Below are 288,358 nucleotides of genomic sequence, written 5' to 3' on the forward strand. Positions count from 1 at the left end.
AGGACTAGATAAAGACCTCTTGGTCGAAGGCCCAGGAGACTTGCAGTTCTTGGTCACTTCAGTGCTGAAGGGTGGATGGCTCTGAGAGAGTCTAGCTTTCAGCTAGGGAAACAGACTTGCACCTATAGATGGCTAATTTGTTTTTTTGGTTTGGATTGGTTTTGTTTTTTTTTTTTTTATTTCAAAGATTGCAACCTTATCTGCAAGTTTGATCACACTGTTGGAAGAGGTCTGAGCCAATCCGGTCATAGACATCACTGTAGACAACTTAATTTTGCATTTAAAATTATAACATCTAGATTTTGGATGTCTACTTTACTTCTATGCACCATAACAGTCATTGGCTTCTGAATTAGTTAGCTGACACAAATTCAGTTTTCCCTTCACTCAGTCTTCCTTTCCAAGGAGTCCTTGTACCCCTCCTTGACTACTTGGGCAAGGCCACTAGGGATGCCATGCTGGTGGTGACCTCAACAGCGGGCTAATGTAAAATGTCTTGTGGACCTCTGAGTCCTTGGGAAAGTAGTCCTTCCACAAGTCTTTTATGCAAAAGCTAGCTATCACCATCATTATTCTTAATAAGCAAAAGTACCACTGGTTTTAGGCTGATTGCAGAGTTTTTAGGGCTGATTGCCCTACCTTTAGAAGTAGGGCAGTACTAGCAAGCTGCCCATCTTGATCATTGTCCAGGATTAGGCACCTAAAGTCCATTGAAATCCCAATTTTAAATCTTAATCTAGATCTAGGAAATTATTTACAGATAGTTACAAGGGTTAATATTTGTCTCAGAATCCAGACCTGCAGATCCTGCTTTCACTGGGCCACAGCCATACCATGTCTTTCAGTCAAGGTAGCTCTTAATGTTTTTATTTCCTCAGCTAGGATATTGCAGAAGTCACTTCACTAACTTTGGACCGTGCAGATTAATAGTTTTACCGAGGATCACACTTGAGTACTGTTAAAATGCCGTTGCTATGTTCTCTTAAAACAATAGGCATCTCAGTCTAATGCAAATATTAGTAAAATTATTCTGATCATTTACAAGTGCAGCTGCAGGCAAGCATATTCACACAGATGCCTGCTAAGATGAAATGCAAGCGACCCTGGATGCCAAAGGTCTGTGTGGCGATTGCTCATTTAAAAGGGTCGTTAATAGCACTTCTTGGGGGCAGGCAGACAGGCAGAGGAATAGCAGAAAAGACTGGAAGGGAAGGCGGGAAGCCACAGGCAGACTTGTCTTTCGGGGAAGAGTTTCAAAGCAGGGAAAGAAAAAGGTCGGAAATGAGAAAGAATGTAGACAGTAGAAGGGGTGACCAATTTGGCAGCCCCATCAAGAAGGAAGGGAAGGCGCCCATGAGAGGACGAGGTGTTGAACCATACTGGCTCCAGCAGAGCCAACCAGCAGATTTAGGAGGAAGGACAAAGGCTGGGAAAACCTATGGGTGTTGCTGGGAAAAGATGGCTTTATCAGTGTCTTTCTCTACCATTTTGACTACTGAGTCTGCCCCTCCTTTGGGGTATTCTTATTTCAAGGTTTGCCAGGAAATGGGCAATAGCGCTGCTTGATGGGGCTCCTACAGGACTACAGTCCTTAGCGTCCTCTGAGGCATGTGTCCTGTCAAAGTCAGCCTGGCCAACCACTATGGCCACACTCAGGTATTGGAAATATGCTCTCATTCCTACAGGAGCTGGATTGTTTTTTTTCAGCTCTCACCTGTCCAATGGTTTACAGATTCCCAAGGTCAGGAGCAATAAAATATTAACATCTAATCTGTCATACCACCAATGAAAACTATAATCTGGCCCATGACCTCACGTGAGTACCAGGTTGTTAACTAAAGAAAGGAATCAAATCTTCCTTTAATAAATACTCCAGACGGTGACAGGTAAAATTCAGGTCATACGTCTCCTTTGAAGTTTTAATGGCCACTCAAATTTTATGATAAAGCCACTCACCTTATGTTTGTAGTAATTTTGCAAAGCCCGAAGCGGCTCTAGTCATCTTTGGTGCACAGTTCCCAAGGACAAAGCTCTCATAAAACTGCAAGCTTCAAAGGGATTAGAACTCTTCTTTTCTCCCCTTCTCTCTCTTTTACTTTTTTTTTTTCCAAAAAGGAATATTTCTGAACATTTCCTCCCCTGTTTTCTACATAGCTCCTTGAGAAGCCTCCCAGTTGAGCCCCCCCAACTAGACTTCTTCCTCAAGCTCTGTCACTCACTAAAACGAAATGAAATTAAATGAAATAAAGTAAAATAAAAATAAAATAAAATAAAATGCCTTTTCCCTTTTCTTAATAGTAAGGCAATTTTCTGGGTCATTTCTGCTTTTTGTCTTTATTCTATTGTCAATGCAGAGTAATTTGAAGCAAATCAATAGAGCCTGTGTATTTGCATATTTCTCAGGCTCTAAGAAGGACCACATGCAGCAGAACTGCTCCCCTGAATGCCATTTTTTTGTTGTTTGTTTGTTTCCCTCCGTTTAAAGTCAGGGGAAGCCGAGCTGAATCTGTCAAAGCTTGAACTCCAAAGCTAACGTCCATCTTGGTAAATGAAACAGTGCCGGGGAACGTTCCCAGGCACTGGAAGGCAATTGTCTGTGCTGTTTAATTGTTAGCACAGTGCCTGGCACAGTGGAGCCGGGGCCAACTTTCCCAAACAATTCCCAAGCACAGGCCAACAGCTGGCATGGGCCGGGGCCGCGCTCAATGGGTGGTTTGTGTGCGGGACACGGAGGGGAGGGGAGGCCAGTAGTATGGATGCGGCCATTTCCATCTCTGTCGGCCTCAGCACCAGGCAACGGTCCCAACCATGCTTAATTTACCAGTACAGACACAGCCGTGGTTGCTCAAACATAACACTTGTACAGCTACACCACTGTGAGGAGAAAACTGCTTACCCAACTTCCCGGCACAAATATATGTACTTGCTTGTAGACTGATTTTATGCATTCCCTTGGCCGTAAGATTGATTTGTTTCCATTAATTGCTAAGGGTGGTTTTTTTCCAATGTTTATGCTTAAATGCCAAGTATGAGACACTTGAGGGAAAAAAACCCCATTCGTCCATTTTGCTAATTCCCCGGTGGCATTAAGAAGTAAAAGTCTGAAAGGAAGCAAATGGGAACTTTCTGCACTTACACCGAGTGCTGGAAAACGATTCAAATCAGGTGTCTGTCCAGGCATGGGCCAAACCACCCTGAACCACAGTTGTGCAAATAGCATACAGTTCAAGTGTATTCAGTTTTATCAGCAAATGTGCCAGCCCCAGTTGTTTCTCCGGGCATGGTAAGGTGCACCAACCCACCCACCTTATGGCACTGGTGGCTGGCAGTATTTGCATGAAATACTGGCTTGGAAACAAGTTGAAGAGTGGTCGGATGGTCATCCTCCTTTCAGCTACCAGACCTCAGCTAACACCCTGTTCCCCACTGCGGGGACAGAGTGCGTATCGCTGAGGAGAAATAGCAGGAGGTGCCTCTAAGGGACCATCACAAAACAGCAATGCCAGCCACAAGCAAATGAAGGAACATCTACCAGCCACTATATGCAAGCTAAATAACATAAATACACAAAATAATCTCGCAAAGATGATAAAAGAGGAACATGTGGGTCCCCTGAGCCTAATTTTTCTGCAGATGGTACATGTCAGAAATAGCTGGTATTCAGAACTGTCTTTTCAGGGCATGCTTCTTTAAGGTTACTGAAAAGTTCCTTTATTCAAGAAATTAGCTTAAATGTCCTAAGGCACAGTATGTACTCTGAAAATACTCACATTTCATTTGATTGCTGTTGTTAATGTTTCAGAAATGAAGTAAGTTTTCCCCTGGGGACATTTAGCCTGGCTTACCCATTTGTCTGAGCTTCTTCAAAGGAGGAATGATTCTTAGTTCTAGCCTGATAACAGCACAGGAGAAAAACCAAATGCAGTGTAAGGAAAACAGTGATTTATCAATTTTGGGGGGGGAGGGGAAGCCACAGGTAAATTTAGTAATAGCCTACAAATATTCATATAAGAAAACTGCTGCTATTTCATTATTTAGCTGAGAATGCTGAGAACAAAAAAAACAAACCAATTTCAATTGCAAGCATATGAACACATTAGTATTGCTTTTTCTTACCAACATTTTGTGAATTTGAGTGCTTATTTAAGGGATTCATCAGAGATAGGCTGACAGGAAAGGTTTGGACCAGGTAAAGTTCTTACTGATAACAGGCAACAGAGGAAATGGAGTTCATCTGGCAAGAATCCTTCCATCTTCTGCAGCAGAAATCTTATAGATTTTTGCTCTTGGGACATAACTGTATTCGAACAAAACTGGAAAATAATCCTCTTCTTAAGGATCAAATCTGGACCTGGGCCCCAGAAAGACTGCAGATTAAAAGACTGGAATACAGACATTTGTTGTGAAAACTCCCTGAGAGCAATACACTCAGACTTTAGGTCTTCTTTTGTGTCACACTTAAATACAGCAGTTTTTCAAATTAAATCCTATTTCACTATATCATTTCGATCACTGACAGAGGTTCCCGGTCCAGCCTGAAGTTTACAGGGTGCCCAGAGTCACCTACAAGGTGGTGGCAGTGCTCACCTGGTGCCAGTTCTGCACCATCTCTGCTGCCAAGGGAGAAGGCTGCTCCTGCAGACCCAGACCTCAAGTACGGCTCGGGTGCCAATGCAGCCTGCAGAAACAGATTTCTCAAGACTTCTCCAGTCATGTGAGTTACTGAAGCTGCACGTTACTGCTTCTCACTGAAGCAAAACATCAGGTCTGATCCACCTATAAGGGATTTAGCACCTAAGGTGGGGTGTAATATAAGCACATAATCCAGAAAACCTTCATACTGCTAATGTTTAACCCTACAGGTTGAACTCTGGATGCCAATAAATTTATGAGTTTAAAATTCATTATGGTCCTAGAGCTGTGTTTGTGCAGATATACAGCAGAACCTCAGGCTTCATACTGTTAGGGACTCAGGTCATACTCATCCCTGGTCAGGTTCCAGAAATGAGGTACTGCCCTGCCTAAACCCTCTGGGGGTCTTAATGTCAAAGGCACTCTTCTGGCTCACTTTCTGCATGTGTACAGCATGAAGGTTCTCACAAGCTGCCACTGTTTTTCTGTGCAAAGCCACTGGCTTAAAGGAATTTGGTGATGGTGCCCCTGTTTGACAGACTAACCTAGGAAGCAGGACAATCCTCTGGTGGCCAGGCGATGCGATACCTGCTCCTCCTGGCCCTGAGAAAGCCAAAAGCCAACGTCCCCATCTTCCCAGAAGACCCACCAGGCCATGGGCTACTTAGAGACATGGAGAGGACTCACTGTGTTTGCTTTCATCCTCCTCAAGGCCAGGCCAGTTGAGCAGCCAAGAGTGTTGGATTTGCGGGACTGGAAAAAGAGAGCCGTGAGTCCGCAACATCGCAGCGCGGGTACTGACCTGGCAGGCTGGGACTGCCGTCCCTCTGAGGGTGCCTAGGTCCTTTTTTTGGTCTAGTGATCCACCCCAATGGGTTGGAAATAATGACAAACCACAATAACAATAGCCAGCTAAACAAAACAAGTATAAACAGAAACAACTGAGGCTGGGAAGAGAAATAGCCTTTGGGGATATTATTTAGAAGAGACTTCAGACTTTGATTTCCCAGGCAGAGGACATGGCAAATCAGCCAATGTGACTCCTCGGTTCCTGAGAAAGAGGCAAACCACATTTTCCTAAAGCTTCCTGTAGCCAGAGCTGTTGAACTCATTCTACAACAGTAAAACAGAGTAAGGCAGGAAAATGGGGAGGTCAGCACAAAAAGCAAGGTTGGAAACCCCATGACTCCGTGCTGAACAGCTGAACGTTTATGAGTTGCTGCCTCAGAAGTGTGAGAATCCCCCTTGGCACCACGTGCCTTTGCTTGGTCCCATGGGAAGGAGAAGGCTCTAATCAGCTTCCCGAGCCCCATGCGGAAAAAAAGAGATCACACTGGGTGCAAAAGTTGTTACGCACGTAGTAATAGAATGTACTATATATTGACACAAGCACTGGGCATAAAGAAAAAAAAGGAAGTTTGCCCCGGCTATACAACACAACACAGGGAGACTGGCAGAAAGTAAACAACCCGCGCTGTCGTTCTTTACGCCACGAATTAAAGCCTGAGTTCGGTGAGATGCGTGCCCCAGCCTGGACCAGGCAGAAGCAGGGGCAGCTCTAGCCCCAGCCTGCCACCGGCAGTGGGCTGGGGGGGTGAGAAGGAGCAACAGCAGCACCTGGGGCTGTGCGAGCAATGGGAAACGTGAATTAAGCCCGAGACTGATGGGCAGCAGGAACAGGGCCGGGGAGAGACGAGGAAGGAAGAGTGCGGCTAAGGACGGAGGAAGTCTGCTTTGGCAAGGTACACCTGAGACCTCATTTCAGGATGCTGTCTGCTACCACCTGCACGGGCTGTCCTGCAGAAATAACTCAAGTGTTTAACCTGCATAGCTGAGGAGCTACTCACTTTTTCAGTATGAATTTGCTTTGTTTCTGCAATATAACTGCCTTTCCCTCTCCCCACAGCTTGCTCTCTCACTCTCTCAAATTTAGAAGACTTCAAAATAAAGAAATAATCTACTCCTTGGAAACAGAAATTCATTGTTGCGTTTCTTCCTCAGTACAGTACACATGGGGGGGAAAACTGTTAAATTTCCCCAGTTGTTTGGAAATTTGGTGTGGAAACACGGAGGCACCCATTTTCTCCTCCCCCCTCCACTCCTCAGCTAACCTGCGGAGCTCGCTGCCGTGACATGTCGTCAAAAGCAAGTATTTGCCAGGATTAAGAATTGAACTGAATATGCAAACGAACACGCGCGCGTGCGCACACACGTGCCAATATATATTTGCATACATATTTATATATAAACAGTAGCTATTTTTAAAAAGCACAATAACAACATCAAAGAAATCTCAGGAACCATGGCACTCTTTGTTTGCTGCAGAGGGGCCTTTGCTCACTGTAGACAGACCGGACTCTGCCTAGTCAGCCAGAGGTTTCTCCAGTGGCCTGTGTCAGCTCAAATCTCAAATCCCAAAGAAGCAGCATTGCTGAGCGTGCTAGAAACACAGCAGATGACAACAATAACCTCATGGTTAGTAGTGGAGGGGAAGAGGAATAAGGAAACACAAGCAAAGTATGTGAGTCGCTTTATTAAAAGCATACCCATCGGGCTGCTTCTGCTACTTAGAGTGGCCAATAAATTCCCTCTGTCCTAATACACTCGAAGTGCCAGGATGCATTATTCAGCACATGAGTAATTCACCGCATTCTTTTGGGTAATAGTCAGTTGCTGAGCCGGATTCTCTTTCATGAAGGTCAACAGCAACACCACTATTGTAGTTGTAGAGCATGGCAGAACCTCGTGGCACCGTACTGACCAGATTAAAACAAGGATCCGTGCAAGGATCCCGTGTAATGAAGGCCACAAGGTTCCCATGTGGGCAGAGAGGCACTTCTGTGGAGGATCAGGCCCTAAAGTCACATTGAAAACCACAGGAAGGAGTTCGGCACCCAGTCAAGAGGAGGACTAGTTGTTCACGTGGCCACCTGAAAAGCCAGTTGGCCAACTGGAGTTTCCCTCTTCGTGTGAAATGATAATTTGGGTGCTGAAGGATAATTGGAGAGTTGAATTTGATAGTGGCCTCAGTACCTTAGGGAACTCTGCGCCAACTGCTCTAAACGAACCGGGCAGGGGCTACAGTGACACTACTTTTTCTTGCAGGTTTTGAGATCAGCCATGCAGTGGAACTACTGCATTAATTCCACACGTTGTGGACATAGCGCTTGCCAGTGAAGAAAGCTCCTCTACCATCGGTTTTGTAATGTATTCTGGTGCACAGGTCTACTGTGCCTGTCTCTGTTTGCATTAGGTTAAACGCTGCTGAGGTAGATGGGCCTAATCACGGCCTTTCATTCAAGATTAATATGAAGCCATTAAGCTGGTTTATGCAATCAGGTAGCTGAGCAATAGAAACATCTAAAACAAGTATGAGGCAATGTTGGAGGCTGAAACCATGCAATCAGTGGGCTTTCGTTGTGAAAAGGCATGGGAAACGCAGAACCGAGCACTGCCTTCATCTACAGATGTGAGACAAAACACAGGATGAGAGAAGGTTCACTGCGAAAGACTGGAAGGAGCTACCAAACCCACCACTGGTCTAACCCCAAATCAGCGGGCTGAGCTAAACAGGGAGGCTTGCGGCTCCGAACACCCCGCGCCGCTGCTGTTACTCACTTCACCCTGCGCTCAGCAAAATAAGCTCTGGTAGCTCTTTCGCAGTGACAGCACATGAATAATTGCCCAATTCCTTGCCAGCTTCCCCTCCAAGCAGAAACGCTCCGAAGGAACTCGGGCGTTTTTTCTAATGGCTGGATCAGAACCGGGTAATGCCGCAGCAACGCGTCTGGGAGTTCTCTTCTCCCTATTCTCCAAAACACCACTGTGATGTTTGCGGTTGTGCAGTTAGGTGAGACACAGGCAGATTTTCTTGATAATTAACCAGGCCTCCATTGACTTTGTTAAGGCTATCCTAGGTATTTTTTAAAAAGAGGGATTAGCTGTCATGGGAGAGGCTAATTAAGAGAGAAAAAGAAATTGAAGAAAAATTGAAGTTAGGTTTTAAGGCAAGAACAGAGAAATTCAAGAAAGTATTTAGAAGCCGGAGTTTACAGGGTAACAACTAACTGAATTTTGAATAAATTGATAGTTGATTTAATTGGCTGATTATAATTTGGTAGTATATATTTAAACTGACTCTTTTATTGGTTTTAAGGTAAATTTCTTTTTAAAAAGCTCTGTGTGCCTCTTTTCTTTAAGCTTAGAGGAAAGAACAAGAAGACAGATGTAACCCCCAGATCTGAACATACACATCCACTCAAATTTTACAATTGACCCATACTTCCATCTCCCAAGGGAAAGATACTGAAAAGGAGACACTGCTGGGGGGGATGACACACAACTGCATAGCACTACTATGGGACCTTCCTGTCTTTCTAGGGCATGAAAGGACATTTGGGGGAGAAACTTCTATTGGGCAACACTGTAGATGAGCATGAATAGGTTTTACCCATTTTTAAAGTGGGAGAGAATTTGTATACTTCTTCTATGCACCCAACAGGTACCCTTAATTTACAGTCACGCTACTGTGGATGGACAATTGCAGCCATTTTCAGGCTACTGTACATTTCCTTTAACATTCTGATGGCAGAAAAGCAACATCTCTTACCCCTTCACATTTATTATTTTCATCAGGGTAGGATGCAGAAGTGCCAGGTAGTTTCCAAAGCAACAACCCCTGCTGTGAAGAACAGACATTCCTAGCTTAATATTGCTAAGATTTCCAGCTCCCAGTGCAAAAACACAGAACTTTCATTGTCAGGAGCTACAGAGAGTGCACGCATGCACACACACACACATTAGGCACTTTGTTTTATTTTGCAAAAAAAAAAAAAAGTCTTTATATATAAACCATTTCATTCTCTCTCAAAACATTCTACAACTATACAGCTGTTTGCTCCGTCATTTGCATAGGAAATACCACAATACAAAAATAAGGTAGAGGGGAGGCAAAAGAAGCAAAACAGCAACCAATTTATGCATGTGTTTCCACGTATAAACATTTGAAGCCTTACAAAATTATTTACATCGTTTGTCAACTATTTACATTAAGAGCAACATTTCTAACTATAACAAACAAAACTATAATTTATCAAGTATATGTAAAATTGTCTTAAAACAAAAAAGAGTCTATCATATACCACAAATAAATAAAGACAAACAACAGTTTTAACAAAGCTAGGTTTTCCTGCAAGACCCCTTTTTGGTATTTTGATTGTCTATTCTAGCCTTTGGTTGACAGCTTAACGTTACGGCTTGTGAAGTCCAGACACTTATTAGGTTGGTTTGGTTTTCTCCTGTTGTCTGGCCAAATCCTACACGGTCTAACCTCTTCTTTGGCCCTTCATCTACTATTTCAAGGCTGAGCACGGTGGATCAAAGTCATTGTTAGCATAAAAGGGCACCACTTCATTGACTTCAGTGGAGTTTCAGCTACTTTTGTCAGCAGTAAATTTTCCCCTGCATGTGTCAATCTGAACAGTGGATTAACTAAACTGCACTGTAATTTTAAATGAAATTACTGTATCCTTTACCTTCTAGTAAATGACATGCAATATCCACATGAAACTAGATCATACTGGTGCTGAACCAGCTTAACATGTCTGTGTATGAAAATTGCATCCTAAATCCTTCTTTTTAAAGTGATACTAAGTTTAGCTTATAGTAAGAGGTTTAACATTCTGTGTTCTTTGTAACTATCCCCGTTATTTAAGCTTCCCACATTGACTTTACAGTTCTTTCTAGTTGTTTTGCCCTTTTAAGCAATTTGAAAACAAAATCCTGCTTTGAATATTCAGTGCACACCGTTTTGAGTTAACAGGTACAAAATATCTGGATGCTTAGCTCATTTGTCTTAAGAAAAATGAAGCTAAGTTGGTACTGTTTTGAGAGGTATTTAAATAACTTTTTTGTAAATGTGCCGTGTTATCAAATGTAAAACAACTGCTTTTTTCAGATGATTCTTAGAAAACTTTTGTATTAAACCTAAAAAGCTGATTTGCATATTTACAAAATCTTTGTCATAGCAAACATGCAACATACAGAACAAAATGTTTTGTTCTATGGCTGTTTATGAATTTTTCTACGTAGTTTCATCTCCACAGAACGACTTAACATTTTAAAAACCCCCACAAGTACTAAGTATCTCCAGTAAAAACCTGACAGATTACAATTCATGGCTTTTCCACTGCGTTCATTCATCTGCAGCCTCTCATTAATTTGTTTACTAAAAATTGTCATAATAATGACAGTGCTTTGGTCAAAACACCACAAGAGAAAAAAAAAATTTATAAAGCTGCAATGTGTCAAGACATAATACTTGTAAAGAGATGAAACCTGCCGACTAAAGCCATATACATCATGAGAGCAAACAAACGCCAAACACTCTGGTATTGTGATACAGTGTCTTCCCTTTTTCTGCATAAATATACAAAATATACATTTCCAGTTTCTTTTGAGATTTCTTTTAAATGGCTAGCCCATACTCAAAAAATTAAACTCATTTCAGTTGTATGTCAAGAGTCAATAGGAAATTGCATAGATACAAAACAGCCTCAACGACAAGTCCAGCTTTTAGTTCTGATGCCTCTTCATGTGGAGAGCCAGGTGATCGGAGCGGGAGAAGCTGCGATTGCAGACAGCACACTGGAAGGGCTTTGCCCCCGTGTGCTTCCTGTAGTGGCGCGTTAATTCATCCGAGCGAGCAAATCTCCAGTCGCAGCCTTCCCAAGTGCATTTGTACGGTTTCTCACCTGAAAGAGAGCACAGAGAAATGAGACTGTCAGCTGTCACTCTTTGGGAGAAAACTGATGTGAGATCACATTGAATGACATTGCTCTTCAATTTAAAGAAGAAATAAATGACAAAACAGAAGCTGACGTTTCCCAATTACTCAACAGCTCTATTCAGTATGCCCCAAACTAAACAGCTCCTTTGTTTTTTCAGCAATTTTGCTCTTGAATCTGTGATTTAATACCTCGGTAAAACCTAAGAAACTTTCAAACATACAAATTGGAGACAGCAATGGTACAGAAATGCAGAGGTAAAAAACCTGCATGAGACTGAAATAGGCTCCCTTACACTCATCTCGGTATGAGGGAGTAGGAAAAAAAGAGCAGTCTGACATGACAATCCGACCTAGTTTGTAACTTACGCTTGCACCTTTTAAAAATGGGTAAATTGAGTTATAAAGAGCTTTTTTTAAGAGGTCTGAAATGGGAAGGAAGATTTCTAAAAAGATTCTTTTTAGTGTGCAAATCAGTTCAAGAGCTTCTGATGTGTGAAGAGAGAAGCACAGTGTGTTACAAACACAATGAGGATAGTATTTTCTAATATGTCAGAGGCAATAAAAACTCGCAGTATCCTGGTTTGGGCTAGCTATATATAGGAGAAAGCACTTAAAAGACCAAAGCACCCATTTTCAGAATTGAATGTATGCAGTCAGGTGCTTAGAAAGCTGTATTTTAGAGGTGGCAAGTGTTTGCTGTCTCCATCAGTCTATACTGTCACAGCGGGAGCATGGTGTCTCTGAAAACTTCATGTGTTGCAGAAGCTCTGAATACAACTTTGAAATATCCAGCTAGTCTTGAATACACTGGCCCAAGCACCCAAAATATTTGCATTCATCCATTTTAGAACTATAAATGGGGTATCTTAAGCATGTCTATAATTTATAGATTTGTTTGTTGAAATGGGAGAAACATGAAGCCACTGGCCACAAAGCCAAGATGGCTTCTGTGTGAAACCAGAACTTTAAGCATGTACATACACCTGCTCAGGAGCTGGTACAGACATGATGTCACCATACAAGCAAGCTTCGTATAAATAAAGAGGCTACGATTACCTATTTATAGGCTGTTGGTTGACAAAAACACCTTTCAGTTGGGAGAGTCGATTGCTATCTATATCCTTTATATTAACTTGACCCATTTAGCAAAACCAAAAAGAAACCAGAGTTTATCAAAGCACTCGGCAGTAGCTTCATCTGGACCAGAATCAGACCAAGGCCAAGATTTCCAAAAAGTCCTTCCGAACACATCTTAAAGATCTTCTCTCTCCATTGGTCTCAGACCTTTACCCTCACAGTCTCAACCCTACAGCACTGTGGAGTGGCTCCTACTTTTCCCTGTTTTACCATCACACAAGCACGCAGGAGGACAGAAGCTAGAATCCTGCTATCAGACTGTTCTGCACCAGTTATGCAGAGCACACCGTTTGAGAAGCTCAAAACCATTACTTCAGAGATGCTAATTTATCATTCAGACGAAATTATGAAACTGGTTTTGTCTGGGAGTTTCTACTGCTTCTTCTGATCAACTAACTAGTAACCTTCCATCCACTGCTAAGAGCAGAATCAGCCCTTTGCTCACAATGGGGACCTAACTTCATGTTGGCAGCAGTGTCACAACCAGAAGCAGACCTCTACAAGAAAAACTAACCACCCAATCAACCACCCACCTCTTTGCATAAACAACAACTGGGATTTATTGAAATCACAGTGGAAACGTATCATCCTTTAAGAAAAACAAACTTAGAGCCTGGCATCACCTCTCACAGAGTCCAAAATTATTTGGTGGATGGCAAAGCAGAACACAAATCATTACAACTTTCTATCATAGCTGAATTTACACTGTCTGATACTGATTGAAGACTGGAATGATCTAATATATATGACTCTTTTTTTTCTCCACACAACATATACTATAGGTTAAAACACAGATTTCATTCAAACCCAGTGCATAAAGCTTTTCTAACATCCATGAAGCCAGTTGAGATAACACATTTGGTCTTCACAGCAGAATGACAGGAAAGATCGCTATTCAGTGAGGATCTTTTGCACTATAAACATAATTTTCAATGTATTTAAACTGGGTTATTAATGCAGTCTGTAAAAGACTGTATTGCTGATCCACAAGCATATCACCAGGGAGATCTTCCATGAACACTTTGTGTTAAAACACACGTGCACATATGGAGGTTGCACAAAAGCATTACTCCTGCATTTGAAGCAACTTAACTTAAAGCCAGCATATTTATTTCTTTTTCTCCTTTCTTTCCCCTCTTCCCCCGTATTACCTTCAAACTCTTCTTTAAAAACTTTCACTTAAAACTGTCACGCTAAACTCGCAATCTTGTGATTTGCCCACCCTAACTGCCCAGAGAGAGAGCACGTATATGGTCAGCCCTCTGTATACTCAAACGCTTATCCATTTTGCAGAATTACATGGGGAATGAGAGAAATGGTGAAGAGGCTGGGCAAATAGCACTTATTGAACAAAAGCCTAAGAGTATCCAGACCGAACGAGACCAGAATGTGGACCAGGAGATTGAAATCACAGTTTCCAAACCTGCCATTGAGGAGGTATGAAGTATATGAAACTTCACTGTAAACTACACTGTACTGAAATAGCACTCTCAAAGCTGTCCTGCATAGGTGGTACCTGACTCTGTTTGAGTCCAAACAAAACTGCTGCCCCCCATTAAAACTTTTTTCTAACCTGCGAGCAGCATCAGCAGGTGATATGAAGGCTCCTGGCATACGAACTGCCAGCAGTTGGGGCAGCGGTGAACCTCGTGCCTTGCTGGGTGCTACAGCTTCCAAGTCAACACTGAATCCAATGGCCATCAAACTCCAGGGGACCCAGCTTCCCAGAGACACTACCTAGAAACTTACACCACTGTCACAGCCACTTCAATGCATGCCACAGCCACAAATCCCCCTCCAGCAACAGCTCAGGGTAAAAAAGCTAGGCAGCGCCATGCGGAACGGCCAACTTCTGCAGACCCGAGCTAAATGGAGCAGTGCTCAGGGGATGTGCAGAGGGGAACGAGCTGGTGCCTTACACAGATTGTTTTAACAGTGTTACTTTTATGTACTGGAAATTAAAGCCAGAATGCTGCTTTTAACCCCTGCTTTGGCCAACAGTGAGAACTGGAAAATGTATTTTTAGCGCCAATGTAGAGGCCCAGATTATTTTGAATAAATCCTAGGGGTAAAATACTGAATATCTATGTTTGTAATGCTAGTTTCCGTTGGAAAGTTCTATTTAAGAACTGAATCAATTTCAAATGTTTTCCTTTTGGGCAGGGAGGAAGGGGGGCAAGAAAAAGAAGGTGGAGATTATTTTTGCTCCTTTAAAGAAAGCAGAGGAACAACTAGCTGGTAGTATTTTCTCTCTCTCAACATATACACATGCTTTTTGTCATTTAGCAGAAATAAGAATTTGGTTTAAGTTCCTGCAGCAAGGGAAAAAGAGCCTCACGTTACTTATTTTCTGAGGTGATCCTACTCCTTTGCTATGCTGACTTTAAAGCACTGAGAAATCTGGGGTTGAAGATTTATTTTAAAAAAAGCAGGTATACACAACAAGGGACACTGAACCCTTTATCCACTGTTTTCATTGGCTACATAGTAATGTAAGATTTGTTTACTTTAATGATTGTGCAAAATACAGTAGCTGTAAAGTTTCAGAAATACTTGGTTTTCCTCCAGCAATTTAGGGCTTCTATAGGGTGTTAAACCAAGAATGCCACTGGTCATCAAATACGAAGGCAGTACAGCTTGGTTACTGGAACACGATCGTGGTATCAAACAGATATTTCACTGTAAAAGCAAGAAAACAGCTAACTCCTCCACTTCAGGGGAGCTTCCACGGGATTTGTTAGAATGTCAACACTGTTCAACTAAAACACCATGGAGGAAGCTGGTACCGATTTCCAGCCAAATAGCACACTCCAAACCTTTCTTCCCAAGCCAGAAATATTATACATAGCACTTCTGGGAAACAGAACTGCTTTCCTTTAAATTATACTTCAACAGGATAGGGATTTCATAAGTTTAATTGGATTTCTGCATAACCTCCTTCCAGTATCATTGATTTAAAATATTTTGCTAGGCTTATACATCACAAAATATATTTTTAAGTTCTTGAGCTTTTAATAGGTATCCATTCTCCAGTTTAAAAAAAAGTACATTTGTGGAGCATGAGAAACAGACTTGTACTTCAGCACAGAAATTTTAAGCCCTAATGTTTAGTTTGGAAGCTCTTTTACAGAAAGGACCTAGCAAGAGATAAGGGAGTTTAACCTGAAAGGAGACTATTTTGCTTGCAATGTATCTGTCTGTTAAAAAAAAATAATTTACAATGCTGTGAGATTGCAAGGATGTCAAAAAGCTGTCTGGCTATCCACATATAACATGCTAACCTAACCAGTCACTTCAACAGATAAAACTATCCCAAGGTAGATCCCAAGGTTTGGGATCCTTGTCGGTACCACAAGAGAACGGTCTGGACCTGTGAGGCACGCTGTGTTGGCTCTTCTCCCTTAATTTATCTTCTTAGGATTTAGTCGTGTCAAAATGCACCGATTGCTTTCCTAACATTAATTCTAGCCACTGGCAGTGACTGTCATGGCCACGCTCATTTGGGCAAGGTACAGTGCTACCAGTGGGGGGCTGACGGTCATTTTGAAGACACCTATCTTCAACACGCAGCCTCTGTTCAAGAAAATGTTTCTGTTTAAAATTCTGTTTGGAAAAAATGAGTCACTGAAAACCTCCATTAGTGATGAATTTCCCCATTAACAAGAAAATAAGCTTCCTTATTTCACTGAAGAGTTGTGTGACTATTTCTGCAATTCACTGCTAGGATGGCTTTCTTTAAATATACAGCTGCAAACAGCAAGGGCCGGATTTTCAAACCTAAAGTTAGGTAACTCTATTGGTATGCAGAAATCCAAATACAGGTATTACACCAGCCAATGCCTGCAACTTCTCTTATTTCCTATCAGAAATTTCTGTCAGAGCGGTGAGTTTGGAGCTTCCTTGAGGAAGAAAAAGCAGCACGCGTTTCAAAGACTCCAAAAAGACAACACCCAATTACAGCTCATAAGGGTATAAAAATATAAAGACAACATCGTCCCCCCATTCTTTCCATAATTTTAATATTACTTGTGTTTATTATGGAATTATTTCTAGTGGCAAGTGTTCAGCCTTAAAAAATATCCAAGTAGGTGTGATAAAAAGGTGGTAGGCAAAGCTGAAGTTTCTGCACCATAATTGCACCAGTTATGTACATAACCTAGATTATGTCCAGTTTTAAAACAGGTTATTATAAAGTTTTATATTGTCCCAAAGTTTTCTGGTGCATTTGCTTCCAAATTTTTCACATCTTAACATCAGTTCTCCGAGTTCCCTGACATGCTGTAGCCTCAAATTTTTAGAAAAAATAAGAACAAAAGAAATGTTTTTTCTCTGTTTTAGTTTGTCTGAAATAGCTTTCCTCTAGTTCATAGCATCATGGTTTTAAACTCTGGTCTCTTCCAGGCTGACTGGAACTGAAAGTGGTTGCTTGGGTGTATGTCTGCACTCATTCAAAAGTTTTTAGCTCCCAACGTTTACCTAAAATTAGACCTTCCTTCCGCCATTGACTAAGTGCTGTAGTTGTCGTTACAAGCAGCTTGTTGGTTGGGGTTTTGCCCTTTTTTGAAACAGTGGGGTTTTTTAGAGAAAGAGCAGAAAGCTGACATTTCAAAATAAAAAAATCCCTCAGGTGTGTAAAAGCTCCTTAGTGCACTGAAATTCTCAGTTGTCCATGACAGAGATGGATCAGAGGGCTGACAGTATGCAAGGTATGTCCAGCTTATTCTGTGACAAAATAATTTTAGTCCTTGAAACATCCAGCCCACCAATGATATGAATGTATAACTTACACTGCACATTTTTAAATGTGATAAAGCCTCTGCCTAGTATAGTAATGGCTAGAGGGTGACCATTTAAGTACTACTTCACAATGAAACGACATTTTAAGGAATCCTGTAACAGATAGCTGTTGCGCTTCGTAAGTCCGATCACTGATAAATTAAGGAGTATTTGATCTCTCTCTAACAAAAGCGTGAACAGGAAAAACAATAACTGACTGGTAAGCAAAGAGGACAGTCAAAAGAGTTGTGTATTGTTCACTTTCCGACTACAGAGGTGCAGAAGGCATTATCTTCTCAGAGCTCCCAGCAGTGCCTGAAGTACTCTTATTTTGCTAAGTGTTGTCTTACGCAGTTCAAGGATTACTGGGGAATCTTGACTGGCCTGTGCAATGGTTTATTTTCTTTCTGGTGTAACATTCTGTCTTAACAGAGGTGGTCTCTCTTAAAGGAGATATGCAAACAAAGAGGAAAGGAATTTTTTTTTTAAGTAGGTTTATAAGAAATCCATGCCATCTGGGGTGCACGGCTGTGTCTACACATCCTGTGCTGAAGAACACATTTCCTCAACTATGCCTGTGGTGCAAGAACAGCTCTCTAACTCTCACACCAATAACCCTGGCTCTTGTACAGTCAGATAAGAGGTGCTCTTAAAATGGAATTTATTAAACACGTACTGTAGACTTCCAGATTTCCATCTACCGTATGCACACACACACACACACACACAAAACCCTGAAAGCAATACATTAAAGCTATTTTAACTCAAAGCGAAGCACTGTACACTTGCCAAAATCAAAGGTTTTAATATGTCCTTAATCAGAGTTGTTAGAGATCACCGAATATAAATAATGCAGCCTGACAGGACAGGAATGCTGCTACCAAGATACTCAGACTAAACTAGGACATTACTTAAATGTTTCTAATCTTTCACCAATGGGAGGTGCAGGTCATCTAACAAACAACAAACAACACACTACCCTGGAACCAGGAGTCAATCGTCCCAGTCAAGCTCAGAAATTAATTACAATAAGGAATGTCTAATCAAATAATGGAAAGTTTTAATCACTGGCAATTGCTGTGAATCTTGGGACTATATTACCCTATGTAGGGCGGTCTCAAAATGAACTATATTTAAAGCCGGTCTCTTAGGTCAACAGTTTCCTTATCAGGAATCAAATATCCTGGAACTGAAGTTTAATCCTCTCAGGGAGCAATTGACAGAAACAACAGGTTTTTTTAAGCTTTCATGCTTAAAGGGACTTTCTAGGCTTTTAATCAAAAAGAAAATATTAGGCTTTTCTTTTCAGTATCTAAAAATCTAACAGGAGTACTTCTCACCTGACACCTTGGAATTTAATTCCCGCTTCATAAAAATTGTGTGCTGGATGCTGATGTGAATGACCAGCAATATTTAATTAAAATTTAGGTTTATGTCGCTAAGATTTCACCCCCTTTTGAGCAACACATTTAAACATGTCTCATTTAGGTTATGACTACAGATAATAACTGGATCAATTAATTCCAAGGTCTGCGATCATTCACAAAGTGTTTAAAAAAAAAAAGCATTCTTTTCCCTTAAACTGTGGTTTGCACAGGAAAATAATGTACTTCCATTTCTCACAGGCAACTAATGGATTTAGCAGAATTCATAAATAAAAGATACCAACATATTCTCCAGCAGCATCTAGCAACGCTGCACTTTAATGCACTTTGTCAACAGTTTTATTTAATTCTCCTCCATTTTTCCTTATTGTCTCTATCAATGATGGCCACTTACTGACACCTCCTTAAAGTATCATCTATGCAGCTGACTCATCTAACAGGTTAAAGAAGCAGAATCTGCACAGAATTATTACTTAATAGCTATTTTCATGGTGCAAAGATTTTTCCAGGATGAGGCTTGCTATGTACAAAGAAGGCTGCAACCACGAGCAAGGCAGAGTCTTTTGGAGCCTCCGTTCTCCACTTGTACACCATGAGTGAAATCCCTCACCTGAGTCTCAGGATGATTTGAGTCAACACATGTTTTCGCATGCTGCTTTTCTTCCAGCAGGAGTCCAACTACTACTTGTCCTCCCTTTTGAACAACGGGCATCCTGAATTCCCAGGCAATTCTATATGGTACCACCTTTTTTTAAAAGGCATCTGTCTACAGCTATGGTAAACTCGGAGTGCCAAGTCCTATGGACTGCTGAAGTCTATCTCACACAACTGGTTCTAATTCTGGTGTACCATCAGAGCCTAATTCTGGATCTATTGAGGCAGAGATCTAAAATAAAATAAAATGTTTAACACCTTGAGGAACCGCACAAGTCAGCAGCTGTCCCATGCCTACACAAACATTTGAAATAACTAGGGACGGTGGAAGTATTTTGAGTGCATCTCATTTAGAGAAATGCCATTTCTCTCCAGTTATCTCGGCTTCCACTTCCCATCACCAAATACAAACTAGATCTATAGATAGAGATGAAATAGTTCTGCAGTTAATGCTAGAAACTATTAATGGCAAGCCCACCATGTGACCAGTTGACAAGCCTGTACAAAGACTCTGTATACGGAAAACCAACATGCAGCTGGAAAATGTTCTCAATGTGCATGCCTTGATGTGTTCAAAACAATGACAGATTTTCCTCTTAAAACCATACACAATTCTGAAGTGTGCAGCTGTTTGCAGAAATAATAGAAAACCCTGGAGCCAGCGGCTTTTCTGCAGTGTTACAGGTAGGGTACAGGTAGGGTATTCCAGGTGCCTGCATATCAAAGGCTTAACTTCCACAGTCCAAATCTTTAAGGTATAAAGAGATCTAACAGGGTAAGTTACAGGACTGCTGCTTCTAAAGGATTACTTAATATATAGGTATATACTCAGATGACAGAAAAGGAACCAAATTACGTTTATTCACAACACACAAGTAACTGCTTTTCACTGACATTTGGCACAGTTTTCAAGTTGGACATACAGCTGTTATGCCAGAGCCTTAAGGTGGTTTTACTGCTGGACAGCCTGCAATAAATGCATAACCCCCTCCTCCATTATATACCGTAGTTGCACAATGCTGGTTAAGAGACAAAACTTGTTCCATGACTAACAGGCAAAATTATTTTAAAAGAAAATCCCTGCTTTAAAAGGTCAAAAAAATCCAATCCGTTTTGAGAGATGTTCCAACAGGTACTTTAGCATACTGAATCCCGTTTTACCTGTTTCAGGAACAACTAATACAGAGTTAAGATACCATCCTGAAGTGTTTTAAGGTATTAAAATGTACCAGACATCTGCTCCAGAACTGCATGGAGATGGGTACAATATGTTCTGTATCTTTGCAGCATTCCAATCTTTGTTCATGTTCAATTTTTGGGTTACCAGTTTACCAACAACTAGAATTTACTTCATAATTTACAAATGCTAAAGCATTACCTAGAGAAAGAAAAACATGTGCTTGCTTCAGCGACTGGTACAAATACATTAACTTTGCTCAGCTCTTTACGTAAATGCTGGATTCCTAATCAACAGCAAAAGTCGAGTGTAATTACATTAAATTGGAATAACTATACCAGCTTATACCACCTGATTTGGTGTAAGGTAAACACCTTGATAACACCTAAGAAGGAAAATGTAAGGGATTTTCCTCTTGCCCATTTCCTATAGTTTTATTTAAATGTAATTTATAAAGTGTGTTCATATCTGAATTGAAAAAAAGACTACGGCCTACATTCCACCTATCAAAAATAACATTTCCCTTAGGTTTGCTCTCAAAAAACATCTCTTAAACCCAGTGAAAGCCTTTCAGAAGAGAAAGGCTGCTAAATAAATACTGTGAAAAGGCTGAGATTTTCCAATACAAAAGGAAAACCATAAGGTCTGTCTTGACTTTTAATGGCAGACAAACTTTGCTGCAGGCTCTTTTATTTTAAGATGACAGATTGCTGAGAAGGGCGGGGACTGGTTGGGATGAGACAGAGACTGCAGCCAATTTTAAAAGGTATTGTTAAGAAACTAAGAATAAGGAGAAAACAACTTCAGTGGTCCATGATTACTAAAGAACGGGTTTAGCCAGATAAACAGGTCTGCTATCCCTGAAGGGATTTTAAAGAATATCACACACAACTTTATTAAAATGGATTACGTGACACTTGCTTTAGACTTTGAAGGTAAAAGCTTCACAAAAGTCCTTTTAAAAAAAAAAAAAACAAAAAAACCAAAGCTTACTAGTGCTGTATGAACTCATAGTTCTGGGGGATGGGATGCACAGAGGCACACACCCAATTTAGCCCTCGGCATCGAGCCCTTTTCTTTGGAGATCAATAGCGAGATTCCCCCCGCACTCCTGGGGAAGCTCTGCAACTTCACAGGTTTCCCTGAGTTTGCACCCGTTTACTTTAACATTCATTTAATCGATTTATGGTACTGGGTAGGTCAGAGATCTTGCTCGTAATACAAATTTTAACCATATGTTAAGACAGAGATCAGAATCGGTGCTGGAAATCTTCAAGTATTAAGTGAATATTCAAGAGAGTTAAACTAATGCAAACTCTGAAATAACGCAGGTAACAGAATATGGACTCACATTCTTGCATGTAATGCACGTTTTAGACAGTTTATCCCTCCATTCACCTCCCCAGAAGACCCTTTGTATTACAGACCTGCTTAAGTTCACTAGATTTTTATCTAAAACAACATTCTTGTTTCCATGAATACATCAGCTCCTCTGACCTTTGCACATTTATCCACATTTCTAAGGTCAAATATCTATAGGTAAAAAAGTGAAGGCAACAATAAACATTAGTGACCCTAAGCAATATGTATTAGCTATGTGGTACGTATTTCTATGCACCCAAGTATTAACTTTATAAACCCTGAAGTCATTGCTACTCAAGGTACAAAAAAGATATAAATTGATTTAAAAAAGAAAAAGTGTACGTTTCAAATGCTGACTATGTAATGTTCATTTTTAGGCTAAAGCTTTGCTTTTCTCTCTCTTCCCAGTTATTGTATAATAGCAAGTGAGATATTTAAAACTGGTATTTAGTTGCTGGCTAAAGTGCGTAAGTGGAAATCACACGCTCTTAAATTTACATATTGTTTATTAGAGCAACGGGATTATACTCTCTGACATTATTCAGGTTTATAGCCTCATGAAAATATTCCTTTCTTACAAAGCTGACTGCTAATGAGTGATTATATATATGTATCAAAAATATTTTAACAGTGTTCTTGTTTAGTCTATTACTAATGCAAAGCAATAATCTTTGTATGGTTGCTTTTAATTTTTTACTGTGACTGCAACACAGATAACTCTCTCAAAAACAAAATTTCCATAGTAACATTTAGCCTGGAGATACTCAATTTTGTTACGATAATCCAACGATCTATTCAAAATAGTTGCTGAAGAGAAGGCCTTGTTCCCATAGGGATAGTGAAACATTTTGTTAGATCATAGCTCATGCTAAGTTTTGTTTTGACTTTTGGTTTAAACTTAGGTGAAACCCCATTACTTGAACGGCACAGCCGAAGCGCTGACAGCCTGCTTCAATAAGCGAGTAGCTTGAACTGTGACTCGTGTTTTGCTATGAATCAAGGTCCATGCATAAAAGAGCTGGGGTTCATACTCACTTTTAAAAACAGGAATTGCAGCCCTCTCATTTGATTTCTTTACAAAATCAGCCATGTGCTTTTCACTGATTTAGCATGACCAGTTCTGTACTAAGATCCCTGCAAAGAACTGCCCTAAATAGTTTCAGGCGTGGTATTGGTGAGCTACTGTTTTTCTCCCCATCTCCCTCTCTCCTCCTTCCCCCTGCCTCAGCAGGTGAATGCTTAGGAAGAGCATCTAGGGTGGTTCTACCGCCCAACTGCTGTCCTCTGCACGCATGGCTCCCGTGCTCATACATAAGCAACACTGTCCCCAGCTCCACTCCACGCGGGCCCCTGTAGCTGCAGGCAGAATTTGACTGAGGTACAAAAGACAAGTGTGACACACTGACACTTTTCATTTCCTCCATTTTAATGTCTTTCACTGACAAAAAATTGAAATTATGTCTTTTTTTAAAAAATAAATACATAGAACCACTTGTCTTGAAAAAAAAAATAAAGCACACTTAATGCTAAGGACAAAGGAAATGGAGATATCTTGGGAGTTTTCATGATGTTTCTGAAAAATGCTAAGATTAAATAATTCTAACATGTCAAAGAGAAAGCCAAAACCAGAAAATTCTACCTATTTAGATAAATCTTGAAAACTGTAGCATGTTTACTACACTCAATTCATTATTCAAGGGGAAAAAAGGCCCCCCCCTTTTTTTTAACACTTTATGGCATTTAAGATTGAAAAGGAAAGTTTCAATCTGTTTTATTCTTAGCTATTTTGAGTTCTATATTATAAATGGTTTAACAAAACTGCATCAAGAATAAAACTGATTTTTCTTGTCACTGACCAAATCTTAAGTTTTTCTTAGCTGAACTGCCAGCCTGAACCCACAGAACTCTACAGAAAACAGGGAGAAGATGGCAGATCAAACGTGCTTGCGTTCTCAGAAAATGTGTAAGCCATGAATGAAGAAGAGACAGTGGGAGAGTGAGTACATACCCGTGTGAGTTCTCAGGTGCGCTTTTAAGTGAGAAGACTTTGTATAAACTTTCGTGCAGCCTAAAACAGAACAAAACAAAAAAGCAGAGAGGCATTTCAGTAGGGAGAACAGGAATGCTCCACGTTACATTTAAACTTCCTCACTCAGTGCTGGGGTACTATCTGGAAACATTTAAGTTTACTACCTTCTGGCACCATCATCACTTAGAAGTAAAATTTGATATAGAAAGCTCCTAGGGATATGCCGCTTTACATAGAAAAGAGAAAAATGCCTACGTTTCTGGTAGACTTACTACCTTGTAATGTAGTATAGACCAATAGCTGCTACAACCTATGTACAGTAACACCTGCTACCTCAGTTGACAACTGAGAGGGGGAGTATATTTTTTTTAAAAGTTTCTAGAGGATTTGATCAAGCCAGACTCGGTGTCATCGTCACCCAGGGCTCAGCATAACTCTTCCACTGAGCATTTACCATACGGCACACCGAACGGGTGATACACTGCTGAGAGTTATGTTGGTAAAGGGGGAGATCAACCACGAGCAACAATTAGTCTCCGTGCTCGGATGAGCGTAAGCCTCTTGTATCTGGGACCATGTACTACACAGAGGCACAGTTTATAGTCTGGTCCCTCTTCCCCTTCAGTGTAGGAGAAGGAGAGGCTGGAAGGGAACAACCTGTGGACAATTTTCAGAGGTGGCTGTAATGGATTTATGTGGGCAGCTGAATCCCCTGTTCATAACAGGGAAGATACAGCCATGGCCTCGGCTACCGGAAGCTGAAACGGTTCTTTCAGTGCCAGCAGATTCAAACTGAGCCTCTGCTCCATCACAGGTATTGGAAAAGCGAGAGCAGGAGCTGCACTGTCACACTGAATTACATCAGAGAAGGCCATCGGGGTTTTTTTCTATGGATTACAAATTTTGTAACATGGTAAAATGAGCTCAGGTGTTTAGGAGAATTACAAACGACATGAAGAAAAGGGTACATATTTTTTTAAAAAATGTGAAAGTGTGCCACACAAAATAAAAAAAACAAGAAGAGAAATTCTACTTTGACAAGAAATTACTTGCTTCTCCCTAGGTGCAGAGTACAGCTAAAGCAAACCACTTGTACCTCATCCATGATTATTCACACTTTTTTCTATTGCAAGAGCTGGGACTTTCTGGCCCAGATTGCTTACCAGGATAGTCACAGTAGTGAATACGTCTTTTCTCCAAATCTGGGTTACTTCTCCTGTTGTATCTGACTGGTTGGATGTTCTGGGGGGTTATGGGCAGAGTCGCTGGTAAATTCGGATTGTGAATTGCCAGCTTGGAAGCTATAGTTGCGGCATATGACGGAGGAGGGGTTAAATTCTGTAGCATCTCTGCTTGTCTGTCTGGACTTCCAGGCTCTGAGCTTGGGGGCGAAGGAGGGAAATAAGTGGCCTGCTGCTGCAGAAACTGGTTTGGCATGGTGTAGGTGCAGGGGGGGATGCCCTGGAACTGTTTCATTGCAGTCTGTGGAACAGCCGAGGAGAGCGTGTTAAGGCCCGCCATGGCTGACGGCATGGAGACATTGTTAAGGGAGTCCATCACGGCTGCCTGAGTAGTAGTGTTGGGCATATCTAAATCCGGTGAGCTCAAGAGCTGATATAACTGGCCTTGCTGGGGCGTGACGGAAAGATGAACATCTGGAGTAGGAAGCTCCTGCTTGATGAAAATGTTGTTCACATCAGGAGTTTGGTGAGAGCTGAAGATGCTGGTAAATTCGGGGAGGGCCTGAGTAGGGGCGGGGGCAGGGGCAGTAGTTTCGCTCTGGTGACTGAAGATGGTGACCGGCTCTGTCTTGATGTGGGTTACACAGGGTCTCTGAGATTTGTACAGGCCAGTTCTCAGGTGGCTAATGTCGGGGAGGAAGACGTTCATGTTGATGCTGTAAGGCAACCCTTCGCTGTCAGTGAAAAACTGGTCTACAACCGAGGCACTGTCTCTTCTGTATTTCTTATGTTCAGGGATGACGGGAACGGGTGGGAGCTGAGGTGCCAGGTATTTCTCCATTTCACATCTTGTCTACAAAAGCAAAACAGACCGTAATCCACATGATTTGTTACCAACTAAGAAAGATGATGGCATGCGAGTCGCGGGAGGCTTTGGAAATAAAAAGCAATACTGTTCAGCCAGCCGCAAGCTACCTACGGAGGAAGTTATAAACATTCACGCTAATGAAAACCTGTCTTTTATAATCGGCACGCTAATCAACATCATCAAGGACAAGGAGATAAAGTCATGGCACAAGTTGTTCACACAGAGCAAGCATTAAGATCGATCTGATGTTTCGGGTTATGACAAACTTTTCATCTTTTGTGCCTACAAGACAGTGTGAGGTACAGATGACAGGCGCAGTGCCTAATCTGCAGATCTCCTGCTCTGGAATTCACTGCTCTAGCAGGGTGACTGCCTATCTGTTTCACCCGCTTCTCTTTGAAATGCTAACTTTAAAAGCCACATCCTCAGCTGGCTATTTGAATGCTAATACTTCAAGTAATGTTTTTATATATATATTTTCTATACTTCCAGGATTTTTCATCCTTAAAAGAAAGGTATTTGATTCGAAATACGACACCAAAGTGTAAAGGTATAAATAATATCGAATAAAAAGAAGACGGGTTGACTGCATCAGACTATCCTTTGTGTAAAGTGTCTCTGGGACTACACTTAGAAGAAAAAAAAAAAAAGTCTATGCAGTGTATAATTGGCTAGTAGCGTGATAAACATGTCCCTGTCCATGCCTCGGTCCTAGGAGAGCTCTTTAATTACTAGGAAATCATTCTCTTAGTGTAGTGGTGTGAGGGAATCCGTGGGTGGCTGGAGCCCGATACATTACTGGTACAGTCATCGGCAAAACATTTATCACGCACTCTCCACTGGGCAAATGCTACATTCCCCCCTGCCCCGTCAAGAGAGCGCTCATACCAGACCCGTTTAGCACCCCGCAAGAGAAAGCAGCTGACGAGCTGCAACTCTGCCCGAAAGTGGATTTTAGGACCCTTCTTCAAAGACCCCCGGTAAACACCACAAACAAACAGAGCCGCCTTCCCGTCCCTTTGATCTGGATCTGCCCCGACATGCCAGGCTACTTTTTCCAGCTCTTGTTTACGAGCCGAGGGCAGCTCGCTTTGAAGGCGGGAGTTATTTATTCGCTGGGGAAGGCACCGCCGAAACGCAGCGCCCGCCAGACCGGACCGCTGCCCGGCACCGGGGGCTGCCCGGGACCCCCGTCCCCCCGACCCCGGGGGCTGGGGGAGGCCGGCGCCTCTGAGGGGCGCCCGCCGCGGCCCCCCGGCCGCTGGCAGCCGCCTCCGGAGCGAGCACCGTCCGCGGGCCGAAACCCGGCTGCGGTCGGCGCCTTCCCGCTTTTAGCTCCTCCAGCTGTTTGCCTGTGGATCCGCTCCCAAACAGCCTCCTGGGACGGGCAGAAAGTCCCGGGAAGTCCCCCCCCTCGCCCGGTGTGTCGTGTCTCCCCCCCCCCCCCCGAACATGACTCCCTGCGTGGGCGAGAAGGACAGGCGGCCGCTCTAATTCTGCCGCCGGGCAAGTGCAAAGGCAGCAGCTGTAGCTTTCAACACACCCGCGGGGGCAGCCCTGCTCCCCCCCCCCGTCCCCGTCCCCCCAGCCCCGGGACGGCCCGTCAGCCGCCGCCGGAGCCCGCGCCCCGCCTCAGCGCCGGCCGCCTCAGCCGCGCCCCGGGCCGCCTGACCGCGCTCCGCCGGCGGGAAGGCGGGAGCCGTTCCCGCTCCGCGGCCCCCCGCACAGCCGGGCTGGGCGGGGGGCGGCCCGCTCCCCCTCACGACATACGCACACAAGCCCCGCCGCCGCCGCCTCGGCCCCGCACCTCGGGGTCCGCTGCCCTCGCCCCGCAGCCCGGCCCCACCCAGTCCCGCCCGCCCGCTCCTCAGCGGCCGCTCCCCGGCCGGGCGGCCCCGCCGCGGGAGAGGGGCGATGGCCGGTGGGCCGTGAGGGAAAGGGGTGGGGGGGGGGTGGGGTGGCCGCCGCCTACCTGCACCATCTCCTCCGCCGGCAGGGTCGCGCCGCCGCCCCCGCCGCCGCCTCCCGGGTGCTGCTGCTGCTGCTGCTGCTGCTGGGGCGGCGGCGGCTGCTGCTGCTTCAGGTCCTCTCCGGGGAAGATCGCTGCCTCCCTGGCCCCCAGCACGGGCTTGAGCTGCGCGAACACCGGCTCCTCGGGCTGCTGCACGGGACCCAGGCGGGCGCTCATGGTCAGCACCCTGGTAGCCATGAGGCAGGCTGGCGGCGGCGGGTGCGGCGCGGACGGGCTGCCCGCCCCGGCGCAGGGCGACTGGCCCGGGGGCGGCTCCGGGCGGGCGGCGGCTACTCGGTGCGCTCACTCCCCAGGAGCCCCGGCCCGAGAGCGCATCCACTGCGGTGTCGTCAGTGCCTCCGCCTGTACCTGGCCACGGGTATCTACCCGGTGACACACGCCCGCCTCTATTTCACCCTACTCCACCCCCGGCCCCCCCTACACCCCACCAAGCCCCGGCGAAGGGGGCCGGCCCTGCGGGCTGCCCTGCCTACGGGGAGCGCGGGCGGCTCCTCCCCGCGGCGCGCCCAGCCCGGGGGAGCGCGGCGGCGGCGGCGGCGGAGCGGGGTGGCCGGATCGCGGCCCCGGCCCTGGGCGGGCGGTCGGCGAGGCGCGGCCGGCCGCCGGGCTGCCCCCCCCCCGGGGAGCGGGCTCCGGGGGGTGCCGGCGTGCCGCCTGTGTGCCGGACGGCGTGCGGTGCTGGCCGCGGCGTGGAAGAGGGTTTTCAACAAGTGCGGCCGGCTGCCGAGGCCCCTCGCGTGCTTCGGTATTATTTATAGTCTTTTAAAGAAGCGCCGCTAATGTAGGCCTTTTAAAACAGCCGTCTCTCCTACCTTTCATCTTCAAAAGGGTTTTAAAGCCAGTCATTCAAATTTATTATTTTTTGTCCCGAAGGCAGCTCACACCCGAAACCTGCTGCTAATAAATTTCAGCGCTGCAATATACATCTCCACCATACGCTCTGAAAACGCTGCTCCAGAAATAGCTCAGAGGAGGAGGAGGAAGAAGGGGAGAGGGAAAGAGCGCACGACAATTGTCTCTTTTTTTCCCCATCTCGGATGAGGCAAGTTTCTATTTACTTGTTTTGAGGTGTGGTTTCGACGCAAAGCGTATTTCCCCGTAGACACAGGATGCTGAGCCAAGCTCCCGCGTGTTTCACTGAAGCAGGAGAAAAAGGAGGGATGCTGTCCTTCTGTGCAACACCAAAGGGCTCACGTCGGACGGGAAAAGTACAGCACGCAGCGAAGCCTTGGAAAAACCCCAAACTTTCCACCTTTCTCCTGGCCCTGCCAGCTCTGCGCTCCCGGTTTGCGGGGAGAGAGTCTGTGAATCTGCGGAAATGCTGGCAACCTCCCCCTCCCCGCATTTATTCCCTATCGTTTACAGACAGGGCTCTTCTTTTAAACGTAAAAAAGCACTTTTCTGGTCAACCTGGCAAAGCTCCCCTTTGCCTTCCAGTCCGTAGCAAGTAGGATCTCTCAGAGCCTGCATACAGAAAGGTAATTACAGAACCAGGAAAGAAAGAGTTCAGCATAACATTTCTTTACACAAACTGTCTGTTTAGCAGCTTGATGCTTGTTATTACTAACGTAGATCCGGCTACTCCTGTCGGCGTAGCATTTAAAGTCATGCAGGCTAATTTCCGTCCAACACTTAGCACGTATTTGCATTTATACAATATGCGACTTCAGTGTCCTTTTCGGAAGACTCATCGCTGGCATTTCTTTCCCTGTTCTAGCCTAGAAACAGGTGTTTTAACCAACAGATTTTAAAATCATGTTTTGTTTTTGTGTGAATGTCCTCTACATAGCCCTAGTTTAGGGTTATGCTTCAAACTGTTTTTTGAATGCCTTTCATGTACCCTATTTCAACCCAGTTAGGCTCTGAACCTCTGAAATGACCCTCTGAAATGACAAGTTTAGTATAAACTGCTCTGTAACAGCTTTAAAAATGCAAAACTAGTAATACTGCACTATGCTGTTGGGAAATTAATTTGGCTGTAATTCTTCGAGGTCAGGCACAATATAGGGCTAGGCAGCATCTGATGTAGAGCATATACTAGTAACTTTCAGACATTTATGTAAATTGTATGGCTGTAGTAACTGAAATGTTTCTGAGACTTGCATACTTTACTTTAATTATACGTTTTACCTCCATCTGATTAAATGAATGATAAACAGATAATTTCAAAATTGTTTTTTTGTTTTGCTTTGTTTTATATATGTACATTTATAAAGGGCCTGCTCTGGCAAACACTTTCGTAGGTTAATTAGAACAGTATCGCTGAGTAAAGCTCTGTGTATACTTAAACATTTTCAGAAGCAGCTCTGAGTGTGTTTTAATTTTTTAAAAAGGATGTAATTAGGTCTGAACTGCAGGTAAATAAATCCAATCCCATCGCCATGTTTTTGTGCTAATGATAGGCCCGGTCCTACAGTCTTTTGTCGAGCAACAATCAATGGAAGACTACTAGAGACTATATAATTTGTAAAGAGTGTTTTTTTATTTTGGCATTTCTACTGTCACTAACAATTAAACAGGCAAGTCAGATCGACTCCTGCTCCTGCTCAGGTTCGCTGCTTATCTGACCTACATGACCTACACAGTGGCGCACTATTTAGCTTACAAATAGTCTAAATGCATATCTATATCCAGACAGAAAAATTATTTGATAGCCCATTTTAAGAATTTCCATTGTTACTAGATTTTATACTTCTTGGAACAAATCATTTTTATTTACAAATTTAAAGTCAGTAATAAGCTGCCAGCTAACATCATCTCCTAAATTAAATTGAAACGAGAGTTTGTTCAGAATTAATCATCAGAAAAAAAATACAAGTTTCCAGTTATAATCATTTTGGAACGTTTCTGTTTCTTCACTGATTTTGCAGATAGAGTTAGAAGTGAGTTTACACCTTAACAGACAAATTTGCAGCAGAAAACCAAGTACGCTCTTTTAAACCCAGCACAGTTCTGTTTGTGTAAGACATTCATTGGACGCGTTCAGGAGTTACGGTAAGTGATTGTTCCTCTGCAACACAGTTCCCTGAGCATCTTATAAAAATGACAACTCAAGCTCTTTAGTTACTGTCCCACAGAGCAAAGAAGGAGAAATGAAATGTTGAGCGGTAAGCACCTAGAGCTGGGTTTGTGAAAGACACCTTTCAGCGTCTTTGGTCACTGATAAGAGAAGCGCAACGCTCTTCTCTTATCAGTGCTCGAAGAGCATTACCAGGTTCAACGAAAAAGGGTTAAACTTTCTGAAACTATGTAAATGCTGCAGGTTCTGAGCGGGCAAGGATCCAGGCTTTCTGAATGAGTGTAGACTCAATTACTTTGAACTCTCTTGTTCTGTGCATTCCTCTTCGCTTAGTAGTGCTATACCCATTAGGGGAGACAGGAGAAAACAAGAACAAATGTCAAGTCCCAGGCGGTCGGGAGCTTGGTGGTGCTGGAGCACAGCACTGCCTTGTGGGAGAGGGGTTGGGAGCAAAGGAGTCCAGGATGGGTGGGAGGGGGGACGGGATGGAGACAGGCTCCCCGGTTTCCTAACTCAACGGCTCCGCCAGACGTACCTCTTAGGGAAGGTGCTTGTGTTCCACTGTCCTGATGGGGAGGAGAAGGGCCAGAGTTGATGGGGACCTGCACACACGTTGTTTGGAGGGGTAAGGAAGGAGTGGAAAGATGTGGACAAGCTGTTTCATCGTGATGAGGTGAGGGAAGCCTGAGGACCTCAGCTGAACTGAGCCAGACTTGAAGCCACAGGAGATGTCTGATGGTAATTTCAGGAGCTTTTAGCACATTCAGAGGCCTCTTCTGAGTCAGCAAATGTCCACCTGATTTTTTCATGTAAACTTACTAGAGAAGTGGAAATAAACTTTCTTCTTGCAAAATCAGTAGCCGTCTGTTCTTTTGGCCACCCATTAGACTCCATCTCCCCAAGGGAATAAATGGTTTCTTTTCTTACTTTTGACTTTCAAAAGAGAGCCAGTACGATCCTTTTACCTCAAGAAAGTAATTATTTTTCTCAGTCTAACTTTTCAGTGAAAACAGGATTGCACTAGGCATGAGGTACCATCTTAACTCATGACAGGCTTTGCAAATGCCACTCGTGCTATATAATACAGCACCACCACAAAGAGGAATGTAGCAGGGTGACTTTCTGTTAAAGTGAATGTGGAGAATCATGAAACAATAGTCTACTGCTGTGTACCTTTATCTGTTGCCATTTCAGGATTAGTTTACAGAGGTGTTCCCTTTGCTTATGCAAAGGCAAGCCCAGTTCCCATTTTTTATTTCACTTTACCAAAAATACTGTGATAGACCCTACAGAGAGAAGGATATTATTCCTGAAATAAATGGCACTCCCTAATTAGTTCAGCCTGGCATTTTGACTAAAAATACACTTCGTCTTGACTTCTTTTCTCTCTTAACATTTCAGTTATCCAGTCCCACCTTTCTGCGCTGGTGTGCAAAGTTTCAATCAGGAAAATACCTCTAGTTCCCCTTGGTCGAGGCTTTATTGTGAAGTATGTACAGAAAGCGAGTTTTTGTTTTGCTAACCTCCCTGTGTACCCTAGGACAGTTGTGTAAAACCTTCCCGTTCCTAGTGGAGTCCCTCGGGATTTCTGTGCCACGCTGCTGGGGGTGAAGAGCGTACCTTCCTGAACCAGCGTGGCATTTCTTGTTGCTGGAATTGAAGTGGCACATTATGTCAGGTAGAAGCCTCCTCAACAGAGTGACTCCAGCATCAGAGAACTCAATTTGACAGTTTTTTAGAATATAAAGATACAAACCCTGCAAAACAGTCAATTCCTCTATTCCACAGGACAAGGGAGAGTCACCATTGCAAAGCTTGGTACGGACTTTATAAAATGATTGGTGTACGCAAGCTTCTCTTTTGCACAGTTAAAAATGAGGCAAAACTTTTAAAGTTATGTTTGAAGTTTGCTAAGATTACTAAAAGCACCCAGATGCAGTTGTACTTGTGGTTTGTTTTTATCCTTTAGCTAAACATATTTTTCTTCCACTGTAAGATGAGTAAGTTAGAATAGCAGTGAAGGTTTGTGACAACTAAACGAAGGTATGTAAACTTACCCACAAATAACCTTTGAAAAAATTTTTGCAGCAACAGGTAAAGATCCTACCTTGTCTGCATTTTCTGTGTTTTGACCTGACTGAGTCAGTCTGCACTGTATAAAGCCTAATTACAGATTAATTATATAAATCTGTCTATGCAGAGATCTGTTCAAGTATTTTCCCTCAAGTTTAACTTGAGCATGTGTGTATACACTTGCATGCATCAGTCTGATTTGCTATTTATCAAGGCCAGTGCTGACTTGGCGGAACAGATGCTTCAAGATGGAAACTTCAACTGCTCATTACTTGAATTCTTGGATTAAGAATCATCAACCTGTCTGGAGGAAACAAGACATCTTACTCAGTAGCTGAACCCAATCTTTACTCGGATTTTAAGGAGTCTTAGTAACTTAAGGTAACAGCCTTGTATTTCTCGGCTTCAGGTACATTTCAAGTATTTTCAGCCCACCTGAGAAAAGCAAGTACAGAAAAGCCTTTTATTGTTTCCAGTCCCATTTTTTTGACCACTATAGTTTTAATGTATATCTGAACTGGAGGCTGTTTATTACAACAGGCCTTTTTGAGAACAACAGGTCACTGACCTGACTCAGCTTTAGGAGATGAGTGTTTCCTGTATTTTCATCTGTTGTCATCCAGCTGCTCAGCTCTGACTTGTTGCATGGTAGGGCCAGAAACTACAACAGCATGCACCTTAAGCACGTCATTTAATTATTTATGTACTATTAGCGCAGATGGAAATCTGCACACGGGGGGTAATTACACAAGATTAATTAAAATGCATGCTTAGAAAATAACACGATTTTTGGTAAGGTGGTTTGCCTGTCACTTGGAAGTTTGGTGGGAGCCACCACCACTCTTTTCTTCCGCCTCCCCCATGAAACGCGGAGGCTGCCTGCTTTGTAAAAGCAAATGCTGTTGGCAACATTTATTAGCAATGGGTGGTCCTACGCTGATGTTTAACTGCTAAATATATGAGACAAACCCACATTCTTTACTACTAAAGAAAGCATTTTTGGCTCCAGAGTGTTTATGCTGAAAATTTGTTAACAAACGCTAACCGTAAAACTGCCATACTTGCATGTTTTGACTGAAATCTCCTGATTAGAGAAATAACATAGAGTGGTTTGGGTTTTGTGAAATCCTGGTCTGCCCACTGGGAGATGGAGCCTTTACAGGCTCGGACGTGGCAGAGAGGATGGTCTGGCTGGACAAGCTAGGAGGGCATTAAAGCCATGACGTGCTACTTGTTCAACAATCCCTAGGAGCATAATGAGATAGGGCAGTGAATACCCATTTGGAACTAAATCCTGATGTTGAGAGCAAAAATAATTAAGGGATGCGGTCAGAAAAAATTTCTTCACCTCTTATGCTGCCTTCTTTCAGGCAGGGGAAGAAAGGATAAGCTCCTTAACTGCCTGTAATGTGCAGAAAGAAGATCCTGGGGACTTTAGAGCATGGTATCTGCAGGGTACAGCGTGCTGCTTACTGCGATACTGGGAGTGCTGCAGGGACCCTGACGGACCACTGGCTCTCCAGAGAAGCTAATGACCCTGTGTGGCTATGCTCCCTGTGGTACGTGAACTGCCTTATTCAGAGCAAGGGTAGGAACCTAAATTTCAGTGTGTCACGGAGCTCTACCCTTAGTGATGAAGCTGGAGAGCTCATGCTATTGGTGCTAATGTTTTCACAATTTCTAAAATTAAGCGGTAGTCTCTGTACTCAAACAATCTTGCATGCGGCACAGCAGAATTCTGCACAAGTTTATAATCATCAGATCTGACAACTGGTCAAAAAAAGGGAAACTTTTGGTGGACATCCCAAAATGATTATTTAATCACACTGTCTGTAATCAGCAGAAAGGACTTAAACAAAAACATATCGACTTGGTGAGTTAAAAGGGGTAATTTGACAAAGCTGAAATAAATAGTATGCTTCAGTAGCAACCAGTGAATAATTAGGCAGAGTCTGAGTCAGGTGAGTACAGTCCTCAAAGTCTACAATCCCAGAGAAGCTAGTTAAAACAAAACACCCCTTCCTCAAAAGAACAACCTCTTTCCTTCTGCCTCTTTAGAGGGCATTTTGCAACGCAGTTGTAATTATAGATACTCAACAGCTGGGAAAAGAACTAGTAACAGCAAATATAACTTTGTGGCAGTGATTATGGAAAAATAATATGGAGGAGGAAGGATGCCTAAGAAGTCAATGACCCGCATTGAAAACAGCATCTAAAAAAAGTCGATGAATTGTATTAAGAACTCTTAAAATTTTCTGGTTTTAGATAAAAGATGTAGAACTGTTGATAAGCAGGGAGAAAAACCATGCTAAATATTCCTGTGCTGTATTTGGGAAAAGAGTAGGAAATGTATTTGTATCATATAATGACAAAATATTTTCCATTTCAACAGTAATTCAAGAGCATATTAAAAGAGCTACTATTAATGGTCTTAGATGAGTATGTCTGGATAACTTCACGCCAAGAATTTTAAAAGAGCTGGTCAATGAGCTTTCAGGATTAATATTCAGTAATTGTTAGAATATTAGACATGTTCCAGAAGACTGTTAAGAAAGCTAGAGCTAGAACCAATACTTAAAAGAAAATGTAAATTAAATGATGCAGGTAATTATAAATTTGCATTGTGGCATTAATTTGAGCAGCTTAATGTGAATAGTCAATGTGGGGATTTATTAAAATAGAAAGATAATTTATGCCACTCAGTATATGCTTAGGAAAAACAAGACCTTGTTGAACTACCTTTGAATAAGGTTCATCACAAAAGATAGCAAGTTTATCACTTGATTCTGCTCAACATTTTTGACTAAAATTCCTAACTGACAAGTCTTGACTTTTTTCAAATGGAATAGTGCCTGGTTGGTGTGTAAGGTCTCATGGGGATTGGTTTTTATCAACAAGCTATTTACCTTTGTATTTGGTCTGGCTGAGATGGAGTTACTTCTCCCCACAGCAGCCCTCATAGTGCTGTGCTCTGTATTGGTAGCTAGAAAGGGGTTGATAAAGAAACATAACGATTGATCAATTTTATTGAGGAGATTAAGTGTGTGGGAGAAAGAAATAAGGTGGGAAATCTGTCTACTGAAACAACAAATCCCCAGATTCCTTGGTATATTGGATGCTTCTAAACTATACATCTTCCAGTATAGATATATATGAAGAGATGAAAAGGTTCTTGGCTTAATAATGGCGAGTTAGCTAAAGATGATTCCTCAGGTGGCCAAGAAGGCTGTAAATCTTAGATGCCTAAACAGGTGAACCTCATGTAGAGCTGGTGAGGGTGTTTTGCTGAAATGCTCCATCTTTTTGAGTATCCACTGTTCAAGGGGGGTGTATGTGAAATCCACCCTCTCTCACTTAGGTGTTGAGCCTGCACCCACTTGTAGTGTCTACTGAAATAATCGGTGTATTGCCAATGGAGAGGGCTAGGCCTCCAGATGAAGGCAGACCCTACTTCCTTCCGAAGACCTTAATTCTGTATTGACTCTGCATTAAACTGAGATGCTCATTTTAAGAATGCAGTTTGCAGTTTTTCCTACTTCTGCCCACCCTTTCTTTTTTTCATTAAAAATAAAAAAGCTTGTATAATGAATTTAAACTTATCAACAGGCTTGCTTTTCTTACCTCTCGAGGAGTCCTAGTAGTTCATGAGCACAAACTCACAGACTGACAGCTGTTTAGAAGGACCTTTTCAGTACACACTTAAAACTTATGTGCAGCATAGATGCCTAAATAGAGCAAAACCTGTGCGAATGGATTCTTTGAGTTGTCAGATAAAAAGCTACCAAGGTTAGAGGTTGAATGGCTGCAGTTAAATCTAGACAATTTCAGTCTTGATCAGTCTCTCAAAGTGAGGTTGCTCGAGTATCATTGTTTATGTTCCGATGGATCTTTTTTTGTTAGCATTTGAGAATCACTCTGAAGCAGCTTATAGAGCACTAATAGCATAGCTCAGGAATTCCTGATTTAAGTAAACTGGTAATGTGCTTTAGTTGCTTTATTTTTGCTGCTGCGCACCCCAATTCTGTGATCTGTTCAGAGGAGACACCCCAACACAAAGGAGCACAAAGAATTAGGTAGTATCTCCTGTCTGTCTAAACAGCATGCCCCTAGGGAGGAAAAAAACCAGCAGGGAGGAACCAGCCCTTCTGCCATCAGAAATGGCTGCAGCAGCAGCAGCAAAAGGAGGATTTTCAGTCAGTCAGAGGATACTAAAATTATGACAGTGTTCTCTCTTGCTTAATGATGAGGGTAATAACTCGGATGACCATTACATTTTTCAACATATCCTGGTAGCTTGACTGACATATTTTGAAAAAAAGAGGAAGTTTAGGAATGAGCAAGTAATTTCAAAAAATGTCAATAGCAAGTACTGATTTTCCATGCATCTGTCTCAAGACTAAGAGAGATTTGACCTCCACTGAAGACACATTAAGCATCTTTCAGCAAGTGAGCTGACTAACTGGATGTCACTTGTCAGGAGGGATAACAGCAAAGCAGAGATTGCAAAAACCTACCTCAGGCTGCAGCAGAAGCGCGAGTCAGGAGTTTGAAAGGTGCTTCCCATGAAAGCTTCTGAAGATGTACTTGATTTTTCATCCCAATCGCACCATAAAAGAGGAATGTCATTTTGTGATGGGAATGTTTAAAATCCTGATCTTAGTCAAAACTCCAGAAGTCAGAGAATGTATTTGGACTCACCAGTGAAGCTAAAAACTCATCAGAACGTCTGCTGCCTTTAGTGGCCATCACAAGTTGACCGTTAAGAAAGATGAATGAACCACATGATAGCAACCTCAGAGACTCCAGTTCTCCACTATGAGAAAGCTGATCAGCCTTGATAAAATGTGGCTGCACACAAGTCCTATCTCCTGCTCATTTGGGGGCTTACAGAGTTGGTGACAATATTCATCTTGCTGGATGGGGACATTTCTGTATTTCTAATTGTGTACTGTAATGAAAAGGCACAGCTGCATCCCCCTTCGTGGTTTCTGTTTGCCTCATGATGAACTCCTCCCACCAAGGAAACAACTGTCTCCACACAGTTTGTCTAGTTTCATTTACTTAGGTAAGGCCTAGTCAGAAAATGACCACTGGAACAATCTAGAAATACGATGACAGGGGAAAAATGACAGTGGCTATTGGTGGTGACTCAAATGTCTATTCACAACAAGGCTTTAGAACTCACATACATCTATCAAAATGCACGCACGCAGAAACGTCCCTCTTCTCAAATATGTAATGTAAGATGTCCATTTAAAAAAATAAAAGTCAAATCAAACGTTATAGAAGGTGAAATGTCTAATGACGTAAAACAGTATTACAGATCTCACCTTAGTTTAGCTAACTATATTATTCCCAGGAACTGCAGATGCATTCAATTTCAAAGTCCTTTAGAACATTTTTTCAGTTCCCAGACATACATTAAGTAGTAGATTATGTTAAATAATATACAACATAGTTAAACAGTTAATTAACACAATGTTGCTTTTTTCTCATTATTTTCTGCCTTTCTAAAAATATTTAGAGCCTGATCAACAGAAATAAATAATTCTTCAGTGAGAAAACCACAAAACACTCTGTTAACATACTGGCACTTGCAGCTTCAAGTGTTACGTTATTTTCTACAAAACATGTCGGAAAAACATGCAACACAATATTCAGTAAAATATTCAATCCAGCTTTATTCTACACTTATTAAGGTTACTATTTTCCAAAAAGAGAGATTTAAATTACAATAATCTGTTGCAACCGGGACAGCTAGTTTCCACTTGTAATACACTAATAATTTTTTTAAAGTTCATTTTTTCATGATTTCTTTTTGAAAATGCTTTTTTAAGTATTAAAAAAGAAAATAAGTAAAAAGAAATGTTTACTTTCAGAACAAGACACCAATAAAAAAACCTTTCTCCATTTTAATGATATTTTGTTAATATTTTTTTTTACTAGAGCAACTCTAGATAAAAATATTTATGTGTTAGAATGTTCACATTTGACCCATAAGTATTCTTGTGGCTGGGTGACTTAATGAAAGCTTCGTCTATGTCTATTGCGTTATGGCGTGGAAAACTGCAGTTCATTAATGTATAGCCCATTTCAAATGCGTCTGCCTGACCGGTTCATAACATGCTTAGTTAAGCTATGGAGCCCACTTAGGAATGAACTAGTAACTAATGTGGCAAGTTGGATGAGGCAAGACTTTAACAACATGTCTTAATCCCTGTGCTGCTTGAAAGATATAAATAAGATAAAGGAGAGGAAAAGTTGATTCATTCTTTTTACAAAACAAGGCTTCTTTCTCTCTAGAGTGCATATTGATAACTTCATAGAGTAACAAAATATAAAACTTTTTTCAGTGATTAGAAAATCTTGCTTCTGTGCAATTGAAGAGTAAGTCCTAATGATTTGTAAGTCTGGCACACAGTATTGGGTACAAATTGCCGTAAGATACTACATAACTGCATGACCTGTGGAAAAAAAAAGATAAAAATCTGTATTTTATTGCACCGGAGAAACAAACTAATATTAAAACATATATTTTGGCAGGACCAGGCTAAAAATCACATCTCGTTCTATATGGTTTAAAGTGTTTTACCATGCAGCACTACAGTTTTTCAAATTCTAACTTTTGTATTCAGATATTACTTCACTGAAAAAGGAAAGTAACAGTAGAAGGGACAAAGAGGATGTTAACTCTTCCTTTTGCTTCGTGTTAACCATTGTCAGATCATGTGAATAGAGCAGGTTGCAATTGCACAAACTGTCTTTCATCAATACTACATCTGCATCCATCCCTGTTATTTTAAATCGTACATTAAAATAATCATTTGAACATAGTGAATTTCACCTATGAGATAATTATTAATCACAGTAGGTTAGACCAGCTTGGTCCACTGTGTTCTATCAGCAGAAGCATTTTGCAATGAACCATTGCAGCACTTCCAATCCAGGTGACGTTATTTATAGTATGAGGCAGTGGCATTAAGCTTTCCTGGTATCTAATTTGAGAAGAACAAAAAAAGCTCTATGTTCTTTATCCCAGGAACACTGTGGTACTGTTAAACTAGTCTCATGTCAGTGTTTCTTTCGAAAATATCACACTGAGAGACAGTGTGATGCAATGCCTGCTTCCCTCTACTCTGAATGCAGGAGTGAAAACAGTGCTCACGGAAAGCTAAGTAATAGCCAAACAGCCAAAGAAGTTGCCTGTTCACGCTGAATTACGCAATTTAAGGAATTCCCCTCTACAAATACTTTGTTAAACATTAATGCATTATATTTTTAAATATACACCCTCCATCAAATGCTATGGTGCCATAATTTGCTTTACTGGATTAAACCTACTCTTACTGGCAACCTAAAACTGAAAAGTGCTAACTTTTGCGAAGTTGAGTGTTGAAGTACTCATGGTATCTGTACTCTCTAAGATTTGTCCAAGGCTCCTTATTATTTCATGAAGTTAGGTGCTTAAGGATGGGATAAATAAAAACTAGAAAACTGGTATTTTTTAAAGTAGACATCAAAAAACGAAGAAGGAAGAGGCATATATTAAATTTGGTTCCCTGTCAGCACTTAGGAGCTTTATGGAGTCTGTAGAAGGTGCTTCAAGCGAATGGACTGGAAGGTCTGAATTTTGTCTTGGCCGTTTCTTTCCAAAGCTGAAGCGCTGAAGGTCACTCCTTTCTTCAGAAATGCTCCCATCATTATCTTGCCAAAGTTAACTTCTGCGAACACTCAACAGGCACAATCAGATTCAGTCCTATCCACCACCTGAGGAAAACGGTAACATACTCAGTTTCCTATGGAAGCAGTATAAGGGCTATAGACCCCTGTGAAGCCAATAGCCTTGCCCATTCTGTTCAGACTGCGTTCCAGTTTCTGGTCCAATAAATACATGTTCAGGATCACACTTGTTCTTATTACCAAACCCAACAACTGGTATTTCATACAGAGTGAAGCACTGTTAGTACTGTCATCTCTCTATGTAGAAGTAGGACTTGGCGTTGTCATGACTAGGACGAGTCTAGGTGGTCACTGAGAATGCCGGTGTATCTGTATTTTTGGTACCTCCATGGCTGAGTGGCACCAAAGCAGAGTTTTAAGAACCTTACAGCTACATCTTTACATTTTCAAAAACTAGACAGAGGTGATAAGAATAAAGAACACAGAAAATCTCTTACATGGAAGAATACAAAAACCACAGCTGAGAGGGTGGATCAGGTATTCCTGTTTCCAGAAACATCCAGTGAATCTGAAAGCTTGCATATTAGATACTGTATATTTTTATGAAAATTAGGGCTGTCATTCAAATCAGTAAACGTGGTGCTGTCCACTGTTGGCCCATGGGGAGTTTGCACGTTTCTGTCATGAACCTGACAATTCTTGGGGACAGGACAGTAGATCAGACAAGCCCATGAAGTTGATGCAGAACAGTAACTTCTACATTTTTAAATAGAATTAATTTCAAGATACTTTATTGGCATTTCATTCATGACCAAAAGCACCTTAAACATGGATGTTCACAGAAAAAATATTTTGCTTTGTATTAAAAATAAATATAATTAAACCTAAATAATTTAACTTAAATACATATACGTTTTAAACATAAATGTATGTATAGTATTTCAGTTTACAACTACAAAAGAATAATAGTGAACTATCAGAGATTCTTGATGTTACTGCAGCTGGAAATGTAAGAACATTACATAGCTTGTTTCTTTGTAATTTCACAGAGTTTAATGGATCGAAAATACTCTCTACTTGTTTTTAAGTCATTCAGCTGTCTCAGAATTACTGTCAAGGTGTAAAACTATTTGACAAAGTGTTCAGCCTGTACAGATTTGAAATGGCACATCAGAATAAAACACTCCTGTATTTCATAGGATCGGGTATTTGGTTTTCATTGACAACAGATCTAATCAGCTCACTTAGGTTTCCCTAAGGGAGGTTCAGGCAGTCTCCATTGTGTAGGAGGGCACCCTAGCTGTGCATTGAGATTAGCCTGCAGAGATTTTACGGGGTTGAGAAAGAAAGGTAAGCTCCCTCCTGCTGTTGGTAAACACTGTTATTGTTCTCCATTCCTGGCTGAATGGAACAAATGCAATTCTGCAAAGTTAATTACTGCAATAATGGAAGAAATGACACAAAATGACAAGGAATGTGGTAATTCAGTAAGACTCAAGTCATTGACATATTAGTCTCTTTACTGCTCGTTGTTACTTTCAGGCACGTACTCCTTTACTCATAAATACTGAGTGGATTTTGTGGACTTAGTATTTAAGTAATAAGTTAGTAAAATAAAGATTAATGTGTAAGAAGTGGTGCCTACTGATCTCTTAGAAGTTGCCTGCTCAGTACCCCAGACCTGAACACAGAAGATCTCTGATGAAGTATCTGAAAAAAAGGACTTAGCCATCCTTGCAGGACTTGCAGCATGTTTCTTTTTCAACGTCCAAGAACAAAGACTCGCTAGAATTTTATTTATATACTAAAATAATTTAACCCCCAAGAAGGAAGATGTGACAAGTGAATAGACTGCATCAAAATATTGTATTTTTTTCCTTGCCTACACTTCCCACAGTATCACAGAGGAGATGAGTGATATTAATTTTTGTGTGAACATCTTACACATAGCTCCGGATGACAACTTGTGAATCTCTGTTTACACGGCTCCACTGGCACTGGGAGCTGTGTGCTTGGAAACCATAGGCCTGTGAAACGTAGTGACAAGTCTCCTCTATGTGTGGTACTACACCACCCATGGGGAGCACAAGCAAGCTTGGGCACAGAAACGACCCTCTCTCAAGGTCTTGGAGAGAACTCAGAGGGAATATTTCCACCTCTTTCTTTTAGAAAGGACCACTGCACTTAGGTAAATCCTGTTTAAAATCAAAATATATATTCTAGATGAGGACTCCCTCATAGAAGCCAAGCACTACATTGCCAGGCTTTACCTAATAATAATGCACAAAGAAACATATTCTTCTAACAAACTGAATAAGAAAGCAAAAGAGAAAGTCTTGCATGCTGCAGTATGTATCTCTAAAATCACGATAAAAAGGAGCACTGGGAATTGCTAACAATTTCAGCTGCAATACTGAATAATCTAAGTAATCCTTCTTCTATTTAACCAAAAGGAAAAATGAAAAGACTTTCATTGAAATGCAGTCATAAATTCCATCCATAAGACTTTTCCTGCAATTAAGTTACATTTACTGATCCACTACTCCTTAAAAGAAGCATTAACACAAAGACTTCAATTATTCATGGTCAAACAAAGTTGATTCTATTGCTTCAATCAAAGCAGCATTCTCTTTTACAGTGGTTATTTCTGTAGTATCTTCAAAAAGGGCACACAGTCTATGAAAACATGTAAGTTTCTGAGTAAAAGCTATTTCCATGATCAATCCAACCTTTTTGCATTTAATACTTCTGCCATTTCCTGCTTTCATGGGGATGAAATTTGCTGGGTTTTTTTGTCCCCTTCATCCTTTAAAGGGTAAGCTGATTAAAATTTACCATTGTTTTGAACCCAGTTCCAATGTCCTGAGAAAAAGGAGTCTCTCTCTCTCTCTCTCTCTCTCTCTCAAAACCCCAACCAAACAAACCTCCAACCCCTGGGGCTTTTACTGTTATGGAAAACTTATCACTGAGGAAAGAAACCCGGGAAACTCTGCAAAATAAACTCTGGAACAAAGTTGGTGGTTCTTGTGCTGTCAGCAGAGGGCTTAAAGAGCTGCAGAGGGTCTAACATCTGTGAAGAGATGTACCTACTTCTCCTACTGCTAAAAGCTTCTGCAATACCTGCCACTAACTCCTCCATCATTCCCAACTACTGTCCATTTCCACTAGCAATGCCGTCCCCCAAGAGTCAGCACCTTGTACTGCTGCTGATTGCTGCCCAGCTTCAGTCTGAAATACCCTAAGTGTAACTGCCTTAATTAAGCTACAGAAGTATGCATTTTAAAGGTCAAGACTTCCCGATCAATCCTAGGAATTTAAGAAGGAGATAATACTGCCCAAAGACGCTAAGCAAAACTTGATCTTCTAGAGATACTTGTTTCATTTTCAAAGGTCGAGAATGAATACAGATTCTCGATATTCTTTAGTATAAGAAAATACCAGGGATACATTTCTTTGACTCAGTAAAAAGTCTGGCGTGTGTTCTATTAAATGTAATGTTAACAGGGAGATAAATTCTTTCCTCAGTAGACCTCCCTAATGAGAGCAACCTTGAAAGGTGACAGGCTGTTACAGACTCAAACTGTTGTGTATAAATCTGTTTTGATGTAAATGTGCAACAGACTGACAACTGATTGAGACACATATACATAATAATATAAATACTTCTTCAAAAGCTCATGATTTGTTTCTAAAAAGTGATAGTCTCTGCATCATGTCTTCCAAAGACATGGAAGTTGAAGAATGCCTACCAGGAGCAAAAGAATTCTTCCACCTGACCATCTTGTAGATGTCAGAGGTTTAGTGTTCCTTTTTTTCTGGAACTAGATATCATACAACAGGATAATTGAAAGAGAAAATAACAGCTAAAGTGTAAAAGGTAGCAAATTGTATCCCAGAGATACTGACAAATACTCAAGACAATTAATATTTGAATTTACAGCTGTTCCTCTTTTACAAGGTTTCATCCCTGTTTAGTACAGGAAGTCTTGAAGGGGAGGAAGAATACAAATCCCAATGACATACTGTTTCTTTGTACAGAAAGTATTTAGAAACTACAATACCAGTGAAGTATGACCACAGGATCTAGCAGCAAGCCTTAAAAGTTTAGGTCCTTATTAAAAAAAGGCAATTTCATGTTTTCAATTTTTTTCTCAAACAAGAGATTTCCTTGATGAACGCGTTACGAGCTTCTTTGCTTCTAGCAAGAGATGGAAAGATGAGAAAGCACTGTTAGAAAAACATTCTAACCTGCTCTAAACCAACTGTCCTTCCTTCTTTCCTGTTCAACCCATATACTTACGAAACTTATCACTTAAGTAACACCAACTTAATGTACCAAGAAATGTAATAGTGGATAGAGATTTGTCTCTCTTTGCTCGCTTTGGTTTGAAAAAGAGGAACTGAGGATGATTATGTGGGTTGGGCACTTTCAGTCACAAGTTGCTTACATGCATGACTACCCTTAGAAATTTCTCTTACTTCGTTATTTTTGACTCACACATCATTGACACAAGACCTACTACAATGGGAGACTGCAAAGACCATGAAGAATAATTTTGGAATAATTCATTTGACAACTATGTTTGTGGGAAAGAACATCAGTAAAAATGCTGTACAGGTAATGCAACTGATCCTTTTCATTACTTAAAGAGCAAAAAGGTTCATTAATTTTTGCTGTAGGGTATTTCACATTTGAATAGTTATATTTAAGTGACATTCTAGCTTTCACATGAAAAACTTAGAAGGTCTCCTCCTAGATAATTAATTATAGCCTTCAAGTCTAGTGAGGAGACACAGGAAAAATACAAAGTCTTCAACTGGAAAAAAAAATTACATACTGAGGAGATTTACACAGGGACTATGTGGATTACAAGAACTTACCAACAGCATTATATGTTATCAGTATATGCTAACCAATTGCTTTTATTTTTGCAAATTTAAAGATGGACCTTGTCAGTAATTTTCTAAAAAAAAACCCCTTTCCCAGAACATGTCACTTTGTCAGCCATAGAACTGTTTAAATGTCAATAAAATTTTACCACAAATCAGCCTAATTTTCTGTCAGCCTTTCTACAAAATCAGGCTGCCTGGAGGACAGAGAAATTTACAACGCACAATTCATTCTGGAAGCATCAAAATAGTCTTATGTATTGTACTTCCATGGAAGAATTTTGTGTCTTTGGGATGGTAAGAAGTAAATTAATGTCACTATCTTACATTAGTATATTTAGAAATATCGCCATAGAGTAATTTAGGTTGGACAGGAATTCTGAAAATCAGTCATCTAGTCCATTTCAAAGTCAAGTCCAATTATACCAGGTTGCTCAGGACTTTGACCAGTTGAGTTCTGAATATCTCCAAGGATGAAGATTCCACCACCTCTCTGGGCAACTTGCTCCAGTATTTGACCTCCCTCACAGTAAAAATATTTTTCATAATAGCTAATTGAGTTTTCTAGTGCTCCATCTTGTGTCCATTGCCTCTTACTCTACTGCCGTGCACCTCTGAGAGGGGTCTGGCTCTGTTGACTCTGCACCATCCCATTAGGTAGTTGGAGACCCTCAACAAGTTCCTCGCCAAGTCCTCTATTCTTAAGGCTGGACAAGTCCAGTTCTTTCGGCCTCCCCTTCTACATCAGGAGCTCCAGCCCCTGATCATCTTGGTGAATCTCTGCTGGACTCCCTTCAATATATCGGCGTCTTTCTTGAACAAGCTCCAAACTGGATGCAACGCTCCAGATGCGGTCTCCCATGCGCCAAACAGAAGGGAAGGATCACTTCCCTCCATCTGCTGGCTATCCTGTAAATACCACCTGGGATGTGGCTGGCTGGCACGTTGCTGACTCCTGTTCAATTTGTTACCCACTAGGACCTTGAGGTTTATTTCTGCTAAGCTGCTTTCCAGCCAGTGCTGGCATATGGGGTTATTCCATCGTAGATGTGGGGACTGCACTTGTTTTTGTTGAACTTCGTAAAGTTCTTGGGGATCCAACTCCCAGCCTGCCCTCCAGTGTATAGACTATTCCCCCAAATTTGGTATTGCCTGTGAACTTGCCAAGGGATGCTACTATTGCCAGTTGCCAGTTGGACTTTGAACTGATCACATTTCCTTGAGCTTGGTGCGTCAGCCAATTTTCCACCCACCTTATAGTCTGTATCTCACCAATTTGTCTATAAGGATACTATAGAACAAATAGTGAATACTTAAGATTCCAACTAGTATCTTGCCTAAAATAACTCACAGTCCTTCTAGATAATACAATTTATTAATTATTGGGTGATAACAGACAAACAGGATAGTCTGCAAAGTTAAACTAAGGGCTGTGAATCATATAAAATACCTATTACAAACTACAAAATTAGTATTTGCATATGGGAGCTGTTTCACATGAAAGAGAAGTTAATTATTCTATTCACATAAAAATACAAGTTAGATAAAACCCTAGAGTTCAGAAAACCAAAGTTTATTCAGGAATGTCTGTACAGACAGCTTTGTGAGCCCAAAGGTTTGTGTATTTTTTTCCCCAGTGAACACCAGTTAGTCTAATAAAAGATATTACCTCTGTCTACACACTTGGCCTCCCTCACTCATAGAATGATAACATTATTCCTATGGTGTGCATTTGCTAGCATTTTTACCTCCCTCTCTCAGAACTGGAAAAAGAAAACAGAGAAACTGAAGCTTACCTGGAGCAGAGGAAGTACTGCTGTGCTTCAAACTGCTGTTTGGAAAATGAAGAGAAGTGTATCTAGGAATCATAAGCTTGATATAGCTCAGTATTATATAGTAAATAATTATTGTTCATGTACGGGTAGGAACAATGAATCAGTTGAAGAGATATTGTCAAGGAAAAAGGAGGCAAGAAAAAGGAGTTTCCTCTTAAATGAAATCTGAGCATTATTTTCAGTATGCAGTCACTTAAACAGTATCATCTGTATTTATATTTTATATAGAAATGTAGCATATGCAGTCAAAAGTGCTTTAAAATATTAGAGACCTTATCTATAGTCTAAGTAGATGGTGGAGTGGAATAAATAAGTAGACTATGTTCTTGGATGATGGAGCTTATTTTCATAGAATTAAATATGGCAAGTTAAACATTTCACCATTACATGCTACAGTACTTGCACATCGTGGTTCTATTTTTATTATTACATTGATGTAACTACACTAGAGCAAGTGTATCTAGCCCATTAAGTATCACTGCTGATAATTAATATATATTTTATTGCTTCTTTAGAATATTTTTAATGCCTGTTTGGTAGAACAAATGACATCAAATGACAAACTATACAAATAAAGGCCAACAAGAAATTAATTTTTTTTCCACCTGACATGAATTTCCTTCATAGAAAGTAGGATATAGTCTGATGCTAACTCATGTATATTTTTTAAATTTCTATGAGCCGGAATAGTTGCAAGGAATGTGGCATGAAACACAGGGTCCAAGAAAAACAATATTAAAAAGCTGAAACATGCATTAATTTGAACACTCTGAATAACACATCCTTTAACGGCCCAGATTATAAATGTGTACAATATGCTAGTGTTTATTTATTTTTTAAAATTCAAATATATGTTAGTAAAATAATTGCATGCATTATTTCCACACATTTTATTCACATGACAGATCTAAAAATAATTTTATGAACCATAAGATCATTTGACAGGTATAAAAGAACAGTTCAAACTAAAACATTTGTTTGCTTTTATGGTAAAAAGGGCATCATTATGGTGAAAATAACTTTCTTCAAAGAAAAGCTCCCCAAAGGATTACTTTAAATAATTTTGGAAAAATGCTATGGTGATGTTTTCTTCTGCAGCTTCTTGTACCATACAGGTGCCTCTTTATTTGTCTGTAAAATACAGAATGTTTTAATTGTGAGACAGTGAAAGTCAGAAGAAAAACATGCAATCTACACTAAAGACTCTTTCCTTCCTATGTAGTTCACAGTGATAATTGAGTTCTTTGCTTAAATGCAAATAAATTAAAAAGCAAGACTATGCATTTAAGGTTATTAGTACTACTACTATGTGTCTGTACTAAAACCTCCCTATTTCTAGGTTATGAAAAACAGATTATACAGTAATAAGTAAATGATTTGCTTTAAAATATCAATCACAATGAAAACGTGCATCAACTGTGCCATAAATAAGTTTCATTTGAAATAGCATCGTCTGACTTTGCCAGTTGAGAATGGGATGGAACTTAGAAAAGAGATATTAGGTGTGCCATACTTGACCAGCACTTTATGCAGAAATACACTTCTTAGAAAATTATAATTAAAAGAATCCAGCAGTTTTCTGACAGTGTAGAAAGTATTTTAATCGCAGAGAATTATCTGTGAGCAACTCTTCCTTGCCTTCAGAATCCTATGGGCTACTGCTACTCAGTCAGGATCGCTTAACATTCTTGTGGCAAATTTAGTGGTTGTTTGTATACAGAAATAAAAGTAAAGAAGTGGAGGTAGAACAAGGTAAGGATTATTCTGCTGTCAGGGTTGGGTATAATCTCTTGCGTTAGTGACTACTGTCTCTTTTGTCTGTTGTCCCTAAACTTGTCTCTTTCTAGGTCTGTTTGCTGTCTGCTCTCTATTTGTTCTTCCCTCCAAGACTTAATAACCATTAATTTTAAAAATTGACGTTATTCAGCTGGCCTTGTGGTGGGTGTTCTCATCACATTTTAATCTCCATCTTTCTCTTCTTTTGAAAATTTCAGTTACAGAAATGAATCTGCTCTATTTGTGCAAGCTTTTAAAATTCTAGAAATTGACCTAAATTGGCAGGATTTTTACAGGACTACCAATTTCTTTCCCCACCTAAGAAGAAAGTCTGCCATCTGCCCATTTTTTGTTTCCTACTCCGAAGTCTGAAAAAATAATTTTTCAAAGAGAAATTGGTCACAATTTCTAAACGTAGAAGCATTTTTTCTAGATTCCTACACCATTTCTATATCCCTAAGTAAGACAGGACTGATTAAACACTGAAACCCTGGATCATCTACACAACCCAATTGTTAGCTCACATTTTTGTTCTATTTTAGATCACTGAATAGCTCCGTCGAACACAAAGTTTGGGCAATATGATTTAGCACTACCGAAAGGACTGTAGATGAGACAACACTGGCTATGCCTGTGTTTAGTCTCATAACACTATTCAAGCAAATCTGAACCCTTAAAATCCCCAAATGCCCTCACATCATGTCCAAGAGATGCAACCATTTCCTACATTTTGTATTATAAAAACAGTATCTGATGTGCTGCAATACAAACCTCATATTGTTTAAGAGACTGAATTTTAAACTCTCCACCAGGAAAAAAAAGAAATGGAAAAAAAATTATATAGATATATATTTGGACCAAAATAGCACATATGCTATGCAGAATGGATACAACCAGTCTACCCTAGAGAAACGTAGCCTCGAGAAGTAAATAAGAGTCATGATTTGTTTTGTGATTCAGCATTGCAACTTGGCTTTTAGTTCAGACACTGTCATAGTCAGAATCTTCTAAACCATTTTCATGAAGCTTTCAAATACTAGAGGCACTAAATCTGAAGCAGACCAATTGAAGTATTTAAATTCAAGCATTTAGTTTCTAAAGGAATAAAATGGGGTTTTATAATATCAGGTATCCTTAGTAACAGAAGTGATAGTAATACCGGGCATGTATTTTTTTATATGTATTTATATATATATACACACACACATTAATATACATATATACATGAATGTAAGTATACATAAATATACCTACTTCCTCACTCCTGCTGCTCAATATACATATACACACACTCAACTCATATGTGATCAGGGTAGATACATAGTCTGTGGATCCCTTCAGCTTTTAAAATTTTGCTAACCACTCTTAATATTGTAATATTATAATGGCATTTAAAAAAAAAATCTAGTTTGCTGTGAACTTAAGGTGTAGCAACTATCAAATAGCTAAATAATGTCATAAACTGTAATTTATCTCCCCAACATTGTCCATTCCCATAAAGAGCTGCAAGTATTCAGCTGAATTAATTATAGATCTCTTTGAAGTATGAACCCACATTTTTCTTTTTAAAAATGTGAGGAGAATTACCAAAAAAGCTTATGGCACTTACTGTTAATCATAGTACTTACAAATAACGTTGGCTTAGGTGTAAACACATTTTCTTCTTCATGTTCTGGCAGCAGTTTTACTGAAGGGTTTGATTTGTTTTTTGCAGTTGCACTTTTTACATCAATATGAGACTGAGGTAAATTTTGTTCATAGCGTTTACCATGCAGACTAATTAGAATCTGTTTCATTGTGGCTAGTTCCTATAAAACCACAAAAGAACAATGCTAAGTTACTCAGTAAAATTACATTTGAATCTATTAAATATTTATTTGTTAAGAATAAATTTATATTCACCAAACTAAACATGTAAGTGGATCAGTAAATCTAACAAGCATGAATATATACTTGCCATAATTAATGAGATTACTAATTGGACAGTAGTAAAAGTAAGAAAATAAAAAAGGCACATAGGATTTATACAACTCAAATTTTGTATTACTTAAAGGCTGTAAAAGAGAACATTTACTGTGTAATAATGAACCCACTATCTCTTTTAACTTAAGCTTCCATTTAATTTAAAATAATTTTTTTGAATGCTAGGTCTTGCACAGAAGTCTTACAAATGCATTACTAGAAATATATACGTGTCTTTATATCCAGATCAGAAAATAAAAAAATCAATTGAAAACCTTAAGAGGACCTACAGCAAAAATGGGATCAGAGTGGAAAAGAAGTTTGGTGAAAAATGAAAGTTTCAACATGGGAAAATTAAAACAAGAGCATATAGAAATACAGACTTTTTTGATGTTCTAATAATTTGCTTTGTAAACAATTTGGATTAATTAAAAAACTAACCTTTTCTTACTACTTAGCTGAACAAAACAGATTATTCAAAATGTACAGTAGAGTGAGAAAGGAAAAAACATAATATTTAGTGACTTTAATTGGACATCATCTTTTCTCACCTTGCATCATCTAGTGCCTAACATTCTCTCCCCCCACGTAATGGGTGTAATTACTATAAAATAAATGACAGAATTTAAAGCATTATTTATTATTATTATTATTTATTGTACTATTATTATTTAGAACATTCATTATTGCAGAACTAGAATAGCAAGGTCAGTAGAAATGCCTTTCAAAGTAAATTTTAAGACAATTTTACATTTTTTAACTATTAATGTTTTTGCTTGCTTTTTACAAATGCTGTTGTCTTCCATAAGCAATACTGTTAATGTATTAGCACTCCATATAACTAACATTCTATCTTATCTCTCAACCAGAACTGGGTAACTCATATTTATAGCTGAATGACAAACATTTGTTATATCTTACCTATTTCTTAATACTTGCCAGCAAATTACATTGATGCACATTCTATTTTCATTGCATTATTAGCAATGAATTAAAAAAACCCTTCAGCCTTTTAAAACATTCCTGCCATATACCTTCTCTCTGTCCAGTGCTGCCTTTAATACAAGATACAAAGTCAAACGAATCATGTTGTTGCCTTTAAATTGTCCCACACTAACTCAGTTATGTGAATGGATGTTACACTCCACAGACCAGCTTTACCAAGTGTACAAATTGTTCTTGTATCTCAGTCATTTAATATTAACTATTTGCATAATTCAGCCATGTGTGGTGGCATGTTGAAACAGCATGACTGCAGAGCAGCTGTTTAAAAGGACTGCATAGTTGATGCCAACATGTTTTTCAAGTTGTAAACTCTGCAAAGATGTTGCCAAAGCAACACATAGACAGAATTTCTTGATGAAAATAACTCAAGCAAGTATACAGCAAATAAATACACCATCACAGGAGATTAAATTGTACATAAACAATGTTTTGACATTAACAAGTGCTGTTCCTATACTTAAACTGCGTTATTCCGTGGACCAAATAGTTGCACGTTTGAACAAGGCAAAACCCAAAAACTGTCATGCAGATTTATTTCAGAAACAGAGTTGAAACCTGTATGCGTAGGGTCAAATTCTCTTGTGTCAAGATACACTCAGCAGTCTGAGGTCTTCTCTACTTCACAGAATCTGTCCTGTACTTGACAGCCCTGTCTGTTTTCAGACTTGGAATAGGCTCTGGAGAGTCAGCTCTCACACAAGCTTCTCCTGTGACAGGAGAATTCTCTAATGTGAAGCTAGGGGAAGGAATGACAGGGAGTGGGGATGACAAATTAGCCCACAACGAATAAATTATTTTGGCATCACAGCCAAATTTATCATGAGAATTTAGCTAAAATTGCCTTAATATTTGTTCTAAAGTCTTTCCACGTTTAGTGAGAAAGACCTTAAACTTGGCAAAATAGCACAGGAAACACTGAATCCAACAGAATCATTGGTATGTGTACTGCTAAACAAGAAAAGAAAATTGGCCCAACACATTTGCAAGAAAGTTGCTGTTTCAAACCAAGGGAATACTGAAAACAAAGTTCTGTCTGGAACTGCAATAATTTTACTCATCTCTTCAGATTTCTCTGCTCCTGAACACAATCTTAATTCTTAGCTTCACTTTTAAGTTCTAAACAAAGAGTCATTAGCACTACCTGCTACTGTTAGCATGCTACCATGATGCAATAATATTTTCCAACCCTAAAAACTGGCAAGTTGGTCTAGAAAGCTAGCAAGGAAAAAGCAGCAGCTCTGGCGATGGTGCTTAGCAGAAATGCATGAACTTGTTCTAGTGTGAACAGGACCTTGAGAAAAAAGGGGAAAGTAGGTATAGGGTTCAAAATGGATGGGAAGAATCTTTTGTGTATGTATTGGCTGAGATGGTGTTAATTTTCCCCGTAGCAGCCCTCGTAGTGCTGTGCTCCCCATCAGTAGCTGGAAAGGTGTTGGTAACACACCAGTGTGTGGCTACTGCTGAGCAGTGCTCGCACAGCATCAAGGCTGTCTCTCCAACATTTCCCCGTCTCACCAGTAGGCTGGGGGTGGGCAAGATCTTGGTTGGGGACATAGCCAGGACAGCTGACCCAAACTGACCAAAGGGATATTCCATACCATATGACATCAGCTCAGCTATAAAACCTAAGTAAAGGGAGACGGAAGGGGGGCATTTTCGTCCTCCGGAGCAGCCACTACGCATACTGAAGCCCTGCTTCCCAGGAATTGGCCAGACATCGCCTGCTGATGGGAAGTAGAGAATAACATCTTTTGTTTTCCTTTGCTTTTGCCTGTGACCTTTGCTTTTGCTTTATTAAATTGTCCTTATCTTGACCCACGAGCCCTTCATCATATTTTTCCCTCCCCTGTCCAGTTGAGGAGGGGACCGATAGAGCGGCTTTGGTGGGCACCTGGCATCCAGCCAGGGTCAACCCACCACAGTGTAGAAGGACATGCATTAGTTTCAGGATAAGCTAAGTAGAGGAAGATTTGAAGAGAAATGGATGGTTAAATTTTTTTTACATTTCTACTGTGTCAAGTCCACCGTCCTATGTCCAGGCAGAGCTGTGCAAATTGTTTACTTACAGTATTCACTTCAGCTGCTCAGTGCACGTATGAACAGTGTTGCTAAAGCTCTGCATGTCCCAGTTTCTTTGTGGAGGTATTTGGTGCTTGCCATGCTGGCTCCTGGACTTACAAGCAAGCAGTGTGTCACTGTGTTGAGGCTTCCAGGTTTGAGGGCTTTAGAGAGCCAGACAGCAACCCTTCTTGGGAGGACTATGAGTACTAAACACCTCAGAGTGGATTCACCCAGCCTCCTCTCTGTGCTGGCTTTACAGCTTTGGTCTCACTGTCCCAAACTTTGCAAACACAAGCACCCGCTCCCCACTTACACAATATTCCGTGGGGATGTGGCAGCGCAGATACATGGAAAACAATGCAGTTGGCAAGAAAAGGTGGGTTAAGATGAAACAAGGAAAAAATTAAAGTATGCAGCTGGCACCAAAACACTGTTTATGTACAGTGAGTGTCACCCATACAAAAAAGTATCACGGCTATACTCTATTATTAAATATTTTGAAAGTCTGTCCACAGGAACCTGATGAATTTTTGTTAAGGATGCTAACCTGCTCTGCCTACCAGCACAAATGCAAAAAAAAAAAAGGTTATGAGCTGTGTGACGCGTTAAGTGGGATTTAACTCAAGCTTATAACACCTAAATTTATGTGTCTGAACTTAAGTATCTACACATGAGCTAGGAATCCAATCTTCCATTACAGTGTAGCTTGGAAAGTGATTCAACTCATTCAGAAGTGACCACCTATTGGTGTGTTGGCTGAACTGTGTTGTAACACCAGCCATATTGACTAGGCTGCTATTGACTATAAAGCAAAGATGCTTACCTCACCACAGACGCCCCCATTTCGATACCTAAATTTAGTTGTCATAAGCTGAATCCATTTCTCCCCTCACTCTCCTTATAATTTACTTTTCTCAGCCTTCTACTTCACCTAAAACAACTTTCATCCTGAACAGCCAATGTGCACTCATAATTCCCCTTGCACACATATCTGAAGTACTGAATTGCTGTGTTAAAAATAACTTAATTTTTGGAGTAGGCATTCACATCACAGATCATCTACTCATGCAAGTTTTCCTAAAAATACACAGGTTCATGCTTCAGAACAATCTAACATCCTGTATTCCACTTACTTATGCACATTAATTCACATTTAATGAAGATTACTTGAACTATGAAAGAATCACTGAAACTTTTGCATACATGACCAGAAAGCAGCTGGAATTTAAAATAAGTGATTAGAATGAATGAACTGAGAACAATGGGAGCTATGTAGCAGGAGGTAAGTTAACATAACATGTATTGCATTGTAAATAGTATCAGAAGAACTTGCTTATTTCCATTTATTTTTGGTACTGTGATGTCCAACAACCTTAATTCAAAATAGAAAAAGCAACTTTGTGTGCCAATACACAAACAAAGGAGGAGATATTTAGGTACAGACAAAGGATAGGCACCAATCTTTTCCATGATGTTCATTAAAATGTTTTCTGTTTGGGGATTTTTCCCTAATTCTACCTTGTTAACTTATTAGGCTGAATGTTATCAGTTCTGTTGTTGTGGAACTCTTACAGTCTGCAAAAACTGTGCATCATATTAAAATCATCAAGCTTTAAAACAATGTTAAAGGAACCAAACCAAAGAAGTGTCAATCATTTTTAAAAGGTAAAGTAAAAAAGGCAAAATAGTTGGATGCTGTCTGCTGATATTACTCCTATTTCAGAAAAATCTGAGATTCTTATGATGATGTTTCATCTTGAAGCAAGTAAAAATAAGTTATATTTTATTTAAAATTGTTTTTACCTGTTTATTATGGATAATTGAAATAGTAGCTAGAAAAATGGAGACAGAAGATCAGTTTGGAAATATGAAGGTTAAAATTTGATTCCTTCAACTAGCAATGCGACTAGAAGATAGAGACAAGCAAATGCAAAAATAAGGCATGCAGCAATATAAAATATAAATGTATTTTGAGTTATAGATACTATAAAGGGATCTCTATTAACACTGGTTATGTTGTCCTTAATACATACTCAAACTACATATACCAGAAAAACATCTTACATTTTCCTAATTCAGTACTACAAAAATTCAAAATTAGTACAATATTAAATATTATAACAGAATCATAACTTACATAATCAAAACAAAATGAAAAAGAATTGCCTGATATGGAAAATAATTGAAGCATAAAAAAGAATGCTGTTTTATCAAGTAAACAACGGGCAAATTATATGAAAAAATTGCCTACATTAAGCACAACAGATATTTATCAAGATAGTAATTCCATTTCTTTTCAGTAGATTGTCAACAAGTATAAAGATTTTTCTTCTTACTGCCTCTGTCATGTAACTATAATCAAAGCAAGAAAGAATCCTCTCTGTGTACTCAAAAGCTTGCAAAGCACTTAACATTATATATGTGTGTCTATAATTATAATAAATATGTAAATTTATATAAGCAGTTAAAATGATATTTTTATGTATCATGCTCTGGAAGCAAAAGCAAAACAACAGTCTCAAGAAAAAGGAACTGGCTTACAGAAATCAATTACATAAATGTCATTTCTTATGTTCTTATGGCAGGGATGTCTTGCACCTTCAAATAATCTCCATACAATGATCTTAAAAAGAAACTTTACATAGATCAAACTGAACAGTTGGAAATGCTCAGTAGGAAGAGACATTTACCTTTCTGGCCTGAAGATAATTCATTCTGATGGTAAATGTAATGTTTTTTCATATTGCTAAAATCATCACAGAAGCAGCCAATGGGTGCCAGGTCCATCTGGCTCCTTCCTCATGCAGTAAAGCCCATGGTTACTGCACTCAGATAAATATCCTCTAAAGCAGAAGTGACCCTAACAATACCACGTACAGTTAACTGAACCTTTAACCGTGGTTAAACCATGACACCATGACAAATTATATTCTACTTTTAGCTTTACATATAGAATTTATGATTGCAAACTTCACCTTGGATTGGAACTCTATTTTGAAGCAGAGAACTCGTATTGTGGAAGCTGAATAAGAAATTTCTGTCCTAGAAAATGTATCAGGTTCTGGCAGAACCACTGAATTTTGATGACTGACAAGTGTTCCCAGGGAAGAAAACAGCAAAAATTCCCAGTAAAAGAATGGAAACACAGAAAAGGCACTAAATACTATGATCTTTAAACAAGGAAACCAATTTCACTGACAAAACCAGAAAAATCAGCTGGAGGAGGGATAAAAACAGAGGTTTGCCGCTCTCAAAGATGCAGATCAAAACTTAAGGTCTCTCAGACTCTGTGAGTCAAGCACTAAGATGATGATTTTAGATGTGTGTCCCCATCCCCAATCTGTAAGTCTTCTGAACTGTTAGAGTAAAGCATGTACGTTCAGGACCTCCTTTGGAAAGCTTGTATTCCTTGCTTTAACTGCCATATGGTCTCCATGTGGTTAAATTATAACTTAAAATAAAAATATGTATCCAGTCTGGAGAAACTTGAGAGATTACAGCACTGTCTTTAGGTCCAAGAACAGTTGACTGTACAGCCCCCCTTGCATAGAGGGGACCGCACAAAAAATTCCTTCACAAGAGACTTGGTGCACTACACCTTGAGTCCAGAGACTGGACTCTTCTCAATGTGGGAGCCAAATAGTAGGGTTGAGTTTAGCAGTCTGGTGACTATTCTGGCTATATTAACTTATAAAATAACAACAACAATAAAAACAATACCTATAATAGAACATGCAAGCAAGGGAAGACAGCCGTGCTAGGATGAAAAACATGTTCGTGCTAAGTCAATGCAATCTGTCTTCACATGCACATAACCTCCCATTTAGGCAGCTATTGTAGTCTTCTAACAACAAGTCAGCACAGGGAAAAGCAGAGCTCACAAAATGAGGTTATGGGTATGTTAAAGAATACTTATATATGTTAAAGAATTTGAGAAATCTAAACCAGCATTTAAGAATGCTATATCCTTTTGGTAGTGTTTTGTAAAGAGCACATTTCAGAAATGATTTCTCAGTCTCTCAAGAATTAAAAGTACATGTTCACTATACGAATGTTCTTGTGTGGATTCAGAGAAAAAAAAATTATACTTCCTGTAACTCCTTCTTGAAAGTGATCTCAACTGGAAAAGGGTAGCGCAGGGCTGTTCAAAAGGAACTATCTTCACAGTTGTCTGTCTTGGGGTGTTCAGTAGGGTCAAGTTTGATGGGCATATAAGGTGATGGTACAGAAAACACTAAGGATATTGTCCTCTATGAAGTCTGTGCGTTTTCTTGCTTGGCTCCCTCTTAGACTCCTACTGTGATCTTCTGTGAAAGTAAAGGTGTGCTAAAAATAAAGTTGTATCATTTAACAGCTGATACTAAGATGGAGAGGCATCTTTGTGACAACTCTGGTTGCAGTTCAGTTTTGGAACTTGTGACTGGATACTTGATTGGACTTCCTCACACTAACCTTTAGATATCTTCAGTAATAATATTTAAACCTAGGCAAACTAGCTTGTCTGATTCCTCTATATAGCTGTTGGTGAGAAATTCATAGGTTACAATTAATTTTGCTGATTTTAGATGAGGATATGGTAAATCACACCATAATAGTGCCTGTTTTTCTTTTCTGACTACAAATCTGTAGATGATTTTCAAATGTAGACATCTACGCTACAGATTTTTAAACTTAGGCAAGATCCATCTCTGCTACTTTGCCAAATGACTTGACAAACAACTTATCAGATCATCTTTACACTGGTAGTACTCTTTAATATCATTGGAGTTTACCAGTTAAGATGGAGGTAAAGAAACGGAGCCTTCTGTACAGATTGTTGGCATAGAACATCAAATCACTGACATTTCTGGAGAAAACAGACTGAAACAGAACCTGGTTCCACCTTTCAATGTATGCAATGACTTGCATACAGCATGTTGAAGAGAAAGTTTGAGTATGGTACTCTAACTTTGGAGTGCACTTAGAGAAAGGAGACATACATGTGTCATTATCATGGAATGAGACTCTTGAGAAAAAGTAGTACCTAGAATGTCTCCTCCTTCGAAGTACTGACAATTCACACAAAGAATTATTTTAGAACTGTTCTTCACAGCTTTTATTTCTGCCAAACAGCTAGAGACACACTGCAGAAGGGCTATAGCCTATAACCTGGAATGAATTATTTGTCTCCCTTTTTTAGCTGAAAATGGAAAAAAGACCAACACTATTAGCACAGAATTAACAACACTGGACATGAATATTAATGATGACAAAGTGTGAAATAGTAGAAAGACACTACAGAAGCTTCATGTTGACGTGACAGCAAAATGAAGCAAATGGTAAGTCAGTCTATTCCACTATTTATGACTGCAGATGGATAGGAAGCAGTGGCACAAATGGTACAAATTCAGCTTCAACAGTGGAATGCTCTGGTCTTGTGCCTATCAGGAGTAGAACCTACATGAGTAACAGAGCTCAAAGAAGATTTTAACAACTACCTATGCAATTAAGAAAACATAAGAAATCATGGTTTAATCCCTCATGTAAGGCAGAGTGTATTTGACATAGTTGCATCCTCAACTGCAGCTGTACTGAAAATATGAGAAGTCAGCAAGAATTCTGGTGTCTGGTGTGAGATTTGCACATATGGTCATCTTAGGCACACGGATACACATTGTAAAGCTGGAAACTGGAAGACAGTATGAAATGTCCTGATCAAACAAATGAACCTGATAACTGGGTGGTGGAAACATGCCAGACCATATGCAGGATGATGATAGCTTCTCTGCATTACACTTAATTCAGGAGTTCTCTATATCCCAGTGCACATAAAAACTTAAAATGAACTCACAGATCTGTGACTATACGGATCTACAAACTACTTCCAGTTTTATAAGGTGAATGCATTAGAACTGTGGCAACAATAAAATGGCCCAGTCATTTCAGTGAACACATTCTGTCTTTTTAGATACATAAAAATCTCTGCCTATTTCAGCTGTACCTTAAATTTGTTCTTAACGGTTAAATCTTTCTAACTTCTTAAGAAAAATAGGAAATAATTTGTCTCATAATTCAGAACTTGCATGTCAAATTCTGTAAGTTTTTTTCCACTTTTTGTATTGAAGATCAGAAATATATTTGCAATTATAACTAGGACTAAATGCCCCAATATTTTTTTAATCTGAGCCATTGTGACATTCATTTACTCAAATTCAAGTTTAATAAAAAGTATGCTTTCTCGAGTAAGTTCTACTCACAGGAAACAGATGCTAAAAATTCTAATGTCAAAACAGCCTTATTCGCATGAATTATTATGTAGAAGTTCTTGTATCTTCTAAGAGGGGAACATTTTAGTTTGATTCTCCCTGTCTCTGGTATTTCTTAAAGAGTATTTAAATTCACTTTCCACTTGGTAATATTCAAATGCTACCATAAAGTGAACAAAAGTAAAATTTTTACACAGCTGGATAAGCAGCAGAATGTGGTGAAAATATTCAGAGCCAATATAGGAAAAATGAATATAACAGAACATTAGTTAAATGTTCAGAAAATCTCAACAATTTCTTGTTTAAAAGTTTATCACTTTAACTGATTCTAGCTCTCTCAAAACCATATAATTTAAAATACACATACCAATTCCATCCCATAATCCATAAATAAGTTCTATTTTGCCTATGAAACTTCCCATTTTTGAGCGCAAAAAGTGTATTTATATTTGACTTATATTAACTGACATTACTAAACCCTGTGTTGTTATCATGGTTTCCAAGATTCTTAAAAAAAAGTTAAAAAAAAAATGGTGAGTAGAAATCACCATTTAGTACACAATTGTTTAGTGTATACCACTGCGAATGGAAAGATAATTCTTTAAAGAATATATAGGAAAACTAGTAAGACATTCTGAATAATACAGCTCCAAGAAAAAGAATGAATGTACCCAGCTGTTAAACCCTTCCTCCTCCTAAATTCAGTACTATTTGGAATTCAAGTTTTAGAAAAGCTTGACAGCAACAAAATAGATAACAAAAATGAGAAATACTGCTTAGGAGCATATTTTTCCTTGTAAAAAATGAGCCAGAAACTTCTCTACACTCGTTTAGCAATGTAAATGTCACTTTGTTTCTCCAAGCTTTAAGCTGAGAATAGCTCCAGGGCTTACTTGTGATGCAGAAATGTCCCTGTAATCTACTTAGAAAACATGCAGAACATTAATAGAAACTAGAATCCTGGAACATAAACGTAGCATAAGAAAAATGATAATTACTCTGTGGCTTAACATTTAAAAAGAGAGCTAAGCATTGTACATCAGCATTTTTTTATATAAAACAAGTTGCAGCACATAGATGAGCAGGAAGTCATTCACTTTAGAAACAAATAATTTTGACATTATCATGTACAATCTTTTACACAGAAAAGAGGGGAAAGAGGCAGAGCTAGAGATTGTTTGAAGGCACCTGTTACCAATCACTTCTTTTCGGTCGTGTCTTCCCAACCCCTGCAGATACCCCTTCCTTCCCCTCTCCCCCAACAAAGCAGTTTTCTCCTTTTATCCACTAAGCTTCCATCCCTGATTAAACACGTACTGCCCTTCCCCTTATGACTCCAAAGCTTTTTATGAGCCTCTGAACTTCTCTCTACCTCTGTTTTTTGCAGATGGCAGCTGTTGCTACTCTCCAGGTTCCTAAATCCAACACATTGGCTTTCTGTCCTAGGTTACTTCTAGTCAATCTTCTTCAGCATAACTTAATTACAGCTAAGGATAGTATTAGCCGTACTTTACAGTATGACTAATAATGAAATGCTGAAAACTCATCTGGAATCCTCAAGGTCATTGCTGAGATGGAATGAAACTGTAGGTGTAGAGAATTTAGCAGTGAGGGGCATTCCCCAGGGGAATACAAAAGTAAGAAAGATAAACATGAGAATATAGGAGTAACTGGTCAAAGTAAGGTAAAGCACAGATACTTCAGGAGACCTTGCTTCTCCTCAAAAGAGGAAAAGAAGAATAAAAGCACCTTACTTTTCTTTCACTTTTGTAGGCCAGATAACAGGATAACTATTGATAAGTAACAGGGTTTTGTGCAGGATACTGACATGAGATGAATATGTGCAAGCACAGAGACTACTAGATTCTCAGACACTGGAAACATTAAAATTTTGAAACAATGTCATGGAATTGCAAATGCTTCTGATAATTCACGTGGCCATGTTTAAAGTCTAACATTCATCAAAATTTATATAAATCCTCGGGAACCTTAGCCTGATCTTTTATAGAAGCTCTCTGAAAAACTCTTAGAGCCATTAACAAACTATGCATATCCTAATAGGACTAATTAATAGCTGTTCCTTTTGCTTGATCACGTGGACTCTCTCCAATCTTACGCATGCTCAGAAAATGCATTTGGCAACCATTTATTAAAAAAAAAAAGTCAGATTTTCTACATTTTAAAGATAATAAAATAACTATTTTCTGTTCTTAACTTCACCTTTCTCTCTCATTTGTTCTGTCTTTTTCTCTATTTTTACTTATTACCTACACAATGCTGCCTCATGTTTATCTCCTTTTCTTGCACCACATTAGATCCTCTGTTTGTTTGGACAAAACAAGCTACACTTTGAATCTCATTCAAAGAGCTCCAGCCTGCTGTGATTTTTTTTCTCTTTTTTTTCCAGAAAATATAATGTAATAAAAACCAAACAACATCCATTCTATGGTTCAAATAAAAAAAATCATTAGTTTTCATTTTTAAGAGACCCGCAGGACTTTGGAAAGTGGCCTTTTTCAGGAGACATGGATTAAAAAATGAATGTAAATGTAAATTCTCCGAACAACACAAAGTGAAAATGTAATTTGTATGGGAAACTACTTCCAAATTACAATCAGTTCATATATAAGAAGATGACTTAGAGAAAAGAGTTAATTTGTGTCTAGTTAGGAAAAATAAACACTAAAGAGATTTTCTCTTCAGGCTTTTGAACTGAAACATGTAAGGAAAGAAGAACGGCTGTGATTAAGATACTGCATTAGGACACATGAACTCTTAACCTCTACCACAAACTCTGGGGAGTTTTGGGCAAACCACCATTTCTTTCGTTGTGGTTGTTGCTTCAGCCAAACAGGGCTAGTGATACCCTTCTGCTTTAAGTTGTGAGGATAATATTTGTGAGGTGTTCAGTTACTGTGGTGAAGGCTAGAGAAATATTCAATTACTAAGCAGGATTATTTTGACATATTGTTAAGAAACCATGAAAACCTGGAAAGGGGGAAGAGATACATGGTAGTAAAAGAAAAACATTAGGTTTACTCATAAATGGTGAGTTATACATCAGATTTGGAAAGCTTCTGACCTGCCAATTGAAAAATGAGTTCAACATAACAGTCACTTAGGCAATTCGCATTTTAATATTAACCTGGTAGACTATTCTCAGCAAGAACAGCTCAATAACAGTTTCTTATACTATATGTTTTAAAAAGAATAGGAGCTTGCAATGGCTAACCTAAATAAATTTTAACCCGGTCTAGTTGAACATTCGTACCAATTCAAGTACACATATTTAGACAGATTTAGCACTCAATTCGAGTGACACAACAATTTACTGACATAAGCTAACTGGATTTAAGTAAACAAATAGCAGTCAAAGCCCGTGTGTCTGTATCCATTTAACTGATTGATAACAAATAGGTTTATTTAAACTACTACGACACGTTTTCTACTTTGTCCCATAACAGTTAGCCATAGCCTGGTTTCTGGTTGCTAACTTCACTTGAAGAGCTTTGGCACAGTAACACATGAATGTGTCAATAAGGCAGGTGACTAGTTCAGCAAGTTTACATTCTATCACTTGTGTGCACAGCTGCTAATGTACCACAAGTGCACAGATGTGTAAAGGAGATAAAATATCAGGTTTTCATATCTTTTTAACATGTATATAATACTCATGTGCTGATAACTAATCATGTCTGCATAAACAATTGCATTATAGGAAATTAATGAGTATTATAAACAGCCTTCATTTGCACCATTTATGTCATAAATTTTTATTTCTTACTACAATAGTTTCACAATATTAGTTTTACTTTTATAGATTCAAAATTACTGTATTGCCAGACTGCATTGCACACAGGTGATTTCAAGCAGTTAAAAAAAAAAGATAGTGTAAATTAAGTTAACTCCCTTATATAAACTGAAACAGATCTTAGCACTTAGAGGAATACCTATTTAAAGCCTTCTATTGGTGTCTCTTACACCACTGTCTTATTTTTGTTTCTATTCATGCCTCCTAGGATATTTCTATTTAAAACATAAAAAGATCCCCTCCACTTGTTATACTTGCTCTGTTTTTTTTTCCTCCCCAAACAATGGATTATGAACTCCACATTAAAAATATAAACAAGTTTGTTAATTTTCAAGATTTTAAAAGTCAATTTCTACACTCTGCACTTTGAATCGGAAAAGCTAAAATAAATAGATTTAATTGTGCACATTATTGGTTTTCTTTACTATGATAAGTCTGCATCTTAAATATCTGAAGAAATAGTACAATGCCATACATCAAAGCATAGCAAATTTATAACCTCTTAAATGTAACCTCAGAAAATGATTACTAAAACTTCTTGCCAAACATCTGAGTGCTGACAGACTGCCCTTCCAAGTTTTCATCTGAAGTTTGCAAGCCAATGGATAAAGTCTAAAATTGCACTTCTGATGTTCCAAAATACTAACAACTGCATCAAGCATGAAAGGCAATGGAAGTGCCAAGATCACAGAGCTCACGGTAAGTATTTCTTTTAGTCAAAGGCTGACTGTTGGAAGAGAAGGAAAAAAAAAAACCCAGATAAAAGGAATCATGGATCAAGAGCTTCAGCTAAAAAGATTTAGTGGATTCATCCCACTTAACTTCAGCACTTAACAGAGAACTGCTCTTTGGTGCCTTTAAGTTATAGATTCCCGTTATCTGCACAAAAGGATAAAGTTTGGATGCAGATAAAGGATGGCACAGAAGCTTCATGTGCTATACTCTACAGTTTCGGACACAAAATGCCCTCTTTTTCACAGGTAAATAAGATTGACATATAAATATTTTTACTTGCTCTTTTCCTTGCTGGACCCTTTCCAAAGGTGATTCAAACTGCTAACCTAACAGACAGCAATTCACTTTTGTGGTTTTCTTTTTTTAGTCAGGTTAGGTTTCTGTTTAGTGATCTGCATGGTCCCAGTGCAGCATTATAGATGTCCCAGAGCTGGTGCAAGAGGAGGAGAGAGAAGGAGAACTAGGAGCAAAGAGGTAACCAGTGTTAATGGCTATTAGGTCAACTCAGGTGTAATGTATAATTTCATCCTGATTTATGCTTTGAAGGAATATCCTTACTTGTGCTCCCCTGACTATACAAAGACACTAGGGCAAGAAGGGTCCCAATCTGGGGGTAAGTGCTGAAGTTACGAGTGGGAAGAATCAAGACTACAAGTCTTTTTTTTGTGTGTGTGGTTTGGTTATCCACAGTTAAAGATAGAGGGTCAAAAGTGTAAAGTTCAGCTGATTAAAAACAGAACACAGACTACAAATAATAATGCAAAAAAAATCTGGATTTGAAATATCCTTTTTTAAAAAAAATGAACACTGTTTACTAGAAGGTTATTAATGAGAGACCCCATTGTTCCTCCAAACAATGTTTTAGGCTCTTCTGATGGATCTGGAAAACCAATTAAAACCCTATTGGTTATCTTGACAAAACATATAAAATTTCTTAGTCTTGAATCAGCTGAAAAATTTGGCTGTACTAACTGTACTTGCTATCATGTGCTGAGGGGTTTACAAATGGCATCACAATACTGCATACCCTGGTTCCTTCTGATAGCTCAAAGAGGGCAGCAGCACTGTGAAGGCTTTATTATGAACCTCTAAGAACATAAGCTCAGCATGATCCTGGATACTGATCATTCATGATAATGCCATTGAACTCCCTCTCAAATAGTGAAGTTTGCATTTATCCATACGAAGAAGATAAGAAATTTTATTGCAGCAGCCAATTCTCAATGATCTAAATGAGAAGCTAGATTAAAAAGTTTTCCACATTCATTTGCTAATTAATTCAGAAAAAAAAAAAGGAAATAGCAGGCCAAGAAACAATTAAGAATCTGGGCCAACAATATAGCCTAACAAAAAAGAGCTTAAATTTTTCTCCTTCATGGGTAGACCCAAACTTTTAAGAATGTGTATAGTCAAATGATCAATTTTCACTTTAATTTCCCACAGCAAAATATAATAATCATCACCAAATTAGCTGTCTACATAATTTGAAATAATGAACTATTTCATTACATGAATATCTAGTGCATTTTTTTCCTCTAATAAAAGAGCTCACGTAAGACCCCTATATAAATTCTTCCATGATTCAGACTTAAATATTTAACTTTTTTCTTCCAGAATTCAGATATGTGAAAAGGGCAGTAAGATCAAGCATGAATGTAAGTTCTTTCTTTTAAAAGTGTATAAAATGCTATAATTACCTCCAAAGCAAGCATTATGAATCCAGCTGATATCACAAGGAGATAAAAATAAAAAAACCCAATGCCTCAAATTTCTAACATTTCATTTAAAAGAGTTAATACAGTCTGAGACCACACAGGCTGGAATACCTTAAGTTAAAACTGTATACTTATTGGAACACGTCACTGTAAGACAGCAGTAACATTGTTTTGGCATTTTGCTTGTACTTTTAACATACCTAAACTCCATTTTATGTTAACTATGAATATCTTGGGTTTATCTATTCAAGAATTCGAATGTTCTTACTTGCAAACATGAGGGCAACAAGGTAATTCCTAACAAGACATGACAGTTTAGTATGTGCAATGGCTCAACAAGACTGATAGTAATCATACTACATGATAGCACGTACGGAACACATAAACCTGTAATTCATATTTTTTCAAATTGCATAAATCTGTGTTTACACATTGCATGTTACTTTTATTTAAAAACACATACCTTGTCTAAATGAAGTTAAGTCTTTACTAACCCAAGATTAAAAAATTTGGACTGTTTTTTTTCTATTAGCAGGGATAGTTACTGTGAAATTATGATGTTACTGCATATTTAACTTTTTTATTAAGATGGCAAAAAAATTTAGTTGAAGACTAACTCACTGTAAACTAAGTTGTCCTATCCTGTACAAAGGTTTCAATACATGAGATAATTGCCTTCTAGAGGAATCAATAAACTGTAAAACTACTGGAAGAGGTCTGCATTAAAAGTAAAAAAATAAAAGGCTGCATTAGGAATAAACACAAATGACAAAAGTTAAACATACACACACACACACACACACAAAAGCGACTTGTTATTTTCACACATTTTCCTAAAAAACCTTTAGCTTATTTTAGTGTTTCTTAGGTTTTTTTTGTGTGTTGTACTGGCATTTCATAATTTTCTTCCCCCAAAAATGCAACTTCTAATGTTTCTTTTTCAATATTTATATACTTTTCTGCATAGGCAACTTGAAAAAAGCATTATCACTGTTAGGTAAAACAATATGACTAATATGGCCTATTTTTAACAGATATAAAAAGAAATTTAACAAAACAGTAACAATTTTGGAAATATTTGCTCAATTTCTAACATCCAGGGTAAGAGGAACATTCAAGACGATGTCTGTTTCAGACTCGAGTATTTGCTTTCTTCTTTATAAAGCCTGCCTCACTCAGCCTTGCTTGCATTGTTTGCCACAGTTTGAAAATTTTAAGTGGTGAAATGACACAAAGCAGCAAACTGCTGCATATCAGGATTAGTTTATGAGGCTGCTCACAGGGGCTAGTGTTGTTTGGATGTAAACAATGTCACACAGCTTTGAGGCAGAAATTTTGTAGTTTTCTTATAAAACATTGTTAAATTTTACCTTCATTTATCACTTCCTACTGATTTTAATCAGCTGCAATGCACCTTGGTTGATATGACACTACTAAAACTAGGCACCCAAGGCATAACTACTTTGAGAGCATAACTACTTGGCAGCAGCACTACTTGGGAGAGGAGTAGGAACAGGAAATTTTGAAAGAAATTAATTTGAAATTAGCCTGCCAAGGGCAAATCATATTGGAAATTCAGAAAATTCACTACATGTTTATACAACTAAGTCACGTTCCCTCAGAGTATTTTTCATATCATTAACATAATGATATGATAATGCATTAATACAATGGTAAGGCTTATAAATTATCTAGAAATGCTTTAAATGTTTTCCATTACATTAATAGAGACCAGTGGGTCTCATATAAACAAAAAATCACCAAAACCCAAAAGAAAAAAGCAAACTCAAATACAACCCAAACTGAACATTTGCCTTCATCTCAGTCTTGAATTTGAAATTTAAGTATACGCTGTGGGTACAGACATCAGAAATAAGAGCTATCAAATGATTACTTCTAATGCACCTACAGATGATCCTGCCAGATCAATGACACCTGCAGTTTGGGGAAACATGTTCAATTACTCTCTTCTGTAATTAGACTATTTTAATTTCTATGCATGGAACTTCACAAGCACTACAATCAATTCAGAGAGTTAAATGCAAAAACTATCCTAGGAGGAAATTGCATCAGACAAACATGCAGTGCAATTTAGCATAGAAAGTAAACAGCTTAAGAACTTGTTTTCTTTTTACTTTTAAGGGGTTTCACATTTGAGATGCACACTCAGGGAACAGGATTAGTACAGTTTTCACTAAAGTTGAGGCTCACTTAGATGCAGCTGTCTGTGAAATTCTTTTGGTTTGGTTCTAACAAAAAATGGGTTTGTAACTGGTCAGCAGAGACAAACTGGTTTGGACCAATTCCTGACATGGGTTTTGGTTTACTGATCTAAGAAGGGAATTTGGGGGAATAGCAAGGAAAGGAGATGGAGGAGAACAGTTGTGGAGGTGGAGTGAGAGGACTTCAGGAGGTGCATGGATAGTCAGTTTTCTGTGGAAATAATGGTAATAGAATGAGTGATAATGCAATCTCAGACAGGATAATTTAGGGGAATTGTAGATTCCTTGAAAGGAATCTCCCCATCTTCTCCTCTCTTCCCAGTCAGAGAATTGAAAGGATATTTTCAGAGAACTATTGATATAATGACTTTGTGATGATCTTTCTGAACAGGTAACTGGCTATTTAGGTCCCATCACTGCATATATATAACTTGTGTTGGTTTTCCTCACATTCGTAATTTTTGATTCATTAATGATGTATTTTCTCTGCAAATCCTTGCCATATCATTCAGCAGCTCTGGGAGATCATTTAACAGCTGCTCAAGGTCAGCTTTTGGTTTTATACCTTCAGTATTCTATAGCTTCAGCAAACTTTCCATATTACTATTTACCCCTTTTCAGATCATTTGTGTAGGGGACTCCTTTGGAAAACTTCATTTATTTCTATCTTTTGTTTCAGACATTTAATCTGCAGAAAGATTTTCTCTCATACTCCATGACACGTTAGTCTCTTAAGATTGTTTAGAGAGAAATCTTGACAAAAGCCTTTTAGGAATCCCCATATAGAGCATTTATGTTTAAATGGCAAGATTTTTGCATACTTTCAGATCTGAGAGTGTATTCCAGCAGCACCCTGACTCCTTGCTTGGATGAAACTCGGGTAAGTACATAAAGAAGTACCCTGACTCTTGTCTGGAGGACACCTGTGTGACTACCGTCCTGTTTTGGAGTTGAAAAGAAACTCAGATGGAAATGAATTGTGCAATGCTTTGTCCAGGTTTTTAGTCTCAACGACTGGAGAGCAGGGGGAGATACTGTGGCACATGCAGGCCTTGCAGATTACATGTGTATCAATTTCATCACCTTTATCTAAATACTTGCTAAAAGCTTGCAAACACTAAACACTTTGCAAGGCATGTCTGTTGACATAAGAAAGAACAGTGAGACTAAGTCATGAGAGAGAATTTAGCAACTGAGAGCCTCCTGAGCACCTGACAGACATCATCACCTGTGTTTCTGAAAACGACACAGACAAAAACCCCAACAAATCAAACTAAAGTAAACCAATTTTTTCCCATGAGGTAAGGCTGAGGAGAGAAAAAATGCACTTATGGTAGGAATGCTAAAGCAGGAAGATTACCTCACGGTGATTTAGAAGTCTCTCCAAATCTGCTGCCATTTGATTCTTGACACGCAGCAAAGCTGTCTTTTCTTTATTTAAAAGACTGGTAGAAAGAGGATAGGAAATGCAGTAATAGCAACAGATAATCTCATTTAATCTTGTATTCTGGCTGAAACATGCATTTTCTAAAGCTAAATACTGGCAACAATGAAAATCTGCTCAAGTAATTGTATCAAAAGATCCTTCTCTGTGTTCAAGAATTGGAATTTGTATAAGTGGGCCTGAATGTACCGATACATACAAAATCTTATTTTAGTCAAACAGAAATGCTATTCAAAATCTTCATAAAATATGGGGAGGCTTTTTTTGATTCTCTGAAGGGTAATTTAAATTATCAGAATCTTCTGTTAATATCTCTTGATTTCTTCTAGGCAAAATGAGCTCATTTTATAAGCAAAGTAAGGCTCCTTATATCTCAAATTCCATATCAAAATTTGGATTTCTTTGTTGTATGCATCACCAGTAGCAGCACACACTGTTCTCTCAGTATCACCTCTTTTTATATTACTGTATTTGGAATTTTGAAAGTAACAAATACAAGGAAAAACAACATCCAGATCTCCCTTTTTACTGTGTAGTTTCTGCAGAAATTGTAAATGTATTTTTGCCATTTTTTATTTTATATTCCAGGATAATGCACAGGATCGAGTTTGTCCTGTGAACCAAGTACGAAAGCTGTTTTAGCATGAAGGCATTCTTGTATAGCACAATGTCAAGTTTAACTTTAATCGTTCTTTGTTTTTTTAGTTATAGAATATGAACATTTGAAATGTTTAGCATACGCATACTGATTCCAGGCAGTAATTCTAATACAATTAAAGGTATTTCATATTTAACCCCAGCATCAGTTTCCAACAATAAACTTCAGACTAATGAATGCATAATGCCAGTATATAAACTAGTTTGTTAAAACAGCTACAGAGATTTTCTTGGAAGACCAATGTTATATATGTCATTATCATGACTTAACTAAATAGGTTGTACAATATAAACTATAACATAAATCAACAACTATGCAAAATGCAATTCTGCATATAGAGTGTAAATATGTAATACTGAATACAGGTCAGGAGTTCAAAAGCAAATGTATTAAAATTTTATAAATGGAATGGAGTAATTACATATGTTGCAAACACAAATTATTTAATATTCCCAGTATTTAATCCAGAAATGATCAACCAAATAAATCAACCTTTTCTTTAATTGGCTGTGTATCATCCGCTTGTTTCAAATAAGCAACATCATCCTTTGCCCCAGAGATTTTCTGGCAGTTCCTTGCAAGCTCTGTACTGTAAATTATGACTGTCAGTTCCTTCTAGGCATTCATTAATTCTCAGAAAAATTGTATGCTTTGGCCAAATTGCTTAGTTTGTTTTAGTCTGAGTTATTTAAAAGGAAAGTAGTAACGTTTATGAAAAACTACAAAGATATTTTAATATTTTCAAGAATTTTGCTTTCTGTGACATTTTTAATCATGATGAAATTGCTGTACTATTTTTTTTTCCTGGGTTCATGTGTTGTAACTTACGTCATTTTTTTCTTGGATTTCTGTACTTTCTAACAGTATAAACCAATCCTTTTAGAGAATGACTCACAAACGTATTAGAGAGGCAATAATAAAAGTTCCTTTATGCCTTAAATAGTGTACTGAATAAGCATAAACATCAGTGTTCATGACTAAACCAGAAATTCATGTTCAAGGTTCAATTTCATCTACAGAACAGAACCTATTCTAGTTATACCTTCTGAAATAATATGACACGACTGATCCATGTGGAGCAGTTCTAATTTTCTTTGTTTATGGTCAAATACAGGAATTAGACTACCACATCATTCAGTAGCACTTGATGTGTTTTCTGTCATACATATGAATACAGAATTACCAAAGCACATGCAGACTTCAGATTTAGTAGTTTTGCAATAGTTATGCTTTTTCATCATTGCAAATACAAGGAAATAATTCATATATTTCTGAAAGAATTCTGAAAAAGAGGCATATATACATTTTACAAAGCGAGAAAGCAGTTACTAGACACAACGATAATTTCACACCTATAATGACCAAGTAAAGCAGAAATACCTTCACAAGTTCAATTTTGGGAAGATGACTGACCATTTCAGTCCCTGTTATGAAAACGTTCCGAACAGGCATGTTGGATATCAGCAGTCGAGGAGGTTCTAGCTTTAAACTACCCTACACTTCCATCAAACAGTAGTTTAACCTAATCCAGTTTTAATTAGCAGTGTAACAAAACAGAGAGCAGCTTTACAGTTTGTTTCAGCTGACCTAAGTGAAAACTGTTGCTGAAAGATCATCCTTCCCTAACCAGCTACTGGTAACCTGCTCTTTGTGTTGGTACTAGAAAATTTGTGACCACGTAAGTAGGTCACTTCACTGAACCGGATGGAAGCTGGAGTCTTTTTAAAGGCTATTTTTCATGTGGATCACCAAAACAACTTAATTTTCCATGTACAGTGGAAACCCACAGCTGAAGGTAAGGATGAGACTGCTTCACTTGGTGAGGGAGTGCCTTAACTGTCTTACTATGATTCTGAAACCACAATCTATGAGTCTAGACAAACCAGCTTCTCACACCTGAGCTCAAGGTTTATAACTTTCATCTGAAGAGACAGGATCTTCCTGACCATCTTTAACTAAGCATACTTTTAAGTTTTCATGATATAGAGATGTATTAAAGTACTACAGTAGTAAACATTAAAAGAAGTATTCCAGTGACTTGTCCTGGGGTGAAAACATGTGAACGCTTGGGAGAAATGGACTGTGTTGAAATGATCCAGTATCCCTGGAGTTACTTAACAGCACAAATGGCTGTTTTCACACTGCAGGGCAAGTGTAGATCATGCTGTGCTCCACAGTCCTGGTCACCGATTGCTCCATCCCGAGTGTGGAGAAGGTGCCCTTTGTGATACATCATATAACTGTGGCCCCAAAAGTCCAGGTTGGAGAATTAACCGAAAAGTAATGCAGCTCCTGCCTTTTTCTGTGTGCCTGGGTTTCCAGAAGAAACCAAAATGTCTGGGTGGAGATTCAGTTTCATTCCATCATGCTTTCAAAACCTAGCCAGGTATGAATCCAGGTGCCAGGAATGCAGGACTTACCATGGAATACACTTGTCATATATATACACATTGCTCACAGCAACCACTGGCTTGTTTTGTTTCACTTTACTCAGGATCTAAAGCAAAGGTAGCTTGGATATCACAAGAAGGACATTTTCAGGTGACTTGATTTTTCTGGAGAATGGAGACTAACATTTCCCAGTCTCAGACTTCTACAGCCTTTTGAATTTGGGCAATTAAGCCATCTTTTAAAACTCTGGTGTAAATATACTAGCTACTATCCTGTTCAGAAGCTTCTATTATTAGATGTTCTGGATAATATGCTTATGGTGGACACACTAAATAAACATGGTTTTATTTGTTACTAGTTTTTATTATTACTTCTATTCAGTTTGAAAAAACAGTAGGTTTCTTCTTCAGTGAACTGTGTACCCCAAATGCTGTAAGAAATAAGGATTCTGCCTTTCTGTTAATTTCACATTACAGCATGATGAAGTTGAAAACTGTTGTGTTCATATACCATCAAAATTACCATCAAAAAAATCAAACACAGAAATAGTATATGTGAAGGGTTTGTACATAAAACTGAATATATAATATAATTATATACTGCATCTATCCCTTCTCTGCAAATTACAGATGAATAGCTCAGAGCAGACAGCTAATTTTTAAAGTCTAAGTCAAATTTTCTTTTAAGTCATGTAGTTAGAGAAAGGTATAAAAAATTCTGCAAATAAAAATTCTTTAGAAGAGAGAATACATGAAGAAATTGTGATCTCTCATTGTGCAGCTAAATAACCACAGATCAGGTTTTTAAAGGCATTTAGGAGAGTGTCCAAACTGAAAAGAAATTACTTTTTCAAATTGTAAAAAAAAAAGAAAACCCAAACAACTTTTTAGAAGTTGTAATACAGGTCAGAAAACATTCATTTGTAGAAAAAAATGAAATATGTATTTCTACAAATCTTGTTTGGAGCATTTCTCGGGTAAACTGTAGTAGTTTTGGAATAGATGATGCATATTTCACAGAATGGTAACATTCTCATAAAAAGCTCATTGCCCATTCTGTGATGGGAAAAAACTCAGCTAACACTGCATGCTGAGCTTTATAATGTTTGGATGGCAATTAGAAAACCCAAAATGTTTAGGTAAGGAACATTTCAGTACATAACTTCTTAGTGAGCAAAATCCTTGTACTGCTTCTAGATTTGCCACACAGTTAGGCTTTTGAGGAGTGCTTTTGGGTAAGCGAACCACTTTTAAAACAAGTCACTGGTGCTGAGAAATTTGAGTAACTGCATTTAAAACAAATACCCTCTCTTTATGAATGAAGTCCTGTTTAATGCCTCCAGTTATTTATAAAACTAGATGTTTTTAGCAGAAAATTATGTACTAAAACTACAATTACTTCACTACACACATAAGAATAAAATTCAGAGATTTGTTTTCCCACAGCATGACATAGTTACAAGGCATTTCTTTTCAAAAGGAGTGCTAAATGTGATGTTTTAATTTCTGGTTAAAGAACTGTATGCTAGAGAGATTTCCATAGTAGGAAGGAGTCATCCTCATACATACCACTGCTCTTATTAACCATCGCTATTTACTTTTACTAACGAGAGTGCTATGTGGACTAACATAAATGAGAGGTTACTTAACAGAATATTTTGAGATATGTGGACCACCTATAAATTCACCCTGCAGATGCCCTGTCACTCAAGACCAGAGGTTTTGTATCCGAAGCGTATCTGCAGGTGCATCGCTCATTCCACAAGCACACGAAGTGTTCTGCTCCCAGGGCCATCTCAGTTCTCTCCACGGCCAAGTGCCGGCACAGCCCCTGGCCTGCCTGGGAGAATTCTAAGGGGATGGGAAGGAGAGTGGTAGTGAACATACGTGTGGGCCACATCTGACAGAGCTTTGATTACCCCTGAACAACCTCTCCTTTTATCTTTGAGTGGTAATACACTTGTGCCTTCACACTTGAATCTAAGCAGTAATGTCACACACCTGTAATAACCTGGAGATGGGTCCCCAAGTTGTTCATGCAAATAACTAACAGCAATGACAGCTGGTCAGCTAAGCATTTACCCCAACTACAAAAGCTCTCCCAGTTCTTAGTATGGCTAAAGATCCACAGAGCTGTGTGAAAGATGTCCAGAACAGACACACTTCTCAGCAAGCCACTGAAGTATCTCCAGCTCTGGTGGAATATACTTTAAGGCCTTGATTTAGTCTGGCACCTATTTTGACTTTTCCTCTCCTTTTAAGAAGAGGTTGGATGAGGCTTTGAGCAACCTAATCTAGTGGAAGATGTCCTTACCCATGGCAGGGGGGTTGGAACTAGTGGATCTTTAAAGGTCCCTTCCAACCCAAACCATTCTATGATTCAGTTTGACAGCTACTGACACAAGCAACCTTGAGTACTATTTGAATAGTGCTTTCAAGTGAGGAAGACATTTTGATATGGAGGGTCTGAAAGACACCCTTAGGTCTAGAGGTATGATGCTTAAAGATGAAGGCATGTAAGCTGCTCTGGTTAAAGTGAACTTTGAAGACCACATTGGAAGGAAACTTAGATGGATCTGCAGGACTTCTCAAGAGTACTGTATCAAAATGATCTACCTGAATCTGTCCCACTCCTCTTGTGGAAATAACTGCTGTCAGAAATGACACTTTCATAGAATGATGCAGTATGGAGAATCCTGAAAACATCTGCTGCCTGTCAAGGGACCACATTATGAGTCACTTTAGGCCATTTTGTGAAAAATCCATAAAAATATGTCACAAGAACACCCACAGCCCAAACTAAGGAGACTGCTGTCATAGATAGCCTTCCTCATAGTTGCCCTCCTCTTGTGCTGATTTCATCAAGACTGTCGATTTCATCAGAGAATCAAAACCACATCCAGTATCAACCAACAGCCTTCTCAATAGACAAGGAAATACAAAGCACTGCAGGTTGCTGCAAAACATTTGTAAGGTTGCAAGAAAGTACTGATTCATTATCCTGGGAAGTCTGCTGGAACCTAACCACACTAGGAGTACGTTCTAAAAAGATTATTGGCCGTCATCACTGTGCACAGAAGCCAATTATGGATTAAGTCTGAAAAAGTAAATTCACTTGCAAATTAGTCCGCACTGATCCGTCCACACTCAAGTTAAGTGAGAGGTGGTAGAGAACACTGGCACTGATACACAGATGTGACCGCTCTACTTAGGGAATCCATGATTTACATAATGCAGAACCAACTCTCTTGAGCAGAGGAGATAAAAATGCAACACGAAAAGAACACTCCTCCACCATAGATTCTGCACACTAAATACAAAGGAAAGAAAAGCACAATCAAGCACACGGCAGCTATGAGGATAAAACTAAGTACTCAGTCTTGATTGTCAGGGTGCAGGGATATCAACACTATGTTAATTTTTCTATGATCTGGTACTCAAATATGAAATTTTAAAAAAATTATATTAAAAAAACACTAGTATTTTTAAAGGTCTGCCTGAAAACAAGAATTTGAACATTATTTTTCTGTTAGCTGGTACTTGTGATATTGCTTTTTAGAAATAAAACTAATGCATGTACTGTATGTACAATTTTAAAAAAGAATAATGTACTTTGTGTAACTTTAGCATAAATTAAACCTCCAAGAGGCTACTGCAGAACTGCAGTATTAACTATAGGTAACATTTGAAAAAAAAAATTTCATTTTGAAATGGCTTTACAAATATTAACTTTTCCCCTTATCTCTGAGATACAGAGAAACCAGGCTTCATATACCATGAATTCACTATTACTTTTCTAAGAGCACCAACATTATCTGCAGAATTTAGGGCCCTCCTTGAGGAACATTAATTATCTGAACTGATCCTCTCAAAAATATTCCACAAACCAACCAACAAAATGCTGTTTAATAAACTAAGACGGATAGGAATAGTGGTCTAAATCTTTTGATCCAGCAGAGCTTCACTTGGCATATATTTGGTAGGGATTATCATTAATTTACTTAAATCCCATTCTGATTCAGTTCTGGAATAGCTGGGAGCTAGACTGGTCCCCAAAGTAATCTGAAATCACCTAAGGGATATTTTAATTTAAAACTGCCATCAGCAGATTCGAAAAGGCTACCCTCATAACAAAAGATGGCTGGAATGTAATGGTCCTCTAGTAAGAAATCCCTTCCTCTAACCTCCTCTCACTTATGGGAAAGCAAAGGACCAACACTATCAATTTGATACCAGATTATGATTTCTCCTGTGCTCCATGGAATATCAACTAACAATTTAGGAGTTTTTTTAAAATGTGGAGTTAGGAATAGCAAAATTAGAGACTTCTGATATGTACCAAAAGCCCTAAGACATTAGGCTGTTTCCAAGAATTTCACTGGCCTATGAAACTACAGCAAAGTTGAGGCAAACTTGTGATAAGGGAATAATAGTTATTTTTAGTTTACAAGGAATATAGGAAACTACAGGAAAAAACTTCTTACAAAAACATTTGATGTGCAAAGTAAATGTTACTTTTTTGCTATAAAACCATTAAGGATAAAAATTTTTTTTGTCAGACCACACTTTCACTACAGAAACATGGAGTAGTGGTGAGCACACCCCAGTTCACCACAGTAGAGTACTGCTGGTATATTTACCGTGAATGCTCGCACTGTGGTGCAGATCCATTTTCTTCCTTAACCTCAGGCACTTTAAGATGCCAAAATTTCCCTTTATAGTTAAAGGAAAGTAACAGGCATCTCTAGCAAATGACTCACTCCATCCAAAATCTGAATTGCTTTTTGAAGATGCCACTTCCGCCATGAACTACTAAGGAAAGCTGACCTGACTAAGTTCCTAAATTAGGTGCATTAAGTTGTAGGCTAAATTTAGGAAGAATATCTGGGCATACAGATTATTTGTAATGAGCCATAAACCCTCAAGAGAATCAATGTTAATAATGCATTTAAGTTGTTATATATTTTAAAGGCATGAAGCAAACACTTTCAGAAATTACCTCACCTATTTACTCCCTTTCTTCCTAGCTTTTGAGAAACTTTTGGACTAGCATGTGAATAGTGAAAGGTGTTTTCATGTTATTGTAATCTAAAAATTTAATTTGCTAGTGACCAATACTTTGATGATTTTTTTCATAATTGGAAAGTAAGATCCTGCATATAGCGAATGTTGTGATTTTTCATCTCCTGGAAAAATATAATTTACCTTTGAAGTTTTTCTTATAATATATCAAGTCTAGGAAAATATTAAAAACACTTGATTCCGGTATAAAAAAAATAGCTATTCTTATTGAATCAAAGTTAAGCCCAGTGGAAGACATCTTGTTAGGAAGTACGAATGAAAATTTCAGTTTATTTATAAAAGTATTGATTTATGTATAGATTTACTTGGATAGTAAGAAGTTTTAGGTATTCCTCAAGACATAACAAATACTATCACAAACCATCAAAACACTCTGAATAGATACATATGTAAGCCAGTATGTAGGATAAAGTATTTAGTTATGGTGAGTCCTACTTCTTCTATTTTCATTGCTTCAGCAGATTTGTTGTAAAAAACCTGTATTTTTCATGCAATTGCTTCATAATACAATCACATCAATGCTTCATAATTGTTACCGTACGTGTTTCCTAAACCAAGATACCACATAAACACCTAATAGTTAAAATGCTAATTCTTCTGTAGTGCAGTGGGACACAGCTATCGACTTCCTTGAAAATCAAGGGGCAGATTATTTTATAACAGCTTACTTGTGGACCAGATGTTAAACATAGTTTATAAAGCTGTATGATAGTGGGAAGTTGCTCAGTGGCCAGAGTTCTGACAGCTGGATATAACACCAAATCAGAGAGTCTCTGCTAGAGGAAGTCTGCTCGAGTTATACCCAAAATACTCTTTGCTGGTGGACTAGTCTATAATTTTTCTCTGACTTTATTTCTTTATTTTTACTTTTGTACCTCTGGGGTGCCATTCTCTCCTTTTACTCTTCTGAACTTTCCTCTACTTCATGAGAGCTCTTCTCAACTCCAAACTCACTTTAAACCTGACCGTCATTGCTGCTTTTCCAAACCTAAAGCCTCTCTTTTGACAGTATGAAAGAAATCACAGATGCTAGAGTTCCAGCATAAAGACTGGACTTAGTCAATGATGGAGTGTCAACATCTCCTACTTCATGGCCAATAACATAATTGTTTTCTAATGATAAACACATAAGTGATTTTACTTTCAGTTTAAAATAAAGAAACAGTCATTTTACTTACCTGACATCCTTTTCAAGTTGTGCGATATGTTCTTTCTGTAGACTTATTTGAGAATCTCTCTGTTGCACAGTTTCAATGAGATATTTGTATGGCTGTTGTACTTGATTCAACAAAGAATTTGCTCTGTCAAGCTGCCACAAAAAGAAGTATTACTACTATAAATCTTACAATTTATAAAGCATAATTACCTGATTATTACTAATTATTGTATTATTGATTATTACCAATTGCATAATAATATAAAACCCAAACCTGTTACTTAACAAAAAAAAATGAAACAAACTACCCTCAAATTACTATCTAGTACATTATCCTCTCACTTCTTTGTTCTAATTATACGGTATTTTCACTGCAATCATGCTACTGCTCTCTACAGTTTCCTAATCTGCATTTTCAAGAGTTTTAATGTAACAGCTTCTATTGATGAAAAAGATTAGTACAGACAAGGCCTCTGTTTGTTCACCTTACTGACCACAAGTGACTTTTTTAAAAACAGTATTCTACTACAGTGGAATTTTCAGCTCAGAAATTGAATCTAAATAAACCCACAGTAATTATGGAAGAAAAGTTCCCTTTCCTCTAATCAATTACTGTATATGAATAGTGAAATCCTACAGGATGTTTACAAGAGTAGTACAAAACGTCATACCCTAAATAGGAAATAAACCTTTCTAGCCCTATTCCCTGAAAAAAATAGGATCACTATGTTTAAAAAGCTTGTATGATATGGCTTGCATCTTCAGCACTATAACAAGATCATTCACCAAAATACGTACAGAATTAAGATCGCACATCAAGATTTAGCAGTTTCAGCAGCTGGTGTACATATAAGTCAAGAATACCAGCTAGATTCTTTAAAAAATTAATTAAAATATTTTAAAGTTTAGACACAAACAGGTCTAATGGAATGAATTCAATGGAAAATGGTTAAGCTTTCCAATTAGTTTATAAAATTTCTCAATAGATTAAACAACCTGCATTTGCCAAATCAGACTCAGGAGCCAGCTGTCCTGTTTTGTGTTGTTCCAAATGAGCAGGGGAAAAAAAACCCCTTCCTATAGAACTAGCTCACTTAAATAATATTTCGGACTTTCCTAAAATCAGACTTTTCTCCTATTCATAATTTTCAAAACATGAGACTGTGTTTCCTTCTTTCTCTGATTCCATTATATTTTTGTTGTAGTTTTACTTCTGCCCTCTACAGTCTGTCAAATGTGCTAAGAACTTATAAGGTAATGTTTTACATTTATTAGAAAACAATACAGAGAAAGCTTTGCTCGCCTTACTGAAAGGGTGACAATAACATTGCACTTCTTCAAATTAATGCAAATCTTTAAGTATTATTTAAACACTTTAGTTCCTTCAGGAAATACCTGTTTTAGTCCACAGTGAAATTCAAAGTTTATTGTAGTGAAGTAAAAAAAAGCCCAGACAATCATCTTCTTGAAGAAACTAATTATCTTCAATAAATTGATAAGCAATTAAAAAAGCTATTATTTTTCTAAAAGCACAAGCTATCAGAAAGGATCTCTTTCAGGTAGACAATAGAGCATCATGACAAACAGGCAATTCCAAGACATGGAGTACTAATCTCTAGGATGGTCTAAAAATTACAGTATAAAGCTTTGAGGCTGCCATTACAGGAGAAAATTACCAACTGATCTTGTTTGGAATCCTGTTCTTGATAGCCTAAGAACTTTCAAAGGATGCTGTCATCCACCACTGTGTGAAGTTCCTCATTGTTCTCACTGATCAGAATTAAAGTACTTCAGTGGGAAAGGACAAGTGAGGTATTGGTTTGATGCTGCTAAGTCGTCTGTTAACTTGCTAACTTTACCAGCTAAAAAGCATACTACTGCTACAAAAAAAGGCTATTCCTTCCCTCTCTATGGTGGTGCTTTGCTGCCTGTTTGATTCTATAAACTTAAAAGAGGTTGTCATTAAACTGTAATCAATTAAGCATTAAATGCATTTAATGGATCAATTTTACTAATATACACACATTAAAAATTAAGCATTATCATTGAGCAAAAGCATTATTTTTTGTAAGCAACTTTGATTTCCTTCTGCCTTAATGTACAAGATTTACTTAAGTATTGCTGTGTCATTCTTTTAAGCGACAGAACTAATACCTTGCAATTGGACTTTTATTATTTATCCCCAAATTGACTTCTCTACCAAGCTGAAGGATTTCATCATTGTTCAGCTTGATCTATACTCTGTCTTTGAGTGAGTTGTAAACCTGCTTTTGGTAAAAATGTTTCAACTGAGGCATATGAAAAGCACAAATACAATGTCATGATGAAGGCTCAAAAAAGTCATTCAGCAGCAAGCCAAATATATCAGCTTTGTAAATTTCTTTATTTAGGATATCACTTTTACTGTATACTGATGCAGTATTTGCTTTTTAAGTCGCCCAAAGATCACATTGGCCTTCCAGACACAAGAGACTGTCTATCCATCATTTCTGTCACTATTGTTCAAAACCTCTGCAAAGTGAATTCATTCCAAAATTTAGATTGGACACTAAATGTAGTAATTGCACTACTTTGCAGGAGCTGATATATAGCCTTCCACTCACTTAAAGTGAGAGTAACATGAAGTGAGTTGCATAGGCAATAAACTGATTATCGCTAGCTGAGGATCTTTCTTGGATCAGGTCATGAGAATTCCTTTATTCTGTTTGTCCTAGACATGGTCAACAAGCCTGTAGTACGAAGTAAGTCTCAATACCTACTTTAACACTGCAGGTCACTGCTATACAAAGCAACAGAAAGAGCACTTTAAAAGAAAATTATTTTCTAATGCTGTATCACGACCTGAAAATAGATAGGATCCTGCAGTTAAATAAAGCCTGACAAACTATAATGGGACTAACTGAAGACTGACAAGTTTTTTTCAGCAGCCGAGCTTTTCCATAGGGTTCAAACTTTCAAGGAGACACATTATATCAGAATTCCATCAAATGAATGAAATTATGGAGAAGTCAGTATTTTTTTGTTGGTAATGCTGGACTTTCCAGAAGATCAATATGATTCCTTTCCATAACGCTCAACAGCAATTGGTTGAGGACAGTCCAAAAAAAGAATCTTAGAAAGAGCATCCATTGTAGTTAATACAATCTTTTTCTTTTCCTCCCTCTTTGAAAGAGCTTAAAAAATAATTGTATCATAAATACTGCAGTGAAATACCAGTATTTAATCCAAGTTCAAAAGAAAAGTTAGTCCACTCACTTTGGCATCAACTTTTAATCCATGTTCTAGATTTCATCTAGATGACTGAACAAACTGTCAATCAAAAGAATAATAATGGGCTACCTGAGCATGCTGTAGTCTACAGGATCTCTGTTTTGCTCTTAAAAAAAAAAATTCAAGACTGACAACAGTTTGGAGTAACAATCTATCTTAGCTCAGGGGATGCAGTAAAGACAGCAAACAGAAGTTTAAGAACTTTAACTATATAAAGAAAGAAAATAGATAGCAATCAGTATAAAACATGAAATACAGAAAATTTACAATGGGAGCTACAACTTCAAGGTGAAAGTTGGTACTAGCAGGCATAGAACTCTTAGAATGAAAAAAATGGGAGCCAATAAATCCTAGAAACAGTAGAACCCATTATGGCAGAGATATGGTAAAAATGTATATAATGCTGAAAAAACCACAGAAGTTTTCAATAAATTTTTTTGCCCTCTGTTTGAAAAGAAGTCAGATGATCAGTTTGTATAACATTGGAATGATGAACTATTTTCCAGTCCATTAATAACAAGCGTAAACTCTTTTTGCATTTATTGAAGGATGGCAAGCAGAATGGCTTAAGTAATTGTTATCAAACAAAATGGCCTATAATCATATGCAAAATTTAAAAAAAAAATAAAAAAAAAAAAGGGGGGGGGGGGGAGAAAGAAATCTGATGAAGCATTCAGACCTGAATGCCAGACATGAGTTTAATAGAAAACAGGTCTTCAAAGATCTTATTTAACCTTATGAGTTTGATGTTAATAGGCTTAGTAGCTGTGCGTTAGCTATCTGCAAGACATTTAACTTTGCACTGGATGACATTCTGATTTAAAATATACAACTATATGATAAAAGATCGAGAAAGGGCTACATGACATCTCATGGGAGAACAAAAACGACGTGAAGGTCTTCTAGTGGAATTTTGCAGGAATTTGAACTAAGGTCACTGGTACTGAACCTTTCATCAGTGATCTAGAAGCAAATATAAAACCAGTGCGGGTAAGAAGAAATGTATTGAAGTGGAAACCAGACAGATTGAAGTGGGAAATAAAGCGTAGATTTTATTAACAATAGTGAAAGAATACTGATAGAGAAAAATACAAAGGATAACATTAGATTCACAAATCTCTTGATGTCTTCAATTCAAGAAGATTTGAAAGATATGTTTTAGTCAAATATAAATTACTACCTAAGAAGAATCCAAATAAATTGCATTATTGGTTAAAAGAAAAAATAATATAAAAACTTCACTGTTGATGTATCTTTCACTGAAATAATATATATAATCATAAATCTACACATACAAAATATATCAAATTCATGTAATTTTAAAATATGTAGGAAATGCATGTATTTGCACTGTGAAGTACTTGCGTGTAGTTATCCTAATTTAGAATTACCATGGCTTAAAAAAAATCAAACTGTTAACCACATTCCTGAAAGAGTCAGCCTAGAAATTCCATATGGTGGCAATATCTAATAGCAAATCTAGAAGTTCTTTGGTTCCTATGAGAAAAACTTAGAAGACAATCTTAAAATATTTCAAAAAATTAGTTCACCCTAATTCTGGGAGATTTCAAGCTGAGTTTTGTTTAGTGTTTTTTCTCCATGTCAATGTAATATGTGATTTCAGGTATTATATACAGAATATTGAAAGATCATGAAATTAAACTCATTGTAGCAAAGTAAAAAAAAAAGACTAATTTTAGCTTTTTAAAAAGCAGCTTACGTTAAACATTCCCTAGATATGTATATTCAAAAAACTCAAGAACTGAACAATGTAGAAAAGAATTTACAGAAGTATCTTCAAAAGTGATTTAAGAGAAGAGCTGTGTAAAAAGTAAGGAGGTATTCATTGAACAATTAACTATCAAACAGAACAAACTAGTTCGGCTAGCTGGTCTTCTGTTCAGAAATCAGAACGTTGTCTGTCTGGATTACATTCTTGTTTAGCCTGTAAAGTAATCCCACTTTCCATCTTTGTTTCAAAATACAATATAAACTTATTTGAAAACATCTAACATAGAGTTCTGGTTAATTATGAGGCAATTTTTTGACATCAAATAGATAATAAACACTGTTTAGAAAATATTTCATTTTATGAACAGCTGTTCTGCAATGTTTATAGTCTCTACAGATTTGATTTTTTTGTAGCAGTAATTTACCTCTTGTGAAATCTGTGTTACTTGTTCCTTCTGATGTTCCAGATCTTTTACAAGCAATGAGTTTTGCTTTTCTAGCTGCAGTAACCGCCTTGCCAAGTGAACACTGTGCCAATGAAAAGCAAGCTCAAGTTGAATTTTTTCCAAAATATGCATAAGAAATTCTCACATTTATACTTCAGAACTTGATTGCCTTAATTTTTCACCAATGCTTAAATACTAATATATATAAACTACATAGTGAAACATGCAGAATGGTCAAAGTTCGAAAAACAATGAAAATATTACATTTAACAGCACTGAAATAGCATTCCCACAGTTATGCCATTGTAATAATTCTTACAAAGTAATTACCTATATAATTTGTACAATACTACACAATTGCAGTAATCATGTCAAAATGTTTCAACTAATTATGAGTATTTACTTTTTAGCAACTTTAGGGAATGACTGTAATTGGCTTCTCCTTAAATAATTAAAAAAAAAAAGGACATTAATACATATTTTGTAGTGGAACACTGAAAAATGTAGTATTTTATCATTTTCAAAACAGAGGCAAAATTGTTTTGTATGACATTTAATATGCTAAATAATTAAATGTTATTGCCATTTTTTTAATATAAACTCTTACGCAGATCCACAAATTAACTTAAAAGTGAAGAGAAAGGGTTATTGAATTACTTACACGCCCTAGTTAAAAAAATTAGATCCTCAACCACTTGCATGTTTCATGTCAAAAGTCAAAAGAGTTTATCATTAATTCAATAGCATACTTCCATAGGCAGCAATGGGAAGATTCAGTATGCAATTGCAGAGCCTACTTCCAGACATCTAGTCTAGTTGTTCAAGCTGTTATTAATCATTTAGTCCTATTCCATACAGTTGCAGAGTCTGACTATATTCCACTAAAATGGACTCCTGGATTGTGAACTGAAATGTACTCCAAATTCCATTGACTGTATTGATTAGAACTAAATTAGTTATAATGGGAGGTTAGATGCCAAGTCTCCATGTTAAACCTAGGATTAGATGTCAAAATTTATGTATCCTGTAATGAATCCTGCCATCTTTGTAGGATTCAGCAACTTGGTGGCTTATTATCTAAAGTGTATATAGAGAATTTATCACTGTACCCCTCCATGTTTAGGTATTCTAGTCACCAATCAATTTCACATGACATGGGAAATTCAGAGCTCTAAAAATGAGGAAGACATACAGGGCTAATAGCACTTTTTAGTGTGCCTTAACCACTGGACTAATGGCTCTCCACAACAATCTATCCTTCCAGTAAAATGTGTGCCATTTTTCAGAAACTTGTATATTGAAGAAAGGGAGAAGTCACTCCAGTTCAGATCTTGGACTCTCAATACATACCATCCATAAACAGATGATATAAGACTGCTGGTCTCCAAATAATGGATAGCAAAGTGTTACCCAGTTCTTGACCATGATCCTGAATCTGTAAAAGTCTAAGTGGTCTAAAACAGACCGACAGGGAGATTATATTCACCCTTAAGCTGAGGCTCAGAATGTGTAAAGCTAGACAGTAGCGTATAAACTTTCTCTGAAAATTTGACCACTCATAACCTCCACCTTCTCCTCAGCAAAAGGGAATACACTTTTAGATTTGGCAGAAGTCTTAACATTCTTCACCTGTGTTATAAATCTACCCTTTCATACAGACAGTCTTTTATTTTTGCCTTTTATGAGAGGAATTAGTGAATGCTGTTGAGAATTTCAGGTAAGAGGTTGGTTCTCTCAGTTCCTCCTACAAGGAGCATTAGACTGTGTAAACAATATCTGAGAAAAAGAGAAATTCATTCTTCAAACTAGTTATTTGGACTTTTATTTAGGAGATATGAGACATGTTTTAAGATCCCTTCTAGTACAAAAGAGAAATTAAACACTTCTCTGACAAGTTAGGGAAGAGGCTTAAAAACATGAAAGAGCAAATTAAGCCATGCCAAAGTTAAGTACTACATACAATTTTTATGATTTTTGTCAGCAATATGTAACTCAGTGTACAACAGGTCTAATCTGATTGATAATCATATCGACAACACTTTACTTGAAAACAAATATAAAGGACAGAAGAAATAGTACGTGGCCCATAAATCTTTGTTGTAAACATGAACAGATCATCATTTGCCCTTAATTCTCATCAAGAATTTCTGAAGTTAAATATTGTTTGTCATGGAGAAGGTGGGGGTTAAGAGGACAAAACCAACTAAACAAACTAATACTTGTAGTAAAAACCAGCTATACATGATGTCCTGGTTTCGACTGGAATAGAGTCATTCAAATGTCACTATTATTTCTTAAAGACAATGCATAATTGTCTTGGTTTTGCCTGGAATAAAGTTAATTTTCTTCTTAGAGCTGGTATAGTGCTGTGTTTTGGATTTCAGACGAGAAGAATGTTGATAACACACTGGTGTTTTCAGTTGTTGCTAAGCAGTGTTTATACTAAGTCAAGGACTTTTCAGCTTCTCACGTCCTGCCAATGAGAAGGCTGGAGGGGCACAGGAAGTTGGGAGGGGACACAGCCAGGACAGCTGACCCCAACTGGCCAAAGGGGTATTCCATACCATGTGATGTCATGCCCAGTATATAAACCAGGGGGGCTGGGGGTGGGGGGGATTGCTGCTCAGGCATTGGCTGGGCATCGGTCAGCAGGTGGTAAGCAGTTGTATTCTTCTATCACTCAATTTGTATATGCTATTATTATTAGTAGTAGTAGTAGTAGTATTTTCCCTTCCTTTTTGGTCCTATTAAACTGTCTTTATCTCAATCTACAAGTTTTACTTTTTTCCCCCTGATTCACCCCCCCATCCCACTGTGGAGCAGGGAGTGAGTGAGCAGCTGCATGGTGCTTAGATGCCGGCTGGGGTTAAACCATGACAATAATATAAACTTATTTTTTAAAAATGACTATGATCAAGTATGTTATTCAGCTTACACATCATTTTTATCTATTGATCAAATGGTATCAGAGCAAACTGAAGAAATATAACTGGAATCAGATCCTGTATTTGTAATGATGAAATAGTGATGCTCTGAAACGTTGGCATTCTTAATTTGCTGACAGATGTGTTTTTGTTCCAATCACATACAATCATTTTTAGGGTATTAAAAACTTATTTCCTATTATATAAATGTAAAAAATTTAACTAGTCTGTTTTTACAGCTGTTTAGTTTTATACAATTAAAATTCATCTTTCTGAAAGACAATGAAAAAAGATCTTAAAATGACTGAGAAAAATACGTATACGCTCATTTATGTGCATCAACCACATTAACAGGTCCTAGTCTTCATTCTATTTCTGTACACTTAAGTCATTAAAAAACCTCTTTATACTAATCAAACTGGCTGGATTCTAAGACAAAACACAATGCGCACTTCTTCATTTACTTTATGTTGAACAAGTAAATTCAGGAGGCACTTTTTACCTTTGCTTCAGTCGTCTTTTGGCTGTTGTAGGAACATTAGCACCATACCCATAAGAGAAGAGAACCCTTTCAGCTTCAACTTCATTTTCCACTGCAAAAAATTGCAGAAAGGTACTGTTGAAGACAAAATTACAGTGCAAGAACTTACAAACTTTTAAGCAATTCTATTTATAATTACACACATGCACAAACATTTTTCTAGAAGCTAGACTTTCAGTTGGTGTAACCTCTGGACCTGAGTGGAACAATTTGGTTCACAATTAGCATTAAAACAGTGCCATACATTAATTTCTTACAACACTAGCAGGCTTTTCACTTTTTATTTTTCCAATCAACATAAGACTTATGCAATATGAAAGTAAAGGAAAAGAGTTCAGTGTCCTTGAATATTCATGTTATTGGTGTAGTCACAACATACACACTAATAGTATAAGTTTAATTTAGCAGTACAGGGTTGGGTTGTTTAGGTTTTTTTTCTAAAGAATTAATTTTCTGTGTGTACATGAGGAAGTAGAGGAAGATAAAATTAGGGAGTGCTTAAGCCGACTGGACATAAACAAGTCCATGGGACTAGAAGGGACACATCCGAGGTTGCCGAGGGAGCTGATGACACTGTGAGGATGCTTACTATCATTTTTGAAAGACTATGGTGATCAGAAATTTCTGATAACCTGCGGAAAAGAAATGCCATACTCATCTTCAGAGAAGGGCAAGAAGGAGATTCTTATGTCTATGCAAAATAAAAATATTAAAAATAATCTCTGCCTCCATAAATGATTGATTTCTGAAAACATATTTCTAAGGATTTAAAACACATTGGAATTGCTTTGAAAAGAAATCCCAATAACAGCAAGATTAAAACATGTACAGATTTTAATATTTCAGCTCGTGTAATTCAGGTTTCCTCTCTCCTGTAAGATAAAGTGGGCCAGGAAAAAAAAAAAAAAAAGAAAAAAAGAAGTGTGTGTGTGTGGGAGGTAAGCAGGGGCAGAGAGAGGGGAACAAAGAGAAAGGGGGAGTGGCAGGGGTGTGAGAGACAGAGGGAGGACAAGGGAACACCAGCCCAGGCACCGCAGATGAGCTTTGATGAATCAAGTAGTTGGGAAGAGGAGAAACAAATTTAGGAAATGACAGGACAGTCCTATTTGACTCATCTTTCCTAATGCTCAAGTGCCTTAAAATCAGAAATACCTTCTCCTCTCAACAACTTGCACAATGCGATGGGTTCTTTCCTCACTTGTCTAATACCCTTTTAATGCTATTTTAAACATGGATTCTTAATACACATTTGGAAAGAGAAAAGCCTCTAGTAGAGTACTTGTGATAAGTCACATATCTAGTTACATGAAAAACAATACAGAAATTTCAGTACGACAGAAAAAGTTTACTGATGTGGCAGTACAAAGGCAGCAGAACTTCAGATTTTCAAGGCTGTCTTAGTTATGACAGGGAATTCTCCAGTGCCTTAAATACATCTGGTTCAGGAAAACATAAAAAATAATTTAACCTGCCTTTGTCATAATCATTCTTTTTGGTTACAAATTCAGTGTTGTGTGTCTCAGAAAAACGTCAGTAAGATCCTGCCCTATAAATTCATATCTGTCAGTAGCGTCCATGTAAATGTCAGATAGTGAAGACATGCAGAAAAAAAATTTGGAAATGCTGTAGATACCAAGCCAAAGTAATGTTCTGTACCAGTGTGTGCTTCCCTTGTCTTCTTTTATGTCTTTCTAGGCTCTTCGCCTGACTTTGTGGTGTAAAATATACAAGTTAGGGGGACACTTATTAACAACAGTTTTTTATACTACTTTGCAAAAAAGTGCCACTGTGAGGATACAGATAGGCTCAACCTTCTTCTTAAAAGATACTAAGCAATGGGAGCAAGAAAAATCAAACAAGTCTACAAAAAAAATACCCTGAAGTGAAGATTTTACCCTGAAAAGGAAGAATAGACAAATGCCAAGAAAGTTTACTATTGTTATTCATGTGGAAACCTTGCAGAAGCTGTAAGGAGTGGCTACATAAATTCTTGATAGTTTCCTGAATAGGCTGTTTCATGTTATTTCAATATTAATAAAGTGAGGCATAATGATGAGGGAATAACAGTCACAATTCAGTGATCTCTTCCACATGCGCATTCTCCAAAGAAAAAAATAAAAAGCTTATATGATTATATGACAAAAGCCACCTCACATGTGCAAATACAGTTTATTAAAAAGTCCAGAGAACCCAACCCCCACCAGCACCCCCAAATATTGTAAAACAGCAGAGGCTTTGTAACTCAAGAAGAACAAAAAAATATTACATGGTATTGAAATATAAAGAAGTGACCACAGGACTGAAGAGTAAAATCTTATTCTCACTAAAGTCCCTGGAAGATTCTGATTGTCTTCCACACAGTGCTTCAGCCTAAATTATATTCTCTGAAAGATAGACTGGAGTATTTCCAGAACACATTAAATTTGAGAAATAATTGTATTTCCTTCTTTTAACTATTTTTCTATCTTCAGCTATTTATGACATGTAAATACCAGGACATAATTTGAGACACAGGAGGAAGTATGTCTGTGTTCTCCTTCAAAGTGTTTTTAAGAAAGAAATACTTTTATTTCTTCTGATTTTCCTCAGAAGTTCACTTTGGTGCTGGAACTCAGTCTTAATTAGTATTAATCGTAACTTTCAATATCAAATACACTATAATAATAGTAAGAAAAAAAATGTTAGTTATTAAATAGAATGTATATTGAAATAATATTGAACTACAACTCCCTTTTTTCTCCAACAAAATCAGAAAATAAAGTAATTATATTTTAAGAGAACAGTCCATTTGGAAACTTTCATTTCTTTAAGTCATATTCTGTAGCATAGAATATAAATAGTAATTAAAATACATAAGAAGAAGTTAAGAATGATTTAGTTCTGTAAAAAACTTTACTGCCATCCCAAGATGCATAAGAAAATGTAAATTAGTGTAAACAAAAACCAGCATTCTGAACCCTATCTTCTCCTCGGAAAAAATGAAGGTAAGGTCCAAAAATCCTGTATTAATACATAAATACTCCTTAGGCAAGTTTATATATATACACTTCAAAAAACATGTTACCAACTAAAACATAAACATGTATATAGCAAACATGCTTATGGTCAGACTGGAACCTTTGGGTAGTCATGCCATTCTAACAAGTACAAGCTGCAGTGTATAAAATAAAAAAGCATGTACAGCCTAATTACTGAAGAAACCCAGACATCACTGCATCCCAGTAATATATACTTTGCTCTACGCTATTGTTTATACATAAAGCTTATACAATGATCTTCTACCCGGAAAACATTATTTATAAATTGTAATTATTTTTTGGAGGAGCAAAGAAAGAGAAAAGGACAAGAAGATATATGAATTAGTTTGAAATGTTAAAATGTCCTACTCTGTTTACACACAGGGTAAATGACTTCAAGATTAGAGTCTTAGTTTCAAATTAGAAATTAATTCCTTTGTGGATTCATTTAGGCTGAGAATCAAATTAATAGAGATCTCACAGAAATTTTGCTGTGTTTGAGAACAGATATTGTTACTTTTGCCAAACAGAGACAAAAACTTCCAAGAGTAATCAGGCCTGAACTCAGTGCAGGGTTTAGTACTTGGAATAGACTGATCTGCCACAAGCAACTACTTCATGTCTAATTATTATTAATTCAACACAAGGAAGAGCTTTTTCCCCCCCAAATCATTCAAAAATTCACATTAGTCACTGTACTGTATTATGAAACCTCTAACTGTCTGTCAACAAAGAGGGTTTCCTGGTATCCAAAATATACTTTAATAGGAGAATCCTAAACCCCATATCTAATTATAATTGATGATAAGAATAAGGAAAAGAGAAATGAGGGGAAAAGAAACACTGAGATGATTTTTAATATACATATGTCTAAGTTCATGTTTTTTTGATACATATTTACAAACACATCTAGAAACCAGTCATTAATATTTTCTATAAAATTAATTATTGCATCTTAATTGTCAGGCATAAGGAGGGAGAACGACAGGCACTGTAATACTTTTGAAAAGTGACAAGAAACAAGACATCTTGTCATAATGCCAGAAACACCTACAGATACAATACAATTTGTGACAGAACTTACCTTCTGCTGTCTGTAATATTATCTCATCAAGCTCTTTTTCAAGTTTTTCGTAAGTATCTAGCCTTGCTTGAAACTCAGAATTCTGTGTTTGAAGTTCAATAATGCGTGTTTCACTAGAAGACTGAAGACTATAAAATTCCTTAGTAAGTACCTGTGAGAATGAATAAAGGAAGGATCAGGGATTCACCATTACAGCTATTTGTGAAAGAGGCAAAATACAATACATGTATCATACTTAGCAGTATGACACTAAATATTTGATGTAACTTTTGCACAGGAAAGATTAAAACACTTTAAAAATCAGTTATTTTTTCAACTATATCATCTTGCACAGATTACACTCTCAGGTCATATAACTTATGCCTATCACCTAAGGCTTTAGTAATTCTAGGAATCTCTCTGAAAAAGCTACAAGAATTTTAAAGGAGAATTAGGAAAAGCAAGGTAACAGCTTAAAAAAATTAATACACAGCAGTCAAAACAGTGTAAATGCATTTATTTTCATTGCTTTAACTGGATTCAGATTTCAATCATCAATTTAAAAGAATAAGGATCCTTTACAGAATGGTAAATGCACAAATATCAAAATTTAGTATTTAAGATATACCAGATTCTTATTATTTCCTTATTACTGAAAGGTAATATGCCATTAATGTTCAGGACTAAGTAAATACTTAATCCACTGACCTTTAAACAAAAAAAGCACATATTCAGAAGTAGAAGTTATGAGGGTCCATATAAGAACTAAAGCTTGATATAGCGCTTGCAAATAGAAAACAACATTGACAACATAAACATTATAAAACCAACTGGAATAAGAAAATTTTTGGTAAGTATAATAGTAACTAAAATAGGTAAAGCAATATCCAAGTAGTACTCTAGCTAAGTTTAATACTAACTTCCCAAATAAAAATCCCAAACATTCAAGTTGACAACTGAATATAGGTCTTGAGATACAGAAATGTATGCATAGTGTATACAGCAGTAATACCAGATTCACTGTCAAAAACACTAAAGAATGCACAATGCTTAGAGAAACAAGCCACTCAAAGATTGGTTTAGTGTCACAGAAAAATAAATGTAGAGTTTAAAATTTGGCAACATATAAACCATCTGTTTCCTAGTTTTAGCATGTATAAGAAGAGAAACTACTCTATGCTGAAATCCAAATAAAAACAAGAGTTCATTCACAAAGCAGCTGCAGCTGAGCCACAAAATACTAGTGACTACATTATTAAATAAGTTCAATGTCCTATAAGAAAGGTAAGAAAAAACCCTTAATACATTGATACTATATATAAGAAAGGAAATTAAAAAATCAAGAATTCAATCAAAAGGAGCAAAAGTAAAAGCATCAGACATCAAATATTTAAATTCTGCAAGAACAGTTCTTAAGAGCATTGGTTTCAAAGCATCTCTCTAGAGAGAAAAGGAAGTGCCAAAAGTGTTAGTAGAATTGAATGCCAAATATTCAAGATGTTATCACATCAAATAAACATCCACAAAGAAAATGGAAATATAACTCAAATTTAACTATCTTCTCAAAGTTTAGACATGTCTGTGCAACTAAAAATCTGTTTAGCAACCTCAAAGTCTAGCAAAACTGGTACTCCCAGTACTCGTGACCACAACCAACCTCATCAGCCAGGATCTGAATGTCCCAATACAGACAAAACAAGAAATTACATTTTATCTAAAACGCTCTAATTCTGCTTCCACACTGTAGTTCCTTTTCGTAAACACCCTAGGCAGGTTCAGCACTAGAAACGCAGGGACTTGAAGAACAGCATCCTTCTGCAAAAAAAGAAGGCTGCTATAGCTGGCACTTGGAAAAAAGGTTTTTATTCTGTCCTGTCCAGTTTGTATACTGACGTTTGTTTTACATACACTACGAATCTCATTTAAATCTCACAAATTGGACTCACTGATATGAATTCGGGACTAACTTTGCACAGATGAAGAAATTTTATTTTGAAGTTTAGTTTGCTTTGCTAAATACTGGACACCTTTCCAATATTAAAATAGGTGAACAGCATATGACACATTTTTGAAAGTACATGTTTGAAAGGTAATCAATTCTAAGCTTGTAGATATAAACAGGTCCAAGCTATTTAACTCTATGTAAATAGCTGCATTGGGTGCAGGTGCCCAGGTGCTGGCGGCTGGGGGGCTGCCCTGTGCCGGACACAGCCGGTTCCAGCCAGCTCCAACCCGCCCACCCCAGGGCACCGCTCAGCCCCACAGACAAGGTGGTAGCACCTCAAGGAAAATGTATTTAAGAAAGGATAAAAATGGCGCACGGCAGTGAGGAGTGAGGGAAAAAAGCGTGAGAAACAGCCTTGGTGTAGACATGCAGGTCAGTGCAGAAGGAGGGGAGGAGGTGCTCCAAGCGCCCAAGCAGAGATTCCCTTGCAGCCCATGGAGAAGACCATGGTGAAGCAGGTTGTCCTCCTGCAGACCATGAAAGACCACTCCAGAGCAGGTATCCACACTGCAGCCCATAGAGGCCCCTATGCTGGAGCAGGTGGACATGCCCTGAAGGAACTGCAACCCGTGGAGAGCCCAAGCAGGAACAGATTTTCTCCTGAAGGAAGCTGCAGCCCATGGAGGACCCACACTGGAGCAGGGGAAAAGTGTGAGGAGGAAGGAGCGGCAGAGAGGAGGTGTTACGGACTGACCCCAACCCCCATTCCCCATCCCTCCCTGTGCTGCTCTGGGAGGGAGATGTAGAGGAGTCAGAAATGAAGGAAGGAAGTTAAACCCAGAAGATAAGGGGCTGGGAAAAGATGTTTTAGTTTTTGTCTTTGTTTTTCACCATCCAAATCTATTTCAATCGGTAATAAGTGAAATTAATTCTCTCCAGGTCAAGGGTGTTTTGCCCTTGATGGTAATTGGTAAGTGATCTCCCTATCTTTATATCAACCCATAAATAAGCTTTTTCAGCTTATTTAGCCTCCTGTCCTCTTGAGGAGAGGGAATGAGAGAGTGGCTGGGTGGGTGTCTGGCAGCCGGCCAAGGTCAATCCACCACAACAGGACTAGCAATGTTAGGTCTACACCATGCTCTCCTTGACTTCTTTAGCTGTAAAAATTTGTCCCGGAATTGTGTATCAATAAAATGCATTTTTACTATGTAACAAATACTACTTTTTAATATTGATACTGAATTTATTATAACTGTTCTGGTATAACTGTTTTCTTTCTCTACAATAATCACATAGACTGACATAAGCAGCTTTGTGATGCAAGCATATATATATCTCACGTGAATGAGGTACTGTCTTCAACATCTCTCTATAAGAGACTGTTTTGCCTTCTTCCTCTCTCAAGTTTTTTTTCCATCGAACTGGTGAAACTTAATAAGCTTTGTCATTAGATTCTGCTTTGGCAAAATTTGGTGGAGATACTAATTCAGCCATGTATGTTCTTTGCTACTTTTTCCCCAAGCTTTTCCATTTTCCACTCTAATTGAAAACAACTCTGTAATACCCTGTTAAGTGTCTCTTCGTATAACATACCTCCAGCTTTCTCTGATATTTCTCACATTCCATTTGGCATTGTGAAAGATTTTTAGCTGTTTCGTGTTGCATGAGTTGAACATGTTCACTTTCAAAGGACTTTAACTTAGTTTGGTGAAGAAGTTCAGCTACTTTGCTTTCTGTGCCAAGCTGCATTTGTCTATACCTAAAAGAAAAAAAAAAGAAAAAAGTTTTGATGATTCAAAAATAAGCAAACTTAGAATACATGCTAGTTCTGTTCATTACAGGTATAAATTTCAGGAATTAATACAGTATTTCTAAGAGTTTACTAAGTATTAGTATGGTTATGTATGTAACTATTGCAACCTGTATTTGAAACACCATAAGGAAAATTCAATACTATAATGACAACAAAACACAGTACATAGAAAACTCAGTCCATGGCTTTTCTGAACATGTGGTTAATGCACAATCAAATGACAATGACCTTACAGTATACTCTACTTTTTAAAAATGTCAGATCAATGTGAATCTCTTTCTCGGTACACAAACGTATTCACTGAAGTCTTTTCATGGGAGAGATACTAAGGAGATATTGTCTCCTGTCTTCACCACCATGTTACAGGCGATAGGGAGAAGTGGTATTAGACATCAGTGGCGCATCCCTTGGGATAACCTTTTGAGATATCATGGATATGGGCTACACTGCTTTTTCCCATATCCAAAGATATGAAGAAACATCAGACCACAATGGTGTATTAATTTCCAGTCATTCAGAACCACAGGTCCTTCTCAAAAAGCAGAAATGAAGTATGCTTTTGAGAATATCACTATACAGTAATTATAGGTGACAGATAAATAATATTCCACTTAAAAGTGCACTTAATTATTCTACTCATTGTACTTGACAGGCAATCTCAAAAAAGAAGGGTAAAAAAAGTTTGCTGATAGAATACTGAATTACTGGACTGTAGAAAGTGAGTGTGATGTGAAGAACAGTAGAAAACCTTATGAAACTTAGCATTAAATAACATACGGAATTCAAAGGAGGTTGTAAAAGTGATCCTAACCATATACACAAAATGAACTCCTAGCTGACTGTTTTCATTCACGAGTGAGATCTTGGGGTTATACTAGATAAATCCATGAAAACTTTGGCTCACTTTTAAATGATGGTCAAAACCAACATTTTGGGAATTACTGTGAAAGCAATAGAGAAAATACAGAAATCACCACGTCACTTTACAATTCCATGCTGTTGCCTGCATACTGAATGCTGACTACCATTCTAGTACCTCACCTCACAAGGTATGTAACAGAACTGGTAAAGCATCAGAGAAAGGTAATAAGGATTACCTTTGACAACCAGCAACATCACGCACTTACACAGTTGCACTGTGTGGAAGAAATTACTTAAGCTAGGACTCTACAACTTGGAAAAGAGATGGTGTAAGGAAAAGAAAGAAATAAGAGAGGCCTGTAACATCATAAGTGGCATGGAGAATGAGAATAGGAATCAACTGTATTTTCCAACAGATGAATGAGAAGGAATCTATAAAGCTAGCAGATGCAGAATGAAAACAAATAGAAGTCATTCTTCACAAACAAAACCTGTGAAATTCCTTACCATAAGATGCTGTGGATGCTAAAAATTAACACTTACTCAAGAGGATACTGAACAAACTTGCAGCAGAGAAATCCTTTGAAAACTATTAAATGAAAGATGGTACTTCTCACACAGAAGTCACTTAACAAATTGTTAGAATGCCAGCTAAACCTTTACTCTAACCCAGCACGGCTGTAATGTTAGCTGTCGTTTGTCAAATAGCAGTTGCAACACAATTCCATCCTATTTAGCACCTGATCTTTAGGTGGGATTGAGAGGGTTTAACAAAAGGAAGGGGATTATTTCAAATATTTTCCCTGAGGATTTCAGATGTGGGAATGTTTCTACGGCACAAAGAGGAAGCAATTTTCACTGTAATTAAGTTGGAACAGAACAAACAGGTGTCATTATGAAGCCCTTTATAATCACTCTGTAGACATCCGTGTATGAGTAAACAGTCCAATGCATGAATGAGATTGTTCCTACAGAAGCTGCATGAGCAGAATCTGGAGGTTCGGCCTACCAAGCTCATGAAAAGGTCACTCTTTTGAAAACAATTTTCTTATGCTTGTTCTCAGAGCTACTGCACTCAAACTGCTAAATGCCAATTATCTAGCTGGTTATCGACTACTGCTGTCAATTTTGCTTGAGGATGCTTTTCAAGTGCTGATGCTTTAAGTATTTCATCACTTGTCCCTGACTGTATGCTCCCATTTTCATTTTACCACGCAAAATGTTTCAGTACTCTTACATTCTCCACACTTTGTACATGATCAGCTGCAGACATGACGCTAAATCTGTTCTGCTATATACATGGTTTACAATCCTGGGTAGACTGTTTTGTTCCAAAATGAGTAAGTCTTCACAAAGATACATGTCACCCAGCCAACTGATATGCAATGCAACACACAAATGAAATTTATCTTTAAGTCATATTTATTGACTTTCAACAACAAATTCATATCTTCTGCCTGTACACAAATTAAATAGCAATGCCTTCCTGTACACAGCTTCAGACCTTAAATTAGTCTGAGGTTCAATGATCTGTTCTGTACAGAGCTTATACACTGGAAACATGCATAAACATAGGCTATGCATACTTCTCTATACCTACTTTCTATACTTTACAGAGAAGCTTGTAGTTCCCTGATGATTTTGTAAGTCTACTCAATCAGCTGGGTGCTTCCAGAGCATGCTTATCAACCCAGTCATGAACAGTAACTTCAGAAAAAATTTTTGTACTTTGTTTCGGAAATCTGAAGTAGCTTACATGTGCATGATCTGCTTTGTACTGGTAAGGTTATGAAGGGTCAGTTTTCTTTTGACCTTACTACACTGTTGAGCTCACTAGTTAACTCCTCCACTGTAGCACCAGAGTTTCTTTGTCATATTTGCTTTTACTTGGCCAAATAGTACCTCTGGTTTCTTGGCTACTATTTCAGCACAAGTATGTGTGCATATGTGTATAGAGTCATGTAACACAATGTCAAAATACATTCCTTAATCTGCCTAGATGGTCTCTAAGGGAAAACAAAAGAAAACAAAACCAGCCTATGCTTTAACACTATTATGGAGAAAAATAGTGGAATGCAGGTGTGCAGGATTTTTCTCCATCAAGAAATTTTAGCAAACTTGATATAGTGAAAGAATAGAGGTTTTTGTCTCACAGAAGAATGAGGGTTGGGAATGAAAGGGAAATTACAGATTGAGCTAATGAAAAAAAATGAAAAATCCCCACATATAAGAATCATCTGGAATGAGGTCTCAACTTCAATATGTCTCTGTGCCATTAGGATGACCAGTCAATAATGCCTGAAGTTTGCTAAAGCAGAGTGACACAATGGTTATCAAAAAGGTTATTTCTAGAGTAAAGTAGAAGAGAGAATATTCAGAGAGGGACTTAAACTCTGGTTTGTAAGGATGGTTTTAAGATTTTTCAATCAGAGGAGTCTGTTTTTGCAAATGGTGGTTAATGATATAATAACTTTTCAAAATACACATACAATGAGAGTTAAGTGAAAGATTTCATTGTAAAATCATGTAGTCTGTACACTGAAGAAAGTATGGCAGCCAACTGTTTTTTGAATGGAGGAACAACAAAACACATCCAGCACAGCCTAATCTAATATTCAGAGATGTCTATCATATATGTGTGTAAAGTGAGATTCACTTAACATTTCCAACTTCTTACAAGCATTCCATAAGTACTGAGATAGCAACTCTAATGTGTTTTTACCTAACAGAAAGACTCTTTTTTACCATTGTCTATCCCATTAACAAAACCCGAGATGTACAGCAGTACTCCTCAAAAGTGTAACTGAACAATGAAGTACATTAGAAGACAATAAATTTGTAAAATTAAGCATTCAAGAAGCAGCAAATACTAGTATTAAGCTTGTTAATAGGAAAGAATGCCAAGCAAGTAAATACAAATAATACATCCTCCAAAGGAAGTCCTGCCAAAATCATACAAAATACCAACCCTTTCTAATTCTGCAAACTTGATTATACCAACCTAAAGCTCTTTAGGATATAATTTAGACATTATTTTCCAAGTTTAAAAATGGAAAAAAACCCTCTAAGTTGTGAAATCATCCTGATTCCACAGATGGGTTAGTTCCAGATCTAAGATCTTTAGAGTAATTACAATATAGTCTCCTATTTGTACAATGTCTGTGCTTTGGTTCAGTGCCAAATTTTCAGAGAAACCTAAATGCTACAGACATTTCCTCCTTAACCCGTCCTATCACAAACCTTCCACTTGCAGCCTCAACATGTCCTCCAATGTTCCTGCCCTCCTCCCTCTCTGTCCACATTTCTCCTGATTTCCAATTCTATTTTCATTCTTTCTACTTGGGGCATGCATCTGTTTTTCTTCTCACCCATGTTCCTAGCCTATTCAGCTTCCATTGCTATCTCATAGCCCTACTCTCCATCTGCTGGTTTTCTTTCTCTCTATTCCTACATCACCCTCACAGTTTGGCTTCCGTCATCAAATCCTACCCATACTTATTTCAATATGAGGTTCAAATCCCAGTTTAACTTCCTCACCTTTTGCAACTGAGTCTGGCTGTTAAGGCTTCCTCACTTCCAAAGAGCCCAAAGCTAAGTATAAAAGTAGAGAACAGAATTTTCCTTACTCTTCAATGTGCCACTTGGAGTCACCGAAGGAGTAACAGCAGTTTAGACAGGCCTAAATTAAATTCAGTCATGTTACAGACTGCACATACGCTGTCCATACATGTAGCAAACTGTGAGACTCCAGTTCAAACATGGGCATTCAAAGGATCTTGTTTTCACTGGTTCTCTTTTTGATCCTTGGTACTAAAAACTGGTTGGCTTGTTTCTAAGGAATCAAAAATTCCCCATGAATTGAGTACACACACTACCCACTAAGTAACTGAAAATGTAGGAACTCTGATCCTTAGTTTCAAATGCTTTCATTGCTCAGCTTCTGAAGCACTGAATATATGCCTGATGCATCGTGTATCTGGCTGGTTTCATAAACTGAAAGTCTATTCTAATATTTACTACAGAATGGGTAAGAAAACTGTCATTCTCCATTTAAACACATGTATTTTATGGAGATTGTTACACTAACTTTATAGGCATTTTCAGTCTTTTGTACCATTTATTGCTTCATTAACATCTATCAAATATGTTAAATTATTTCTAATCTGGACTAAAATAACAATGCACTTAGTAACAACAACTTAAATACCTCCAACAAAAGCAAAAAAGCTCTGAGTATAATGATTAAACAGAAGATGAAGCATGCCATCTACAAATTGTTTAAACAATGAAAAATGTGTATGCTGAAATAGTTTTCACTGAAAATTTGTTTTCCCCAAATAACATGCTGAGAATTTTTTCAGCACAGTATTCCTGTTTTAGATTATTATAAAAAAAAAATCCAGAAACATATAGCTTAAATGCTACAGGGTAAACATGATTTAACATGCAAGTTCTTGCCAGATGTTACATTTGCTTTGTATCAAGTAATTAAACATGCAGTACTTTTGCATGTGGTTTAGCAAAATCTGTTTGAGAGAGAAAGCTTAGAAGCTTTGTTTAAAGCTGCTCGCTTCAAAGCAGATTTTTGTGTTTTGCAGCATTCTAAGCATTTGTTATGTATTGGCCTCTGATCCTCATTCTGTTGAAACAACTTCCTTGGAGGCAACACTTCCACATACTATTTTGCAGTTTGTAGGAAGTGCTAGTTCCAAACAACCAGATTCAGCAAGATAAACAGCTGTTTTACACTACCTGTAGTTTCAGGACACCTAAACCCCAAATTACCTATGCATTAAGTGGAGTTCTTCAGTATGTAGAATGCATGTATTCTTTTTACCCTAACTAGACTAATGCCCAGCGTACACTAGATTGGACACTCTTTCCTGCAGTGCCTAATGAGAACATGCATACTTCACATATATTCTTGTACCTTACGCCAGAGGAAGAAACAGGTTAGCTGCTGCACAGATCTTCTCACTAACCTGTAACACAACTAGTAAAGAGCAAAGTTAAAGGTGGGGCTGTAGAATATACATATAAAAGGCACATCTTGATGAATTACTATAAAGGTAGCTGCTTATCTTTGTGTTTATTCCACTAGGACAGCTACAGTGACCTAATTACCACAATGAGTGTTCCATCCCTTTTAAGAATTGGAAGAATGAACATTACAAAAGATGAGTCTGCTTTAGATATATATGCTAAAACATGCTGACTGGCAGGGACTGAAATCCATCTTTGTTTCCTTGTCTCTGGACTATGCAATTGTGCTTCCTTTTGACTCTGACACTGTGAAACTTAAGATTTGCTCGCTCCTGCACCGAGATACAGCTTCAATAGTAATGACAGAGACTGCTTCAGCCTAGCCTGTGCTTGGGAGTTGTATTTCAGTCATGAGAACTTCATAATAAACCTTAACTAGGGATTTTTCTCCCAGTCCTGGAGCTCTGATGGACGTTGAATCCAGTCCTCCACTCCCTGAAAGTGCGTGCTTACTTTTGGGCTACTGTAAAAAAGATGAGCAACTCCTGTCATGCTTTTATTAAAAATGAAACAGGATGTGGTTGCTGCTCTGTGTTAATTCAATGCTGCTGATGCATGCTTAGCTTGCTCAGAGTCACTCGCCTAGACTGTTATTACTTGGTTTAAGTAATCAGCAGCTTGATTGAGTTAACTCTTTTGTTATTTGATTCAATGAAATAAACACAAAATCTATTCAAATAACAACTTTATCAGTATAGAGATATTAATAACAGCATTCTTAACAAAAAGAAAGGATCTGAAGAAACCAATAAGTATATAATAAGGAATGGGATATAATTTCACCATTTTGTCCTCAAAAAAGCTTTTTTAGATAGATAAATAGGAGAATAGAGTCAGCCTGGTAATTTTTAGGAGTCTAATGGTAGTTGCTTTTCTCTTTGCCTATATATCTTAGTCAAGATGCATATCCTTGTGTTCTCATTTATGTTTCTGGGGATGATGAATTCTAAACCTATGAAAAACTGTACAAACATGAAACAGAAATCATCAGTATACAGGGTTAGTCAGAGAATACCTACCTGATCAGTTATTTCAGGAGATGTAGGCACAGAGATATCTAGTTTCTGAATCCAAAATTGAAAATTATTACCTCATAAGATCCCTTGAATAAAACTTCAAAATAACAGAAAAGACAGATAAAAGATTCCTCTTTTTCAAACAGGAAGGCTATTAAATGAGTTTTCTGAAGCCTAGTGAGAAGATACCAAAGGAAATAGCTTCATAGAATTCTCCTAAGTACCGGACAACAATCTAAAGGGAAACATAGCCAAGCTAAAGGATGCAGACACCAGCAGCTCTACCTCAAGCCAAAAGCAGTCAGAAGCAGCTGAACAGTTCTGTTGTTTCTGGCACAGCCTCAATACACTACACGAAGCTATCTTTTGCATCTGTGTGTACTAGTACATAAAATGGCAAAAGTCTTCCACCTTGAAAGTATGAGAAATATGCTGAACTGAGGTGGAACGTACATCTGGACAAGCAGCAGAATAAGCACAATTAGACTTCTCATTGCCTAAATGACATCTTTGCTCAAACAGATAAATACTTTGATTTTTTAAAAAATTCACTTTGAAGTGACAGATTGAAAAGGGTCCCTGCTCCGCAATATGGCTTTGCCTATTGTATGTATTTTAACCCAAGAGCAAAAACCCTGAAGCATATTTTTTAAAACCTCATTATGTCTTTAGTCACATTTTCTGTGAACGTTATTCTCTATTTGATTTCCTATGACATCCCAAACCATTAACTTTATTAAACCAGTATTTTTATTTCATGGTTTACTTCAGTCCTGGCAAAAATTGCCATGTTCACAAAGCTGAATTTTGTACTAAATCAACAAAAAGGCAAGGAATTGTAGAGAGACATATTCCCCAATAATGTATAATGATTAGTATAGATAATAATTAATCTGAATTGTAACTGTGAGAGGCTTTGACATTAGAAATATATAACAGACCTCAATGAAGAAAATGCCAGCAACTTCCTTGCTATAAAACACTAAAAAAAGCATCAACTTTTAATATTACTCTATACTAAATTTCAAATTTGTAACATACACTTAGAATTGTCTAGCTTGATCTTTTTTCCTGCCGTTCATAACTATTTTTTTTAAGCTACCATACAATTTCAATAATGATTCAACAACTTACCTCCTATAATCAAGTATTACCTTTTCAAGGAATATTGTTACTTCATGAAAATATTCTTTAATAGAAGTAGTACTTGTGTTTCTGGAATACTATTGAAACAAATTGCTATTGTAGCAGATGAAACATACCTGAACAGATTTGGGCGATATCAGAAGCCACAGAAATTGTTCATTACATTTTTATTATTGCACTGCAAACACTGTTCTTCATTGCTCAAGTAAACTAAGAAATCGGAGTCAACAGTTACACAAAGGCTCTGAAATTGTTGCTTCAATTGTTTTTTCCTCTTGGATAAAACATACAAAAATGTATCTTCTAAAACTCTCCACTCCCGCTAGCCACAGAGGTTATTTTCTGTCAGATATTCAGCTAAATCAATACAAATATTTTCAGGTCTTTCTTGTGATTCTGGATAGAGTGATTATTACTTGCTGGGGTAATTCAGTATTCAGGGAGTTTCCAGAGTGCCAATATGTGCATGTAGTTTTACTTTACATGGCTCAAATGCATTTTGATGTAGCATTACTGACCCTCTCAGCTCACAACTGGACCTTCGCATATTTGCATACATTCCCTTCACCGAATGTTCTAGAGCAACAATTTTTCAAGATAGTAGCTGAAACAAATGTAAGACTGATAATTAAAGAAGCTTGACGTAACTATAAGTAAACTACCAAATTTACGTGCTATTCTTGAGGTAAACAATCAGTCAATATTACCAATATGCTATAGAACCTCTCCAGGGAATAGACTTTTTTCTTTTTCCTTAATTAATCAATCCACACTAGTGCTGTCACTATGAAAAAAGAATACTGCATCCACATATGCATATGCATGAGTAAGTATACACACACACACACACAAAAAAACCCAAACTGAAAAAAACCCCATAAACCCTTCCTTGTTAAAGCTAGTAGATGTTTTGACTAATTTATTTTTTAAAATATCTTAAGTCACAAACTTTAAACCTCTGCGGACACTGAAAAGAAGCTACTGAAAACTTCTGATATACACATATATTGGTCAAATCTAAACCATAAATGAACAAGAGGAAGGTGATTCAAGGAAGTAAACTCTCTGGATGTTCATGTTGACAAAGTTTGTTACCTTTTCTATTCATTTACATGATTTACATGGTGAACACATCAATCTGTAAATTGCCTATACTTTACTTTTTTTCTCCAACCCTTTCCCTTTGCTACTCTTTCTACAAACTAGGTTGCATAAGCAGTTTATTAAAATTAAAACCCAAATTAAAATAAAATTTAATTATTAAAACTGGATTGCAAGGATATTGTGAAAGAATATTATGGGTTGTGCAATGGGTATACACAGATACGTTGTAGTCATATACACAAACTACTACTAGGCAAAATGCAATTAACCATCTCATACAACTTTGATAAAACTTTTGCAGTAAACCCCGAGACTAAAAGATTAACAAAGATAACAGTGCAAATAATGAAATTCAAGTCACATTTTACACATTAGAAACATAAAAAATTCCACAGTTTAAGATGAAAATAAGCTTAAATATGAATCAGCAATCTTATCCTCTACCTTCCACAATAGCATTTATTATCTGTTGTTGTATATGCTGCTGTTCCTCTGATTTAATAGAAAATTAAGATACTTTTAGATGTAAATATATACCTAATACAAGTTAATTACTGTATGTTTTTTAATTCCATTAATGCAAAAGGGGAAAAAATTAATGCGAAATGATTGACAGAACAGCAGTTATATAAGTGACAACAACAATACTGAAACGTCTCTCTTCTTTTAACAAATAAAATCTAAAAAGCACTAAACCCACAGACAGCTCACACAAGAAAAATGTTTGGAATGCCATGTATGTCCTTAAAACAGTCAGAAATGAATATACAAATATTTAAGTTCTGAATTCCACAAATGTAACTTGTATGTAATTAGTAATATCAAAACTAAAATTCCATTCTATACAGTGATGAAAAAAAGGAGCTTTTTAGATGATCAGCAAGGAAAAAATAAGTAAAGGAAATGTCGTCACTGAAGCTTCCCAGAAAAGGACAGGGAGAAAAATGAGAAAGTAGGGAAAAGTCTTTTCAGATAAGAGCTAACTGGGAGACCATCAGACAAAGCTCCTCTGACATCTGAAAAAGAAAAGATATATGTAACTATTGCATCAGTAGAGAGACTGCCCCCCCGCCCCCTCCATTTTCCCCACTGAAAGTCTGGCAGAGTAGGTCAGAAGGTTAGAGTTCAAACTGCCATAATTTAACAAATGATTGGTCTGTCCTTTATATCACACGTAACAGGTTTGATTTCCTGATAAGCAGAGTTCAAACTACAGGCATACCTTGCTATCGTCAAGGATGTGCTCCTAAAAGTGCTACAGTTAGCAATGTTGGACAGCAAAGCAACTTTTCCCCTAAGAATTAATGTAATGAAGGGTCTTGGTGTTTGCAGTGACTTAAGAAATAATCAAAATCTAAATATGAGAGGCCAGCATATTGCTGCATAATTTTCCATTTATTGCCTAGTAAAATTACCCCTTAAAAATGAGATCTCAACAATGCAAATCCAAATCAATTATTGAATAATTCAGGTTGAAAGGGATTTCAGGGGGTATCTAGTCCAACATCCTGCTCAGAGCAAGGTCAGCTATGAAATCAGATCAGGCTGCTCAAAGCTTTAGCCACCTGGGTCTTGAAAACTCCCAAGGATGGAGACTGCCCACAGTAATGCTTGGCTGTAGCGAAAAAGTTTTTCCTTTTGCTGAGGCAGAATCTCCTGTTTCAACTGATGTTCCCTCGTCCTCCTACCATGCCCCGCTGTGACAGGCCTGGCTCCATCTTCCCGGTGACCTCCTGGTAGGCACTGAGGGCACTGCTGTTCGGTACTGCAGCAGCCAGACTGAACAAACCCCCTCCTCAGCCTCTCCTCACAGGGCAAGTGCTCCAGCCCTGACCATTCTGGTGGCTCTCCACTAGATTCACTCCAGTTTATCACTATATTACCTGTACTGGATGTGCCAAAACTGGACATCCCTTCATGTCTTGACTATTCTCCTGCTAATACAGCCCAGGATGCTGTCAGGGTACACTCCTGGCTAATACTGAGCTCGCCGTTTACAAAAACACATCTGTTCCCTTCAAAGACAAGAAGGATGATGTGTAGTCACACACAAGATAGCTTGCATTTCCTTATTAGCATTTGAATGCTACATAAAAGCAATTAAAGTATTAAAAATCATGTAACAAAGATTACTATAACTGTACTTCCAGCAGTTGTTTTAAACTAAGTTTGATACTGGAAAAATAAATGGATTTCCATCTGTCTTTCAGAACTTAAAGGAACTTCCCTTAAGTTGCCTGCAGGCCATTAGGCATGCTTCAGTGCAACTGGGCAGCTCAGGGAATTTTTGTTAGAAGAGCAAAGGATAGAAGACATGCTAACGGTAACAGCTAGCAGAGATAGGTCTTACATAATGAAAGGATACTAAAATGACTGACAGACAAGCAATGGGTAGCAGACCATTACTGGATCTGTCTTCTTTCAAGTCTAAGATATGTGAAATATCCCTTCCTATGTAATGATAATAACTGGAACCATTAAAGGGAAAACAAAGGAGACAGTGTGAAGACCTCTCTTCATTCATGTGACTTAAAAAACAAGCTCATCAACTGCATTTCAGCTTTAGAGACAACTATCAAATAATAAAATGTTGTATACTAGCTGGTTTGTTACAAGTCTTAAGACATAGATATCCGTGTGTGTCATTATCCAGAAATGAAACATGTATTACTTCTAAAAATTATTTCTCCTGAACTGCAGAAGTCCTTCAAATCAATCAGATAATCTTTTGAAGATATTGTAAGAACAATAAACACACTTAGACAACAGCATCAACAGCATAGGAGAACACGGAAGATACTTTCACAGCCCAAAATGAAATGAAGGAACTACACTCATGGTCTGCACACTCTTAAAAGCTTCAAACAGAGTAAAAAATGAATCCTGAACAGATACATCACCAAGCTGTTTATGATGCTAAAGAAACAAACTTATTTCTCTTCATTTCTAAGCAGGAAAAAGTCTAATGAATCAAAGTTTTCTATAAAGCACCCTATCCCAAAAAATTCTTCAGTTATCAAATTATCCTATATTACCTGCTGAGGCATGTGAAAGATGAAAATATTTAAAACGCAGTAACTATTTTGAAAAATAATCAGTTAACTCCAAGCTATCTCTGCTCTTGAGCGTATTTGCTCTCACAACATACTTTTCTATATTTTATCAGTTGCCCGACAAGTTTAACAAAATTTTTATAGACAGACAAAACTTTGCATTTATATAGCTCTTCTACTTTTTCTACTACTAAAGTTATTAATTTGAGAAGGGTAGTATTGTGGGAAGCAGTTAAAAAGAGAAAAGAAAATCCAGGTTTGGGAAAAAAAAAAAGGAAGTCAGAATTAATGCATTACAGGGATACTAACAGGCTTTGCAATAAAAGTTTCAAGCATGCCTTCTAAGAAGAGTCTTAGATTCGATATAACTATCACCTGGCTCCTGAGAGACCACAGCAAAAAGCACTGAAATTTATTTATTTTAGTGCATATAATTCTTAGACTAACTAAGTTTTCTGTTTCTCTGCTTCCTCTAATTATGTCCAGCTCTCTTCTCCCTTCCTACATATCTTTGTCTTAATTTTTGTATTTTCCTCCCATTTTCTCCATTCTCTCTCACTATTTAATCAGTTCTTTCTTCAGCTGAACTATCACAATCCCTCCAATATCCACATCTGAGAAACAGAATGTTCCTCCTTCTTCTTGTAGTGGACTTGAAAACAAATGTTTGTTCTTTCGGGTCTTTTCTCCTAATGGGACCTGTAGAAAAGACACTCCAAATATTCCCTGTCCCAACTGAGTACCTGGAGACTGTAACTTTTTAACTGTTAGATCACAGCATATCAAACTAGACATCTTTTTATTGTGGAATAGAAAGAGAAAGCTCCTACGACTCTGTGCATTCAGTGCTCATATCATTTCATCCCTGTCATCATCCATTCTTTCTGCTAGGAGCCCTAGAATATGGCTACGTCTATCATGCAACTAACAAAGCAACTGAAGATGCAATTCTTGCACTCACTGAACAGCAGCTGGGAAGTTCCCTCTAACATAGCCATATTGTTAACATTAACTCCTTTTATCAAAGTAAAGGAATCCATTCACTGAACAGTATGTTAAAACATGGCTCTAATCCTTTGTATTCTTATGGTTTACAAGACTTCCACTGAATGAGGACTTAAGATATAGACAGGAAAAGTTAATTTCTCCTTAAAATTTGAAGAATGAACTGTTGCACTTCAGCCTGACCATACAGGTTACCAGTTTTGTGTGAATACTTAGGTCATGAAGGAAAAACAGTCTAGTTAACTACTGTACTTCAGTTAACCTTATTTTGTGTGATGTGCAATTCTTCTGCCTTCTTTATTACAAGAAGGTTTAAGTAGATGGAGGTGTTTAATCCTTTTCCACAGTATTTTAAACTCTATTCCATGCTGAGCTCCATTCTCAGCAATCCATTCTGCCACTGTTAAAGTCTGAACCAGGTTGGAACAGGACTCTAAGCTTAATCTAAAACCACCTAAGCTAATAGTTCAACTCACCTCAATTCGAAATGGAGTCAGTCTTTCAGAAAACAAGAAAATCTGCTTACTGTCAGCTGTTCTTAAAGATGCAGTGTTTATAGGTACATGACACTGAAGCATGCTCGTCTTTGCAATGCTAATGGGGCACACAGTCTAATACTTTGACTGCTGTTACATAAATGGGGTGGAGTTTGGCCCGTATTCTCACTTCTTCCCAATCTCAGAATTCCTGGTAACCATAAATGCACATTCAAAGGCAAGCAATAAACAGGGTGTGCTACGACTGTACATATAGAAAACACACCTTAAAGAACAGTTATAGGTAGATTTGATTTCTGCATTTCTTATTGAAGATTCCCTACCCATACTGAAAGCAACATAAAGCCTAAGGGTTTCAGGAGTTAAAACACAGCAGTGCAAATCTCAGGGGTGAACTCATGTCGGGAACCATCACTGTGACACAGGCTCTACTAGATTACGATTACAAATATTAGAGCTTTTTCATCCTGTGAGAAAGCTCTAAGACATCGAGGTTCCCTAGGATCACTCTGCCACACACAACAAAGTATTTAAAAGTTTTGAGTCTGTTAACATCAAATGAAAGCATGTCAGCTATACTTCACTGCAGAAGAGTAAGAGGGAAAGGAATTCTTCTTGTTGTTGCCTGACAGAGTTAAAGGGCCAAACTTTTCAAACTACAGTATGTAATGAAGCACTAGACACATTACCTCAGAAAAGGTCAGCGACCTAGCCACAACATAAGTCAAGAATCTGATTGACTCAGCCACACACATGTTAACAAATACTTCCTCATATCAGGCTACGCAATGACTGTGATGAGTAGGAAAACTACTTCCGACAACCTAGCAGTACTCCTGATAGGGGAGGGATCTGAGGCTTACATGACAAATCTGACTCAATTTCCAAGAAAAATTTTCAAGAATACTAGCAGTCTCCTCAACTTCTATGTACAAAGTCTTACTATAAGAACTTTACTTGGTATATTTCCATTAGCAGAATCCCTACTCCTATAGGGTGTTGGGGATTTACTGTACAGATGATTCTGGTCAGCAAAAGCAACATAGGAAAAACACTCAGCAGCTTTCCCAGCTAGGAAATAAAAACAAACTTCTCAAATTCATTCCCAATTCATCCAAATTTGAAGAGAAAGATTTACACTTGCTCCCTGTTGGTGTCTGAGGTAAGATGACCAATCATGTGTTATCTCCAAGGTCTTTGAAAATAGCTCTTAAAACATCACTCCCCACTTTAATTGTCTTTTAACTGGAAACAAGCAATCCTATTTGCTAATGTGTTCAACACTCCTGTCAGTTGATGAACCAATTCCATTTGATCCATTATTCCTAAGTGAGGAGATCACATTTTGAGTTTTGTTAGTAAATGATCTGAAAATAGTGTCAACCCAGCATTATTCATATAATGATATTGAACTTACAGTCAGAGAACTTTGTGAATATTTTTTTCCTATTCTTAAGTTCCAGAGATAGGGGAGTGTAAATTGTCCTCCAGAGTGAAGCTTAAGCCTTACATCAGCAGATCACTGGAATAAAGTCCTTAGATGAAGTGAAAGGTCTCTGTCATGGGTGTGAAGATCTTAGAAAGTGAAGAGCAAACACACTTTCACTCAGAACAGGACATCTATCCAGGTTTCCTGTTTTTGTCAAGGGGTCTCTCTTTCAGAAGAGACTCTTCGTGGATTTTTTAGTAACAGCTTTTTTTGGTCAATGTTTTGGACCTTGCATGAAATGTCCATTTTCCCTCTTTAAAGCAGCGTAAGCAAAAAACATGAGTGTCAAATTTGAGAAAGTTACCTTCAATAAGAAAGCTACTTGTGGAGGTGACACCTCTGGAGAAGTGAAGAAAAAGCAGAAACCACAGTATAGTTCTGGACCTCATGCTCTGTATCCTCAGCTTCATGTTGAAAGGGACTAAGTATGAGAATGCGGGACTGTTGGTTATAGGTGACATGCATGAATACTGATAAACAAAGGAAACTGTCCTTAGACTTGAATGTATGAATGCACATATGTGGAGACAAATACCTATGGGAATCAGTATTTCATTAAAAAGTTGTTACTTCTGGATGAATGCTGCTAAGATTTGCAATTCTTTTGTCCACAGCAGGTTTTCAAAAGGAGGCCTGGGCTTTCAATAATGAAGAGCATTTTCCAAGACTCCAGTCAATACATAAGCTAAGCAGAACAGTAAATTAGTCTTCACTTAGCTTCGTGCTGAAACTAATAACAGTATATGAACAGACTAGTATAAAGCTAGATCAGATACATTCAAAACCACAATGAACTATGTATACATAGTCTTAGATATAGTCAAAAGTAACCACAAAGATCAGCTTGTTTGACCCACATAAAACACAGGACTTCCCTGAATTAATTCTTGTTTGAATTAAAATATGTCAGTAAGAGTAAAGAATATCTACTTTGAGAGAAACAGTATTTTAGATAAGTGTCAAATTCTAAACAGGGATTATTTTGAAGTGGCCTGTGGCTTCAACTGTTTGAACAATTTTCTTTGAACTTTCAAGGGAACTTCTCCCCTTCAGAGTAAGTATCAAGCTAATTCAACTCTGCCTGTAACACCAACACTGGGAAGATACAGAATATTTAGCATTTTATCCCATCTTAAAATTGCTTCCTCAAAATAGAAGAAATTATTCTTTACGAATCTCTGTTTCCTAGCCAGAGAATATAACACAATTCAACAGAACTTGCTTGTTTATATAAAATATAATCTCTTTTTAAAGCCAAATGAATTATTGGTTATTTGCCACTTACCACCACACACAACATTATAAATTAATCAAAGAATAAAACTTGTTACAACTGCAGAATCACACCTTTTTCATCCATTATAGATGGTTTGATTTTTTTTGTCAGTGACAAGAAATACCTTTCCCAAGCTTCCTTGCTGGACTGTAAGGAATTACTTGTAGGTTTGTAAAGTCAATGACTTACATCTTTAAGGGCCTTTAAAAAAAAAACAAAATTTTTTTCAGAACAACTATTTTTCTTATTTATGTAAAACCATACACGTTTTCAGTATTGTAGGAACAAAAATTGTCATTTTTTAAGTGCAATAGTGTGGCAGGATTTTTGGTATGTTAAGTGCTACACTGTTGAGTCTGTGCCATTACCTCTCTTGTGTTTCTACAAGTGTGTATTAATGCTAGGTATAGCTCTATTATACACGATGCTATATACTTCAGTACTTCTGTCTTATTAACACTTCTCCTTTACTTTTCAAATTTCTGTTTACTCTATTATGTTATATTCTTGCTAAAAGTGACAATCAATCTCTCGTGAATTATTCTCTGTAGCACATGGAATGAATTTAAAGACTCTAGCTGATCATGTCAACATTAAAATAGGACAAATATGTTGCTTTGGCACAGTAAAGTCAAATCCAGGCCACAAAAGTTTGGATTATGTACAGACAACTCCCCTCTTCACCATTTCCTGGTATGCTATCATTTACACATACTCTACAACATGAAAATACAAACAATAAAAAAAATTATTGCAAATATACTTACTTAAAATGAGGAATACAAGACATTAGGCACATTTGAAATTAATAAAAGCAGAGACCAGAACTATTTCTTTCATTCAGATGTTGCAGATTTACCAAATTGGAACATAATCCTTGACAGTTTGTACAACCAACATCTACACCTCAAGTACCTTTAACTCCAGTCTAGACTAAGGCATCTTAAATTAACTTTTTTCTACTTTGAACTAAGTTAACCACTGTTTGAGTGTTTTCCTAAAACACTACATTTCTCAGCTGTACCAGCATCTGTCATTCTTGGCTTGGAAGCAAGCTCTTGTATGAATGTGAGCAATCTTTTTTTGCTTCTTTAGAAATGCAGGGTATGTTCAACAACTGTACTATGGATCTATAGGAATCTAAAGCATGTGTTTAAAGTAATTCAGTGCATCTCTCAGATCATGATCAAATATGGCATGCAATATGATTAATAAAATAAAAGCATACTGCAGTATTTGGTACTCTTATTAAGACAGAAAATAGGACCATAAACTTTGCAGAGAAGAAAGTAATTAAAATATATACTAGAAGGAGAATTATAGCTTGCATATTCTTTTATTTTTATGGATTTAATAAAGAAAATTCTGTTGCTATTGCAAATATTTTTGTCAGATTTTATACTTTAAATTACAACGACAAAAGTAACAATACTGAGTGCTCTGGTGCTGTTCTCCTATGAACTCCAGTTTCTACAGCTCTAATGGCATGTACAGTTCCCATTCTACATTTCTCACTGACTTCAAATTAGTTTATGCAGCTTCAAAAAAAAAAAAAAAAAAGTAGAGGTTGGCACTGTTCAAAAGAATATCAAAGAGCAAAACAGAGCTCAAAAAAAAAAAAAGAAGAGAGCATTTGACATTGAAGTGACTTGAGAAGAAAAAAAGAAAACTTTCTACAGTACTATTTAAAAATGTTTCTTTCACTTTCTGTGATAGAGAAACCATGCTGCCATTTTTTGCCACTGAGTTTCAATAGTAAAATTGTATGTGTGTTTTTTGGATTGTATTAAAAAATATCTTTTTCTCAAGGACTTCTGAAAGCATTATTATTAGTTCTCTAAGTATTATCATTATTAGCATGCAATAAAGATGAAATTTCTGAAATTGTAATTTTAAAAAATGACAAAAATGGCAAAAGGAAGAGGTCTTGAGCACAATTCAGCTGGTAGGACTAGAACTCAGATTTTTGTAAAGATCTAGAAAACCATTTATATGCATCAGTGTCATATTGGCAAAACTATTCTTTTATTTGGCACAATCACATTTCAGTTACCTTTGAAATTTTTTTTTCTTATTTTAGTAGATTCTCCTTCATTATATTCTCTCCACAGATACACAAACTCAATTTTTAATTCAGAAAATATATCATGGTTCTAATTTTCAAATAAATTTAGTTTAGTATTTCAGAAGATTGTTTTTAAATGGTTCATTCGCTATTTTAGCATTAATGTGGCAGTAAGAGAAAATGACTACTTTCTAACCACATTTAAAGATCATTGAACTGATTTAAAATGTGCAGAAATGCAAGATCAACAAAGAATCTTTTTCAGTGATTGTACATATACATATATAAATTTATCTGACTGTCATTTCACAGGAATGTACTAGCGTACCAATAAATGCTTTAGGAGTTTGTAATATGACTCATACATTATAATTTGTACTGCTGGCATCTTGGCATCAATTTGAATATACAAAGATTTATTTTGTAGAGTGGTAAGCAGAGTAGGAATGCCAAGGCAAGTAAGTACAAAACCTCCTGGAATTGCAAACATTATGGAAAAATAATAAGTATTAATATCCCAAGACAGAATTTAAGAAGTGATGCTTTAACATATTTAATCATTTCACTGACAAGCTATAATACATAGGTAGAATATTAAAGTGTAGCAGGCAAGTGAAAGGCAAGCCTATTGTTTGACCTGTAACATAATCTATACTACTTTCTTCTTAAAACCCACAGTGTATTAAAAAGTCATTCTTACAGATCAAACAGTTTCTGTTTAATAGGACACAGAAGGATAGTCCATATGCCTAGTAATTAGCAAAACAAATATGATTAAAACCTACATATTTCTAAAAGATGAAAAAGTAACATTAGTCAACATTTTCATAATTAAATCTGGTAGCTGCTAAACAAAATGTACAGAAGAGTTGATACTTACGCAACTACAAAAATCACAGAGAAACTGGTGTAATTTGTTTTCTGATTTTTCATAACTAGCTAATACAGAAAAAAATGCCTTGGCAGGTTTGTATAAATTGTTAAATGATAAAAACAAGAAAACAACTTACTAATATTCGCACTTTTCACAAACGTTATTTTTTTCCCCACAATTCGGTAATGAAAGTTCACATTGTTTAGCATCATACACCAGAGCTAAAACTGTAAGTTTTGCAACCTACTTCATTTCTTCTTTTAGGAATTCAATTTTTGTATGCTATTGACACATCATTGAATAGCTGAAGATTTGAAGAGGAATACTAAAAATATAGATTAAAAACATGTTTCAGGAACTGTTGCTTAGGCAATCATATCACATCTCAGTCTAGAGAATGCTGTAGAAAAGGAAGACGGGATAGGAAAATATAAATAAAACCTACTCACAGTCAATCTACTCTTATCTCACTAACATGAGATTGGTTTGTATTTCACATAAACTGAGTTTTGCTAAATCCAATTCTGAAATGCTTCCTTTATGAAAGTGCTGTAGGGGTTAAGTTTGTGGAGATTCCTTGACATTCATATGACGTTATCTTTTATTGTATCATCATACTGCTACTACTTATAACTTCGACATTAAAGACTCCATTGTTTGCTCAGATGATATAGTTCATTACTACCTCAGCTGTGTACATTTAAGACCACTAAGGTGCAAAGAGGACAGAGCCAGGCTTTTTTCAGTGGTGCCCAGTGAAAGGACCACAGGCAACAGGCACAAACTGAAACATAGGAGGTTCCATTTGAACATCAGGAAACACCTTTTTTTTTTTTTTTTTTTTTTTTTACTGTGAGGGTGATGGAGCACTGGCACAGGTTGCCTAGAGAGGTTGTGGAGTCTCCCTCCTTGAAGATATTCAAGAGCCATCTGGACATGGTCCTGGGCAACCAGCTCCAGGTGGCCCTGCTTCAGCAGGGTAGTTGGAGCAGACGACCTCCAGAGGTCCCTTCCAACTGCAACCATTCTGTGATTTTTTAAATCTAAGTTTAGAAAGGCTTACGCATCTACCTGTAAATTAGGTTTCCAGCATGACTGGTAGAAATCTAGTCACTGCAGTCAAAGGGTTATAATGAGAACCCTTTACAGCCCTGAAGCAGCAATCTTTATTTGGTCAGCTGAATGGCTTTCCAAACCCCACCAACTGTGCTTACTAAGTTTCCACTTATAATAATGATAACTTGGACATTTGCAACTCCTTTGTAGTACACATGCTGAGTACACTTATATTTAGGTGAATTGTATCTCATGTTGAGTACTTGGAGCAAAAAGATTGCACATCTTCCAGAGTGATGTGCTGCTCTGATATGCCAGAGAGCATGGTTCTTACATTAATAGAATAATCACGAAAACAAGTAAGAATGCACATACAAATTCAGGACTTAAAGGGCTAGAAAACATAAGCTGGTGTCTCTCTTCATCCAGGCAGAAGACAGAACAGACTGAGGAAAAGGATGTAGATTCATTACATGATAGTAGGATAACTAAACTGCTAATATGATCCAGCTATGCAAAAGACATAATAGTTCCAGGAATCACTAAGGTACATCTAGTGGAAATGATGGTATCATACAAGATAGAGCAGGAAATGATCTGAAACATTTTTCAGAATTCCAGTTATCTGTGTTGAAGGAAGGTCAAGATTAAAAGAAATGGTACTCAGATGTTCAAGAGAACAAGGAATCTATCCCATGAGAAGTCAAATAAGCTACAACCTAGGAAAATAAAGTCTGACTAAGTTTTTAAGAGGGCAAAACAACAGATGTTTAAGGACTAATGCTAGAATCAACTCCTTGTTATAAACGAGGAGAAAATAATCTTAGAACAGAAATTAAAACTCCATCTGAACATGACAACTAGAAAAGCTGCCACTAGGAATAGTAAAGATCAGTGTTTATTTTAGGAAAAGATGGTTACATACAATGAAAAAAGAATCAATGATACAAAAGGCTTACTCTCAAAATTATGTTTATAAACCTTATAGGTAACTACTTTATTGCCAATATCCACATTTGTATGTTTGTTTTTTAATAATGGAAAAAAGAAATGCAAAAAGGCAATTAACATAGCTAAAAAGATCTAAAAGTTATATTTTAATTGTATTTTTATAATTTTTTTCAGGACTTGTATGATCAGCTTTCACAAAAAAAAAAAATCCACCAAATTGGGGTTTTTTTTCCTCTTTTGTGGTATTTTGCTTAACTCATGCATTATGTATATCAATACTTGTTGCCAACAATTCTGGGCAAACTGACATAACTTCCAGGTAACACCAAAACCTGTTTAAATAATTAGGGAGCCTGAGAGGGAAAGGACCAAGGTCTTGAACTTCCTGGGCGAGTGCTCAAAGCACGTTACAGAAGAGGCAAGCTTAGCCATTACCTCCTCTTCTAACAGTGTTCTGGAGTGAAGTCAATGCTTTTGAATGAGTTAGCCATGATCTAATAAAAACAGGCCCTTCAGGGACTTGAACAGAGTTCAAGCACCTCCCTACCCATATCAAAAAAAGCACTTCGCTTTCCAAACCAGGAGACTTCCGAGCATGCACAGGGACCTCTACCTAGATGTGCTCCAACTTGGAATGCAGACTGATTTTAAGTGCCTCTGAGGTTAGGTGGTGCTTGAGGAGGTATTGGTAAGATTTCAGTGGAATCTAGTCAAGGAAAATCTGCCCCGAGATATCACTATGACAACCTGCTGGAAAGCCATTAGCATGTGCAAAACCTGTACTTATCAACCATATATTACATTTTAAGTACAATGTAGTGGGTTGATCCTGGCTGGATGCCAGGTGCCCACCAAAGCCGGTCTATCACTCCCCTCCTCAGCTGGACAGGGGAGAGAAAATGTAACAAAAGCTCGTGGGTCGAGACAAGGACAGGGAGAGATCACTCACCAATTACCGTCACAGACAAAACAGACTTGACTTGGAGAAATTAGTTTAACTTATTACCAATCAAATCAGAGTAGAATAATAAGAAATAAAACCTAAATCTTAAAACACTTCCCCCACCCTCTCCTCCCTTCTTCTCAGGCTCAACTTTACTCCAGATTTCTCTACCTCCTCCCCGTGGCACAGGAGGACAGGGAATGGGGATTGCGGTCAGTTCTCCACATGTCGTCTCTGCCGCTCCTTCCTCCTCAGAGGGAGGACTCCCCACTTGTCCCGTGCTCCACTGTGGGGTCTCTCCCACAGGAGACAGTCCTCCATGAACTTCTCCAATGTAGGTCCTTCCCACGGACTGCAGTTCTTCACGAACTGCTCCAGCATGGGTCCCTTCTATGGTGTGCAGTCCTTCAGGCACAGACTGCTCCAGCGTGGGTCCCCCACGGGGTCACAGGTCCTGGCAACAAACCTACTCCAGCATGGGCTCCTCTCTCCATGGGGCCACAGGTCCTGCCAGGAGCCTGTTCCAGCACGGGCTTCCCACGGGGTCACAGCCTCCTTCGGGCACCCACCTGCTCTGGTGTGGGGTCCTTCACGGGCTGCAGGTGGAGATCTGCTCCCCCGTGGACCTCCCTGGGCTGCAGGGACACAGCCTGCCTCACCAGGGTCTTCATCACGGGCTGCAGGGGAATCTCTGCTCCGGCACCTGGAGCATCTCCACCCCCTCCTTCTGCACTGACCTGGGGGTCTTGCAGGGTAGTTTCACATGTTCTCACTCCTCTCCCCAGCTGCAGTTCCTGTTGGACAGCATCTTTTTCCCCTTTTAAAATCTGTTCTCCCAGAGGCACTACCACCGTCCCTTGATGGGCTCGGCCTTGGCCAGCAGTGGGTCCATCTTGGAGCTGGCTGGTATTGGCTCTGTCGCACATAGGGGAAGCTTCTAGCAGCTTCTCACAGAAGGCACCCCTCTAGCCCTCCTGCTACCAAAACCTTGCCACACATATTTTGTTTAATGGTGCCGTCACATTTAGACCCCAAGAGACTTACATGTATTTTATATTATGGAAACAGTATGGGACATTATCCGATTTTTGTCTGTCCTTTCTCCCGTTTTCTCTAAAAAGACAAATGCAAACTTCCTCTTTATTTGGGTATGGTAACTCTTCTAAGAGTTACTGTAAGATCACTAAGATTGAAAACTTTGAAGGAGCATGGTATCTTCCTATCTTCTGTAGTTTCATTAACCAGATCTTATCCTTTGTATAATCACAACTCTAGACCTACGTAATCTCAATGAACTTTTGTCAGTCAAAATCTTTCCAATCATGGAAGACAGCATAGTCCATTAAAAAAAAAAAAAAAAGAAAAAAGAAAAAAAAGGGGCGGGGGCAAATAAAAAGCAGTATATAAAGTATATCATACTTCATAATGAAAACATTCAATTTTATGACCAGCATTTGACAAATTCTTAAAGGCTTAAAGATTCTGTATTGAAAGAGGACTCAGTAAGAATGATGGTAAAGCCTAAAAGCTCCCAAAACCATGAAGTGAAAAAAGTCTATGCTGAACTCATTTAAACTCAGAAAAGACAGGTGGGACTCACCTCACCTAGCTTCAGACATTTACAACACAGGTATCTACATCTGAGCCTGTCATGTAGACTCCCTTATAAGTCAATGGAAAGAAACAAGAACCTTATAGACACGATTTCATCCTAGCACAGGCATTTAAAGTTAGACAAGACTGATGCCAGCCACAGTAAAAGCTGTACTGAAATCCATGTTGCATTTACTTACTTTTCTCAGAAACTAATGTTTGAACTCATCCAAAATCTAAGAGTTTATTACATTAAAAAAAAAAAAAGCAAGCTTCAAAAAGATCACAGGATTGTGAAACAGTGGTATGAATGAAACTGAGTTCTTTGAAAATGGATGTTCAAGGGTTCTCAGTGTTACTACTGGAAGGAGATGTTCACTTTGTACTGAACTAAATGCGTGTCAAATAAGTTACCACCAATAAGATTTACAGTTTCCACCTCTGCAAATAGCTATACAGATGTAACTAGATGGGCAGAGTGGAAGAAATGCACTCTGCCACCATCCCCAACACATTGCCTTCCACTCACCCAATCCCTTCATGCGACTGTTTCGTCTTTGCCTGGCTTAGACCACTCTTCTGAAGAGAAAGACTGGCAAAGTGCACTATATATTCCACACTCAGATGAATCCCACTCAGTATAGTTTTCATGACTGCTATCTCTTTTGTTTTCTCCTTTTTTAATTCACATTATGCCTTTCCCCACCCCTCATCTTTACTACCTTTCCCCTTTTGCCTATCATCAATCTTCTGCAAGTTTCACAATAACTTACACATAATGGAAGGAGAAGAATGTATTTGTCTGACTCTCAATCCCCTAAACTAACTTCTACCCCTCCTTTTTTCGATTTCTCCTTGATGAAAAGTTAATATATTTAAGACCAACTGGGGAGGGGGGAGAGAAGAAGGGTTTTGAAATACGTTTCCTTTACATGTTACACCACACAACTAAGGGAAAAGGGATTCCAGGAAATCTTTAAACGAAAGACATAGTAATCCAAGTTTTAAATGTTTTCCCCATCTTCTTGAGTCTAATAAAAAACTAAAGAAATTTTTAAGGGTGGTAATTACAGTAAGAACTTACTGATAACATGGTGTTGCATCACGGACAACATACAGATGGTTAAAGTTGGAACAGAGAATAATCACAGACTTGCGAAGTTATCCCTACCATGCATATTAAACTGACAAGACAAATGCTGCCAACAACTGGAAAAAATTTACGGTGGTATTCAAATCCAGACTACAGAAACGTGAGTGTGTCTAAGCATAGGTATCAACACGTGAGCAACATATCCAAGGTCCCATTATAATAAATGTTCCAGATACCAGGAAGCCAGGACAAGGGAGTTAAAATAAGAAATATTAAGTAATAGATAAATGAAAATAAACTTTCTCACAAATGGAACACTGGTGATTTTGAGTTGTGGCTTTTTGTTTGTTTTTCATGTTTGTTTGGTTTTTAATCTAAGTATGCCTGGTCTGCCTCCCCCATCTTCCTCCCACTCCACCCCCATTACTCATAAGTCCCTTTTAATTATACAAACTATTTAGTCTTGAGTTCTTTTCTAATATTTGAACTGTCAAACCAACATATCAGGAAACAGATTAAAGTGTAGAATAGCATATATAACCTTAAACAATATCATATTAAAACAGAGATGGCACTATGTTTATTTTGAAAAAGTTGTAAAATTGAAAAATTGTAAAATAAAATAGCAAGAAATTTTGCAAAATTCAGTTCATATACCTGAAGAAAGCTATCACTTGCCTGGCTAAAATACTCCATTCACAACATTTTGCCTGTAAACCCTAAGGCTTTTTCACAAAAGTTTTCTCCCTATTTTACAGGATGGTTAAACCAAAACATGTTGAAGGTAAGAAAAACAAAATAAAAATAAGACCTCTGCAAATGCTTTTAGGCTTATCACAAAGGACACTTCTGCATTCTGAAAGGTCTATTCACAGTCATCATGTTAGTAAAATATTATTTGGAAGCAGTTTCTAAAACTGGATGTAACATTCATTTACATGTATCTGCCAAGTTTTTAAATGTTTTAGAAGCTAAACTAAAACATGTTGAAAATGACTCATTGTGGTACCAGAATATGTACTGTAGGAAATAAGAACTCATTTACAAGTGGGAGAAATACACTCACACTTCATCTGTGGGAATTCACTAGACTTCCCTTCCAGTAAACATTATATTTTAAAATAATCATGGAAAATATGTTTCTTTTAACTGAGGTTTATGAAAAGATTTAGACAGCTGGCATAACAAAAGAGACTTACAAAGATAAATGTAAAGACTATCTTTAAAAATAATTCAGAAATAATTCTGCCAAAGGATATCAATTTAGCAATAAAAAAGGTTGCAATTATTTTTGCTTACTCTAATGGTTAAACTAAAACTGTTTAATACAGTTGCTCTGTATAAACAGATAACCATTTGAGACAAAGGACAAAAGGAAGATTTGATTATTTTACAAAGTAAGAAAATGCAGGGGGGGTGGGGAGAACCCTGGCAGGCAAACAAATTACCATGAAGTACCTCTTTTTTAACTTGTAGCATGTCAACTACTTTCTGTTCACCTGCACACTTTAATAATGCAAGTACCTTGCAGCAAATGCACTACTTTAAAAAGTTTTTTCTTTCTTTGAAAAGAGACATTCATCTGGCACTGAGAAAATAAACCTGAAATGTATCCCATTTATCTATGCATATAGAATACTTTGAAAAAAGCCCAGAATTTTGACATAACACAGAAATTAGACCCAGATTTCATAACTTGTGACTGGGAATAGAGTGTCATAAGGGACAAATCTAAAACCGAAAAACCCAGCCTCACTAGCTTCTAAGAAGTACACTGCCTGTAAAAACAAAAGTGTCCTAGATGAACATGCAACAGACAAAAAAGATCTAATATTTTCTCACATGGGTTTAGGTCTAAAATTCTTAGAATTAAGATATTAATGGAGACTTCACCTAATCCTGGGCATTTCGCAGGAGCATGGGATTTACATAAGTCAAACTGTGTTTGTCCTCTACTGTTTAGAGAAATAGTCTATCTTGAGTATACTCAGAGATTCAAGAGACAGTTAATTGCCTGAAGCGAGGGGAATATGAAGACAAGAGGACTAGAGTTTCTAAATACTTTCATCTACTTCTGGTACCATTTTGCACAAACAAAACTTCTCCTTCCCATAGGGTTTTGAGTGGAACAAATTCTTCCCCTCTCTACAACCCACAACCAATTCTAGTGACCCCAGCATATCCAAGGCAAAATAGGAATATGCAACTTTTTAAAGCGTCTCATAACTTACGATCTAGATTATATTTCTGGAAAGGAAAAGGTTAAGATCTCAGAGAAATCAGAGCAAACATTAAGCAAAGTTTCAGAAGGGATGAATCAGATGAATCAGTGCCCTTCTGTATCTGTTTACCCATGGCAACGAACACTTTCCATGAAACAATTAGAATATCCATGAAAACAATTCCAGATGACAAGTTCCACATCAAGGCTTAAACTAGATTATATACATACACATGCAGTAGTATTTATGTTAAAATATCAGCCAAGATATTCAGCATTTTGACAATATATCCAGTATTTAAATTTTAGAAGAGATCTACAAATAGACTTGTAAGTGCAAGCATGTACATTTACATTTTACATATATATTATAAAATCTAACATTTTATGAAAAGACTAAAAGACTGACAGTTATAAGCATTTTACATAACACCCAAGCTTCATCTCAAAGGAACATAAATTATATTTCTAGCACGCTTATTTCTAAAACAAAACTACCACTTGATTGGAAAAGTTTACTTCCCTTCAAGAGAAAGTTTCTCAAGTTATGCTGCCTATATGAATATTTATTCTGTGAGTGAGAAGCAGGCATGAGCTATGGCAATTCTTTTGCTTCTGGAGTACCTATAAGGGGCAGGTACACACACACACACACACTCCCTACCCTCTCCATGTTTCATGAAAGGAGTCTGTAGGGTAGTCTGTGCAATATTGTCTTCAGTCAACAACATTAGTTTCCTTTCAAGTACAAAAACCTGCTAATAAACAGGGCTTATAAGAAAGGGTTGAGTAGTATATGTTCATATGAGCAACATCTTTATGAATTCTACCTAGTAGAACTACAGAAGCCCTTTATTGCTTGTAGCAAAGCCCCCTGATTTACTCTTTCATATGCACCCTTCCATTCCATCTCTGTTGGGTTTATTCAGTTCCTAGGTTCTCTGTCCTTATTGTCTCTCACCACACCCCTCCTACCAGAGAACTACAAATCCGCTCACTAATCATCACCAGCTACCATCAGCAGCAGTCCAGCATATATACTTTCACGCAGTGCTCCCCTCAGAGGCCCATCCAGAACAAATGTTCCCGTCTCACTTGGGTCTTGCTAAACTTCTATCTGCAAGTAATTTTTTTTTTAAATATAAAACCAGTTCACACCTATATACTCACTGATACCATAAATAACTCAAAGTAGTAACACCTTTTGGTGTCCCCATGATTCAAATGTCATGTCACATCTAAGTGCCACTATGCCTACATGATGTTTGGTAAAAATGCGGCTAATACGTCACATTACAATCCTACAGCTATCCGGGATCAAGGTATTCTTTAGCAAGCTCTTGTTCAATGCATAGTTAACCGGAGTTCATTAATTGCATGTTCATTTTGCTGGCTTCACAGAATATTCTTACAAAGTTACCCAGATAGTCATATAAGTAGACACAATTGTGCCTTTAGATCATTTAGCTAGAAACACAAACAGCTGTAAAAATTATCTAAATAGCTTTGCACTGAGTAAACTAAGGGACATGGCCTTCCCACTATCCAATATATGATGCAATACCTCAGTGCTGAAGGCATGTAGTTTCAAAAAAAATAAAATATGTACTGGTCTCCCTGAATGTAAACAACTCTGAGCCAACCTTGACAAAGTCTGGGATACATTCTTGAGGAAATCTTATCTAGAAACATGACTACACAAAAGGGAGGTAGGGAAGTTAGCCCTCCAATCCTGGTCTTCCCAGCCTCTCCTAATAGACACACCAGTCACCAGAGAAGCCAATCTCATCAAGAGAGAAAACAGCAAACAGGCTGCCAAGGACTCGCATGGTTGTTCCATCAGTTGTGAACAGTGGTTTCATCAGCTGTGAGCACTACATGTAAATATCATACATCCCTCTCTTTCGGGAAGTCCTCAAAATGATTAAGATTAATTAGGCATATTCAATGCTGGATGGGCTAATGCCCAAGGCAAACAGCTCCCTGTGGCTTATGCCCTCAGTGTACCTTGGCCCACTGAGGTACACTGTTTTGGTAGCATGTTCATGAACACAGTATAATGGTCCTTCATTTACTCATAGTCTTTCATTTATTCATTTACAAATGGACTAGCTACCCTCAATTCCAGAACAACATACTACCATTTTCCTTATTCATGAGAATTAGTTAGATGAAACAGGTATTGCCACCATGCAAGTGAAGACCAGGATGAGAGCAGTGGAGTTAGGCTTCCAGTTATACCTAACATTTTCTCAGCACTTTGAATGTGATTCTGCAGAAGAGAAGCTCTGGCCAAAACTCAGCCCAAAGCACGCTCTCATAAATATCAGTCTTCATGACTAACATTGCAGAGTTTCCCATGAGTTTACTGTGAGGTCCGTAAGATTACAAAGCTGTAACTTCCTTCTGAAACCACATAAACACCTAATTGGACAGACTGTTCTTCAACAGTTAGTTACCCAGATATGAGTATAGCATCACATCATTTTCCAGAGGCTAATCAGAATGTAACCACAGACTCAGAATGTAATTCCAGAAGATAATTATTATTAAAAGAAAACTTTTATGGTTTTATTAGGCTGAAATTTAATATTACATAAATAGCCATCATTTGAATATAAAAATTTTTGTACGGCCATACAGAAAACACAATGTCCCAACTTTGAAGAATTTAGCTTTTGAATAGGCATTATAATACACAGTTTTGGTAGACATATGCAACTAACAATCACTGCATGTATTTATGGTCATGTTGTTATCTGTGACTTGTTTTTCTTCCGTATTCTAAACCCTATGTACTTCGAGTTTCCTACAAACAGGTTTTTTTCTCATCTGCCATTGAAGTGTTAATGTTTTGGGCTACCTAATGCTGCTACGGGCTTCACACACAAATTTAATCCCTCAAGCTCAGATGGTTACAAACATTCCAGAACTAAGTATTATTTGCATAGATAACCTGATATATGTAACAATCTTTAAAAAAAAAAAAATAAAACCACGTTAACTTCCTCTTCATATAAATGCTTTAATTTATATCTTCTCATTACATCCAGCCTACACTTTTCAAAGGGACACAAAGGACACACAGTAAACAGGTTAAGAAGTTTCCCAGTGCTTCATAGCTTCTGTTCTGTTCTACATCGAATAGCTATACATAGAATAGCTGTTGTGTATCAGACGAAAGGCCCATGTAGCCTGATAATCCTGTCTCCAACTGTAGCCAAAAGTATATGTTTTGAGAAAAGCAAGAAAACCTTCTGCATAAACTGTATTTCTCCCTAATCCTCTGCCACTAGTGTTCAACTACTTCTACCTCAAGGATTTCCTAAACTGGATGTGGTTTCTATTTTTTAAGTAATTCTCAAATTTATCTCTGAGCTTTTTCAGTCTCCTTTTGAACCCATGTAAAGTTTTAGCATCTGAAACTTCGTTCAGTAATGAGTTCCAAAGGACCCTCTTTGCTCATCATTAATGAGAAGCTGTGCACAGCAAATCACAAAAATGTTTGTATACATGAGGGTTACTAACAATCATAGTAAAATCATGGACTGCAGTGGAATAATTCAAGATATATATGCAGCAGCTGCCTTATATCATATAATAAAATACCTCTTTGAAGGAATTTATAACTGCTTTCAAAGTTGTTCTCAAAGGACACTGATACATTTCCAGGCTAGCAAAAAACCTAAGGACTTAAAAAGAGTAAATAGCTTCTTAGGTACTCAGCATAATAGCCATCACAGAATTTTAACATTTTGCCTTTAATAATCTTAATGTTTTAAGATTAAGGCATTCTGGCTAGCAGGAAATGAACAGGTAAAGCAAGAACGTCAAGGCTTAAGGAAAATCTTTATGATATGAGGATATGTTCATATCACAATCTTCCCAAAGCATCCTTCAGAGGCTAATAATATTTTCTGAGAATTACTTCTTAGGAGCTGGGGCAAGAGAAACTGAAATAAAAAGATTTCTAGAGCTATAAATATAATCATTGTACATTCCTTGCACAGTAAGAGAACAAACTTCAAAGCCTGCGTTCCAGATGTAATGAAGCTCAGAAGGGTCAGCCATCAGACTAACTTATCATTCCCGTGAGTCTCTACATGGATAATTCTACAACATCAAGACAGTTACAGTTACAAGGTGACTGGTTACAGGGCTTAAAACATTCATTCTGGAAGAACACTATCTTAGCTAAGAATGTAAAATTTTGAGAACCTTATTAGGGAAGAACCAAAGACAACTAGGCATGCCCTAGCAAGTGTGCAGTCTTCCTAACACTACTACTCACCTATTTGATCAAATCAGTTAATTAGGTTTTCTCCTTCTGTTTATTAAAACGCAGCTTGGCATCATCCATTAAGATGTAAACTCCAAATAAACCCTTCCTCAGAAGAAAAGGGAAAAAGAGTAGGAGCCTCCCTAATCATTTCAGTAGAAATACAGGATGCATAGAATTGTTTTTGTTACGGATTTCAGTGCTTCTTCAAGAATCATAGAATATTTTGGGTTGGAAGGGACCTTAAAGATCCAACTTCCCTGCCACGGGCGGGGACACCTTCCACTAGACCAGGCTGCTCAAAGCCCCATCCAACCTGGCCTTGAACACTGCCAGGGATGGGGCATCCACAACTTCTCTGGGCAACCTGTTCCAGTGCCTCACCACCCCCACAGTGGAGAACTACTTCCTTACATCTAATCTAAATCTGCCCTCTTTCAGTTTAAAACCGTTACCCCTCATGGTATCACTACACTCCCTGATAAAGAGTCCCTCTCCATCTTTCCTTAGGCCCTCTTTAAGTACTAAAAGGCCACTATAAGGTCTCCCTGGAGGCTTCTCTTCTCCAGGCTGAACAACCCCAACTCTCTCAGCCTGTCCTCATAGAGGAGGTGCTCCAGCCTCCTGATCACTTGTGTGTCGCTCCTCTGGACTCACTCCAACAGGTCCATGTCCTTCTTATGTTGGGGGCCCCCAGAACTGAATGCAGTGCTCAGGTGGGGTCTCATGAGAGTGGAGTAGAGGTGGAGAACCACCTCCCTCGAACCGCTGGCCACGCTGCTTTTGATAACAGCCCAGGATACAGCTGACTTTCTGGGCTGCAAGTATACATTGCCAGGTCATGTTGAGTTTCTTGTCAACAAACACTCCCCAAGTCCTCCTCCTCAGGGCTGGTCTCAATCCATTCTCCACCCAGCCTGTATTTGTGCTTGGGATCATCCTGACCCATGTGCAGGACCTTGCACTTGGCCTTGCTGAACTTCATGAAGTTCAGACGTGCTCACCTCACAAGCCTGTCAAGGTCCCTCTGGATGGCATCCCTTCCCTCCAGTGTGTCGACCACACCACACAGCTTGGCGTCGTCGGCAAACTTGCTGAGGGTGCACTCAACCCCACTGCCTGTGTGTCAGAAAGATTCTGAACTTCCAAGAGGGTGTCCTTCAGCAATTTCCAAGACATTCATGGAATTTTACCCTTTCAGCTGCACCTTGTACTTAACTTTGTAGTCAGGAGAACAAGATGAAGTAGTTTTTATGGGAAATGTGTAGTAGTTACTTTGACTAGGGGTGAAATCTAGAGAAGGTCTAATAGTGACAGTAAAGGGCTCGGCTTTATTTTGACAGAAATCCTAAGAGTTATCAAAATTACATGTACACATCATACTATAGAAGTCATAAATGAATACAGAAGCAGCAAATTATTTTTACCAGAAAAAGTATTTTAGAAAACACTAATGAAGTTAATTTAAACTGAAGATTTAAAGTGGTAGTAATTTTCAAGACCTACATAGCTCTTCAAGGGATTACAAAGTGCTTCATATACAAAAGTAGCAAGGAGTAAAGGGCTATAACAGTAGTTTTTAATATAGGGTTATGGCAACTTTGGCAAAGAAATATTTTGGCCAGAAGTTTTCAGCATTTTTTTTTTATTATTCATTATTTAAAACCTCAGTTTATACAAATATTCTTGAAGAGATAATAGGCCCTTATTTAAATATTAGCAGTAAGTCCAGCACACAAATACACTGACTTAATCATTTTAAGAGCAGAATTCTGTCACTGCAGTCAGCAACATCCGGATTATAAACACATGTTAATAGAAGGGACAAATAATTAATTTTAATGTTTCTATTAACAATGAATGTATAATGTAATAAATACTAATCTAATAATAAGATTCCTGCATACTCAGCAGAGATTCTAAATGCAAAGTAGAACATTTATTTATTCAGTAAATTTATCCAATTATCTTCTCATCTAACATAGTCCTCTAGGCTTGTCTGCAATTAATTAGAAGATATAGGGATCTTAATTTCATCTAATTTAAACACACATTTTATGAACAGGATTGATCACCTCTTTCCATCACCTACAAAGTTTAAAAGAGATGACTAAAATTAGATAGCATTTATCTCACCTCCAAATAAATTCTAAAAAGTACCATAATTACAAAGAACAAAGAAAACAGGGGTAAAAAAAAGACTCAAATTATAAAGATAAAGGGATAGACTAAAAGAAGTCTCCAAAATGTATACACAGCTTGCAGCTGACTGGAAAGAAAGGCATTAAATAGGTAAACACAAACACACAGAGAACTTTTTGCACACTTTTTTTTAACCTACAAAGCATAGACAACTGCTATCAAGAAATATCAGTGACTTATTCTATTTTGCTTTTTATTTGAGAAAGGCATTTCTAAATAGAAACACTAAAAATACTCCTAAAGGTATTTTTACCTGTAGCAGATTGTCCATTAAAAATCTCAGAGTTTTAAATAGCTGAGCTATATACATCAATCCAAAAAGGTTTAAATGATAATCCAAAATCCTTTGAAATGTTTATAGAACAAACCTAAGGCTCTAAACTAATATTTATAGCCATCATCCTGACTTTACTCAACCCAACTATAAAATAACATTGTTTAAAAATGCTCTTTCATCATCTGTGCATATTCAAATAAGAAAAAAAAAAGGTACATACTTAAAAATATCCTATTACCTCACAGACAGAGGCAGGAATTTAAACCTCCCATTAGCTTTTACAAAACTGTTTTTTTTTTTTTATAAATAGTGCCCAGTGCAAAGTTGGAGGAATAGTATTGCCATAACACAATTTTCTTGGATATTCTTTTTCTGTTTACTCCACACCTATTCTGTTTCTCTTCGTTTTTTCTACACTTCTCATTTTATCATTACAAAGACAGGAAAAGAAAAATCACCTTGAGTACATCATTTGAGCAGCAATCAACTGTAACAGAGTACAGGTTTTTCTGTCACTAAGAAAAACAAGATTTTGTAAAATCAAACTATCTATGGATTTTCCTTTGTGTTCCCAGTAATTCTGGAATTTTTAAACCAGTTTCCGTTGATAGAGCTGTGCTGTATGGTCCTGGAAAATTACATTATACTCCTTAAAGTTTAAAGGAAGTGAACAATCAAAGGCAAGAGATGGCTCTTGTAGGAATCCCCTGAGGTGAAGTGCTCTTGTATGAGTTCACCCCATATTAGACCTTAGAGTCCACTCTGAACAAAGGAACCATTTCAGTTTGATGTTGCACCTTTTACGAAACTAGAAAATTTAACCAGTTGGAAAAAAGCGATAGGAAACCAGGATGCATTTGTTCTACTTTTTGGTGCTGTTTTTTTTTTGTTGTTTTGTTGGGTTGGATTTTTTTGGCAAGGAGAAGTGGGTAACAGATTAACAGTCAATAGTTTGAAAATAAGACTCCAGGACTATTCAAGAGAAGAAGTTGGAACATAGTATCAACACTTTACTATGTAGTGGATGATAGAGCTCTTACAGAATTGCTCTCCTCATTCAACTCATAGACACTTTCAATTGAGGTAAAATAGCTTTAAAATTAGAAAAAAGTCTTAGTCACATTACCAGCAGCTTAAAACAAAGTGAAAATGTTTCCATCTGGTCATATTTTTTTTTTAGAACGTGTGTGACATTGACCATAGTTTAATGCAAAATATAAAATCAGTTAAGTTTTTTCATTGTCACAGGTAAACGAAACATGGATTCTCACACAGAATTTACAGCTATGTAATAGCAAAGAGCAACAAAACTCACATCCTGACATCACGGTGATCTACTTTGAGGATGAAACAGCAGATTCTTTCTCATAACTCTTTCCTGAATATTATCACTGCGGTATTTTCTTGACATCTGTAAACAGCTATTTACAAAAAGCTATCACAAACATCAGTAAGAAAAATGAAAATAACTGCACTTGACTAGAAAATTGGGTATTAGTTACACTTCTGATCACAAGATTTGCCAGGGGCTTTATTTAACCACCATTCAGGCCAGTCAACATTCCACATACTTCTGAAGCTTTCAAACATGTTTGTTTATACAGATTATGATACCAGTGGTAACTACAATGAGTCACCTTGTTTTCACTAAAGTAGAACTAGCTGTTATAATCACTTAAATATAGAATTGGACAACACAGGTATTCCTTTATCTTTTGGGTTTCTAGTGATATTAGAAAATTTCTTTGTTCCACAGAACTGCCACATGTCAGTGAACAGCAAATTCAGAATTTGGGGTCTTTTAAATTAAGGCATTTATTCATCATGCCAGTTTGTTACTTCGCAGTTCATGTAGGTAAATGATTTGAAATGTGGGAAAAAAAAAAAATCAGTCTTGACACCTGTACTGTGGTTACAAGTGAAGCAGTTTTAAAGAGACATCCCTACATTTTAATGAAGGGAAGTATGGATTTTCCATTTTCCCAAGCAGAAGTTTTTTCTCTGAAAAAGCATAATCTTCTGAGGAATAATCTACTACTATGAACTCCAAAAACTACTATTAATCAACTTATTAGCTTATTTAAATCAAGGAAAAGAGAGTTTTACTTAATTGGAGAGCTTATCACTAGAGAAACCTACTGGAGGACAGAAGCATGAGTGTGTTAAACAAGATGACAACAAATGGCATATTACTAACTTTCTTTTTTTCCCCATCCAAAGCTTACATTTTAAAAATCTTCCTATATTTCTGATTGCAGGGGAACTTCCCTCCTCAAAAAAAAGCAACAATACAAAAAAAAAAAATGACACATTATATGAGTGGGAATACAGCAGAACAGAAAAATATTTTCTCCATGGTTCTTAAGCTTAAAAATAAATGTGTTAAGAACTATAAAGTTGACATTTTCATTAAAAACAAGAAAGCGTATACTTAAAATTATCATATACCAGACCTATTTTCCAGAAGAGCTTCCAGTTAGATATGAACTCCCCACATATCATAGTAAGTCTTATCACAGTGAAAGGTAGGAGTCCCATTGGAAAGAAACACATGGTTGACTCACATTAGCATTATATTTTGACTCAGGAGATCAGTTTTGAAGCAAGTTTCCTGATTGCCCCCACTTAAACAGCTTTGATTTCCACATTTTGATTTGCATTGTGGAGTCACCATCTCAGAGTTCGCTAACTGAATTCTTTTGAAAATCCAAGAACATCTACAATGCACTCTAACCACTAAAAGGCATTCAGCACCCTTGGGCTCATTCAGCCTGAACTAGAATTAATCTGAAGTCAAACCCCTGAAACTCAGCATGGATATCAAGTCCTCTGACCCATCTCGTTTACTCTATAACTACCCCTATTGTTTCACACCACTAGTTAGCAATGACATTTTTTCAGTCCTCAGGCAACACTATTTCTTCAGTAATATCACCACCACAATTTAGGAGTTATACATAAAAATTAAAAGCTTTAATTAATTTGTGCCTATGCTTAAGTTAACATTTTAATAGATTACTACTTGTAATTAGAAACAATTCCAAGCAAAAAAAGTTCACATGCAGTACTGAGTAGATGACTAGGTAGCACAGTTGGTTAATGAACTGACTTTTCATTTTAGAAAAAAAGACTTGGATTAAACAATTAATCAAGTCCAAAATTAAGGACACATGACAAACTAACCCTGAACAGCTTTGATTACTGTCCATAGTTTTAAATGACCTAATAATTTACTATAGCTAATATTCTAAATTTACAAAAAGTGAAGACAAGGTGCTGTAGAACAGGATAGTAAGACTGCTTGTAACCAGGCAGAAAATCAACCAGTTTCCTTCTCCATATGAACAGAACTGTACGTTTGTACAGACACTATATTTTATACATAGAATATGAAAGACTGGGAAGAGATACAGTACAAAAAGAAGCATGTAGCAAGCATAACTGTTCATGACTACTGCTCTCTATCCACTCTTCACAAAAACTATTAATTGAAGTCATCATACAAGATAATTTTCTACTTTCAACTAAAGAAAAAAACCCCAACAGAACAGGTTCAGAGTTTGACCACTGCCACTGTACAGTATGAAATCCACATTCTTACCACAAGAAGCATAATTATGTTTGCTCTTCTTTACAGGATTGTAGAAGAATAATCAAACTTTCATATTGTTACTGCACTGGTAATGGAAAAAAAACCTACTACTAGAATTAAATCTGTAACTTTATTTAAATAAAATGTTTGTAATTCAATTTATTCTTTATAAGCAGAAAGCCAAAGCAGTCATTTCTCCTACCTAAAGCTCCTTAGATATCTAAAGGTATAATTTTTTATATGCATTTTAAAAGATACTTACTGTTCTAAGAGTTGATCATATTTTCTTAAAGCATCCTTTTCAGCAGTAACTGCTCTTTCTTTTTCAGCGACAGCATTATCTCTCGCTTCTCTCAAATTTCTGAAGGAAACAAAAGTTATTCTGTCAAGAATGTTAGGAAAAAGACTGTTTTGCTTGATGAATTACTACTGACTGATCTTAACTTCAATACTACCTTCTTCAATTCTCATAGAATGATAGAGGGGTCTGTCTGTCTGTCTATATGCCTATTCATTACAGAGGCTTTACTTCAGATTACTGTCATATATACCATCAAAGTTTCCAGTTCTGAAATTCTAAAAACAATGATCAAGCCACCTATTTATATGTAGAAATATATGAATAATTCTAGAATACTAGAACTATAAATTACTTATTTTTTGTAGGAATTAAATAAATTCTAATAATTTTGCTTGGTACTTCACTAATAACTAGGGAAATGCTGTCATCCTAGTTGAGATGATTCACAACTTTTATGATAGAGCAGGAACAGATTAGCTAGGCATAAAAATCCTCCTTCCACATACAACTAATTGGATAGTTACTCTGATATATAGGTTATTGCATATCATTGGTGTCTCCTTCTGGCTTCTATTGCTGGCATCATTTTTGATCTGCACAGAACCATAAAATAATACAAACATTTTATTGTAAACAATCTATACTTTTTCAATTTTTTAGCCAAGAATCAGTCAACACTTGCAAACTACCTCATTATTATTTCACTGACACAAATGAGAATAGTATGATATGAAGAATAATACATATAGTATTTGTGTTAAAAAATTATACAGGTATTAATAGTCTGTTAATCTGTAGTCTGCCTGTAGCATAACATTGCAATAAACTGTACCAAGTGGAAGTGCTGCTTAGATAGTGCTTATAAGCTGTATCTCCATTATTTAGTGCAACACAGTAACAGCCAATTTGCAAAGCAAACAGTGGTTGTTGAGGACCAGACACCTATGTTATGACTGTTTTCGAGGATTTTACTCTACTCCTGGTTTGCTCCTGCAACTTGAAGGCTCACTAGCATTTGGAATATATTAGAGACTCCTTTCAATTTCGTTTCATCTAAAAGGAATCCCGTTCATGTGCTACAAATGTGAACGCAATACCACAAATCCAAGCACAAACTGTTAGGCAAGCAAAAATGTGGCAAGCAGCAATGACTAGGGGGTTTCACTTCAAAACCACATTCTTCATCTGAACTAAACTGTTAATGTAGATGCAACCAAGCTCTTCCCACTGAAGTTGTTTCTTTCCCCCTCTCCCACAAGAACTTTCTGACTTAAAGCAAAGTGAAATTATGGTCTCAGGCAAATTTTGAAGAAAAGATAAAAGTCAAGATATAGAGGTAAATGGAAAATTATTAAGCCCATGTAAATGTTATCCTAGGTCATTTTAGCCACACTAATGGTGTATCATTTTTGGGTGAAAGACTATTTTCTAGGCTAAGAAAATGTTATCAATGGCACTTTTCTGAACTCAAAGTAGTTCATATGAATAGGAAATAGTTACTCATGAAGAATGAGCATCAGAATTATGTAACAGTTAACTGGCTATGAGAGAAAGATAACAAAATTTTCTTTAAAAATTGAGTTACTGGGCTACAGACTTTACCAATGAAATTCAGGGACCGATCTTGAGAGTAGACTCTTTGAAATTGACTCTTACCAAAATATAAGAACATGGTAATTAATTTTGTTAGCAGCATTAAGATCAAGCATACTATGTCTCAGAGTAGGAGTACAATGTTGTATTGTTAAGACTAAAGTAACGGAAGTGGGATAAAAATTAAATGGTAGGAAATACACAGCGACTCATTTAGAGAATAAACTATTTCGCTTAACTGAACAGCTAATCAACTGAAAATGCAATAGAAGGAAAAAGGACACAAGTGAGGTACTACTCAACCAACAAGATGACAATCACAGATAAAACGTACCTTCTGTTGAAATATTTTGAACAGAGCTAGGAAACACACTAGCGATGCTGCCAGTTTTCAGATGGTGTGATTGAGATTTTAAATGAGGTAGAGAACCTATCTGACAGCTGCATGTACAGGCCATATGGACCATCAGGTATCTAGCAAGCCTATCATACAAGTGAAAGTACCCTTCTAAAATAGGACAGAGATACTACCTACAGATTCATGAACAGGTGTGGGGAAAAAAGGTGGGATGAGGGCAGGGGAGGGGAAGAGGAAGCACAGAGGCACATATATTAGCTTTTGAAGTAAACCCCTTAGCAACTGCTATTTGTTGCACTTCAGTTCACAGCCCTAAACTATTCTAGAGTGCACAAACTGGATTCCAGTCAGATTGAATGAAGTCAGAAGATCTGCTCAGGGGGAGCATCTAACATGCTCAAAACTACTAAGTTGTGTTTGATCTATGGGAACATACTACAGCTAATCCAAAGTCCAATCTCATGCAGACATTCACATGCCCTGTGAATTCACTCATGCTTGCTAATACAAATATAGCCAATGCTTACTTCAACCAAACAAGTGAAACTGATCTCAAATAAATTAAGAATGAAAGCATCACTTTTTTATTGGTTGTCACTGCCTGTCCCATCCTCCTCCCACCCCCCATTTTAGCTTCTTGAACTGACTCAGCCAAGTGTAAAGTAAGTGCCAATAAATTCAAGGGAAGCATCAGGCTTTGCAAAGTGGTAAGGAGTAAGAGCAACTGAGTATTAGATTAGCTTAGCTGTAGTACCATTCTATGCTTTGAGCCTGAAGATGAAACCAGCACCTTAGCTTTATTTTCAGTCACAAGCAGCATTTCACCACATCACACAAATTCATTGCAAACTGCTTTGCTCACAATTTGGGGTTCCATTTGTCTCGCCAACGAGGGGCACCTCAGACTGGGAAGCACTGTCTTATGGTGGAATTTTTTAGTATTTTGCAGAAATAGCATACACTATAAATCCTTTTTTTTGCAAAATATGAAGTCAAATCTAAGGGATTTACATTTCAGAAGTAATTATTTCAAAACGAGGAACAAAACTTCTGTAAATCGGTTCCAGATACAAATGAAATATCTTTCAGTAGCTTCCTCAATGATATACAGCCCCTTGTCAAAGCTCCATGAACGGTGGAGGTTTAAATTCATACTTTGTAATTCAAAATAGATTAGCATACAGGAAGTGGTGTGGATGTATATGTCTGTGTGTATATATTTTACTCACACTTGCAAAACTACACAATGATGTAATTTTTTTTAATTAGAACCTTCCAGTTGACTGGAAGACAGACAGCAGGAGTCATGTTGTTTTTTCACTCTTCTGAGCAGTAACAAAACTACCTATTAGAGGAACAGATGCTGATGCCACAAATATCTTAACTACAGTCATTTCCTTCTCCACACAAGACACTTTCAGGACATCTACAATGAAGTTATAATGAATTATTAAGCACTCTTCCCATTTTAAAGGGATAAAAAGGGCAAAAAACAAGCTCAAAAGAAATCCAAAAGTCCACATACTTAGATCCCTAAAGGCTTATGTATGTGCCTAATTCTGCATCTAATCCCACGGAATTCAACAAGATGACACACATACAAAATTCGATATGCAGGTCTTTGCGGGACTAGGATCTTCTTCAAAAGAGGATTTTATAATAATTTACAGGAAATAAATGCTTTTTTGAATCATAATGCCATAAACAATCTCAAATAGATTTATTTTAGAAGGCCTAAGTCTTATTGGTTTCCCTCATTTTTTCTGCTTTACTTTCTGCATCAACACTTTTTCTTCTGGTTTCCTGGCAGTTTCAAGGTTGCCTGTATAGCATAACAGGTAAACCAACACATTTTGTATTAATTAACTAACACTGTACATCTGAACAAACTTCAAACCACTGATGTTTATCTAGAACATGAATTTTAATAATACTTTTCATTGACAATGTTGGATGTCCATTATTTAATAACAATTACACCACCATATATTTACTGTATAATTTCATTTTAGTTTTTACAGGATTTTCCTCACTTTTATAACTGAACTTAAATTCTCAGATTTTGATTACCTCTCAAAGAGCCAGTCAACTGGGATTATACCTAAGCACAAAACATTTTGTCAGTTTTGCCCTAATTAGGTTATTGCCTGCAACTTATCTACCTGTTTTCACGTTCATACATCTCTTTTGAAGTGCTTCTTAGTTGCTCAATTTCTTGATTTGTTTTCAACCTTATTTGCTCCAACTCTTCATGCAGTCTCTTTTCATATTCTGTTTTATAGTGGTCTCTGTAAGTAAACAAACACACAACATGGGAATTTAAAATTAATTGCACTGGCCAAAATATCAAAACTTCAGGTACAGCTGTACAGGTAGAGCAGAGCACTTCTTGACTTTACATTTTAATTCTTACTCATTTTCCTCCCTAATTACTTGAAATAAATATTAGCCTATGTTGTTATACAAACTGAGTGAAAATCAATCAGGAATAAATAATATTTAGTTGGGAATAAATAAAAGCTTTCTGCATACTTTTAAAAGCTTTTTACAGTAATTCAACATTGATTAATCATACAACATTATTGCTTAACATTCTTCCAGAAATTCTTTGTCAGCCTCTACATGAGTGTCTATTTACATTAATTAACCACTCAAAAAAAAAATCCTCACTTTCCAAAGTTTTCTAGCTTCTTCATCACTAGAGTTGATCAACTTGCTAACTTGCAATACTGCCACGCTACTCCAAGACTTTGTTGTGTACTATTTGCACCTCATATGGGGAAAAAACATCACAAGAAACATTGAAGATTACATGCTGTAGACATTTGTGAAGTCGAAAAAATCCAAGATTTGGGAATTTATTCTGTCAGTGTGACATAAATTAATACACACTTAAGTTTTTAAGAAGCAGATATCAGAAGATTCCAGGATGAAAGAGTTTCATTTCAGAGTAATATTGACATCTTTTTGTAACTTTGGAAGCCCATGACAGGTTGTAGGGAATCCCATAAAGAATTTCTCCTACAAAACTACAAAAAAAGACTTATGTTGTAAGTACTTAACAGCTAAGGAATGTCAAAATTTTATAGCACCTAGTTAATGTTCAAGAATAATCAATCAGCAATGAGGAACTGCTAGAAGGTACATGTTTATGAAGAAATGTGCATTTACAACTGTAAAAGGTTTTAGATTTCTTCCAACTTCCAATTATGTGATAGCTTCTAACTTTTAGAAATTAGCACTTCAGCTGGCCAAAACCACCTTCACATTAACTAAAAGGCCCAAAATATTTAAATGTCAGAATGCTTGCTGTCCAGGTTTTCCTGTTTTCTTTTTATTGAGACACTGAATTTTAGATGACCCTACACAGTAAAAGTAAATTTATCTCCTCTCCTTCCTCAACTGCACCACACTACAGCAAAATACTTTATGAAGATCTTTGATACAATGAAGAAGTTTATAATAAAAAAACAACAAGAACAAACAAAACACAGTACTGGAATGTAAGGTCCCCATTATAAACTTTTTGTGTTCTTTACACGTTATGTGGCTCCATACGTAGGAAAAAAAAAAAAAAGAATGCTGACAATCAGGACCTCAGGATACAATTCTGAAGTTCAGAATCAATAAGCATTACCCTTTTCTTGGTACTTGGATAATTTGCTATTACCATTACTACGTGCCAAAAAAACTGCTGTCACTGCAGAAATTACATGTTCTTTCCCATGGCAAAACTGCTAAAAGACAGGAAGGTTCACTGAAAAAATTAGAGCAATTTGGAAAAGTCTTGAACACCCACAGTGATGGCACCAGAAGACAGTTCAAAGTGACGCTTATCTTTATGATGACTAAAATAAACAAATGGTATAGTAAAAGGCATATTCTGAGTATACAGCTTGACTGCCCTGCCAATGCCTTTTAATAAACAGCAAATGAATTGCTGCTGAAGCAAAGAACCATCATTTGTGATTTTTATTCCTGACCTACTGTTATAGTCTTTTGCTTGAGCAGTAATTAAAAATGTTTTTGCCTTATCAAGTTGTTTTGCCTTCTTCTGGCTGCAGGCTTTAATGAACTTCTTTCCAGGCCTATTATTCATAAGGCTTTATACTGCAAATAAACTAAATGATCTAAGCATCTCAATGCAACTATGGATTGTGTTTTAAGATTAAAACATATAAAGGGAAATCTTTTGTGTTGGTCTGTGCTTACACATAGATTCCCAAGAACTGTAGCTATGAGCTGCTGCCATTCATCTTGCCACAATCTCAACCTATTTTGAAGTGTGCCTTTTTAATTGGCAAGTTAAGCCCTCAGTTTCCTAAAGTGTGTAATTTCCTAACTGCAGTACCCCAATGCCAGCAGTTCTGATGGCAAACAGAAAGTGAATTATTCTTTATTCCTGAAAATAGATACTTGGGTTTGTTTTCATCATCTTCATTCCTGAACTACAGCAACCAAAAGAGATCCAGATGTGAAGCAAGCATTAAAAAGCCTCAAATTCTTCAAAAGGTAGCAAATAGAAGATTATTACCCAAAGTGATGTCACCTCCAGGTAGCACTGAGGACTGTAGAGTGTCCATTGGTTGGTATAGTTTTCTCCTGCTCTACTTTTGTACCCCTCTAATTTACCTAACAAGAAAATTGGATTCTGTAGAGGTCTCTAAGAAACCTAATACCATACATATTTGACCTGAGAGATGGATGGTTTAAATTGCTGAATAGACAGGATTCCTGTACATGTATGTGAGAAAATATAAAGAAGGAACAGCTTCTGCAATATTGCAGATCACATGCAGGTTTTAAAGCACTTTACAAAAGGATAACATTACCTCCATTTTACAAAAGAAACCTTTCATGAACATTTTTACATTTTACATTACATTTTTACATTATGAAATGACTTATTCAAAGTTCATCAGCAGGTCAGCAGTGGAACCTTTAATAAAATCTAGACTGCCCAAGCTGCAGTGCAGTCCTACATATGCTGCTCAATACACTACACTGTCTTCTCTGCTATGCTGTATTATCGCTGCAAAAGACAATAATGGTCACTAGAGGAGAGCAGACATACCTGCATTATTCATTACAGTTAATATCTGTCCTATGAAAATTATCATCATGAAAAGAGTCACCAATACCAATGATGTCAAGAGAGAGATTTGGTAACAGTACAGAATCCCAATGACAGTATCAAGACCTCTAACAGCAAAGTAAGAGTCACAGAATTTCTCTTTAGTTGGTATCAAAATGCAGAAGACGGAGACCTCTGATATTCCAGCAGACAGTGAAGCAGGCTTGCACAGTATCCCAAACTGTGGTAGAGGCAAGCTACACGTCTCTTTCTGGGTTCCCCAAATGGAGACAGCTCTGTAAAAGTGCCTCTATATCATTGTTACAGGATAAGGATTTCACAGTGCTTTTCTAGAAATAGGAATATAGCTACAGGAGTCACTGTTTACAAGCACATTTGTAGAGAAAGACTGCTCAGACCTACGTCTTTAAAACCCAATGTAAAAACAAGTCTTAAAAATTTATTTAAAATGCAAAGTTCCAGGTGAACATAGTTCTGAGATATACACATGTAAAACAAATTAAAAAAAGTTTAAATGACTGCATTGAAAGGAAAAACAGCATTAAAAACACTGCTGATATGGGCTAGAACTCCATATTATTATTTCCATTTAGATAACAATTTGTCTTTTAGTTGTATTACAGGAGAGTCATATTAGCACACTTCATGGTAGTTATACAAGGACACAAAATTCATAGATGCTGTTTGCAGTTCCATCTTCTTGATTCAAACCAAAGGAAGCAGCTGAAGAGAAGCTGAACCTACTTCATGCTCTAAGCTTATTCATTCAATCCACAGCTTTTTTTTTTTTTTTTTTAAGGACAGTACTAACCAAAACAATAGTTTTATGTTCATTAGTGAAGTACATACAGGCAAATACTTGATGTTATTTTGCGAATATATACTGAAATGATATTTTTTGGCATCTAAATGTAGGGAAATAACATGAACCTTGAATTCTGAATTAGAAAAATCTAAATGTGGTTTGAAATTGGACAACGGTCTTAGTCATGTGATTTACTTTTAGATAGTCCTGCAAAGAGCAGAGAGGTAGACTCGATGCTCCTTATGGGTCCCTTCCAGCTTGAGATATTCTATGATTCTATGAAATTTTGTTGTAGAGCATTACATATGTAGCAAGATATGTATCTGAATAGCGTAGTGTTTCCTATTCAACATGTCATACATATATGTATACCAATTCAAGTAACATCAGGATTTGACACTATTTTCCACTCTGGCTAGCATACAGTGATCAATCTAATTCTCAAGGCTACATTTAGAGAATCTGTATTCAAACTTGAGATATGAAAGACTGATAGCTCTAATAGTTGATAAGAAACATGCAATGTCCTATTTTAAACATTAGTAAAAATTAAATATATTTATTTTATTCTGCAACAATCATTCAGATTGTCTTTCAAATGCTCCTGTTTTTAATAAAGGTCATTTGGGGTGGGTGGGTAGGGAGTAAGATATGTAACATATCTTTTGTAATTAATTATAGTTACCTCCATAAATTTCTATACACACCTAAGAGAACAGTTGCCATAAACTTTCAGTGCTGATGTTTTCACTACTATGGTCTTATATCAAAGGTTTAAAAAAAAAATAATAATTTGCTGATACACATTGAGACTCAACAAAAGTGTTCTGATTCTAGTTACACAAATATGGACTAGCTTTCTGAAAGTTAAAATTATTTTTAATTAAACAGGATTTGTGCAAGAAACAAAGGAATATAGTTCAATAACTTGTCTATTGATAGAAGTAAACACACAGTAACTTACCTGGATGCAACGTATTTTTCATACATTTCTTCCCTAGCTTTTTTGGCATCCTCTAGCTGAATCTGAAGTCTTTCAAGACGATCTTCTTCATGTGCACAGCGAACACTAAGCTCCATGTTCTGGCGATTAAGATAATCTTTATCTTTTTGCAACAAACTGAGAGATTGTTGTATAGTTGCCAGCTATAAAAGGCATTAAAAAGAAGAACACTTTAACATGAACTTCAAGGTATGTATTTAACCTATGTACACATATTTACGATTTCATTTTAACTCTCTTCTGTCAAGTTACCTGAACAAAAAAAACTCTACACTTATGTTTAATGTAAGTTGGTGAAGCTTTATGCTGAAAAAAGACTTCAATAAAATTATAATTTTATGAGTTTCAATGACTTATTTCTGGTAGTTAGCAACTGAAAAAGAGGTAAAGTGTCCCTTAACCTACCTCAGTATCTAAATAGTACTGAAGTATTGAATAGTGATAGTACTGAATAGTACTAAGTCAGAAATACTGATGTCAAGTCCTGGTGCCAATCTATCATCATACTGACTACAACATTCTCAGAAACAGAAGTGAAAAGTTTAAGGGCACCAGAGTTGTTATTGCTCCGTAAAGAAATGGTGAAACTGGTAGTTCTGGGGCTGAGGTATATCATGATTGTTGCGGACAAGGTAATGTTTCAGGCCAGCACCAAGGGCAAAGAGGGTTATGCATGCCTTGTTTTGACTTTCATGTAGCATGGTGTTGCTACAGAAGGCTGAACTGATGCCAAAACAGAAACATGAATATCTTGTGAGTCTCTGTAATGGCCTCCCCAATCACCAAATCTTTACTCCTCCAAGAAGAAAGTGGTGCGGGAGAGTGTAGTCTCCATCTACTTGAGGTGAACATTGTCAGAGAACAGCCACAGAGCATAATGGCACTGGTGCAGAGTGGCCCAACTCATTCATGATAATGAAACAGTTTTATCACCTTAAATAATTTTACTGTTTAAAGTTCCTGAGGATGTCACATGCCAAGTTCAAAGAATGATAAATTAATAGCTTATCAGAAATATGTCCCCCTAAGCTATAAAGACATCATGTACATGTTTTAGAATTCACCCTTCCTGGGTCGTAAAAGAACTAAAGGTTACTTAAGGAACATACCTGAATCAAAGAAAAAGAACAACTAGTTAAACAGCTGAAAATTCATACAGAAAAGAAAAAATGCTCTTAGAGGCATGCTTCTCTCCATCTGCCCACTTGCTGAGCGCCACAGAGGGTGAGGTATTAATGCCTGTCCTATACTTATTTAAGAAAAAACCACAACTGTGCTCTCTTTCTCCAAGTAACAGGTTATACCTATATCCACAGTGAACACAAACATCATGGACTACATGAAGAAAGAAATCTAGCATTTACTACCCGCCTCCAACTCCTCCTCCCCTGGAATAAATGGTGTGTGAACGCTTACAACTCTATGCTCTTCCAATCCAGAACTTGTGATACTGTATCAGGATACACAAAACCCACTATGGACCTTCCAGGAGATTCAAGCAATGACACAGTTTGAAGTGGTATTTTAGTTTATAGTGCTACTTTTATTGCCTCTCAGATTAATAAGTCTTAGGAGCAGCTGAGGGGCTGTTTAGTCTAGAGAAGAGGAGGCTGAGGGGAGACCTTATCGCTCTCTACAACTACCTGAAAGGAGGTTGTAGTGAGGTGGGTGCTGGTCTCTTCTGTCAGGTGGCTGGAGATAGGACGAGAGGAAATGGCCTCATGTTGCAACAAGGGAGATTTAGGTTAGATATTAGGAAAAATTTCTTTATTGAGAGGGGTTGTCAGCTATTGGAATGGGCTGCCCAGGGGAAGTGGTTGAGTCACCATCCCTGAGGTATTCAAAAAGCGAGTAGACGGGGTACTCCAGAACATGGTTTAGTGGGCACAGATGATGGTTGGACTCAATCTTGAAGGTCTCTTCCAACCTAAATGATTCTATAATTCTATGAATTTAGTATAGAGTTAACAACAACAAAAAAAGCCATTGCTGCTACTACACTGCAGTACTTGATGCATACATACAAACTTGATGTACGTGACAATACTTTTTTGGCCATTGTTATATGCTGAGAACAAACTGGCATTTTGATGTCCTCTTACAATGCTAGAACACTGATGAATAAACAGCCTAACAAAGCCTTCAGACTGATGTAAAAGAGAATATAAGAGTTACTTTCTAACAGAAACTCAGTTTCTTCCCTAGTGTTTCGGAGAATCTCTATGGCTCCTTATAAAATTAGGCAGAGGAATACTATCTTTAAAGTGGTAGTTATAGCCACTATTTTATCTGTAACACTTTTGTACAGAGACACTAAGGAACACAGTCTCCCCTGAATTCTCTCAGGCATAATTGGTCTCATTTACTCAGCTGCCAAAGTGTTAGCACACAAAGATCCTCCATTTGATTCTTGCCTGGACCTGTACAGAAGTCAAGAACAACCTTCTCATGCAGTGCCCCTTTCATATTGCATTAAAAAGTAAATTTGCAAATTAATTCAGAACAGCCAATCAATTATTTCTCTATTCCTTTTGGTGTTTCCTGTAAAGATCTCTATACAGGAACACACCTTAAAAAATAGTCTTATTTTTGCATCAAAGTTGCACTGAGCTACAAACCATCTGATAATAGTCAATGATGATATAAACTGAAAGTTTCTTTCTTGAGATTCAGCAAAAGCCTCTTCTCCCTCCCCAAAAGCTGTTGCAAAGTTACACCTACATCCAATGAAGGGAAAAATGTGATTCCGACAGTTTTGGGTGATTCTATCCTAACTAGCTTACTTAAGGTGAATAATTAATCCTGCAGGTTCAGTGAAGCGATTCTTGCTATGAACAATTTAGATGCAGAAATAGTGAAAATGGATACTGTGTAATGGAAGCTTGTACTGGTATAAACCATCAAAAGTCCTATAGACCAAGGCAGTGGACTTGGAAACATTTTCTACATATGTTTCTCCGAGTCCCTTGACCCAAAAGTTATCATACATGCCCAGTAAGGGAGCCATTACTGAACAGAATTCATGACTCTTGGATGAATAAATTACCAAACAGAGAAGCAGCAAGGGAAATTTCTCTTGACCTGACAGGCTTCTGGCTCTTAAAATGTCTTTAGAGCAGCAGAAACACATTGCCCTGTGCAATACTAGTGCTACCAGAACAGCAATGACCGAGATCCGAGTGAAGTGACTGAACTAACCGGATCAGAACTACTAGAACCTTAACAAAGATGAGAAGCCCTCTGTGCCTGAAGAGGCATTTATTAATTTCCCAGCAGAAAGACTTTCAAAGACTAATGGAGACATGTTAGAGAAAAGCAGTCCATCATCCTAGTAGATAGTCCTGCCCAGAAGAGAAACAGCACTGGAATTCCTCTTGTCAACATGCAGTATCATAGAAAGAGGAGGTCTGGAATAGCAGTCTCTCTATTCCTGACACAGAACTAACTTCTGTAAAGGCAAACTGAAGGAAACTTCAGGCAACTGTACCATTATTTTACTAGACAGTCACAAAGAAGAAAACCTTTGTATTCTATTGATGTATAGAAAAAACATCTACAACAAAACATAAACCATATAGTAGTTCTGCCCTACTGTCACTATTGATCAAAAAGAGCTAAAGCAAGTTGTAACTAGTTCTGCACCTTTTGAGAAAGAGAGCATACTCACAGCATTCAGCCCTCATGGGTAAATTTTGCCCTTGGGCCTCCGAGGTTCCTGAGCTCATTGGCAGAATTTGGAAGGCTGAAGCAAAGGAAAACTAAGATAGGGACCTAGGAAAATGGCATGTACATAATGCCCAGGGAAAAACGGAAAGCACTTGACCAATGTTGAGGGAGATAGCCAATGTTGCTGTGAGGTTGGCCAGCTGTTTGAAAGATCATAGCAAGTGAGCAAGGCTTCTGATGACCAGAATTCACCTTCAAGGAGGAAGGCCCAGGGAACTCTAGGTTGGTAAATCTAATCTCAGTCCCTGCAAAGGTTATGAGGCAAATCCTCCTGGAAGCCATATCCATGGATATGGAGGAAAAGGTGACTGGAAACAACTAGCATGGATTTACCAAGGCCAAACTGTGCCTAGCAAACCTGACAAGAAAGTTGGCTCTATGGATAAGAGGACAGCTGTCCATGTCATTTATTTGAATTTTTGCACGGCTTTCAGCCATCTCCCATAACACCTCTACAGGAAAACTGGCAAAATATGGATTGGATAGGCAAGCACCAGCTGAACAAACTAAACATGAGCCAGAAGTGTGCCCTGACAGCAAAGAAGGCCAAGTGCCTACTAGGCTGTATTAGCAACAATGCAGACAATAAGTTGAAGAAAATTATTATAATCCTGTGTTCAGTACTTGTGAGACTGTATTGTGTGCCATGTTCCATTCCGAGTTCCTCATAAAGACATACGTTAACATACTGGAGCAAGACCAAAAGAGCTCCACCAAGATGGTCATGGACTGCACTGCATGTACAAGGGGTTGAAAGAAATGGAGTTTTTTTCAGCCTTCAGAAGAGAAGTCTGGGTAGGGAAAAATCTTGTTATCTTCACCTATCCAATTGGAATGCATAGCAAAAGCCAGACTCTTGGAAGTGCATAATGACAGGACAAGAGGCAACAGAAAAAAGCTGCAACAATTCTGATTAGATTTTTACAAAAACTTTTTCACAAAGAGGGTGGACAAACACTGGAACAGATTGTCCAGAAAGGCTGTGGAAATCTCCATCCTTGGAGACACTCAAAACTTGACAAAGCCCTAAGCAACCTGACCTAAGCTGGCTCTGCACTGCATGGGAGGGTTGGACCAGCTGGTCTCCTGAGGACCATTCTAATCTAAATTATTCCATGATCCTACAGGTGATCCTGACAGACTTGATTAGACAAAGAATCAAATTACCAAGATGAAGAAACAGACAATTACTGAAATAAGAACTTTACATTTACCTCTTTTGATAAGTCATTTCTTTCTTTAGCTTGTGCTTTGTTTGACACCTCTAATATTTCATATTTTCTTCTGAGTTCTGACAATTCATGTTCAAATACATCACGTTCACTGTTAAAATAAAGTGAAACTATTAGATGCATAAAGTGTAATGAACAAGATTCCTGTGCATTTGTAATTTCTCATCCTTCTTCCAATCAGTCACTCATAGGGCAATTAGTGATAATCTTACCTTTTTTAGTTATTAACACCTACAACAGTATCTTATTATATGAAAGAATTTTCACTTCTAAGTATTTAAAAAATACTCTTAAATTATAATACAATAATCCTGAATTGCTATCCTAAGTTATTTCATTCTCCTCTGATTATTCTTCTTTAGTGTAACTTTGGGCTACCCATTTCTCCTCTTAGCAATGAGCTGCAAGGACCCTTGTCTATCCTTTTACTTTTATCAAGCTTTTGATGCTATTTCCCATGACATTCTTTTGAATCTTTTGCAGACATTGAAGTCTGATGAAAAAGCAAAGCCACTTCATTCCCATCTTCCTAATCAAACACAAAGCAATCTATACTTGTTCTCAGTTGCTACTCTCCCTTGTATACTGTCCCTTGATACCAGAGGGGGCTGTACTACTTTTCTCATGTGTAAAATATACATGACACAGCTGCAAAAATTACGTTGGTGTCCCGAATAATAGTGCTTTCCATACACACAAAGCAGCAGCTCTATGTCTCCACTCTATCTGACGCTGTCAGAACAGTGAAATGAATGAGCCAGTATGATCTTGCAGTTTGGAAAAAAAGCTAACCAGTTTTATATTAAGCATAGCATAGCTTTAAAACTGAGACAACTTGCAGTACACCAGAATTAGAAGATTTGACATAGCATTTCTAAAGGCAGAAATGAGCCTGGAAGTGATTAACTCCAGCAATGCTTCCAAATATCCTCATGCAGTCATGCCAACAGTGCTCTCCCTTCCCCTTCATCTGTGCCTACCTGGATGAATACAACCTACTCTCTCAAATATAGTTTTGGCACGTTCATTCATGCCTTTTTAAACTCAAGACTGTTTTAAATGTACACTGTTAAACACTGGGGCCATTCACATGAACATTATTACGATCCACTTATTAAGATGCAGTTGCACATGGGAAGCAAACCATAGCATCAATCCATCCTATTTGCAACAAGTTTCCAGGTAGATTCCAAGGTTGTTTTAGTACACATAACTGTGAACAGTTATCCAGAAGACAGACTCTCCTTCAAATGACTTGGTGGCAAAGTCATTTGTGTCAGTAACTGTGCCCAAGTTCATTCAGCATGAACAACTAAGGAGCTGACATGGTGTTTTCTATTCATAATCCCCATATTTCAATCCATTCCCCAACAGATGTGCCAAAAGGCCAGATTTCTTGTACTTGCAAGCACACTGAAAAAGCCATTTAGGAGCTGGCCTGTGAAGTATACATCTATGAGTGTATTTACAAGAAGTTCGTTTTCACTATTTTGCAATTGTTATTTACAAGATGGGCATTCAAAGCATAGGTTAGAACTGTAAAATCTGTATTTTAAAAATGAAGAGAGACACTGGAACTTCCTGCAGTTAAACCAATTCACTATGATAATCCTAAAATTCTTTGACAAAGAGTTCTTGTAACAGCCCTTTCAAATTTATGGTTACAAGGATATCTTAGGTTGTAAATATTAATTCCCAAGGTCCTACCCTCTTAATTCACTGTGTAGGCACCACACAGTAGAGCACAGGGCCTTTTGTTAGGTCATTGCTCTTAAACTAGGAATAAAAAAAAAAAATAAAATAAAATAAAAAAAGAGTAGCTGTTCTAAGATGCTTGGCATCAACAGCTCCCACTTTAGCAGCAATGAGACTAACAGGCTCTTCTGAAAACACAGTAAATCCCTAAATATAAACTTTTAGGAAGATAATTTAATGCAACAGATTTCAAAATGTTGTTCATCTTATGACTGCAATATACTATAGGAGATAATTGAACTATTAGTGGATTGAGGTAAGGATAAATATCTGTTGTGTGCATAAGCCAAAAATCAAATGAAAAACCCTAGTCAATCAAGGCTGAAACTTATCTATTAACATTTGTATGTTAGTAGAACACTTGAACTATAGACATACGTACCATTTTACTTTATCATAGTTCTCTTGTCTGTAATCACCTCGCTGAATCATCTGCTTGGTATCAGCCAGTTCCAGTGCTAAACGCTGGCATCTAACCTCAAGCTCTGACCGATTCCTCCTCTCCTCTTCATAGCTCTAGAAGGTAAGACATTTTGAAATGATCATAGCTACACTGATATTTACTTAAAGCAATCACCAACTAAGTTTTGGTGAGGTGCAGACCTCTCATGACCTCTCATGAATATTCAGTTGGTAGTATATTCATTTGTCTCAGCATTTAGAAAATTAGCACACATCACAAATTAACCAGCTATATTGATATTCAACTTATTTTTATCTTATTTTAAATAGTTGATTAATGTACCTATTTCTTCTAACACATTTGTCCATTAGCACAAATTCCAAGACCAGTAACCCTCATATGTACAGCTGGTGGTCTATAAACCTATAATAGGAACACAAAAGTCACACCACCTTTACAACATTTTCAAACAAGTTTCCTTGTGATGATGCTTGCTGGTCCATTTGAAAAAAAAAAGAAAGAGGATTGGTCATTTAGAAAGTTTGGCAACTTCTATCACTATATGAAAAATGCTAGCCAGGTACTCCCAAATTGTATCTGGTAACTTTGCTTAAGCATATTATCCAAAGCTTTGGTGGAATAAGTAAGAAAAAAAAAAGTGCTTATTTTATGGTCTATCAGTGTTAAACTTTCATTTTCCCTTCTTTTTCTTCTTTGTATACTTTGAGAGCCTACTATGGGAACTAGAAAAAAAGGGACTAAAGCAAGAGAACACACAGAAGGCATGTCTTTTAAAACACTGGTTATTCCTTTTGAAAATAAACAGGATTTCCTAATCATCATACTCTTCCCTCCCACCCCCCCACGGGAACAGCAGACTTTTGTACTTTCATCTCCAATCTAGACTCCATTTCTCAGATTTTTCTATAAAGTAGCTATTTATTTTCACAAACTTACCTTACTTGCTTGTCCTAAATGCTGTACTACTTAGTAATTTCTTCACAAAAACAACCAAAAAATAATGCTTATCCACCTATACTAGGGAAAACTGATGGACAGGAAAAAGAGTTGCTTGTTAAAAATTTAAGAATACCCCCTGGGCATCTAGATGTTTTTCCACATTCTGTTTCTGAGAATACAGCTGACTTCTGTTTTCTGCTATGGTTGATACATGGCAAGCTTGATAATGGATGCTTGATAAACAATAACTCCATCTGGTTACACCAAATGGACATCACAATATTATTCACTGAAGGTGAAAACACCAAATGAACACCTTGAGATGTGATTACTGAACTAACCATCCAGCCACTGCAAATTAAATTTATTTTGCAGTGAGGGGCATTGTATGAGTGCATAATTTTAAAAATAAACTGAAAACTATGCTTTATACAGTTATAAGAGAGGACAGTAACTTCGTCTAGCAAGTTTTTAACAGACAAGAAAAGTTTAGGACAACAGCATATATGGAGTGGATGACTCCTAAATACAGCTTCCTAGGAAGAATGAACACAAAGATAATACTCTAGGATAGGGATGGAAAGACACAAAGAACACTGACTAAATTCACAGGCACCATAAACTGAAAGACTGACAAAATGCCTTCTTGAAAAAACACACCTAAATACTTGTAAGACACTACAGAAAAGGTCCGTGAGCTACTAAACTTATTGTAACTATTCTGCTGATAAATAAGAATTTTTTGCTTTATATTTCACAGATCTAGTAATTTTCACTTGCACTAAAATGACATTAGATCACAATCACAAAATCACAACACTGAGAAAGTTTTCATGAGGATTTTGGATGTTATATCATTAAGAACATGTCATCTAAAGATATAATTGTTATTCCTCCTAACATACTGGTATATATGGCTTATTTTTATGTTTACCCTAATTAATGGAAATACATTAAGCAAATCAACACTACAGAACACTTTCTTCTTAAACCAATTAAAATGCCATCATTTATAAAGATGGAATTATAATGGTAAAGCCTCTTTCAGATGTTTTTAAAGGTGGTGTCTACAAGTTAGCTAGAGTTTCAAATACGTAACATACAGGTGCAAGTACCCTGTTATACAGTGCAAACATGACTCATCTTGCAATAGGAAATGGTGGTAAGGGCACTTTTAAGTGCAAAATGAAAGATTAAGTTCAGATACAATTCCTCTGTGGAGATCCTCTGCCATTCTGCTGCTAACACCATGCTGGAATTCATATGCCCTTCACAGAGTGGGCTATTGAAGCTCCTACATTATTACACATTCAGCAGCTAGAAGACAACTACCAAAAGTATAAAACTAAATTGGTTAACCTCTGGACAAATTTGTCATAAACAGCTCTAAAGTACCCATTTACAGAACAGTTAAGTATCTACAAAATTAGTTCCTTGTAATACCCAAGACCTAAACTAGGTTTTGAATTTTATTCAACAGATTAGTTGTTAATGTCATGTAACAATAACTCCAGTGAAGGGGAAGGAAATTAAATTCTGCTTTTGAAAAGTGATACTAAGACATACCTAAAGTATCAAACTGTTAAACAGATAATTAAGGAAGGGGGTTTTGTTTTGTTTGGTTTTTAAAGATTTACCTAATTCTTGAAGAAATACTAGTTCTACTGCATAGGTCACTATTTTCCAAATATCTAATCTTTTAGATGTTAAAGTTGTATTTTAATCACAGCAAAAAATGCAACAAGGCAAGTCAATAAACAGTCTATAGGCTAACACACAAAACCCCCTATATGGTATGCATATCTCCAGGTAGCAGATACACAAGCTTCTGGATTTATACAGCAATACATCTTAAAGACATATAATCAAGCTGTCTGTGCTTAGAAAGAAGCAGCCTTGCTTTGCATGTGATGAAGTTAATTTAGTTTGTAGCAATGTCCATATAACCTGAACTGATTTTAAGATCTCTGCAGTGGAACAGCTTTATCTTCCAATTTATCTTCAAGAGATAGCTCGGAAGTCTTGATGAACAGCTTTGTCATGCTGAAGCAAAAAAGGGGCTTTTAAAAGGAACAAGATATAGAGCACTACCAAGGACATGAATGAGGTCCTGGAAACAACACTAATAAGTAGAAATAACTTAAGTAAGCCCACAAACCTTAATAAAAATTAAAGGACAAACAGCACTTCCTCACATGGAATGTGACTGTGATGATCCTGCCAACAATGCATAGCATAGCTTCTTACTAATTTTTGCTACTGCAGAGAGTAGCACCTCACACAGATGAGGTGGTTAAACAAACCTGTCCTGTGCAAGATGGGTAGGCAAACATTGCCTAAAGAAATTGTTAACAGAGCTGTCCAAGAGACCCAGTATTAACCAGTACAGGTGGTTTCTACAGGGCATGTGAGGCAGGCTCTACCAAGAAGCACTTCCATTTGGTTTACAAACACTGTCAACAGGTAGATGTTTCAAGCAAGAAGATTCTGAACTTGCCTGATCTGCACTATTTAAAACCCAAACTGGTAGAGAAACTAAAGGTCTAATGACAGACCTTAGTTTTATGATATTAAGCTTCACTGTTATTGTTCATCTGGAATGAATAGCAGCTTATAGCAGTCAGTGAAATGAACACCTCTAAATTCCAAGTACAAAAACCGGATGACATACTTTTTGAACAAAGTTAGTGAGAAGTAATACATGGTAGGGATTAGCTGATCCTTCAAAAAGCCTTTGGGGATAAGAAGATAAACAAAAAAAATGCAGGGAAAAGATTAATCAGCCAATCAAGCAGAAGCAGCATGACTTCTTCACACTGTCCACAGATAAACCTGTGGAAGAAAGTGATCCTGCTTTTAAAAAGCTTATTTAAAAGAACTTCATCTCTGAAGGATCACTTACACAAGCCAACACTTTCTGTTCATATCCTAAGGTACCTTAAGGCCCTAGGCAAATGTCAAGCTACTATACTATTGCTATGTGAAAACCAGTTCCCTCATGTCATTTGGATGAGGTGCTGGTACTTAGTAAAGTTGACATTTTGCTTCAATCTGTTTAGATAGCATGCATTCAAAAATTATTGGTCGATACATTATTTATTTGAATACAATGGCCCATATGTCAGGAAGAAGTTATGCATAACTGGATAAGACATCTCTTCTAGTATGTTGATATGAAATTGGTAATCTGCCAAGGACTGTAGCTGGGGCACTATCTGCCACTAAAAGTTATAAACAAAAATGTTGAGCTACTTCCAAAACAGGGAAGTTCTACAAGAAAGGTAAGAAAGAAAAGCTTTGGCATAAATGCCTCTGTTGCAAAAGAAAGTGGGGGGAATAAAAGCTGACTTCAGTGAAATGTTCTCAGGTGAAAAGGATCCTTGAGATCATTGCATTAGAGACTAGAATTAAGCCATTTGGTACTTCTGAACAACAACTAGCAGTCTGTATGAGCCATAGCTATATATCAAAAGAGGAGGAAAGACATTGGATAGAAAAGGGAACTTCCATATATATGTAATTTTTCTTGAGTCTTGGAAACGTTAAACTGCTGGCCCAAGCTAACAGTTATTGGTAGAATATTTTTCTTTGCAGCTTTTTTCCTGAACAAGATAAATATTAACAATAATGAAGGAAAGAAGGCACATCTCATCTAAGACTGAGGCCTCATCAGTCCTTTCTAGAGAGAGACGTGAAGACCAAGTAATCAAAGCACTGCTTGAAAGAATTTGTGTCAGGAGGCTGGGAAAGGGTTCTCGAGTGCAGTCTTTAATTACAGATGTGCAAACTTCAGAAGAAATCTTACCAAATGCAGTCCTTCTGGAGTAGCAACAGTAGCCTCAATTTTACAACATTCAGATACATCTAGTGCCAACTGATCCTTTGAGTGCAGTAACTTAGTTCATTCTTTGAAGACAATAGAAACGTTTTTCCTCCAGCTGGGAAACATTATCACAGAGAAAATTGTTAGGTATGTCTAGCAAAACCTGACAGCTACTAATCCTGATTCAGAGACGAGGTCTTAGAAGAGATCTTTGTCCTGCATACACCCAGCTTTGTCTTTAAGCTAACCATAGCTTTTAAGTAACTGTCATACTATAAATTTGATTGCACGTCCTGAAGGCAACTTTGCAGAAAAAAACCCAAACAACTAGAGAAAGGAAGCCCTGATAAAACTCTATCAAGACCAAATTCCAGGAAAACATTGCCAAGAAAGTCATAGCCAGAAGAAGAAAACAATACTTAAATCTTCTAAAGCTACGAAGAAAAGCAGAATTTCATTCTCAGACTCTCTCCTAGCCTTAAGAGAAACACGCAAGTAGTAAATTACATCTGTTTGAGGGAAGGTTCTAACCACTTTGGAAGCAAACAACTCTGAAAATAGTACACTGATGTTCAGCATGGGAACACACACATCAGAAACCGGTTTTGTTTCTGGGAAGCTCCTGGTAATACAACATTATAGTTGGACTTTCTTTATCTGCACCTCCAAAGATGGTGGGTGCCAATGTTATCTGTACTTGAAGTACTGAGCACTGTAAAAGGACTGAAACAAGTCTGTACTATACGTTTGGTAACAGATTAGTCACCAGTGCAATACAGGAACACCGCTTTTACCTGTTCCACCACCTCCCCCCAGTCTGTTGCTGCTGCACCTAGAATCAGAGGAACTGCACTGGTCTAAACCACAGATGCAACAATTCTGTACAGAGAGCCATTAACTTAGTGGTAGTACTGCAGAACCACTTATACTGACCACTCTAAAACCAGAAATTAGTGGCAAAAATCTTTTGACACTAGCTGTGTTTATCAGATTATGTTCCAGCGCTAGAAGTCTTCACACACTGTTCTTTGCTACCAGTTGTCAGAAGCAGCTCCCCACCCTACCAGGTCTGCCTTACAGATTCAGCAGGCTTTGATTAAGTGCTAACTCAAAGCAGCAACACAATCCACAAGAGAACTTTGTTACCAAGTTCTAGAGTTTTAGTGGTCTTACTCCTCAGCACACGAAGAATTAAATGAGTGCTAACAGAGGCTAATACACACTTAGGACCTTCTGCCTCTTCTGAACAAACAAAATATATTTTTATATACCTAGAGCACAAATACAGGTGACAAACATTTGAAAGATGTCTTTTATGCAATGAGGTCAGAAAGAGAAGTTTTTCTAATACAAATGAATTAACTAATTGCCCAGAGATAAAAAAAGAACACGTGGGTTTGTCAAGTCTTAGAAAATTAGTTTCTACAAAGCTACAACAATTCAGTTTTTACAGAACCAAGCTTCCTAGCTGGTATGGTTAGATGTTTATAAACTCAGTTGACTGTTGGCCGAGAGGCCACAATACCAGGCCACTGCATTCACTTTTGTGCTAGCCTAGGTCTGTTGTGCCAACAACGAGTTTTGTTTGGTGGGTTCCCCCACCCAGCAGAAAGAAAAAAAAAAAAAAAGGCAGCATGTAGCAAAAAAAGATGTAGTGGCTTTGAAGACCTGATTTTATATAACCAATACTCAGCCATATCGGCTCATCGTAATAGCGTTCAGAGAATAGAACTGTGCTGTTTTGCTTTCTCACAAAACAGTATATAAAGGCTTGTGAGCAGACAAAACAAAATAATCTAAGTGTCTTAAGTTCACACTCCAAAACAAGACAGTAAAATTAGCACTCATTTCCTTTGACCAAATTAAAGGACTAGAGCCACCCTGACACAAAATAAAATAGCTGATGTTAGGCAATGGTTGTCTTATTTGATGAATTCATTGCACATTTAAATTTTCCTAGAGTTGGCTTAACCTATTAGACAAGTTTGGATTTTCCTTCAAACTTTTTCAATTCTTTGTTGGCTTGACAGACTTTCCTATGACTCTATACTTAATTCTCTGATATTTCTCATGACTTTATTTCTGGGTGAATATCTACATGTATAAGACATACTCAAACCTAGTCTGTCAGCCATGAAAAACCAGAAAAGCCAGCAAAATCCTCCTCCCCCAAGCCATTAGTAGCAAATGGAAAGATTGGGGCTAAACATATATTTTCATTCTTTTCCGTGTTCTACAATGAGGAAAAAAAAAAGATGTTGAAACTCATTAGGAAAAGTCTTAATTATCTGCAATAGTAGAAAAAAAGGAATGCTTACTGTAGGAAGTGGTTTATTCTCACGGGGGGGGGGGGGGGGGGGGGGGGGAAATTGTCTTAACTTCTGCGATGACTGCATTTCAAACGTCTGTATTGGTAGTTTACTAAAGAAATTTTAAAACCAGAACAGGCACTTTGTTGATAGGCTATGTAGAGAACAGAAATATTGCAACTGTTAGAGAAAACTTAAAATTTAAGGAATATTGGATGGGAAACCAGAGGAAGGATTTGAAGAGTGTAAGTTATTTACTAACATGCAAGAAACCTCAGCAACTATGTTCACATGGCCGGAAATAAAGAATTATTGGAATACCACAAAAACAGTAAAAGAAGAGTGTAAGAGCTTAAGTAGGACTCCGAATGAAACTGTGCTTTATTTCCTACTGATAGATTTCCTTGCAATAAAGCTTGACCTTATTGAAGGAGCTTAAATAAGTTACACCAACAGTACACCTTGAAACTGCTTCTTCGTAAACTGCAAGAAATGCGTAGGTATGTTAGCTTTAGTGTACCAAGTACATCAGACATTCTAAAGTACCCTCACATATTTATCATGCTCCTCTTACCTTATTATCTGAAACAGCCTGAGGTACCTTGTTATAGTGATGATCATCAAGTCACTAGGTCAAATCTTAACTTGCCAGAAACACAATACAGACTCTTAAGTCTCCCCATACAAAAAAATACCTCTTACCAGGTCACATTTCATTAAATATCCAAAACACATCATCTCTATGCATAACAGATACAGTGAAGACATGGGTTTGGGGTTGGTTTTGTACACATGGAAGAACCATAGTAAGTTACCTTATCTGAAACCTGAGAAGCCTAAGGACTAATTTTTATTAACAACTGTAAGCCTTTTTTTCTTGTGACATTTCAACATCTGGATCTCTTGCCTGATTTTTTTTTTTTTTTAAATAAGGTATTCATTCTCACTAATTGTCTCTCATTTTAAGCATGATTATGCCAACAGGATATAAGCATTCAAAGAACCACCTCAGTTCAACACAGACAACATTCTACTGCTTTCTCATCAGCATCAAAAGAAAAGCACAGTAAACTTCAAACTTTGAAAAAATAAGTCAGTGGGAAAGGTGGATGCTGCCACCATGTGGTATAAAAAGAACAAAATTAGAAGTTTCTATATTAAAGAAAGGTCAATGTACCAAGAAAATTGTTTCTAGCACAACTTTAATTATTGTTATCTACTATCCTGTTAAATTGCTGCAGCAAAAATTAACACAGATGTTGGTTGAATCTCAGAAGGCTGAAATCCTCCTGTAGAATTTTATTAAATCAGAGCACATTAAATGTACAATGAAGGAAAATGCTCATGTAAATCAAAGTTGACAGGATTAATTTAATCCCAATTATGACCAGAGATGATGACAGAAAATAATGCTGAAGCACATAAATGCACAAATTTTATTGACTACTTTTTATAATTCAATTTAAAAGAGAAATGAAAATAATATGAATTTCACAAGATAATCCTGTATAATTAATATCTGTTTACACCTGATTATTCTCTAAGTAAATTTAAAGGAAAAAAAGGTGGTAACTAAAGAATAATTTCAGAAGTAGTAAAATGACAGTGGCATTTAAGTCCCTGCTAGCCATGACATGGATAAATATACTCTGGGTACCTGAAACTGTATTATCACAACTCCAGCTTTATGCAGAACTGAGTTAAAATACAAATCATCCTAGCTCCATACATACTAAGAATACTACAAAAATTCATAAATACCTTAAAAACAACATTCTCCTTATACCATTTCAACTCCTTTGCTCTTTGAAAAGAAAAATTAAATTTAGATGATTTGTTTCTCTACTTCTGACATTTATACCTTACCTGAAATCAAATTATCTTTTTCCTTTAGTATAGAAATAAATAGGAAAATTAAAACATAAAAAGTTGAAAAGCATAACAGAGAAGATGCAACTCCAAAGAATTCTTAAAAAATGCATTTTTATATCATTAAAAGAAAAGGTGAAGCAAATTACTACCAAGACACAACCGTCCTGAAAACTATAAACTGAACCATCATTGTGTCATCAACTACTGCTGGATGGATCTCCTGTCTCAGCTTCCCCACCTTGAATCTTACCCTCAGAAAGCACAACACAGCTGGTAAGAGTCTATCCTGAACAGTCTCATGAGAAAATCTCACAGGGTAACCATAACTTAAAATTAGCTGTTATGCAAGGATGTATACAGCATGTTTCCCCTTTTCCTCCTTCCCTGCCCCCTCCTCTGCCAAGTAATTTTTATAATCAAAAAAGCTTTTATATCTTATACACAAATAATGATTTGGAGAATGAGTTTTTTGCAAAATATATATATTTACACACTTTATTAATTGAGATAATTAAGGTGCACAGACCTCTGTCAGACACTTCAGCTGTGATTTGTACCCACTTAGTTCTTCTGTTAGGCTTTCCTTTTTCATCTGTAGATCACTTAGCTCTTTTCTTAAGGAATGGACTACTTCATAGAATTGGATCTAGAAGAACAAGATATATATACAAAATTGAGACTGGCAAAATTGCACTTGCAAAACTACAATCCCCAAAACAAATCAGCTCAACATTTTATGGCAATAATTCACAAAATGATTTCTAGTGCCTACCAAGAACCTGGCTGGGGCTGGGGCAGTGGGGGAATGTTAAAGCAAAGACAGTGTCATTCCTTAGCCTTTGACAGCAGCAGCTAAGAAATAATCAGTTTGTGTTTGGCACTGAAAAAAAAACAACAAAAGAGGAATAAAGGTAAAGATATACATTTCTGTTCAACTAAGGCAGCTCCCCATCAGGCTGCTCAATTAAAAAATACAGCTGCTAATGGACCATGTGGTCCCACCCTCTTACTTGTGCCAACTCTAGAGACTATTTGATTAACAGTGTAAAAAGAAAAAAAAAAGCCTATTTAGCAATAAAACAACTTAACTTGTGAACTTCCCCCAAGCCAATATAAATTTTTATGGGGTATGTAGAAATACAGAGAGATTAGTTTTGTTTTCTGCCAGTTCAGTGTGCCGAATCTGCACCAAGAAAAACGCAAGAGCAAGCACAGGAAGCAGGAACAGCACATAACCAGGAAGCACCATGATACACCCCACGCACACAGTTTCAGCAGTAGCATGCTGCTATATGGGTTCACTTGCATCATGTAGCTAAGCCTCTCAAAGACTCGACTCTGCTAAATTAACACTGAAAAAAAGCCTTGTAAAAGTATTTGGAAAAAACCACCCAAAACAACTATTACACATACTCCTCTCTCTTCCCCCACTCCAGTCACAGGCGTAGATTCAGACAAATAAGACTCAGATCCATAAAACTCTTCCAGAACTTTTCTACTGAACAAGAAAAAAATACCAGAAAACACAGTAGTAAAAGCAAAAAGTCAGTATTAAAAAAACCAAAAAGAAACAAAGAAGAAAGAGCTTTTTTGATATACACCCCCCCCCACACGTACACAGAGGTTATTACTCCTAGATTAACTTGATACCTTAAAATGTTTGTTTGTTGGGGGCGGGGGGAGAATAGATAATTAAACACTATTTTCATGCAAAAGCTACTCCATACTCCCCATCATTAACTCTTTGTTTGATATACAATTGAAGAAGAAATACAAGCAAGAAAGCACAGATAAAGTAAGCATTCAAGAGCGAGATGTACTATACTTCCACACAGAAAGAGGACAGGTCTCTTTTGCTACCTGTAAATAGCAGAAGACAAAGAGAAGTTCCAGGTATATAGTATATAATTTACAGCATACAATTCTAAAAAACACAGAAGCCATAGAAATTTGCGATGTAAACATAGGTGTAGTTTGCTTTCTACAATAAAGCAAGTGTGCAACATGACTGGAAGATTAGCAGTAAGGCAGAAAAGTGAAATTTTCTAACAAGTGGTACATTTTGGGGGGTTTTATTTCCAAGCTTTTTCAAATACTGTGCTTGTTGAAAGTTGCAGTTGTCTGAATTTGTTGTACCCATCAAAAGACTCCACCTTTCACCCTTACCTTTAGATGGAAAACAAATATAAGCTAAAACAGGACATAAGATATAAATTTAAAGTTACTTTTTATTAAAAAAATGAAAGCTTTCCCAAAATATAGTTGCTATTTTAATTTTTTTTAAGATGGTAACAAGGGATTCTCAATTCGTTATGTCTAGGTTTGCACATAAAATGAACAAAATTAAGGTTTTTTTTTAAAAGTACAATTCATTTAAACCCCAAATAAGGTATGATAATTTTTTTTGCTCATGCTGTGAAAGTTCCAAATGACAAATTGAACCATCAGGTGCTACAGTTGAAACTATAAAATGTCTTTCTATTCTGGGAAGTAAACTAACTGCATATTATTGCCTCCTTTTACTGCTTCACTTCTATTTTTTTTTTTCTTGCAGTATTCTATTCCTTCGATATTTGAGGAGTTTTCTCATGTCCATCTGTGAAATCACATTGCTTCTAATGGATCTGCATGAAATCAAACAGTAGTTTTGTGGGTTCTTTCTAACTTCTGAACTATAACGGGCTTCAACTACTTCCTTAGGAAAAAAACCCAAACACTTTAGAATTGTGCATGCAAAGCAGTAAATACAATTTTAGTCTCTTAACTACAGCTTCTGCTGACCACAGTTTTCATCTATCTGGATTCTTTAAGAACTTGTCTGATAACATCTGAAACTGAGCAACTGAATTTCAATCAAATCCTCTTTTTTCCCCAAACAAAAGTGATTACAAAATTTTTAAGGTTTTTTTTTTCTTAAAAAATAACATTGGTTGTCACAATTGGTAACCATTTAAAGCACTGTGCGTTTTTTTAAACCACACCTAGCTTTTCCCTTAAGTTCTTGTATTTTTACTGTGATTTCCCTAGGAACCTAACTTATGCCATCATGCCACATTTACTTCCCAACCAACCACCACCTTGAAACAGATTACCCAGTATCAAATCAAGATGACATGGGATACAGGTATCAAGGATAAGCATATCTGCACAGCCTTCCCAAGAATAGATCTATCCATGGTAAAAAAAAAAGTGCAAATGAATGCAGCAGATGAGGGGAAGGTTGTAGCAGAAGTTCAACTGTTACTGTTATTTAGCTTGCTTAATGGCCAATAAACATTCATGTAACTTAGCAGTCAAACCACTCATTGCCTCTTGCCAAGTCAATTTAGCAGAAACAAAAATTACTGCAATGGGATTTCAGAAACAACTGCATATCTTAAAAATTACAAATTTATATAGATGTGCTGTAAGGAAAAAGTTACCACTTTCTAGGCAATTTTAAAAAAAACTTTTAGCATGTGCCCACCAGTTTTTACAGAAAATTAGAGTTAAGCTAAAAATGGGTAGGTGCAGAGGATGAGAAACTTGGCTTCTGTTAAATGAAGTGTGAAAGTGGTTGCATCAGTGTCCTGGTTTCAGCTGGGATAGAGTTAATTTTCTTTCTAGTAGCTGGTACAATGTTATGTTTTGGGTTCAGTGTGAGAAGAATGTTGATAACACACTGATGTTTTCAGTTGTTGCTAAGTAGTGTTTAAGCTAAGTCAAGGATTTTTCAGCTTCTCAAGCCCAGCCAGCAAGAAGGCTGGAGGGGCACAAGAAGTTGGGAGGGGACACAGCCAGGGCAGCTGATCCAAACTGGCCAAAGGGGTATTCCGCACCATGTGATGTCATGTCCAGTGTATAAACTGGGGGGGAGCTGGCCTGGGGGGATTGCTGCTCAGGAACTAACTGGGCATTGGTCAGCAAGCAGTGAGCAACTGCATTGTGCATCACTTGTTCTGTATATTCCAGTCCTTTTATTATTATTGTCATTTTATTATTGTTGTTATTATCATTATTAGCTTCTTCCTTTCTGTCCTATTAAACTGTTCTAATCTCAACCCACGAGTTTTACATTTTTTTTCCCGATTCTGTCCCCCATCCCACTGGGTGGGGGGCAGTGAGCGAGCGACTGCATGGTGCTTAGTTGCTGGCTGGGGTTAAACAACAGTTAACTGCAAAGAGCAACTGAACTGTAGTAAGCAAAATGATGCAACTGACAGAGATGGTGATTAAAATAGGATCAAACAGAATTTGCAGATACCACTCTTAAACAACTTGGTGAAAAATTTTTAGAGGAGACTACACAAGAGTCTCATTATACCGAACAAATTACGTGATTCAACTGCTAAGCACCAGTTCAATGGCCTGAAGTGCTTTAAAATTTTACATACACGGTTTCTAAAAAAAAAAAAAAAAAAAAACTTTAAAAAAATCATTCTTATAAACAGTAAAAACCTCTAAATTTTTTACATATAAGTTCAAAACAAAAAAGCATGACTTTAAAAGAAAGATCATTTTGCATTTGTCATCATCATGAACATTAAACATTATCTAGTCTTTGCTCAAACATGTCACTATTGCACCCCTTTGTGGAATAACAGTGAAAAACATCTCACATTTGTCTTAATTCTAGTTATTTTAAACTTGGAATACCTCTATACACAAAATCTGTATTTAACCACTTCTTGCTTTTTTTCCAGTATACCAGGTTTCAAATAAAGTGTAAGCATTACATATACATTTACTTCTATCCTGGAGAATTGTAAGGCAGTATTTTATAACTGATAAATAGAAATAAGAGTCTGGAAGTTTCTTGCTCCATTTTTCTCTAAGCAGAACTCTTTCTCACCAAGGAGAATTTTACCTTACTATCAGTAGACTATACTATTAGTCTGCACATAGATCTGGAGCCAGAGATTTTATCTGTCCGAGAAATGCACAATTCCTCCTTAGTTAAGCAAAGCAGAAAACAGAATCAGAACAATTAATTTTTCCCTTCAACATCCTTTTCCTAGCCTTCAGAAGCCAAACGGATGCATAGACAGGATATGCAAAACAGTTCTGTAGCCTCCGAGCATCTGTATCAGCTAAATAACTCAAAGTAATGATAAACAATCACTGAGCTTAAATGATACTCTCAGGTTCACACTGATCCTGTTGCCAAAAGAAGTTGAGAGAAAAAGCAGAAAACAGCATCTTACTGCAGTATATCTTTAGAATGTCTTCTCCAGAAAAAAATAAAATTTAATTTGGTCAATAAAGGACTTCTTCAAAATAAAAAAGTGATGTGTAAAGAAGAAAGGGGCTTCACTGAACACACAAGTAGTGGCATTTGAGTCACAGGCAAAAGTAGCATTTACTGGCTGAACACAAGAGGAAAAGAAAGGTAGATTAGGGGTAGAAGGTGTCTGTTACTCAACCCCTCCCTTTAGAAGCTTCACATCTTTTATAGAGCCCCTTTCTACTCACAAATACAATCTAAGCACTCTAACTGGGCTGTGACAGCTTCACTTAAAGAAGCTGGCAAGGTTACTAACTCTTGGTATCTGTCCTGCCAGGCTACAGTCTTTTGTACTTACTGACTGTCAACTCCTGAAGCCCTGGAGCTTCCTGCACACCAATTTCAAGCAAGCTGGCATGGAATTCAGTTTGTGTTAAAAACATGCTTTATCGACCATGGTGGTGCAGGAATCAAGAAAAACCTCTCAGTCTGTACTTCTGCAGAGGGCAGTGGATACAGTAGACAACTAGGGGGTAACAACCTAATAGGCCCCAAGCTAAGTGTTCTTGTTTATGACTCAGAGCCTTAACATTTTCCTAGTACTTTCAAAAATCCAAGTTTTGGAACTTTTCAAAAGATGTTCCCAAAAACATCCTTTAAACAAGAATGACAAGTTTTATGTCTCTGTATATATCTAGAGCACATCATAGCATGCCTTTCATCCAGCAAGAGAACTCATTCACACAGCATTTATACCTCAGCAAATGCACCAAGCTTTTTAACATTATATTATTTACAGCTTCCTTAATAACTAGCTCTATAGATAAGTACAATGCTAATACTTTGGTGAATTAAGGTCTACATGTCTAAATCCTCTTCATTCTCAGAAGTGAGCCAGGATGCTCTGGACATGTCCACAGTCTGTGAAGGAATTGTCTTTTTATTGCAAGCAGAGTACTCCCCCGCCCCTCCATCTATGCATAAGCCGTAATTAACAAACTTCTTAAACCAAGAAAATGAGTCTTAAAAGTATACTTTAAGGTACACTTTATCTCCGTCATTTAGTCAGATAGGAAAGGGCCAGATAGAAAGCATGAGGGAAAGGTAAGAGACGTTTGCAAGAGCCATCTCAACCTGTGGTTCTGGCAAGCTGAGTTTCAAATTCCTGTTTTCAGCGTGCTGTATTTCATATCATCAACGTGTGCCCAGTGTGTAACTGTAACACTCCATCTGCTTAACCATCTTAAAATACATCAGCAATTCTACTCTAAGACATCAGAGTCTGGGATTAAAAGGTTCCACTGGAATCTAGTCATAATGGACTGATCCAGAAGCACATCTGCCTCTGAAGGTCCTTCATTTCTAGTTGGGGAAGAGTAAGAATTCTAAGAGTATAGACTGGCTTCTACTATATGCACATCCCTTTAATTCTAAACAAAAGCAATTTACAGCTTGTGGTGTGTTGACCCTGGTCAGCAGCCAAGCACCCATATGGCTGCTCAGTCACTTGCTCCATCCAGTGGGAACAGGACAGAGTGGGAAGAACAAAAGCAAGAAAACTCAGGTGCCAAGTTTTCTCAACAGTTTAATTAGTGAATGAAAAGAGAGGTAAAATTAAAAACAAACAAAAAAAAAAGAGCCATGCAAAGACAATCACACATCACCTCCCAAAAGAAGACCAATGCCCAGCCAGTCTCTGAGCAATAACCACCTTGGAAGCCAGCCCCCCACCTCCTCTTTCTTCCTCTACCTCCAGTTTATATTGCTGAGCATTATGTTAGATGGTATGGAATATTCCTTTGGCCAGTTTGGGTCAGTTGTCCAGCTGTGTCCCCCCTCAATCTCATAAGCACCCCTAGCTCACTCGGGACAGGGGAGGCAGAATGGGTAAAAGAATAAGCCTTGGTGCTGTACAAACACTGTCCAGCAATAGCCAAAACACTGGTGTGTTACCAACACTGCTTTAGCCTATTTGTGGCAGCAAGATTCAGGCTGCTATGAAGAAAGTTAACTCCATCCCAGCCAGACCCAGGATACAGCTATATTTTAAACCAATACAAAACACGATACTCACAGAAACATATTCAGGGATAGAAAGCTGATCTTCAGGAAGAGACTTTAGCTTCTCATAGCAATCGTCCGTTAATTCCAAGTCTCGCAAGCTACGACGGATATCTCCAGCCCTCTCCCTTAATTGATGATTTGTTTCCTCCAGTTGCTTCTGTCTCAATAAAATAGTTTCCATTTCTTGTTTCATTAGAGCCTGGTGTTTTCTTCAAGATTGATTTGAAAACAGAAGACATTAAGCAGCAAGTAACACACGTGACAAACCTTCACAATACCCTGGCAAGGGAGTGAGTTATGCTCATTTTGTAGAGGGAGAAATTTACCTAGAGATTAGGTAATTAGCACAAGAGTGTGTACCACCATGGTTACACAACCATATCAGACACAGTATATGTAAAAAGCCAGAAATGTCATAGTCACTGACAATGCAGAGCTGAATCTGAGAGGTGACAATTATTCTCCACATGTTGACTTGAACTTATAAATTAGTCTTAGTTTACCAATTAAAAGGTTAAAACCATGAAAAAGCAGAATATATTTCCACACAAAACCCAGGGAACTAGTAAATCCCAAAATAAAGCAATAGCAACTTCTACTTGTGTCTTACCAAGTTTCAGCACATGTGCTTATGGCCTATTCGACACAGAACCCTTCATTTTCTCCCCAGTGTAACATACAGAGTTGGGGTACTTTTGAAAAAACAACAACAACAAAAAAGAACCCCAAAACAACCCACAGACAACACTACACTTAAACAAGCAAGATTACTTCCAGCCTTAAAACACTATCATTACTATTATCACCAGTGACAAGGTATTATACAGCAAGAGAAACTGCACATCACTTAAAGATATTTCAAAGAGTTTTCTTTATTTTATTTAAATCAAAGGTGACTGACCTACTTTTTTTGAGGTTTTAGCTGTAGCTCTTGAAAATATATTAAAATTAAATCACTTTTCAAAATGCAGTAATTCCTACATTATTTAAAAAGTAATATTAAAAATACTAGCTAGTACTACAAGGCAATGTCTGCCCCCCTGGTTTCAAAAAGACAAGAGAAAGTCCCAGGTCAGCAAAGCAGTCAGACAAGGACATACTCCACGTATAGTGTACGATTCTGTTAAATGGGGATGAAAGTGAGGTAAAAGACAGACAGGGAAACTAATGAAAAGACTGGGGAAAGGAAAGTAGTTCCACTCTTTTGTGCCTATTAATAAAAATTTGCACATCAATACTTTTTTACTTAGCACTCCTCAGATAACTCAAGTATGGCCAACATAAAAATATTCCACTCTGGTGCAAATAGGCATACAGTATGACAGACATTTTACTGACAGTCAGCTGCTCTTAGTTGAAAGACTTTGCTGTAACTCATCTCAGGTCTGGCTTCACATCCCTAAACCTGTTCAAGGCTTACTACAGAATATGACTTTGAACTAGTCACATCCTGTAAGCTGGTGCATCCTCTACTGTAACATGAGACTATTAAGTAATGCTCTTCCTTCACAGGTGTTAAAACCTTTAATTGACAAAGTAATTTGGAGAAGCCTGCTAGCTAGTCTATTTTCAGCTATAGGTTAACCCAAAATGTTTCAGAAAAGCAAGATGAAGAGTGCCTACATCATCAAGTGAAAGCATTTCTGACCAATAAGCAATCTTAACTGGAAGTGCTAAACATTATCCCCTCACCTTTCCCAAGATATCTAGGCTGCAGTTATTAAAAATTCAGTTTAAATTGATGGGAAGTCTGTCCCCTCCACCTACTCCTTTTGCTCTTTACTCGTTTTAAGAATGTTCTTACTCCCAGTTCCTATTAAATTTTGAATCCAGGTAACAATAAAACCAAAACCACAAGCTTCAGCCAGTGAGACTTGAATTCAAATTTACTTATATGTAAATTAAATATGTAAATTCCATTTTTAGAATGGGAATACTAATATAATCTGAAAAATAAATACTATTCCTGCAAATCATAACATTTCCATTAACTGGCCATGAATTAATTTGAATTCATATTAATAAGTTATTAAAGATGAAGTTCTTAGTTTTACTTCCATCATACCTAGCATCTTCTTGCTGTAATGCCAGCTGAGTATCCAGTCGTAAAGACAACAGCTGCTTTTGATGGATTGCATCATTAAGCTTCTCTTCTAGCTCTTCAATCTAAAGAATATAAGTATAAAATGAAGAAAAGAAGTAATGTCAAAAAAATATTTTACAAAAAGAACAACTTGAAAGAAAACAGTGGAGAGCTCGATGCCCTGTGAAATATAACTGTCTAACAAGAGCTCTAAATATGCTAAGGCTTCATAAAATACTATATGAATTTTGCCCTAATGAACTAAAAATAAAAAAGACTTAGTTCTAAAATGGATCTTTTTCAGCCAAATAGCTACTTGTTCAGCTAATTTCAAACTAGGCTTAAACTCAAAGCAGCAAGCCAGTGAAAGCCACAGTTAGTATATAGTAGGTTGTAAATGTGGACTGCACACAAACGTGGCAAAGCTTTCACACCTTTCTTAGTTTCATGCATCTTAGTGGAAACTGTACACAACAGAATCTCCTACTATTAGCACATTGGTGTATTCTAGCCACATCTTCATTAATAGATCATTGAATAGTATTCAGATTACTTTTTCTAGTATTCCACAAGTTCAGGTTAAAAGCCCTATTAAGCTGCTTACATCAGTGACAAAATTATTCTTCATTTCTGAAAAAAACCCCAAGTCTTTTTCCTTTGTTTTTAGAAAAGGAAAAACTAATTCAATCCCACCTCATTCATTTATAAGTATAATGACTTGGACAAGACAGCTAAGTTTTCCATATCTTTGTTTGTTTCTTTTCTCATTGAAAAAACCAAACAAAACCAAGCAACCACAAAAGACCAAGAAAGCCCCCTCAAACAACTAAGCAGGCTTTCAGCATGCAATTCACAGAAATTCATTTCAGAACAGAAGTTTCTACCATACTCTAAAAGCACCAGGAAAAAAAAAAAAGATTATACAACGAAAGGAACAACACTTCTTACCTTGGTTAAATATTCTACTTTCAAGTTGTCAATCATCAAGTTTTTTTGAGATAATTCTATTTTAAGCAGCTGAAGATTATGGAGCAACTCTTTCCGTTCAATCAACTGTTTCGTGATTTTAACAGTACCTTCTCTCTCCTCAGAGGAGGAAACATCATCGGTTGGTATTGTAGTTTCTAAGCTAATATCTTCGGACTCCAAGGAGCTAGAAATGTTTACTTTCCTGATTTCCTTAGAACTTTTATGGGACATTTTCCTCCGCTATTCGCAAGCTTCTTCAAGTTATACTTTGAGATGAGCTGCCTGAAGAATCAGCTGCAAGAATCAAAACAGTGAAAGGCATTATATCATTATGAAAAATTAACCAGTTAAACAAGACCACTAAGCAATACTTCTCAGCATCACACGTCTATATTTTCTTGTTCACCCAAGAAAAAACATTTTAAGAAGCTCTGAAGAGGACAGTTGCCCGAGGACTCTCTTCCTAAATAATTGTTAACATGGGTTTTGACTGCAATAAGCTAAATGCCTGCGTGAATCAAGCTTACTAGTAAGACGTTATAGCTAAATCAAGATATGCATCTGCCGTTCACACTGTCAGAAGAGCATGCATGGGAAACTCCCGAGACCCACGAAGCATACATAAGTGTCAGAGAACGACCAATAACAGGCATAACAAGACTTGCTAGAGAAAACGGTAAAAGAATACTTTGATGGCCAGCTTTGTCTTCTCTCAAAGCGCAGCTCCGTCGTTCTTACCAGTCACGCGTACTTTTACGACCACCTGGTACAGACCACAGCTTCGGCTTAAGAGACGCGCAGACTAACGCGTGCTGTTCAAGGCCCGACAGAGACGGGGGATGCTGCGCTCCGAGCCCCGGCCAGCGCCGGCCGGGCTGCCCTGCGGCGAGGGGCGGCGGAGCCCGCCGGGGGCTAGCTCTCCCGGGCAGCTGCCGCCTCCCCCGCCCTTCCCCGGGGCAGGAGCGGCTCGGTGGAGGAGATGCTGCTCGACCCGCCGGCCGCCCAACTCTGCGGAGGAGCAACGGGCAGCACGCCCCACCGGTACCGGCCCGCTGCGGGGGAGCGAGGAGGAGCCGACCCCGGCTCGCCGACCCTCACGCACGCCGGCAGAAGCGGGTCCCGCGCAGCTCCGAGTGCCGCAGCCCCCACGCCCCTCCAAGCAGCTTACCGCCGGCGGCGGGCCCGGTGGCGCATGCGCGCCCTTCCGCCTTCCCTCAGGGCGGCGGAGGCGGGGCCGCACCAGGCCGTCACCAGGGCGACCGGGCTGCCGCTGCCGCCGCCGCGCGCCGCTTCCCGCGCTCTGCCGCGCGGCACGATGGGAGGCGGAGCTCCCTCCTCCCCTCCCCTCCCCTCCCCTCCCCTCCCCTCCTCTCCCCTCCTCTCCCCTCCTCTCCCCCCCCCCCCCCCAGCCCCCCGCGGTGCGTGCCGGGATAGGCCGCGGGGCTGCCGCGCCGCGCGCGCCATGCTGACCTCGCGGACCTTCCTGAAGCGCACGCGGGCGGGCGCGGTGGTGAAGGTGGTGCGCGAGCACTACCTGCGCGAGGACATCCCCTGCGGCGCCGCCGCCTGCCGCCTCTGCCCCCCCCGCCCCGCCGGCGCCGGCCGCGGCCTCGAGGCGCAGCCCAGCGGCGCCGCCAGCAGCCTCTGCCCTGGGCCGCACTACCTGCTGCCCGACACCAACCTCCTCCTCCACCAGGTGAGCGGCCCCCCGTGCTGCGCTGCGGGAGGGGGCGGGCGCCGGCGGCCGCCTCGGCCGAGCCGCGGAGGGAGGGCCCGCCGCCTCCCCCCGCTGGGCCCGGCCGGGCCCCCCGCGGGGCCTGCAGCCCTGCGGCAGCCTCCACTGAACCCGCGCGGAGGTGACTGCGCCCGCGTCCTTCCGAGCGGGGCTCGGGCGTCGCTCCCGGCCCGGCGCGTTCGGCAGCGCTCTCTGAGGCCCGTGCCGGCCCGGCGTTACCCGTGATGCCGGCGTGCGGAGTCTGTGCGTTCCCTGCCAGCTGCCGGGGTAGGCCTTCGGCATCACCGAGGCCAGCCCGGTTTCAGACTACGCTCCGGTTTTGTGTTTTGCTGCCCGAACGGTGGGAATAAAGGACAGCCTTTCTTCGTTGAGCTGTTGCGGTGTGATACGGGTATGGAAAGGCAGGCAAGGAGAGCGCATAGACTCTGAAGCAGCAGCCGGCGCCTTCAGGTGGTCGCTGAATTTTCCTGTCAGCCTGAATTTTCCTAAATACCGATCCTCTTTGTCAGAGACTGTCGTAGGTCTAGGTTCTCTGTGCCGTGATGAACATGGCCCTGAATCTTTTAGGTCATCCATACATCAGATGCAGAAAAGCTTGGTCTGGTATTGCTTTTAATTCTTTTACCCATGCCGTTTAAAGCCTTATTGATGTCTCTTTTTGGAGGTGGGTTTGCACCGTTTCTTGCCACAAGCTTAGGAAATTAAGCTCACCTTTTTTACCTGACAGGTGTGTGGGGTTTTGGTGTACATTTGTCTCTCCTGCACACCACAACTGTCAGGAGTTGGCAAAGAAAAGTGCTGAAAATTTTTTAACAAATTTCCTCAAAAAAAAGGATCTTTGGAAAGGTGAAGAGGAGCTAACAGAATTCCAGTTGATTTGAATCGGCAGAAATTAAAATTGCAGTGCAACAGTGGGATTGGTTTTAGAGAACTTAAGCCTACATGTGCACAGGCATGTCCATGTTAGCTGTGTAACAGTGGTCAGGTACTACTTCATGGTTTGCATTGCTCACAAAGACATGTGGCAGACAGCCTTTAAATTATGTTGGATTACTGTCAGATTGTGCATAGAAGTATTTTGTTTACAAAGTTTATAATTTACAAGAACCCATCTTATGTAAATGAAATTTCTAGTTTACTCCTGGCCCTAAATTTGGTTGGAGTCCTGCATACTTCGGGGCTGGATTTGGTGGCAGTCAGAATAAGTCCTTATCTTCATTCCAGCAAAATTCAGGTCACAAAGAGGCTGGAAAATCCTATTTGAACTTTTTGCACACAAGCAGGAGGAAGCAGCTTAATATACTGTTCAGTTTCCCAATGGTGAGGGAAAAAGGGAGAAGTAGTGCAACTCATTATTCATGTTAGCTTTTTACGGCTCAAACAAATATTTCAAGTCCTGTTGTTGGATAGAATTAAACAACAATTTTGATTCACTTTCATTTTGTTCCTCAGATTGATATACTTGAAGATCCTGTTATTAAGAATGTCATTGTGCTACAGACGGTCTTACAGGAAGTCAGGAATCGGAGTGCACCAGTATACAAGCGAATTAGGGATGTGATTCAAAACCCTGAAAAACATTTCTATTCTTTCACCAATGAACATCATAGGTAAGGTGTGGAACACGGTATAACAAAGTGTTGTCGTTTAACCCCAGCCAGCAACTAAGCACCACACAGCCGCTCACTCACTCCCCCCCACCCAGTGGGATAGGGGAGAGAATCGGGAAAAGAAGTAAAACTCATGGGTTGAGATAAGAATGGTTTAATAGAGCAGAAAAGAAGAAACTAATAGTGATAATGATAACGCTAATAAAATGACAATAGTAATAATGAAAGGATTGGAATATACAAGTGATGCACAATGCAGTTGTTCACCACCCACTGACTGACGCCCAGTTAGTCCCTGAGCGGCGATCCCCTTCCACTCCCCCCAGTTTATAGACTGGACATGACATCACATGTTATGGAATACCCCGCTGGCCACTTTGGGTCAGCTGCCCTGGCTGTGTCCACTCCCAACTTCTTGTGTCCCTCCAGCCTTCTTGTTGGCTGGGCATGAGAAGCTGAAAAATTCTTGACTTTAGTCTAAATGTTACTTAGCAACAACTGAGAACATCAGTGTTATCAACATTCTTCTCATACCAAACTCAAAAACATAGCACTATACCAGCTACTAGGAAGACAATTAACTCTATGCCAGCTGAAACCAGGACACAAAGTTGTAGTGATGTCCAGTAAAAGTAGTGGGGAAACAACTGGAACATGTGAACTAGGTTAAAAAAAAATAGATTGGAGTGCATAGAACTGTATACTTCTAAGGAATCCTATTGGATTCCTATTGCATGTTCCAGGAGCTTTTCTGGTTTATAATTAGTATAAGCATAGATATATTATGAAAAGGTGATTAGGTGATTAGAATATTGAGTAAAGTTTACAGACAAGACTGTTAACTTGACCAATGGAATAATGCTTTTCCATTTTAGTGTCCCTTTTAAACATACTCCCAATGCTTTGTTAATATTGCCAGGACAGTCTGTAGCAAAATTCAAAAACCTGTTAGTCAGTTAGTGACAGAAAGCTTTAAGAAGTGAAGATGCAATTAATTTGCCTTTATTTGTGCTCGCAAGTAATTTCCAATACTGCAGTATTGTAGTTCTAGGTGTTTTGAATGCATAGTTCTAGCATCTTGAATGCAGTCCTCTTCAATCGGCAGTGAGAAGGTGGTATTGGAAATTAACACTTCCTTCCTCTTTTTCTTTACCCTTCTGTCTCCTCAGCCTTCAGTGGCCTATAGTGTCACACATACTATAAACATTGGTACAGCAGTAATTCTTTTGGCCTCACGGTCTTGATCTTGTTTGTCTGAAAAATTTTTGTAAGTATGGATAAGTGTTGGGATTTGTTTTGTTCTCCCTCCCCCCCTTTTTTTTTTTTGTTTTTAACTTATTTAGAGAAACATACATACAGCAAGAGCAAGGAGAATCTTCTAATGACCGCAATGACAGAGCCATTCGGGTAGCAGTAAAATGGTACAGTGAACACTTGAAGAAAATAGAGGATGAGGAGAAGATTCAAGTTATCTTTTTAACAAATGACAGAACTAATAAAGAGAAAGCTCTAGAGGAAGGGATAACTGCTTATACATGTAAGTGAAGTGGCATGTATGTTTAATTTATTGCTCAGATAAACAATCTCAGCAGTCTTTTCATACCTAAATCCAGTGCATCTCTTGCATAAATATTTATGTGTGTGCTTTTGTAGGTGAGGAGTATATAAAAAGCTTGATAGCTAATCCTGATCTTGTAGATCGTCTTGCTTGTGTATCTGATGAAGGGGTATGTTTTTATTTTCTTTTTATAAAATAATCTAATTGCAAATGGTTTGCAGTATATTATTGGACACAATATGTCAGGCTATAAGCATCAGTTCAGAATATGAGGACTCTGGACTTAATTACCGTTTTGGCAATACAACTTTTTGACAACTGAAAAGAAAAAAGGAAATATTGCAGCTGGTTTTACTGCTGCTTATATGCATATTAGTAGGTATCTAGTTATTTGTAAAAAGCCAGTTGCTCTAGATAACTGATGTGAAGATGAGAATAATAAGTTGGTTAAAGATAGTGTATAAATATTAGCAATAATGGAAACAAAATGAAAACTACAAAAGTGTGTATTGCAAACCATTTAGATCTTTGTTTTGTGTCTACTGTTTGAAAGTTTATGTTTAAACTTATTACTGATTACAAATGTTTTCTATCAAAAGCTCTGATTTTTGTGGTCAGTGTTTATCAGAATCAAGGCTTAGATTTTCAGATAAGACTGATATAGCTGAAAACTAACACCACCAAAAAATGGGAAGGTTAATTTCATCAGAGTTAGTTCTAACAGAATGGAATGGGACATGCAAGAGTGGGAAGAAAGTGGAGGGCTCAGATAATCTTTTCAGCAGTTAGCTGTAGTTCATTCATTCAGCTGTAATTAATTGTCTGACTGTTCCAAAGTTTAGTCACAGTAATGTGTTTTCATGTTTCATGTAGCTTACAGTATATGCTTTCAGTGCGTGCCATACTCTTTACTATGCAGTACTATGCTAATATTTTCTTCACTAAGTGTATGTTCAGTCAGTATGTCTAAATCAACATAAAAGTGTATGTCACTTGTGCAGTGTCTTTTTAAGTAACTGCAGGCAAACAGAAAAGGAGGAGTTCCTAGAATTACCATGTTTCTATGTTCTTTATGCTTTTTGTGCTTCATTAGAAAAATTGCTGCTTAATAGTAGTTTTTCATTATTATGCATACTCATACCTACACATAGTTAGGATTTTGGAGTTTGTTAGCTTGAATGTCATGTTCCTGAGCTCAGTTTTGGAATAATGAATACAGAAGTCTGAACATTTCATCCCTTTTTTTTTCTTTCTTTTTTCTTTTTTTTTTTTTTTTTTTTTTTGTGTGTGTGTAATAGAAAGAAATAGAAAGTGGAAAAATCATTTTCCCAGAACATATTCCTCTTAGCAAATTGCAGCAAGGAATAAAATCTGGTGTTTACCTTCAAGGAACTTACAGGGCAAGCAGAGATAATTATCTTGAAGCTACTGTTTGGGTTCATGGAGATGCTGAAGAAAACAAAGAGGTAAGTTTTTCATTTTTGTCTTCATGCTGTGAACTTTAACTAACCTCAGTAATGACTTAAAGTGTAATTCTTTCATGGTGACATATGTTAAAATGGAGCTTTATAGTAATTTTTCCTCTCCTGTGTTTCTCTTGACTTTTTTCTTTAATTTGTTTGTTTATGTAGATATAGACTACTGAAATGTTGATTGCTTTTTTTGAAAAAAGAATGTGTTTAAAATTATACTTTGTGTTTTGATGAAGTATTTGATAAAATGAAGCTGAATCCTAGTTGTTAATAGTTTTTCAGTTGACTAAAATATAGCCCCCCCCCTTTTTTTTTTAATTAGTTTGAAGTATATGGTGAAAGACAGAGAAACAAGTTTGTAGGAGGATTTTCAGAAAAACTGTGGTGAGCGCTTCTGGGGCTCTCTTACTCTATTTCCTGTGCTATTTTCAAGCCAGTGCTGAGTTGATGGGCTGTTCCCCTCCGAGCAGTTAACCCACCTGTCTGCCTACTGCATTCTCTGTTGGCACAGTTGTGTAGACACTGTTTCCAAGCAGCAGCAGTTGCCTCCTCCCTCCCTATTTGTGGTGGCTGGAGGTGCTTCTGTGGCTCTCTGTTTCTTTTATTCCTATTTCCTGGTAGTATCAGGAGTCCCCTAGCCTGCAAAAATAGACAGATTGTCTGATTTTTTTTTAAAAAAAAAGGGGGAAAACAAAATATTTTTTTTTTATAGAGGCAATTGGAATCCTGAAAATATCATCAGTACTGAAAAAAACCTAGGCAGAGGAAAAAATGCATCGCAAACATGCCTTAAAATGTTTTAGAGCGCAGAGCCTGTTATGCATATATACTCTTCTGTTATACTGCTTTGAGTTGGGTCTTCTGTTGCTATCATCGTGAATTTTGCATTTTCATTTTGTTTTCTAAAAAATCCAGATAATTATACAGGGGCTGAAACATTTAAACCGAGCAGTTCATGAAGATATTGTAGCTGTGGAGCTGTTGGCAAAAGATGAATGGGTGGCACTGTCCTCAGTGATCTTGCAAGATGATGGCCAGAATGAAGATGACATTGAAAATGAAGAGGAGAAAGAAAACATTGTATGATATAAATAATTTTTTACGTAACTCTTATGTTGAGAGAGATGAAATCTGCAGTACTCTGACAGTTAGGCTTTAGGTTTATACGTCTTTTTTACACTGACTCCTAAAAGCTATTGTGAATTCAGAAATTATAAAACTTAATTGTAGTCCTACAGTTGCATTAAATACATGATTATGCATAAAATGGATACTTAAACCCAATCAGAAATTCCAACATTAGTTTGTTAAACTTAATAAATCCAAAATTTACTGAGTATTCAGGTAATAATGCAAAGCTATCTACTGATGTGCAGATTAGGATTTGCTAGAATAGGAGCAAGTGTTGTATCATGATGACAGTCAGCTTTTGTAGGCAATGCATACATTTGGAAAGAGTTGTAAAATATTCTTTAGCTTGCCGTAAGTCCGCTTAATGTGCGTGCAGTGCTCATGCATGTCCACCCTGTCCAACAAATATTTTAATTTCTTTAGAAACATGATCTTCCCACTAAATTCCATGGGAATCTTTTTTAATTATTGTGTTCAGAATTACTGCAGAATTTTCAAGCAATGTAAAAGGACTCCTGAAAATTACAATAGTAGGTTGGAAAAGAAAAGGGACATAGTTGTGTCGTAAGCAGAGACAGTGGAAGAAGGTAGCATTTCTTCAGAGCCGTCTTCTGCTGGTTTTGTTTTTCAGAAACAATGTCCATTTAAAAAAAAAATAAGCCAACAAAGTAGTCATGTCACATACTAAAAATATTGTGTCAATGCAAAGCACAGGGAGGCATAGTTCTGCTTATGAAGTCTTAACAGAATTTATGGCATTATAGTGACACTTAAATTGTTACCACCAAGGTTTGAGATATATGCTACAGTCAGGCACGTTACTGCAAGTTCAGACAGTTTTGTTTTTAACCCCCATGTTTTCTACCAGCTGAAGACTTCTGTTAACAAGGACATGCTGAGACCTACAGGAAAAGTAGTGGGCATTATAAAACGAAACTGGCGACCATTCTGTGGCATGCTTTCCAAATCACAGATCAAAGAGGTAGGGAAATAATCAAGTTATTGTAAGTGCAGATTTTTTTTTTTCTTTAATTAGAAGTTATTTGTTCCTTTTTTTTGGATGTTAATAGGCACGGCGCCATTTGTTTACACCAGCTGATCGCAGAATTCCTCGCATTCGAATAGAAACAAGACAAGCAGATACATTGGAAGGACAAAGAATAATTGTTGCCATTGACGGTTGGCCCAGGAATTCCAGGTATCCTAATGTAAGTTTAAGTGTTTTCTTCTGAACTTTTAACTATCTGATTTTTGTGTTTATTAGCTAAGATGTTTATTATTAGCTGCAATGCTGAGTAACTTCAAAAAGTGTTGATGTGAATTTTAAGTTCCTTGAGTGCCATTCTTTGATGGTGCAAATTAAGGAAGTCTCTAAATGATTTAGTTTTATCACCAAAAAAACAGGTATGGGTTATCATACTTAAAAACTTGGTCCTTAGGTTCTGCAGTGAACATACATGTGCTAATTAAGGTGCTTTATTTAGACTAACTAGGGACCGCCTTTTTTTAGTCTGGGTTCCAAGAAATGTGAACCTTTTGCTGTGCCTTTGCATCCACACACTGATCACCATCCTGGCAAGTATTTTTAAACACATTGGCCAAATTCAGTCAAACTGCTAGTCGGGCAGAGTTACAGGTAATTAAGTTCTTAAAAGTTCTTTGTAAATATAGAGAAGGATGTAAGAGATTGAGGACACTTGTTTAAATTTGTGTTGAACATCAGGTTTTGAGGAGGCTTCTGTTGGCTTGTGTAGGAATGTGTAGCTTATAATGAACGAGAGCACAGCTGTCTCATGCATGTTTAGAGAAATGAAGGAAACTTGGAAAATACATGGAAGGAGTGTTAAAGACACCATAACTGCAGAGGGTGAGATGCATGGGGAAGGAAGTAGATTTAATGTATTAGGGAGTGGGATGTGTGGCACAACACAAACTCATAGAGAAATTAGACCTTATTAGTTTCACTGCTTATACAGAAATGTTTTTTCTTTTCTGCAAAACTGAATTGCCACGTTTACAATTTTTGCAGTCTTAAATGTGGAGAATTTATTGCCATTCTAGGAAAAGAGGGGGAAGTACAAAGTTCAGACTCACTGAATCAATTAAATGGTTGAAATTAAATTTCTCTCTTAAAGATGAGAAAGTTAACTGAAGAAGGAAAGATTACTCCTTCTGTGTAGTTTAATATACTAATAACCTCTGAGATAATGGTCTCATACCTATTTTTGAGCAAACAATATTGCCTGATGTGCGTGTGTGTATGTATATATTTGTATGTATGTATATTGTTTCTCAGGGTCATTTTGTAAAGAACTTGGGAAGTGCTGGAGATAAAGAGACCGAGACAGAAGTTCTTCTGCTTGAACATGATGTCCCTCATCAGCCCTTTTCCCAGGGTGTCCTTAGTTTCCTACCAAAAATGCCATGGAGCATTACAGAACAGGTAATAACTTTTAAATTATTGTAATAATTACTGTGCCTTCTCCTTCAGATCAAACTGTGACATTCTTGGATATCCCAGTGCACCAAAAATAGAGGAGAAATGTTGTCCAAAACCAGCCAGATTTCCTATGGAAACAAGGCCTCTGCAAGTTTTTGGATTTTGGCTAAAACTGTGTTTGTTAGTGATAGATATTTTAAGATAAAAAACATATTACGGATGTCATTAAAAAATAATAATATAAAAAAAGGGTTTTTTGCAAAGGAGAGAGACTACAATTCAAATAATTGTAAGATCATCCCTAAGAGTTTTTCATCTTCCTAAATAACTTTGTAACCAAATGTGGCAGCCAGTGTCATCCCTAAGATCATCTGAGGAGAGGAGACTTTAATATATCCTGCTATAATCCAGTAAAGTAATTAGAGAAAGAGAAATTGATGTTTGCAGAATTGCTCATTTTAAACGCCGTTAGTGAATTCCAGGTTCCCCCCAGTAACATAAAGATGGGAAATAGTTGGTTTAGAATGTATGGAAAAATGTCATCAGGGAACAATTTGAACATGATACGGGGTTTTTTGTGCATTTTCGGTATTTTAATTTCTTTGAGGTGGGCTACTTTTATTATAATTTATTACCTGCTCCTATTTCTTTTGAATGTGGAAACTGAAGGAGGGATCTTTGTGTAAATTAGCTGTCTAAAAGTTAGTTGTCTGGTCGAAGATACCTATCTGAGATCTTTTTGTAGCAATCATGCAAAGGTAGATACTTCCAAAGTGTGCAGTTCTTTCAACTGTCTAGACATCTAAGCCTTAGAAAGCTGAAGTTGGTTGAGAACAGTCATATCCTAAACAATTTGTCCAGCTGGACATGAGTCATAATTTCACTTAAAAAAGACTTGATTCCTGGCCCTGCTAATTCTGAGATCATGAAAAGATTTGTGGTTTTGCTCTGTTTCTGTTCCTGTTTGCTGTAAAACAGAAAAATTCTCAGTACTTCATCATCATCTTAGGTTTTTTGTTACTGTAGTTTCTACATATCTGTTTTGATCTTATAAATAAATATTACTGTAAATCTTGTCCTAAAACAAAACAAAAAAGCACTCTGAAAATATTTGGTTGCTTTGGAAAATGTTATGCAAAGTGCCTTTCTCAAATGATCATTTTTATTTTGATATGGAAGATGTTCTTGAAAAAACTTATTTTTTTTTTATTTTTTTTTTCCCCCAGGATATGAAATACAGGGAGGACTTAAGGCATCTGTGTGTTTGTAGTGTTGATCCTCCTGGCTGTACAGATATTGATGATGCATTACATTGTAGAGAAGTAGAAAATGGAAATATAGAGGTATTTTTTCCTTTTTTTTTTTTTTTTTTAAATGAAGCCAATTTATTTATTTACTACTTCCTTTATTTTACAAACAGTGCAGTAGTGGTAATAGTAAATGACATGAGCAAAGCTCTAGATGTGTTGTAAAAGAAATTAGTGGTGTTCACACAACTGCGAGATGGTAATAAAGAAGAGAGTTGATTTGCATTACATCAGTGTCAGAAGTGGGAATTTAATGTTTTCTAAATTCACCCTGCTTTCTGCTCATTTGGCATGGGAAATTAATATATAATTTAGTTACTGCTTTAGCTAAGTATAAACATGGCTATCTACAGCTAGATAAGGAACTTCCAGTAGAAAAAGCAAAGCTACTTCTGTAATGCCTAAGGAATGATTATTTTATTTAAAAAAAGAAAAAGCATAAAAAAGCTACAGGCTTAACACCAGTTCTCTACCCCCTTTATCTGATTTAGTCAGGTTTTCTTTGTTAAAAATTAATTTGTAATTGTAATAGCAGAGTGTGCCAAAATGGAAGGTCTAGCAAACAGAAAAACAAAAACAAATCTGCAGTGAACCTTGAAGAAAATGAAAGAGGTTATTTGAGGCCCCAGGCAAGAAGAGTTGCATTGGTAATGAATATAACTTTCCACTAAATGTAGGCATGCCCTTATTTTGCATAATTGCTGCAACTCTTCATTTTTTTTTTAATATCAGTAAGATAGGTTTTAACTATTTCTATTACTAAATATAGGAGCTGCTGAAGGGAACTGGGAATGGGTAAATTGGGTTGTAAATAAAAACTTGAGAAAGTTTCTTTCATGTTGAGAACTATTTCTCTTTTGTAGAGATGTGTAATGTGATGCTTGTTTTTTAGGTTGGTGTACATATTGCAGATGTCAGTCATTTTATTCGCCCAGGAAATGCTTTGGATGAGGAGTCGGCAAAAAGAGGAACAACAGTCTATCTGTGTGAAAAAGTAATTGTTTTCTATATAAAAAGCTTTTTATACAATTAAGTGGTTGGATTTTTCGTTGCTTACCTCTTTTAATTCTCGGGAGTAGAGACATCTCTAAACTAAGGAAAAAAAAAATAGACTCCTTTTGGGCTGCATTTAGTTTGCCTCAGACTATCAAAATGAAGGTGCTTTCTGTCATTCAGTCTGGACAGCAAGAGGGAGAATTTTTTCATTTTAAATCCATTATCTCTAGAATATCCCTTTTAACTCCTGTTTGAAGCATTAATAACATGTAGTTCTGAAACTGGACTACTGTTTTAATACCAAACTGAAATTGCCAAAGTGGCCTGGTTTTGCCTTTTCCATTGTTTTTTCTTGAGATAGCTAAATCTCTATTGTTTCCTATGATTTGTATTCATTACAACTGTACACTTAGTCCTGTTTATTTTAACTTATTTCACACAGACCACAGTTTCTTTTCAGAAATAACTGTTACTGAAAAGCTGATAATTAAAATGGATCTTGGAATGACTTTCCTCTGAAGTAGCTTACTATTCTTTCAGAAATCTGAGCTTTCTTAGCAAAAAAAATTTCTTATTTCTAAGTTTTTAGTATATTAAAAATCAGGAAATTAAAATACATACTTTTAACTAATCATTATTTTTATTCTTTACTTTGCAGAGGATTGATATGGTTCCAGAGTTACTTAGTTCTAATTTATGCTCCCTGAGATCTAATGTGGACAGGTATATGTATATGGTCCATACTTTGATCCTGAGAAGACACTCCGGATGTTTATATGTGGATTTTAACAGATTTTCTCCCCTTCTCCCTCTCTTAGGCTTGCATTTTCATGTATATGGGAGGTGAACCATAAGGCTGAAATTCTAAAAACCAGATTTACGAAGAGTATTATTAATTCCAAGGTTAGTCACATATATATTATACTTCTGAAAAAAAGCTGGACACCTTTTTATAAAAACAATGATCAACAGACTTATGATAATAAAGTTTTCTTCTGTTTACTGATTTATATTTTCTTAGAATTAGAAAATCATGCTTAAATCCTAAAAATAAAGATGATGTTTGATTCTGCCCTGTTCTTTTAAATCTTTAAGGCTGCAATGTTTTTTGTGCAGTTACTTTGTTAGGATATTTCGTTTTAAAGGTATAAATGTATTGATACATACATTGGACATGGTTAGTATGTACCAGCTAGTCATCATTTTCAGTTAAATTCAGTGGACTCTGTAGGTGTTTAACATATTCTGAAAATTAGACTTCTAATGTATAAAATACATCTGTGATCAGCATAAAAAAATACTGTAAATGCCTGGTATTTCTTAATATCTTGCATAGATCTGTCCTGTTTTGTCCATTGTTCTTTGAGAATGACATGCATTTAGGTGTTGAATGTAAAGTTTTGTATTATTGTGAACCAACTTTGGCAGCAAACTTCAGTTTCTGCAAGGCAGAATTATGTTTTTCTTTTCAGTAGTCAATTATGTATCATATGTCTTTTTTTTTTTTTTTAACATCTTCAAGGCTTCTCTTACATACGCTGAAGCACAGATGAGAATTGATTCAACAACTATGAATGATGATATTACTACCAGCCTACGTGGACTAAACAAATTAGCAAAAATTCTGAAGAAGAAAAGAATTGATAATGGGTAAACTGTGCAGTGTCCCTGTTTTATTTTTTTCTCCCTTTTTTTTTTTCCTGGCTATTTTTTGCTGTCAGACTGTATAATGGTCCTCTGTGTCCATTTTTCCAGTGAAGATCTTTTGAAAGAGAGTGTTTTGCCATTTCAATTTGCATAAAAATGCCTGTCTTCATTTCCCCAAAAGTACAAACTTGGGATGCTAACATTTTCTTCACAAGATCAATCAATATGGATTTCTTACAGTCTTTATAATAACACAACCAGAGGAGTAGCATTTGAAATTTTAGGAGCACTCTTTATGTGTGTCAGCATCATAATTTCTGCTAATTTGAACATTGATTTCACAATTTTAGTTTTAATTTCTGCTAATTTTAAGTTACAGTTTCATGATAAACCCAGATGCTGTGTACAGAGTTGCAGCTCAAGTGCTGTGTCTGCTTTACTGTAGTTCATTAATACCACTTACTGTCTTCCAGAGCCTTGACACTTTCCTCACCAGAAGTTCGTTTCCACATGGACAGTGAAACTCATGATCCTATTGATCTGCAGACTAAGGAGCTCAAGTATGCCTTTTCTTTTCCTCAGTTAGTTAATTCAGGGCAGGGATGGAATTAAAGGCATGTTTTAAGTAGCATTTTTCTTTAATTCATTATTTTAGAATATTTTAGGGTTTTTCTTTTATATCTGACTCATTATTTGAAACTTAGTAAATAATCATTATGTTTTTAGTCTTTGAAATGTTTGCCTAATTGTATAAATGTTCAAAGCCACTAGTTACTGTTATATAATATTATTAGGATGGTGGAGTGTTTCTTCATTAGGCACTCAAACCAAATATATAATTTAATGCTTTTCTAACAATTTTATTTTATGTCGATAGAGAAACAAACTCCATGGTTGAAGAGTTCATGTTGCTTGCCAATGTCTCTGTGGCACAAAAAATTTATGAAGAGTTCCCGGAGTTTGCTTTACTCAGGAAGCATCCTGCTCCTCCCCCATCAAATTATGACATCCTTGTGAAGGCAGCAAAGTCTAAGGCAAGTTTTACCATGCTAATTAAGTCAATTAATTATAAAAAGTTGTGTTTTCTCTCTGGTTGGCCACTTACCCAAGAATAAGGGTTGGAAAGCAGTATTTTGACAAGTGTGTCAGCTACACTTTGAAATTGCTGGTACCTGCAGCAAGATATCTGTACCGCTAGAGGGAAGGAAGAATCTTGTGCTTTTTAAAAACCCTTTCATAGGTAAAGCAAGCAAATCACTCTAAGTCTTCTGTATTGTAACTCTTGTGTGCTGTAAATGTTTCTCCTCTCCAAGCCACGCGAGATTTTTGAGCCAGGTTTTGGCTTCAGATCACATACATCATTCATGTATTTAAAAATTGGCCAGTCACATCAAATAACATGTCTCAAAGTCAGGAAGTAAGAAAGTGTGTTCATGTGTGTTCATAGTTTCCATCCTCTCCTCAGATTAGTTAGAGGTTAATTTAGCCTGAAACAAGTCTGATTGAATTAACAAGTCTGAACTGAAAAATGGTTTTTCCAGTTTCAGGACCTTTTATTTAAAGGTTCTGGGCCCCCTTGGAGCTAAATTTTTAAAGTTAAATTTTAGACATTGTGATATGCACTCATATTTCCTTTCCCTTCAACTCTTCCCCTCCCCCGTTTTTTTTTCTATGGGCAAGACAGAAACTCCCAAATTCTGTCAGTGTAAGATTAACAGACGAGCCCAAACCCAACCCATTTCATTTTCCTCTGCTATAAAACTGGAATAATTATAATAATTTCATTTGTACTCTGAAAATTATTTTTAAAGTACCATTTTATTTGGAAAGCTAAATTCCTGTGCATAGACAAAAGTTCCTTTGATAAACCAAAGTGACTTTTTACTACTCTGACAGAACCATCACAATTAGGTATTAATATGCTATGTTTTTGTTAAACTTTTGTAATAAATATGCAATTATTTTATCATAATACAGACATACTTTGATCTCTAGGTCATAGTTTCTTGTCAGTGGTGTACATGTACATAAAGGAAAGAACATGCTGATTCTTGTGATGAAACTTAGTTGTGTGACTGTAAATTAAAAATGCATTCTTTATTTTCATGCTACCTGAATTTTTATGAGGGAACACTAGCAAACACGGAAAAAACTTAATGTCATACAGTACTAGTTTTATAAATCACTTTTCCAAGTATAAGCTTTAATAGTTTTGTGGAGGAAATACAAGAAGGTTGATTACTGCTTACATTGTGCTTGGATGAGAATCTTTGTGTAGCATAAATACTTTTTTTTTTTTCCCCATATCCCTTCTGATTTATTCAATAAAAGGATAGAAAAATGAAACCAAAGGAAATAAAAAAAACTTGTTAATATTAGCATAAAGTGTTTCTTAGTTCTGAATGGATGTCTTTCCTAAATTCCTAGGCTACTGACTTAGTTGCTCATTGTTTGCTTAGAGCACTAGTAATAATGAGGGATGGATCTGTGCATGGGTGGATTTTTTTTTTTTTTTTTGCGTGGGGGGGCGTTAGTGGTATTCCATTAGGTTATGAGGTGTGATACCTGTGCCAGTTGCTAAGATCAGCATGGATGTAGCTGTTACATTTCTGCTTATACTCTGTTAATATTTGCTAGTAATACCTGACTTTTTTTTCCTCCTTCCAGAATTTGGAAATCAAGACAGATTCAGCAAAGGCTTTAGCTGAATCATTAGACAAAGCTGAATCTCCTGAGTTCCCCTATCTAAATACACTGTTGCGAATTTTGACCACTCGCTGCATGATGCAAGCAGTGTATTTCTGCTCTGGAATGGATAATGATTTTCATCACTATGGTTTAGCCTCACCTATTTATACCCACTTTACCTCACCTATCAGAAGGTACTTTTATTTTATAAAAGTTTCAGAGAACAAAAGAGTGGTTTGTTTGTGAAGAAATTCTATTTTAAACTGTGGTGTTGCCCATTTAAAACAAAATACTGTTTCTGTTCAGCTTTAGATTTGAGACAGCAGTGGCTTTATGTGGTGATCCATCTTCATGTAAGCTGCTAGGTCCGCTGTCTGCGACTCCTAAGGTCTAATAAAATTTTTTAAAAAGACTCATAAGAGAAATGTATCCCTAATGCATCTCTCTGGCACAGAAATGCACTTCAGGATCACTTAGCATTGTATAACTTAACCAGAGACTGAGGCAGAGTTTGGTCAGTCATTTTTCAGGTGGGAGCTGTGTTTAAATTTTGAGGAGACTGTATTTTACATATAAGAACATTGCTAATTTGAAACTTGCTACTGTAGCTGTTGCACTGTAATGAAATTGAAAATGAGGGTGTTTTTTTCTTTTAACGAAGAAGTATCTAAGTTTTGAGGAAAATAATTGTCAGTGTATTTTGCTCCTTAGAAACATTTCAAGTGAAACCTCTTACAGGTGGATTAAAATTCCTATGCATTTGTGTGGATAATTTGTGGAGCTTCTAGGAGTCCTAATAGTAAATTCTAGTTGCTAACGGATGTGTTAAAAAGCTCCTGGCTGAAGTTCTAATAAAAGTTATGTACCGAGAAGTTCAAGTGTGATTATGCTTTGCAGATCAACGGCATTGAAATACTACTCTACACTAAGTTTGTCTAGTTCATGGGAAATGGAAGAGGGAGCGGCTTACGCTGCCATGGTGAAACATCATTCTTTAGTCCAAAAGTAAAACTTTGTTTCTTCTTTGTAAACATTCAACAATACAGGCTCTGTTGATAGAATATAGTAAAGAATTTCTCTTAGAAAACAGTACAGTTCATTCTGGCTCTGCAGAGTGTATCTTTGGTCAGCAAAGAGAGTGACCTTGAATTAATACATGGATTTATCAGCAGACCGTCATTATTACAAAGACTTTTTGATCTATAAGATTTATAAAACCAAAATTATATTCAGGAACTTTTTTTTTTTTTTTGAAAAGTATGTTTTGATATGTCATTGACCATTTCGTTGCATCTTTGCAGGTATGCTGACATTATAGTGCATCGACTTTTGGCAGTGGCCATAGGAGCAGACAGTACTTACCCAGAACTTACAGATAAACATAAACTAGCAGATATGTGTAAAAATCTCAATTACCGACATAAAATGGCTCAGTACGCACAAAGAGCGTCTGTCGCATTCCATACGCAGGTAAGAAGTTCTGAGATGTGAGGAGCAACTATGGACAATTCATGTTGGTGTTAAAGGAAGGGAGGGTACATTGAGTTGTACTTTGTAGAGCAAAATCAAGCAAGTCTGCAGGAATGATTAAGAATGGGGGCAGCTTCTTTGAGGAAAAGCTTCAACATTGCATTGCTGGTCCTGAAAAATTTAGAATAATGGCATCCTGAGGTTTCTTTTTACTTTTTTATAAATATGATGAATGCTTAATTCTACAGTAATGTTATAAACATTTAATGGGATTTTTTTTAATCTGCTTTCAGTATATGGTGTGTAATTAACATGGAGTATAGATTTGTATTTGACTATTTTTATTTTTTTAAGCCAGTATATTTATAATCCAAAAGAGACTGTTCTACTGTTTTTTTGTCCTTATTCATGTATTTTACTTTTGTTACAGCTGTTCTTCAAAAGCAAAGGAATAGTGAATGAAGATGCATATATATTATTTGTAAGAAAAAATGCAGTTGTGGTTCTGATTCCCAAGTATGGGTTAGAAGGAACAGTCTTCTTTGAAGAAAAAGGAAAACCAACACCAAGACTGGATTACAACAATGAGGTATGTTTTATAAGGTTTGTTCTTAAATACCTTTAATTTTTGATTTGGTAAGTCAGCATATTGACTAAAATTTATTCTAGTTGGATTTAGAAGGGTAAGAGAGCCTTTCCTAAATGCAAATTTATCAATCTGTAGTAGTAGTGCCACAATTGTCTTTATAAGTCTAAATAAACAGGTTCTGACAGGAACTGGTTTCTGTAATAGATTCTACTAATACCTAATTATCTGAGTAAATACCACAAAAATGTATGTGGCACATATTATGACACTCTGAACATTCAGGACAGTAATTTGTGTTCATTTTTATTGACATGTAACTTTAATAACTTCATACAAAAATATTTATCTCTATAAAAACATAAGACGTAAGCAGTGAGTATTTATACAAAATTTGAACTTTCAGGTACCGTCACTTACTGTGGAAGACACAACATTACATGTATTTGATAAAGTTAAAGTGAACATTATGTTAGATGCTTCTAACATCCAACATCAGAAAATTCGGATGGTGTTGGTAGAACCAAAGGTAAGGCACAAGATTTGTGATTCATAGAGTCATATTACCCTTCAGAAATCTTAAAAAATCAGCATATGGTGAAATTGATATTTAGCCCAGAACTAAAAAAATCATTTAGCAGCAGATTGTAGCAATTGCTTCATATTTACTCTCAATAAAACACAGGTCTGCTTTCACTGGCTGTTGAAAAGAATAAAGGGCTCTAAATTAAATTTCCCTTCTGGGCCCATCAGGGATATTTCCACTGATGGGAAAGATGATGATATGCTGAAGTAATATCTTATGAATTTCATGGTTCTGTAATCAAATCTCCCTTTTGAAAATCTGCCAAAACTCAGTAGGATCTTCTTTTTGCTCCAGTAAATTACGGTGTAACTGTGATAGGTGGCTCAGAAGGAAAATGTGTAATTGCTGACTGTAAATGGCAGTCCTTTCTTACAACTTCCATAATATAAAAATTATCTCATGATAATGTTGTAAGAACTGTAATGCCCTAATAACTGTGTCTCTGGTCTTAAGACTTGTCAAGACTAGCTTCTTAGTGCATCTGGGACACTGGGGTTTTCACCCGGTCTCACACCGCAGGCCTGCTGAATATTTTGCATGCCATTACAAGATTGTGTACTTTCATTAAGTTACATGTGACTTTTTTGGTAAACAGATGGTAGCAGTAATTGAGTATCTGTAAACATGGAGGAAAAAGAAAACCCAGAGTAACCTTGTTGTTTATGCAGTCAAACATTATTATTTCTTTTTTCTGAGAAATCATTTGTTTCCAAACACATGTAAATATTCTGATCTTTGAGCTGTTGTATTAGCTTGAGTTGAAGGCAGTACTCATGATTTCAAAAAGTGGGAGTAAATAGAATTTGTAGTAGAAAGAGAGCTTACATCTTGCTGTGCATTCACATGCTTGTGCTCACCAACCAGCATTTGTCAGAGGTGCTGTTGTGGGCATAACTCAGGAACACTCCTGTTGGAATGACTCCAGTCCCCAAGGGACACTCTTTGTTCCTTGAAAATAGACACAAAGTAAGGCTAATGCAAGCTGTTGTTTGGGTTTTTTTTTTCCCTCCCCTTCTCTGCTACTACTTGTACTAATTTCTGTGAAGGTCCTTGGTCTACAACAAAGCCAACACTGTAATTTTAGCTTATCCCTTGATACAGGAATGGCCGTACTGGTTAATCCAAAATATTTTGTCATCCTAAACATCAGTTACTAATCCTTCTTCCTGGTAAGGAACAAGTATAGGGGTAAGATGCACATACAGTGATCATTCCGCTTGTGTCCATTCCAAGCTTCCAGCAACTTACAACTTGAATACTGTCTCACCTAGAGATACACATCTTTGTGTTCGGTATATAGAGTTTTGTTCTGTGAATTTGTTTCATCACTTCTTTTCCCAGCTTACGCTTCTGACTCCCACAGTATCTTGTAACGGTGAGTTCCACAGCTCAACATGTAAGAAAAAGTACTTAACCTTTCATTTGTGTCAAGCATGGTGCCCAATACTGTTACTTGATGACATACTGTATTTCCTACACTATGAAGAATAGTCTTTTATTCCTATTTACCATTCCCACACCACTCAATTCTATATACTTCTATTATCCAATATGTTAGCTCCTACTTGTCTGGAAACTATTTCTTATCTTTGATCTTCCTCATCACCTTTACGTTTTTGTAGTTCTGTTATATGATTTTTTTTTTTTTGAGCTGGGAGGAACCAGAAGCGCATGCATGATTCTGAATGTGAGGACACCATAGATCCATACAGGATCACATACATACAGAGATCCATACAGGATTTTGTGTGTTGTATGGTGTTATATGGGAACACTTTGCATTATCTTCCATTCCTTCTAGTACCAAGACCAGTTTTAAGCAATGAGTATATACACACCAATGGTTGCTAGCTGACAGTTTTACACTTGCTTTTAGAACTCTTCAATGGACAGTGTCTAGTGCTGGCACTGTTAGTATTCCTCTTACCCAGTTTGTTCTAAACCTTGTGGGTTTTTTTTTATTATGGTCATTTGTGACAGTTTTCTTGATGTTGGTCTTAATTTTCATGAGTGCTTCAAATACACTTTGACCTGTTCTTCACGCCTGTTTTAGACTTCTACCATAATCAAGCTATCCATTGATGGAGGAGCAAGGAAGAATTCCCTCCCTCTAACTTACTTAGAATTTTTATTGCTGTTCCTTGGTCTTTTGGGCTTGTCTGTTTATTTTAACTTCATTTTGCACTTATTTTTTCTTCATTTGGACAAGATTTTTACTTCTTAAAGGATGCCCGTTGACTTGTAATACTTATCACTCTACTGACCTTAACTGTTCTCTTGAAAGTCCATTGATAAATGGCATATTCTTACTCTAAGTCTTTTTTAAAATTCCATCTCACCCCTGAAAGCATTTTACCTTTTTCAATCCCCTTTATTAAAGTCTTCATTAAATTCCTTATTATTGCTCATGTAATGCATTTTAAGGTTTGGGGTTTTTATCCTTCTACTGTGGTGATGCCTTTTGAGTAAGTACACTGAAATCAGTATGAGAAGGATGATTCTGTGGGTAACCTCTGAAGCAGGTCCTCAGGCAAGAGTTACTTCTCTCTTTTTATGGGTTCTCTGACTAGTTGCTTCAAGAAACAGGCCTTTATGGCAGCTAGAAACTTGGACTCAGTCTTGAGCCTTCTTGTGATATTTACTTATTGAAGGTAATTTATTGTTACCATGTTACCTGTTCGCACAGCCTCTCCCATACTCCTTAGCATGTCATAATCATTGCCATCCTAACTAGCTGACCAAAAACATAACCTTCAGCTTACAGTGGTGGGTTTAATTCCAGCATAGGTACTCTGATATAATTAAATGGCTCTTCTACTGACACATGCTGTTGCTTTCACATAATGTATAATCTGGTATTAAAGTCCTAGTGGTCAGCTTCCTTGCATCAAGCTTCTGAAGTGCCTGTTACTTTCCCTAATTGGACATTACAGTTTGCCCATAGACTCAGGTGTGGAGGAACATACATGTGTCTGGTCTTGGTCCAGTTGTTTCATGAACCCTACTTAAATGAACTGTATTTCATCATAGCCTGCTTCACTCTTCTCTGCTTGAATACTACTCATTTCCATATTCTCAAAGAAAGCATAGCATGCTTCTTGATGACCTCTTTCCGTGAGGACAGGTCATTTGCTATAAGCATACACGCTTTTCTCAATTCTTGTTCGTTGCTCTAGAAAAAGTCCATTTTCCATTTATTTCAAAAGTTTTTCCAGTTTCTACCAAAGCTAAGTGCCTTTTTGCTGTGCAGCGTCCTGAGCCTGACAGGGCCTCTGCTTGACTGGAGCAGCACTGAAGTGGTGATAAACAAAAATTGTTAAGACCCCTTTTCACCTCTCTCATTCATACCCCCTGCCTCGTGTTCCAAGCATTTGCTAAGGCATGGCAAACAACTGGGAAGGGGGCACATATCTGGTGCAAAGGAACTGCTGGCAATTTAGTCAGGGAGGTGCTGCTCCTTTTATTTCCCTGCGCGTTTTCCAGCTTTTAACTCAGTTGAGTGTTCTACCTGTGATTGTTATATGATGGTAGACCTTCTTTTAGGTGACTAGTAACAGGATTTTCTGATGTTGATACAGCATTTGTAAAAGGCCTGTACAAGTAAACTCAAGTTTTATCAGGACAATATAAGCTAAAATTGCGTTAAACATGTTCTGACTTCTAATTCTTTTCTTACTGTAGATATTAGGAAATGATGTGCCTGCAAATCTGTCTACAGAGATAAGCAGCAAGAATGAACCAGAGAAAAAGAAAAAGAAGCTACAAAAATAGTTGGATATAGAAGTCACATGTATTTGTATTTATGTATTTTTTTTCCCTATGGGCAAAATGCTAGAAACAGATTTTGTTTACTTTTAAATACACATTTTAATAGTTTGTAAAACTGTTTTTTAAAAAAACCTTTTTATGAATATATATATGCAGAACAGTAGTTTTAAAATAAAACTCTGGACATACTTTTGTCTAGTGGGTGAAAATAAATGCTTTGCAAAGTGAAGGAATAGGTGTAGTTTTTTGTTTTTTTTTTTTTTAAACAGCCTTAAGGCCATTGAAAAGCCTGACAGAATTCAGTCTCTTCAGTCTGCAGTGCATTCTCTTTAGCACCTCAGAACTGAAAGAACTAATTTTGCTTGTTACTGGTCTTAAGTGCTAACGAACAGAATTTACTCTTGAAAGATAAATCCTACAGACTTGTAGTTCCTTCTGGGAAAGTTCTCTCTCACACCTGATGAGCTGTGTATATATATGCAGATGGAGAGAGAAACTGTAAAAGTGCATTAGTCTTTGTCCCAGACCTTAAGGCTTATTTAAAATCATTGCTTAGCTTCTGCTGAACTGCCTTAAAAAAAAGGATGGAAACCGTCAGTTATATTTGTGTTACACAAAAATCCACAAGTCCTGACAAGTTTTGCAGTGATCAGTCTAGTTTGTGTTGTCAAGATGCTGAAGAGTTAGAATTCTTAGTTAGAATTGTCAAAAAACCCCAAACATTTTGTGCCTTGAACTGCATTGTTACAGTCAAGCTACATCGCCTGGCTGTGTAGTCATAGAGTACATTTTATGTGCTGTGAGGACTGAAGTAATTTTAAGCGTGATTCTAGACTCGATGCTGAGCTCCCACCACAGGGACTTCGAGGTGGTTGCTGTTGAATTCCACAGGTTCATTTCAGTAAACCTGCTCCAACATGCCTCTGATTACAGTCATTTCCATTCTAGCTTCAGCACCCATAGAGCGGTTCTCCTGATGCCAAGTCCTAGCTCTCAAAGCCAAAAAACTGCAATGCCATGTACTACAGCTGTTCCTCAGAGATCACTGAAGAGTTAGAGCTCACAAACTTCTCTACTAGTCACTTACTCCTCAGTGGCTTGCTTGGGTAATCAGTGGGTCACAGCTGATCAATACGTGGTTGTCACTTGGCCATATTTACTCAGATCCCTCTATGGTGTCATTTTAAAGGATTGGATCAGATTTAATAAGTACGTATTTATAAAAGGCATCAAAAGGAGACAATGTGTTTAACTGATTGCAAGAGAAAAAAAACCCACCCTATGAACCAGACATTTGAATCTTGTCACCACTGTTGTAAAAGGCTTTGGAAGCTTGAAACTAAATTTTAAAGAAAGATGTGCAGAGGACTAGATGTATAACTGGTACTGCACTTTTAATTCAGCACCATATATTACAGTAACTGAACCCATTTTTTACCTGTATGCAGGAGAGCAAAAGCTTGCCAAGCTCATGGCCTGACCTCTTCCTCTGTGCCCCAAGGCCCCCCACGCAAACACCACAGTGTTGTGTGTTACAGGCAGCACTCCATGTAAGATGCTGCAAATTGTAGCCAAAAAAAAAAAAAAAAAAAAAGAAAGAATCTAGGTATGAAAGAGATGTCTTTATTCTATTTCACTACTCAATTTACAGTTATACATGTTAAAGGACCCTCGTTAAAACTACCAAAATTAATTTAATGTAAACAATGACCGTTTCTTGCAATGTGTACCAACCAATGCATTAAGTACAACTAGAGAAACAGAATGGTCAAATGATTTCCGTGATAATTTGCACAGTAGGTTTCTTCTACAAAACAATTATACAAACATAATAAAAAATAGGCACCTTTTCATAAAATAAATAATTCCCATCTAACTGAAGACTATAAAAATGGGACAGAAAATACAGGCAATTTATTTGAGTGGGGATCCTTAATTACTTCTCACATTCACCCATTTCTGATGTTACTTTTCCCTTACCTTTAAGAAAATACTCACATAGGGTCTGATCATTGAACATATCATTATAAAGTTTTAATTAAAAAAATAAAATGAAATCTTAATTATACATATCATGCCAAACAGTTCAGAAACAGATCATAATTTGGACTGCCCTGCTTTTCATCTTCCGCTTTACATTAACATTACTATTTTTAGTAATCACATTTGCAAAAATAAATCCTTTGTACAGTCCAGGAATCTGAAATTCACCCTTTCAATTGATTATTGTTAAAAAGAAGTATCATGAGAAACAGAAAAGACACAAGGCCATAAATAACTTTCAGAACCTTACAAAACTCTTGCACACAAGTCTCAGGTCTAATGCATTGCTTTTTCATGCTGTGCAATTCTGTTCACACCTCCCCTTTTCAGATTTTTAAAAAGTGGTGTCAGTTGCCTTTGAATTTAGGTGTGACTAACTGTTTGAGGCTTAGTGTGCCAATAGTTACTCATCAGCCACGGTCTATCACTTTGGTACAAGCTTTCCTGTGGGTTGTGGAACAGAATGGGAAGCAGAACGTCCATCCAGTATCCTCGGACTGGATATCCTTGCTATGAACAGAGAAAGACTACTTCACCTGGGGCACATACTAGAATGGACTTTCCTTTATGATTAATCCAACACGGTTTACTTCAGAGCTTGACAAACAGAGCCCAGAAATCTCAGTATTTCCCTTATCTTTTCTTCCCCTCTTAGTCACTAGAAGATTACCATATGGATTTTTCCCCCCCATTCACATTTATAAATTCCAGAAGGTTCTTTTAAAATCCAATCGAATTCAACCAAATCAGATTTGATTAGGCAAAGGGAGTTCTGGGCCTCCAGACCCTCCTCATTCCATTACTTTTGTTCATTGATGTTTTTCTTGAAAGTATCAAGAGTTTGTTTATATTAATACTTTTTGCAGTAAGTGGCATGCAAAAAGTTAATTATTTTTCTAAACGTTTATCTAAATATTTTGGCAATTTCTGTAAGCAACATAATAATATTGGGAATTAAGCATAAGAGGGAGGTAAAAGTGTAATGGTTTACTTTAATAGAAGGAAAGCTGCACCATTGTCTTAATGATGTACTGAGACCAATTAACCTTATTGCACCTTCTTATGTTCCTTCGAAAGGGTACTGGAGCATCAATTTGGACACGAGTGTTCTTAGGGGACACTGGCGGAGTCAGGTGATCGACTTCAAGATTAGTACTAATACAAATGATAGTGTTGTTACTTTAGTAATTGATTTTAAGGTAACCAATAGTACATTTTACTTAAGTACATGGTAAAGCTAACTGACAGACAGTTCTCTGTCAAACCAAGGAAAAAACTGCTCAAAGAATTGCTAAAAGACTTCTTTTGACATAAAGCTTATTTTATTACTAGGCAAATTAAACCTTTTTTAAGTTGTGGAAAAGTGCGTTATTTCCGTAACTAGAATGGAGTTTTCATGCAGCTGTTGACGAGGAAAACTTAATTAAAAGGACTAGACTGGTATTAAAATCAAAGCACCCATTTTTAGCAGTTTGCAGCCAACTCTAAATCATATACATATTCCAGGGACCCATTTCTGGAACACTAGTTTTATTCTTTCCTCATGAAAGTCACAGCTGAGTTTCATCCCTGTTACTTTAGACTGATACCCACAGACACTCACCCCTCTCTTGTGACCCCAGCCCTGCTCTTATCACACCCCCAGCAGTTCATTTCTGTCCAGTGACACTGTCTTGGTACCAGTGCTAGTATTCCTGAAGCCACATGATAAATCTGATCAGGGCAAAAGCAGTCCAAATCAAAACTAATACTCCTTTACTTTTTCTCTCCTCCATGGAAGAAAATCCCTCATGCCTTCAGGAGTTGTGTCTTAAAATGTAGGTGTTTTTGCAGTGACATTGGCTGCTATGCAAGTTACCCTAGGTTTGCCCAGTCCATCTGAAATACTCCTCTTGAAGCTGAAGTTATGTCCAAACTTTCGAAACAAGGCTCCTCGTGGAATCTACCGTAATCACAGAAGGAACACAATTCTGAAAAAACACTATGGTTTCTTTGTACCAAGTTTAGCCACCTTAATTTTCAAAAGGATCGCTTAATGATACCAATAAATTTGTTAGTAAGACCTGAAAAACCCCACATTATTTAAAAAATCCCTTAATATATACCAGACAATTTATTACATTTGCATTAAAAAAGCAAAATAGTATGTATAATTCCAGGTAATTGAGGTCATATATATATAAAAATTTATTAGACAACACAATTTAAGTTCTCCATCAGAAAACTACATACCATTTTTGTGAAAAACCTGAACTTGATTTTCATTTTTATGTTTCCAGGCAGAAATGTTACAAGTTGTATTTTGACCAAATACTGTACTGTGTGGTTTTGTTTTTTGGAAACAGGATTGCTTCTCTGGAGATTTCGCTCTCAGCAACTGATTGTCCTTATGGTTTAAAACAGTACACTCCTAGGTTAATAAGGAAAAGTTAATTTTAAAACCTTTTTCACAAAAATTCCCCCAAAGAAACAAGATCCAAACTTACTACCTAAAAATTTCAAGTTACAATTAGTACCTTATAGCCTCCCACCTCTCCCCTTCTCAAATGAAAGGTAATGTCTTCTTTGCACAAATCTTTGAGATTTGTGCTGTCAGCCAGAACCTCCTTTCAGAGCACACATACTCTGAATGACCCAGACTGGATTCTTTTAGCCAGCAACGTGCATGTTTTTTTCTTTTCATTCTTTGTGGGCTCTCTGTTGTGAGAGTTGAATGAAGTAGTTGATGCCTCCACACTTAGTCCTAATCCAAAATGCAAAGTTGGGCTTAGTCAGGATCTAGCAATTGAAAGACTAGCAGTGGGAGAAGGCAGCTGCATGACATTGGTGAGTCTCTAGGACAGGTTTGGTGTTAGACCATTTATTCCTATGAGTATGTTCATATGTATAATCCATGTCCAACAGGGTGAGTGGGGCAAGACCTCAGAGTAGATGGCTATTTTTTTTAAAAGATAAAATATCCATCTGTTCTTCCTGTAAGGGCACAGTTATCCTAATCTTAAATGAGCAGTTCAAAATTTGATGTCAATGGTCTATAAAACACCATCAATCTGCTCTTTACCTTGGCAGAGAAGTGGCTATTAGCATGTCAGATACAGAAGTGAAGTCAGTACTGTCTCTCCTTCAAGGACTGTAAACAACACTAAGTAGTAGACCATAAGCTACTCAGTTTATAAGACCATAATTACTAAGTGAGAGGAGATGATCTTTGCTCTCTCCTCCAAAGAAACTAGCTTTGCTTCCCATTCTGTGGAAGAAGTAGAACTCCTTCCCATCAGTGACAAGATTAAGAGCTTGGGAGTCTTGCTAGATATGTATTGTCATCAAAGGGCTTGTAATCAAGAGACTGTACCCAAGCAGAAAGTTCCCAGCTATGGTCTAGGAAACTCGAGGCCAGATGATGAAAAGTAGTAGCAATTTTTCCCCAAAGATGTGCTTGTCCACAGGTACATATTTAAAAACTTAGCAATAAAAAGAGCAGCAAGAACAACAGACTGCAATGCATCAGAAGCCATAAGAAGCCTCACAACTACCCTTCAAGCATATACCTCAGTTTCCCCTGAAACTACCTCTGCCTTTGTCATAGAACACATTAATTTTGTTGCCAGCTTATAATATTTGTCCCGCATTTATTCCTTGTGTTCAACATAATACTTGAAATGATGCTACATTAACACACTCTCTATTATCACCTGACAGTCTCTCCCCCTCAGGCTCCCTGAAACTGAATAAAACAGGGAACAGATGCTTTAGATGGGAAACCTATCACTTCTGCATCACAATTTAACTCCTACCTTTGTTCTAAGGAGATGAGATTTATTCTGAAACACATTAGTATTCACATCATTTTCTCTGCAACTGTTTTCAGCCCCCGCAGTATCCATAATGCTGCTTCCACAAGTCTGTGTATTATAACCACTGTCCACCTGAAATCAAGAAACAGGGCTTTAAAAATCTACTGCAATTTAACACCAATAAACCCCTCAGATTCTCATACCTGATACGACTTGCATTTGATTAACAGAACTTAATCCAACAAATTTTCAGTTAATAACAAAAGCAAATTGTAAACAGGTCTGTCAGAATTAATTTTGGATTAAGTATATTACTATGCATAGTAACACAAAAAAATTAATAATTGCTACGCTAACTCCACTGAGAGGAAAAAGGAGATGGGGGGGAAAGAATAAAAGTAACAATACCACCTGCATGCCACATCCAATAAGAGAAAATAGACAATTACTTCCAGAATGGTATATATATTGAAAGTTACCATGTCAAGCTCAGTTTTACAGAGAAGCAAAAAAAAGATTTTTATTTTTACCTGAATACTACTGTTGTCACAAGGAATTGCACTGCTTTCTGCAAGAGGTGACATGCACATGCGAGAGTTTTCAATACTGAAAGTAATCCCCGTCATAAAGCTGGTCATTGGTGCATTGCTATTGCCAATTGTTTCTTTTATCCAAGCGTTTTCCTCTGACACTTCAGCTGCATCAGCCATATCTACGGTATTATTTTCCTTTGAGCCTTCTATATCCTGAAATGATGACAACCTTTGACGACAAGCTTCTGAGTGATCTGGTGCAATAGACACGGTTGCTACCACGAGATGTGTACCATGTGCAAAAGTATCACTGTCTTGCTGACCTAAGTTTATTCCATTATCCATTTCTGGGAACCGAGCTTCTGCTGGAGAAGCATTTTCCTTGTCTTCCTCATCCACACTGTGGTTCTCAACTGCAATTGGTATTCTAATGACAGAAGTCTGATACTGGGCAGTTCCTCTACAAGCTCCAAGCCTCATAGGAGAACAATTTTTAATTGGAGAACAACCATCTATATAAGGACTTCTTGTACTTGGGGGTGTCATTCTACTTGAGGAAGAAGGAATATCTGGAGAACGAAATGTAAATTTTCTTTGGTCTGTAAAAAACAACAAAGTTATTCTATCAGATATCAGATGGAATTAAAGTCATCATCCTCAAAGCTCTAGAGTCTTTCGAATAATTATAGCCAACTACATAGTGTTTCACTGACCTCTGTCTCTCAGCTCCAAGGCCGCCTTAAAAAAAAAAACAAAACCAAAACAACAACAACAAAAAACCCCCAAAACCAAAAACCCAAAAAACAAACCACCAGCACATTTAAACTATCATGGTAAAGGCAAGTTTTCATCCCATTTTTACCACCAAATTTGTTTCCTATGACATGGTTTGCTCTATTGGAGGCCTTGCATTTTCAAATGTCAACACTAGATAGTGTTCAAAGGAAAATGTGTGAAGGCTGGTTCTGTGGCTTTTTTCCAAACAAATACCAATACACATATTCTATAGGCATTTAAAAAATTTGGGGCAGCAGTAGTTTTCAAGAAAATCAAATAAGTGAGAAAACACCTATGCAATCTCCACATATAATGGTGTTGAAATACCACAAGGCTTATCAGAGCAAAATCATGTATAAACATGACAACATGTCTTAGCAGGTAATGGACAAAACAGGAAATACATTTCCTAGAGCAATAAGGACACAAAACGTTCATGATTTCTTCACTAGCCAGTTTAATGTCAAATGATCTTCACGATCACATGATTTGAAAACTCAGTTTAACATTCTTTGTCCAATTAAAATGCTTCAAGTTGGGCCAAATCAGAATTGTGACCTGACTTAGTTCAGGCATATGGCTTTAAAACCCCTCCTCACACTAGATTAATCCTTTAATTTTTTTTTTTTTTTCATTCTAATTAGGTCACAATTCCTTCTTCTAAAATATTTTCCTGAGTTGATTTTTTGCAAGCAGATACACTTCACAGTTTCACATCATTAAGATATTTCACTGCTAAACAGTATATGTGTCATATAGGAGGGGACTGCTCGTCTGCCAAGCACAGTAACTTGTCTCTGAAGAGAAAAAGTTCCAGTAAGAATGCAGCAGGTTTTATAACAAAAATATATAAATCAAGAAAGAATAACAGATATACCATTAAACCATACCTGACAGTGGTGTCTTTCTGATGTGAAAAGCAATTGGTGAAAAAGTAGGAGAACCATTATGTGCAGGAGACCCCTCTGGAAACGTAGGACTGGTTATACTTCCCAGACTATAAGCCCTCGTTCCTCCCTGAATAGGACTTGATGAAAACTGACCCTTCAGTTAAAGGGGGGAAAAAAAAAAAAAAAGAAAAGAAAAGCAGCATAAAACTTTGACTAATATGTATATATATAAAGTGTTCTAACTAAAAACCTTAATATGGCAGCACTGAGGAAAACTAATCCTGTACAACGACATTCTCTATCAATAGCTCAGCTTAAATATTCCAGTTGCAGCTCTTCACTTGGACTTTATGCCTCTACATAGAAAAAGAGCAATGGACTCAAACTGTCACATAATACCAACTAAGACTATAATATCCATTATATTTAAGATCTATGAGAAGCCTAAACTGAGAATTAATGCTCTCTGTGTATATAGTCAAGTATTTAATCTCAATTTCTTACTCATACCAATGCATATGAAAGCCAGACACTATTTATATTTTATTGGAATCCATATTACCTGAATTAACTCAGCAGCAAACAAAATACTTTTCCTTAAAAGAACAGTGCTTGTGATCTTGCTTAAGAGTATGGTGCAAAAAGAAAAGTAACTTCTAGCAGTATAATTATGTTGTAGGAATTCTTTACTAGGTTACCATAGTGAAGAATTTTTTCTTAAGCCACACTCTTGCTGGGGTAGTTTTTTTAACATGCACTTCAGTCGCCAGACAGACAAAACCATACCCCCTAAATCAGTTTATCTGTGCTATGTCCACCTGGGAATAAGACTCATCTTGCTCTATTTAAAAAACAGACATCATGTTCTCTGTTCTAATAAACGTCTACTCATCTGAAATCTCTGGTCAATGGAAAAGAAAAAAGCATATTTAGCACTGCATTCAAAGATCCACAAGTTCTTTCTTCCACCATGAACGAGTTTATGAGCCATAAGGGAAATAATTATATCACCTATTCATATCAATTAGTATTTTAGACAGCAGTTCATGGATTTAAACAGGCCTTTTTTTATACACGCATTTTATGGGAAAAAAAAAGTTTCAACATGCTTTCAGCAAGTCTTGTATATGTATCAGTTCCTACTTCCTTTTCATAACATAAAGCATAATTCCTTCTATACAAAAGAACAGCGGCCCAACATAATAATTTGATGTAATAAAAGTCAGTAATATATTCTTTCAAGACTTTTTTTGTTCACATATTTTTTTCTGAATTTGGAATTTGAAAAAAACCCCCACCCTATCACCCTTTGGTCTAACACCTACTCTCTCATAAAGCAGTTATAGCTTATTAAAACATGGTTGTTCATCTTGTGAAGTCTGTCAGAACACAGAACTGGTACAGCCTGCTCTGAGAACTACTCCTGTGCCAGGTGAGTCACATCCCATCCAGCCCACAAAACAGGCTACTTACTGAACTAGATGTTTCCAGAGGGCTTCTACACCGTACTGGAGATATGTCTATTGAACAAAGCACTTCAAGTGGCTGACTACTGCGTGGACTATGCAGAGAAGGGGACAAACACTCAGATACACTTCCATTTTCTTCTAAAAACAGCTTTCTTCTGAGTGATGAAGAGCTCAGATTTTCCTGAGACTGATCTGCAAATTCATCAGTTCTAAAATATTCACCTAGAAACATGCGGGAGAAGTCATTTCCAGTAAGAATACAAGAAAAAAAGATATCTTGACTACAGAGACATATATAACTAAATTAAAACATTTAATCCAATTTACCAATACAGCAAGAAATTAATCTAGTTTAGGCACCTATCCCAAAGGATCACTTGTTATCATTACAAAAAGTCTACTCTGTCTACTAAGGTTCCACTTCTGCCTATCATTCTTTAATACTAAAGTCTTCATTTTTAAAAAATGTAAATATTGGCTAGCATCTACTTACTGGCCTCTTCCCAAAATTGTATTATTCTTCACATCCAAGTTATGAAAAAGGAGTCGTTAATTACCCAAGCAAAACTACACCCTTTTTCAGGTCTCCCATACGCTTTGATGGTCATCATGATACATGCGAAGGCAAACCAGATTCAACTCAAAGACAGTCAAAGCAGTTAGCAGTTTACAGTAGAAAAGCATACAGATGTTAACAAAGACCCATTAAAATATGCTGAGACTCACCAGGTTATTTCAGTTTTTTGCTCTATTCTAATTGGATATTCCTTGTAGAAGAAATTTTTCATTAATTCACAAACTATGCATTGATGGAAGCACTTGTTAAGATGAAACGCAAAAGTAACTGATATAGTTCTGTTTTAATTTTGATGGCCCACAATCAGGGTTGTGAACTTCAATACTGGTATAGGAGCATGCAGCAAAAAACCTCTGAGCTGGCTATACCCACTATTCCCACATATGAGCTATAAGAACAGGCCTTTCCAGTCCCTTTGCCTGAGAAGCTGGCAGCAACTGCTCAATATAGCAGTTAGACAGTTAATTTGGACTCATCTCCCCACTCAGCGGTCATGGCTTTTTTGCCGCCACACAACTTCCAGTCACCACCACGGCTTCAGTTAAATTAAGGGCACAGAATTACAGCATAGCTTTGTTCAAGGCAAGGTTGGGCTATGAGCCTCGTGGCCAGCAATTTGCAAGTCAAACAGCTCTGCCAAGTTAAATAACTGCTCTATTTGGGGGAGGCAGGGGGCATCTTCTTACTACCTTTTATGCATTCAGAATTTTTAATCACTTTCCAATTGTCCTCCATATCCCTCCTCTTTTATCTCTTACACTCACATCATATCATTTAAAGTCAGATGTCCCATGCAACACACAATAACTATTTAGAACGCATACTTAGAACTTTCATTCACATTAGGTTTTCACTATTTCATAAGACCCCAAAACAGCAAACAATACAAAACCACGTTTTTTATTTAGACATTCATAATTAAATGTAGATATTACGTGACATACCTAGTATTTTCTCTAAATTAAAATCCACTGGCAAAGACAGTACTGTCTGACAAGCAGCTGCAATGAATAAAACCAATAAAATTAGCTTGCAGTGACCTTTTACTAAAACTGTAGAAACAAAAATTCACTTTTAAATCACACTGCAATTGAGCTATTTAAGTTACAGTTGCAATGAGGGAAAGTGTTAATTAAAGCTAGGATTCTGATTTGACAACGCTATATGCAGCACACTTAGGCCTAGACACAAAAAAATCAAGGGCTGTAACATAAAAGCCTGTAGAAAGGCATTCTTAACTGAAGAGAGAGGTCTCTGAAGAAAGGAAGGATTCAAAAGGAAATGGGAGAAAGATCATCAAAATACCCTGGGAAAAAACACTACCTATTTATCTAAAATAAAATAGTTTAAAAGATCTCTTAAGATTTCTGCTATTTATTTGTCAGTGAAAATAATCAAGATTCTCTAACCCAACACATTAAAGGTTTCTTGAAACTGTAATTTACCTATAAACCTTAGTTTCTTAATTCAGAAAAAGTGCATACATTGGGTTGGAAAAAATGCACTCTACAGTCTACAGAGGACTTCAGTTTTTACTTTGTAAAAAATATAATAGAATGAAATTACTGAGAAATTGATATTAAAATCAATAGTACCATACAGTTCAAGAAAAATTATTTCTAGAGGAGTACTAACCAAAAAAATCATTCCCTTTTGAAATTAAATAGCGATTAAAAAAAAATTTTGCTTTAGAGAAAGCCTGTAATTTCATACATTTCCTTTTACCCACCATTGCTCTTCCCAGGATGCAAAGTTAGCTGTCTTCTAATTGGAGAAATGTAATTTAGATCTATGGCTGTAAAACAGATAAGAACTTAAATTTAAGCATGCATTGCATATAGAGTTTTGAAACCTAGCAGCAGTAAGTTAGAATATTTAATACAACTAAAAAAAAATTTTGCATCAAAGTTTGGAAAAGATTAGAAAGGAGCACTGAAAAAAGGTTACCGTTATAGCTGATTAAGAGAATTTCAGCACCTTCTCCAGCTGGTAATCCATTTACTATGCATTCTGTTGGTTATATATAAACTTTAATAACAAAATAAAATCTAATAACAGCATAAATGAAATAAACTTAGAAACCCCACAACCCTATGTACAGTGACAGTGAGCTAGCAAGACATTCAGAGGACAACAGGAATTTACATAGCAAGTAAGGATAGAAAAATATGGAACTCAGTTTCCCATATACTTATATTGGCAGGGAAGCAGTCAGAATAAGTCAGATATGCATATATCAAAAGAAAAGAGCAAAGGCTTGTCTATTACCAGTACTGATGGAGCAAAGTTGTGTGTGAAAATTAAACTGGTTAAAGACAGGTTATGAAAGGAAAAAGATTTAAGGGCAGGAACCAAAAATAACGAAAAGGAAAAATTATGTAAGATTCTGGATTAATTAATGATTTTTAAACAAAGAAAGCACTTGGAGAGAACAGCTAAAAATCTATCAGTTGTGCCATCTTTTATCATTGGTTCTTAAAATTTAAATTGAGGTTGAAAAAAATTATGCTTGATAATTTCTCCAAAAGCTAGATAATTTTGGGTGGACACACAAAAGCAACTTACATTTAGTTGAATTAAACTGAGAAACTTGCTTGCCTTCATGTTCAGTCCAAGGAGAAGGAACTATGAGTCTTTTTGTGAAAAACTAGTCAAATAGAAATAAACCATCTTAGCATTTTTAAAAATTGAAGACTTTCAACTTAAATTTAGATTAGCAACCTGAACAAAAAAAAATTAAGTCATACCTTTTGCTACTCACAGATCTATATTTTAAGAATTTTAACTCTTCCTTCCCCAAAACCTGTAGAGATTATCCCTTATACCCAAAATACATTTCATTATTTCAGGCCCAGAGAAGTTAAAGAAAAAACAATTTGATTTGAAGACCCCCATGTTCTGTATGACACATACCACCTCAGATCTTTCAAGTCTGCAGAGTGAAAATTTTACAAGTTTCATTTAACACTAATTATTCATTAAAAAATTTGAATTGTCTCTATCATACTTACTGCACAGTAGTTTAACATTATTCTTTTCAACTTTTCAGTTTGTTAAATTGTTGTATTTTGACAACTGAGCTACTTTGCAGAAGTGCCAAAGAGACACTGCAGTAACAGTAACACCAGTAAAATCAAGGCTTTTTGGCAATATTGTTGGTGTATTTGGCTAAACTGGTTAGCAGTGAAACATTTATGAGTACTGGCACTTCACTCTTTTTCTTTGAATCAGAAACTGTATCTGCTGTCACAGTTGCACTCTAGAACACCCTGATGCTGAGATGAACGCTATTACATAGCTTCAAGAAATACAGGGCAAATCATGTTCTCACAATAAATGCAAGACTGAAAGCAAATGAAAAAAACTCAGCTTGAAACACCCCACTATTCAAAGCATAATTTTTATCAGAGACCTGGTTTCAAGCTGTTCAGCTGCATAATCCATTAGTTTATGCCTCACAAAGAAGAAATACGCTTTTTAATGCAGATTTAGAACAACAAAGTATCTTTGCTGCAGGTCAACTACATAGCACTTTTATGGAATCATAAAACATTTTTTGTTTATAGAGACAGAAACTGATAACAGCATGATACAATATAAAAAGGTCAATAACACTAAGGAAGACTTGCCTGTCAGAGCCTTATTTTTTGAAATAACAATGAAGATTTCTATAGTGAAGATTTGAAACACTGTACTTTTCCTTCTCTGCTAGACAAATGGATAGTAAAAATAAAATGAAAAATAGATAGAAAGTATTACAAGCTACCAGAAGAAGGTCTTGCCTCCAACTAAGCAGACTGTGGAAGAAACAAAATCACCAAGGTTCTACTATATTTAAAGAAATGCAATAGAAGAAACTAAGCTACCTAACACTAACAGTTACTGTAAAACCCAAAATACTCAATCATTTTTAACCTTAAATTAACTATTTATAAGAGTTATCTTACAGCTACATTCCCACTAGCCAACCAACATGAAAGAAACAAAATCTGCCGTTTTGACTTACAGGTGTGTGAAAAAAGATGGGAGGAAAAAGACCATGTGGATTCCAACTACAACCACAAGGGATGAGGACACAAAATTACTTTCTTACTGACCAGTAAAATATAATACGTTTCTGGGTTTTAAAATCCTATAATAGACATGGATTTTTTTTTTGTAGGTATGTAGCTAAAACAAATCAATACTTGATAGCACAGAAAATTTTATTACCTCCTCAATGGCTTTTTGCCTTCTGTCTTCTGTCTCCTTATCAATTCTAAGTAACAAATGAAAAACAACTAAATTATCAAAACCATCACATAACTGGAAAAAAAAAAGTCCAACCATGTGTTCTTTTACAGATGCTTAAGAGAAGCATTATAAATGAAATTGCACTAAACCCTAAATCTTATGGTTTTTTACTGTTATATGCAATAATCTCATACCATAAATTTAGAAATATAAATGCACTTCTCAGTTACTTCAGTTCATTTGAAAGAGATCTGTACCATTTAGAAGTACATATTTGCAAATATCTATTTACTCCTTGTATCAGCAAGTACTTTTCTCTGGACAAAGACTCCATCATAACTGATCTTCCAAAATAATCCATTTAGTTATGTTGAACTTGTCATAGGAATAGATTTTGCTATTAAAGTTGCCATGAGATTATGCTTATAAAAAAATCTCACTACAAAATCAAGCAGAATAAAAAACTGAGCTGCAAGGAACAAAAGGGCAACAGAAGATACTTATGGAATGTTTGTATACTCAAATTCCTGACACAGTCCACCTTCCCAGCAGAGTTCCCCCTTTCAAATAGCTAGTCTGCCTTATTTTCTTGAGTTCGGGATACAATATCGTATTTCAGTTTGGATCAATTAACACATTCCCTTATGCAGCTTTTAAACCTCCTTTTCAAAAAAAAATATTGTAGTTACTTCAACCATCTTCAAATGATTTGTGAGATTCTACATTTTTACTTCCTTTAACGGTCACCTTCAAGTTTCGCTTTCAGTTACTACCGTGTCATTTATAAAATTCAAAAAATTTTACAATGAATATTCATCATTGTCTTAGCTGAATCACATAATACTTTCATACAGTTAGTATACCTGAATTACCCTTGAATAATTTCAGAAATCAGTCAGATAACAGACATTATTAGCTACACAAACACATGCAGATGTACCTAATACATGAACTTTTCCTCACAGCCCTCTTTCTTTGATGCTAATCAGACTTTGAATAGACCTGCAATAGCTGGACATGCCATCTTCAACTATGTTTGCCTAGATGATGCTAAAGTGACAGTTCTATGAAGACACTTGCACAAAATTCAGTTATTGTACAAAAAAAAAAGCATACAATCATTGTGTATTTATGCATAGTGAATCATGAGTAATAAGCATCTTCACAAGCCAGATTCCAAAGGAGAAACAGGGGAACTGGGAAAACAGCTCCCACTAAAAGTGCTGGTTAGTGCAGAGGTTTTTTCTTTAGTGCATAACTCCAGGAAAATAACAAAGTAAAATGTCATATGTATTTAACAACTATAAAAACAAGCCAGTCTTGTATGCAACTTTAAGCAACGTAGCACTTGTAACTGTGACACAGTACACAAGATGCAGTACAGATTTTTTTTAGTACTTAACGTACAATAGCATAGCATCCAATTTAGAAACATTCAATTTCTACCAGTAGAAATAAAAAAGCAAGAGGAAAGTCTGTGGACAAGACTATGTCACTGTGTCTGCTCAATTACTGACAGACTATTTTTCACTAACACAGTCTGCCAGAAGAAAGTTCTCCTAATCGTTTTATAAGCAGTGCAATAAACACACAGCACACAGATGAGGCCCAGTTTATAGAAACAGTAATACTTCACAAAATCAAGTCTACATGTGATACATGCTCAGACTTCGCAAAGTGGTCATGAGCTTTTACACCGTGCTGCTACCCAAACTGTTTTCACTAACGGAGAATTAACAGTTTGAAATATTTATACACCAAATTTCCTATGCTTGTGGTTTGTTGAAACTAATTGAGAAAATGGCTTGTTAACAAGCATTATTAAAATGGAGTATATAGTTTGTGTAACATTATGCAGAGACTTAAAAAACTCAAATTCTTTTATCAGGAACTTTTAATGTCAAGACCTGTATTTATGACACTTCAGTTTCCATAAAGCAGTATTTGTGAAATGTAAATTAAAATCAGTTGCCATATAAAATCTTACATGCACATATATATATATATGCATTTAACCATGTACAGTTTGCAGCCACCAGAAATAACGACCTCACTCTGTACACTGAAACATGCAAGCATGGACACAGCAAACCTACACATACATGAACTAGCCTTTCTAGTCATATCAGATGATTAAAAAAAATAATCACAGTGGGTATGAAACAGTTGGACAGACTAAAAGGACAATGCATGTTTATTTTGTCACCCAAGCCATCTAAATTAAAACTAGTTTGTGTGTAACCTAATAGGCTTCCAGAAACAATGTAATCAACTCCCTAAAAACATAAACCTTAAGGCTTTATAACACATAAAAAGTATTAAGAGTCTGAAACCTGCTGGCTGCTAGAGGAAGGCCAGGAAAGAAACAGACATTAAGAAAAATAATATCGACATTAAGACATGGTGATTCACAGATACAGCTGAGGAGAGTTAACAGTCTTTCTACATCTCTGCTGTGGCAAGAGATTCATATTCCTTCTTATACCTCTCAAAAGAGATGTAGGTTCAGTCAGACACTAGGTCTAGTTCACAATATTTTTTACGATGAGGGTGATGAACCACTGGAACAGGTTGCCCAGAGAGGTGGTAAACGCCCCATCCCTGGAAACATTCAAGGCCAGGTTGGACAAGGCAACCTGATCCAGTTGAAGATGTCCCTGCTCACTGCAGGGGGGTTGGACTAGACAGCCTTTCAAGGTCCCTTGCAACCCAAACCATTCTATGATTCTATGAATATTCAGAGGACTCTTGCCCTAAACAGCCTTCTGTCTGTGTTTCATTGCAGTAACAGGACTCAAAAGTCCAATAGGCATAAACAAGATGGAGGATTGTTTTATTATTCTATTACCGTGGTGCTTCATGCTGTGAGGTGCAATTCTTTGTGCAAGTTCGTATCTGAGAAATGTATGGCAGTGTCTACAGGATTCACAGTTGTGGCCTTCCCTTGACTACCTTCACTTGGCATGTTGTTCTGTACTATTAGTGTGTAAGACTGTCCCTCAAGATAAGCCGTGAATACCAAGCCTGTTTTACTTACTCATTTGTTTTCCCCATGGAAGTTATTTTCAGAGAAAGGAAAAAGTTGAGATCAAATCCCCAAATTATTTCAAGTAACGAGCAATCTCCTTCTCCTCAAGGACAGCAAGCTTATTGGTCTTCCCTCCTTCACATTAAGTCCAATATATACATTTCAAAAAGGGTACTGGCTTACCTAACTAGCTTTCCCAGCTCTACCCTTCTGCAGGAGTCCCAAAGACCAAAGAAGCCTACAATTCATCGGTCTCAGTATGGAACACTCCGAGAAGATAAATTGTTTTGTGACAAGGAGCAGAAGAGGTAGCTTAGTAACAATCATTGGCAAGACATTTTCTTGCTTCCATTGATTGCTTTTATCTGGCTGTCTTTCAAACTGCAATCAGAGTGGATCAGTGGTTCTTAACATTAAAAAAGAGCGACACAGAGGCAGCCTCATCTAAATATTACATCCACATCAGGGACACACAAAAATCTATGGTAGAAGATTTGAATAAAAAGTCTTTAATGCTGTGTTGAAATGTCAATAAAGCAAAAGAACAGTGTTCCAGTATTCAAGCCAAGTTAACTGCATAAAAACAGATGGTAAGTTACCTAGCATGACTCAAATACATTGCTTGGCGTCGAACATCTTCCGAGTCAATTTCCACAGGATTTATTAGAGCAAGCTGATCAATAGACCATCTAAATTTTCCTGGTGTCTAAAAAAAGAAATGGACATCTTAATGCTTGCTAGTCTAAAAAGATAAAAATAAAACCACAGGACAAATTTCAATGGAACAACGCAATCATAACTTCCATATAGTTTCTGTCAAAGACAATCAAAAGAGTTTCTGTTTAAATGATCTACTTAAAAAAAATGAGTAAGTCAATCAGGCTTCTTTATCCTGGTAGTGGTATTACAATGATTTACAAGATAATAAAAAGTGGAAGGTTACAGCTAATATTTATAAACTGAGGTGTCAATTTCTTCTCAATTTCTGAGGACAGATCTACTAAAGATACAGAACTTTGGATAATATTTAGTTGCTTCTAGATTGCCAGAATCAAAACTGCAGTTCCATGAAAACCCAGTGTCCGTACCTAACCCAAGTTATCTAAATGATAGAGCAGCCTTCCTTTCACTGCACATTTCCAAGACTTAGGAGCTGCAACCCCATATGTAGCCTGCCAAGTCTCCCACATAATGCCACGTGTAGTGCACAACAAAACCCAATTCAGAAATAAAGCAGCTTCACCCCTTTATTTAACACTTTATTACAAAATACTCTTCAAATATCTGTTTGAAAAATGATATACCAAACAAGTCTTTTTAGTCTCATTAGCACAGCATTATCTCTACTGCTTATCAGAAAACAATTCCAACTGCAAACCAGAACGTAATTTGCAACTAAAAAATGTTACATATACACAGTCATTAACTTGATTCTGTGAATATGCAAACAGCTCATAACAGAAGTGCAAGTAAGTTTTTCTTGCATCCAGCCTGCTTAGCATGTAAGTAGGAACTGTTTTTTTTCCACTTTAAGCAGGACAAGAGCACCACATCCAACAACAGTCCTTTATCTACTTTCAACCACTTTTGGCACTTAGCGGGTATATGCTAATCTACTGATACACCTAATATCTAAAGAGGAAAAAAGAAATCAGGAAGGTACGAAGACTAAGTGAGTAGTATTAAAAGCAACATACTCCTGTAATTAGAAGAAACACCAAATGCCACCAAAATTCTTTAGCTTAGTATATACATTAAAGCACACTACATAAAACACACTTTTAGATGCATTTCAAAATATTAGTACTACATCTGCATAGTTACACAAGTAAAGACTAGATCTTACAGATGAGGATTTTGTTGATTTAAAGACTGAAGGACTGGAGACAATCTGCTCCTGAAGAGTATAATAATCACTGGGACTTTCAAAAGGATTCAGGACTGTGACTCGTCCTGGAGTTTCTGGTGTTATCTGCATTTTAGCTTCTTTTGTATCACCCATAACACTAAGCTATACCTGGAAAAGAGAGAGGGAGAGGAAAAATGAAGGGGGGGATAAAAAAAGGAAATTATAATTTTGACTTTTTAGGGTCATCCTGAAGGTTTTGGGAAGAGATGATCAATCGTTTTTAAGGAGCCAGAAACATTTGAAAGACTAACAAAAACGCAGTTCGCTTTGGCTTGGACCTACTGACATGTGAAGCTGATCAATAAGGCTGGTATAATAAACAACTAAAAATAAACAGAACCTATGAAAACGAAACAAGAAAGGACAATTAAAGGCGACTAAAAGGACGATTAAAGACGATTAAAAAAAAAAAAAAACACAAAACCAACCAAATAAAAAACCAGCCACCACCACCACCAAAACCACCGGAAGAAACAAAACGGCGAGGAACCCAAATATATTCCTGGAGGACAGCTCACATCCCCAACGCTGGCACTCAAGGGCTTCAGAAACAAAGAGGAATTACTGGAAGGCGGGGTAGCCCAGGGCCGGTCTCCCCGGGTGCCCCTTAGCGCCAGCCAGCCCCGCGTCACCCGCAAGCCAAGCAGCAAGCACGGGGGGAGACGCGGAGCCCCAGCCACCGCGGCGAGCCGGGGCTGCCGGCGACCCTACCCTCCGCCGCACCGGACGGCCCCAGAAGCTTCCCAGAGCCCGGGAGGCAGCCCTGCCGGCCGCGGGGCAGACGCCCGGTGCCGCCCGCACGGCCGGGAGGCAATAAGCCCCCTTCAGAAAGGGCCCGCTTCGCTCGGGCGCTAAAACCGCCCCCGGCGGGCCGAGGCCAGCCCCGGCCCCGAGGGGCTCCGGCAGGCGGCACCGCTCCCTCCCGCAACGGCAGGCGGGGGGAAGAAGGGTCGGCGGGTCTGCCGCCGCCCCCCGCCCCGCCAGCTCCCTCGCCTCAGGGCGGCAAAGCGGACGGGAGCCCCGGGAAGATACCCCCACCAGGAGCAGCCCCTTCTCCCTCTTCCCGCGGGGACGGCGTCACCGAGCCTCGCCCCGAGCCGCTCTCCTCAGCCCCAGCAGCGGCATCCCGGGGCCCGCGCAGCAGCTACCTGCCGCCGTTACCGGGACGCCGACGCGCCCGCTCATGCTCGCCTCAGATCGCAGCTCCCGCCTCCGCCGCGCCGGGCGGCTCTTTAACCGGCCCCGCCCCCTCGCAGGCTCTGCCCAATCGCGACGCGCAGACTCCGCCGCTAGACCAGTGACAGAGCTCCCCCGCTCTCGAACGGGCCAACCGCCAGGGGAGCTGCTACACAAATTCGAAAGAAAGCCCGCCCTCTACCTTCCTGTGCTACGCGAGCGCGTTCCGTTTGGGGCGTCACGTGGGGCGAGCGGGGGCGGGAGTATTTGAACGGTGCTGGGGAGGAGGCGGGGGGGGTTTGTTCCGCTTCCGGGTGGGAGGTGAGGGGCGGGGCGGGGTCGCCATGGCGAGCAACGCCGCCAGCCTCAACGCGGTGCGGGAGACGATGGACGGTAGGTGGTGGGGGGGTGGCAACCCCGGGTCGGCCTCTCCGAGCGGCTCCTGCCGTCGGCCCTCTCCGCAGGGCTGCGCGGCCCGGGAGGCGGCTCTGCTGCGAGGAGGGTCGCGGTTTGCAGCTGCCGAAGGATTCGGTGCAGGGCGATTTCTGTTTTGCTTGGTGTTACGCGTGGTGTCCCAAACGCTTTGGATGCCCGCGTGGTGCGAGTGTCTTTGGACCTCGCGTGACTCTTCTGGGGCTTTTTAGTTAGCTGTTAGGTAATTTAGAATAACGCTGGGGTTTAATGTTTATGAATGCATACGTTTGCTGTTCTTTCTCGTTATTTGAGATGGCTAATGTGAGGTAATGTCAGCTGGCTGTTTGCATCTTGGATTTAAACTGGGGGGAAGAAAGTGCATGGAAGGGAGAGGAAGGACCAAGCCTGTGGCACTGTGAGTGGCAGCGCCTGAAATGATCTGAACCCCAGTATCTTGTTCCTGTAGACAGCTCGTGTCAGAAAACCGAAGTAAATTACTTAAAAAAACCCACCCAACCAAAAAAAAAACCCACCCAAAAACGCAGTGAAAAAGTTTTGAGAAGGGCAGTTAGTGTTACAGAATTAGAATACTTTCTGATACAAAAAACCTGGTGCTGTTATGGGATGGGGAATGCGAGCGAAGTGGCACTAGGAGTAGTGGGAAATATTTCAGAGATTTAGAAGCCTTGAGAAATGCAAGCAGGGTGAGTAAAGATCGGGTGTTCCCTTTTTCTTCTAGCCTAACTATGAGGATTCAAAGCTGGCAGGTTCAGGAGGTGTTTCTTAGCAATGTGTAGTGTGACACTGTGGAATTCCATGGAATGGCTATGCCATAAGCTTATATGGATTTCAGGCAGAGTGGAAAGCTGCCCAGAAATCCACTGAGGGTTGTTAAATATGAAGACTTTCTCTGGAAGTGCCCTAATGAGGGACTAGAGGCTCAGGGGAGTGTTCAGGGGGGTATCACTTTGTGTTTGTTAGTTTCTCATGACCTTCCCTTGTATTATACTTACGGCTACTGTTACGTAAGGATTTCTTAGCAAAGACCTTCATGATTTGGACTGTTGTAAAAATTAGTGTTTCAGCTACTGATCTACCCACTCTGACCTGCTGCTGGAGGCAAGGCAGGACTAGCAGGATTATTATGGCTGCTCTGATGCTTCAGGAGGCTAAGACCATTCTGTGCAGATGGACAGAGATTTGTTTGGGAAGGACAGCGATTCTAAGTTCTCATAACTGTATTGGACATCTACCTTCTCTCCACTTCTGCGTGAATGTTTTAGATGGGAGGGACGATATGTGGATTTAAAGACAAACTAAGGCTTTTGGAAATTGCTGTGGAAAGTGTACTAGCCTTCAGATTTAGGAGCCCAGGCTTCCTGTGTAACAATGTGTATATTTTATTTAGGATAGACATTCATAGTTTAGCCTCTTCTGAGGTCAGGTGTTTTTAGAAGAAAACAAATTTCTGTTAACTTAAACATACACTTGATCTGGCTGCAGTATGTCTTTGGTATACCAAAGTAGAATATTCTTATAGCTCTCAAGTGGACAGTAGTCACTTGCCATGCTGGTTTTACATGGTAAGAAAGACCTTCTACTTTGCTTTCTTCTAGTTTGGGGGCAGTTTGATTACAGAAACAGTGTGAATAACATCTGTTCATAATCAACCTGTGTTGCTAGAGGTTTAACCTCAGGGTGGAGATTACTGTAGCCACCAGAAGTAAAATCTCAGTGAGTTGTTCTGTTACATATATAACAAACTGTTTATGAGAATCAAAGAAAAGGGGCCTTCTGGGGAAGGTTTGGAAGGGGAAAGAGAGAGAGAGATCTTTATTTCTACACAAAGCTAACTGGAATCTCCTTCTGCAAAAGGTTCCATACTGCCATGGCGCTGCTCTTGATTCATGTAAAAATTGAATAGCATTGCTTATCCTTAAACCAGTGTTAGTGTTAGACCTAAAGTTAGGTTTAGTTGTGGAAGGAGGTGGCTAGAAAACTCCTGACGTTCCCTGTAAAAGCTTTAAGAATGTGCTTCCTGTTCATTTTAGCAGGACACTCCAGCATTCGCCTGGAAAAACTGGCTGCCCATGGCTTGGACAGGTGTACTTTTCGCTGGATGGCTGAGCCCAAAGAGTTGTGGTGAATGGAGTTAAATCTAGTTGGCAGCTGGTCACAAGTGGTGTTCTCCAAGGCTCAGTTTTGTGGCCAGTTCTGTTTAATAACTTTACCGATGATCTGGGCAAGGGGATCGAGTGCACCCTCAGTGAGTTTGCAGATGACACCAAGTTGGGTAGGAGTGTTGATCTGCTTGGGGGAAGGAAGGCTCTACAGAGGGATCTGGTCAGGCTGGATCAATGGGCTGAGGCCAATTGTATGAGGTTCAACAAGGCCAAGTGCTGGCTCCTGTACTTGGGTCACAACAGCCCCATGCAGCGCTACTGATGTGGGGAAGAGTGGCTGGAAAGCTGCCCGGCAGAAAAAGACCTGGGGGTGTTGGTCGACAGCCGACTGAATATAAGCCAGCAGTGTGCCTAGGTGGCCAAGAAGGCCAATAGCATCCTGGCCTGTATCAGAAACAGTGTGGTCAGCAGGACTAGAGAAGTGATTGTCCCCCTGTACTCAGCACTGGTGAGGTTGAATACTGTGTTCAGTTTTGGGCTCCTCACTATAGGAAAGACATTGAGGTGCTGGAGTGTGTCCAGAGAAGGGCAGCGAAGCTGGTGAAGGGTGTAGAGCACAAGTCTTATGAGGAGTGGCTGAGGGAACTGGGGCTCTTTATCCTGGAGAAAAGGAGGCTGAAGGGAGACCTTATCGTTCTCTACAACTACCTGAAAGGAGGTTGCAGTGGGTACTGGTCTCCTCCTCTCGTCCTATCACTTGTTACTTGGGAGAAACAGCCTCAAGTTGCGCCAAGGGAGGTTTAGATTGAATATTAGGAAAAATTTCTTCACCGAAAGAGTTGTCAAGCATTGGAGCAGGCTGCCCAGGAAGAGGTTGAATCACCATCCCTGGAGGTATTTAAAAGATGTGTAGATGTGGTGCTTAGGGCCATGGTTTAGCGCTGGACTTGGCAGTGCTAGGTTAACCGTTGGACTCGATGATCCTAATGGTCTTTTCCAACCTAAACGATTCTATGATTCTTTGTCAATATCTGGAGTTCAAAAGCATGGATTATTCTTATAGCCTACCTTTTACATAATTAGCAAGCATGTTAATTATTGAATTCTTCACTTATTTTTTTATTTTTCAAAACCCATTATCCAGTATTAAGCCTGCTGAACCAGAAAAGCATGGTATTTATGTTAGAAGCTGTGGCTTCTAGCTTATGCTGGAAAGCTGAACATGAATGCTGTTGTTGAGGTTCAGACTGCAAGAGCTTTCCACGACTGCCGTGTTCACAGACTCTACTGTAGAAATTAAATGTTGATGAATAACTTTTTCAATCGTTGAAATTTCATAGTCTATAGGGACTAAAGTGCTTTCATCTTTTCTGTTGCAGTTCTGTTTGAGATTTCAAGAATATTAAACACTGGCTTGGATATGGAGACGTTGTCTATTTGTGTGAGGCTTTGTGAACAGGGGATAAACCCAGAAGCTTTATCATCTGTTATTAAAGAACTGCGCAAGGCTACAGAAGCTCTAAAGGTAATGCTTTTGCTTAAAAAGCTTATAAATTTGTTTTTAAGTGTCAGGCATGTTCAACTTGCTATACTTCAATTTGTAAATTGTACTTTAAGGTGTGACTCATTTTTAAATCAAGGAAATTAAACTGTTCCATAGAAGAGGCAATGAATACAACTAGATGGAACATGAAGTGAGAAATGGTATGAATAAAATCTTTTCAGAAATAATTAGATGAACTGTTCTGAAGGAAAAGAAACAACCACCAAAACCCACATATTTTTTTATTCTGGGCATTTGTAGCCACCATTTGCCCCCTTACCTGCATCATATCACAAAGAGATTGCTACTTTCTCCTTTAACGCCATCACCTCATTTCTACAACCTCAGGCCTAATACTATGCAGCAGTACTTGTAAATGGGCACATGCAGTTTGCTAATGTAATCTTCATATATTGCTTTTACCACATTAACTTGTGCTTTGAATCTCTCCAAAGACAAACAAGAGGGGATTTCATGACGTGTGTATATATAGGACTTTTGATAATTTAGCATTTACCGGTTTAGCTAGTAGAGAGGGTAACTATGGTTCAGAAAAAATCTTCACTTGTCTTTTAAAGGATTTTCATTTTTCACTGTCTATGTAAACATGATCTGTATCTTATATTTGTTTATTTCTGGGGAGGTGGAGGGGAAACCTATATCTGGCCTGCCTACCTCTGTTCTGGAAGACTGCATTCTGATTCTTAGAAAATTTAACTTACAGATTTTTTTCTAGATGGATGCTACTCGGGGCTATTTTTCACCAGTTTTCAAAATTTTTACTTCATTTTTAACTTAAATTTTTTCTATACTCATGTTCACACATATTTTATATGTGTGTACATGCTTAAATGTGTGCATACATATGTGTTTAACTATGTGTATATAAGTAATTGAGGGCTGGTTTACTTCTTCCTTTGCTTTTACTGGTTTATCATTCCCTTTGCTATCCTTTGCCGTAACTGGATTAAAATCTGTCAGGGTCAGTCTCTTAACAACTGTACCTTGTTGGCTGGGTTGAGTTATTCAGTAATAAATATACTTCCTGATTATCTTGATCGAATAATTGGCAGTGTCATTTATGCAGTTATGATAGTGTCATTTTTCTAAGTTTTGTGTTAATAATTTATCTGTAGGAGTGGGAGAAATAATTACTATAAATTGTATAAAGTAGTAAACTCCCAAAGGAAAAAAAATTCCTGCGTTTGAGCACTTCTTGAAAGCGTTAGGGTAAAATGCACAGGGTACAAGCTGCTCAGATACAGGATACACAGTTTAACACAAGCAAACAGAAATGGCCATGTTAAAGGCTGATGGCAGTTGACAGCATTATTTTAAAAAAAAAAAGTATTGATTGAAGAACAACACTACACATCTTAACATTTTCCTTAGTAGCTTATTTTTAGACTTTTAAGTTCTCTAGGTAAAATAAAATATTTACAGGAAAAGATTAAATTTAATCTACATGGTGTCTACCTTTGACTTGCAATAAATTTTTTTCTGTTTCTAGGCTGCTGAAAATATGACAGGCTGACATGGGAGAAGATTTCTGTGTGAGAAGAATGCCAAGTTAACAGAGGCTTTGAATATTGCCACTATTCAGAAAAAAAGTGAAATAAGTGTGTGTGCAAAGGTTTCAGAATATTTCTGTAATCTTCTTGAAAAGGATGATGTATAGAATAGCTTTGAAAAAAATTTTAATAACATAAGTTCACCCATAATCTCATTACTTGGTATTTTTGTGAACTATTTGTGAATATAGTGCAGTTGCTTTTCTTTGGCATCCAGTATTTTTTAAACCATGTGAGATACTGCACACTTGCTGAACCTAACTAGTGTGTAGCAATGAGTATTGTTATAATGAGTATAGCTTGTTAACGCACCTTTTAGAAGTGTGAATATATATTGGGTTTTATCTCTTGCTTTGATGAAAAAATACATGTACAATTTTAGTTTTGCTTTATGGACCAGATAGGCATGAAGCCCATCCTGATTTTATTTTAATTAGAGTAAGGGTAGTGACTTAAGTCTCCCTCTGAAAGTAAGAAATAAAGCACTTTTGATAGTGAAGGTAATGAATGGTCCTTTTGATTCAAATTCCTGGAAGAAGTGTTTTTAGCTTGGGTTACAAAGGAACTTCAGTTATCCATGCAGAAATGTATGTAAATTTAAATTGTAGATTGCATGGAATATTTTACGGAGTTCAGATGCTATGTTTGTTACATTTGTTCTGACTACTAGACCTAAAAATATTAAGGTTATATTGTTGCTTCATAGTCAAAGCTTATGAGAAGCATCGGGTTTGGTTGATGGGAATCAATGAGTCTTAAAAAGTCATTTGATATAGAAATGTCTTCTCATTCAGCACTAGGAGTCTTCACTGATGCCAAAACAAGTGTTTATTGTATATACAGCAAACTGTTTATCATGTTACTTTCCAGTAAATATCCTTGCATCCAGGAATTCTACTTCATAAGAAAATGGTTTCTTGTGTACTCTTAATCTGCTGCTCTTTAAGCTTTTTCAATTTTTTGTTAGCATGGTTTCAAGGTGTAGTGTTAATGGGACCTAAAGTAACCTCCAAGGTTAATAGGGTGGAGCACATTTGGAAATAAACCTGGAATCTTAGTTAAGCCAAACATTATATTTGTGCAGAGAAAAAAAAGTTCTTTCTACTTTAAGAGTTTACATCATATGCACTGTAGGTCATAGCTCTACAAAAAGCAATAAAGGAGGCTAAATACTTCATATTGCTGGCAGAGAGAATATGAAAAATAGTTATATTGCACTGAATCACTTACCATTATTTCCAGTTAGCCTGGCCAAAAAATCGTTCCAGGAGGATGCTGTGAAAACTTCTGGATAACCAAGCTTGGGGGACTTTTAAGTGGTATCATTTTGTGCACTCATAAACACTTAAAATCCTTTGTACATTGGTGTTGTAACTTCAGATTTATAACTTCTGAATGCTCTGTATAATGTTTTTTGAAAACATTAAGGTTTCCCTAGTATGAAAAGATATCAGCAATGGAATTCATCCTAGGAAATCTGAAAAGTCAGTAAAACATGGTGAAAACACCAGGTCAGAACAATACAAATTGACAGTTAGCTCTTTTACTTAATTTTATCTAGACTGAGTGCTACATGTCAGAAATGAGAAGAGACTGGGGAGCATTCTTGCTGTTTTCAGGAGTCACATCTAAGTCTGTCAGTTCTCAGCTGTGAAACTTAAACTCTGAAAGTTTTTGGTAAGCTAGCAAATATGCCTAAAATAATTGTGAAATCTTATTAGAGTGCTTGTTTCTGCTGGTGCTTTTCCTTTTCCTCCATTGCCAGATCTTTGGGCAATACAGGAATTCTGATGACTTCCCTTGAATGTCACTCTATTGATTACTTTGCATTTATATATTTGCAGGGTTTTTCTAACTTGTTAGCTTTATTTCAGTTTTGATTCTATGTCCTTGAAATGCTTAAAACAAGCTTTCAAATGCAATAAGAGAACAATTTATATGTAATTCTTGATCTGTCCAGTAAGTTCCACCTACCATTTTACCACCAATAAGCTTACTGGTTTTATGCACTTAGACATTTGCTGGTAGACCATTTGTCATGCAGAATTATAGAAGCAGGGCATGGTTTTTGGCATTCAAAACCCCAATTTGACGTATGTAACACTAAAAATGCATCATTTTCATTATTACATGGATCTAAATGGTAACATTGGTTATACCTAATAGTTCATGTTTACAAAATAAAATGCAAACCTTAAGGTTGAATGTTTAACATATCTGGGCTGAAAGCAAGGAGGACATGTTTCTTAAAAATGGCAGATCTGTGGTTACCTAGAAAGTCTGTATACTTTTCCTCAGTGTACTTGGCAAAGTTTCTTTCAAAATACTGTGTGGAACAAATGTGCTTAGGAATTGGTCTAACAGAACTCTTGATTGCTTTCGATTTGCGGTACCATCCAGAAAAAATACAAGAAATATTTTTTCTTCCTCCTGGTAAGAAAAAAAGAAAATCCCTCTAGTAGGAAGTTTCAAACTGGAAATGTTTCTGTGCTGTAAAATAAGTCTGTCACTTTATTAGCATCCCTACTATGTGAATGTGAGCGCTCAGACTTGGCGTTAATGGCTGAGAAGCCTTGGCTGCGTTTGTAACACACACCACCTTCTACTAGATTTAACTGTAAGAAGCCAAGCAAACAGCATGTGCTTTTCCTCCGTGCTCCTTACTTACATGCTCTTGGAACTCTTGAAAAGATCAACATAGGAATAGCTGTACAGGTCCTGACCAAAGGTTTTTCTAACACAATAGCCTCTTTTGTAGTCAAAAGCAGCTGCCTGAGGAAGGATAAGAACAATGCAAGCACATTTGGTTCTTTTCCTTCTGTGTTCTCCTAGCTTCCATGTGTCTTCTATTCCAGGCTTTCCTGAACATCATATGGTTTATCTATTTAGTAATCCCCAATGCTGCTTTTTCCAGTACTTGTCCAGTTTCCCTTGGACTATATACGCTTCCTGAATAACAGCAGCCTTTATCAATTGATGTCTGTTGCATAAAGAACTGCCACTTCTTGTTTATTTTGAACCTGATTTTTACTAGCTTAATTTAATGTTCCCTGCACAGTAAACTTTTACCTACCATGCTTGTGCCAGTCATGGTTCTTCAGATATATAATATTCACCTTTAAATTTCTAAATTGAAATGCATTAGTTAAGATATGCGTTGGCTGACCAAAGGCATGGAATAGCTTCTGTATTTATTGTTCTTTGAAACTTTTCTGGGTCTCATATGTTATTTTCTGAGAGGGGAACCAAAACTGCACGCAGCATTAGACATGTAGTTAAGTACTGGCTTGTTTGTTTACTTTTTTGTTCTTTATTCCTTCCCTAGTAATTCCTAATACTTGACTTGCTTTTTTAATTTGAACTGAGCACTGAGCTGTTTTCATGGTATTATTTATCTTAACTGCAACATCTCATTCTTGAGTGGTAGTGATAAGCTCAGAGCCTATTGTTTCATATGTGAAACTACAGTTGTTTATCTCCATGTGTATCACTATTTATTTACCTATGCTGAATTGCATCTGCCATTCTGTTTCATAATCAGTCTTACGTGTCTTTCTGTAGTTCTTCACAGTTTACCAGTAGTCTTACTACCCTCACTAACTTTATCATTGGCAAATTTTGTTGCTTTGTCCCCTCTTTGAGGTTAATTATGAATAGGTCAAGCAGCATATGACCTAGCAAAGACTCTGCAGAGTGCCACTGGTGACCTGTGGCAGGAACTGACTGTTATTCTCACTTCTTTTCAGTGATTGTGAATAAAATGCAGTCCTGCCTACCACTTAGTGTAAGAAAGAAACTGTATGTTTGGTGTCACATAGAGCACAGCTGTGAGAACTTAAGCACAATCATAAATCCAGTCCTGCAGAGAGCATGGCATTCTAGATAACTATTGGGATCCCTGACATTTGTAACTGTATACATTTTAGAAATGTAAACTTGAGTCAGAAAATAATTTTACAGGAGATTGTAGAGTATTAGAAAAGATGACAAACACATGATCCTGAAGTCTCCATCTTAACATTAGGGAGTTTTTGTTTCTTATGAAATTGTTAACCAGAAAAATCTGTTTTAAAAAAAAAAAGCTGGATGATGATCAGGCCAAGACACTTGACCTAATAGATCTGTATCCATGAAAAGCACATGTATATTTGTCAGCTAATGTTCTTTCCCATGTGCTAGTCGCCAGCTGCGCATACTGGTTCAATCTTGGACTCGCTTTTTGATTCAATCAACTAGTTCCCTCTGAGATGAACTTGAATGCTGTTGAGGGCATACTTTACTTCAGGGACTGCTTCCAGCAGGCTGTACCAGGTTGGGTCCTTCCATTCTTCCTCAACACTTTTCACCTTCAAGCACCCCTGTCTACTTTTGCATGCTTATAGTTTCATGCTATAGAAACCCTGCAGCCCTCATTATTTGAATATATTTTAATTTAAAAGAAAAAGCACAAAAAAATACAATAACTGAAGAATTAGCAGTGACCCATGACAAAATGCTATGTAGAATGGCTGTAGACAACCTGCTTTAAAGAGAAGTAATGCTGAACAGTGGGGCTTTACATTACTATGCATTATCTGCGCTAAGGACTTAGGTAGGCCTTTAGTAGTGGAGATACAACTCTGAACCATACATTTACATTGAACCATTACATTTAATTAAAGTTTGGAAAACAGAATTCCAAAGAATGAAGGGTGTGTCAAAGTAATTTCAACCTTTAGAAGAGCAAGGGTGGTAACAGAGGCTTGAAGACCAGTCACCTAGCATCAACCTAGCAGTGAATCAGTGAACTTGGGATTTTTATCAGCAAAGAATGAAAGACAAAAAATAATCTGCTGAGTTCCATTTGAACATGGTTTGGTAAAAATGTCAGTGGGCTAATTTTTTTGTTATTTATGGGTTTACATGTGAGATGATGACATAGTACACTTCAATTTATGCAGGACAATTTTCAGTTAAAACACACCATTGGCATCATTCAGTAAAAACACAAATGTGCTGTGTTGTTACCTCTTTTGCTGTCTTGTTACCTTGGGAGTGAGATTTGAAAAAAACCCAACCATTAAATATGTAAAAACCAAAATGCCAGTTCCTGAAGAATGGTAAATTGAGAAGGATTTTTGAAGCATCATATGCAGCTACTTTACTGTGATGATTTTGTGAAATTGTAGGAAGAGTTCCTGTTAGATACAGAAAATAGGTTTATCAAGTAGAAATGGTGAAGTAAAACCATAGTGCTTTCTGGTTACTGCTTCCAGGCTCACTGTTTATACTTTGAGAAAGTTGTAGAGACACAAGGATAATTTAAATGAAAGCCATAAAACTGTTTCGGGACTGGAGAACAAGCCTGATGAGGTCTGAAAGAACTCGGGAGTGTGCAGGTTCTCAAAGAGAAGTTGAGGAGAGACATAATGACCATGAGTATGTCCTTGAACATAGCAGGAAGTCTTGTGGCTGCATTTCTTTAACCTGACAGAGAAAACATACCAGATCCAGTAGCTGATATTAGACAGATCACACCTTAAAACTAAGGTGCAACTTCCCAGGTGCGAAGGTAAGCAAACTTTGGCATGGCATCCTAGGGAAATGGCAAATGGGCTACTGCTTGATGTTAAAATGAAATTAAGAATACTTCTAAAAGACATGTTTTAACCCAGTTTTTAGGGAAAAGTCTACAATACCTCTGTGCAGGGTGTCAGGCATGCTGGCTGTAGCAGTTCCTTCTGACTGCAGCATCCATGAAGGGCAGTATAAAACAGCTCTAAGTAAAAGTAACGTGAAGAAAATTAGGAATATTTAGGATGAATATCAGTGATGTTTCTGTCAGTAAGATAAATGGAAGCCTGGTTTCTGGGACATTTAAACGTTACCTGATTAAAAAAAAAACACCAAACAACACAACTATTAATTATCTGAACAGGCAATCTGGAATATACTGAGTCTAGGCACTTTCATTATCACTTTATAAATATTCCTGTCTTCTCACCTCTGATTCTTACATGTAGGAAGAGGCCAGTTCATGAAAATGAACCTCTGAAGGAGCCCAATGGTGTCATTACGTGGGTGAGTGGGAGTTGAGCGCTCGAATGTATCTTTCAGTGAAGGAGGTGGAAAACGTGGGAGTGGAGGAGGCGGCAGTTCGCCATGCTGTGCTTCCCCAGGGGAGCAGCCAGGAGGACCCCGAGCGGGGAAGGAGGCCACAGGAGGGTGAGAAGGCCGAGGGACATCCCAGCTTGAGTTTACTTGATTACCTTATTTGTACACCAGATCCAAAATTGGTATGTTTGAAGATACCAGCAGGGAAGAGTTATCTTCCTATTTAATGGAGAGGAGGTAAAGGGAAGAGAGGCTAGGGTTAATAGGTGGTTAATATTGCCCTACTCCCTACCCACAGGTTCAGTCCCTTTAACAACAGACTGTTTTGAACCGGGTGGGATGGTTTATTAACCACTCTCAGCAATGCTGAAGCTGTGCTGGGGAAGTGCCCAGGCTGGGGGCTCCCTGAGGGTGGCAGGGCGCCCCGAGGTCCCTCAGGGCAGGGCCTGGCAGCCCGGGCCCGTCCCGCCGCCCCAGCCAGGCAGACGTGGCCAGGCCCCGCGAGGGGAACTGGTGCCAGATGCAAGCCTGGGGTGGCCATGCTAAAACAGTTTAGACTGTTCCAGTGTTTTTTTGGCCTCGAAGCTGGCAGTGGTAAGACAATGAGGCCGCCGACCCCCTCTGCCATCGCTGCTTGTTGGCACAGCTTGTGAGGATGCTTCTTGAAGGAGCCGAGTAGTCAGCTGTCCTCCATCCCATCTCGTCAGCTATCTTCCATCCCACTTCCCTAGGCTCCTAGAAGGAGGTCCATCCCTAGGTCCTCGTGACATTTCTTCTTGCCTTCTTAGAAAGCTGCTTGGTATGCCTTCTGGTTTTGTTCCCAAGCCAGTTTATAGGGGCAGATGGTGGTGAACAGGATGAATTATAATTTTGGGAGGGGGCAGCTAATCAAGGATGAAGAAATAGTCTCATTCCTGTGACCAGCGAACTTGCATTGAACTCAAAATGTATTGTGAGCCGCAGGTGGCTATTGACTATTTATGATTTACAGCTGTGAAAACCCCAAGATGTTACAATAATATGCACTTTACATGTAAAGGTCAAAACTTTATGAGATAGAAATGCTGCAAGAACAATGTTAAGGAAAAAATATTAATCACTTGCAAATACAGTACTCTGGCATACATAAGATTTAATGTGTGATTTAAAGGAGAATCATATACTGGTCTCACACATTTTGAAGTAAAGAAACAAACAAAAATATCTGGATGAACGTTTTCTAGGACATATGAAAAGCCTCACTATTCTCTTAGGGAGAATTAAGGATACAGCCTGAATTGTATAGGACGTTGTATATACAGGGATACAGGCTGAAGTAAAACTCAGGCTCTTTTCAGATAAGCGCTTTTCCAATTCAAAAATGAATGTTTTGTTTAGCTTCACTGTTCAGGTGAAACCAATCTCAGGCATAGGAACAACTCAGCAAGGTACGTGCACAGCTATTTATTCCTATGTGCCGTGATGATTGCACTCACACTGAAGGCAGAAAAATATCTATGGCACATACATAGACTGATAATCTGGCCTATATTTTTAGCATGGTATCTTGGTCTATGCATTTCACTGTTAAGAATGACATCAGTAATAAAGCTGCCAGTCTTTGTCGGTCAGTGGCTGTCTGTCTGCTCTGGTTTGATGACTTTGCGGTAGCCGCTCCATTTTTAGATGTGTTGGGCCAAAGTCGTCATTGACTTGCACCCTGTGAAGTTTTACTGACATTAGTGAAATAGCAATATAGATCATGAACCGACAGTGGATAGGACATTGTTCATCTTAACTGTGACGTAATAGAGCACATAAAGACATGATTTTGTTTGGGCAGATCCTTTTAACTTTCCCATGGGAGGGCACTCTAGGTAAAACTGGTTGTTTTCCTTCATCAAAATATTAAAAACTAACAATAATTAAAATAAAAAAATGAAAATAATTTTTCTAAAGCTCCAAAGATTTTCATTCAGTATAGTGTTACTATAATTTGTCATTCTACATCTTGTGCTCCCATTTTTCTTCTGTGAGCTGGGTTTTCTGCCAACTACATCTGCCACAATTCACCATTTTCCTCTCTCCTCTCCCCTCAATTCTAATTCTCTCATTAGAGGGGGGTCAGACTTCAATGTTTTCCAATTTTTCAGCAGTCATTTCTACAATATTTCCCCAAGATAATCAGGCACTATTCAATAAAGGGTTTTCTTGGTCACTCCTTTTTCTCCTGGAAACAGTTTTGATAGAATTATTTTGATTGGTCCTAATATGTGCACAATGATCAGAAAGACTGGAGTCGCACAATATTCTACATGGCCAAACCTGCTCCGTGTCCTGGTGCACAAACTTCTGTATTTATGTATCCCTAAAATACCTTCAGAGTGTTATAGTGTGCAGTATAGGTATCCAATGCATTGGCATATGTATGCTTTTTATTATTACTGTCCTGTGCTGTGTCAAATAGTAGGTATCTGAGTCACATTTGGTGTCTGTTTATAGGTTTAGGTTTGGCAAAAAAACCTCTATGAAGAAATCTCAGGCAGAAGAAGAAACAGAGCTTTGCCCTGTTTTCAACATATTTGTCTTTTTCTATCATCCCAGCTTCTCTGATAATCAGCTGACACAACCCAATTTGTGTTACAGACCTTTGTATCCACAAAGGGGACTATTTTATCTTTGCAGCAATTAAGGTTTGTTTAAGAATTTTATGAGAAGGGTACTGTTATCCTTCATGCTTTTCATGCTTACTTCTGCATTTATTTTTTTTTTAAGAACTTACAAAATTTGTAAAACAGAAAGCAGGAAGATAAATACAAATTTTACTGAAAACTGTTGCATATTCCACTAGATGGCAGACAAACATTTGCAACCACTGCTGCAGCTTTGTAAAATACCTCTCTGTTAGTTTTGCATGGATTCTAATAAATAGTATTTTAGAATCAATTTCCAGTTTAATGAAGGATTGGTGCAATTTAACCTTTTGATTTATTTTTTGAAACATTTTAAAACTAGAAGGAAGAATAAAAAAGCGTGCTATTGATTGCATGACTTTGGCTTATGAAAGAGAGAACTGAGGTTTAAGCACTTAACTTTTTTTTTTTAATGCATTTAACTTTTACTCAAATGGGATATACCAGTAGTAAAATAGTCACAACAGAGTTTTCAGCATAGCAAATATGTAGTGGCATCTTTTTCTTTTCATTCAGAGTAATAAAAAGTACACTAACTGTCTTAGAAACTGCACCGAAGGAAGTTCTGCAACCCTCTGTAGTTCGTAGCCACTTTAACTTTTCCCTTTTGGTGTTTATATACTTTCTGGAAGTTAGTCAGCAATCTACATTTAAGACAAGGCACATCAAGATAAGGGTGGCACATAGACTAACTGTAGTGTAGGAAGATATGCCTCCTTGGTGAGGATATACCACTGGATGTACCAATACCATAGTCACATCACAGTTTAAAATAAACGTGTTAGAATAAATACCAAATAAATAGCCAAATTTATTAGATTAGGTAAGAATTAAGACGACAACTACCATTTCCAGTAGTGAAAAGAGAAAGTAGAGGCAGGATGAATTCTCCCACCTGCCCTCTGTCCAGGCCCTCATTTCTGTCCACCAAATATGTTTCTGGATCTGTTGCTTGTCTCCAAAATGAAAGGGGAATGGAGGAAGGATGGAGATTTCCTAAAGTAGGATATTTAAGGGGGTGAGAAAGAAGTGCCATGTTAAACTTCAGCCTCTCACCATAGATGATAATCTCTCAGAGACAAGTTGTAGCTCCCAGCATAATCAGATTAGGTTATCAAGGGTTAATTAGTGAAAAGAGAGCTGTCCCCCTCCCTGTCCCCATCTTCCCCCCAGTTCCCCCACTAAGCCCTTCCCCAAATAGTTAGTAATATTGTAATTTTATACAGGGTGGTGGTATTTTAGTGAAAAACCCAGATGATTTCAACCATCCTCAAACCTCTGGTTTTCTCTGCAGCCAGTGGAGAGAGGCAAGCTCTCAGTGGAGAGGGGAAAATCGGAGCACTAAAGTTATTCTTCGTCTCTGAATTGCTCTCTAAAGGAAACTCTCTATTGACTGAAAAGGTAACCTGAGGAGACTAGTATCCTGAGGCTAAGATTAGTCTTTGCAAATATTCCCATTAGATCATCTACTCTGACTTCCTGTATTTCACAAGCCTTTGAATTTCACCCAACAGCCTCTCTATTGAGTTCAATAACTTGTGTTTAGATAAAGCATATCCAAAAAGACATTTATTCTTGTGTTGAAGACATTAATAGAGATAGTGTATCCACTACTTCCTTTTTTGGTTTGTTCCATAGTTAATCATCTCCACTATTAAACTTTGTGTGCCTTATTTCTTGTTTTAATTTACCTGGCTTGAGCTCAGTACACAGCTGCTTGTTATGCTTTTTCCTTCTTAACTAAAGAACCCTTTAGTCTGTGGGATTTTCTCCTGAGGGAGCTATTATAATCAAGTCACCTCTCCATCTTCTTTTTGATAAGCTGAAAGGATTTTCCTTTCTGTAAAGCATTTTTCTTCTCTCCAGTGCTCATTCTGGTCTTCTCTGCAGCCTGTGGGGTTTTTTGCCTTCCTTTCTGTCTGGTAGCAATCTCACCTGTGCTGTATGTGGAGATAAGATCGGTCTACCCAATTCACTGTTTTGCTCCAGTATCACACTCAGGGTTCCCTTTGAATTATGCTTTCTTGGCCATCCCTGAAGTCCTTTCTGGAGTTACTGTTTTGCAGAACATGGTCCTCCACTTTTCAAGCATGGCCCAGCTTGTTCCCAGTTGTTTAGCTTTTCATGTGGCTGCATTAAAATGGATTTAATTACAATTGGTCCCTCCTACTGAACAGTTCAAAATCCCTCTTTCTGTCTGTCTTGTCTTTACATTTACCACTCTGTCAGGTTTTGTGTAATCTACAAACTGTATCAGCAACAATTTTATTTAGTTCCAGGTTATCAATGACAAAGTATCAGTTTAGCTACTGAACCTTGCAGCACCCTGCTAAAATCAGGATGGGTGCTCCTGCTTGTGTGTGCTCTTGCATTATATAATATGACCATAGCATGTGCTTATGTATATGTCCTATCCTTATTTAAATCAAGTCTTAACAATGTCTTTGCTTTTGGAAACTGTGTTTTGGAAGATTTAGCCATCTCTGAATCCTGTGAAGGGAGTTTTTACTGAGATTGTTTAGGCCATTAAAAAAAAAAAAAAGGCTGTCAGGCTTTCTAAAGTCAAAACTCCCTACAAAAGTCCAGAAGTATGCAGTTACAGATAGAGTGGTGGCTTGATTATAAACCAAATTAATAATCCCATAAAAGAATGAAGTAAGTTTTATTTAACAAGACCTATTTTCTACAAAACCATGTTGACCATCCTTAATTACATTCATTCCTTTGATTTTGTATTAATTGAATCCCACATCAGCTTATTAGCTTTTCCATTAATTTTCCCTGGGTTTCTTGTGATGCTTACTGGCCTTAGGTAACCTGGGTCATCACGGTTGCCCTTTCAAAAGAATGGTACAATATTAGTGCTAATTCAAGATTTATCTTATTTCTCCAGATTTTTAAATATATAACACTAAAGATCTTTTGCTTAAGTTTTCGTTCACCCCACTATTTTCCTCAACTGTACATAACTAGCTCCTTTGTAGTTCCAAGTATGTGTAAATTAACGTATGATGTAAAATTTTAATATTTTTATTTTCTATAATTTCGCATGTCTTACTCTTGACTGCTGTTTATAAATACAGAAAGTAGCCAGAGCACTTCCCTGACCCCAGACAGTATCCAAGTATGGAAATTAATTTGTTTTTACTGGTTAAAATGAGAATTAAGACATTCCTAATTATTGAGGGTATCTTTTGTGCTACAAACTTACAACTATTGCAAATGAATCCTGTTATTAGGGCTGACTGTATGGGAGTCACCAGATGGCACTGTTGCAAGCGTCTTGTTGATTCTTTTGTCTAGAGGAGACTATCTAAAGATAGGCCTTGAAAGATATGCTTAGTTGTTATTTGTTTATTTTTCCCTTACAGTAGCATAGCCCAAATCTATGGCAAGCTAGATATTTTCTCACAGGCATTGTAGTCCAAACGTTTTGCCTATGAATAAGCTAAATATACTCTCAGACTACAAACCTCACAAGAACCAGGCAGCCTAAGTGGTGGCCAGGACTATGACATTCTTCAATTGTCCAAAATGTTTTTGCAAAGTAAGAGTAATTTTTTGGAGGGTGAGAATTTTAAGCAGCAGCTACACAGTGTAGCAACATTTAAAGCATCCTGAACTACAAAAATATGAGGGAAAACATTCTATTATTTGCTGCTCTGAGTCAGACAGAAAAGTAGAGATATTTATAATGTTTCATTATCTAAATTGAGAAGAAAAAGGGGGAGCGATAAAGTTATTTTAATATAATGCAGCTGCTGATAAAGTTCTGAAAAAGTTCATGAGCCAATTTCAAATCTGACACAGAGAAGAGTAGCAAGACAGGACTGACAAAGACAGTGACAGTAGAAGTATGTGGTTGTGTAATGAAGCTCGGACAGCCCTTAGACTGATTTACTTATCAAACTGCTCATTGTTGTAAATTAATGTAAAGCATAAAATTTGCAGGAATATATGGAATACCACTGCAACTACGTGTGCTACTTTGGTGGGGTTCACATTGCAGATTTCCCATGAAATTATTTTCATGTGTTAATAAAGCTGTGAATCTAGCTCCACTTGATTAGATCCTGTACACTTAAGCCTTATTTATTTATCTATTTGCTACTCAGTACAAGAATTATGCCTGGTTATGTATATGTGAAATATACCTGCTTAATCTTTATTTTGCAACACACATACTAGAAGTGTGGAGCTTAGTATTTGACACTTATTTAGCACCTGGTTAAACACCATTAAACTACTTGACACTGAATGTGTGGTAATATTTTCTCAATTAAAATGCCTGTTGGCATTCAATAGAATAAGGATAATCAGTTTCATGGGGAATGTGCCCATAAAACACCTGTCCAGGTGGAACCTATCCCAGTGAAGCAAAAAGAAATTATATCCATATTTATCAAAATGCATAATCTTTGTATTTTATATATTATATTCCTATAATGGTTTAAATTAGGCTCACACCATGTCCAGCTTAATTCCCTGAGGAAATATTATTTGGTACATTGGCATTCGGCAAATCCTTGTTCATACAAAACGAAGCACAGGAACATTAGTATATACATGTAACAAGCTTCAGGTTTTAAAGTCATGTCCAGAATAATTGTCCTGTAAGCAGCATAGAGCACCTTTTCTCTCACTGGATGATGGAGGCCTAACCAATGCTGCCAGACTTGTACAAGTGTTTCCTAGAGTGCAAATGTTTAAGATGGAATGTTAAACAAATATTTTAATTGCTTCTGTAAGCTTATTCATAGCCACTTCAAATCCAGGTTCACTGGCTTACTATGCTCTCAGTGTGACTTTCCATTTTTAAGTAGGCAGCCATGTTATACACCAGTGATTTTGCTACATCTCCTTTTGTAGATGGTAATCTTTATGCAAAGAAGTGAGAACTGTTATTAGAACACAGTGTCAAACTATATATGAGAAAGAAAAATCCCTCATTATTCATGTAAAGAGCAAAGGTAGGGGGAATAACTCTTTTTGGGACCACAGCAACTACCTAGGCATTCAGGAGCATTTCAGGAGCTAACAGCTCTTGCAGCCCTGTGCTGCGAGTAGTAGGGATCACCCTCCTTACTAGGCACTGGCTGGAGTTTTCTAGCTCTCCTGGATCTATCTCAAATTGCCAGTTTAAATGCATTGATGAATAAGGGCCCTCTGATAAAGGTACAAAGGTGTTTCAGATACTATGGAGATGAAAGCCATATATAAGTACTTCAGTGGATTCCTCGTGTCGTTTGTTGCCATGTTTTTATCTGTATCCCTTACCAGAGATAGTCATAGTCATCTTTGTGTTCTTTAGCGGTTGTTTACATGCCATCCTCACTACACTTTTTACTCATTTATGTGCTTGCTGTTGCTGGGTTGAGGATAATATTTTCTCAGGCCACAGCTGAAACGCTAATCCATACAGTACTTCTGTCACCTCCAAGGTGGATTATTGTAATTCCTTTCTGGTGTCTACCTGGCTGTAAAACTTCACAAGTTCTGTTTTACATAAAATGCTGCAGCTGACATGCTTATTCATCTTAAACCAAATTAGCATATCACTCTGGTCTTTTGATCCATGCTATGGCTGCCAGTTAAAGTAGTGCTCCCTTCCTATACGACCTGGCATGCATTGATGCATGATGATGGATTCCGACCACAAGTATTAACACAAGCATATAGTTTAGTAAAATATTGCCTTGCTCCTTTTGCACACTTTAAATTGCCTTTTTCTTTGCTTTATATTGATGTGCTAACAGTTCTAATAGCCATGTTTAAGAATAATTAATACATTCCTAGATATTAGGAATGGGCTTCTCAGGCATTCTAGTTGAAGTAATGTGTCCTCTAGCTGCAGAAAGTCATGTTGTAAAGTGCTCTTCTAAATGAAGCTTTTACTAGACAAACAGGACTCTGCTCTTTGTTGTTTTCACTTTCAATATGGAATATGGAACTCTTTAAGCCTGTGTCTGCATGACTTCATATGGAATAGCACAGTAACAAAAGGAATTCACAAGCAGCTTTCCCCAGACTCTATCCAGGGTTTGGAAGTCTCTAGCAATATAGGGAATGAAGCCCAAATGTCATTTTCCCTGAAACTGAAACATTTCCGTGGTGAATAATACCACTGAAGCACAACACTCTTTCTATTTTATATCTACAGGAAAACAATATGAATTTCACTGATGAGAATATAATTAATAAACTACTATTGTTTGAAGTGAACCTATTTAAGGAAGGTTGATGATAAGGAACAAATGGCTCAAAGAGTGTTGGTGGATTCTTTCATACCTATATAGCCCATGAAAGTGTTCATCTTGTTCCTGCTTTGGATTACAATCCTGTCTTGAATGTATTTGTTTTTCCCTTATAAGTTACAGAGGAATTCCCATGCACTTGAATAGTTTGGGATGGAGACCTGTTTCTCTCATGCTAGAACCTGACTGCAGATACTTAGCTTGGAGATTCACCTTATCTAACTTCACATTTGCCATAATGAGGTCTACTACTGAGCTAGTTGCCTTAGGCATGTTTGTTCGTTGGTGGAGAGACACAATTTTGGGGCACAGTCTGACTTGGTTTAGACTACTGTTATGGATAAATCAAATTATATTAATCTGCTAATTATCTAGATTAAATTAGATGCAGCCGTTTATTATTGATCAGATGAATTCTGTTCTGAGAGACACAACTACCATTATTCATGTAGTATTTTTGCTGAGTGCAGTGGAACTGGTTGTATGTATAAATGTTCACAGGCTGAGGACCTTATACTACAAATATCTGAAAGTTACCTGATTTGGAAAGTGTCAGTAAATCACATAGTAACTGAAAGACACCGGAGGAAATTCTCAACTGTTATTACAATCTGATGGCTATTCAATGCTTTCACCCTACTTACTAGTGAATTACACCTATATTAGGCAAGCAAAACAATAAAGCCCCAAAGCACAGTGCATATATACATTTGCTTATACACAATTAAAAATACATGTTATCTGTGTACCATGTGTGTACTATACTGTGCACTGTATACTGTGTACTATAGTACTATGCATTTTTTATTCTAGTCTATAGAGTGAAAAAAACGCAACACAGAGGGATGTCATAACTTGGTATACAACCTGGGTCACATTCTCCTTGTCTTACATGAATATGCACATGAATAATGAGACCCATTTTTTGGACTTCTCTAGTAGCAGAACTAAAATTAAAGAGAGCTTCTTCAATTCCTTCCACTATAATGCTGTTCATGTCAGCAAACTTTAGAAACTTGCATAATACTAAAGCCCGCATTTTTATATTAATTTTAGGTATAATTATTTGAAAAATTAAATTGAAATATAGCTTGGAAAAATAGTAAAATAGCCTTGTTATTTAGTAAAATGGTTACCTTATTTTGCTTAGTTTGCCCGTGCCTCCTAAGTAGTGAATATGTAGTATTTACTTTTTGCAAAGAAAATTAGGCAAGTACATTTTCTAAGCAAGTTCAATATTTAATGTTACTTGGCTATTAAGTCTTCTCACATACAGTGCTATTTAATGATGAAAACAGGAAGATCAAAAAGGTAAGAATTATACATATAGTAAATCATAGGTTGAAATTCCCGAAATGTCTAACATAAACAAGCATCTCTGGAAAGCTAATGTGTATTTTTTCTTAAATAAGCACAGACACATACATATGCTTAAATATACACCAGATAATTAGATGTCTTTGTACTATTGCATAAAGACTGTAGTGCACTGAAACATCTAATATTTAGCCTGTTTGCCATAAATATTAAATATTGATTTATTCATAGAGCTGCAGTGAAATACAAACATGTATACACACATATGTACCACCAATTATAAAAACTGATATACACAGTAGAATATTCTAATGGGTTGGTTCTCTGTTTATTCTCAAAATTCTTTCCCTCAGGCTCCATTTCTGCTACTGTACCATCTCAAGTGGATTTGAATTTGAAAGCATTCTCTAGTTTTGAATGTTAATGGATGTCATTGCACTATGGCTCTACAAGAAGGAAGAATATTACTATCAAATAAAAACACTACAAGTTTTGAAGAAGTCATAGCTCTGATAAAAATAAGGATGCTTTCATTTTTACACATGAAAACAAATTAATCTTGCCGTATAAATAAAGGGAATTTATTTATTTATGCAGAAAGCATACTAAAGCTTGTTTAAATGTGCAAAGTAAAGTAATGGGATGAAATTATTATTGATAAGAAATGATAATTCATATTATGTTAACACCCTGAACAAGGTCAAGACCTATTCTGGGTTCTGCATAGAATGAAAGAAAATCATTCTGGTGTTTCTTAAGGTTTGACTTATGCTAGTAATGAATATAAAAAAATGAATACCCAGCCAATAATCCATCCTCAGTGAAGATACAGCTAAACCTTGTAACAGAAATTGCTTTTTGGTTCAGCCTATTTATTTTAAATCTAGGAGTCTCTTATTTGGGATTTTAGAAGAAAGCCATTTTTTATGGAGATTGCAGTGTAATAGATGAAATGGTAGCAGTATTTGTTTACATAAGATTTGGTAGAAGGAAGATATCTGAGTTCATACAAAAAATACCAGCAAGTTGTATGCTATACTGTAAATCATGCTGTACACATTAAAAGCTCTCAAGTATCCAAATGAAATTTGCCTAAAGTAGTTATTTTCAGAAACCAGACACTCTGGGAGGATAGCATGTAGGTCAATAATTTGTTTTTTTATTTTCTTTTCTTCAACTAGTCTTTCCATATTAGCACTTTTTTTCTTTTTTCCTTTCTTTATTTTTTAGATTTGCTATTAAAAAGTAATATAAATTATTAACCACCTTGCATTTCAAGAGTTTGGGGTCTGGATATTTTAGCCCTTACTTTTATGAACACGTTTTATTCCCACAAACAGGCCTGCTGGTGTCTATGAGATTATGCATGTTGGTATTGCTCATTTTAGAAAAGATGTAAGAATTGTGCCTGTGGACCTTGCAAATATGAAAACTAAGCTGTAAGGGAAATTGGTATAAATCAGATTTTCTGGAAGTTTTTCAAAACTATGGCAGGGAAAAACTAGTAAGATTCAGTGTGGTGCTCACTGGGATGAGACAAGTAACAAAGATGTGAGAACTTTGTATGCACTTTGGCATTCACATGTAGTGAATTAATGCTAGAATGCATAAAATGTTTTGTTCTGATTATTTGCTAGTAAAAGCCAGGGCAGCCAATGGTTCAGTTATTCAATATATTAAATAAGAAGTTACGTAAGTATGGTTTTCCAGCTCTCTCTCTCTCCTTGATCTTTGAAGTGTGTCACTCTTTCATTTTGCCATTCAACAGCCTGACATGCAAAAGCTTTGTTCAGACAGTTTAATTTAATCACTGCCACTGGTTCAACAAGATGATAAAATCCCCTGTGCTGTACAACATCCAACATCCAGCTCACTGTTATCTGATACTGTTTGAAGCTGCTCTCATGAATGTATGCTGATAACACAAGAACTCCAAACATGTCATAAACAATATATTAATACCCTTGATTGAATTCCATTAGAATAAGAACGAGATGAAGTTTAGGCCATCCAAGCAGGCCAATGTAATAAAATGTAATTTGGACTAATCTTTCCAAAGAATGCCTCATGTTTGAAGCTGACAGTCTCCCATCACAAGCAGAAGTAATTGCTTGTTGAATACACTGGGAACTCCTTTGAATTCTGGCCTTTGTACTTTGTGCACCTTCCAGGTGTCTCCTGCAGCAGACAATCTACCCTTTTGTTTCAGTGGAGAGATGGCAGGACTGCAAATAATAAAATAGGCAGTGTTTGTTTTAATGAACGGTGGAGGGCCGGATGGAGTTTCTAGGTCCTTAAGACTAGAAGCGGGGCTGTTTAAGGCAAAAACAAAGCAAAGGATTTAATAGCTAATGTTAATTCAAGTAATCTGTTTCCTTAAATTGAATCAGGAAGAGGTAGGAAGGTATTTCAGCCAATGCACACCTACAGATATCAGAAAGCATATAGGTTAATCTGTCTCTGGAATAGGTCTTTTCACAGTGGAGGAACAACACCAAAAACTTGTTTAGCCAGAGAGTTTAACTCATTTGAACTGAAATTTTGAGGGTAATTTGTTAAATTCATATGGTTTACATATAAAACATTTTTCTTTTCTTTTGTTAATTAAAAAGAATTTCCTAGGTTATTTCAGAAACAGTAAACTAAAAACATGGTAACACTATGAATTTGTTATGAATTTGTTTACTTGCAGCAATTACTACTTTTTATTAGAAAATTTCCAGGCATCGACAATATTCTTCCTGCTGTAGACAAACCTATGAAGGCAGGGATTTTTCTTAGAAATTGAATGTTTAAAGAAAAAAAAAAAAAGAGGAGGCTCTGTTTAGAAGAGGAAATAGTTTTGCTTTGTTTTGCTTGTTTTCTGTTTAGTACTGCTTGGTCACTTCTAAATCTCAGGACCTGTGGGATAAGGGCAGCCCAAATACAAGGTCATAGGAAACTGGGTGTCTGGACAGTAGTCAGTGCAAAAGGGTAACAAGTTTGTCTACAGATGGGGTCTGTGAACATTTCTGCTGAACTCAATGGTGCTTTACAATCTGCTCCAGTAAATGCTTTTTTAGTCCTTTTTCTCTAAAAAAATCAGAATTGCATCATTATGGTCATGTATGGAGACTGTCCCCTGTTCAAGAAACATTTAAATCCAGATGAGGAAGAGTGTGTGCCCACTGTGGGAAGCTGAACTTTTCAGTCTCAGTGTGGACTTTTCCCTATTAGAAATCAGACTGCAGCCACAGGAGCTCTACCTTTTAGCCCAAATACAGAATTTTGGTTCTGCTGCTTGCAGAGCTCTTTCACAACTAGTGAATGCTGTTCCAAATCCACCTCTGCTCTGAAAAGATTGGCACCATTTCCCCATTCACACTTTATTTTTTCTACCATTTACTGAGCTCTTAGGTCTGTTATATGAACACCAAAATTTCAACTGAGACCACCGAGATTGCTTTTGTGAAAATACTTGACCTAACCAACAAAATTCAAAAGCATCTCAATGCCTTGAAACCCTACTTCCTCTTAGCAGTTTGTACAGGTGGAGTAAATTAACTTATTTTTCTCTTTCCCTCTCCCATAACTGAGGAGATGCAATATTGTCTTTGGCAGAAGAATAGTTTCAGGGTTGTTCTATTTGTCTCAGTAAATACATGTAGTTCTTAGCACTATCGTGACAGCACTTTCAGCATTTCCTATTCTCTTTCCAAGAGGTTGCAAAATACAGCTACTTGAGGAAGGGTAATAGCTGCAATCTTAATTTGAGGCAATTTCAAATAAATACAGCTGGCATTGCACACAGATAAACTCTAATTATGACAGAATTGTTTTCTGTAATATCTCAGCTTCTTTTAGGCTAGAATCTGCAAACACATATGCTTAACTTAAAATCTGTGAAATCAGCTGCGCCTCGCTGGAGCTACAGCATACGTGTATGTTTGAAGGAATCAAATGCTTGGGGGAAGCAAGTGTAAAGTGTTTGCTGGATTAAGACCTTCAGCACTGTGTTTTTCAGTGGTTGTGATATGCACAACATACATCAACAGCCATTAAAATATGTTTCAGGAAAGAATTCTAGAGATTGATTGTTTCTTCAAAAATGACTCCAAAAATCAATCAGAACTGTTTTAGAAATATGCCTACTATGCACCAAGATCTAGTTTTCTTTTTTTAAACAAAATTTATCAATCCATTAAAGAGGAGACAAGTAAACAAAAATGAATTGTCATTTGTGTTATTTTATTAGTGTCACATGAGATTACAGCATATTATTGACTTTAAGAATATTTTACCCAAGGAGACTTGTTTTAACATGCACAAATCAGGATCAATACTGGATATGTGTTAATTTTCATAAAAAGCTAGAAGGCAATTTTTTTTTTACAAATCCCATGATTATGCTTATAGTTCTATAAAAAAATTATCATTGTGACCAAATGAGGACCTAGCTAAGATTTAATTATTAAAAAATGGATTATTATTTGCATTGTTGCTTACTTTCCCAGGTGTATTATTTACTGACCAAATGTAATTTATGTGCTCACCCGATTATAGAGTGAAGTTAGACCATCTGTGCAATTTTTGCTGACTTTGCTGCCTTAGCTTGCTTTATCAATTCCTTTTTTTCCCCCTTTTTTCATTAGAGATCACATATAGTTTAAGAGCTGTAATCTGAAACCTTACAGCTCTAGTGGATACTTAAAAGACTCATTGATACACTTTGAAACCTAGTCAATTGAACAGCATTAGCAACAGCAGCATCTAGCCATTAGGCTATTAGGATCATTTGCCGAGGCACTAAAATTAAATATAGGGACTCTAGCAATTCCCCAATTATATTGTGTTAGTATAATGGCAGTGAAAAGGATATTATTTTAGTCAGCTCAGTGCCACTATTGCAAGAGTCAAGATGCTTTCCATTTTGTGCATGTAGATATGTATTGGCCAGGAGATTTTGACATTAATTTAATTCCCTTTGCAGGCAGAATAGATCAACACCATGGACAAGATTCAAATCCTACTAGTCAATAGCAGCTTTTCACAGGCCCCATATGTAATAATACTTCTGTGGGGTTTTTTTCAGCATTTAAAATGATACATGTAGGTTAGAATACCATCTAGAAAAAGATTAATATTGAGGAGGCGTAGTAAACGGTTCAGAGTCAAGGGAAGGAAATTCTTTGCCTCTGCTAGCTGGCTCCTACAGCTGTGACCCTTCTGATTCAGCCTCCCACATGAAGCTTATGTCTTCACAGATCCCTGGAGTGAGGGCTTCCAGGGAAAAGAGAGAATCTGACCCAGAATCATAGAAAAGAAAGATAAGGGAAGTTCTAGTATGGGGCTAGGAGTCAGCGATAAACACTTTTCTTCCATTTTGAATTGGGTGCAGTCCTCTATTGCAGTAAGAGAGAAGGAAAGTATTAGAAGTTCAGTCATTATGAGTTACTTTTGTTTCCCAATATACACTGAAGCCAAGGTGTACTAAAACTGAGTGGTGCTAATAGCAATATAAGAATGACTGTATCGTGCTGAAGCTGAAATCCCATTAGCCCAGTTCCAACACAGCCAACAGCAAGTGCCTAGAGAAGTACATGTGTGCCCAACACACCTTTCACTGATTTACAGCTCAGGGACTTTTAGACATAACAGTCATATTTTTGTACTTGCTGGACTTTGATTTTTTCTTCATTAGTTTGTCCATTTGCTTTTTGAACCCATGTAGCCACTAAGCATCCAAAAAATTCTTGTGGTTAAGCGTTCTGCAGTTTAACTATGAATGATGATAAAAAAATGTCTTTTGTTTGACAGTGTGATCTGCTACTTTCATGTAAGGCTGTTTCCATCTTTTATTAAGAAGAACAATGTAGGACTGCTTTATTTCTCCATGCCACTCAGAATTTATAGACCCTGCTGCATATCTTTTCAGTGCTGAAGGATCCTAGTTTATTTAGCTGGTTTTTGCATGGGAAACCATTCTATACTTTCATCTCTTTGTCATTCTTCTCTGTTTTTTAGTGCTACTGTATCCTTTTTGACACTGGGTTCCAGAACTACATGTACTATTTGGGATATGCATCCATCAGTGTCTTAGCAATGTTTCAGTTTTGTTTTTTCCATTCTACAACTCATGAGTCCAGAAGCTTATCCATTTTTTCCAGCTGTACTAGTTAGACTAATAATTTTATTACCTGTGTGTACAGAACCAGATCATGACCATGACAGTGCTATTAGTAACTTCTAATATATATTTATCTGAGCATGAGATGATGTTTTCATATCTGTAATACTGGATTTAGATACTTACTGCTATACTAACAGATTTTTTCACCAACTGTTCTTGAACCAGGAGATAGTACTAGTTTAGACTTTCTTTCGGTGAAAAATAAAAACATCATAGAAGAGCTGGTCTTGGATCAAGCAATCTCACTTTGATTCAAATTGAATTCAATGGAAGGAAAAGCTGAAGTATATCTGTAGCTGGGTATCTTAATTTAAAAAAAGACGGATAAATTCAAGCAAGATAATGAAGTCATCAGGCAGTCAAATCTACAGGATTCTTGGAATTTCCTTTAGTTAAAAATACAGAAATTGGAGTTTGTATGCAAAGAACATGGGGAAACGTGTAGGAAAATATCCCAATCCGACAGGAAAGATTAGATATCTTAAAAAGAATTTTAGGGACAAGCAGAAAGTCTAAGTGAAAGGTAAAAGAAATTTTCAAGGAAAGAAGCACAGAACAACAGTGAATTCTGAAAGCATAGGAGCCATATTCCCAGTAGCAAGTACCTACACCTGGTATAGCAGAAAGCTGGACTTAACACCTCATGCCATTCCTATTCTGTTTTCCTTACCAGTGCTGTTATTCCTACTTTTCTCTAATGCTGCTTCTCTCCTGTCCTGCTTTACATCTCTGTGGCACCCTTTCTGTGTTATTTATTTTCAACACTCATCCAGGTTAGGCACCTCTACTGAATTTTGGCAAGGAATTAACTTTCTTCTTTCAATCCAAAATAATTTCTTTGCTATCTTGTAGTTCTGCATCTTTTCATTCTTCCTCCTATCTTTTGTCACTACCTTAATTCAATAGCTTAAGAAAACATCCTCTTCTTTTGTCCCACTTCAGTCTCTTTCATGTAGTCCTGTTGGTTACAATTGCTTTCTACATTATTACTGTATTTAACAACTATTTTGATTCTGGTATTTTGGATTCTTGGACCAAAAAATCCCTTACCTCTTTTGTAAAACACATTTGCCCAGAAGATGATGCTTTCTAAATGCTACTTTCCTTTCTAACCTTCCCTTCCTCAAAATACTTGAGAAAACATAATTTTCTCACCTGAGCAGACATCTCTCAAAACAGCATTACAAAAAAAAAAAAGGCAAAACAAAAAGGCAGCTTTCAGCCAGGGTTTGTTCTGTCTAAATGAACGGTTTATAGGAAGAAGCTCCAAAAGGTTGTGTTGAAGTGGGGAAGTCCTGGAGAAAGAGCAAGGAGAAAGGGGATGCCTGAGGTAGTGAGATGACCTGCTGTAAGAAGATACCCCCTCCCTACTGTACCTGCACTTGAAACTGGGCACAGGCTGAGCAGCTGAAAGTGATGAGGTGCATGAGTTACACCAGGGACTAAACCTACCCTGATGCTTTTTAAAGGGAACTGATATTCAGCAACAAAAAATCCAGATTTTGACCTTGGTTTGTTCAGCACATTTTTGTCACTTTTTGTGGCACTTTGTGGAAAAGGAGTCTTCTAATTACTAAAATTATAGGTTGCTTTTACAGACATTTGAGAGCAAGGCATTACTTTACATTTGTATTTACATTACATTACAGCTTGACATTACTTAATATTTTAATCTGTCCTGAGATTATGAATGGAAGTGGGTGGGAAAGCTATAAGGCAATGACATTTCTGCTGTGATGTGGATAAGCGGTATGCTTTCTCTTGTTTGAAAATTTACAACAGCTCTGAGTTTTCATGAAGTATGTAATCAACCTGTGGAGCAAGGAAGCAATAGAAATGTCTGGATCAATGTTTCTGAGTTTAGTGAGGGGTTTTGGAAAAAGAACATGGAGCTTTTCTGCCAAGAGAGAAATATTGCCCTTGTAGCCGACAGCTTTTCATGGCAGTTTACAGCTTTATTTTTCTTTTCTTCTCCTTCGCAGTGTAAAAATGATATTTCTTCCTACAAACACAACTCAAGCATGTTCTCTAGACAGAAGCTAAATTAAAAACCTTAAAAGGCAAAATGAAAATAGAGTTTGTTTGCTAATGTTGATATACAATGTACAAATTGTTTCTATCTGCCCTTAATGGGCTTGCCAAATCTTCAAGAGCAACCAGTGCAAAGCTTGGAATTACAAAATTAGTTCGGAATAGATCAATGTACTGTGGTAACAGCAGTGGATTTTTCTTCATCAGCAGCTGAATCACATTGCCCATAGCATTTGCTGGACACAGTGCTTATGAACTAGATTGCTGCTTCACAATCATGCACTATTAACTTTTGCTGTAAATGTGTTTTTGTCACTTGGTAATTGGATTAAAAAAAAGCTGGCAAACCTTTATTGAGGTTTTTGAACCCTGTAGAGAGAATAGTGAGATTCCCTTCCACTGACTTATAGCATGGCATACACTAGAGTTGGTTAAGTGTGCATAGCTACAGCTATAATAATTTTGTAATGAGGTATAAAGCAAGCATGAGAATCTACACACATATTTTGATTCCATCATGCCCCAAAGTAAATTGGTACTGAGTCCCAGCCAATCATGCCATCTACTGATAATATTACAATTGCACCAACCAGCAAGCTAAAGGCATACTACATGGCAAAGGACCAGCAGGATGTTGGTAATTTCTGCACTTGGATGTGCATACATTTTGTTCTATTGTGAGATAGCGTGATATATACATATATTTAATAGAAACCAATAATGTTATTGTAAAAATCTGTTTGCCAATTGATTTTTGCAGAAGATATTGAAAGAGGTTTTACTGTACAATCATGGATAGCAGAAATAGGTGCACACACAAGAAGGCACCTTGGACAAGAAAAAAGAAACATTTCAGTGAAATATTTGTGACATTTTCCTACTCTTGCTTTTTGACTAGGTGTTTAAAATGTGGGAAAGGCAATACAGAGTAGTGGCTGCAGTATTAGTTTAAAACGCCAGAATTACCTGTGTTTTAATCCAGGTTACCTACTGAGTAACAGCACTTGAGGTTTACTTTTCTGACAAACATGAAAAAATTAAAACTTTGGTATTATTTTTGTGTTTTCTAAGCCTTAGCAATCAAACAACAGGAAGTTTAATATAATCTTGTAAAAGGTATTGTGTAACAGTGCTTTATCTGAATCAAAGTCTCCCTTTTTTATTCTTTTTTTGTAAATAGCCTAGTACACAGCCTCTATGAACCTGGGCTATGAACAGAATTTCTATGTATTGTAGTATAGAAACCGTAACAATTTAGTGATGTCCTGCTTTCCAGGTATGCAGTAGTACTTAATAAAGTGCACCAGTGAAAATGTGTCCTTGTCCTTAAAAATTCAATCTTAATCAATCTTCTGTGTTGTGTGGAATTGTATTGAGAATTAAATATACATTAATGAAGGTAGAACCTAGAATATTCTTATCTCTCTTCACCTGCAACTTTTGACTGTATCTGCACAAGTAAACTGAACATGTTTGGGGCCTAGGCTTAAGCATAGTCTGGACTCACCCATCTTGTCCACTTGTGCAAACAAGGAACCATACCAACTAGCTCTCTATCTCTAGTGATGGCTGGGCAGAGTTCTGCATGAGCCAAGGGCTCTTCTCAGTGAGAAGTAGAGACAAGGCTACTTTCTTTGGAGGCAAAGGGATTTTAGCTGCATAGATGCAAACAGTAGCATGCCTCTTGCCTACAGGGCCAAATAATTGGTCCTATCCTATGTTATTTACTTTTATGGATGCAATCATGGGTAGGTGTTTCTCTCAACTGCTGATAGCAGAAGGTGAATAATTGCAAGACACAGCTCTTGCATGGGCACTGTCTGCTACTTCACTGATCTCTTGACTGGCTGCTGTCAGGTTGAAATGACTCAAAAGCCAAGATCCCTCTTATGTACCAATATATACATCTACACCTGACCTAGTCATCCTAGCTGCTTTTGTACTCAGTGGAGAGAAACAGGCATTTCTAATGGTGTAAAATGGTTATTTCAGGATGGGATTAATCATGCCCTTTTTCTTTCTGTCGATTGTATAGACAACTTGCTCAGGTACAGCTGTTGAAGCAGACAGCTGCAAGTGTCCAGGTCAAACGAAACCTAAGTTCAGTCACTCTCATGCCTCCCTAAGTCCTTGGGCCAATGGAGCTGAACTGCTTTTCAGGCAAAATGTGATTATGCAAAGTACCTGTGCAGAGACGGATTCAAGGAGGCCAAGACTGCAGCTTCTTTGCCCATTCGTAGTCCCTAATGTAGTATATGTACTGCAGGTTACTTGGTGTGCTGGGGAACCCCCTCCAACCTGGTCATGTCTGCATTTGGCTGGGACCATATCACATGCAATTTTCATCTAGTGACAGATCCACCCACAGAAATGCCCAGAAAATGTGTGACGCTACTCCTTTGGAGAGTCCGGAAAATCTGCTGAGCTGGGAGAGTGGTCCATGTGTGAATACTTGGCTTCCTTTAGCTGTTATAAGGTGTAAGAACCTGTTTCTCCACTGGTCCCAATAGCGTGAGCTTCTTTGCCCCTATGTAAATAATGGAATAACTGGTTTTGTCTCTATTTGGAATATGTATCAGTGCTGGTTCTGTATTCAGTCAATTAAATCACGTGCCCAATTGTTGTAGCACACTATTAAATATTAAGAGAAAGAGAAATAAAGTAACACTTCACCCTTCTTAATAATTTATAAGCCCACCTAACCTTAATGACGAATTTGAGTAGGATGCGATGTGTTAGGCAGATTTAATGCAGTGCAGGATTTACACTTGGCTGCTGCTAAAGCAAGTTAGTGCTAACCAGACGTGGGCAGGGTGGGGCAGATTATGTGAACCCTTCATGGCCAGGAGAAACTCATCTAGAGAGAGAGCTAAGGCAGTTCCAGCCTGATTCTTTTTAATGTCACAGTTCATTTGCAGAACCATAACTGGAATCAAGAATTAAAAAGCCTTGTATAAAAGTCAGTAACATTAAACCTTTAAGACTCATGTTTCATGTGTCATAAAAAGTCTATGAAAGGATTTTATATTCTGTACAGTGTTTTAGCACTTTCAATCATTTTTTTTCCAACATAACTTTTGTGAACACTTTTATAGCCTCTAAATGAAAAACTAAACTATGTGTCATTCAAAAAAAGGTTTTATGGATCACAGAATTTAATATAAGTTCTGCACCATAACAAGGAACTGATAAACCTATATTAGAATTAATTTAAAATGTTGGAAACTGTTTCAGAAGATTGTGCATCACACATTGTGGTAAACAACACTAGTGAGTAAAAAAATTTGTTGTATAAACACACTCTTTGACAGTGAACTGCAATGATTTAAAATAAACAGAAATGTTAGTGGTTAAAAAAATTATGTTTGTGTCATGTGTATTAAAATCACAAATTTTCATATAAATGAGAATGTTTGCCATAAGTGGAATGGAATCACCTGTAAAAAATCATCAAATGTACATGATAATAAAAACCGGGTTGAAACTGTGTCCAAGAATATACAATATGATATAAGGTCTAATCTTTCTCCAGGGAAAAGACTGTTACTCCACAGTGTCATTAACATTTATGAATTAAGGCTTCTTTATGAAATGGCAAAATTAAAATTATATTCTTCAGGTGCTAACCCTATATTATACATCTGTTTTACACTAATAGGGAATCTCTTCTTTCTTTAATGCATGATGGTTATATGCTGGTATCAAAGGAAGAAGGTATCATAGGAAATATGTATAAAAGTGACAATTTGCACATTTCATCCCTGGTAAAATGCTGCACAGACTTAAACAGTAGTTTTCCAAAGACTTTTGCAAGGTAGATACGTATAATCTGCCCAACATACAGACTGTGAAATCTCATTGATTCTCCCTGTTTCTCACACTGTTTCTGTTCAGGCCTGCTGCAAGAGGGCCAAAGGGGACCTTTCTTCTGCGCTTTCTGTTCAGAGGGGCTTGCTCTTCTGGGACTATTTTTCCACCATTGACCATGACTATAACTCCATAGAACCAGATCAGTAATGTAAACTATAACAATACATTATGAGTGACAACAAAAAAGTGCATAAAATTAAGCATCACATTCATTCCTCCTAGCTTTAGCTGGTCATCGGGGCTTTGTTTGTGGTGAATGAGGAAGCAGTTGTTCATTAGGGCTGAAATTGAGCCTGTTCATTCACCATTCCTGCCTGGAGTGTGGAGTCCTGGATGTTCCCAGCAGCAGACAGTCTATTTGGAGGCCATTATTTATAAGTGATGGACAGTTTGGTCTTGGCTAACTAGGTCTTACCGAGGAAACAGGCAGTGTGGGAGTCACCCTCAGACTCTTGTCTAAATCGATATGCCTACATTGCAGACACCCGTACATGAGCTAGGTGTTTAAGCTCACAGTATAATCAGTTGCCCCATTCATGTCCCATGCATACATGCCCAGCTCCGTTTCAGGTAAGACCTTCTGAAGTAGCAGTGTGAGGTTCTCTGGGATGCTCCAGAGTGACTCAGGTGGCACTAGAAACTGCCACATATGCAATGGAATTGAGCCCTGGATCTTTCTGTTGACTGTAATTCGAACTTGGACACCTAGCTTTCGAATAGATACCTACATTGGATGTGGCTAAATTTAAGTGAGTGAATCTAAAGCAAAATCCTACTTAGTCCTACTCTGTCAGTGGGAGAAAGATCAGCCATACAAGGAGGAGCATACCAGGAGACTGGGAACATGTGCCATATTGTTAGTATTGCATGAAGTGATCATAGTACAACAACAAACCACTTATTGACTTAATAAGAAGTTCCCTTTTGTTAAGTGTCAAAACCTTATCAGTGGTGTTCCCTTTGGTTAGATACATCTTTTCTTGTGCTGACAGGATCTGCCCCATTCCTGAGTTTCCTTTTGCTATCTTCAAGAAGGTCAGGGTCACTTCCTATTTTTTATTATTTCTATAAAGTATAGTTTGGTGATTTTGCCACTTGCATAGCTTGTAACTGGTTCACTGCCTTTGCATTTCAGAGAAGGAATGCTGGGCACAAATTGGTAGAGAAAAGAAAGCAGTGAGTATATGTACTGCTTGTCCTTGGCTTTGCTGTCTACCTGTGCAGACTGTGAAGAAGCAGTAAATTAGCTCACATATTATCTTTGTCAAACTTTGCCAGGGAGCCACATATTTTTTGTGCTTCTCCTATCTTTTTTGATGCTGCGGTGTGCCCAAGGGGTCTCAGATCCAGTCATCACAGCATGCGAATTCTGGTGTATATTCCACGTTTTTGTCTACCTCTCCTCCTGTTTGCATTAATATTGCTAGGAGTTATTTCTGCTAAGGAAATACCTATTGAATTTAACTGCTCAGTACCTCTTATATTAAACATTTAAGCATGTGCTTAAGTTGAAACATATGTCTATGACTCTCCTGTTCAGCAAGGTATTTAAACATGTTTAACTTCTGGGCCTAAAGAGTGCTCTTAAAGGCTTTACTGAATTTGTGCCTAAATGAACTGTTTTCCTAGTTACAGCTTCTTGTTTTGTTTACTCGACATCAATAGCAATAATTTCAATTTGCCACGTGTCTAGCTTCTGCTAGCTAGTTTTAATTCACAGGCATTTCATTAGATGTGAGTTGAGTTTAAAAGAAATAGCCTTGTGGCTTTCTGAATCTTCTAGGAAATTTAAGCAACAGGCTCACTGGCAATGTGTTACTTCCCTCAAAAGTCAACCTTGTAACTTGTATAACTATGCCTAACCTCAGCAATACTTTCAAAATTACTTGTACACACGTCAGCTTCCCTACATGTTTTGACAAATGACACATTTCCTTTGGTGCTTCTTTGTGGGTAACAGCGTGTGAGGATATGGTAGTGGCAAAATTTATTACGGTTATTTTGTAGTTGATATTAAAGAACATGATGTATTATATCAGGTGTCTGACCTTTAAAGATCTTAGGACCCAATTCATTACAACATAAAATTTACATATTATTCAACATTCTACAGTCCTTTTATGAAGAAGTCATGATGCATACGTGCATGAGATTTAAGGCAGACAACTATCCCTGCACATTGAAGACATAGAGATTGAAGAGAATGTGAAATAAAAAATATTGTAGGTTGGAAAAGATTAACTTTTTTAACCCATGAAATGGATTACTCTAGCTGCACCTTTTTGTGCAAAGTCTTAGGAAAAATAAATGGAGCACAGAGAGGCAATGCTGTATTGGATATGAGCTATATTCCTGTGTCTTTTGTAAATCCTGACAAGACCTACCTGTCTCTGTTCCTGCGTTTGATGAAGTTTTCCACTAATCTGATATATGAAGAGCCAGCCTGGGAGATTTCATCAGTGAGAAACTGATGAGGTTTTCTGTGCGTTGTGTTTGCACATACTCAGCTGGAACCTACTCTGAACACTATACCAACATTCCTACCTTTTGTGCTCTGCTGTATTATTCTGATTTTGGTGGTATGAACATGCATTCTTTGCCACAGGAGATAGCAGCAGCTTCAGTGTACCACTTTCTATAGCTGATATGCCTCAGGTGTGTAGCTGATGTTGTGCACCTGGTTGTTGTGCAGTCAGTTGTGGATATCTGGAGATGCACCAGGTATTCAGACCAGCAGAACTGAGCTTGCTTTTACGCTACATCTGTGCCAATGCTCTAAGATCTTGCTGTTAGAGAGCACCCTATCATTTTATACTTGTAAAAGTGCAAAGGCAACATATGGAGTTGGCTAAGATACTTGATACACCAACTGTCGTTGTGTCCCAAGATTGGAGCGACTCAGGTTTGTGGATTTCCTTTGTCAGAATTGAGGTGAAATGACACCAGGGAAGTTCAACAGCAATCAACATTTTTCAACCAAGCTAACCTTGCCCAAGTACAAGTGAACTTATCAATGTGGACTTTGCATCATGTCATTAAGCCACCATTTGAAAGGAGAAGGGAGGTACAGAAAAAGAAATGGAAAAAGGAACATGAAACTATGTCAGTAAAGTGTACAACATGTGCTAACCATATGTAAGCCTTACTTATTTGGGGATCAATTCACAGAAGAAAATAAGGCAAGCCCTCCCATTGAGTCACGAGGTTCAGAGGAGGCCCCCTTGCTTTCTAGACTCCTTCTCAAAGAGGAGCCCAGGGGTGGCTGGATCCATGCCTAGTCCCTGACTTGGTCAACTGTTTGTGTTTAAAAGGATGAGGTGTAGGACTGTGGAAAAAAGAGAGAAAGAGAAAGAGAAAGAGAAAGAGAGAGGGGGAGAGAGAGAGAGAGAGGAAGAAAGAGAGAAGATGATTTCACCAGTCCTGGGTCCAGCATTGGTCAAGCCAGTCTAGAGGACCAGTTCTGGAGGGCGCGTGCTGAGAACTCATCCTCCCTTCTTTTATACCTAAAGGGTCTGCCCTGGTAGGTGGGGATTTGCCTTCATTGAGCAAGTGCAGTGTGAACTCAGGAATGTTCCAAAAATGATTTCGTGGTCTCGACATACGCAGTTCACATTCTCGGGATTCTCTGGAAATGGGTCAGTGGTCTTGGAGGGTCATCGGGGTGTTGCTTCTCCCTCCCTGCAGGCATGACTGCTCTCTGACCTTTCCTTCAGGCACAGACGTTGTGCTTCTTTTCATGGTTGCTTAAGATAAGGAAGAGTGGCTTTGGAGAAGCACGGTCCCAGCCCCCGTGGGGTCTTCTCCTCCAGCCACATTTTCCTGTTCACACAGCTCCAGCACTTTTACAGAGGCCGTCTTCTCCACCAAAGTTCTTTAATGAAAGTTTGAGACATTGGCTATAATTTGACAGTCAGTCACAGCTGTAAATTGTCCAAGCTGCAAAATCCATGTAGAGAAGTGGTAATGACAAGTAAGAAGTACACATTTACTTTTGTTTGACGTTCGATAGCTCTTTTATTCCAAACATTCAGGTGTAATATATTCTCAAGGCTGTCCTGGCTTCTCTACTGTTTTTTTGTGACTTTGTTGGCATTTATGGCATCTTGAGACAGCCTTTTCCAAAGCGCCAAGATTTATTGACGGATTTCAGTGTTGTGTCAATATCATACGCTCAACATGATTTTCACTTGGAGAACGCTGGGTCCAGTCCTTTGCTTTTTGTTATTCTAAGGGTCAGATTCCAGGTGCGAAGTAAGATCCGGATGCCTAGATTTAGGTATGCAGAGTTACCTTCTAGGGCTTTTTAAAACCATCTACTTCTCTCTGTTAGTTAGAGAGAGAACACAGGCACTTATGATAGGACTGATTTACTAGACCCTCCAAAATTTGGATTCAAGCTTAGGGATCTAGCCATGTCGTGGACTGTCTGATCTAAAGGTCACTGATCATATAGCTTTGAACAAAGAGTTGGACCTGGGCTTTGAATTTGGGCTGATTCTCTGTGGATTGAAAATACCACCCTCTGTTACAATACAGAACGTGGGTTCCTTTATTGTTATCACAAAATGTGACAATACAGGCAGAAATGTGCATAAGAGATGACAAGGACGGCTGAGACAAGGACATGCCCTGGCTGAGTTAAGCAGGGTTTTACTTGCAAAACCAGTGTTGAAAGAATGTGACTAAACTACTTTCAGAAGCTATATAGACTGATATAAGGCTGGGATTATGGTTTAATTTACCCCCACTGGACATATGCATTGAAACTATTTTTATTTATAAGCTCCACATATGTAACTCTTGCTGTATTTAGTTATGAGATTGAACCTGGGCACTGGGTGCTTATCATATTTTTGTGAAGGATGCTGCTTTCTATGTATTTTCTTAGAGAAAATAAAGTTATACTGAGAAGGATTCATTTTACCTTAAATTAGCCTTCTAAATGCTGGGTGTAACTAAGCTAGTCTGGGATCTCTCTGTAGTCAGTGGGAAAAGACGGGCACCTACTCCCCCATCCCATTTATCCTTACAGAGGTTTAGTGGTTCAGCCAGTCTCCTTATTGTCAACAGAGAGGCATGATGACCAGCTCAGGGCTAACTTCTAGGTGGTTCAAGTTTGATGAAATAATCCCATGCATAGTGGCCAAGATAAGAGACTGCAAAAAAAGAAAAGAAGGTGTCATGGTTAAGGGAGCTGAATGCAACCACAGGGAATTTTACTCTATCTGTGCATCTGTCAGGGAATTCCTGTGGGATGCTTGGCAAGTCACTGAACAGGTGGTCAATAATTGTGTGTTTCTTGTGTTATGGGTGTCTGGAGTCTGATTTACAGAAGCAATAAGCACTCACAACTGAAATTGAAGTAAATTGTAATTTTATTGTAGAATGCTACATGCCCATAAATACTTGGTCCTGTTGTTCTTAAACTGAACATCCCAAACTAGTGAATACTTTGGGCCCCACATTCTTTGTGCCATTATTCCCAACTGTAAAATGGGAATAATGACACTGTTCTCCCAGAGGTGTTATGAAAGTGAACTCACTACTGTCTAGGAAATGTTTAGGAAAGTTTTACAAAGAAGCCCTTGGGGAAATTAATAATTCTGTATTCAGAGCAGGATTTGAATCATATGCAGTAAGACCTTGGGCCATACACTGAACAGTGAGGAGGCAACAATATTGCATATGTTCATTAATTGAGCATCATCTTTAATATGAATTGAATTAAGCAAGGGAAAAAAATAGAATGTGACAATGCCAAATTAAAGACTCCTTAAAATATAGGTACAGGGGCAAATTGGACTTCTTGGAGGTAACCTTAATTTTGATGATTCACAGCCATTGAGTGGCAGACTTTTGTAAAGTTCTTTTACCACATTTTGGTTTATTTCTAAGACAATAAACTGAAAAAAAGAAATCCTACCGAGAAATGTCATTTTATGTCATATGAACAGCCATTGGTAGTGCTTTCTGGATGGTGGACATCAATCACAAAAACATTAGCCACTGGAGTTAATGGGTAGGAATACTAGATTGTTTGTCTGGTAGCTCAGCAGGTTCATCCTCTTCACTGAGTACATCAAAAGTTAGGTGGGGCATGCAAATAAAGATTGTTTCACAATGCACATATCTTGTGCGGGCAATGTGATGGATTTCATAGGCATTAACTCTCAGCGGACCTAGGAGTATTGGGTTTCCTTCCACTCTCTAGGAGCAGTGTACTTCTGGGCACAAACTGTGCATGTCTTCACCCCTAGTCTGGACTGACATTAGCATCTTCCTCCAAGCTGCACTTTTCTACACAATTTTAATACCTACTCCCCATCCAGCTCCCCATTTTCTCACCAAATCATGCTCAGTCTCTTCCCCTCAAGCTTTTCAACAAGTGGAGTGAATCCCATTTTTCCACCTTTCAGCTTCTTGTCCAAACTCTTCTCCCAAACTGCCTGCACACCTACCTTCAGCTCCACTCACTCCCCTTCCCGATATCTTTTCACATAGTCCTTATCCCATTTGTCTCCTTGTTTCCTCCCAACAGACTTACACAAGTATAGCTGCAGTGTAGACACCTACCTCTAGATAACCTTAATTCCAATTTCAGTGGCAAGGAAAACCCTTTTCAGCTGTGATGGATGGAGCATGTCTGGCATGGATAGAATCTCTCAGGAATTAATCTGACGAATCTTATTCCCTTATAAGCATTTTTGGCATAGTTTCAGAGATTTGTAATTTACTAAATTTGAGGTGGGCTTACTGGGGGTGAAAGTTCCTGCTCCAACAGTAAACTGGAGTTTAATTGTAATTAAATGTCCCTGCCTCTGTAGATGTCCCCAGAAATGTCTGCTTGGGATTGGGCTGGAAACAGTCCTCCCTCCACTCCACTGCAAAATTGCCATGCCATGTCCCAGCAGGCTGTGTCTTACAGTCCCAAACAACTTCCCCAGCCTTTGATAGACAATGAGAAGGGCCCTGGTGCCATCCAAGCCCCACACAGCCATCCTGTCCTGTGCAGGCTTGGATTTCTGATGTTCTTTAAGAACATTTGGCTCGTACCGAAGACAATGAGTTTCCTCATAGCCCCCCAGAGTTGTGCTTCTGCATGTGGAGGATGTGTGCTGAAATGAGAGGGATAAAGTGCAGTGAGGGCCAGAAGCAGATGCTTGGCACAAAACATTTCACCCTAAAATATTAATTTTGTTCTTACAAGCAAAACAGGGTCTTGCATGAAGAAGTTCTGGGTAGCCTTCTTAACAGATAGTACCATCACACCACCTAAAAAGTCCTCATCTCCTCAAGAAGTTCTGCTCATATTCAGTGCTTTTAAAATTATTTCATATCCTTCAATAAAAGATGCTAAGTATGTTTTATGCAAATGATCAATATCTTTGTTTAAAAATATGAACACTAACCCTATGAAAATGATCCCAAACAACAAAGATATGTGCCCTCTATACTTTTGCCGATCTTTGCAACTAGAGCATTCAACACAGGGTTTTTCTTCAGCTCTTATAGTTTAAGTCTGAGAGAAATGAAGTGAGCACCTAAACAACAAGCAAATTAAATGAATGACCATTTAAACACAGGAAAATACAAAATATTATAACCGTTTTTACTGAAATTATATAAACTGGTAACAAAGCTCACAGAAAATGTTTGCAAGGTATCTTAGTAGAACATGTAAGTACTATAGAATATCTACTGATAATACAAGACATTATTTTCTGTAACCAGGGGAATAAATTGTCACACAGAACCCATTTCATGTTTTGATGCATTAGCTGTGGTGTGAGGACAGTGTATGAGCAGGCATTTTATAGATGAAGTGTCCATTTATGTCCTATTACAGACTCTTATGATCTAAAGAACTTTGCTTTTAAGACCTATGCACAACTTGCAATTTGGTAACCTTCATCCAAGCCAGGAAGGTGTTTCTTGGCACTGAGCTGGTAGCCATGTTATGAGCACAAAGAAGGGTCAGCCAAGATGCTTTGTCTCCCTAGAAAATGTTGGCCATTATTCTGATTTCACTTCTGTCAGATAAGCACCAGTGTAACTGTACTATTTCAGATCATTGGCTCTGACCGGATAGAAATGTAAAAAAAAATCATGCCTATGAAACCAAGGCAGGGAAAGTGAAGGAAACTGCTATAAAAAATAAATGGGAAAAAGGTTTATTTTTTGAGAAAAGCATTGCTGAAATGACAGGAATGTGAGCCCCTTATTCAGCTGCTGTCTACACCTGCCTAGGACAGAGACCTAGAAATTTGTGTCCCTTTCTAAGTAATGAAAATACTTCTTGTCATTCTAGTACCCCATCAGCTTGGGATACTACATGGATTTACAAGGATATCATCTGATCTGGATCCTCTTCATCAACCTGCTGCTCATCTCTGTGCCATCAAAAGGCTCTCTCTCCACGACTGAATGACATTTCTTTGGTGCTGGCCCTGGAATCTGAGTCTTTGTGTCAGTGAAAGTCTCTTGTTGCATGGATCTAACCACAGGATCTGGCCTGGATGAATATGCACAAAACTTCACTAAACTTCAGCTAAGTGCTGAACCAGACTCCTTGGCTATGAACTGGTTTAACTTGTGGGTCCTAAAAGGAAATGATTAAATAAATGCACAAAAAGGGCCCTGCTGTGCAAAATTAACAACAAAGAGAAGAATTAAAAAGTTGTTTCTCAGCAGCAGCAGCTGCTGGGATTTTTAATCATTGTTTTATCACAGCAGTTTTTAAGCAAAACTTCTTTCACAGAATTACTTTTAAATTCTGTGTGTACAGAGGAAATAATACTAGCCCTTCTGAGTCACTGGTTCCTTTTTTTCTCCCCTACTAGTTAAAAACAAAGGCAATTTAGCTGTTGTGTATGCACGCATGCACATGTGAAGAGTGGAGTCCTGAAGACAAAAAAAAATATCACTCATTACTTTAGCCTTAGTAAAAAAAAGAGTTTAAAAGTATCAACAGTTACTGTTTGAGCTGATAATTGCAGTAAAGACTCTTCTCCAGAAAGGAAAGAAGGGACTTGTACTGTCCTGCACAGTACAGGAATATCGGTCCCACAAACTGTGAGAGAAGACGACTACTAGGGAGAAAAGAAAAACTGAGTAAAATTTAAATTTAACAGAATGCTGTGAAAAGAACTTGGAAGAGAGAGAATTGGTCCGGACAGCAATTTTTGATGAGGATGTCTTTGAAAGCTGCTAATAATGAGGTGTAAAGCATACTCTGGCTGTAGGTGTCCTGGGGTCTGTTAGCAGAAGCAGAGCACACGGCAGAAGAGATGGGGAAGACAGAGTTGGGTCTGGCTGCTCGCAGGCTGCCCTTGCCCTGATCTGCACCACCGCCGAGGCTGCCCTCCGCTTTGCGGGGTGCAGGGTGGCTGTGTGGAGGGGGGACAGAAAGATGACATGCTGGGGAAGACCCAGCACAGACTGATGTCCTGAAAGTTCAAAACCTCTGCTGGGGTCACCTGGCACTGGGAAGTCAGTGAGTGTGGAGAGGAGAGGGGTCCTCCTGGCTGGTGCGCTGGGTGGAAGGAGGACCAGCTTCTGGCAGAGGACAAGTGCATTGCATGAAACACCCCGCGTGCTTGTTTAGTCCCAGAAGTTCAACAAAGCAGTGCGACTTGCTGGGAGTTAGTACTTTATTGCGTGAGAATATTTGAGAGAGAACACAGGTGTGAAAACAGGAGCTATAGAATAAATGCAAATAAGGCAGGAATGATCGGGTGAGAGATAACCACCATGTTTCAAACCCACGTCACAAATTGGCCTTGCCTCACCGCCGCTGCGTTTCCACATCCCATTGTCTAATTTCAGCAAGTTTGTTTTGACCGAGTACCAGGGATCGATTCCCTTACTACTTTCCCTTTCGTTAGAAAGCCTGCGAATCTGCACTGCAGTTTGTAGCTGCTGCTTTTTTTCCCGAGCGTTCCCAGCTAAGCGTTTGCAACTTGATAAAAACAAACCAAAGGCAGAAAAGGGAAAAAACCCAAGGGGACGAGTCTCCTTTGAGGCTCCTGCTGGTGCTGGAGGCGGTGAGCGGCTGCCGGGAGCGGCGGCCGTCCTCAGCAGAGGGTGCTGTCTTCTCACAGTAGCGCCGGCAAAACGAGAAGGTCACTCAGCCTATTGATAAATCACTGTGCCGTGATTCCTAACTGACAGCTCAAACTAACATCAAGCTGGATGAGAGAGAACAAAAGGCCATCAAGCAGCCATTTTCTTGACACTTTTATTCAATCACCAGCAGATTGCTTACGACAGCAATAGCAGCTGTTTTGTCTTCATCTTTCCACATTTGATAAAAGGTGTCAACTCAAATTTTTGTAAATAATTCACTTACCCCTACTGCACACACCAGCACTGTTCAGCATATGTATTCTGCGCGAGCAGATCACTGAGGCAGGTCAGGGCTCAATGATATCAGCTGAAGGTCATCTGTGATCTAAACGGAAGCACTGATAAACCTACAGTCCCTCAAGGTCAAAGATAAGAACTACTCTGAGATATTTGTAATGTGGACAAAAGGTTAAACAATAGAGAAAAAAGTATGGTATTGTTTCAGTTAACACACTAATGATTTTTCTATTGTTCTTTAGGAAACACTGCTCCAGCAGATTCGGATGGTTAACCGTTTCGGAGTATGGCGTACATTTAAGTGCTGGGTGCGAGCAATTAGAGAATATCACTTCCCAAAGTTAGTAATGTTAGGTAGTAGCTCGCAGCCTTAATATGCTGCTGCTAACACATCTGAACTGCAAAAGGGAGCAACGGCAATTTTTATTGCAGGCATTGAAAAGAAAAATAACACCTGGATAGTGTATCAAACAATAATGGTTAAAAAGATTAATGCATTTAAGTAAAATACAGTTTACCTTGAATTTCTCCTTAAAATAAATTTAGGTCCCAGACCTGAGGAGAATTAGAGAATGTGCCTAACATTTCCTGTTGTAACAGCTTCATTTACTTTAAAGGCTTAGAGAAACTAATAGAGAGATCTTTGAATTATTGCAATATGACACCCTATCTGATGTTGGCAGTAGCCAAAGCACTGAGATTAAAAATGATACATCCTTCAATACTAGGTTAGGATTTTTTTTCTGCCCAGTTATATTACTCAGAAAATAAATCTAAACAACAAATAGTCACTGTTTATCACTATTTGGTTTATACTTTCTAATAGCCAAAGTATATGTGCATTTGAGATTCTGTCTGTGCTCAAACAGCAGTGAATTTATTGCATCTAACTGATGTACACGAAGATCAGAGAACAGTTGCCTTACATTTTCCTGTTCTTTCTGCCTTAGTACTATGGCAAAAGCAACTTGCCTTATTCCAGTGCACTTGTGATAGAGAAATAACAAGATCTGAATAAAAGAAGGTGTCTCTTATTTTTAGCTAAGCAAGATGGTACAGGAATACTTTCTTACTGAAAGCAGGAATCCTGCCTGCATCAATATTATTCCTTACCTACCCAGTTGTATATGAACTACCAGAAACAGTCTTCATTAGAATTAAGCAAATTATTTTCAGCAACTCGTTTTATTTGTGGACATTGCCTCCTTTTCTTCTTGTGGAATATTTACATTGCAGTTTCTTCAAAGATACTTTTTTTCAACTTGCTTAATATTCTTGGTGATTTGAAAGGTCTTAGTGAATCAATTAGGAAAGGTTTTTGGTGAGTTTATACCTAAAAAATAAATTGTGTTTTATGGCACAGACTGGCCAAATAGTTCACATGGCATTATTTCCCTCTGTTGGCTGCTGTGTCCTAGAAACAAAAGGATGGCTTGAAAAAAAGGCTTGGATTTTGAATCTGTATTCAAGTATGCAAGATTAAAAACTTCAGAAAACTTTCCATTTTTGGTCTTGCTACTGTCTTACTCAAAGTGTCATTCTTACAAGAAAATAGACCACTAAAAATTAGTGTCTGTCTGAAGAATTAAAATGTGATGTTCTTTCATCATAAAGCCATTGCTCGTGAATGCACACTCGTAACAGTGAAGGGTGCTGTTATATTATTTAATTGTCATTGTGGAAAAGCACTAGTAAAGATTTATGGGGACACTGATCATTTGTTTTAAGTTGTATTATGTTATGTAAAAGCAATCAATGTATTCCATTTACCAGTTTACTAATTCTGCACTTAACAGTCTATGGCTCCTGACACATAATAACTGTAGAGGATAATCTGTGTGCTTTAGATGTTTGCATCCTTAATATTAGCTTAAACCTCTTTTTCCTCAAGCATTAACACAGGCAAATGTGCATTAGTCTTGTTAACTCATGTTTACTTTCCATGAACATATAAGAAGTATGTGTCTATATTCATGCTATATATAATTTTGCAAATAGTCACAGAATTATTTTTCTGACATTTGCTTCGGGAGCCAGTTATGTATTATGAAACTGCAGTCAGTATGAGTAACTATGTCAGAAATTACCGTCCTGTCCAAGACCAGTTTCACTGCTTATACCTCATCTTGACAAGTACCTGCCAGTCTCCCTGGAATTTCACACGTTGTGTGTTATACATAATTTCAGAGAAAAAAATCACAGGAACTATTTTAAAGTTCTGAGGTAAGTTTCTCTAGATTGTATAAATCAACATATGTTGTTTCAAGGTAAAAGAAGGAAGAGGATGAAGAGCTGTTATTGAATCTTGGACTTAAGTACAAGAAAGGATAATGGAAAAGATCACATGTAGAGAAATGGCAAGGGAGCACAAGAGTGCTGAAGAGTGAAGGAAAGAAACATGTAAGGAGGCCCCAAAATGGGCATGGAAGGTGCTATGGGACATGGAGCATGGACACAGGAGACTGAGACTCTGACAAAAAGAGAGTAGGGCATGGCAGAGGATGTAGCAAGATGGAACCTTCCTTCCTTGTATTGAACTTCAACTCTTCCTTTTTTTCTAAATCTAAAAGTATAGGCACTTAAAAAGAATTGCCAGGTATTGTTAATTTATTGCAAGTAATGTGATTTTGGCCATGACTGTGGGAGCATTTGTGGTAATTGATTCTGGATGAAAATGCCTCTTTCTCATCCCTTAACTTGCACCCAAGGTTAAGACTTACATTGAGCTCCAAGCCAAGAGATTTTTAACGCAATTCTGTGTCCTCCATAATCTTTATTATTAAATAGCTCTCGAGGTAACTATTGCTCACCCATTTGACAAATAAGAAAAAATAAGAGCTTGACAATGTCACTGAATTAAATCGATAAACAGGATGTGCCTTGTAGTATAGCAGACCCAAATGCCACTTACTGTACTGCAATTAATATCAAAAGGCATAAACCAAATGATGTGCTTGTATAGCACATTCTGTTTGCATAGGTTTTTTGTTAACAGAGTGGATCATGGTGCCTAGCAAAAAGGCACCATGTGCACTTATGGTTTTAAATCCAAAACTCCAGGTTTTATCCTTACAGAAGGTCAAGCTTGCCTATGATGTCTGCAATCCTAGTTCTCAACTTGCTTCCAAAAGAAAACAAAAATGTCTCATATTTATTCTGCTGCCTTTTAAATACTCTTGCAACCTTAAGAGAGAAATCTGTGTTGTGTCTTTCCAAGGCCTGATCTAAAATGGTAAATTTTAAATATTTTTAGGACTGCTTTCTGGCACCAGGGCTAATTGACATAGAATGGCAGGCCTCTATGCTGTTAAAATCCTTACCCTCCAAAATAGGGTAGCCACACATAAATTGCTACCACTTAATCATGGTCCTTGGCGCTTGCTAGCTCCTAAATTATGCCTGGCAATGTCTGGGAGAAAGTTGTTTGGCCTGGGCCAAAACCACAGCAAAATCTGTTCTGATGGTTCAGCAATGTGAATAACCAAGATACGGAGCCTGGGAATATTTCTAGGCAGTGACGGTTCCTGAGAAAGCACAGCAGACTGCTGCTCTCCTTCCTACCTCTCCATGCAGTTACAGTGACTCTCAAGATTGAAAACCTAAAATCTTCTATGACTACAAAAATCTTTTGATATGCCTGTGTACAAAAAAAAACAAAAGTTAATATGAAGTCCTTGCAAAATTGGCTGAACTTTTAACTTGCAATACACACTTAGGAAGCAATCTAGGCTAATATTTTTTGCATGCTTGTTTACTTCTTAATGGGAGCAGATCCTTTAGGAAGAGGTTGAAATATTTAATTGTAGAACGTGTCTGGGATTGAGAGCAATGTATGCAGGAGATATTACCTTTGTGTCCAGGGGGTGGACAACCTTGCCTGAGTGCTCAATAAAGGTCAAAAATTGAATTAATAAGCTTATCTTTCCAGAAAACAAGCTTCATTCTAGAAGGCATAACATTAGTGCTTACCAGGCTGCCCTAGGGAATCACTAATGATGTACAAAGCTTTCTACCTATAGGTCACTGATTTTAATCCAACCCAGCTCAGCAAAGGCTAATTTTTCTTATGAATGCCTTGTGGCTTATGTGTAAGTTGAGTGGGTTTTCCACATAGTGAGACATACTTATAAACATACTTATAAACTTCTAATCTGAAGCATGCTTGTCTTGCATAATAGATGCTTTAAATTTTTCCAAGTGGCTTCTATGTCAAACCTACAACTTTCGGATAGCTAATGATTTTTTTCAGAAAGTATCTACTTTAAATGTAAAGCTTTCAAGTGATAGTGTATCAGCAACATCTTTGAAGAAATGGTGCCATTAGTTAATTAATCTCATTTTTAAAAATACTGTATTTCTAATTAGAATTGGTTGTGAGAAGGAAGGTTATAACTTGAAGTCCCAGATCACAAATTCATTGTGTTTGGTCTATGCTGTTAGGTTGGGACACTAGCTGCCTGACCTCCAATGTGTCTATAAAATGCCTGGTGGAAACCCCTCTATCAGGAACCCTAATCACTTAACCTGTAGAAACTTAAAAGTAGGAAACAAACAATCCAGGACATTTCCAGAGGGTGTTGGACACAACTTAAGATGGGTGCTAGGTAAGGTGATGCCCTGCTGGAAGAACTGGTTGGGGATGTAACAATCAGTGGTAGTCTTGGGTGTAGCGACCATTAAGCAATGCATTTCAACATCCCGAAGGGAATGAGGAAAGCAAGTAGCAGAGTACAGACGGTGGCCTTAAGGTGACCAGACTTCAGCTAACTCAGGGAAGTGATAGGTGAGATCTTGTGGGAGGCAACATTAAAGGACAAAGGAGCTTTGGAAAGCCAGCAGGTCTTTAAGGGCAAACGCTTTCAAGCTCAAGAATGGTCCACCCTGATGCTAACCAGGTAAGCTGGTGGATGTATCAGCAGACTGGCTTGGCTGAGCTTGGAACTCATGACTGAATCGCAGTGCAAAAGGCAGTATAACAGGCGGTTAGTGAGGACACGGTGCAAATAAGAACATCGAAACATTGTGCAGGAACGTTATGGATTTGAAATGGGCAAAGGGCATTAACAGCAATAAGTAGAGCTTCTACCACCAGCTACCCCACTGCTGGGGTTCCTGCTGAGCAAGGGGGCTAGACTTGAGTCAACATTGTGCCCTGGCAGTGGTGGATGCTAATAGCATCCTGGGCTGTAGCAGCGGGAATGTAGACAGCTGATCAAGGGAAATGATTATTCTTTGATTTTTCAGCAATCATTAACCTGCATCTGGAGTGCTGCAGCCAGGTTTGGCCCCCCCCAGTACGAGAAAGACATTGATAAGCTGAGGTGGGTTCAGTGGAGGGCCACAAAGACTGTTGGGCCTTGTGAAGGAGAGCCTGATGGACCGGGGCTTGTTCAGCCTGGGTAAGAGGCAGCTGCAGGGGCACCTACCAGCACACCAGTGCCTGTGGGGTGGGTTTGGAGGGGATAGAGCCGCATCCTTCACAGAGGGGTGTGGTGGGAAAAGGGCATAAATTAAAGCAGATGAAGATCCAGCTAGGTGTGAGGAAAGAAATTGCACTCTGAGGAGAGCCAAGCATTTGAGCAGCCTGCCCTGAGAAGCCATGTAGACTCCACTCTTGGAGCTTTTTGAGACTTGACTGGATAAAGCCCTGAGCAACCTGGTCTGACCTCAGAGCTGGCTCTGCTCTGAGCAGGAGCTTGGACCAGAGACATCCTGAGGTCTCTTCATGCCTGAGTGATTCTGTGATAGTGCCAGTAAAGCTGGCATTAATTTAGTTGTCAGTTGTGATAGAGTTCAAAGCTTCGAAGGCAGAAGTAAACCCCACAGTCCAGTTTCTTACGAATATTAGTGAGTTTTGAGGCATTTGGCAAATTATTTTTGTAGTTCTGAGCAAGAATCTACCCTGGTAAACATGAGCTGGACAGCGTATCAAACTGGAAACAGATCACTCTTGGTCCTTACTTTGAATAACAAATACTATTTGTCACCAATTATTATTATCTTCTCACATTAGAACAAGCTCCACCTGGTATGTAGTTCAATAATCTCTACTGAGAAATTCGAGAGCTGAATGAGCAGGATGCAAAAAGAGCAGCCCACAGTCTCCAAACAAGTGCAGTTGACGCTTATTATTGAGACAGCGTGGGAAAAATGTGCTCAGGCAGTGCTGGTGGTGTACCTGTACTGTGGTTTAATAGAGCACTTCAGTCTTTGGGGCTGTCAATTTCATAAGGACTGAATTTACTTAAAAAAATAACTGACAGATGAATTTAGAGAGTGTTTTGTTGCTCCAGCCCTGGAGTGGGGACCAGGAGACCTGGGTTCTATTCCCACGTCTGTCACAGACTTCCTGGACCATCATCTTACATCTTTGTTTCTCACTTTCCCCTTGGGCATAATATGGATAATACTTACCCACTTTACAGGGCTTAATTCATTAATGTCTGTGAGGTGTCTTGAGATCTGTGTGCACAAGGCACATTAGCACTGCAAAGCATTTAGTATATTATTTTATTATTTAAGACATCTGGGACCATTTTCACTGATGTGCTCTATCCGTTTTGCACTGCTTTGGTGTTGCAAAGCAGCCATATCCCTCTTTAACAGGCCAGTGAGGCTGAGTTTTTGACTGGCTTAAAATACCAGCCATCCAAAGTATCTGAAGCCTACTATCAAATATGGCTCTTCTTTTTCTATCCAGTTGCTAAAATGATGACGACTGATTTTTTTCTTTGGGGGAGTGGGATCTGTGGGGAATTTTGCCTGTTTAATGATGGACATTATTCCAATAGTGGTAGAATATTTTGGCAAAGTGAAACACAGGAATGACATTGGTGCAAAAATGTTTCCCCTGTGTATATGCTAGGTAGCTTCCAAAGGTTAACTAGCCTGAAACTCTGGTATGGACAAGAATGTGACATCTTCTGGAAACCTGGGATTGGCCTGAAAAAACAGCAGAGGCACACTGGTGCAAATTCTGGTAAGTTTGATGCACGATTACTCAATCTCTTTCTACTTTTTCCTTGAAATGTTGATTTTTTTCTACATTGCCTTCATAAATATGGTCACTGAAATTTCTTAAATAAACTAGTACACAGCAGTTGCCATTTCAGTAGAATAGCAATTGTGCACCATGGGTATTATTATCATTAAAATAAGAAATAGCAATTCAACTTTATACGTGTCTATTCACACACACAAACACACATGCGTGCACACATTTATGTGTTCAATGTGAGATACAAAAGGAGAGACCTAAATTTCAATTAGTGTATTGGGTTTGCGTAGCAAGGTTTTGGTAGTGGAGGGGCTGCAGGGTTGGCTTCTGTGAGAAGGTGCTAGAAGCTTCCCCCATGTCTGACAGAACCAATGCCAGCCGGCTCCAAGACGGACCCACCGCTGGCCAAGGCCGAGACCATCAGCGATGGTGGTAGTGCCTCTGGGAGAACAGATTTAAGAAGGGGAAAAAGATGCTGCACAACAGAAACTGCAGCTGAGGAGACGAGTGAGCATATGTGGGAGAAACAACCCTGCAGACCCCCAGGTCAGTGCAGAAGGAGGGGAGGAGATGCTCCAGGTGCCAGAGCAGAGATTCCCCTGCAGCCCGTGGGGAAGACCATGGTGAGGCAGGCTGTGTCCCTGCAGTCCAGGGAGGTCCACGGTGGAGCAGATCTCCACCTGCAGCCTGGGGAGGACCCCATGCCGGAGAAGGGGGATACCCAAAGGAGGCTGTGACCCCGTGGGAAGCCCATGCTGGAGCAGGCTCCTGGCAGGACCTGTGGCCCCATGGAGAGAGGATCCCACGCTGGAGCAGGTTTTCTGGCAGGACTTGTGGCCCCACAGGGGACCCACGCTGGAGCAGTCTGTGCCAGAAGGACTGCAGCCTGTGGAAGGGACCCACGCCAGGGAAGTTCGTGAAGAACTGCAGCCCGTGGGAAGGACTCACATTGGAGAAGTTCATGGAGAACTGTCTCCCATGGGAGGAACGCCACGCTGGAGTAGGGGAAGAGAGTGAGGAGTCCTGCCCCTGAGGAGGAAGGAGCGACAGAGACAACCTGTGATGACAATGGATTGAGAGCAGCCCTGAGGAGAAGGACTTGGGTCTGTTGGTTGATGAGAAGCTCAACATGACCTGGCAATATGTGCTTGCAGACCAGAAAACCAACCGTATCCTGGGCTGCATCAAAAGCAGTGTGACCAGCAGGTCAAGGGAGGTGATTCTCTCCATCTGCTCCACTCTCATGAGACCCTACCTGGAGTACTGCATTCAGCTCTGGGTCCCACAACATAAGAAGGACATGGACCTGTTGGAGTGAGTCCAGTGGAGGGCCACGAAGTTGATCAGGGGGCTGGAGCAACTCACCTATGAAGACAGGCTGAAAGAGTTGGGGTTGTTCAGCCTGGAGAAGAGAAGGCTCTGCGGACACCTTACATCAGCCTTCCAGTACCTAAAGGAGGTCTAGAAGAAAGCTGGAGAGGGACTTTTTACAAGTGATAGGACAAGGGGTAATGGCTTTAAACTGAAAGAGGGTAGATTTAGGTTAGATGTAAGGAAGTTTTTCACTGTGAGGGTGGTGAGGCACTGGAACAGGTTGCCCAGAGAGGTTCAAGGCACTGTTCAAGGCCAGGCTGGATGGGGCTTTGAGCAACCTGGTCTAGTGGAAGGTGTCCCTGCCCATGGCAGTGGGGTTGGAACTAGTTGATCTTTAAGGTCCCTTCCAACCCAAACCATTCTATGATTCTATGATAACTGACCACAACCCCTATTCCCCATCCCCCTGCACCACTGTGGTTGTAGGAGATAGGAAAATCAGGAGTAAAGTTAAGCCCAGGAAGAAGGGAGGGGTGGGGGGAAGGTGTTTTAGGATTTGGTTTTATTTCTCATTTTTCTACTCTAATTTGATTGGTAATAAATTAAACTTATTTCCCCAAGTTGAATCTGTTTTGCCTGTGAGGGTAATTGGTGAGTGATCTCTCCCTGTCCTTATCTTGACCCATGAGCCTTTTGCTGTATTTTTCTCTGCCCTTTCTAGCTGAGGAGGGGAGTGATAGAGCGGCTTGGTGGGCACCTGGCATCCAGCCAGGGTCAACCCACCACAATTAGCCACTCCTAGGTCCTCTGAATGATAAAGTTGTCATTCATTTATTTAAAATGACAATAGAAAGGAATGGTTTAACAGGGTTTTTACCCTTTTGTGGGACACATGGAATGGAGCCCAAGTTGCAGCACAATCTGGATATTGATCTCTCAGAGAGAGAGTTAATTTGTCAATGACTGTAATTTGCCAAGCTTTATGAATCCATTCTTCTTCCTTTGGAGGAATATTTCTCTTCCAGATCTGTGCTATTACTTTTTTTTTTTTTTTAATGCAATAAAGATAAAAAATGACATAAATTTCTGAAGTCTTTCATAGCCATAGAAACAAGTACCGGACTGGTAAAAGAACATGGGACCAGAAGGCATACTGGCAGTCCTCTGTCCATCTCATTGCTTTTAAGGGTACTATGCCATGTAATGTTAGTTGTTAACCTATCATGCTCCCCTTGGAAACGAGTAAACAGCTTTGCTCTCACTCCTTCTATAAGAAGACAACTCCAAGAGCTCAGTACTTCCCCCCTGAATTAAATCATATACCATTCATGTCCACATTAGTCTTCCTAACCCTCTTCTTTTCCCTGGGTGAATTCCCAAGAAGTGAAGCTGGCAGGTCTGGGGATCCAGGTCCCCTGACAGGGGTGGGCAGTGATACACAGTCAGGAACAGCATGTGGCTGGGCTGCTGCTGGCAGAAGAGATGTGTGGACATGCAACCACAGCTTTAGTCCCCTTTCTGCTTTCTCCTCCTCATTCCCCTACTTTATTAGCCTTTCTCTAGATGTTTTTTCATATGAATTCATCCTTCCTGAATAAACAGAACTGCACACAGTATTCCAGGTGAAATGTGAATTGCATGTGATGACATTAATATTTTCCTATCTCTGTTGCACATATCTTCCCTGATATGCTCTAGGAGCTGGCTTTTTTGCAGCTAAAACACAAATAGGTATTCTGTGATTGAATGACACAACCTGTACTTTCTCCTCTGTCATTTCCAATTTATAAGCTCCCAGCTCACAATCCAAATTCTTGTTACTAGTCCCCGGTTGTGTGACCTTCCATTTTTTACCGTAATCCATTTCAGCCCATTTCTTGTATTCCAGCACTGAAGGTCACCCAGTCCCTTCTGTAGGATATTTCAGTTCTTCTTCAGCATGCATTTAGCTTGTGACAGGGGCGGAGATGTTGAGACAGGTGGGAAAGCTGAGTTCCAGTTGTGCCCACACATTCCTGCTCCGAAACATGTGGCTGAGGCTTGGCTCTGCATCTCAGAGGGGACAAGAGTAAATACAACTGCACCCGTTGATCCAAGCCACCAGAACGTACTGCTAGGTTCCTAAAGGAGCCCATAAAGGTCCTATAGTCACTGCAGTCTGCACGGCTAGGTACACTGAATTTATAGAAATTATCTTCGTCTTGTGATTTGACTAATACATGAATAATTTTTCAGTTATTAAAATTGGTGGGTAGATACTTGCATAGAAAATGTTCCCCTAAGCTGACACCAAGAAAGATTTTGAAGTGGCATTTGAATTGATATAGGGAATATAATTTCTGATAACCAACCCATTAAAAAAGATTAGATTTGTCCTGGATTGGGCTACATCCAAGTAGGGAACAATCCCTCTGGTTGTAAGAATAAATAGATTCCAGTCATGTAATCTGGTTACAGATTCACACCTGGTGGGTACCTGAGTGGTCTTTATATGAATAGTATTGTCAGGCAGCACTCAGGGATGCAAGAAGTAGTGATTGATTGACTTACCTATACAAGTGAGTATTTCCACACTAATTTTTAGCTATATTTGAATATAATCAGATAGGTAAGTATTACTGAATTTTTGTTGTTATATTTGTTGACCGGGTTGGTCCCTTTTGATCTTTTTATGAGATCCCAGATTTAATTTTATATCTCTAGCTCTGACAGCTGCTTGTTACAGTTTTATTCCAAACACTTCCTTTTCTTTTATTTCCAAAGGTCCTGAAAATACTGATCTTTAAAAGCACCTACAATTCAGAAGTCTATTGTCATGTCTGTAAAAACTAAGATAAACTTCAACCCTGATAAGTTGGTCTACATTTCTTTACATTTTCAAAGGCAGATATTTGCAAAGAAAAGGTCCAGAAATCTACGTTATTAAAACCTGACACTAACTACAATATTTTTCAGACCTTTGAATGAAGATGAAGGGTTTTGATAGCTGTACATTTTTTATTTATGTTATGAGAAGCGACTACTCTAATCACAGCTTACAACTTCCATAACAAAAAAGGTTGATGAACTGTAGAGTAGTCAAAGGGCAAATGTGACTGACTTTGACCAGTGAGTCAGCTCTTGTCCTGATGTAGACTGTCAGTATGGAAAGAACAGAGGAACTTAGCAACCACAATCATTAGACAATAACCTTCAGAGTCACGCAGCAACACTGGCTCGCATTCCCCGAAGCCCACATATTGCTGGTTTTGGAATGAAGAAATTGTAGATGAATGGTGATTTCATAAAATACCACTTTATTTTTGAGAGCTTTCACGATATATTGTTCAAAGAAACGCACTGGACTTTTTATACTAGTTTAATGCAGCACCACAATTAGAAACACTGGTTTGTGACATAGTATTGATGTTTGGCTGACATCAGGTAACTCTATCCCTTGCCTGAAAGTGAACACTGATAAGGACAATAAACAGACATGAGACTAGGTGCCTTCCTTCAAGTAATGATTTAGCAGTTACACAGTGTTTGATACAACATAATTTCACACAACAGAAATGGATGCAAAGTAGATCAGATGGTGGCACTTGAATCTGCCTGTTCGTCCATTATGACAAGATGAACTGCAGTGATGTAATTACATACAGATACATTATATTTTTGGTAACTATACTGAGACTGTAATATTGCTAATGACCAGTGAATTGAGGGTCAACATGGAAAGAATGACAGTTTTAGGGCCAGAACTGATCATACTGCTATATTCAAATGCATGTGCTTTGGTTCATACATTTAAGGACTTGTATGCATGGTGCAGGTTTTCACTGAGGTGTGATGATGCTTTGTCTGAACTCCAGCAAAATTTGGGTTAGGCTGTCATCCATATTAGATTTGCAGTGTTTTGTGCAGTTGCCGCAGCTGAGCTTGAATATATATCCATACCAGTTCCTGGCTAGGATGCACACAAAAAATAAAGCACACACTTGAGGTTGAAGTTTTAAAATGGGTAGATGCACTTACAGTAATTTTCAACTTCACTGAAAGCATCGCAGTTAATGCCTCTTCACCTCCACATCTGAGAGGCAGAGATTTTCTTGAACTCCAATTACATAGCCTCCCTACCATATAATCAGTATTCAGGGTGATTCTTGTCACTAAGATTCAGTTCCCCTACTCTTACCTTGCCTTTATTCTTGCAGGCATAAAAAAAAAAAAAAGAAAAGAAAAGAAAAAAAGACAGAAGTGTTTAACAGTCTGCAGTTATTTAGGACCAGGCTCAGCTGCCTACACACAGGTGTGCATTTACCTGAAATATCCCAGCATTTACCTGAGAATTTGGACTTTAGCAGCTGTGCCAGAAGGATTTGGGTTTCCCATAGGTCTTGTGTCATTTCTGTCAGCCCCATGTCCATGTTCAAGACACTTAGGACACCTCAAAAGGGACTGGATGCCTACAAGTAAGCAGCTGAGCCATGCCTATGGTGTTCACAGGATGTGGTGTCTAGGCTACCACTGTACTCAGAGAAAATTTATGGTGAAAGTCATGCCTAAAAATAGTTTTATTTTACCATTTTAGATATGGTGAGGAATTTCCAGTTGCTGCCCCAGGACGGTACTCTGCCAAAAGTTCTGTGTCATATCTACCAGCCCTGTGAGGATGTCTCAGATTCATGAGGACCTCTGAAATGGCCATAGGTGCCTTTCTTTAGGCAACTGAATTTCACCTAGCACGTCTATTTTACAGTAAGCCAAATAGTGCTCTAGTTTCTATAGACTACACCTGTACTGACTGTAAAGGGAGCTCGGACACCTAGGACAGGAGTCAATTGTCTGAAAAGAGGCGTCTCGTCCCATTTGAGATACCCCTGGAATGCACACAGGGCTGGCAGGAGTGACCCAGGACCCATGGGAGACCTGAGCACCTCTGGAACAGCAGCTCATTCTTCCAACCCAGAGACAGTTCAAATGGCACCAGACATTGATGTTTAGACTGAGCTGGATCAAGCTCCTAGCTTAGGTGGAGGTACCTACACATAGACTCTGACATATAGGTCTGGTCTCAAACTGAATCCCACCCTACAAGCAAAATTTAACTGCCTGAGCGTGAGACTGCTGTCACTTGAGGTAACCTGGGTTGTCTGCTTAGTCTCCAGCTGCCAATCCAGCCTGGGTTTCCCGTGAGTTGTGCGTCAGACCTGTCAGCCCTGTAAGCTTTCTTAGATACCTCGGGGCATCACAGGTGACTCTTGGTGCCTAACTTGAGTGACTGAATGGTACTGAGCCCTTGGTGTTGAACCTTTTTTTCCTCCAGTCTATAAAAATCACCAGCTTTTTCCTTAATCTTACATTTGTCCTTTTCAAGTCCCTGACCCTCGCTACACACCAGCAACAAGTTGAAATGAAATTTTACAGTTAAGTTCTACAGATATTTTCACCTTTTAGGTCCTAGTCTTAGCGATCTACATCTGGACCACTATGATGCATCTAGGAAGGGAAAAATACAAAACAAAATATCCCCCATTACAAGATCAGTGAATATTCACAGAAAAAAAATTAAAAAAAAATAATAAAAAATTCCCTATTCCTTGAGTTGCTAACCTGCTCAGCAGAGAGAAGTGGAGAAATCTCTTCCTCCTGTGATTTTGACAAGCAGTCTTGATAAAGGAGAAGGCTTTTAAGGCAATGAGCCAGGGTATCCTTTTCCTCTTTCCACTGAAGATCTCAGGCAAAGTATTCTGCTTGTCTATGCAAAAATCTCTTCTTCCATGCACTGAGATAAGGCATAAGCATTTATTCTTACCAACTAACTCCACACGAGTAACCAATCTGCAAAGCTACCTGAAAAATATCCCTTATCTGGTATCAAAAAGAAGAAAGTGGTAGAGATGGAGACATGTAAGATAGTGTATTAAGGACAGTCAGTATTTTAGAGGTTTATAACTTAACCATAAAAACTTGCTCCAGGCTGAAACTTGGCATGGAAGGCTGCCATATTTGTAAGTAGGTTATTTAATTTTAGGTTACATTACTAATACACGAATGCATTGTGAGCTGTTATATTTATTAACCTGCACTGATTTTTTTTTTTTCTTAAAAAAGGACAAAAATACTTTTTTCCTGAACAGGTGGAAAAGGGATAGATGAAGACAGAATTTGCCTTCCCATGTGTCAGCCTAAAGGAGGAAATAGGAGGTAAAGACTTATTTCTTTCATACAGAAATAAAGGAAAAGCCAGCAAGTATTTGTTTTCACATCTGGTTCTGGGACATTGTAAATGCATAAAGAACCTTTTAACTTTGTATTATTGATAAATTCAGAGCTCTGTAGGCAGAATTATCTGCATAAAAAAGCTCAAACCTTGTTTTCAGATGATGTGGAATATCAGGATCCACTATTAATTTTTTCAAGATTTTTTATCTTGGGAAAAAAAAAAAAAAAAAGATATTTTTGAGAAGACACCAAAAGAAGTATGAGGAAATAGGGGCTTCTAATGATATCAAAGTGATCTTTAAATCCTTAAAAATCTCAGTTTTGAATTACTTACTGGATGATACTAGAATACAACATCTACAGCAGATTTCTGAGGAAGGAAAAAAGAATACAGAAATAGATTTTTCTGGGACTTGTGTAGAGTTCTCTAAATATTCAATCCCCATCCAAAACGCTGGCCAACTGCCTCTCTTAAAGATTTGCCTGGTGCAGAAGCCTTGCCAGAGTGTAATTTTGGTGAAATTTCTGTCACTGCTCCCTGTCATGAATATTTATTTACTTCCCAATGGAAATCATTGCTCATCTGAAAGGGAGTTAACAGTTCTTAATAGCCCTTTCTGATTTGATTGATGTTTTTGTCACTTCCTCCAGTAAATAGGTTTCTATTAGCATACCAAATATGCTATCTGTCCTTTTGCTTCTGCAGGCATTTAACTGACCACTTACTTAAGATTTAAATATCCCACCTAGGGGTTTTCTGTCAGTTCAGGGTCCATTTTTCCATGCTGGCGGGTGAAGGACTTTGTGCTGTGAGCTTGGTTACCATTTCTGACCTTACACAGCAACGACATCGGGTCAGTTCAGACTGGCTGTTTGGAGGAACTCTGTAAAATCAGCAGAAATTTGTCCATACCTTAAACTACAGACTGTGAGCAGGATAATATTAGTAGGTGAATGATGTTCAGGGACATGTAATCATATATTTGTATTTCAATTGTCTAAACATATAACGGGATGATCTTTCATAGGCAGAACAGAGGCTGGAAAAGGTTTTTCATGGAAATATGCCCCGAAGTCATATATCATTTATGTGCCACATGCTAAGTTTGAAAAAGAAGTGTTCAGAGCTAGCAATGTAGCATTGCTGCTAAGGAATAAACTCTTTCCATTATTATCTACTGTTTTCAGGGCTGCAGGCTCCTGGTTTAAAAAAAAAATGCCTCGATGTTTCTCAAGTGTTTTTAATACTGCAAATAATGTAATTTTTTTGTATCAGATTTGGCATAACGGAATTGACATTTGGGTCTTTTCCCTGTAAAACACTTGGGGGAATTTTTGTGGCCCAAACATGTAAATTGTTGCTTATCTGTTAAGCAGATGGATCTTATGGATGCTCTGGACAAACCAAAGTGAAAGACTTTCCTTTTTTATTAGTGTGAGTAGTTTGAGGGGGTGGTAGGGCTTACAGCAACAAGTGGTTTAAAGTGCAGCTGCCTACTATTTCATGTAAATATTACTATTATGCTGTAAATCTGCATTCTAGTGACAATAAAAGAATAGAGGAAAATGTTTTATAGAAACATAAAATAGGATATATGATTGTTGGAGACACTAATTTTTTTAATTGTTCTTAATAATTTTCTGCCTCAGGAATTCATTTCTTGATTGCAAGCAGAGGCCTGGTTCTTCTCTGTGAGGAACATATAGGGCAAGATGCAAGAAAAAAACCCAAATGTCTTTTGATGGGCTCTAGTGGAAAGCAGGTATCTAAATCCAAGGAAAGGAGGCACAAGACCACTGTCTACTGCTTGAAAGTCTATGTGTACCCAAGCACATACCAATAGTCACCTAGGCATCCTTGCTTCATAAGGGCCAAAGGTGCTACCATGTTGCCTGAACTGAGAGCCTGGTTCATAAAGGAGGGGTTTATAGTTAACACTCCCAAGTCTATTTTCATCAAATCCCTCACAGTATAAATCTCTTCTTTGAGCTAGTCTTAATCTAAATGAATAACTAGGAGAATATAATGGGATACTTTATGAGCAATGGAACACCAACTTCACTGCAGCACAGCTAGTATAAGGAGAAAAAAGACTGTAGGTAGTTCCATTTCTTCCTGGAAGTGGCAGAAGTGTTTATAATTTTGATTAGGTGTTTTTAAGCTGTTGTGATTTAGTATTACAATGGAAGCAAGAATAACATGAATTTCATGTAACAGGAGGAGAAATTAGCCTCAGTCCTGAAAATTATATGCATACTACTGTGATATACATACTGTTGCCCCTCACTCCAGGTTAGACCACATCAACTACCTCTCTCTAAGATAATTTCTTGTGAAGAGGGATGGGTTTTCTGTGGAAAAAGAGGAGACATAGTCCTTGGCAGCCAGCACTGTCCGATTTCATACTCCCTCTATTTATAGTTGCGTCCAGCGCTGCACATGGTCTTGATCAATTAAGCAGAGAAATTTTCACAAAATAAACTCTCCCCAGATAGGCAAAGACCTTCAGTTTTGTCTTTTGTTAATTCTGCATTCGTTTAAGACGCATAAAGGCATTACATTTACTATTAATGTGGTACTCATTCTGTTAGGCTGGATTACCAAATTGCCTGAGTTAACCTTGGGCTATTGAGTACTGCTAACATTAATGGCTACTGGCAATTTTCATTGTCACTGTCTTCCTAGACTCATATTGGTCTGAAATACCGTGTTTGCTAAATCAAGCCTTTAGGTAGGTTATGGTCTGATACTTTTTGTTCAATTATGAAAATTTTAAAATGTACATCTATCATACCCTTTTAGCAGAAGGAGAAACAATCTTTGGTAGTTTACAGCCATACCAAATTTCAGTGCAGTATGTTATTATTTGGCTAATATAAAAACAGGAATCACCAAATAGTCCTTCACTGTACCAATGCTACAGCAGCACTGTAATATTGTCTGCATTTTAGCTGTTTTCCAGTGGAAAAACTAGCAAGCAGTACTTAGGCTAAAATATAATCCTATCAATTTTACATAAAATATTGATAAGGAATAAACACTTAGTATCCCTGGTGTGAATTCACTGGACTTCACGAAACCCTAATATATGGATTAAGAAAAGTTAACATAATCCTTTTATGGGAACTAAAATCAATTACATGTCAGCTTTGTAGTATTATAAATGTATTTAGTCAGCATAGAATTTTTCCAGCAGCGCTTGTTGCAGATTGAAATTGACTAACCAGATGTTAAATATTAAATAGAACTAATCAAAGTATGGTTCAAGAGATTTTAAAAACAATGATCAAAGAGAGCTATTTATTACCTGATTCATGTTTCTACTCAAACACTGCTCCTATGATGTTATATCTACCTGAATTTAGTTTGCTGCAAGCTCTTAATTTTTTTCAGTTTAACATGAATGAGAAATATAATTCAATAAAGGTATGTTAATGCAGTACCGTAGACAGAAAGGCACAAAACTCATGGACTTACAAGCAAAATTTGCTGGAGCAAGGTGTATCTTAGAAATAAAATGAACCTTAGGCCTGATCTGAAGATGACCAAATGTAGAAATATTCTTTCTATTGACTACACAGGGTTTAATTTAGGCCCATTGTGTAAAAAGTAGGGTTTATATTACTTACATGATGAATTTCATGCATAAGTAAGTTAAGCAATATAGTAATAATAGTAAGAATAGCTTCTGACTCTGATGTGCAAGCAGGAGGGGCCCAGTCTTTGCAAAAGAAAATCATTGGTTATGCTTAACTGCAGAATTTTTTGAACATAGATTATGTATGTTTGGGCTCCTAAATCCACAAGAAGTCACACAATTAGCCTTATTTTTTCAGGGGGGCTGAGCACGTCCCAGTCCCACTGAAGCCAAGAGAAGTGCAGGTGAGGGCTGGCTGCTACCCCCACCTCGCACCGTGCAAGGACGAAGGAGCTCTCCATGCAGTCAAAGAGCAACATTTAAAATGGATCAAAGGAAATGTTCTTTTACACAATGCATAATTAATATGTGAAACTCATTATCGTAAGAGATGATGGAGGCCAAGGGCCTGGTACTCATTGCAAGAATATAGCTTAAAAGTGTAGTCGCACAAAATCCCTGTGTGCACTGTTGTGTTTGATAAAATAATTTTAGAGTGTCTGTCCCTACCCATTTTATAGTTTAAGGTATAAGTCATCAGAGATGGCAGAAGAACTTGCTTTCCAGAGGAAATTTTGTAACTGTCCGTTAGTGAGTTTATGTCTTGATTTAACCAGCAGTAGATGCTATGAAAGGCAGATGACTCAAACAGATGGAATATTGTGCTGATTGCGTGTGGCTTCTCCTGTGCTGTAATGATGGGCTGCTCCCTGGTCTCCTCACACAGTCACAAACACCACATCAGGAAAAATCACACTGAATATCAAGCAATTATCTGTCACTTTTTGGTTTTGGTGCCTCTTTCCCCTTCGAAACACAGCAGTGAGTTAGGAATGCGGCACTGAGCATAATCCTCCAGGTCCGCAGCCAAAGGCGCTTTGTGTTGCTGAGAGGAGGAAAATGACTCACGGATCCCTAAAGTCTCTCTCTTCCTTCTTTTGTATTACAGAGAGCCAGCTGGGCACCTACCCTGGGGAGACTGCAGCAGAGCTGATAGCTCTGTCAGCAGCTGAGGGACAGACGCAGATCCCAGACCAGAGCAAGGACTCAAGCCCTCGGACATGGAGGGCAGCAGGACCTGAGTTCAGCCGCATCCTGGCGGTGGGGCCGCAGTGTAGCGAGCATGCCAAGATGCACCTCTGGGTTTCCAGTCAATAAAGCTTGGTTTGGGTAAAATATATTATAATAATAACCCCCCCAAAATCATTCTGTCCTTAGAGAGTATATTCAGTGGCACTGCTTAAAGTAAAAGATCTGAAAATAAGCATCTCTCTCCACATTGTGTCTTTCTGGGCTGGTTCTTTATTTTCCCTATCCTGGCTTTCCAGAGTGGCAAAATTCATTTCCTCGTAAAGCTACTCAAACTCCATGCAACCCCTCTGGTCACAGGAAAAATCTCCTGCCTTGTGACCCCTAAGGCTTGGCTGCGTCTTCCCCCACCCTCCCTGCTGCAACCAGTCCTTTGCTCCTTCAGAAGCGTCCCAGCCCATGCTGCGTGTACCTACGTCTTCACATCTTCATCTCCTTCAAAAACTTCCCCAGGGAAGAAATCTCATTCTCACGAAAGGTGCAGCCCCTTCTTTCTTGAAGTTTCACCTCTGCCAGAGTGGAGATGCCAGAACAAAATGAACAGGCAGCCTTCCTTTCTGCTGCTTAGGCACACCTTTTGTAACAGAAAAAAAGAAAAAGGAAAAAAAAAATACAGACACACACACACACATATATGTTCTTTGTAGATGTATGCACATATACACACATATGTAAATAATGTATGCACATACATATATGTACATATAAACACAAACAAAAGTAAGCAGAGACAGAGCAAATAAAACACTATAATGCTTCTCACAAAGATACACTTTTCATCCAACATGAGGTGTTATGAAGGTAACTAAAAAGCACAATTGATGGCCAACGGTCCCTACCTAAATGGGAAAATTTGTGGAAGATGTATGGAGTCAAGTACAGTTTTCATGAATAAAAATTTTTCTCTAATCTTGTTCTGACAAACTTCCAAAGTCCTTTGCTGAATTGCTGCTTCTCCAACAAACAAGCTATATAACCAGGCAGAGGCATAGAAAATTACAGCTTCATGATTCAGCTCTGCCAAAGTTATGAGCAGCTGAAAACTGTTGTATTTATGGAAAATGCTAAGCATCTTTAATTCTAGGTGGCACTACTTTTGCCACTAGCGCAGCAGTTCTCTAGCTACCTTTGCACTGAAATGTATTTACAATTTTCAGTCTTCATTATTAGCCAGAAAATAATTTATCTTCTGAGTAAAGGATTATTTTAGACTGAGTTTTATGGTTGTGCAAATTAAATAGGCTTTTTTGTGTGCTATTCTCTCTTTTAGAGTTTGAAAATAATATTAAGTAATGGATTTTTTTCAAATACTGTGATAAAGCTACTTAGTCAAACTTGGGTACTCCTTGGGAGGTAAAAAGCAAACTAACCACTATTCCTAAAAGCTACAAAATTGTTTACTTTTATTACCCTTGCACAAAAAAGGCCCCAAAGCCTCAGAGCTATGATTCTCCAAATCACTGCTTTCTAAGCTTGACTGATTGATTTAAAAGCTTGCAAGAGATTTATAATGATTCACTGTGTAAGCCACTGATTTTATATTTAAGTCAGAAGACTGCTTTTAAATGACAGAAAACTTTAGACCTAACATTGGACTCAGCAGGTGATCTACTGTTTGCTCAGAATTTAAAATGGCAGCATTTTGCTGGCACAAGTGTTTGAAGTGGAGTTTTGAAGCACACGCACAATGCATTTTATCTAAGATTATTGCAGAAAGCATTGAAATCTATGCCAGAATTTTCAAAGCTCCCCCTCTCTGTGTTTAACGTGGTAGGTATGCAAATAACTGGATGATAAGTATTTTTCCACAGGTATTGTCAAAGATAATTTTTAGCACCTGTCTTTTGAGATTCTGTACAGATGGCCAGAATTTGAAACAAGATTAATTACTCCAGTAATTTGGTGTTGGTCTAGGAGCAGAATTAGTTTCATAGGCTGGTCGACTGTGAGGTAAAGAAACAAAAGGAGGCTCTGCTGTATGGTGGATGTAACAAACCACGCACACCCTAGTACTCATGAGTTAGTGAAAACAGAAAAGAGAGTAGAGGAGGAAGGAATGAGGGAAGAGAGAAGTCCTGTAAGGCAGGCTCAAGGAATTTTTAAAAATAATTTAAAAAATTTTATCCTGGGGTGTAAAATCATGATGATGGCTTTAAACCAGTTTGCAAAATGAATGGAAATAGGTAGAAATGCCACATATTTTTGTGATTAAAACCTGAATTTTCTATTTTACATTCATCTGACTATGGAACATGACCTATGACCACAGGGAGGTACAAAGCAAGCTATCCAGAATGCATTTCAGCACCTTCCCTGGCTTTTGCCTCCTGCATGGTGTGTGTAGGGGAGATACCCAGATGAGCATGTTGCTTTGCAGGTGCATGGACATGTATCCTCAGGATGCTTAGGAGGGAGGTCATTGCTTCATTTCTTCTAAGGTTGAATCCAAGACACAGTGACTGACATCAACTGTTCTGTAGGGTGAGATCAGTTAGACAAGACAGAAAATTTGTCGAATAGCAAACTTGCTGGGGATACCTTGTCAAAAAGACTTCTCCATGTGGTGCTGGGATTTATAGGGGAAGTTAATGTGCTAGGTAGCCTGCATTTGGGGAGATTCAGGTCCGCATCTCAGGTGTCCCCCCCTCTCGATCAGGAAGACAAGAAGATATTTGGTGTCAACACTCAGTTCAAATAGGAGTTACCAGCAGTAACCCCTATTGACTGTCTACCTGCCTCTTCTTTAATATTCATGAAAGTGAATATTGGCATCACTGCCAGCCTGGCATGAAAAGGCACCTTGAACCACACCAATATAATAAATCTGGCACCAAACACCCAAAAACTTTTCCATATTATTTCTTCAGGATATTCTGCCTATTCTTCCCCATCACTCCGCAGACAGAGAGCTTGCCCCTGAGGTCCCAGTGTCTGCAGTTGCGGGTCAAGTGAGTTTGTCCCAGAATCTCTCTGTTTAGGGACCCCATCACAGGCATTTCCTTCATATTTCTTCACCCAAGATATGTAAAAACAAGCTAGGGATTGTCTTCTAGATTTAGGGCTGGAAGTGTAGGATGGAATGTTAAGCCATACACTAATTTCAAAAGAAGGTTTAAATGTTTTCAATAAACTTTTTGCCAAAAGTAATGTGATTTGTGAATAATTAGTGGATGAGGTCTTTTACAGACAATAAAAGTCTGGGGATATGGACTTCTCAAGGTGCACATCTGTATGTGGTGTACCACTTCTTCCACTTACATGACTGTCTCTGTACAGAGGAACATTTTTTAGATTTTGCTAAGAACAGCAAAAAAAAGAGATTCCCTGTAAGATCGATCCCATCACAACAGATCACGCATGCTTGGGAATGATAATACAGCTGTACAGAAGCATGCCCTACCCAAAAGTATGTCCCTTGGTAATTGTGACAAATAGAGAAACACTGTTTTATTGCTTTACATATCAAAGTGCTACTTATTTTCTATTTTTCTGACACAAAGATTGAGGATCAGGGTCTTGGTTTTGGTTTCATTTATCATGTAAGCTTATTGCAAGACAATAAAGTCAGGTTGCCTTTCTGTTAGTTAACAGCAGCTACTTGCTGACACATTTGCTCAGGTAATTTCAGGTCCAGTGCCTTCGTAAGCTTTAGAAGATGAAATTGGCACCTTCTGTTCACTTTTAGCCAGGTATAACCACTCACCCTCAATATTCATGCTATAAGTGAGGCAGGGTAGGAATTATCTACTGCCTTCCAGTTGAAGTTTGCAGCAAACAATATAATATTCATCTGGCCCATAGCAAGACAACAGGTCTCTGTAGCCTAAGAGGTACAGACTGACACACTATAAACAGCCTTAGAAGGGAAGGGCTTAGTTGTGATTCCCTGTGAATCACTGAAAATGAGTCTTTAAATCAAAATGTGTGAACAAAGTGTTGAGAGCAAGAACCAGAGTTCTGGACCAAGCCATAGGACAGAGGTCCTCAGCTAGATGAGCCCATGAGTAGGTGAAGCAGCACTCCTGTGCTACCTGTTTCTTGTATTTAATTCCTCAGCAGATGGCAAAATCCTATCCATAGCCACCTATTTATTATTGAGTATTTTTTTCTTGCTGCTTTAACAGATTATAAATTTTTTTCCCAACTGTTCTTTTCTGTAATCCAGCCCTGAAAACATCACAGAAAGATCTTAGTCTTATTATGGCCATTTTGTGACTTGATGTCCCTGGCATCTCATTTTTACTTGTGGTATCTTCCAGCTTGTAAGTAACTGATATATGTTTAGTTCTCAGTTTGCCTTATTCTGAGAATCTGGTGTAACTGCACAGCCTATTAATCTCCCTACAAATTGACTGCCATATCTTTTTCTTTAGAAGGCAGATTTTAGCCCTTTTGTCCCTTTTTAAGCCAGGGAGTAATATTTTATATGTAAAACTTAATGAAAGCTTAGATTAAAATACTTCTGGAAAATCTGAAGAAAATGGAATATTTTTTTTTTCTATATTTAAGAGCTTTGTATTTTCTGAATTTTTTATGAAATGTCTTCTGCCTGTGCCCCTGCACCCCAAAAGTGAGCTGATGCTATGACTTGTTAGTTCTCCATTATATATATTTATTTAGAAAAAGCCCAAACCACTGTGAAAATTATCTATATTAACTATTTCTTGTTGATGGTTTTTCCTTTTTCTTGTTTAATGTTGCATGACTGATAGAAGAGATATCTGAAACAACGATTCAGGACCTGTCATCATTTCAATCAATTTTTTAATCTTTTTTTTTTATTTGGGAAGTATTTGACACAGGAAGCCAGTCTTCTTATGTGTCTGATGTAATTCTCCTACAGTCACTTCCCAATCCTCACTGGTTTTTGAACACTATGGCAATACACACAATACAAAGCATTTTTTTAATTACAATTCAAGATTCAGGTCACAAATGATTTGCATTATAGCTGTTAGCATAGGCTAGATTTATAGCAAACACATTAAAATAATTAGCATTATTCTTAAATATGAGTCAGTATAATTGAAAGTGACAGATACTAAGTTGATGAAGGTAATAAAAAAACCTTAATCTAGTTGAGAGTGGCTGAGCAATAAAAAATATACCTTTGCAGAGAGCAAATGTTTCATGCCAGTGAATCTGCAGAGAAAGTGTGTCCTGGGTGTATTCGGTTTGGGCAGACGCTGCCACTCCTGTGCCTGCCCGGGTTAAGTCCAGGCTCCCTCTGAGCTGACCCAGCCTTTCTATATTTCTGGATCCTCAGGAAAAATGATGGCACAGAGCTGCTCAGAAGGCTCTATCCTTGCAGCGTCTTGGATCAATACCTGTTTTCAGTGAGCTTTGAGGCACACCGTGAGCTACAGGGCAGGAGAGGGAATAAAGCTGAGTTGTCAGTTACTTGAGGATAGGGAGACCTGTGATAGATGGCATCTGGTTTATGCATTTGCTTGCTAGTTTTTCATCAATGTATGTCGTCTTCCTTTTAAAGAGGTAGCCAAGGAAGGCAGCCCAAGGAAGGCAGTCAAAGAAAGGCACCTCTTCCCTTTATTTTGGTGGATGCATGGGAGTTGTGGGAAACTGTGTAAAGAACGGGGAAAGCTTGGCTCATCCTTGGGAGCGAGTCGTGGGAAAACTTTCCCGGGTGCCGCCGCGGGCAGGCAGGGAGCGAGAGGCACCGCGGGGAGGGAGCCCGCAGGGTGCTGGGGGTGGCGAGTGCCCACGGGGAGCGGGAGGCTGATGTGCAGCCGGAGCACTGAAGCAGGGACCTTCCCCCCACACCAATTTCTCCCAAGGACCTGGGAAGACACACGGAGCTTGCTGCAATAGTAAGGCTGTTGGACAAAGTACAAGCCTGAAGAAAATAATGTATCCTGCCAGTGGGCAAGGAGATTGGCGGTTTATCAAGCCTTTCATTTCTATTCTCTGTCATATTCAGTGTTTTTATTTCAAAAAATTCAACAGAGCCTGGGTTTGGAATTTAAAAACCTTTTTTTTGAGGTGGAAGAAAAGGGCTTACGAAGATTCATCCAAAAGGCTCTGGCTGAGTTGGGGTCCTGTTGCAGGGCTGCATTAGTAAGGAGGGGCAGATTTGTCAGCATCTTTTTTGTTTTAATGAAAGACTTGTATTTATGTGAATGTTTATGTGCAGTCTTGCTGCGCAGTAGCTTCACACAGAATATACCAAGACAGGACTTTGGGTGCATAAATAGCATTATGTGTAAAATCCTGTTAATGTCACTATCCCATCCTATTGTCCCGTCTACATCATCCTTTCTTGCTGCATGGACCTCCTTTCCCAAAGACAGCATTGTATTCGTACTGCCACCTGGAGAGGTGCAGTACAGATCAGGTTCTGAGCTGGATCATCCCGTATAGAGCGTGAGTAGGGACAGGTGACAGCCACATCTTAATCTTAGCATGAAATAGAAAAATGAGGCAGAGTCCAGACTTGCTTTCTGCCTGCTGGTTGTTTTGCTTTAACTTAAATAACAACAAGCATAAAGAGTGTGCCAGTGTTTTTGCTTCTCAACTGGACTGCATCTGTTCTTTCTAGATTTCAGCGACTCAAAAAATTACCCAAACACCTCGGCATGCAGCTGGTGTAAATACACCATGGTTGATCTAGCGCAGTCGAAGAGCTCAAGATCCAAACACCTGATAGCAAGGAGAATTGCTGTGGGAGTCCTTCATATCCGTGTAGATGTTAGAGGCTGATAGCGAGTGGCATGAGCGGGGAACTAGTGCGGCTGTAAGGAAACAGGCCCACGGAGACTGCCCCAGCTTATCTCACCTGTGCAGAGGTATGAGCACTTAGACCAGATGAGGACTGGGAGGCTTGAGAACTGCTTACCCTGTATGATCAAACACAGAACAGAAAGCACTCACGCTTCTACCGTGTTTTACATGCACCTAAAAAGTCTGGAAGGAACTCTGTCAACTGTAGCTAAGTTTCAGTGATAAGGAAGTGTAACTACAGTTCTAAGATCAATCAAAAATATGCATGAAGGAGTGTGGAGGCAAGCAAGTCATTGTAATTACAGGCATAGGCTGTGGCTTCCTTCAACAGTTTAGAAACCCGGTCTGTGGGATTTGAACAGTTAATGAAAAACACAGACATGAACTGTGGGTCTGTGTAAGACATGGTTTTGAGATCCGTTTCAATGTATTTTCAGCAGTATAGAAAATAAAAATTGGTGAATTCTGAAGGTGAAATTTAATGTTAAATTCTGGTTCTTTTTGCTGCATGATGTCACCATAACCCCTAGGTGGTATTCAAACTTTATAAATCAAATTTGTCTGTTATTTATTCTATTTGTCATGCATTTGATGTGTAGTGCAATTTTCAGAGATTAAAATGATATACCCCTAATTCTTGGATGCTCTTTGATCATGTTTATTCCTTTACTCCTTTAAACATTGCTGAATAATTGTATATGCATTCACTGGCTGACAAGTACATTCCCTGTTTGATGGGCTAATTATGGAGAGACACTAGTCTCTTCATACTTAAGTTTGTAACTAGCTTTGAGCTGTAAGGCCAGTTTTGATCTCTCTTCTAACTATGCTAGAATAAATCCATGCAGTAGAAACTTAAGATGTATGGTATAGTTGGAGAAAATTTTGTGGAGTTTTGTGGTTAACTTTATGTTGCACCAGAACATAATTTAATATTTTACTGCTAGAAAATTCTTTTCTACCTCGTTGACCTCTCAGAAATATTGCTTATCTCTGTACTGGGAAAGTATGTCACATGAATTTTGATACTACTGGATATGTTTAGCCCGATTCTGAATGAATTTGAGAGAGCCTGTTAAATATGTCAATCATAGAGAGGGGAATTTCAGCATTTCACTAGTAATCTTTGGAGGATTTTGTACAAGTTTCTGCTAGGCTCCAAAGAAAAGCAAGCACCCAGACTCCACAAGGTGGGTTATTCTCCAGCACGACCTCTCTGTGTATGGAGTTATACGTCACAGCTCTGTGGAAAAGAAAAGCTGAATAAACCTTCCAGAAATTAGTTCCAAATAGCAGTGTCGCAGATAAACCTTCAACATCCCCTGAAATTCCAAAAGAAAAGTGTTATTAAGGCACAGCTGTGTGAGCAGAGCCAGCCCCGAGTATGTACCTGGTAAGAGACGTGCCACTTGGCTAAATGAGGATACTGTAGCTGTACTTAACAGCTGCTAATCTCCCTGGAGTAAAACCAGCTAATGTTGCTGGCAAAGTTGGATCTCACCTGGGAATAATAACTTCTAATGTGGTATACAGTAACAGCCATACTTCCTCTGATCCGTCACAAGGGACTCTGCTGGGACAGGAGACACAGCGAGATGCGAACCATTTAAAGTGCAGAAACCTATTCCCTCTGCTGCTGTATATATTTATATGCTCAGAATTCACCTGCTGGTGTCCTACCGGGTTCCAGAGCCCTTGGGGCCCTTCCAAACTCTCATGCAGCAGAGCTGCCTGAGGTTGCAGGAACGCTCAATTATATACCAACAAAACCAGACCTGCTGGACACTGAGTAGAAGGCAGAAAAAACCACAAACTACACAGAGCAGTTTGTTGGTATGGGAAAAATCCTTCCCATCCCTCACACCTGGCAATCAGCCTTTCCATCTGCAACACAAGCAAGCTGGCAATTAGATGCAGGGAGAGGCTGGAGCAGGCAATTGTAAGCAGCAAACCTTCCGAGGATAGGGGCTCCTGTCAGGAAACGCGCTGAAGGGGAACCGGTTACTGGCCCAATTACAGGGTAAAGCTGTTTCTGGGAACTTTCATCTCAGCCTAACATTGTAATTCTGGTATTGCACGAGGCTCCGCTCCCACTCGAAATCTGTGTTGCTCTGTTACCTGGTGGAGGGGTCATCTTTATTTTGTGCTAATATACTTATAACTGATGCCATTTAACTATGGGTACAGTTACATATACACATATGGTAAATGTGTGTGTTTACATGCATATGTGTACAGAATATATATATATATATATAAAAAAAGCTCTGTACGAGGGTAATCTGTTTTCATTCTGTAAGGAGTGAAGCTGTGCTGGTATACACATATGCATAGGTATTTATTCCGATTGCATTCACGCTAAGGTGGGGGCTAGACTAGAAACTTTGGCTTATTTTTTCTGCTGGCCAGAATGTGATTTTACTTGTCATAGTATTTCCATTTTGACAGAAGGTGAAGTGTAGAGGGAGTGACAACAGTAAAGGTAAAAACCCCCTGCTTTCACTAGTAGAGCTCCTGGCTTAAGAAGTTTTACCAAGCAAAGCACTCTTTTGTCAGCATAAGCTCTATTTATACTGGAAAGGCTTAGTGGAATAAAAAAACAAACCATACATGATCTGGAAACCTCACCAGGGGTTGCAGCACTTCTGTTAGTGTACCTTTTCTGGGCAGAGAAAACCCTAGTGCGGTATTCTTTCATGCCTCTGGTTAGGAAGGTTTAATGAAGAGAAGGTGTGTATGGGTCTGTTTTGGCACCAAATAAACACCTACCTAATTATCCTTAATATAGTTTTCCTCATTCTTTTAACCATTTTTGTGTCAAAGTATGTGGTTTATTCCACAGACTTTCTAGCTGCTTTCTGCTACCCTGTTTGCAGACCCCATTGTTCTTTTTCTAGGAGAGCAAATATGAAAAAAAAAATATAATTCAGTTTTCCAAGTTGCAATGTTATTCTGACACAATGTTCATTAATACAGAGTGTGGTGGTGTGGTAAGAGCTAATAATTCAATTCTTCCTCATGGTCTTTTTTTCTTTTCCCAGAGAAGCTCAGTCTGTTTCATCTTTTGAAAGTCTAATAAGTATTTTGAACAGGTTAGAACTATAAATCTAGTATTGCTAAATCCTACAGAAAAAAATTGCTTATGAAATATATTGATTACAACTGATAATGATTTTTTCCCCTCTCTCTTCACTGGAAGCAAATAAATAACTATGGAAGTACAATGGAATTGTCATGGCTGGAGCTTTTGCTTTAGTATGTTACAGAAGCCTGTGAATACCCTCTGCAATAAGCCTTATTTTTCAGCGTGATGAAGTTCATTGTCTGTGCTTCTAAGTTCTTACTGAATTTGATAGTAATGCGAGTGATTAACAATTACATGTCCTCAGAATTCCTGATTTGTTTCCTGTGTCAGGGCTGCGAGTCTATTAAGAAGCGATTAGGGAGGATCTCCTTCAAGTCTCCTTCACATCAGGATTCTCCCTTTTTTGGTTCAGTTAACTTGAGGTGGGAGTTGCCTGTGATATTTTCTACGTTTCACCTTCTGAGGTTATGGGCACTATTCATATGCCAGATCTCCCTCTGAGATGAATAAGTATGACTTTTATGAATTTTTCTTCACTTGTAGAATTTAATTTACATGAATAATTAGAGAGGGATGAGTTAAAACTCGTATTTAAAGGGGTAGCATCCTTTTGTTAGCCTGTTGTCCAACTTTGGAACCCAATTGTTTTAAAAAGGATCTGGGCTCTTCTCCATAGGGATTTTCCTCTTTGTAGTTTTGCCTTGATCTAAATCAGCCTGTTGTAAAGCAGATTTTGGGATGAGGTTTGACAAAGAAGTACTGTTATCTGGAGAACTAAAGGGACTTTCAATTTTCTCTCGGAAATGTTTGCTGGCTTTTTTTTCTGATGTGGCCAGGGTTTGCTACCAGATTTATGGCAATGTTGTTTAATTCATACATCAAAATAAATAAACGAAACACTTAACTTCATTTAGTTCTTTGCGCAGTTTCCTGTGCTGTTAGGGCTTTAATGAGCCCAGCTGCTCTGTAGCGTTGCTGAGGGTGGAAGCTGGCCTGGGAGGGGAAGGAACAGCTTCGCTTTGAAGTGCTGTTGTGGCAGGATCACTAAAGCAAGGCTTCGAAGGGGAAATTCCTGTTTCCCTTCCTATCCTACTTCAGCGGGCTTGACAGCAGCAGTTAAATTAGGAAGCTGCACTAAGGCTTTCAGATTCAGCTTCTTGGCCTTTTGATGCCAAGGTTCAAATGGGAACTGTGGGGAGAGAGAAAAGGAAAGCAAAGCAAAGGAAAGCAAAGAAAAGGAAAGGGAAAAAAAAAAAAAAGGAGGAAAGAGCAAGATTTTTCTAACAGCTCTTTACCTGCACCCATCCCAGAACAGCACCCACCTGCCCTCTTTGTGCCCATCCAACACTCAGTGCTGGAGCTGGGAATGCTGAGGTTGCCTATATTTGTCAAGATTTGTTTTTCTAAGAACGCTGAAAGCAGCCACTGCTCTTAGGCCATGAGAGGAGAGGCAGTGCAGCCTCAGTTGTGTTAGGCAGGGGAAGAGGAAGGCAACTCCTTATGGTAAATGGTGTCTCATTGACATTCAGAGGGCTGCACCATGTTTCATAGGTGTTCTAAAGTCAGGTGTTAATTCCAATTAAATTCAGTTACAGCAATTCTCCTTATCTCCCCCCAGTAATGTATTTGCTGAAAAATTATGGTCAGAGTCGTTCATAGTCTGGTATGTGCTGAGTGTAATTAGCTACTTTCTGTGTTTGTATCTGCATATGTGTGTGAATAAAACAAT

At 38.0% G+C, this 288,358-nt stretch overlaps 5 protein-coding genes across 9 annotated transcripts; 2 read left to right on the forward strand and 3 right to left on the reverse strand.

Annotated features, from left to right (window-relative positions):
- Positions 1 to 9,429: 9,429 nt before the first annotated feature.
- Positions 9,430 to 28,416, reverse strand: KLF5 (KLF transcription factor 5). Of its 2 annotated transcripts, none has more exons than XM_075046079.1 (4): positions 27,961 to 28,416; positions 25,103 to 25,973; positions 23,919 to 23,978; positions 9,430 to 11,384 (listed from the first exon to the last, which is right to left on the reverse strand). In XM_075046079.1, exons 1-4 carry the CDS (start codon positions 28,195 to 28,197, stop codon positions 11,206 to 11,208), a joined length of 1,347 nt encoding a protein of 448 aa, XP_074902180.1. In that variant the 5' UTR covers positions 28,198 to 28,416; the 3' UTR covers positions 9,430 to 11,205. The 2 variants fall into 2 exon arrangements, with proteins under 2 accessions (XP_074902180.1, XP_074902181.1); XM_075046080.1 differs by lacking the exon at positions 27,961 to 28,416 and adding an exon at positions 27,763 to 27,792.
- Positions 28,417 to 38,765: 10,349 nt separating this feature from the next.
- On the reverse strand, positions 38,766 to 170,877 carry PIBF1 (progesterone immunomodulatory binding factor 1). The gene is made up of 19 exons (XM_075046083.1): positions 170,408 to 170,877; positions 169,699 to 170,013; positions 168,733 to 168,833; positions 166,678 to 166,876; positions 159,927 to 160,046; positions 150,416 to 150,549; positions 148,261 to 148,369; positions 143,282 to 143,463; positions 138,580 to 138,705; positions 134,428 to 134,526; positions 96,310 to 96,475; positions 92,793 to 92,943; positions 88,653 to 88,743; positions 85,206 to 85,308; positions 79,802 to 79,932; positions 70,410 to 70,494; positions 50,922 to 51,101; positions 47,479 to 48,648; positions 38,766 to 40,879 (listed from the first exon to the last, which is right to left on the reverse strand). Exons 2-18 carry the CDS (start codon positions 169,948 to 169,950, stop codon positions 48,592 to 48,594), a joined length of 2,286 nt encoding a protein of 761 aa, XP_074902184.1. The 5' UTR covers positions 169,951 to 170,013; positions 170,408 to 170,877; the 3' UTR covers positions 38,766 to 40,879; positions 47,479 to 48,591.
- Positions 170,878 to 171,138: 261 nt separating this feature from the next.
- Positions 171,139 to 192,942, forward strand: DIS3 (DIS3 exosome endoribonuclease and 3''-5'' exoribonuclease). The gene is made up of 21 exons (XM_075046082.1): positions 171,139 to 171,415; positions 172,907 to 173,064; positions 174,408 to 174,601; positions 174,718 to 174,791; positions 175,921 to 176,088; positions 177,010 to 177,174; positions 178,094 to 178,207; positions 178,296 to 178,433; positions 179,522 to 179,668; positions 180,892 to 181,008; positions 181,865 to 181,966; positions 182,627 to 182,691; positions 182,787 to 182,871; positions 183,491 to 183,618; positions 184,089 to 184,175; positions 184,493 to 184,649; positions 186,283 to 186,497; positions 187,605 to 187,773; positions 188,204 to 188,362; positions 188,766 to 188,888; positions 192,627 to 192,942. Exons 1-21 carry the CDS (start codon positions 171,182 to 171,184, stop codon positions 192,714 to 192,716), a joined length of 2,889 nt encoding a protein of 962 aa, XP_074902183.1. The 5' UTR covers positions 171,139 to 171,181; the 3' UTR covers positions 192,717 to 192,942.
- A 978-nt stretch (positions 192,943 to 193,920) lies between these two features.
- BORA (BORA aurora kinase A activator) lies at positions 193,921 to 213,179 on the reverse strand. Of its 4 annotated transcripts, XM_075046084.1 has the most exons (13): positions 213,115 to 213,179; positions 211,904 to 212,074; positions 210,657 to 210,763; positions 207,009 to 207,054; positions 205,362 to 205,443; positions 204,526 to 204,591; positions 203,741 to 203,797; positions 202,224 to 202,441; positions 200,751 to 200,904; positions 199,081 to 199,682; positions 198,551 to 198,682; positions 196,989 to 197,166; positions 193,922 to 196,698 (listed from the first exon to the last, which is right to left on the reverse strand). In XM_075046084.1, exons 2-13 carry the CDS (start codon positions 212,057 to 212,059, stop codon positions 196,661 to 196,663), a joined length of 1,836 nt encoding a protein of 611 aa, XP_074902185.1. In that variant the 5' UTR covers positions 212,060 to 212,074; positions 213,115 to 213,179; the 3' UTR covers positions 193,922 to 196,660. The 4 variants fall into 4 exon arrangements, with proteins under 4 accessions (XP_074902188.1, XP_074902185.1, XP_074902187.1 ...); XM_075046087.1 differs by lacking the exon at positions 213,115 to 213,179 and having other exon boundaries at positions 193,921 to 195,266; positions 211,904 to 212,646; XM_075046086.1 differs by lacking the exon at positions 211,904 to 212,074 and having other exon boundaries at positions 193,923 to 196,698; positions 213,115 to 213,156.
- Positions 213,180 to 213,405: 226 nt separating this feature from the next.
- On the forward strand, positions 213,406 to 219,297 carry MZT1 (mitotic spindle organizing protein 1). Its single transcript, XM_075046088.1, has 3 exons — positions 213,406 to 213,535; positions 217,059 to 217,204; positions 218,733 to 219,297. The coding sequence occupies exons 1-3, from the start codon at positions 213,487 to 213,489 to the stop codon at positions 218,754 to 218,756; spliced, it is 219 nt and encodes a 72-aa protein (XP_074902189.1). The 5' UTR covers positions 213,406 to 213,486; the 3' UTR covers positions 218,757 to 219,297.
- Positions 219,298 to 288,358: the final 69,061 nt, after the last annotated feature.

The sequence above is a fragment of the Buteo buteo genome, chromosome 14 (genome assembly GCF_964188355.1).
Source record: "Buteo buteo chromosome 14, bButBut1.hap1.1, whole genome shotgun sequence".
Taxonomy (NCBI): Eukaryota; Metazoa; Chordata; class Aves; order Accipitriformes; family Accipitridae; genus Buteo; species Buteo buteo.

Coding starts and splice junctions, on each gene's coding strand:
- KLF5 (XM_075046079.1), bottom strand. CDS start 28,197: ATGGCTACCAGGGTGCTGACCATGAGCGCCCGCCTGGGTCCCGTGCAG. Junction 23,979..25,102: donor TCACTACTGTGACTATCCTG/GTAAGCAATCTG, acceptor GTTCTGTTTTAG/GCTGCACGAAAGTTTATACA. Junction 11,385..23,918: donor GCACCTGAGAACTCACACGG/GTATGTACTCAC, acceptor GCTCTCTTTCAG/GTGAGAAACCGTACAAATGC.
- PIBF1 (XM_075046083.1), bottom strand. CDS start 169,950: ATGTCCCATAAAAGTTCTAAGGAAATCAGGAAAGTAAACATTTCTAGC. Junction 160,047..166,677: donor CTATCCCTGAATATGTTTCT/GTGAGTATCGTG, acceptor TTGTTCTTCTAG/ATCCAATTCTATGAAGTAGT. Junction 96,476..134,427: donor TATGATCAACTCTTAGAACA/GTAAGTATCTTT, acceptor TTTTTCTTTTAG/GTATAGACAAATGCAGCTTG.
- DIS3 (XM_075046082.1), top strand. CDS start 171,182: ATGCTGACCTCGCGGACCTTCCTGAAGCGCACGCGGGCGGGCGCGGTG. Junction 174,792..175,920: donor CTTGTGTATCTGATGAAGGG/GTATGTTTTTAT, acceptor TGTGTGTAATAG/AAAGAAATAGAAAGTGGAAA. Junction 187,774..188,203: donor CTGTCGCATTCCATACGCAG/GTAAGAAGTTCT, acceptor CTTTTGTTACAG/CTGTTCTTCAAAAGCAAAGG.
- BORA (XM_075046087.1), bottom strand. CDS start 212,059: ATGGGTGATACAAAAGAAGCTAAAATGCAGATAACACCAGAAACTCCA. Junction 204,592..205,361: donor TCAGTTTAATTCAACTAAAT/GTAAGTTGCTTT, acceptor TCTGTTTTACAG/CCATAGATCTAAATTACATT. Junction 197,167..198,550: donor CTCATCTCCTTAGAACAAAG/GTAGGAGTTAAA, acceptor TTATTAACCTAG/GAGTGTACTGTTTTAAACCA.
- MZT1 (XM_075046088.1), top strand. CDS start 213,487: ATGGCGAGCAACGCCGCCAGCCTCAACGCGGTGCGGGAGACGATGGAC. Junction 213,536..217,058: donor GGTGCGGGAGACGATGGACG/GTAGGTGGTGGG, acceptor TTTCTGTTGCAG/TTCTGTTTGAGATTTCAAGA. Junction 217,205..218,732: donor AGGCTACAGAAGCTCTAAAG/GTAATGCTTTTG, acceptor TTCTGTTTCTAG/GCTGCTGAAAATATGACAGG.